Source organism: Delphinapterus leucas, chromosome 12 (assembly GCF_059928025.1).
Source record: "Delphinapterus leucas isolate spDelLeu-1000000601 "Yukka" chromosome 12, BTC_Dleu_Yukka2, whole genome shotgun sequence".
Lineage (NCBI taxonomy): Eukaryota > Metazoa > Chordata > Mammalia > Artiodactyla > Monodontidae > Delphinapterus > Delphinapterus leucas.
This window is the reverse complement of record NC_143140.1, coordinates 40,433,812-40,672,531: the sequence shown is the minus strand read 5'-3', so window position 1 is coordinate 40,672,531 and position 238,720 is coordinate 40,433,812. Positions and strand designations below refer to the sequence as shown.

General features: G+C 35.0%; 1 protein-coding gene across 1 annotated transcript; it reads right to left on the bottom strand.

Annotated features, from left to right (window-relative positions):
- Positions 1–21,658: 21,658 nt before the first annotated feature.
- LOC111164031 (glutamate receptor ionotropic, kainate 2) lies at positions 21,659–217,494 on the bottom strand. The gene is made up of 10 exons (XM_089921662.1): positions 217,482–217,494; positions 217,200–217,381; positions 210,121–210,174; positions 207,091–207,264; positions 131,193–131,399; positions 117,188–117,331; positions 113,892–113,999; positions 96,026–96,139; positions 60,791–60,997; positions 21,659–21,886 (listed from the first exon to the last, which is right to left on the bottom strand). The coding sequence occupies exons 1-10, from the start codon at positions 217,492–217,494 to the stop codon at positions 21,659–21,661; spliced, it is 1,431 nt and encodes a 476-aa protein (XP_089777788.1).
- Positions 217,495–238,720: the final 21,226 nt, after the last annotated feature.

The following is a 238,720-nucleotide window of genomic DNA, read 5'->3' as shown; positions in this document are numbered from 1 at the left end:
TTTGCAACCCCCTTATTACTATAATTTTAGCTTAGGCTTTTTTTTACCTCTAATCCAACAAGTCTTCCTGTCTTTTGATTCTCCCAACACTATCTCTCTTGTCTATCCTACATATGACTACCAAGCAAATCTTACTGGACTTTAATACTGTTAATTCTTTCATCAAAAATCTACAAGAAATCAATATTGCTTTCCAATCAACTCCAACTTTTTCTGCTCAATTTTCAAAGCTTTAGAAAGCTGAGTCATCTCACCATGTTTCCTGCTATACTCCAACAAAAATCTATTCAAATAAACCAATGAATATCTCATACATGGCATTCATATTAACATCTCCACATTTTTGTTAATGCTTTTTCTTACAGCTGAAATATTCCATTACAGTCCAGTAATTAGTATCCTACTTATATTTTAAAGCATAATTTACTTATTCGACAATAAGCCCTTTCACAGGAGAAGATACACCATATTTATTTTAATCTCCTCCACCTGAAATGCTGTCTCCATTTTCCTCTACTTAATATAGTTTCCCTCATCTTTTAAAGTCTAATTCACTTATCTGGATAATATGCTCTTTAAAAGAAGGGAGCATATCATTTTAATTTTATATCTCCTAAAGCATTAGAATGATACTGGAAATAGAATAAGTGTTCAATAATAGTATTGTTTTATTGAGTGTGTGTGTGTGTGTGTGTGCATTCATGTATATATGTAATCCTTTAGCACTTTGTTCAGTGTTACTTATGATGTGTGATTATCACCACTTTAAATGTCAGATTCTGAAGAATAAGGACTTCCATTGGGTTAGATTCAAGATGAAATAGAAGGTCAATGTAAAAAATTTAATTATCTAAAAATATTTAAAAATTAAAATGTTTAAACAAACAAATCTGTTGCAAATAATGATCACCTTTAAGTTTAAAGGATGTCTAGGTTAATCTTTAATTCAATATTTCCTAAAATAATACATTCTAAGTCAGCAGCAGATACACTAAAGCTACCCAGATCGCTTTTATTACATTTACAGGAAGAGATATTTTTTTTCCCAAATTCTTTAAAACTTTAAAGAAAATTTTATGTATATTTATAGGTCTTTCCCTCATTCAATACAGCAGGTGCTTCTCTACTTCACACTACATTAAACTAGTAACTGAAATATTTATAAGATACTGCAACAGGGTGCAAAACTTTATGTATATTAACTCCTCAGAGAATCAGAAGTCATTATTCAACATCATCTCTGCAACTCTAGAAGTATGCTATAGATTATTTAAACAAAGTTTAAGAAAATCTTAAATATTAACTTGTCACTTTGCATCTAATTTTATCATTTCAATTTTATTATTCACAAATATTTTGCCCATCAAATATGGACAAATCCATGAAGGCTTTAAATTTAAAATATATTTCATATACATAACAATATATGTGTACAGACACTGTTGAACAAATAGAGAGATTAAGAAATAATTCTCAAGAAATGTTTTCCATTAGCATTCTTATCTGTAACCATCTCTGTCTCTTATCTTTCATCCTCAATTTCTTAATCTGTAGAGTGAGGAGGCTGCCCCTGGTCATCACTATAGCTTCTTTCAATATTAATAATCCTGAATTTCATTATTCTTTCAAATATATGTCCATTACTTTACAAACTACCTATTTGCACCATATTTATATGAGTAATTATTCAAACAGGACAAAGAGGACACATTTTAAATATATAAGTAAATCCTTGTAAAACTTTATAAAATAATGCAATTAAAGCACATCTCTTTCAACATGCATATTTAAATTATGATTTTAAAACATAGCTGTATAAATTTGCCCTTGGTAAGAACTTTGAAAACTGTCATTCTCAGAGGATAATTTAATGCCGATTTGTCATTTACTACTTCCTATTGTATTTTAGAGGACTAGAAAACTAGTTTAGCTTGCAAAAATTTTTATTGTGACCAAAGTATAGTCATTTTCCTTTGTTTACTTAGTGCATATATGGATAGATACAGAAATATCTGCAGATATCAATAGATATGGAGATACATATTTATGAAATAAACAGAACTACAATAATGAAAGGTTTTTTAATCAAATAAACACAGATCGAGACTCTACTGATGAAATATAATAATTAATTAGGCCTAAACACTTGACCAATATGTAAAGAGACAAATGGTTTTGGGGCTGTGGAAGGAGCCCACATTGGTAGGAATGGGGAGGTTGTAGTTAAAGCACTTTGCTGTAGCTCCAGCCTCCTGATTGGCATTAATTATTCCTTCTACCTTCGTCTCTATCTTCCTTGTATGTTCAGTGCCCCCAGGCTGGCTCTGATTTTTCCAGATATAGTTTATCCTCTCCTTTCTAGCTCATGTCTTCCTTGCTTACTATATCCCTGTCAGAAGACAAAACAGCCTTCACATTGAAATGGTAGCGACAAGAAAGCAAAAACACAAATACAGTGATTGGCTGCTTCTCTGTAAGGGAACACTACACTTATACGTGAAGTAAATCCTCTAAAGGGCAAAACAATGATTAGCCACATAGTGTGTGTGTGTGTGTGTGTGTGTTGTATGTCTGTAGTATTTTACTATGACTCTCTTTAGTTATGGTCATCCAATCATTTTGCTAGAATATCTACAGCATTCTTTTTTTTTAAATAAATTTATTTATTTTTGGCTGCGTTGGGTCTTTGTTGCTGCGCATGGGCTTCCTCTAGTTGTGGTGAGCGGGGGCTACTCTTCATTGTGGTGCACAGGCTTCTCATTGCGGTGGCTTCTCTTGTTACAGAGCACGGGCTCTAGAGAGCAGGCTCAGTAGTTGTGCCACACTGGCTTAGTTGCTCTGCGGCATGTGGGATCTTCCCAGACCAGGGATTGAACCCCTGTCCCCTGCGGATTCTTAACCACTTAACCAGGCGGATTCTTAACCACTGCGCCACCAGAGAAGTCCCCTACAGCATTCTTTAGCCCACTACTCCATCTTATTTGTTTTAATTTCAAGATAAATGGTTAAATCTATTATTTAAAAGGAAAACCTGGGTAGTTACTGTAATTTTTACAAAATGAAAAAAAGGAATACATCAGAAAGTCATATGATTTCAATATACTACATACTCAAATATACAATAGGATTAGAGCTATGTGCCTTACTCATAAATACATGCTACATATTTATCACCAAAAAAAACCTCACAAAAGTACAAACTGCTTAACTCGATTTTAGTAGATGACATTCCATCTTTATCTATTTAGCTTCTATCTATCTCTTAACACTTTAAGGCAGGAAGAATAAATTTTGTTTGTTACGTTTTCATTTAAGGCCAAAACAAACATTAGATTAGCTTGGATTTTGCACCTGGTTAAATTATTTTATGCTCTAATGCATGAATCACTAATATGTTTAGAGCTTTTACTTTCACTGTAAAACAGGTTGCCTTTGATTCAATTAAAATTACTTTTCATAAATATGAATAAAAAATTCCTCATTTTAAAAAAAAGATAGTTAAGAATTTAGGACTAGGAGTACGTAGCAACACTGACTCACAGCCACTGTGAGATTACCCGAACGCTACAAAAAATAGGGATACACTTAATAATGGATTTGTATGTACATGGTGGCTTAGAAAACTAATGATATAACTTGTTATATAGTTTGAATATCAAGAAGTAAAACAGCATTTGGCATATTTACTTAATGCCAGAAAAGAATTATTGCCTTAGATTATTTTATAACATTGGAACAAGCTCTAAATATGATGATATTCTATTGTTTGGACACAGGTATTTTATAAATTTGACACATATTTAGAAGGTGGATCATCTTTCTAATTATTTTCACACACATAACATAATGTGAACCTCATCATTAATAAATAGCTTTGGGGCTTCCCTGGTGGCGCAGTGGTTGAGAGTCCACCTGCCGATGCAGGGGACACGGGTTCGTGCCCCGATCCGGGAAGATCCCACATGCCGTGGAGCGGCTGGGCCCGTGAGCCATGGCCGCTGAGCCTGCGCGTCCGGAGCCTGTGCTCCGCAACAGGAGAGGCCACAACAGTGAAAGGCCCGCGTACCTCAAAATAAATAAAGAAATAAATAGCTTTGTACCAGTGTTTAAACATTTACCGGTTGCCCACCCCATCACTCAACCTACCTACTCAACAAAGCTTGCTTTCTGTTTTGGAAATTATAGTAAGCTAAACTGATTTGGAAGATCACATATGGGTTTCTACGATGAATATTTTTGTAATCTATTCAAAGTATGACCATGCAATTATTTTAATGATTTCTTAGAATCTGCACCAGTTGTAAACAGGAAGGACAAATTCAGATTACAGACATGTTTTTTGTTTGGTCAAAACCATGCCTTAAACATTTTCTTAAATTTGAAACTAAGATTGTCCGGCCTTGTTCCCTAAAATCATTTTGTTTCAACTGTACCATCAGAAAAAAACTACCTATGTCTATTTTTATACTTAAATATTTATTTTAGTTCTACTATATTTTATTATCTTTGCATCTTTATCAATGCAATGTTTGTTGTTAGAAATGTTATAGAAAATACAACCCTATATAATTAGATGAATTTTATGTAAAGCCAATCTTTACTCTGTTACCACCTATCCTGCATGTGATATTTGACTTATTTTCTGGGCAAAGGAAGCAGCTTTAACTTCTCCAACAGTACGCTAGAATGAAAACCTGGGGTCAGGAAGACAAAATAGAGTACTAGTTACCTTTAACTAAGAAAGCACGTATTTAAAGAACATTTTATATTTTAAAAGGTCCATAAATGATCCCAGAATTTCTGTTTTAGTCAATCAACCAATTAAACTGAAAACCATGACAGATAAATTTATAGGGAAATTGTAAAGTAGCTTTTAAAAGTTATCTAACATTTATTCAGATTAACATAAAATACAGAAAAGTAGATGATTCAAAGACCTGCAGTTTTATGGCACAACAGTAGATTAGTAGACAGAAGTAGTAAACATTAATAGTAGATTAGTAACCATTTACTAAAATTTAAATCAAGTTAAGAATTCTCTATGACTTTAACCTATTAAATTATTTTCATTTATATTAGTTCCTTCTATGTTATATACAAAATTTCAGAATACAGTTAATAAGTTTAAGCAAAACTTACAATATTTTCTAAATGTACTGTTGTTTCCACCAAAGAAATTTCCTAATCACTTGGATTTTTAAAACGCCATTAAGAATTATACTGGTCAAGATTCCTGAAATTACCATTTATTCACAATATTTCAACTTATTTATAATGCTTTTGAGTGCAAAGAGTGACTTTAGACGAACATACACAAAATACTTATGTATTAGATTATAATCACATCTTTCTTTTGTTTTTGATATAGAAAAATATACCACTGATAACTGTTTCTTTATTCTTTGAAAAATATTAAATTTTAAATAATTTTGTTTAATGCTCAAATTCTACAACTGCATATAATAAATGAGTTTTGTAGGATACATGTTTTAAAACTTATTATATCAGAGCTTATATACTTTATAAACTTTATATTGGATTGATATGAGCTATGTGTTCTCAAAATTCTATTTCTATTTTAATCAGTATTTTTTCTGTCACTGCTTCTTATATTGTATTTATATAATTAAGAGTTGTTTTATCATGCAATTAAGAATTGTTTTTAACTTCTGGTCAGTGATAGTGTGTATATATATATATATATATATATATATATATATACACACACACGTGCATATATGTATGTATATGAGTAAAACATATTTTATATATTTCCAAAAGATGCATTTTTCTCCTGCATTTTTATTCATTTAAATATATTTATTTATCCTAAGCCAATAAAATAGGAAATATGCTCATTAAAGAAGGCCAAGTAGTCCATCTGTGTCTGTTCATTTATCTGAGCTATCAGTTCTTTAATTTCTCAAAATATTTTGTATCTCAAGCTCGACTATCTGTTTCGTCAAATAGACTGTTCCAACTTCTTCTAGCAGTAAATACCTTTTCTTTCTAAATCCCAAGTGAACTTGTTTAAAAAAAACCTATCTTCCTCCCTCAGCATCCAAAAATTCTCCATTCACTCTGAAATCATCTTTGTATATGGTTTTTCATTTAATCAAACTTGAAAAATAAAAGTTCTACCTTTTTATTTCTGAAATAGTTTAAGTATAGTCACTGGCAGGTAACCTCAAATAAATATATATTAGAAATTATGAATGGGAAATACATAAGGAAATATATTATTCATATTGTGATTTATATGGCTCATACTTATTGATAAATTGATAGATGTAGAAAGAGAGAGAGGTTTGATAGATCAAGGTGGAAATAACTTTCAGACAATGAAAAGATCACTGAACAACAAAAAATCACGGTGTATTATTATTTAGAACCTAATCTGAATTTATATAATTTCAATCTTGTTATAAACTATGACCATAGACTTAATATTAGGATACACACCATCTTATGATCATAAAGTAAATAAACGATATATTTTCATTGATTCTAAAAAACAAATGAACACTTGGTCTAAATCTGAGAAAGTGTAGCTGACATTTATGAAGCTTTTATCTAACAGCATATTTTATTTGAAATCGGCTAAGACCTAATATTTTCCATTAACTGTAAATGAGAGTATGTATGAGGAGCTAGAAGACTGCAAAAAAAAGAGTAAATGAGTAAATGTCTTGCAGGATGGACCATATAATCCTTTATAATTGCATTCATTTTAAGATGAGCCATTCAAAATTGCTACCTGTCCAACCTGCATAAGATGAGCAAACTAGAAGCATGTAGATAAATATTGCTCGTTGTGCCTAGGCAGGCCATTTTAATATCACTATAGCTGAGTTTTAGATACACTAGGCCCATATGTCAGCTGAATTCACTACTTATTTTCTAGCTTTTTGCACTTATGGTACTTGTATTCCATATAGAAATAGAACATTAATAATTATCATTTGATGTTGTCTAATATGTAAATGAGATTTAAAATACAGTGACCATTCAGCCCTGTTTATAGAGTGTGGGTCATAAGCTAGACAAATAAAATTCTGAAAAGATTATGCCCTCATAAAAAGATGTAGCTTCAAAATTATGTCGCAAATTAAAATCTACATAATTCATCTATCTAGAGAGAGCTGATCATTTATATACAAATAGATAATTAATTTCATCCTTGCAATAAATCCAAAATAAATTATCAACTATTTTGTAAAACACTTCCTCCTTTAACACACAGAGTAATACTAATAAAACTGGAATTTATTTAAGTCACATGTTTGCACTCAAATCATAATTTCCCAGAATATAAAACAGAGTTTGCTTGCTAAATTTATCATTATTCCAAAATAAGTTTTTTTTCCAATTATTTTTTAACTTTTAATGCATGTAGGGAAGTGTTTTCCAAAATATTCAATGAGTATCTTTCTGATAATTTAATAGCAAAACTTGATTTTCTAACCAAGTTAACAAATAAGTAATAATGAGTTGTCCCAACACCAGATTTTTAAATGGAAGGAATTTGTTTTTAATTACATAATAAAACTTAAAATTTTCACATTATTTTACTTTTAAAAAGCAGTATGTTAAAAATGGAAGGAATTATAAAAATAATTTTGAAAACTTTAAATATTAATACAAGTAATATTGTCATAAACTGCCATTTAATAGATGTGATGGAAACTTATCTTTTCATATCAGCAAAATGAGTGCTGACAGTAATTCCTTGAGGAATCAGGAGCATGAATGCTCAGTCTGGTATAGGTTATTTCATTAATCTACATAGAATGTGTATGATAAAAACAAAAAATTTAAATGAACTTACACACTAAAGCAATGCTTTGCACCTTTGATTCAGCAAATTAATTGACTGCTATTAATGGAGAACATGTAATAAGAGACAAGGTAAGATTAAAAGAATAAAAATGTCCATGGCCAAAAATGTTTGGAAATTGCTGAGTTAAGGTAACATGATCTGATTTTTTTTTATTGCAAGTCTTCTCAGAGCCTTTAATTTGTTAATAATGAATCTCTAAGAGGAGGATCTAGTACATAGTTGTCCTGACCTTATTTGATCATAGAACTCACTTGGGTTCATTTTTTTCCCTCTAGAAGCAGCTTAGCATCTAATATTTTGTATTATACCTTATAATACGGTATAATTCATTTATATAGTGTGTATGAAGCCTACACATTTTCATTAAGCTCCAACTTCTTCATTGCTTTAGAAAAGTTGGGGAAAGCATTGATGTGGTATAATATTCCATATCAAGAATAAACCAGTTATTTTCTACAGGATTGAAAATTTATATTTTTATAGCATCATTTAAGATATTAGGGTAACAATTCATGCTTCTTACACAAAGCTAATTTTGTAAATTCTTGTCTCAAGAATATAGGCCAGGACCAGAAAGAAAATACAGACCTCTAAAATGTGAAATATTTACACTTACTTTTCATACATTTTAAAACAAGCTTCGTTAACTTGTTTTAAAGAAAACGCCAGTTTAAAATAATAAAACAGGAAGGAAGTAGTCAGGCTGCTTAGAGGCAGACACCCTGATAACAGATGAGAAAGAGAAAGAAAACTTCAGAATTTGAAACTTGAAATAAGAAATCTGAGAGAATTTCATGTGTGACCAAATGATGCTTCACAATTTAATAATACCTGTGGCAGACACAGTCAATTACATAGCCAATAACATCTTTCTTACTTACAAAAGAACCGAGGTGGCAGTATACCCAGATAAAAGAAATTCACATATGCAGGTTCTTTTGCAGGCAGGAATATCCAGCTAAAATAATTCTAGCCAATAAAATGTAGACAGAGGAATCATTTCCTTTCTGAATTAAAAGGCAATGTCTTTTGTCTTTTGCCTTTTTTTTCCTACTGTCTTCCTGCCTGGGACACAAATATGATGCCTGATGTTGCCGTGACCATCTTGCAATCATGAGAATGAAAGCTTCAGTCTAAAAATAGCACAGAGATAGAAGGTACCAAGTTCCTTGATACCACCTTCAGCAGCTGTTTCAAACTTGCCCAGCTTAAGGCTCCATTAGAACAATAATCCCCCTATTTATTTTCATAACTGTTTCATCAGATTTCCTGTTAACCACAAGTGAAACTATTCCTATTAACACAGGTTTGAACCTATTACTAAACTTTCAGAGGACATTATTGACGTTTATAATATTGTTACTGAATAATCTTAGAAAATTTATCCTTTTAGAATTTTTGATTAAAAATTATAAGCAAGGAAGACCATTTCATGATTAAACATTTTCCATGTAAAGAGTTAAAGTTTCCTAATATGATGATAAAATCACAATAATTCAGAAAACATCAGCATTCACAATAACATTCCATGAGATTGTCATATAGCTAATGTTTTCCTCAGTGTATTTTCTCTTTTTAGTTATTTTAATATGCAGTTGACTTCAAGAAATTATGCAAATTGTTTAGATATCAAATTATTTTCATCAGTGAAAGGATCAATTGGTATTGACTTTAAGTTTAGAATTCCTGCAAAGGTTCTAATTGTATTAATAAAAACCCAACCCTTAACTTTTGCTTTTACAGCTTTATAACCTTGCTGTTATCGTCCATATATCTTTCTGATGCACCTTGCGTTTCTGTATAAGCACATTCCACCTGGACAACCTGCTATTCACTTTTATGACCTATACTTTTACGATCATTTGAACATGGTATATACTAGCAGTATGCTGGAGCCAACTCACAATGGCTTGTGAGAGCCAATTTTACACCTATTTCCCAACTCCATGCTCAGTGAGACTCCATTGGTAGCTTGATATTAGCCATAGTGGTAGTATTTAATACCATGAAAATTGGCAATTACCACAAATCAAAGCCTCTCTCATTGTCATAGTCAGTTATCAAACAATTACTATCACACCACTGAACAATACACATCATTCATGTTAAAATTGTATGCCTTACATTGTTCATTAATTAACTGTGGCACTGTTTATTTGGTAGCTTTAATACCAGAAAGTCACCAGATTTACATAGAGTGAAGCACAAGGATTATCTGTACATGAATGCTACAATAATATGCTATTGAACATATTATTTAGTAGATCTAAATGGATTGGGAGGGCTTAATGAGATGGTAACAATGATCAGTTCCAGTGATTTGTAATTTATTCATGACAAATTTAAATTGTGATCAATTTTTATTTAAAAATAGAATCTTAAGTAAAACTAAATATCACTATCAGCTACAAATGGTTAACTAGAAACAATGTCTTCAAAATGTAGGACTTCCTACTGATTCCCATTAAAATTTATATTTGATGTAGGAAATTAACTTCAACAATAGGCTGATTTCAAATTCTTGTGACCTACTCTTATCCTAAGAAATATTTTTTAATAAAATTAAGTCTTAATGGTATACTACAATTTATTTAAGTTTTAAACTAGCTCAGATTGTTTTTATTGAATGGAATAAAAAAAGTACTTATTATAATCTTCTTTGGGTTCTTTTAAGATTTCTGAAGGAAAGGCATTATTTTGGTTGCCGTAAAATCCAGACTTAATTTTACAAATGTAAAATAAAAAATACACATTGCTACACTTAAAGCTGGAATCTATTTTTTATATTATACAATGGCTTTTCTGCAGTCTCATTAAATAGTTGCTAATACCATTTTTTTAAAAAACTCTCAGTTGTCCAATCAAATTAAATTAAGAGTGGCTTTAAATTGAGAATAAAAAGGAAAATGTCCAACATATCAACATTGCATCAGAAAGTATAAGTCTGTCCTATCAATAATTTCTTACCAATATAGCTATTTGTTTGCAAGTGAAGTAACAAATATTAAAAAGTAGTTATTTTAAAATCAATATGAGCATAATTTACATTTGAAAGAATTCTCTCTTAGACTTACAGATCAGGAGCAAGTGTTTAGCTTGCAACACACTTGCTAAGGATTTTAAAAGCAGTAAGTCCAGTATTAAAAGGCTCAAGGAAGACTGTTCTCAGATCAGTCAGGTGGTCAGGTGGTTTCTAATATTGGAAAATGAAACAGACTATGCTTTTTAAAAAAATGGACACTCAGTAAATGAGGTTATCAACAAGAACTAACAAGAACTTGAAGCTAGCATTGAAAAGGTAGCATTTGATTTTCTAAGCATCATTTGGACATTTAAATTGATTTAGCTAATATGCAAATATCTGGATTATACAAAAATAGCAAATAAGCTACCATAAACATGCAAGGCTCATAAGGCTTTTTTTCCTCATTCAATTTTTAATTTTAATAAAGTTTCACAAGGATTAATGACTTGTGGGCTTTCTTTTCTTCAGGTAAATATCTTTTGAAATTATACTCTATTGTACCAACTATATCAATAAAATATTTTAAAATTAAGTGTATGCACCATATATGCAGTTTAGTATCTAAAACAACTGAAGTATGTTTGGAAAGCATTCACTATTTTTGTTTGCAGCTCAAATAACTGAATTAAGAAATATCAGCATAAATATTTTAAATTTTTGGCAGAAGGAAGACTTAAAACATTATAAAATAATGTTTATAAAATATAAAAGCATATTATAAATTATATTATAAAAATATCTTCCAGACTTAAAACATTATAAAATGTTTATAAAATATAAAAGCATATTATAAATTATAAAAATACCTTCCTAATTAAAAAATTTTGAAGCCCTAATTGAAAATTGAAGTAGTAATATGAAAATTTTGAAATCAACATACGTTTCCCTGCATGTAACTTGCTTTTGCATCTCCTTCCACAAGCAAAATTTTCACTATTTTCAATTTTTTTTGGTAAAATCACCTTAGTAATATCAGTTTCCAAAACATATCTTCAGTCAGTCTAGTGAATTGCTAAACTTATATTTAACACACCTCCCAGCACCCCCATTTTCAGTACCAATAATAGTAAGGGAAGCAGGGAAACACTTACCTAATTTTATTATGTTAAAATAATATTCAGGTGCATATTCTGAACCAACTTAGATGACAGTTGTAGCCCTATTCTGTTTATAAATTTTATCATGCCAGTAACATTCAAAACCTACAATTTCACCTTTGCTTCAAATATCAAGTCCATTAATTTAATGGGGAAATCTATTTTAAAGTCATTCACCTCATTTTGTCATCTCAGGAGTAGTCAGACAGGGCACGTGACCATGGGTAATGTTTTAAAATAATTAATTTAGGGTTAAACATCTCTTGTAAAGAATAGCAGGAAACTAAGCTATATCCAGGCCGGGGGTGGAAGGGGAGTGGTAATGATCTTTTATATTTGTTATAAAGTATTGAAACTAAAATTCTGTTTCAATTCAAGGTACATTAGATAAAATAGAAAGAATTACCATAGTTTTAAAATGCAGATGTGTATTAATAAGGTTTTATTTTTGGTCAAAAAAGTTGTCAGGTTAGTTTCCGGGCTTCCAAACAAAATTTCAAAACTAGGTATAAAATCAACTTATTTCTAACAGAGATAACATAACATTTTTACGGTGTCCCTTAGTATGCATGGTTAAGTAAAAATATTTAAAACTATAGGTGTTGAAAACCAACAGAATACTTTGTATTGTCATTTGTTTTACTAATCCTATTTATATATAAAATAGATGCTTTCAAGTTCTTTCTATCCAAATATCATATTGAAATTTCTATTGCTATTTAGAGAGCAATGATATTTTGTCTTTAAAAATATGTACATATATATACCCAACAGGATTGATATGAAAATAATTTAACTTGAATGATGTAATTATGTAATGGAATGTAAAAAATTATAGCAATTAAGGTGTTGTGACATGCTGTAATGAATGAAGTTACACTGGTTGATGACACTATATCTCCTACTCATTAATTATTTGGATAGAGTGCATTATGTTACATAGCATGAAGAAATAAAGTCATAAATTACCACTAAAAATTATATCCATACATTTTCATTTAATATTTATATTTCTCCCACATCCATAAGTTATTTTTAAAAATCAAAACAATATCAATAGCATCTTTAGTTTCCAGAAAATCTCACAATGTGGTTCAATTCTTTTACTATATACAGCTAGTAATTGTCAGGGGAAGAAAGTTAGCATTTCTAGAGAGTAAGTTTATAAGGTAAATCTGCACATGTATGGCTTGTGTCTCCTGCTTAGATGCCCAAGTGAATGGAAATATTTTTTAAGCTTTCTGATTTGCAGTTCTAAAGAGAAAGACACACTTCTTAAACGTAGCTAATTAGGGTGATACTTTTAAGCAATCACCTGTTATTATAAAGCAATATACCATCAACACGTAGTGCAAATATTAACTATACCATTCTTTTAAATATTTTTAAAAAGTAGCCAACGTCTTTTTTTTTTCTGAAATCTTAGAAGGAAAAGGTGGGAGATGAATTTAATGTGATAGTAAAAAAGAACCAAATGATAGAAGTTCCTTTTCTAAGTCTGTTTTCTGTTTTCTTATAAATCTGTTTTCTTTCCTTAAAAACAAAATTCCTCCCTAAAATAAATTAGAATTTTAAAAGTGTAACAATAATAGCATTAAACAAAGGGTAAACATCTCTAATCTCATTTGTGAGAGGTATGGGAGCAGGGGTGATGTATACCTATTCATTCCTTAAACCATAAAAATAGTTACTGAAAACAGCTAATAAATTAATCTCTTCCTGGCTATTGTTGACATGCAGTATATATTAGTTTTCTTCCTTTTCTCTCTCAGTCACTTCCTTCACGTGACCTACCGGCCCACTACAAGGCTACATAGGAAACATCAATCGGAAAGAACTCTTACACTAAAAAATTGACAGCAAAGGGACAGATTTATCCAAGTAAAAATGTTACTAATTTAGGCACCATGCTTATGATTAAAGGAAAAAAATGATCTATTTCCTTTATATTTCTTAAGACAACTACCTTTTTGAGCATAGTACTCTCAATCATTGTACAAACATATATAGAAAGAAAGAAACAGACTCCTAGAGAATATTTCTTTCTTTACTCATTATCTTTGTTTCACTGGCTTCCTGCACAGACTCCACTGTTTCAAGGTGTATGTAAAAGCTTTGGCCTCTCTTGACTAGACACTGTAGATTAAAAAATTTTATAAAGAACATTGTTAAATTATTTTTAAAAGACACTGACTTTCCTGGGATAGTTTCAGATTGTGAAGACCTTTCTTAAGTGGCTGAGAAAACCCCCAAAAGTCCAAGGGGACAATTGGAAAGAGAGAAGTGCAGTTTTGTTTTGATAATTAACACAGACAAAACAAGCTGGGAAGATAGTTTCTTACAAACAATTCACAGTCCTCTGCAGTTATGGGAGAAGTAGCTACCGAGAAATTGCAAAATATTGAAGAGTAAGTGCATCACTTGGTGAAATTCTGGGTTCTTTTCATCTTGTTGGTTCTTTTTAAAGAGTCACCTCAAAGAATTTCTTTCTAATCGTCAAAAAAAATAAAAGGAAAAGTAAGCAAAGAAAAAATAAAAAGAGAAACAAGCCATTCACAGTATTGTTCTTGTCCTATTAGCTTTTCAATCTTAATTAGCTAATGAGAAATGTACAAGAGACATGGTAGCAACTGACAAAGAGCCACTACACTCCTTTTCCAAATCTTTCAAAGAAAAAAATTTCTTACAATGTACTGCTTCTCATCAGGAAGTGTGCATGTATGAGTGTGTGTGTGTGTGTGTGTGTGTGTAAAATATAACTACACGTTCCATAAAGGATTCATTAAAAACAGAGGTGTGCCATTTTTTGGTAGCAAATATAATAATTTAGTAAAATTGAACTTCAAGTTTTTAGCATTCTCAAGTTTCTTAATGTGACTCTATATATTGTAATTTATTAAAATTAGTTTCTGTGATTTACTGAGCTAGGCATTGTGGAACTTCTAAGTTGAAACAAGTCATCATAGGGTGACCATAGTTCTCAGAAGCTCATTGGCCCAGATATTTATTGAATGGACATACTTGCAATGACTGGACAGAAGAAGCTCTCTTGCTTCTAGGAGTCTTTGAATTCAATTCAGTGATGGAAGCAAGTAAAGGCACAGAGGCAAAAAAATTATCCATAGGATACAGACAATAAAAATGGGCTATCAAACTTCTGTTGTTACATTTATACTTAATTTTGTCCTAATAATCAAAAACATTTTTATGTGGAAAAATAATTTGGAAAGAGATGCGGAAACTTTTAAAAGGTACTCAAGCATAATTATCTTTAAAATAAAATGTCAAGAAGCATTTGATTACAGATTACCAAAAAAATCACTTTAACTTTAAATTGTCTTTGTCTTACTCCGTTTTTATCAAATCTTTTATTCTTGTAAATGTCTAGCATAATTATAAAATTGAGAAGTGGAATATGTTTATTTTCTCTTATGATGACTGAGATTATCTTCTTTCTCCTACACAGATAATTTCAGTGAAAATTTCTACTGTCTCAATTGTCTAGATACCATATTCACCATAGTTGAAAATAACTCACTGACTCAACTTAGCTTCAATTGGTTTGGTTCTACCAATTACAAAAACTAAGAATTTTTTCTCGGTTAGTGACTCCATTTATACTTTCAACCATGAATATTATTGGAACCATTAAAAATAAAGAGGTAAATTATTTTATAATGGTTTTGCCAAATAGCAATTGTAAAAAAAAAATGTTAATATAGAAGTAGCCTCAACTCCTATGGAAACGTAATTTGAAAGTGCATTTAGTTTTATTCAATGTTGACTTTTAGGTCCATAATTGAGGAATTTCTTAGTATAAACAATTATAATAATCACTTTCGTAGGTGTGAAAGGCATACTAGCAGAACAGTACTATTTCAAACCAAATTTCCATTAAATTCTAGGAAAATTTCTAAATGGGAAGAGGAATAATAGATAGGCTTCCCTGTAATACACTAGAGTTAAAAAAAAAACATAAAAGTAAAATACATCTAAAATTATGTTATGTAAAACTGAAATGCTTCTCTAGTAAGAGGTGGGAAAGTTGGTGGCAAAGGCATGCAACAAAATTGGCATTTCATTTCAATGTGACAACAGTCTTTTTGACAGCAGATTAGTTTAACATTGAACATCCCACCAAAAGAGTAATCCATTTCCAAGTGCATAATAATTCATTGTTGCCCTTCACCATACATTAAATGTCACCTATTATTGTGACAGGAATATAAAAGCTATTGCACACTAGGCAGGAGCCGAGATCAAAGCTGTTAATGCAAGCACTTTCGACATGGTTTTCTAAACTCGGTTAAACCATCAAAAACACTATGTTTAGAAGATCTTTACCTCTGAGCTCCAAGAGAAATACAGACTATTTTTGCAACTATAAGGACTCTCAGTAAGGCAATAGTCTTGTTGTCATCTTGTGACCACAGACCATGTTAGAGCCAAAATGTATGTCAAGTCGGGCCTGGCAGTCACTGTAATAATAAACCTTTGAGCAGATTCTAGGGAGACTGTCCCTTGCTCCCCTGCAACCTAATCCAATAATATAATAGATGATATTCTAATATCTTAAAAACCAGGCAAAGTAATTCAATGCAAAATCATACAAGAAATTCCTATATTCTTTTTAACTTAGAAAAACTAATCTTATGTATATAACACATTGAGTATCCTTGATTTGCTATTCTTGCTAAGAAAGCCAGGTTGGTCAAAATTTGTCTTCTTTTACTCTTTTTCCTATATTTGGCATAATCATTTGTTCATTTAAGTAATCTAAGAAATTTCTGTAATAATTTATTACTACCAAATTTGGTATAGTATTATTTTTCTTCTCCAGAGTTTATTTGTATTTAATTTTAAAATGTCAATCTCAAAATAAAATATGCAAAGTTCTTATATGCTTAGTGAATAATTATTAAGGTTACATCAATCCTGTTGGAGGTAAATGTGTATACCAGTATTCCTTTCTTTTAAGTTCGACCTTCAGTTATTCATCTTTGTATATCAAACTAAGGACCTTAGACCAAAATTTACATGCTAAATTTCAGAACAGCTCTGGTTGTCTTGGTGACACCTATGGCTAAAAGAAAATTTTAAATTCTTTAATATTATAATAATTTAAATTGACTTATTTTATAAATAGGATCTATTATATCAATATTATCTATTTTTTTAACAAAGGAAATATTTGAAGCAAGGTGAAAAATATCTCTCATTAGTGTAAAGGGTGGGTTCCATAAATAGGCTTTTTATATGACTAATTGCCATCCCTATACTAATAAACCTAGATCAAAGGAAGAAAAGAATAGAAAGAGAGGGAAAAAGATCTAGGGGCATATATGATTAAGCACAAGCCCGTCATGGACAAGATTTCTTCCTAATCCTCTGTCAGCCAAGAGCTATTCTTAGAATACCTACGATAAGGCCATTCTATATCTAGAATGCAGTACCTCAGGTTCATCTTTACTCTTAAATAAGAGTTCTCAGCTAATTCAGATAAGCATGCTGATTATGTCATTATGCTATAAACAACAATGCAACTGTTTGCAAGAGATCATGGATTATAAAACCATACCAAGACAAATAAGACAATGTATTTTTTTCTTAACACTTGCTAAAATAAATTTAGAGCATTTTCAAGTATTTCTTAGATAATCTTTTTTCTTATAAAATGAAGGTTAGGGGAAATATTAAAATGGTAACAATCATTATTTACTTTTAAATTTAATTTTTAAAACATATAATCTATTAATAATTATCACAAATTTATCATAAATTTAATATTGTTAATACTATGATACAGCAGATATTCAATAAGCCTCAAATCTCGTATTCTAATGATAACTAACAATCTGCCTAATGTCTTATTTCCTTTATAGTTGTATATTTCTCTTCAGTGAAATATACGTTACAAGTCATTTTTAGATAAATATATTTAAAATACATGTAATTCATTAAAAAAAATTGGATAACTATAAAACATTTTCATGACTTTCATTCAAGGCCAATACATATTTATTGTCAGATAAACACATTGGTTATGAGTTTATTAATGAAAAAATGCATCAAGCCATGTTTGTTCTTGGATTTAAGCATCTGGTATAATTCTCAGAACATTATTCATAATCAGTAGATACTTGCTGAATAAATTAATGAATAGATGAGGGATATAAATTAATGTGTAATACTTCCTGGAATCCTAATTATCCAGTGTTCACTACACGTTCAAGAAATATTTGACTAATTGAGTGAATGATTGATGGAATAATTAAAGAGGAAACAGAAAACAAATTGAAGGTGTGGCTTGGTAGCTAAAAAGACATAGAAGATTAATTGTAACAATAATAAATGGGACAATATTAGCTGGTGATTGAAACAAAAGTAAAGTAATGCCAATTAAAAATTTTAATGATATTTAAATCATTTACTATATTTTAATTTTGAGATAAAATTTATTTTAATTCTAAGTAGATATTATATAACTTCTTAGAATTCAATATAGCATAATATCTGTTAATAAATATAAATTTTGTTGTTGAAGTGGTATTATTTTAGAACTTTGTTTTCTGAATTTCAGTGAAAATAAAACAGATATCTGAGAATTTTTTAATGTAATTTGTCTTTCTTTTCTTTGTAATCATTAGGACAAAGAATATACATAAAGGAAATGCCATACTTATTTTGACATCAGTAACGATGTTAATATGTTCATCTGTGATCTCTATATGGCATAAGACATAATCTTTTTTCACAGATAAAATAAAAATGCTACATTTTGAATTGATAACAAATGATCACGATGTCATTTTGGTTAGAAAGGTAATTAAGTTCTACAATTGAAATTTAGACATTTTCCTGTCATTCGCACATCATGAACTACTCTCACGGTAGCAAGAGTGCAATACCAGGTCAGAGTGCATTTTACTTATACAAAATCATCTGGATTTGGAGGTTCAGTTTAGAATTTAAATGGACTCTACTCAAGAAACTTTCTTTTAATCTGAGTTTTAGTGTGTTTTTTAATTTGACAATATTTATACAAGATTATAATAATGTAGAGAATTGAAGAAAATATTCTGAGATAATCTGTAAAGAATTGATTTTTATATTACATATTACTTTACCAAGAATATGTAATATTATTTATTACTTAATATAGGATATCCTATATTATTTATTATTTAATAGAATATTTGTTATTTGCCCATAAATGAAGATAATAAACTTCATTTCACATCGTTGAGTAAGATGCAGAAATAGAATCATTTTCAAATCCGTTCATTTAATCACTGACAAAATTCAACAGTAATATTCTAAAATTCAAAGACCCTAAAAAATGGCACACCAGTTAATGTTATGTTCTCAGATAGAAAGACATGGATGAATTTCTTTCGTGTAAAATTAATACAGGTTATCATAATTCTACAGATATTATATTATTTGATATAAAGTGAGAGTTTTAGAAAATTTAGAAGTTAGATTAGTGCATATCCATACCACATGTCTCTATTTGCTAATATTCTTTTAAGCTGTAAAAAAATTCAGATGTTTCACTATCTGCTTTTGAATCTAATTTTAGAAGATTTGGGCTCAGAAAATTAGAAATATCTAAAATTTCTAATTTGAAGTAACACAATAGTCTTTGCTTAGGATCCCCTGGAAACTGCTATTAGAACTTAATTCAGCTTGACTGATGGCCACACAATTGCATCACAACTGTCTCAGGACATGTTCCTCTAGGCTTTATTTATATCCTTCCTGAGAACTTTAGTTAATTTGATTAAGAGGGAACAGGTGTACCTGCAGACATCAAGAAATGTTTTTTCTATACTTCAGAATATTTTTTTTTCTTTTTGTTCTGTGGGAAGGCTGTAGAGTTCTCTAGTCATTGAATTATTTAAGCTGTAATCTGTGAACTCATTTCTCTGCACACATATAAAACAGGAAGCCTTGTGTTGGTCACTATAAAAAAGATGCAATTGGTCCAAAGATGCTCAAAAATGAGAAGGCTTTTTTATTTGTACAAGCTATGGAAAAAACTGGAGCTTAAAGTTTATGAACTTCATACTCCAAATTCTCATTTGGGGGGAAAAACTCTAAACTTCAAATAAAAATTTTAACTCAATCTACCATATTGCTACAAATGCTATATGCATATATGGTTCCAATACAAATTTTCAGTCAAATACAACTGATAATTTTCTGAAGGACTCGTGTTAATATTGAACCTATTAGGTAGAAAATTATAATCTGTATAACATTTATGTGTAAATGTATCAGAAATATCTATGTGCATAACTATAAAATGTAAACATATAAAAATATATCAAAAATATTATACTACTTCTAAAATTGATTTTATTTATTTTTTAATTGAATAAACTAAGCGTTTTTCACTGCTTGGAACAAAAATATGACTTCATTAAAAAAAAGTTCAAGGAAGGACAAATATCCTTAGTGATAATTGATCAGAAGAACCCACATAAATTAATTGAAAAAATAACCCACATATTTAATACTTAATTTTGAATTTAAGGCAAAAATATTTATATTTATACAAGTATTATTATCTAATTCATCTTGGATTTAGAGTTTTCTGATATCTGATAGAATATAAAAATTCAAAGACTATAATGAGTATGTGACTCCCAAAGTCATTCCAGTAACAGTAGAGCTCTGAGCCCAGGGATAGTTTTAATCTCCTTAATTAAGGCAAACATAAGCTAAAGCATATCAAAATAATCTATCTGTTGAAAATTTGGTAGTGAGGTAAGCATAAATGAAAAATGATTACAAATTTCCACTTCCAGAGTGACAGTAAAGTAGCAAAAGCAACATATATTGAGCTATATCATAGATTTTAAAAGCCATCATAAAAATATGTATTTTTTCACTTAGGCATTTGAGTTTCTGATGCTATGATTGAAATATACCCTACATGTCAGCAAAAATAAGGCAATTTATGGGCTTCCCTGGTGGTACAGTGGTTGAGAGTCCGCCTGCCAATGCAGGGGACATGGGTTCCTGCCCCGGTCCGGCGAGATCCCACATGCCGCGGAGCGGCTGGGCCCGTGAGCCATGGCCGCTAAGCCTGCACGTCCGGAGCCTGTGCTCCGCAACGGGAGAAGCCACAGCAGTGAGAGGCCCGCGTACCACAAAAAATAAATAAATAAATAAATAAAGGCTATTTTTTGTGGTGATATATTCTGTGAACAAAAAAAAATGACAAATTTTATGTAGAAAATCATGGTAGTCTTTTTATACTTAAAATGCTTATTTTTAATTAGCCTTTGTTTTTAAAAGCCTCCTTTTAAATGTTACCACTTTGATTTTTCTTATAACTGTTTTATTAATTCAAATAAATAAAACATAGTGTTTTGCTACCTGGTTCAAGATAAATTTTCAAAATGAGGAAATAATTTTTATATCACTGTGACTTGAACTGTTTCTAGCTTCTTATTCCGAAGAGTAAACTCTACCACACTTATAGCTTACTGACACAGCCAGCATGCTTTCTGCCAAAAAGGCATCAGAGTACATTATAATAAGTTATATGACTCTTAAAAGTTCATTATTCTCCAGCACCCCACGGGAAATAAAGGAAAAGAAAAGTAACATTGATTGTGACTTTTGACAATTATTAGTTAGAAAAAGGAGGTAACAATTGCCAAAAAAATCACAAAAGTGAGCATGTTACCTGGCTATGACAAAGAGCACACAACTGACACCCAAGTAAGCCAGCAGAATATACATCCAGATATCAGGGGAGAGAGGATTCAGGAAGGAGAAGACGCCTGGGTTTGTACCATTGGGCTTGCGGTACAAAATACTTATTCCAAGTGTCATAAAGGGCTTGGAAAAGTCGATGACCTTCTCTCGAACGTAGGTAATAGCCAGTGGAGCAACTGCAAGGTCAGCTTTCTGTAGAGAGAAACACAAAAAAGGAAAAAAGTGTTCTAAGTCACAACGAGTAGTAACCATATTAAATAAAACAAAGACTTTACACTCAAGAATTGTCTCAGCAACAGTCATGTTAACACTTAAAGCATTCATAACTTTGAAGTGAAGCATCTGATTTACTCTGCTACTCATTTCAATGAGTTTCTAGATTAACAAATCAGCAGTTATTGCAAGTAGATATAGAAAGAAAAAACTGTATAGGATGAAAAACACTGAAGAAACCATTGTACATTTAGTACCTGGATTATTATGCTACTAAACCTGCTCATAATACTTTTAATTTAAACTTTAAAAACAATATCAATTATGATTTTATAAATACTTTGGTCAAACTGTAAATAATAATAACTACCTCAAATTATTTAGCTGATAATCGAGAAACATTTATTTTTCTGGTTTTAAAACTACGGAGCACAGTTAAAATGTTTTATTCTTTAAGTAGTTAACATTGTGAAAATCCTCTTTTAAGTGATTTTGTTTACGGCCCCTGAATTTTGTTACTATCTCTCTAATTTGTTTTATATTATTTAAAGAAAATCCTTGCAGCCTTGCCTAAATCGCATTGGGAAATGATTTTTCAATTGTCACAAAGTTGCTAATTTTCCAGGTAGCTTAAATATGTTAAATTACTAATGCTTTTCACTCGCCATGTTTTAACCATCTGTCAGGGATGAACTTAAGCTCTAACATATTGAAATAAATAATTACAATGTTTTGAAGTAACAAATGCATCTATTCCAACCTATGATGAGAATCTGTATTTCTGTATTTCTTTTATTTTTATAACCATATGGAGCTTTCAGAGAATATATGGAAATGCTCATCTTAAAGAACTACAGAAAGATGTACAACAGAATGAAATTGGTCCTTGGGCTTCCCTGGTGGCACAGTGGTTAATCCGCCTGCCAGTGCAGTGGACACGGGTTCGAGCCCTGGTCCAGGAAAATGCCACATGCTGTGGAGCAACTAAGCCCATGTGCCACAACTACTGAGCCCACGTGCCACAACTACTGAAGCCCGCGTGTCTAGAGCCCGTGCTCCGCAACAAGAGAAGCCACCGCAATAAGAAGCCCGCGCACCACAACGAAGAGTAGCCCCCGCTCTCCGCAACTAGAGAAAGCCCGTGCACAGCAACGAAGACCCAACGCAGCCAAAAATAAATAAAATAAATAAATTTATTTTTTTTAAAAAAGAATGAAATTGGTCCTCTACTGTTTCCTTGTCTCAGGGATTATTGGAGGACTTAAGGAAGAACCTTCTCTGAAAGGCTAAGTTTGTTGACAATATTATTCTGAGTATGTGTTTGTGTGCACTTGTGCGTTGCAGGTGGGTGGTGGTGGGAGATGCTTGGATAGAATATCTTTGAGAGTAGCAATGGAGAGAGAAAGATATTTCCTAACAACCAGCAAGGAAAAACAAATCTTCAGGGTTCTGGCAAGAGTACAATCATATTTCACATTCATAAGTCAAGGAATGTCAATTTAACAATAATAATTGTTCATACTACTTGAGCATTTGCTATGCAACAGGCATTGTGCTAAGAAGGTTACTTGAATTGTTAAATTTAATTCTTATGCAATACTACTGTTATTCCCATTTTTCGATAAGGAAACTGAAACCACACAAGTTAAAAACGTGTTCATTGTCATAGAACTAATTGAGCATTGGAACCAAGGACATAAACCTAAGCTTTTGGAATCGATACCTAGAACTAACCATGTCATGCATCTCAGAAACCAGAAGTGGAATCATGGAGACATCATTCATTCATGTAGAATGAATGTAGAGGTGGAAAGGGAAATATATAGAAGCAAGGGCAGGAATTGATAGACTATAGTCTCAGAATTTAGATGGTCAGATGCAGAGTTCATGCAAATAGAACCTTTTCAACAAAGGGGAGATGGTTTGAAAAAGTAAACAAGTTTGTTAGGGAAGGAAAGTGATAATACAAGAAACAAGGATTCCAGGTTAAAAAAAAAAAAAAAAAAAGGAAAAAATAGAGTGGTGGTTTGCTCCTGATTTGGTGGTTGAATTCAGCATAGTTTATCATGTGCCATTTAACTTTGCAACCCACCCTCCTCCTAGGCACATGGAAAGCAAAATTTCACCACATATAAAACGTGTCAGTGGGGCTTCCCTGGTGGCGCAGTGGTTGAGAGTCTGCCTGCCAATGCAGGGGACACGGGTTCGTGCCCCGGTCCGGGAAGATCCCACATGCCGCGGAGCGGCTGGGCCCGTGAGCCATGGCCGCTGAGCCTGCGCGTCCAGAGCCTGTGCTCCACAACAGGAGAGGCCACAACAGTGAGAGGCGCACGTACCACACAAAAAAAAAAAAAACAGTGTCAGTGAGTATGCTTTAAACTGGTAAAGTACTTTTAAATTCATAGTATATATCAGCAAAAGTGAGGAAACAATTCAAGTAACATATATTAAAACAAAACTACTGTATTATTCCAAAAATGTTGTTCTACAGGTATATATTAATAGGATTGACTAGACATACATCAAAATTTACTTGGCATTGCCTAAAAAAAGTTATATTCTAAAAAAACAAACAAAATATATAGTATGCTTTCAATTATAAAATAAATTAGTCGCTTGAAACAAAATATATAAACCCACACTTTTAACCATTTAATTAAAAAAAAGTACAGACTGGTGCATGTGTATAAAGGAATAATATTCAGCAACATAAAGAACTGAGCTATCAAGCCATAAAAAGACATAGAAGAACCCAAAATGCAAATTGCTAAGTGAACAACGTGTATAAAAAGACTACATACTATATAATTTCATATATATGGCATTCTGGAAAAGGGAAAACTATAAAGACAGTAAAAAGATCAGTGGTTTCCCAGTGTTCAGGGGAGGGGGAAAGTGATGAATAGGTAGAGCACAGAATATTTTTAAGGCAGTGAAGCTATCTTGCATGACACTGTAATGATGAATACATGACACTATGCATTTATCAAAATCCATAAAACTGGAAAACACAAAGAATTAACCCTAATGAAAACTATGGACTTTAGCTAATAATAATGTATCAATAAATGTTCATCAATTGTAACAAATGTACTACACTAATGGAATCTGTTAATAATAAGAGAAATTGTAGGGAAAGGGGGTAGAATAGAAGAAGATATATGGAAACTCTATTTTCTGCACAATTTTATTATAAACCTAAAACTGCTCTTAAAAATCTATTAATTATTTTTAAATAAGAGCAGGTTGTTTTAACCACATCCTCGTTAGTAGAGTTCAATGTGTTATATGTTGATTGATTAATTAATTAGAACTAGGTTAACTATTGACAGTAAAACACACAAAATTTATCAAATATCAATTGTCAAAAATAAGCAGTATCTAACTGCACACCAAGTACATTTTTAAAATCCATTTACAAAATGAGATATCAGGACTATCTTGCAGCAATAAAGATGAGCACTTATTTATACATTATACCATTATCTGTGACTAAGATCTATCTTCATTACAAATCCATTAATAATGTAATTATTTTGGAATCTAATCAAGATGTTATTATATTAAAGAGGTTTATGGTGAGAGATGTGGTATTTTCCCATCAAACATCATGTTATTAAAGACAGAGCATTTGGAGAAAAGACCTTGATGGCAAAATGGAATAATCCCAGAACTTTTAAATCTATTCTTTGAAAATAGATTTAGTCACTGATTTTTTATTTTAAAGAATAAAGTATTCCTGCATTAGAAAGAGCCAGTAGTCAAAATTGATTTAAAAAAGAAATGATTTCATCAAAAGAAAAATAAGTAAATTGTTACGTGTCACATGAATAGTATTGATACAAAGAAAAGGGAGAGCTCACTTCTACCACCGGACTGGGTCAGAGAAGACCATGCCAAACAATTATACTTGCATTACATCTTGAAGAAAGAGTCTGAGATGACAGAAGTCTGAATTAGTAGGAGGAAAAAAAGAATATCTTAGCAGTAGCTAGCATCAAATGGGTCTACTGTGGGCCAAGATTGTGTTGTATTCTTTGCCTATAATACGTCCATTAATTCTCACAACAGCTCAAATTTGTACTGTGATTTCCTTTTTTACAGATGAAAAAACCAGAATCATGAGAGTTTAAGGAAAGTACGATCCCAAAAATGACTTAACCATATTCATTTCCCACCATTTTTCTGTACAATCATTCAAATGCATCATACTCCCCTGCCCCCAAATGATCTCCCCTTTTCTCCACTATAAGACACATCTGTAAGACACATCTTATAAATCTATAAGACACATCTCCGATTCTCTTTCTCCAATGTAGCCTTCCCTGAACATTCTGTACACATTAATTTCTCCTAAGTAAATTTTTTATGCACTTATAAACTTAACCATATAATTTAACATGTAACAATACTTTATGTTGTGTTTTTTCTGAGTTTTTCACATGTAAGTCACCTAATATGATGAGAGATTTGAATGCACACATTGTTGCAACTGTATTATGAGAGTATAAGCACTTTGAAGCCTGCAGGCATTCTCTTCGATCAAAGCACGTATCACTGAACTGAGAAAATGGTAAAGTATTCCTCCCTGGAAATTTCACAGAGATGCCTAGGCAGCAGCTATCTTATTAATTTAATAAGCATTAATTTACTATTCTATCATTCTACGTGAAACTCTTCCAAATTGTCTTATTTAGCCCTATGATCATAATCAATCTAACATCTCTAGGGTATTGGACAAAATTTGACACCAAGGAATTGCCTAGTAAATGTTTGCTGAATACAGTTTCAATTTAACTTACTAAAATGTTCAAAGAAAATTAAAAGGAAATCACTCAGAGAATTTTAAAATTAAACTTTTTTCTGATCTTGCTCTAGAAATGAGATTTATTTGTACATTAATATAATTTCTAGTGAACTAACCATCTAGGGAGAACAGAATAATTCTTTTTATGGAGTTATATAGCTAATAGCGGCCCTTTGATTAAAGTCCCATTAAAGATTAAAGAAGAATGGTAAAATTTATTGGTCTAAGTTCTAATTCCCTAATACAAAAACTAGATAACAAAGCATATCTTCATGAATGGCACAATGACCGCAAATTTGATCACGTTGAGGAAACCTTCGTAATGAAGTCCTAAGAATCAAAGAACATAACGCTGTTATGTTATAATATGTCATCTGGTCAGTGAAACATCTTATGCATACTTCTGAAAGGTCTTGCAATTTAACAATGGAAAACCAGTTCTAAACATTGTTTTCTTTTCCATAATGTTGTGAAATGCTTAATAAATGGGTAAAATAATTAAAGTAGTAAGTGCATATGAAAAAATTGGAGTATTTTAATTGATTTAGTTAAGAAAGTTAAGCTAGTTAATTATGTATATTAATTTTAATAACACTTATAAGTGACAGCACACTTTCCCAAATTCTTCACAATGTATGATGTGAACAAATGCTTTACCTCTGTGGGCACTTTCAGGGAAACACAGTTTACCTTCTGTACACATGGCATACCCGCTCCACCACTACCCTCCCAGTCATACTGTCTGGACTCTTGCAGTGACCTCTTAATTGATGCCCTGCTTTCATTCTTGCCCAGTTAGTGTCTGTTTTTCATCTAAAGACCAGAAAGGTCTTTTTAAGCACATACCAGATTATCACTTCTTGCTCAGAATCTTCTACTGACTTCCAGCACACATAGAACACACATAAAACATAAGCTTATATTTGAAAAATATGCCTTATAGTTACTTTTCACCAAACCAAGTAGTGAACACGTAGTACACAATAGAAAGTAACATAGTCAGTTGAGTTATTACTTAAATAAGGAGAGTTCTTTCACACTTGTAGGACCTGAATAGGGACAATTAAGAAAGCATTAAACACAAGCAGTAGTAGATTCAGCTGCTGCTTCAGCAGCTGTCATTTTATTAATGCTTAAGGAAGCCTGCTGATCATTTCAAATGATACTGACTAAATCTACCAACTTTGCCACAAATGACAGATAAAAAATAAACTTCTCAACTGATAATCCTTCAGAAGAGCCAGAGCTCCAAAACATTGGGGGTGTGTGTGTGGGGGGGGGGGGTGTTTGGTTTTATTTTGTTTTGTTTCATTCCCATCCGTATCTGATTTAATTGTAAGCTCTCAATGGATGGTTTATAAATAATAATATTCCTGTACTAAAACTGCTACAATATCTCTTCTCTCACTGCAATATTTCTATGAGATTTATTTATTTTTTAATGCATTAATTGAGTCAGTTTAGCTCCTTCAGAAAAAAAATAGGTTCATAGAGATTGAGGGGTTTTTTTCACATTGATAATTTCAGGAAAACTAAATTTCTATTAAAAACAATTGGAGGGCTTCCCCGGTGGCGCAGTGGTTGAGAGTCTGCCTGCTGATGCAGGGGACACGGGTTCGTGCTCCGGTACGAGAAGATCCCACATGCCGCGGAGCGGCTGGGCCCGTGAGCCATGGCCGCTGAGCCTGTGCGTCCGGAGCCTGTGCTCCGCAACGGGAGAGGCCACAACAGTGAGAGGCCAGCGTACCGCCAAAAAAAAAAAAAAATTGGAAATCATGAATATTAATACTTCAAAGTGGAATTTTGTATACCTGTTATTCATGAGCAAAGCATTGAATGATGGTGTTTCTGACATTTTCTGTCTGGATTTTTGGTATTACAGATTTCCTAATTTTAAAATAATTAATGTCTTTTAAAATTATAGATTAAGTGAAAATATTTTATTCTGCTAAAGGCAATCACCTAAATAGGAATGATATTCTATTACTTTCGACAGTTCCTATGGTTATATTTAAACATACATTAAAAACAACACAAGGAAAAAAATCCTACAGTATTACTCAAAATGTTATTATGTATTCATCAAGCAAGTACTTGAGAAGTGAGAGATGTTGAATCACTTCTTTGACACAAACTTATATGCAAGTTTCAAAATAGAAAACTAGAAACAATTCAACATGCTATTTAAAATATCAGGTTATTTCTTGAGCCTATAAGACATTCACACAATTCATTGTTACTGATTTAAGCTACTATTTCACCTATATATTGTCAGCTAAACCTGTTTTCATTTCCCAGTTTAAATGCTCTGGTAACACAACCAGTGGACCAAGAAACAACTACTAGCACTAGAATGGATGACTATGATCTACAAGGAACGCTCTTAATGGAACTGTGAACTTATAATTCTGCTCTAGTAAACCGTTCTCCAGTGGACAATGGATTAAGTACATTGGATTTCCAGGATCTATTTTAAAATAATAGGTCAATTATAACAGTTGTAAATAATCAATGCAATTAAATTATCCAATTATGATTAGTTTATGTTAAAATTGGACATTACTTAGTTTAGAATAAATTTAGAATTAATTTATTAAGAATATTTCTCACAGTAACAAACATTCCTTCACAAAGAATTATCAAAATTCAGCTATGAACAAGGCCTGGGCAAAGTTTAGGATACAAAGGTGTTTAGGACAGTCTCATTTCTCAGGTGACAGCAGCATAGGGAAGATTAACATGGAAACAAATAATTGAAAAGTTCTAATAAGTCCTTCAGTTAAAGTATGTACAAGGTACAGTTGTGCTACAATTTTACTGGCTTGCCCAATTGTTACTCTAATGGGTTAATATAAAAAGATATTCATTATTGGAATTTACATTAATCCTGCAAAACCTGGAGTTAAAATGGGACCAATACATAAATGCTCCATGGGTAGTAGTATTAAAGAAAGTGGGATGAACTCAAGAGGGAAACGTGTGCAGCATATAACCCATCTTAAAGCTCCTGATTATTTATTCTTCATCACTGGATTAACAATAACAACAACAACTATGCTGATGAGGTTAAAAATTAAAGTGACCTTTACAGTGATTCATTCTTCAATATGAGAGGGCATAAGAAGAGTTGAATAGTGGATAGCACTTGTAAACCACATAAAATAAACCAAAAGATGCCCCCAGCTCAACCTCTTCTATTTCTTTTTCCAGCTAAAATACAAATAAACATTAGATACTTTTCCTATAAAGCCTCATTATCTTCCTTAAATGCATTTGTTAGACTCAAATATTAGAGAGAATATATGATCTCTGTATAAGAGATCTGCATAAACAAGATCTTCTGTATATTTTCCAACAGAACAGGGATAACATTTTGCTACATAGAACATACCTCTCCCAGAACTTGCTTTGCAAATAGATTTACATCATATGCTGAATTACTAAGCAAACTTATCTGAGTGCATCAAATCTAAACTATAAATTTACTTAATTCCCTACATTCAAAAGTCTGTATTATATGCTTATACTTACAACAAATACAAAGTACATATTAGTATTTGTTAAACAGATAAACTGTTAAAATAACATACACAGTAAGAAAGAACTTTGGGCAATAAAAGTATTTACATATATCTAAACAGCTAGCCTGTGTTGCATCTGGATATCATTATAATTAATTCTCTAGTGAAAAATATTTTGTAACATATTTTCTCTGCTTTCCATGACTAATGAAATTCCTTGAATCTGTACTATTTAATTGTTTTATAAAGGTTTTAACTGTTTATTCAATATGTGTTAAAATGTTTGAGGTATGAGGAAACTTAGAACCATGATATCTATCTGAAACCACTCATTCACTCATTTATTCAACAATTTATTATCGAACAATTCACTAATTTATCCAACAAGTATTTATTCTTGATTGACTGCTTTGTAATAGGAGCTGTTCTAGATGCTCTTAGTACTGTGAAGACAGACAAAGTGAAGCAGACAGACACTGAGCATGAAACAGTTAGAGGCTATAATGTCAGGACGTGAAGAGTGCTATGAAGGAAGATAAAGCAAGGTAAGAGGTAAGAGTGTAACTAGGGAGAAAAGGAGGGCACTATTTTTACTAAGATGAACAGAGGAAACCTCTCCAAGGTCCTGACATTTGAGTCCACACTCAGTCAAGTCGCGGATAAAGCCCTGTGAGGTTCTGATCAGAGTTCCCCTGGCAGAGGGATTTGTAAGTTACAAAGGCTCTGGGATAGAAACAAGCTGGGTATGCTGGAGGAGCAGCAAACATGTCTCCAACCCTCCCAGCTCCTCCGAGTTTAATCATCTTGTTGATCCTCTCCAGAAAATAGAAACATTACATGACAAAACACTCCAACCCTAAACAAAAGATGCCAGACTTAGAAGAGAAAACTTGTGTCATTGCACCTCTCATTTCACTCTTCTGTTTTTTTCCACTAAAAGGAAATAATACCATTCAGGTTTATTATCTTACCTTTACCCTATAAATGTGATCTCTATAAATTCTTTCATTCAAATTCAACTGCAACAAAGCTATTTAATTGTGCCTTAGAATTTTTTAAAATACTATACTACCTATTAAATATTTAAGGAAAACATCATGTTTGTGGTAACTCAGCCCTACATAAATAATAGAAAAACAGAGTAATTACACTGTCCACAGTATTTCTGAACTTGTGACATGACTTTATTCCTATATCACCTCTGTGATCACATGCCTCTATAGAAATTCCCCATTGATTAGTAAAAACAGCTTTATGATTTTCTGAAAATATCACTGATGAACAGCAATTTCCTTCCAGTATAGTTGATTTTTCTAATAAGCCAAGTATAATAACTGAGTTGAGACCACTTCCCCATGTTTGTTAATAAAAATTGAGACCATTCCCACATTTATTAGAATTCAATATTATATCCCCATATATTTAAGGATGCTTGAATAACTCACAATTAAGTTTGAACATAAAGATTAAACAAGAAAATTCCTATAAAACAGCAAACAAAAACCTTTCTAATACTAACTGCTATAATTACAGTAGTGTTTGATAGTACAAAACTCGGTGCAATATTAAGAAAAAAGCCTGTAAAGAAAGGTTAGAATTTTCTGTCTATTATTTTATCCAAACTGCCCCCACTTTGGTCCTTCTTTCTACCTTCCTTCCTTCCTTCCTTCTCTCCTAACTCTTTCTCTTTTCTTTCTTCTTGCCTAAAACCAGAAAGAATGATTTTTGTGTGTGTGTTGTTAAAAACCCTATGCAAAAGAATCTAATGTCTAATTTCAGATATGGAAGGATTTAAGACAGAGAGCATAAGCAAAAACTTTTCTATTGAATGGAAGTGGACCACCTACTAAATCTATCCATTGTACTAGAATTTCACATCTCGAATTTTTAAGAAATAATTCTAAGTTCAGAAATAGGCTGATACACAAAGGTGTTTTCTCAAGATCACCTATAATCTGGGAATGCAAGTAGCTTCTATGCCTCAGAAGAGAATGGTTAATAAATTAGGGTACAGCAAGAAAGAATTACTATGCATTATTAAGCAGCATTTTGTGAAGTTCCCAGTGAAATGGCATGGACACTGCCAATGTCAGTGAGTATAGAAACACAATATTAAACATGAATTCAACTAAATAAAAACACGGTAAAGGTGAAACCTGCAGATTACATGCTTCTTGAGATATACCAACCAATAATAAATTAAAGAGCATTTTTAGATCTCAATTTATACAAGTAAACAAGTACTAAATAAGTAAATAAAATACTATAAGACAACCAGAAAAATGTAAATAAGTACTGATGGTTGGGTACTTGATGTCATTAAGGAATCATATTTTTTCTATGTGATAATGAGAGTGTGGCCATTTTAAAAATTTTAGTTCCTCACTTTTAGTGATAAATACTGAAATATATGTATTATAAATGACATGATATGAAGTCTAGGATTTGCTTCAAAATAATGCAGGTGGCAAGCAAGTCTGTGGGAGTAGCGATGAAACTGGCCATGAGTTTATAATCCATGAGGCTTGGTGATGGGTACATGAAATTTAACTTTACTTTTCTATTTGAACATGTTTTAAAAGTTCTATAACATAATGTTTAAAAAGTATAGAATCAAGAGTGGAAGTAGGGCTTCCCTGGTGGTGCAGTGGTTGAGAATCTGCCTGCTAATGCAGGGGACACGGGTTCGAGCCCTGGTCTGGGAGGATCCCACATGCCGCGGAGCAACTAGGCCCGTGAGCCACAACTACTGAGCCTGCGCGTCTGGAGATTGTGCTCCGCAGCAAGAGAGGCCGCGAAAGTGAGAGGCCCGCGCACCGCGATGAAGACTGGCCCCTGCTTGCCACAACTAGAGAAAGCTCTCGCACAGAAATAAAGACCCAACACAGCAAAAATAAATAAATTAATTAATAAACTCCTACCCCCAATATCTTCTTTAAAAAAAAAAAGAGTGGAAATAAATTGAGCAAAATGTTAATGTTTGTTCCTAGTTAGGAGAATTATGGTTATTATATTATTTCTCAATTTTATAATTTTTATTCACTGAAAATATATTTTTATTCCAGTAGGAAAGAACAACACATGTCATTTATATATACATGTATTCTACCTGGAGAACCTTCACTAATCAAATGAAACAAAACTATGTGCAATAAGCTAAATCCAGATAATTTTTGTGGTGAGTTTATTTAAGAATGTGAAAACTGAGATACATATAAAAAATTTTATTTGACCTAAACTTACAGATTAACTTCAGTAAAAATACAGCTCTTTCTTTTAATATAAATTTATTTATGTATGTATGTATGTATATGTATGTATGTATGTATGTATGTATGTATTTTTGGTTGTGTTGGGTCTTCATTGCTGCGCGTGGGCTTTCTCTAGTTGGGGCAAGCAAAGGTTACTCTTCCCTGTGGTGTGTGGGCTTCTCATTGCGGTGGCTTCTCTTGTTGCAGAGCACAGGCTCTAGGCGCGCGGGTTTCAGTAGTTGTGGCACATGGGCTCAGTAGTTGTGGCTCACGGGCTCTAGAGCGCAGGCTCTGTAGTTGTGGCACATGCGCTTAGTTGCTCTGTGGCATGTAGGATCTTCCCGGACCAGGGCTTGAACCGTATCCCCAGCATTGGCAGGTGGATTCTTAACCACTGCGCCACCAGGGAAGTCTCACAGATGTTTTTTGATAATAAGTTATTTTAAAAATATGAAATGAGTAAATAGTTAAAGGAGTGTTTAACTTTAATTTCTGAAAAGCAGTCAATATATTTTGTATTTTGAGGATAATGGAAAATAAGCTCCCCTTTCATAAGCATTTTAACCTAAACAATTCAGATGGAGACTCTGATATCATATATTAAATAACATGTTGAAGAAAGTGCTAGTGTATTTCAAAGCTATGGATTCTTATCTTTTTTATATGTCCATGTAGTTTTTCCAGAATTAAGAGGGAACAATAATCAATTTGATTATCTTTCTGTATCTGTATAAACAAAAACTTGGAATGAAGACTAAATTATAAAAATATTAAATGTACATGACTTCAGAAGGTAATTACTATTCCTTCACTGGTTTAAAAGTTCACATAAATATATCTCATAGTAGAGTAAAATAAGCTTCTACTTTCTCATGTGTGAAACAATATAACAGGATCTGTCAATCAGTATTTACCGGTAGACTAGGCAGAGTGGGGATGAAAGATATTTAAACAGGATCCCTCCCAGAGCTTATATAAGATTCCTTGAAGCAAGAAATATCCAGAGGAATGGTAAAAACCTAATGAATTGTATATGGAATGCTTTGAGACTTCAACTATGAGCGAGAAAGACCAATATAGCAGTTAATAAGCATAGATTCTAAATTCATTAGTGACCGAAACTTTCCAATAAGCAGCCGGAATTTGTTTCCATTGTTGGAAGCCACAAACAGGGGTGTATTTAATCTACCAGAATCTACCTTTCCAAAGAGCAGACTAAAACCTTGGGCATTGGCAATAGCTGGAGTCACGAATTAGAAGAATAGCCTTGACTTCTGCCCACTAATAAGAAAATCAAGTCCAGTTTGGGTTCTGTATGGCTAACACTGATACTGGATAGCCACAGGACCCCAGAGGAAAACACTATGTTTCAACTTCTCAGTGAACCAAGTCTAGGCATTTAGAAGAGCCTAGGGCCCTGGTTAGTCAGAAGCTATTTTAAGCTGTGAAGTAGAGGATAAAATTTCTCCCAAAAGTTACCTTGTTTCATGTAAAGCCAAGATGTCACTGCTGCCTAGCTGGCTGAGTTCTTGAATATATACTATTTCTACTTGATAAGTGAAACTTTTATGGTCTTCCCATTCATTAGTTATTAAAGTCTAAGTTGGCCTACCTCAAAATAGGACTATCAGGCCATGCAGTTACAAGATTTCTGTGGATCAGGCATTCAGTTTCAACAATGGTCTAACTGCAAACTAATAGCAGCTTTTTAAAATGGTGTAGATGGTGGCCGTGTCTAGAAGGTGGTGAGTCCAGAACTCTGAGGGAAAACTTCAGGTACAGGACATTAACAGGCAAAAGCATCAGCCACAGAGACTTATAGTTCAAAAGGGTCACTAGGATCATGGGATTGAAAGGTACTAGGACTTTTCTATATGTAAATTTTTATGGTTGGGAAGATTCCCTCTGGGCCTTAAGATATATTACAGATGAGTTCCTTTTATTACATACAGAGGTAGAAGCAACAAATACAGTATGTTGAATTAGCCCAGAGGACCCTTAACACAATGTTGTGTTGGATTCCTTTCTCCATTGTGGATCCTGACTGAAACTGATCAGCAGAATGTGGATGACCCATGATACCAATGAGACTGGGTAGGATGGTGCCTTGGTCACCTGTATCCAACAAAGCTATATAAGTTTTCTTACCTCACCAAAGTTCTCCAATATACATGGACAGGTATTTTTGGTCTTTAGTCCCTCTTGAAAACAGGAAGACTTTGACCCAATCTCTAATAATTCTTGTCCTTGAATCAGCTGGGATTGGAATAGAGATGGTGAGAAGGATCTGGGAGAGTGGAGGCAGAGGGCACCTCCACACCAGTAAGCAAGACTCACTGACTTTGAGTTTTGAGCAGTGTGGTGGTTGTTTGCTAGTCACTTAAAGTTTCCATGTCTAGTGCTGTATATTAGATGGCAAGATCCTCAGTCTGAAATTATCTATTTCACCAATGGAGACCCCTTAATTAAGCAGCCATAGCCATATTGCCTTTCTGCTGGAACTATCAGGATTTTGGCATTATTTTCAGGATAATATACCTTCTTTTACCTGATCAATTCACCATTTGGACAGTATACTTCAACACTACCTCCTGCTGCTTAGGCTCTAAACATTCATTAACAGCAATATAGAGTTCATTACTCTTTCCTCTTGCCCACCATTTGGTTAAGAGCATTAGCTCCTACATCCCAGGAATTGTTCCCATATCATCAAATCCAGCTCATGGAGCCCTTGGCCTTGATCTTCTAGAAACCCAAGTCTCTGTCCATATCCCATTCTCATTGCCTATTTGCAGAAGTTCTTAGAGTCTGAATACTTAAATTCCTTTGTCAGTTACAAGCATTGGAAATCAGTCTGTGGCTTGTCTTTTAATGTTTTTTTCTCTCTGTATTGTTCACAGTGCGGTAAATTTATTTATTTTTTAAACCTATCCTATCTCTTAACTCAGAGTACATTTTTGATTTAGTGGCAAATATTTTACCAAAATTCCAGCAAACCCTCAGCTATTATCTTTTCAAATACTGCTTCCTTGCAATTCTTTCCATTGTCTTCTTCTGGAACACCTACTAGATATATAATGGAGCTTCTCACCTTATCCTCCATGTCTCTTATCTCTTCTTTCACAAATTCTATTTTCTCATTTTTCTGTGCTATGTGCTAATTAAATTAATCATTATTTTTAACTCACTCTCTTTGTGTTCAGCGTACCTTGCCTACCGAGTTTTTTAAATGATACTTTTTAATACTAGATAAACTTTCATTATTTTTCATATTTTCATATATAATTTTTACTATACAATTTATTTTTTGTATTGTATGGAATTTTAAAAGATATTTTACCTTTAGTTTTTTCTGTTTTTTCTTTTTCGGTACGCGGGCCTCTCACTGTTGTGGTCTCTCCCGTTGCGGAGCACAGGCTCCGGACGCGCTGGCTCAGTGGCCATGGCTCACGGGCCTAGCCACTCCGCGGCATGTGGGATCTTCCCGGGCCCGGGACACGAACCCGTGTCCCCTGCACCGGCAGGCGGACTCTCAACCACTGCGCCAACAGGGAAGCCCCTTACCTTTAGTTTTTATTTTAAAAAATTTGACAGTTCTACAAAATGTATTTCAGAAGGATAAAATTCATGTTCAATTGCGTTTTTTCAATATGAACTTGCATTTTTTGTTATTTTTATCTATTTCATTCCCTCTCTCACTCTCTCATATATCCTTACAGATTCCTTTCTAGTGGTTCTATTATTTCTTTCACTCTGTGACCCCTCTCTCATCTTCCAATCTATAGCAATGTTTCATAAGGGTGATTTGAGGTTCACATCCCCTGGTGATATTGGTGGTATTTTGTATCTAGTTCCAAAATAATTAGGTAACTTGACAGAGTTCTTAGTTACCTGACTGAATCTTTGCCTTTCTGTTTACCTAGGACCACAACTTTCAAGTAAGCCAAAGCCTCAGGGCACCAGAATTTTCGTGGTCCTTTCACAAGTAAGGAAGCCACACCCAAAGCCCTGGTTTCAAGTAGTAAGCCTGCCTTCAGACTTAGATTTCACATAGAGCACTTTTAATCCACGGATAATTCTGACCAATAAGCCCTACTTATGGATCAGGGGCCCTGAGGCTGATAGCTTTAGTCGGGCTTACTCGGCTTATTTTGCATGGATTTTGGTTATGGGAATTAATCAAAGAGGACTCTGTCAAAGTTTGATGTTTTTACATCATCGTGACAAGAAATAAAGCAACAGGATTTTTTCCCCCTAAGTCTATTATAATATGCACTCTTTCCAGCAGCAGTTCAAAGATGTTTCAAAGAGGTAAAGACAGCAAAGAGTAACCTAAGAGAGGCAACAAGAAAACGAGCGAAATTTTATGGAAACCAGTGGAAAAGAATGCTTCCGAGTAGTAAGTTGAGCAAATAGCTTCTTACAGATCAAATAAGATAAAGCCTGACAAATATCTACTGGATTTGGCAACTTGGAGACATTAATAAGAGTAGTTTTTGATGACATGTTAGTTCAAAAACAATTATGGGTGAGATGTGAGATAGCTAGTGCAACCGATTAAAGAAGGAAATTTAAAGACGACAGGAAGTTCACCTCAGAGGGGAATCTGAAATATTGGGTGACAGCTGAAAGGGATTTTTTTTAAATGAGAAATGATGGTCTTTTAAAAAATACAAATATAAATACATCAGAAGAGAAAGGCCTAGATGTCTAAAGCAGAGAAAGAAAGAAACATGGTGGGTCTAAAAATTTCTGGAGAGACAAGCTAGAATGGAAAAGATGAAAAGCACATCCTTAAGTAGGACCAATTATTCCATCAAACTTGAAGAGAAGAGGAGAGAACAGGTGCTAATGAAGCCATGATTGTAAATTTGATGCTGAGGGTTGAGGTAGGACATTCTTATCTCATGGTATCTATTTCTCTTAGAAGCAGGACACTAGGTTTTCTGCTGTAAGTTGGAGAGGGACTGGTAGTCTTGAGAAGTAGGAAGAAACTTTAAAAGCAGTGTTGCAGAATGTAAGAGAGTGTGGTGACTAGAAAGAGTTTGTAGCAGTTGTGACAGTGTTGACAGCTCATTTGAGATTACTATCAGTTTTATAGTGGCTGCATTTTTCACAATGGGTTGATTTTCTCCAGCTAAGTTTATTGTTCTAAGTCAGACACAGTGAAGAAGATAATGACATAAATACAGGGTCAAGTTTTGTTATGAAACGACGGAGGAAAAATAAATTTGGTACTAGAAGAGAACGTCTCTAACAATAAGCCACAGAAACTAAGCTGGATATGGAGAAATGTGGGGAGAGGACAGAATTAATATATGGAAAACAAATAGATGATTAATTAACTCAGGTTTGAGAGGGTCAAAACCAAGTGTAGTGTGGTCGAATACATTTGTAAATAAGAAGGAAAGGAGTTGAATTGCTGAGTTATTGATCTAAGAGTTAGTGTACTTTGTGTCACAATAATGATTATGATGCAATTATAGACATATATAAGACTTATGTGGCTAAAAGCCTCCTGGGAATGAACAACTCAAGAAGCTTAGGGTCCATGGTGATGGATGGGTCTTTTGTAAGGACACTGAATTTATCTAGAATCATAAAATCAACCATCTTAAAGTGAAAGGCTATGATCCAGTTGTTGAAGTCAACAGTGGATGAGTAATTGTGATTAAGAAGTGAGTGAGCAGAAAAAAAAAAAAAGAAGTGAGTGGAAGGTAACTTAAAAAAGAGAAGGAATGGTATATCCAGATGAGTAACTGTGATTAAGAAGTGAGTGGAAGACAACTTAAAAAAGAGAAGGAATGATATATCCAGAGACAGGTGCCTCAAAGAAGCATGGCTTTTCTGGAGCTTAGAGAATTCATGAACTGGGAACAGCAATGGGGAGCACAGTATTGGGGCTATTCAATTATATATCAATTTGTCTTTTTCTGAGCATATAGTAGACTATACTCCTTCCCTCCCATGGAGTTGAACACAGCCATATGATTTATTTTGGTCAATGGAATATAAGCAGAAGCAGTATGCTTTCATTTCTAAGAAGAAGATTTTAAGAGACAGTGTCCAATTCACCATGTTCCCACTCTTTCCCTGATGTGATGATCAGTTACACAGCAGTGGCTCCATCAGTTTGGGTTCTAGTGAGAAAACATGGAGCAGAGCCCTCAGCCGGCCTTTAATCTATATTCAGAGGGAGTGAGAAACAATTTCTGTAGGTATAAACTACAACCACATTCGAGTTTAGCTTGTGCTGCTTAATCCAGTCAGTCTCTTGGATCTGACCCAGCCTCTCAAGATAAGTGGGCGAGACAGAGTAGCCGTCATTGACATGGCTACAGAGAGCAATTTCAGCAGCAGAGAGGCCAAACACGTTAGGAAATAATCAAGGAACAGAATGGAAATGAGGGAAGATTATTAATGATGGAGGGATAGCGATCCAGAGAGTATGGCTTGTAAGAAAGGGAAAAAGTGGTAACGTAGGTCAGAACAAAGTCAACATAGCCCAGCACGCTCTAGAAATAAAAATGCAGAAATAATCATAGACCAGATAGTCTTAGAATTTTTACAATGTCTGATAATAAACTTGTGAGGTACATTTTGTTTAAAGAATCTTTTCATGTTTAAAAAATACATTACTGGGCTTCCCTGGTGGCGCAGTGGTTGGGAGTCCGCCTGCCGGTGCAGGGGACGCGGGTTCATGCCCCGGTCCGGGAGGATCCCGCGTGCCGCGGAGCGGCTGGGCCCGTGAGCCATGGCCACTGAGCCTGCGCGTCCGGAGCCTGTGCTCCGCGGCGGGAGAGGCCACAGCAGTGAGAGGCCCGCGTACCACAAAAAAAAAAAAAAAAAAAAAAAAAAAAAATTACGGAGGATACAAATTGCAATCTTTCATGGCTTTCCACTAACTTCTGACACACACTGATTATTTTAGGATAGTGGGACCAGGTGTCAACCCTCTCTTCTTCCTTCTCTCTAGTCACATGTGTATTAGGCTAAGTAGGCAGAAACTTGACATTTGGATGGTCCTGTCCCCAGATTCTGGAAGGGATGCAGACTTTTCCTTATTTGTTTACTCTATTGATAATTTCAATGGGAAATAGGGTGAATGGAAGAGGCAGTGAGATGCCTAACTTTATGTTTTCATTCATTTCAGATAATTGCTATTATTTCTTCCAAAAAAAAAAAAACTACAAATGACAGCTAACGCTTATTGAAAGCTTATAATACACCTGGCATTATTCTAAGCACTTCATATGTTTCATGTCATTTAATCTTTAGCATAAAGTATATGCATTTGTCAGTACTCTTTTTTAGGTTAAAAAAAAAAAAGTGAGGCTCAGGGACTTAGGCAAGTTGCCCAAAATCACCCTTCTGATAATGAATGGAGGGGGATTTGGAAATCTGGCTGACTGCAAAGTTATTCTACTGGTTATAATTTTAAAGTTTTTTTAATACCAAAAATATATTTGATGGACTGATTATCTTTCAACATAGTATGAAAATGTATTAAGGAATAATGAATTGAAGAAGAGATTTCACTGAGGATAGCAAATGAAGCCATGATCAAATCTCCACTAAATTATCCAAGTTCATATTGATATTTAAACATGAGGAATTGTCCTTGACAACTCACTGAATCTAATTCATTCACACAATACCTATTTTTTACTCAGATATTGTTATTCCAACTGTTCTTAATATACACATACATACATGTATACTGCTTGTATACATTAATAGACATATATACCGTGTGCATATAAAAAAATATATAAACATGCATGTGTATGTGGGTGTGTACTTGTAATATTACACCAATTACTTTAAAAAAATTGTGAAGCTCAAGTTTACTTGTCTTAAAAAACACTTAACAATACATCATGATTTATGTAGAGAAAATATGAGAACATATCAGAACACTAGTATTATTTGTATGCATATTACATATTCTGTTTTCATTAGAAAATTCAACCTTGCCTATTATGACAAACTATAACATAAATAATTTATGTAAAGAGATGCATGGGAATGAATCTATCTATATTAGTACATACACAAAAACAACATCATTTACTTCAGGTCTTAGAATGACCTAAAAATACTGGCTGGCAACAAGATTCATTATAATTCAAAAAATTCTTTACACCATGAAAGATTGATTTGAAAACAGAAGGACATTGGTTGTTTTGTTACTATGGCTATTCCTGGCAGCTGTCCAGGGATTACAACTGCACAACGTTACAAACAGCATAGAAATTGACTGTTTTAACAAAGGGTCTCAGCAGGATCATGAGTGGTGCACATTAATTCTCACTGTGCATTGATGAGCTCTCTTTGAACTTTGCCAAGGTTTAACCAATGGCAACAGACCTCTGGCACTGTCAGAAGATGTGGGCCTTGAACAGCGCTTCAGGAATGAAGTTTTTTTGTTTGTTTGTATTTGTTTTTGTAGGAAACCACATTTTAATCATTTTAGAACAGTTATCAGTTCTCATTAGATCCGGAGTCTTCAGGAAGCTTGTGAAATATCAGAAAAGAATTTTTGCCACAAACATCTTCTAAAGAAAAGGATCTAGTGTTGCTCTTAGATTAATCTTTAAGGTTATATATTTAAATCTGAAGGTAAGAAAAGGCTCTGCCAACCTTTTAATGGTATGATGAGTAGAGAAAATGTATGGGTTGGATCATATGAAACTTGTGGTATTTCATTTTAAGCTATAAAAAAGACAATTTTATGTTTCAACCTAATATTACTATTTACATAATTAACTGATTTGTCTAAACATTTTTTTTTAAATTTTGACTTCTAAATACTGACTTCTGACTACAGTTTTATCTGTAATGTTGATCCCGAGGTGAGAGATCATTATACTCTATTTTAAAGCATTAATTCGCTTTTTTAAGCAAGGAAAATCAAACAAAATATTTATGTGTGTGTGTGCACACATGCATGTGCATATCCCTGCAATTGATTCATCATAATTGTTGACTGATGGATGGATTTTGTTGACCAGTGTATAATATTTTAAGAGAAAGTGATTAGAAATCGTTTATACAGATTTGTATACATTGCCTTCTTTTACGATCTTGACTGGTGTTTATACAAAAACAGATTGCCTGAACACATTTTTCTGATTCACAACCCTGATCACATTAGGTTCTACAAGGCCCATTCACAATGCCACCTCCCCACAACACGATTCACATGCTTCCAATCTTATATATTCTCTCCTTGCTCTGGATTTACTCTCCATCCCTCATGTATATATTATGATACTTGATTCTTTAATCAATCTCTTATGATAATTACATATTCATATCTAGTTTCTGTACTGCATTACATATTCTAGAGGGAGGAGTCCAAGTCTAAGTCATCTCTGTGTCACTGACAGTGACTAGCACAGAGCACTGAACAAAGCAGTCCTTCAATGAATAAATGAAATAAATGTACTGGCTTCTTGTTTAATATATTTATCCTCAGTGATATTAATCACATTGCTGTCTGTTTTATAATTCCCATGTTTTTGTTTAATAAATTAAATTTTTAATTTTGATGTTCTCCCATTTGGGGATTGGGGTCAGGAAAATGTCATTTCCCAAAAACATGAAATCGACAATACCAAAATCCAATATACAATGGAAGGGACTAGGTATTTGTAGGAATGTCCCACGAGACACATTTCCAGAGGATTAAATGACTGGAAGAATACTTTTAATTCAGAACAACTAAAATGAAGAAAATATGAAGCCAAAGATTTTGAGCTGACATTTGCCCGGAGGACATTTGGCAAATCCTCATAGGCTAGCGCTTAAGGTTTGATCAGTAAGAACTCAAAATAAGAGATAAGGCCTGAATCTCACGCAAAACGCAAAATGAAAGACCAGACTGGAGACTTTTGTATAAAACCAACATACTCTAGCACACTCATATTCGGTGGGTCAACTAGAATAAAGCTCATCCCACAGTTTAAGTTTTCTAAGGCCCTTGCGTTGTTTTGATATTGATAGCTTGTTAAGTATGTTTGCTAAAATAGCCACTAAAATAATAAATAAAAATAAAGCTTCTAAGTTTAAACTAATAGAGAAAAAAAGGAATGAGACCAAAGAAAATCCATTCAATCCAAAAGAAGTCAAGAAATAAGAAAAAGGGAACAAATTTAGATGATAAAAATGAAACTGTCTTAGAGATTATCACCGTCACTAATCTCTTAGCAATCTAATCAAGAAAAACAGTTGTTTCTTTAAAAAAAACGATAGCTCACTTAACTGTACTGTAACATCCTTGAGATAAAATGTTTGTGATAGTCTTCTTAGCAAAATGAGAGAAAAAATAGTAGATGTGGGTTTTTATCCCCAAGAATGCATGCTCTGGTTCTTAATGCCCTGTATGGGTACTTAGGAAGAAATATCGTCATAGTACAAGACAAGAGATCTGACTACCTAGGCTTTGTCCTTTGATTTCTAGGTTGGCTGGTTTCTAAACTGGTTTTTATTTGCACCTGTGGAATAGGAGTAAGAATACTAAAAAGCACTGATCGCTTTACACTCCCATAAAAATGAATATTCTGGTTTCAAAATCAATTCTGTGTGTTTAGTTAGCTCAATAACTCCTGAATAACTGTGTAATGAGCACTGGGGACTTGCATAACTAAGGACCAGACCCAGAATGAAGAGATCTCCACTATGCAATCACTGGTTTGTATGGGTGGCTCTGCTGAGCAGTCTTGCCAGTTTTAAACATGTTTAACTTAACCTTATCCTCAGTTCATGATACACAGCTCAGAATTCAGCTTGAGATAAAATGTTTGTGATAGTCTTCTTAGCAAAATGAGAGAAAAAAATAGTAGATGTGGGTTTTTATCCCCAAGAATGCATGCTCTGGTTCTTAATGCCCTGTATGGGTACTTAGGAAGAAATATCATCATAGTACAGGAAAAGAGATCTGATTATCTTTCAAAATACTGCTTTTCAAATTATTTAAATGCTGGTTGAAAATCGACATAAAATTTACCTAGTCTGTGTAATGGTTTATGTAGGAAAGCAGGTAAAATGTATGTCAGGAAGTTTGGAATAAATAAAAGATAACAGGAAATAAGCTGTAGAAGATAAGTTGAGATAGAATGTGAGGTAAGTACATTTGGAGTGGATGGGAAACGGGGACTGGGTGAATCAATCAAGTACCCATTTGAGCCTATGAAAAAGATAAGAGTCAAAATGTATGGTTACTGAGCAAATGTTTGCAGCATTTCAAGCACAAACCATAGGAAAAAAATTGGTAGCCATGAATTTCATATTCCTGGGTGATTGCAATGTAAAGTATAATATTATCATGAAAGCATTGACAGATATAAAGTTTTCAACTGGAGTTTGTATTATGTTCACTGAACTACAGTTTCAAAGAGTGAAATATATGTAATGCATTCTAGAAATGTTTCCATCCATAAAGATGATATTATATTATTTACAAGATAAACTCTCAGATGACCAGTATGACTTGTTTTCCTAACAAGCTGATGCTAAAATCGTTACTTTTATATTGATGACCCTTTGTTTACGGTGCACACAATATTTCTATTCTGCTCCTTCCCTGAGGACAAGCTATCTTTTGATAGTGTCTTAGCTAATCAGGTTTCATTTAATTTATACAAATACAACTGTGACAATTTTCACCTTTTGTGTACCTATTATTTTGCGGGGGGGTGTAAGTACACAGCTACCTACTCTAAGTGTCTTATCCTAAGTGTTTTCCCTAATTCATGCCCTCCTATTATTACATCATGTATTATCTGATATATCTGCCAATATTTGTTTGAGAAACATTTGAAGATGACTTTCCTATGTGCCTACATTTGGGATATTATTTCAGAATGCCTTTACCTATTATTCTGTAGCTATGACTAATTTCTCCATTTTAAAATTCTAACTTCTCTTAAGTTCAACAATCTTACCCAAATTTATTTTTTTCAGAAGGAATCTGTGATGATAGCACAGCTATGGCTTGGAGTAGAGTCACAGGTGTAGGTGAAGTTTACTGCACTCCCGTAGTGTGTAGAGGGGTAGAGGTGAGGTGGACAACTATTACCCATTCGTTTATTCTACAGATATTTATTAACCATCTCCACCCTGTGTGAGGTCCTGCGGTGACTGTTATGGAAGGTACCAAGATGAACGTGAAATGATTCCTGCTTCAGTGAAGGCACTGACACCTACAGGGACGAGAAAAAGCATGGAAGTCGACCGCCAGAGTGTGACGGTTGGGGAAATTCATTTGAGACGTACTCCTATTTGTAAGTAGCTTTGTAAGCGGCATTGGCCAAAGTGACAGCGATGGAAAATAGGGTGGATTTATTTAACAAACACTCATTAAGAATCTATTGTGTATTAGGCACTGTGCTAAGTCCTAGAGATATAGTTTCTCCCAGAGCTTATATTGTAAACTGAGAGAGAAGCCTGAAGATGTATCTATTGAAAAACAAAGTGACATCAGAGAGAATATTTGGAATCTAAATGTTGCTAAAACATTAATCTAAGGTGAAAGAAAAGAGCATCATAAGGTATCAAAGTTAATTATTTCCAAAGAGAAGAAAATACAAGGACATAAAATATAGTTTTATATTGTCTAATACTAAACTAAATATTGTCACATAAACAAGTAAATATATTTGTACTTGAATATATCCCATAGACAGTATCTCTGATCTTCCAATAATCCAAGTTGGATAATGTTTTTAAAAATTTGATCAGAAATATCATCATAATTAAATCTGTGAGAAATAAATTTTTCCCTTCAGCGGCTTTATCTTTAGCAAACTTAATGTCCTCGAGGAACCAGAAAACCTTAAATGTAATTAGAAGTGACTAGGAAATTCTATGGGTGCAGACACATGATTTTAGCATAAAACAACATTGGTTAAGGTTAATGTAATTACATGCTAACAAATAAATTCATTCTCAATAGATTGTTCTTAATTAATAAAAATAAACCTATCAGACAAAGAGATACAGAAATCTTCTTTCCTTTTGTTAATCCTGTCTTCAAAAATTTTCTGAATCAGATCAGAGTTTATCTTAAATTCAATTGTTTCTCAATACATTTAAATGAACCTGACCAAGTTGTAGTTCACTATTTTAGTCATGTGTGATGTTATATAAAATAATATCCTTCAGGTAGAACTACCCGCTAAAATTAATTTAACTGCAGCATTAAATATAGTGTATTGGAAAAAGCATCTGTCATTTTCTTACAATGTAAGCTTAAAGACTTCCTTGATCCTTTTCCTCCCAGACGGGATTAGATATATATCCCTCAGTTTTCCCAAAATATCTTGGGAATATCTCTATTATTGCATTACCTGAAGTATATAAAAATTATTTATGTGCCTATCTCACCTAGGATTCATATTTATCTATATATCTTTAGTGGCTAAAATTATGACAGACAGAAAAATGCTGAGTTACTAGTATTGACTTATACTTGCATTTAGGGATAGCATGAAGAATATCATTTTTTGGCAATTATATTATTTCCATTATTCAAATTTACTTTGAAAAGCAATTCCACATAACTCATGAGAAAGGAAAATCCAGGCACAGTTAACAAAGAAATGATATTTATTCTATTAAGAAAATTCATGCTATGATTGTACTTTTGAATTTTTTTAGCTTTTGTTTAGGACTTTGTTTTGTTACTGTTTAGATTTGTTTTATGTTCTAAAGAAAATGTCACCTTAAAAAAAAGCCACATTTATTTAAAATAGAGAACCAACAAGGACCTACTATATAGCACAGGGAACTCTGCTCAATACTCTATAATAACCTAAATGGGAAAAGAATTTGAAAAAGAATAGATACATGTATACTTATAACTGAATCACTTTGCTGTACACCTGAAACTAACAAAACATTGTTAATCAACTATACTCCAATATAAAATAAATTTTTTTAAAAGCCACATTTGTTTATATCTGATTTCAGTTACATTTATTCTGCTTTTCTGATAACGGTAGATGCGAATCAGTGTTTATTATTAAGTAATGCCATATACCACAGATAAACAGATTTTCCAGCCCCCTGCTTTAACAGTGTCACTGTAAATTCACTCTCTGACTCAAATACAAACTTCTTATTATTGAACTCAAATAATTCTAGATTTTTGATCTGCTCCTGTGGGCAGTTTTCTCCCAGAGTACCCTTGCCCTTAATTTATTTTTCTACTTTCATCTTTATATAGTACTTTATTTGCTTGAGTCATCATCAAATTCTCAACTTCAAGCCTTCTTCATTCTAATCTGTTTCCCTCTGTTCATTTAAGAAGCTTTTTAAAAGCTCTCTTTTTTTAAGAAGCCTTTCCTGACTATGTCAAAGAAAAGTTTCAGTGTCCTGCAGTGTGAGACTGATTAGTTGTATATTGTTTTGTCAGAGGCAAAATTATGTATAGGGTGTATAGGAGTGTTAGGAGTTTCTATACCTCTATAGGGGTCTCTATAATCCCAATTTAGCATTTTACTTCCTCTTAAGCTTCAAATTATGTCTTGTGCTATTTTTTCTGACAATATTTATGTCCAAAGCATTTACTTTACCAATATTTTAAGTCTTTTAAGTTCAAGAATCATGTTTGAAGAACTCAGTAGTATCCATGGAGGATATTTATTCAATAATTTATTATATAATTACAAAATAAAATAATCCTTAATGACAGTTTTTGCTATAATATTACAACTAAATAGCATAGCAAGAGATCATTATTAGGGAAATAATTTATTTTAAAAATCTTGATAATACATCAAAATTTCAAAGTTTTTTAAAAAAATTATGTTTAAAAAACACTTAAATATTTCTAAACATGACGTCAATGTTACTGTGAAAGTACATAGAAAAAATCAAATAAAACCATTATATTTAAAAGGTATTGTTAATGCTGTAGTTAACAGTGTCTCTCCCAGAAGAGACATTCAACAAGCAGTTGCTAAGTACCAACTATAGGATAATTTCTAGTGAATCATAATCTATTACACAGTATAAATCAGAATTATACTGGTCTTCGGTCTCCTGCTTCTGGAGTAACTTTCTCAATAGTTTTATCTCTGAACTATTTGACAGTACATTTCCACTTTCAACAACTTGCTGTTTAAATCATTGAGAAAAAAATTTCAATTATAGAGAACTACATTAGCCCTTTTTAACGTGTCATGTGCTCTTCCTAATACATAGCTCTAAGGTCTAAGTTAACAGTCACAAGATTTCTCACTGAAAGTAAAAATCAATTGCTTTCTAAGTTGCTTTTTTGTCAGAGAAAAGAAAATTATTAACAAATATGTCTGGCCTGGACTATTTAGTTGTCTATCTTCATGCTGAGAGTGGAAGGAATTCAGACTTTTACTTAAGTTGAAGTCCAACCTGTGTGGACTTAATGAACAAACTGCATGTGGTGAAAGAATTAAATTTGAAAAACAAAAACGTTAAGACTCTTAAATAATAGAATATCTTAATGAGTTCCAGTTAAGGAAGAATTTCCCCAACAAAGAAGTGAAAACATCACAACTATGAAGAAAAAAATAATTAACAAACTCAAACTTTAAAACTTCATACCAAAACTCACACAAACACAGACATGTGCATATACACATGCTTTAAACAAATTAAATGACACGATCCTAACCAGGAAAAATATTTGCATTATTAGTATTCAGAAAATATAACAAATTACTATGTATCAATGCGGAAAGGCAAAGGAAGTAAATGGGATTTTCAGGAAAGAGAAACTAAAAAGTTAATAAATATGGAGAGAGTGGGAAGAGGCTAGTAATCAGGGAATATAAATTAAAGCAATGGGATTCCATGTGTCTTTAAACTGACCAAATTCAAATACTGAGAATCTCATGTTAGCGATTTTGCAGAGAAGCAGAACTCTTACAAACTCCTGGCAAAAATGTAAATTGGTAAAGCAATTTGTAGAACAATATTTTCAATATCTAATGAAACTGAAAATATCTGTAAACTCTGACTAGCAATTCCTTTCCCAGTACATCTCTTAGAGAACCTCTTGACACAGGTGCTCCAGGAGACAAGACAACAAGACTAGACGAGGCTCTTTCTGACAGCATTTGTTTTCATAGCATAACACTGGAAATAATTTGAATCTCAGTAGAGACTGGTCAAATAAAAATACTACCAAATACTTTAAGAAATTTATACAAAATGGACCAGGAGAACATCAAACTTAAGAATGGTTACATGTGGGGAGGGATGAGGGAAATGTAATTTTACCTTTTACAACTGATTTGGAAATTACTAAATTGAGAAATTTTACGGTGAGTAAGGGACTTCAACATTATCTGTAATGTTTTATAACTTTTGTATTAAAAGAGAGAAACTTGAAGCAAAGTTAACAAACATGTTTACAGTTGCCACTTCTCGGTCATAGGAAATTATAAATAAATTTGTACTTCTATGTTTTAGTGATTTTTCCCAAAATTAAAAAAAAATAATAGTGATAATAATATTAACCCTATTCAATTTTTTTAACTGAAATACTAGAATGCTTCCACTAGAATGCAGAGTTGAGACAACATGATATCAAAATTCAGAGCTACAGCACAAGTCAATTCCTATTTAGTTAGAAACTGTTTTTTGATTTAGCCTTTTCATTTTTGTGATAATACCTGGAGACTGTTTCTTGAAAAACAAATGTTTGATTTCCTCCCTAGTATGTAATAAAAGACCAATTAGAAGGCAAGGCAAAGTAAGTGAGGTCCTCCAAGGCTTATTCATGAATCACAAAAGGCTTGATAATGTTAAACACTGATTGCATTGCTGAGGCAGCAAGCTGGGAAGCATTCAGGCAGCTGGAAAACCATAGCATCACTGGTCTTCTTAAAAAATTATGTAAAATAAGGGGGAATTAGGTCCTAACAGACTTCCCACTTTGCCATAGTTGTTTTATAAACTAAAACAGAAATTTTCTCATTCTTTTTTTAATCTGTCAAATGATCAAGTTTTTGTTTGTTTGCTTTTAAAATTTCAACAGCACTTGAAGTTATAAAAAAGAGCTTCATTAAAAAGAAAAAAAAAAGCTTTTATTGACCAATCTACTCTCTTACCAACCACAAACGGTTAATGATATTAAAAGAGAAGTCTTTCTAAGCCCAAAGAAGTTGTAAAGTTCTTTGGCATCTCTTAAAGAGCTAAGTAACAACAAACACTTCTCATAGTCTGATCTAAACAATTCTAATGATGTAAAAAGACTGAGAATATGGCTTTAAAAATCTCTTGTTTTTAGTGGTAATGATAAAAAAATGCCCTCTGATAATACCATAGCATACATATTGTCAATTACCTGTTTTAAATACAATCATGGTTTAACCATAATCAAATTAACTCCTGGTGTTTAATAGCCAAGATAAAGCAACATGAAAGAAAACATTTGGTATCCCTTTGGATATAATAGCAGTAATGATAATAATATTTCCTATTTGACAGGTAACACACCTGTGTAATACATTCATGTCCTCGGAGTCAGCTTCTCAAATATGATTTGAAGACTCATTAAACATTCCAGTCATAGAACTGAACTCAATTCCTATAGTTGCATACCAGATTAATTAGCAGTTTTTGACTAGAAGTTAGGTAACTTCTTTGTTTTAAAGTCTGTATCTGTGTACGTGAGAGTATACATCTGTGCCAGGAGCTTTCACACAGTGAGGCATGAGACCTATAGTGGGTTCAGCATCACTGTCCGACGACATTTAATTTGTTCTTTCTCTCTGTTGTCATCCTTCTCCCCTTCCCTGTGTCGCCCCCATCCATCCCCCATCTCTGCTGTGCCACTGATGTATGTGAATAAGTTAAAAATGGCTACACTGCTGCTCCACTCTCAGATATTAACATTCAATCCACACCATCATTCTATGAGTGAGTATCATTATTCCCCCGGTACATGTGATAAAACTGACCTTAAAACAGAATAAGTAGCTTTCCCAAGGCTACACAGCATAGGTAGATAGAAAGCACCCAAATTCCCAAATTTGCAGTTAAGAAGTAACTGTAGATCTGAGGAGTATAAGTACACAGTATTCCCTCACAGATTTTATCAGCATTAGGACACTAGATCAGAGAAGCCCCTGCAGATCACCGGCTTAAAGGCGTTCGGAAATTTGCCTCCAGCTGGGGCTTATTCTGTGTGAGAGATGAAAGGACAAAGGATTTCAAGTAGCAAGGAGTGTCTGTGATCAAGCACCAGAAGTAGGAGTTCTACAGGTGTTTATATAAGTGGGCTCTTTAGAAGTGTGAAATGACCAGGAAAAGCCTAGGTAAGCAGGGTCCCAACATGGAATCCTTGAGGTGTACTTAAAAACAGGTGACAAGGTGAAAGAGCTTAAGGACTGCATGAGCCACTAGGTGTCAGGGGACAGTGAGAAATAAATGAAAGGTCAACATGCGTACTTGAAAGTTTATAGTACAATCTATTGGCATCTCTGCAATACTTTGAGTGGGACAGCTTTGAGAAGTCAGTAGTTATCAAAGAAGAACATGACTATAATGTGTAGGCGGATTCCTAAAGAAGAGGCAGGAGGTACATAATAAATACATAATGAGGTGGCAAGTGTCTGAACTAGGTTGGTGGGTGTAAAACTGGAAGGTAGGGACAGATCTGAGGTCTATTTTTAGCCTGCACAAAAAGAGACTTGACATCCTGCTTTATTAACTTATGTATGGATGTTTACAAGCATAAATCTTCCTGGTTTTCCACTGCCAAGGCAAACATCACCAAAGGCTGGAAAGTAATGCAACAGCCCTTGTCTCCTTCAAGGAGTCCCATAATAATATGTGCTGCTAGCTTACTGCAGCTTAGGTGTTTCCCCTCATGCTTATGAATGACTTTAGTTGTATTTATGAACAACAAAAAACAGTTGTCTCATGAGCCCACAAATGAGTTATTAGCCATAAGGAATGCATAGCCCAAAGCTACAAGTAAATGTATGTCCAACTTAATACAATGGCTGCATTAGCAAGTTTCTGTGTACTCATCACTTCTATGTCAGGTTTAATAGCTAAGCTTGCTTTTAAGAGTGAAAGACTCGATCGAATATTTCATAAAATATTATACAAAAAGTTACGATGCTTTTAATTTTCTGAGGAAAATATGTCACTCCTTATTTCTTTCCTTGGAGCATGAATAGACACTATCATTGAGGCCCCTGGAAGACAACATAAGAAAAGCATTTGGAAAATATGTCACATATTCTCTAAGGAGCAAGATGCTTGAGTTTCACATTTGTTGTGGCACACTGTGGACCATTTGTGTCATTCTTTCAATAAATATTCTTGAATGCTGAACACTTTCTGCAATCCTGTTAATTTGTGTCTCCTAGTTATTTTCAGTATATTTGAAGCAAATGAACGCTCCCGTGTATATACCTTAATACAGAAGACTGTGGATGCAGTGAACTGATACAGTAAAATAGTGTCCTGATAAAGATTTTAATCAGTTTGATGGCTCACAAAAATTTTTTGTTACAGGGCGAGAGAGAGGCATGGACATATACACACTAACAAACGTAAGGTACAGGGATATCGGCTCGGGTGCTATGTCACCGCCTGGAGGGGTGGGATAGGGAGGGTGGAAGGGAGGGAGACGCAAGAGGGAAGAGATACGGGAACATATGTATATGTATAACTGATTCACTTTGTTATAAAGCAGAAACTAACACACCATTGTAAAGCAATTATACTCCAATAAAGATGTAAAAAAAAAACACAAAAAACTTAACACTGATTTTACTATAATTCAATATAAAATTAATATCAATAGCAACTATAATCCCTACATCTTTATCATTGTAATAATGTCTAAATATACTTTTTAGTCTTCAACAAGAATACTCATAAACACTATAGTAGAAATATAGGATAAGTAAGAAGACAAAAACTTTGAACTTATTAGTTCAAACTTATTATGTCTCCATTTGTTGATTATCTATTATTTGTCAGACACTGCATTAGGAAACATATGTGTATATATATATATAATTCCTAATTATTAATATGACATTATTTTATTTTTGAGAAAACTAAGGCTTAAAGAGTTTAAAGCAATGTGCCCAAGGCATAAAGCTACATAGTAAAAGAATTAAGACTTGAACCCACAACTGTCTCACCAAGTACTTACTAGTACACATGTTATGCAGCCCTGTTGTGGAAATGATGGGGGAGGAAGGTGTTTTTAGGGGAAAGGCTTGTCATTTTCCAAGGACTAGCAATGCCTCAGGGAGCCACTTTCTCCTAATAACTTTCTGAGGTGCTATCTTCATATCGTACCACCAATAACTGTCCCTGGTTAGATTAAAATGAATTTGAGAGATCTTCTTGAGGGTCCTCTCAAGAAGGAAGGAGAGAGAAGAAGGTGGTAAAAACAGTTATTACTAAAATAATTAGACTTGCAACTGTAAGGACAAATACAAATTAAACATGAGACTCAATTCCCTCTATTGAAAATAATCAGAGACCCCTCCCCTTTTCTTAGAACATTTACTTAAGAAAACTTATAATTTTAAGTCCTTTCTCTCTCTCTCTTTTTGAAATGTATATAAATCTTTAAAAGTTAGTTAAGCCTCTTGCCAGGTTTCCCACCAGAGGATGCCTTTCTCAAGGACCTGGGAAGTATGTCTTTGAAAAGGAATCACCAAGGAAGAGTGCACCCTAACTCCAAATTTCTGTGGGAGGGTAGGAGCTAACTTTGGTGGGCAAGTGCCTAAAATCTACCTGCTGTCATAAAGATATGAGAAGTTTATTTTTCTACTGTATAAAGCCAATTATCTAACACAGATGGTCACCTCAATTACCAAATAAGTTTAATATGAACTATGTGTGATAAATAGTACTTTCAAGATTTCTTGAGGACTAGTTATTGCTTATCTTGAGAACACGTATGTAATGCGTTGTGTCTGCTTGGCTACATAAAAGGGTGATGCTTCTGTCTTTGCAATCTCTTAGCAAATTGCCTATAGTGTACATCACATTCTAGTGTAACGCTTATTCAATAATAAAATTTTCTTTTTCTTCTAGCTTTGTGGAGAAGTTTTCTGGATTGGACGAAGATCTTATTTTTAATTATATTTCCCCATCACAACACCTGAATAAATTCAGCCTCTTGATGGTTATTCCCCTTCTACTTAACCAAGTAAAACCTAGAACATCTAGAAAATGGATTGGCATATAGCTGGTTTAAAATAAATATTGCTTGCCTCTGCCCCCAAGTTCACATAAAATTATAAGTACCATAATTCAGATGTGGCCGATTCTGTCCCACAGTTCCAGATGTCGACATATGATCCAAGTGTGGCCATTCCAATAACCACCTCCTCTACCCCAGCCTTATGGATTAGTTCCCAGATTGGCACATGGTCCAAAGCTGGCCCAGCGAACACTCCTCCCACCTCCCCCCAACACCCTGCAATAGATTTTGCTGACACTTTGGCAAAAGGAGACCACTATCTCTTTCAGAAGGAGGACTCTAAGAAACAGATAAACCTAGATTAGAGTTTCTCAACTTCAACACTATTGATATTTGAGGCAAGTAATTTTTTGTTGTGAGGGGCTATCTTGTGCATTATTTAGAGACTAGCATCTCTAGCCTCTACCCCTTGATGGCAGTAGCAACATCTCTCCCACCTCCTTCAGCTGTGACAACAAAAACGTCTCCCAACATTGCCAAATGTCTCCTGGAGAAAAAATTGCCCCTAGTTGAAAGCTGTTGGCCTAGTGCCAACTTGAGCCTCCTTTGTCACCATGTGGAAAGAAAGTGTTTAAGAATAAAATCTATAAAGAGAGCAAAGCCAAGAGATAACAAGGCAGTGAAAGAGAGGCCAATGCACACAATGGCCTACTTTAAGACCCTGGATCCAATGTACTTGAAGTGAAAATCACTGTTGGATGTTTTTTGTAATGTGGGGCTTCTAAAAAAATATGTTTGTGTAAGCTATATTTAGCCGTGTTTCTTACACGTGCAACTGAAATAGCCTTGCTTGATATTATAACTATTATACTACTTAGATGCAAGTAAATAGAGTAGATATTAAGCTGGTAATTAAAATAAAGTGTGATGGTGTTATGTAATAAGAACGATGTGGAAACTCAGAGCAGGTGGGCTTCCTGTGGTGGGAAGGGGAAGCCTCACTGGGGAAGTGTTTTTGAAACTAAGCAAAAGCAATTTAGACGAGGTGAGCTGGACTGGGGTTTAGAGTGCTGGGGACAGAAAACTAGACGGGAGGCAAAGGAGAACAAGACTGAATAAAGCCCACCTGGATGTGGCTGGAGAGAGCAGGATAAGCGAAAATATAAAAAGCTTCACCAGTCAGGGTCTCAACAGAAAACAGGTGCACACTCAAAGGAAGATACCTGAGCAGGGTTTACTCACAAAAGGACTTATTATTCTCAAACTTCAGGGAACATCAGAATCTCATCAGTAAGCCTTGTTAAAATAGAGATTGCCAGGTTTCACTGCAGAGTTTCAGACCTGGTAGGTCTAGAGTAGGACCTGAAAATTTGCATTTCTAACAAGTTTGAAAGTGATACTGATGCTGCAGGTCTATGGAATATACTTTGAGAACCATTGGTGAATGGAAATTTTAAGGGATGGTGCAGGAACCCAAGGCTATTAGCAGCTAAGCGTTAACCACCCCTAAGAACAGAATTAAACAAAGCTATGTAGGGTGTAAACTGGAACTGAGAGCAGGAGAGACATTTGTGTAGAGCAGGCACCATTATGAGAAACTGTGACATTCAGTGATGGGGCACAAGCCAGCTCAAGACGACATCTCAGGGAATGAGGAGGAAAATAAATATTCTAACCTTACTCTCCTCTCTTCCTTGGAACACTGACTGGGAAGCCCTGTTGCTTTACTCTATGTAAGGGAACCTCCCAACAGAGAAAGCAGGGTGGAGAAGGTCTGAGAGTCTATTTGAAGGGTCAGAAAGATTTCCATAGGAGAGAAACAATAACCAAATGTAGAAGGGCTTGTAAATATATTATACAGTTGGTCCTATATCCTTAGGACAATGAAAACTATTGAAAGACTTTATGCAAAAGAGGGGCATGATCAGATTTCTCTTCCTGAAACAGGACTTTAGTTGAATGATATCGTTAGATAACAGATTAAAAGGGGAAGATTCTCATATTGGGAACTTAATCCATGTGACTGTGGAGATGGAGAGAATTGGAAAGCTTTCAGAATTATTTAAGAAGATCACATCTTGGGTCACAAATCAAGCCTCAGTAAATTTAAGAAAACTGAAATCATATCAAGCATCTTTTCTGACCACAATGCTATGAGATTAGAAATGAATTACAGGGGAAAAAAATGTAAAAAACACAAACACATGGAGGCTAAACACTACCTTACTAAATAACCAAGAGATCACTGAAGAAATCAAAGAGGAAATCAAAAAATACCTAGAGACAAATGACAATGAAAACACCACGATCCAAAACCTATGGGATGCAGCAAAAGCAGTTCTAAGAGGGAAGTTTATAGCTATACAAGCCTGCCTCAACAAGCAAGAAAAATCTCAAATAAACAATCTAACCTTACACCTAAAAGAACTAGACAAAGAAGAACAAACAAAACCAAAGTTAGCAGAAGGAAAGAAATCATAAAGATCAGAGCAGAAATAACTGAAATAGAAACAAAGAAAACAATAGCAAAGATCAATAAAACTAAAAGCTGGTTCTTTGAGAAGATAAACAAAATTGATAAACCATTGGCCAGACTCATCAAGAAAAAGAGGGAGAGGACTCAAATCAGTAAAATTAGAAATGAAAAAGGAGAAGTTATAACAGACACCGCAGAAATACAAAGTATCGTAAGAGACTACCACAAGCAACTCTATGCCAATAAAATGGACAACCTGGAAGAAATGGACAAATTCTTAGAAAGGTATAACTTTCCAAGACTGAACCAGGAAGATATAGAAAATATGAACAGACCAATCACAAGTAATGAAATTGAAACTGTGATTAAAAATCTTCCCTGGTGGCACAGTGGTTGAGAGTCCGCCTGCTGATGCAGGGGACACGGGTTCATGCCCTGGTCTGGGAAGATCCCACATGCTGTGGAGCGGCTGGGCCCGTGAGCCATGGCCACTAAGCCTGCGCGTCCAGAGCCTGTGCTCTGCAACGGGAGAGGCCACAACAGTGAGAGGCCCGCATACTGCAAAAAAAAAAAAAAAAAAATCTTCCAACAAACCAAAATCCAGGACCAGATGGCTTCACAGGTGAATTGTATCAAACATTTAGAGAAGAGATAAAACTGATCCTTCTCAAACTCTTCCAAAAAATTATAGAGAAAGGAACACTCCCAAACTCATTCTATGAGACCACCATCACCCTGATACCAAAACCAGACAAAGATACTACAAAAAAAGAAAATTAAAGACCAATATCACTGATGAATATAGATGCAAAAATCCTCAACAAAATACTAGCAAACAGAATCCAACAATACATTAAAAGGATCATACACCATGATCAAGTGGGATTTATCCCAGGGATGCAAGGATTCTTCAATATACGTAAATCAATCAACGTGATACACCATATTAACAAACTGAAGAATAAACACCATATGATCATCTCAATAGATGCAGAAAAAGCTTTTGACAAAATTCAACACCCATTTATGATAAAAACTCTCCAGAAAGTGGGCATAGAGGGAACCTACCTCAACATAATAAAGGCCATATATGACAAACCCACAGCAAACATCATTCTCAATGGCGAAAAACTGAAAGCATTTCCTCTAAGATCAGGAACAAGACAAGGATGTCCACTCTCACCACTGTTATTCAACATAGTTTTGGAAGTCCTAGCCACGGCAATCAGAGAAGAAAAAGAAATAAAAGGAATACAAATTGGAAAAGAAGAAGTAAAACTGTCACTGTTTGCAGATGATATGATACTATACATAGAGAATCCTAAAGATGCCACCAGAAAACTACTAGAGCTAATCAATGAATTTGGTAAAGTTGCAGGATATAAAATTAATGCACAGAAATCTCTTGCATTCCTATACACTAATGAGGAAAAATCTGAAAGAGAAATTAAGGAAACATTCCCATTTACCACTGCAACAAAAAGAATAAAATACCTAGGAATAAAGCTACCTAGGGAGACAAAAGACCTGTATGCATAAAACTATAAGACACTGATGAGAGAAATTAAAGATGATACCAAAAGATGCAGAGATATACCATGTTCTTGGATTGGAAGAATCAATATTATGAAAATGACTATACTACCCAAAGCAATCTACAGATTCAATGCAATCCCTATCAAATTACCAATGGCATTTTTTACGGAACTAGAACAAAAAAATCTTAAAATTTGTATGGAGACACAAAAGACCCCGAATAGCCAAAGCAGTCTTGAGGGAAAAAAATGGAGCTGGAGGAATCAGACTCCCTGACTTCAGACTATACTACAAAGCTACAGTAATCAAGACAATACGGTACTGGCACAAAAACAGAAACATAGATCAATGGAACAAGATAGAAAGCGCAGAGGTTAACCCACACACTTATGACCAGCTAATCTATGACAAAGGAGGCAAGGATATACAATGGAGAAAAGACAGTCTCTTCAATAAGTGGTGCTGGGAAAACTGGACAGCTACATGTAAAAGAATGAAATTAGAACACTCCCTAACACCATACACAAAAATAAACTCAAAATGCATTCGAGACTTAAATGTAAGACCGGACAGTATAAAACTCTTAGAGGAGAACATAGGAAGAACACTCTTTGACATAAATCACAGCAAGATCTTTTTTGATCCACCTCCTAGAGTAATGGAACTAAAAACAAAAATAAACAAATGGGACCTAATGAAACTTCAAAGCTTTTGCACAGCAAAGGAAACCATAAACAAGACCAAAAGACAACCCTCAGAATGGGAGAAAATATTTGCAACGGACCAAGGATTAATCTCCAAAATATATAAACAGCTCATGCAGCTTGATATTTAAAAAACGAACAACCCAATCCAAAAATGGGCAGAAGACCTTAATAGACATTTCTCCAAAGAAGATATACAGATTGCCAACACACACATGAAAGGATGCTCAACAACACTAATCATTAGAGAAATGCAAATCAATACTGCATTGTGGTATCACCTCACACCGGTCAGAATGGCCATCATCAAAAAATCTACAAACAATAAATGCTGGAGAGGTTGTGGAGAAAAGGGAACCCTCTTGCACTGTTGTGGGGAATGGAAATTGATACAGCCACTATGGAGAACAGTATGGAGGTTCCTTAAAATACTAAAAATAGAGCTATAATATGACCCAGCAATCCCACCACTGGGCATATACCCTGAGAAAACCATAATTCAAAGAGTCATGTACCACAATATTCATTGCAGCACTATTTACAATAGCCAGGACATGGAAGCAACCTAAGTGTCCATCTACAGATGAATGGATAAAGAAGATGTGGCACATAAATCAAATGGAATATTAGTTATAAAAAGAAATGAAACAAAACTGAGTTACTTGTAGTAGGTGGATGGACCTAGAGTCTGTCATACAGAGTGAAGTAAGTCAGAAAGAGAAAAACAAATACTGCATGCTAACACATATATATGGAATCTACAAAAAAAAAAAAAAAATGGTTCTGACAAACCCAGGGGCAGGACAGGAATAAAGACGCTTATATAGAGAATGGACTTGAGGACACGGGGAGGGGGAAGGGTAAGCTGGTACAAAGTGAGAGAGTAGCACTGACATATATACACTACCAAATGTAAAATAGATAGCTAGTAGGAAGCAGCAGCAGTGGTGCTTTGTGACCACTTAGAGGGGTGGGATAGGAGGGTGGGAGAGAGATGCAAGAGGGATGGGATATGGGGATATATGTATACGTATAGCTGATTCACTTTGCTGTACAGCAGAAACTAATACAACATTGTAAAGCAATTAAATTATACTGCAATAAAGATGTTAAATAAAAAAAAAACACATTCCATTTTATAAATTAGGACCAAATACTTCAAGATATTAAATCACTAACTACTAGTTAATTTAAGACAGACATCTGTTTCTAATAGAACTATATACATCCCTTACATCCTGTATATTTGTCAAAAATAATATATACTTTTAATAACATTATTGAAAAAAATAACCACTTAAAATACATTACTGTTCTCTGACATTATTAACCCCTGACCATCAAAAAAAAAAAAAAAAAAAAGTAAATCTATTAGAAATCTTCCAAAGTTAATAAATAATGAGAAAAGGGACTTACATGATCAATTAGTTCACGGACCATTCCATTCCATTGTCCATTGGCATCATCCTGGGCTCCATATTTCCCATCCTCCACAAGTCTAATTTCATATGTAAAGCCAAGGATTGTAGATAGCTCTCTGAGGAGGTCAATGCAATAGCCCTCAAATCGATCATTTCCATAAAGAGGTTTGTCAGACTTCTTAAACAGGACATAGGGTTCTTCCTGGAAACAGCGAACATGAAGGTAGGAAGTGTCAGTTAATCATGAAACTTACTATCACAATTATAAGTTTCTTACAAGATAGAAAATTTCACTTTAATTTAGAACAGTCAATTTTATTTTCTTCCAATTTTAATTAATATAGTTTGAAACACTAAGAAGGCAGATTACTTTGGGAATACCTGGGTCTCACAAGAGAATATTTAAATATAACTTCGCCACAACTATATAATAAAAATGATATATATCTTATACCACATCTTATATCACATATAATAAATAATATATAATAAGATATATACTATACAATGTATAACACTAAGACATAATTTCACTATGATCACAATACCCCAATTTGAATTATACCATATAATTAATTTCTGGTGTGCTGTTTCAGTGAGGTTTATTGATAAAAGAATGAAAAAAAGTCATTACCTAATTGCCTATCATGTGCTTAGAACTGAATTAGGGACTTTTATATACATGATCACATTTTGTTCTAAGAACCATGAAAATTACAACTACTATAATTATAAGAGAAAAAGTAGTAGCTTACTTTAGAATATAGAAGAAACTAATGTTTATCAAGTGCTTATGCATTCATCCAACAAGATTTTATGGAGCCTACTATGAGCCAGCCCTCCTCTATATAAATGAGAAATCCCTGAGAAATGAAGTTCATGATATAGGGGAAGAGAACAATAATAAATGCCTAAACGACCAGAACACATTACTTCTGATGCTGATAAATTGTATAAAAACATAAACTAGGGCAGTAAGATATTGAATGACATCAAGGTACTTGGCAAGATAAGAGAAGATAAGACAGAATTGAGTAATATGTCTGGAAACCTTTTCTGAGGAGATGAAACATGCACTAGAACCTAAAAGATGAGAAGGAGTCTAGCCATTTGAAAATCTGAAAGAAGAGCATGTCAGGACAAGGCCACAGCAATAAAAAGCCTGAGATCAATATGATACTAGAGGCCACAGCAATAAAAAGCCTGAGATCAATATGATACTAGAGCGCCTAGGGACGAGGACAACAGCCATCAATATGATTGAAGTCACATACAGTATGTGAGGGAGCTAGTTGAACAAGGTAAGGATGAAGAGCCAAGTGAGGAACCTTGCTTGTAAGGCTCTGCAAGGCCCTATTAAAGATTATATGTTTAACTAAGGGCTAAGAGAATCCATGTATTAGCATATTTTATTGGGAGTGGGTGAAGCATGGTGTGACAGATTGTCCTGTAACTAAACCAGGGTGCAACTGGCTCTACTACTTACTATTTGACAATGGGCAAAACCTCTGGAAGCTTCTCTCTTAGAGAAAGACAATGCAAAGTGAAAAAGCTTAGGAGGCTGCCATGCCAGTCCATCTAGCAATGCAATCACCCTCTTCCCAGCCCCGGGAGAACAACAGTCATCTCATGAGGGCCATAATACCTAAAGGAGTTTTGGACAAACAGCAATGTGTCAGCTCGCCCATACTCATCTCAGAAACAAGGCTAATTCCATCTTTCTTCCCATATCCTTTGACCTGGCCTGACCCTACTATTTCATGCACACTCTAGCTTGATCAGTTTCCTGCTCTTCTGATGTTCCACTGTGGGAAAGAAGTCCTGCTCAAAGGTCAGCACCTTGTTCCACATCTTCATGCAATTTTTGGAATGTCCCTTTCATTCCTGCCTTACTGAACTATATCCTGTCCCAGAGACTCTCTTCAGTGTCACCCCCACACCCCTCAGGGACAGAAGCACATTTGGTGCCTTCCCTTGCCCCTCATTGTGGCCCCAGACCATTTCTTCCCCTGCCTCCTGAGATAATCTTTGCTTCTCTGAGGTTCATGCCACCCTCCTACACCAGGCTCTCTCTTTACAATTGCTGTTATCCAATGAAATTTGAATCAGAAGATTTACGAAGATCTGTGGGATAAGTATGAAGAGAAGCCTTTATTTTTCAAATTTTTAGCAACTGGATGACAATTTTTCTCTCTTCCAAATCTTATCAACCTTCTCTATTGTATTCAAAATCCATTTGGATCAGCATGGTCACACTCAATCCTTTTACCTCCTCATTGCCAAATCCTTCTCTCATTTAGCCTCCCTCTCCCCCATGATCAAAACTGCACTCTGTATGTCTCAGAAAATGATATACCTCTGAATCAGGATTTCTAACAGCCCATTAATCCAACTCATAGTGCAATCACACCCATGCCTACAATTCTTCAGTTCCATAAAGACCTCTAACACAGTAACCTCCACATTTTCCCATTATCTATCATATCAACCCCTTCCTCACTTCACTGTCAGCCCGACATCCCTTGGTCCACTAGTATAATTTCTATACTACAGGCATTCTCATGCCCTTTGCCCGTCTTGTGCTTGGGTATTCGGCTTTACAAAACCATGCCTTACGGAAACAACTTTTTGTCTTTCCCATGCCTACTCCTGAAGAGTGGAACACTGCTAATTGTTTACACCTAAAATTAATATCCTTAAACATTTTATGGTAGTATCCATTTCCAACTCTATGAGATGAACATTTTATCCATTTTTCTTTATACTTACAGCTTCCCACTCTAATACTCAGTTAATTACCTCAGCAAGAAATTAAAAGCAATCACATGGGATACCTTTACCTTCAGACCACAAAACCCACCAGAGCCATTTATCTGTGCTCATTTTCTCTTTCCTTTGTCTACTGCTATGGAGGAATTGGCCCTGTGCTTATTGGACCAATCTCTACACTTACGTCCTGATCCTTTTATCAGTCAGGGTCCCAACACAGGATGCCACTTTGAGCAGAATAGTGATATTCAGTTGAGAAATATAAGCAGTATAAGGCAACTACAGGAGGGACCCATGAGGACAGAAACCGTGACCTTGCTGTCTTCCCTCCCTTTGATCTCCTTCTGGGGCTTCCCATTAGTCAAAACCAATCAAAAGTCAGAGGGTACAGCAGTCTATTAATGTGATTCGCACAGGTCACCCTCCTGAGAGAGTGAAGAAGAGTAAAGAATGAATCTGGAGGGACAAAAAGAAAGATACAAAGCACATCCCCATCACCTTTCACTTGCTCCAAGACCTAATTAACTGAGCCATTTTCTCTCCCCTTAATAAGCAATCTGTCTCCTTATATAGAATTAATTTCAAAGTATATGTACTTGTTCCAATAACCTGCTTCTCAGGACACTTTGTTGTTGTTTCTTTTCTACCTTATTCTAAATGTCGATGACTCTTAAGACTTGGTTATGGCCCCTCTCCCCTTCTTTTCTTAAAATACATCCCTAAATGATCTTACCCATACACATCAAATTCAATAACATCTTTATGCTGATGACTCCAAAATTTATATATCTGACCCAGACCTCTCCAAGTAAGTCTTGGGCACACATCTCCAGCAGCACTTGTCAGCACCACTTAGTCATTCATAGATATCTCATATCCCTTAATTCCCAAATTGAATTCTTCTTTGTACTTGTACACCTTTTCAGTTCTCTCTGCTTTTGGAAAATGGAAAGTTTCCAGTTACTCAAGCCAGTCACTGAGGCATTATCCTTGCTTCCCCTTCTTTTTGCTCATTCACTACAGAGCAACAAAAATGATCTTCTTAGAGTATACATTGAATTATATCACCACCACCACTTCAAACCATCCCTAGACTGCCAATGCATTTAGAATAACATTCAAATTCCTTCTCGTGACCCCTGAAACCTGTTGTTCCACCATGTGTTTTCATCTTGATAAATGGTTCCAGCACTCACAAAAGTGATCAACTCAAAAGCTAGGGAGTCACTCTCACTCTCTGTTCTAACCTTTGGAAATCGTACAAGTTCTTCTGTCAAAACGTATTGTTTTTTAATAAATTTATTTTATTATTTTATTTTATTTTTTGGCTGCATTGGGTCTTCATTGCTGTGCGTGGGCTTTTCTCTGGTTGTGGTGAGCGGGGGCTACTCTCCATTGCAGTGCACGGGCTTTTCATTGCAGTGGCTTCTCTTGTTGCAGAGCATGGGCTCTAGTGCACACGGGCTTCAGTAGTTGTGGCACACGGGCTCAGTAGTTGTGGCTCGTGGGCTCTAGAGCACAGGCTTCAGTAGTTGGGGCGCATGGGCTTAGCTGCTCCATGGCATGTGGGATCTTCCCAGACCAGGGCTCGAACCCATGTCCCCTGCGTTGGCAGGTGGATTCTTAACCACTGTGCCACCAGGGAAGCCCCAAAACGTATTTTGAACTCATCAATTTCTTCCCACCATCCCTGCTGCCACTGTGGTTCATGCAATTTTTATTTATCATCTGGATTCCTATAGTAGCCTCTTACCTCTCTTTTCCATTTATATGTCCCCACAGTCCACTCTCCATAGAAAGTCACAGAGATCTTGTGAAAAGTAAATGATTTTATCATGTACCTGCTTACAGCCTATCAGTGCCTTTTCACTGACACTAGAATAAAAGCAAAACTGCTTACGCTGGCCTTCAAGGCCCTGCCCGCTTTCCTCTCTAACCTTAGCTTCTCATTCCCCTCTCTCATCATGTCCAGGAACACTGGTCTTGTCCTCAAACTTGCCAAGCTCATTCCTCACCCGAGGTCTTTGCATCGCCTTCTTTTCTCCTTTTCTGACTGGGAGGATCTTTCCTAAGATCTTCACATGGCTGTTTCATTCTCAACATTCAGGTCTCTGCTCAAATATCACCTCTTCTTAAAAAACACACTATATATAAACTACCTCTCCCTTCTAAGTTACTCTCTATTATTTTACCTTGTTTTATTTTCCTCATAGCCCAATCTGAAGTATGTATGCATGTATGTATGCACGTGTGTATGTACGTATGTATATGTGTATTTATTTATTGGGGTGTGTGTGTTTCTTTCTTCCCCTACTGGAATATAAACTCTTGAGTGTGGAGACATTAGAGATTATGTTCATTAATATATTTCAGTGCCTAACTAAATGACTAGCAACTAGTTGATGTTGTGTAGTAAATAGATAAAATATTCATCATAAAGGTTTATACTCTACCTTTCCCTCCCTGACCTCATCTTCTCTTTAAATTCTAAATATCCTGTTTTCTTGCAGCTCTTCAAATATCTTGCTATTTTCTGCCTCAGAGCCTTTTAACATATTGTTCTATCTGTCTATAATGCCCTTAAACATTGGTGAGCTTCCTTGCTTCCTTTAAGGCTCAAATGAAATGTGAAAACTTTCCTGGGTTCCTTATGTAAAGAGAATCCTGTTATTCTCTACCTCAACACTTTATTTTCTCATAATAATTAATTTATCTTCAATTTTTTATTTGTTGGCTTACATCCTTTTTGATTGTCCCACTTCCCTGGAATATAACAGCCACATTGATTCATTACAGTATCTCCAATGCCTAACACAATGCTTGGCACATAGTAGGGGCAAAGAAAATATTAAATAAGTGATAAATTGGTTAATTTTCTGACTCAATTATCTCATCTCTAAGTTGATTTACCAATGCTTTTAAAGTTGTTTGGAGAATTAAACAAAAGGTACCTGGCAGATAACTTTTTAATTATCATTTCATTATTTTAGATACAATAATTTTCAATGGATTTTTAATACTTTATTTCTATAGCAGTTTTAGGTTTACAGCAAAATTGAGTGCAAAGTTCAGAGTGTTCCCATATACCACCTGCCGCCACACATGCCTAGCCTCCCCGTTTTCAACTTCCCCCACCAGAGTGATACATTTGTTATTTTTGATGCATCTACAATGACACATCACTATCATTCAAAGTCCATAGTTTACCTTAGGGTGGTACTTTCTATGGGATTTGTCAAATATATAATGACATGTAGCTCACCACTGTTAAGTATCATACAGAAGAGTTTCACTGCCCTAAAAATCCTCTGTGCTTTACCTATTCATCCCTCCCTCCCCTCTAATCCTTGGCAACCACTAATCTTTTTTATTGTGTCTAGAGTTTTTTCTTTTCCAGAATGTCACATAGTTGGATTTGTATAGCACGTAGCCTTTTCAGATTGGCTTCTTTCACCTGGTAATATACATTTATGTTTCCTCCATGCCTTTTTATGGCTCGATAGCTAATTTCTTTTTAGTGCTGAATAATATCCCATTGTCTGAATATAGCACAGTTTCCTTATCCATTCACCTACTGAAAGACAATTTGGTTGTTTCCAAGTTTTGTCAATTATGAATAAAGCTTCTATAAACATCCACATGCAGGTTTTTGTATGGATATGTTTCAACTCATTTGGATAAATACCAATGCATTCAATTGTTAGATCATATAAGAGTCCATTTAGTGTTGTAAGAGACTGCCAAAGTGGCTGTACCACTGGCATTCCCACCAGCAATGAGAGTTCCTGTTGTTCCACATCCTCATCAGCATTTGGTGTTGTCAGTTTTCTGGTTTTTGTTCATTCTGATAGGTATGTAGTGATTTTTCATAGTTTCCTTAATTCACAATTCTCTAAGGAAAGATGATGTTGAGCATCTTTTCATATGATTCAATTGAGTTTTATTAGGAATATTTTACAGTTGTCATTTTTCAAAGAGGTTAAATAATTTTTGCAGGTCACACAGCTAAGAAGAGATAATAAAGAACCCCTAAGAAGAGGCCAAGAAGAGATGTGAACTCAGGTTTTCTAAATTCCAAGATACATACTTTTCCCACAATCTTCTATCATTTTCTATACCATAAGGTAATTTGTGGAAAATCCATATATGCTGCACTTTTAAATGAAATTAGGTAAAACACATAGGAATCAGAAATTAATCTGTAACTAAATTCAAAGCTAGATATTTGGGCTTACCATAAGGTAAAAAGACAGTTAAAAATCCTGTCTAATTTTTATGTAATATATGATCACATATAAAATGTATTCCCCAGGGATACACAGAGTGCTACAAATGTGACAGATGTAGTCCTCTTCCACCCTTGGGGATATTATACTCATTTTCCTCTCTTCCTGGACTCTTCCTGGACTCTTCCTGGACTTCTAATCTTTCAAGTTAGATAACACATTTCCATGGATCATAATGCCCTTGTTACCTTGGAAGAGGAGGAAACCTGCAGCTAAACAGCTTTCTTGTGCTGGGTATTCACAATTCAGGCATATTCAGGTGTCTCTTCTTCTGACTGTCCCACAAAAACTTTTGAATACTTTTACCATAATATTTACCATATTGAGTAGAGAGTGCTGGTTTACATGTGTATCTTCTGAACTAGACTTGAGCCATTTATATGGCAAGATAGGTCCTTAAATTTGCATCAAAAACACCCAACATCACCAGGTACATAGGAGGCTTGCAAATAAAATGACTGCTGTAGTGAACTGAATGGAAATAGACTGCTATGGTCAACTGGGGAAGCCAAGGGAACTTGGAGGAAAAATTTATGACAGCTAAGTTCCCCTATGGGGTTTGGGGATGGTGGTAACAAATCCTCAGGTTCCTCACTCACAGGCAGGGGGTTAGGGACTTGAAAAGAATATATCATGCTCCCCTGAAGAGGAGGGTACAGCTAGAGAATTTCTGGCTGGTGGAATGGGGATCAAAAGAAGCATTTTGTTACCATAATTAATTCTATCAACTTCATACTTTGGTTTCAGCCAGTTTCTGATTTATAAGTAAATGGATGTGTATTTTATTTTTACTTAGAAGTCACAAAGGTTGACCATTTTTCAAGTTCCATACACTAAGTAATAGCACTATCTAACATTTTCCAAGCATCTACTTACTGCCCAACCCTGCTCTGAGTGCTTTCCTTGGATTAACTTATTTATTCCTCATTACAAGCACGTGAGTTCAATGATATTATTATTTCTATTTTACAGATGAAGAAACTGAGGGCAGGGGTGCTAAGTATTTTGCTTAAGGTCAACAGCCAGCATACAACCTAGGTGGTTAGACTATTGGATCACTTACTTTTATACTATACTTCCCACATTAAATGGTTCCTAGTAATAGTTTCCAAACTCCATACAAATGCATAATTACACAGAGCTCATTAGATAACTTAACATGCATTGTATGGCTTTATTATTTTTTCAATCAACTGGGATTAGCCAGTAATACACTGCACGCAAAATGGTAATACATTTACTAATTGAACAGCGCAATCAAAACAGCACTGTAGAATAGAAGTAAATACATAATCCAAAATATTCATTTTCTACATGATAAATTATCTCTTTTCCAAGTAAGAGCACAGGTTTTTAACATAAAAATACTTCAAGAATTGGTAAAAAAAAAAAAAAAAAATTCCCTGGTGGTCCAATGGTTAGGACTCTGTGCTTCCACTGCAGGGGGCACAGTTTTGATACCTGGTCAGGGAACTAAGATCTTGGATGCCCCACAGTGTGACCAAATAAATAAATAAATAGGGAAAAAAAAAAAGCATTTGTAAAAATAGCATATTTTAAGCCCAACAGATTTAGGTAACAACATATGACTGTCTAAAAAATGTTTCTTCCCTATTTGCACTAAGTCATCATTGTCTCTCTCTACTTAAAATTTTTGTTCTGAAATATTTATGATACACCTTTCATACAAAGTCACTGGAACACTGGAGAAAAATATGATGAATGTCAGTGATTACCTAAAAGTGTATAAGGAATGTGAAGGATATATGTGCACAAGATACAAAAGCAGAGCAAAAATTCCAAAAATTATTACACTATTTAAATCTCACTAATCCAGCTTTTTGTAGGAACCATCGTACCTATTAATTTGATTTCCTTCACCTATCAGCTAATAAGGAAACTTCTGTCATAGGCAAATAAATTTGTTGGTCCTCGTGAGATTAAAAAGCCTATTTAGATGTATATTTTAAACAGGGTTTCGTATCACTAGGAAAAAGATATGTTACTGAGTGCATCTTTTTAGTATTTACGGATCTCTACAATGTTTAATATCATTCTTCCCATATTTAATTCTGAGAAGTAAGACACACTTTTCCAGCTGTGATCCCTATCTCCAGCTACACTGTGTCACAAGGTAGTTTACATCGAGTTATGACTCTCCTTTAGACTCTCTTTCTCTGTTTCACACAGCACAAGGATAAATAATAACCTTGTGTAAGATAAGAAAAATGGTACCAGAAGCAATTATTGTGCCACATACTGAGTTCAATGAATAATGTGATAAAACTCTCCTGGGCAACTTTACTGATTTCTCACATTGTCTTAAATCTCCACATCAGCATTTGCTAGAGGTAAAGGCACTTCAGTCCACTGGCATCTGTAATAAGGATTTGTCAGCATGTCTACTGCCAACCCCAGTTTTAAGGAACGCAATAACTCATATATTTTCATCTGTATTAGACTGGGATTAGGCACAGAATAAACCCAAAATGAAGTTCTGAAAAAGTAAAATATGTTTTAAGGTTAAGGGGATCAAAATATTTTAAATATAATAAATTATTTAAATATAAAACTTCATACTTTTAAGTGTATAATTTATATGTCCCTCAGCCTTTATCTAAAGCCCTTATCTAAATTGTCTTTTTCATGTGATAACCCTTGAGCTATCATTGTTTTCTTGTGATTTCAGAAGATTAGGGATATTAAGATGCAAATTAATTTTCTATGATATGTATAAAATATCCCCTACTATTACAATAGGACTAATAACTAATTTATTTATTTATTCAAACATATATCAAAATCTTATTATGTACGAGCACTTTTTCAGGCTCCAGGTATACAACAATGAAGAACAAAACAAAACAATACCTAAAAATTCCAGCCCTTATGGAGCTTCCAATCTAGTGATGAATTTAAGGTTTTTATCTATTTTATATAATCCTGTATTATTTACATGGCTACTTTGCTTCATTAATTACCAGAGGGAAAATATCACTAGAGAGTACATTTTTGAGAAACATGACTCTGTCTTGTTTTAGAACATTCTGGTGAATATCAGGACCTATGAAACAGTGGCCCTCAAATCATTTATGTGGGAAAACAGAAATGGATATTCAGTTAGACCCAGTCTGGTTTGGAATTTATCCTTTAACCAGAAATCTTTTAAAATTTGTTTGTGGCAACCAGCGGAAACTCCAGTTGTTTATGGGTAACAATATCCTTAACTATAAAGTATTTATATTTTATGAATTTATAGTTATATTGTTAATGACTCTTAAATTTTCCTTAATGAAGATAGGGTTGACAAAAATTACCTTTTTTAATAGCATTCATATGGGCCAAATGAAAAAGACACATGGTTCCAATAATGACATCATATTAAAGTTATGGAGATTAAAATAAAACTGAGCAGTTTGTATTTTCCCACGGAATCATTTATTTCTTTCTACTTTCTGAGCCTTATGTACCTACTCTTCACTGTGTACCTTCGCAGTGAAAGCATTAAATAATAATAACAGAGCAACTAGTTTACAGAGTGTAGAGATCAGGTAGGTGCTACAAAGTTGATTAGAAGTAGAAGGCTAATGAATGGGCAGCATGAAGGGCAGGGGCAAGGATGCTGCTGAAGTTCCTTTGAGGGAGATGAGCCAGCTCCTTAAAACTATAGAGTTATACCTTAATATGAGGAAAAAAAAAAAAAAGATCTCAACATCTTGCCCTGGGAAGCTCAAGAGACGGCAAAGTGAAGAATCATGGTTTCAAAAGGGAGATTAAGGATAAAAGGACATTATCATACACAGCAATACCAAGAAGATGGATATTTCTTTAACAAATAAGTAATCAACTCACTGTAACTATCTGATTGTGACTTACCCCACTGCTCAAACAAGAAATACAACCTGGATAGATTAAGAACACAATGAATGATGTGACCTTGAAAAAAAGTAAAAATAAAAACAGCTTATGATAACAATAAGAATGTTTTCTCAGTACTAATATGTTTTCATGTTTTCAATTGGCATGTTTTGATTTTAATTGGCTACCACCATTCTTGTATGGAATAGTGACCTATAAGTAAAAGCAGCAACTCCAATGATGATCAATAAATTACCATGCTTTTCTAAGAGAGTACACTGCAAGTTGTTATATGATGTTTAACAAGATGCATGCAGATATCTACATTTAATAACCTCATGTTAAAATATAAATGTAAAATATTTTTATTGTTCTCCATCCATTCATCCACCAATGTATCCATTCATGCATTCACTAATCAAATATCTTTATGCAAACTTTGTATACAGATTTCCAGAACAGAGGTCAGCAAAATGACTCTTAAAAACCAAATAGTAAATATTTTTGGCTTTGTGGGCAATACATTTGCAACCACTCAACTCTACCATGGTAGAGAAAAAGCAGCTGTAGGAGCAATGAATAAGCTGGCAAAAACTGTCAAGAGTTTTCAGAAATCAATTTTTTAGTAACTCTGGAATCTAATAAAAAACTCCCAACAACCAAGGGAATGCTTTATGACAAGAAAAACTACAGAATTTTGGTAAAAGAGGTCTGTGGCATATCAATTTACCCTGTTACTACTACCCTCCACTCCCCAACTCTGCAGTAGCCTTGAAGATGGCAGCCTGCATTCCTGATGCAGGTTGTGCATACCATAGAGCTCATTATGGGCCTATTCTCAAAGAACATAGTTCTGTGTTTTCACCTGTGTGATGATTCCGTGAAGGATCAGCTCAAGGATTTGCCTTTGTTTTGCCTACATAGGAGCTTCCCCAGGGCTGAAGTTCCTTCATGGGTGTTTTTTTCATAAGCATTTGAAGGCAAATATGTTAGCCACTATTTCCTGAGCAAGAGAAAACAGCAGGGGCAAGAGATAAACAAGCTAAAATGCCTGGGATAGAAGGGATAGAAGAGGCTCGGAAAAGAGATATTTGGGACAATTAGGGTTATGAAAATCCTCAGCACATATTCAAGGAAATCTAGAAAGCCACATAAGTGTCTATGGCTGGATGTATGCTCAGAAAAGACCTGAGAAGACTCTAAGCATTTACCTCTGGCTGGACTTCAGTCTTTATGCAAGCAGAAAGGGAAGAAGGGAAGAATTGTAAACTGCCTGGCTAAACAGTGAGGGAGTGTCTCAATATACAAACAAACTATAAAGATGGAGAGAGGTTTTGTTTTCTGTTATTTTGTTCCAGGAGCTTAAGGAAATCTTTTTTTTTTTTTTTTTTTTTTTTGCGGTACGCGGGCCTCTCACTGTTGTGGCCTCTCCCGTTGTGGAGCACAGGCTCCGGATGCGCAGGCTCAGTGGCCATGGCTCACGGGCCCAGCCGCTCCGTGGCATGTGGGATCTTCCAGGACCAGGGCATGAACCCGTGTCCCCTGCATCAGCAGGCGGACTCTCAACCACTGCACCACCAGGGAAGCCCCATAAGGAAATCTTAATAAAATCAATAAAAGACCACTAATCCAAAAACCTCACACTTCAGTGGCTCCACATAACAAAGAATACAGACTTTACAAAATTATTTCAGCAAGGTCACTAAGCAAACAACCACAATAGACAATAACAACAAATCCTGGGTTGGGGGTAGAATCTGACTTATAGGGTGGCTACATTATAATATTCAAAATGTCCATTTTTCAATAAAAAATTATGAGGTATGGAAAGAAACAAGAATGTACAGCCCATTTACAGGAACTGCCCCTGACAGAAACCAGACATCAGACCTACTAGTAAAAACTTAAATCAACTGTTCTAAATATGATCAAAGTGATAAAACTATATACAGAGAACCAAAAGACACCATCAGAAAAAATCTCACCAAATAGAGAATATCAATAAAGAAATAAAAATTATTAAAAAGAAACCAAATAAAAGTTATATAGCAAAAATTACAGTAACAGAAATGAAAAATTCACCAGTAGGTTTTAATAATAGATTTGACCAGGTGGAAGAAACAATCAGTCAATTATTTTTGACTGAAGATCAGTCAATTGAAATTATTCAGTCTGAAGAGCAGACAAAAAATAAATGAGGAAAAATGAACAGAGCCTAAAGGATGATGAAACACCATCACGTGGACTAAAAAAATGCACTATGGTCCTCCCAGGAGGACAGGAAAGAGAAAAAGGAGCAGAAAGTATATTTGAAGAAATAATGGCCAAGTTCTCAAATTTAATAAAAAATATCACATAAGAAACTCAGTGAGTTCCAAGAAGAATAAACTAAAAGTGGTCCAGAGGAAGACACATTATAATCAAACTGTTGAAAGATAAAGAGAAAATCTTTAAAGCAGCAAGAGAGAAGTCATATACAGAAATATTCAATAAAATGCCAATTCTCATCAGAAATCATGAAAACCAGAATGCAGTGGGTATTTAAAGTGTTAAAAGAAAACATTATCCACCAAGAATTCTACATCTGGCAAAACCTTCCTTCAAAAATGAAGGTGAAATTAAGACATTTTCAGGTAAACAAAAGCTAAGGGAGTTTGTTGCCGGTAGACCTGCCATAAAAGAAATGTGAAAGGGCATCATTTAGGTTGCAATGAAAGGCAGTAAATTGAAGTCATAGGGAAAAATTAAGAACACAGGTAAATATAAAAACCCACACTGTTTTCATTTCTGATTTGTAATTCCTCTTTTTTCATATATTACTTAAAAGACAAATGCATGAAACAATGATGATAAGTGTATGTTAATAGGTATGCATATATCAAGATGCAGTTGTGACAATAACAATGTAAAGGGGCAGAGCTATATAGAAGTAAAGATTTTGCATACAACTGAAATTAATTTGGTGTTAATTCAAACTATACGGCCATAAATTAGGATGTTAAGCATAAGTCCTATAATAACCACTAAGAAATTAAGCAAAAGGTATACAGTTAAAGAAAACAGAAGGGTATCAAAATAGTACACTACAAAAATCAATTTAAAATGCAAAATAAGGTACCAATGGAGGAACAGAGGAATAAATAACATATAACACATACAGAAAACAAATAGCAAAATGGCAGAAGTAAGTCCTTCCTTATCATTAATTACATTAAATATAGATGGATCAAATTCTCTAATTAAAAGGCAATGGATTTAAAGCAAAATACAGGGGGTTTCCCTGGTGGCACAGTGGTTGAGAGTCTGCCTGCCGACGCAGGGGACACAGGTTCGTGCGCCGGTCCGGGATGATCCCATGTGCCACAGAGCGGCTGGGCCCATGAGCCATGGTCTCTGAGCCTGCGCATCCGGAGACTGTGCTCCGCGATGGGAGAGGCCGCAACAGTGAGAAGCCTACGTACCGCAAAAAAACAAAAAATCAAAACAAAATACAGGATCCAACTATATGCTCTCCACAAAAGACTCAGTATAGATCCAAAGACACAAATAGGTTGAAAGTGAAAGGATGAGAAATATATTCCATGCAAACAGTCACCAAAAGAGTGACCATACTAATATAAAACAAAATGGAGTATAAGTAAAAAATTGTTACATGAAAGAACATAGAATATTCATAAAAGTGTCAATCCATAAAGATAATATATCAATTAAAATCATATAAGCATCTAAAAACAGGACCCCAAAATATATGAAGTAAAAACTGACAAAACTGAAGGAAGAAATAGATGATTCTGTATTAATGGTCGGAAACTTCTACATCCCAATTTCAACAATACTTAGAAAAACTAAACAGAAAATCAATGAGGAAATGGGGATTTGAATGAACCAGAAAGAATAGAAAAAATGAACAGACTGATTGATTACCAGTGATAAAACTGAATCAGTAAAAGACAGACAAACAAAGTCCAGGACCAGACAATCTCAGAGATAAATTCTACAAAACATTTAAAGAAGAGCTAACACCCATCCTTTTCAAACTATTCCCAAAAACTGAAGAGGAAGGAATGCTTCTTAACTCATTCTATGAGGTCAGCATCACCCTTATACCAAAACCAGATAAAGACACCACAAAACTGAAAATTACAGGCCAATATCACTGGTATACATAGATGCAAAATATTAGCAAACCAAATTCAATAATACATTAAAAGGATCATACACCATGATCAAGTGAGATTATCACAGGGATGCAAGGATGGTTCAATATCCACAGATCAATCAATGTGATACACCACATTAAAAAATCAAGAATAATAATTATACAATCATCTCAACAGATGTAGAAAAAGCTTTTGACAAAATCCAACATCCTTCCAAACTGAAAAGAAATAAGTAAAATTCTCACTTTTTGCAGATGACATGACACTCTACATAGAAAATCCTAGAGACACCACCAAAAAAACTGTTAGAACACATAAACAAATTCAGAAAATATGCAGGATACAAAATCAATATGCAAAAATCGGTTGCATTTCTACAAATAAGAATAAACTATTATAAAGAGAAATTAAGAAAACAATCCCATTTACAATTACATAAAAAGGAATAAAATACCTAGGGATAAATCTAACCAAGGAGGTAAAAGACTTGTACTCAAAAAACTATAAGAAATTGATTGAAGAATTGAAGCTAGCACAAAACAAATGGGAAGGTATACTATGCTCATGGATTGGAAGAATTAATATTGTTAAAATGACTGTACTCCCCAAGGCAATCTATAGATTCAATGCAATCCTTATCATAATACCAAAGGCATTTTTCACTGAACTAGAACAAATAAGTCTAATATTGTATGGAAACACAAAAGATCCCAAATAGGCAAACCAATCTTGAGAAAGAAGAAACAAACTGGATGTGTCATGGTCCCTGATTTCAAATCATACTACCAAGTTACAGCAGTCAGATGGACAGTATGATCTGGCACAAAAACAGATGCATAGATCAACAGAACAGAATAGATAGCTCAGAAATGAGCCCACACTCATATGATCAATTAATCTATGACAAAGGAGGCAAGAATATACAATGAGGAAAAGACAGCCTCTTTAGTAAACAATGTTGGGAAAACTGGGCGGCTACATGCAGAAGAATCAAATTAGACTACTTTCTTACATTATATACAAAAATAAACTAAAAATGAATTAAATATGTAAGTGTAAGACCTGAGACTGTAAAATTCCTAGAGGAAAACATAGGCAGTACATTCTTTGACATCTGTCTTAGCAATACTTTTTTGGATATGTCTCCTCAGACAAGGAAAACAAAAGCAAAAATAAACAAACAGGACTATATCCAACGAAAAAGCTTTTGCACAGCAAAGGAAATCATCAACAAAATGAAAAAGCAGCCTACTTAATGGGAGAAGATATCTGCAAATGATATATCTGATAAGGGATTAATATCCAACATATGCAAAGTACTCATATAACTCAACCTCAAAAAACACCAAACAACACAATTAAAAAATGGGCAGAGGACCTGAATAAACATTTTTCCAAAGAAGACATACAGACGGCCAACAGAAACGTGCAAAGATGTTCAACATCACTAATCATCAGGGAAATGCAAGTCAAAACCACAATGAGATACCACTTCACACTTGTCAGAATGGCTATCATCTAAAAGACAACAAATAACAAGTTATGGCAAGGATGTGTGGAAAAGAGACCCCTCATGCACTTTTGGTGGGATTGTAAATTGGTGCCCCCCCATGGAAATCAGTATAGAGGTTCCTCAAAAAACTAAAAATTGAACTGCCATATGATCCAGCAACTCCACTCTGGGTATTTATCCACAGAGGAAAAAAAACACTAATTTAAAAAGATATATGTACACCAATGTTTATTGTAGCATTACTTATAATAGCCTAGATATGGAAGCAATATAAATGTCCATCAACAGATGACTGGATAAATATTTGGTGTATATATATATATATATGAATATTACTCAGCCATAAACAAAAAAACCCTGGAAATCTTGCCATTTGCTACATGGATGGATCTAAAGTGTACTTTGCTAAGTGAAGTAAGTCAGAGAGAGAAAGAAAAATACCATATGATCTCACTTATATGTGAACAAAACTAATAAACAAACAAAACAAAATGAAAACAGACTCACTGATACAGAGAATAAATGGTGGTTGCCAGAGGACAGGAGGCTGGAGGGTACAATATAGGTGAAGGGAATTTAGAAGTACAAACCTTCAGTTATAATATAAATAAGCAATGGTGATGTAATATACTGCATAGGGAATATGATCAACAATATGGTAACAACTTTGAATGGGGATAGATGGTTACTAGAGTTATCCTAGTAGTTATCCTGGTGATCATAATGTATGCAAATTAGGTAGTACACCTGAAACTAACATAATATTGTACATCAACTATATTTCAATAAAAGAATTTTTATAACTTAGTAAAAAGATAAACAACGCAGTTAAAAAATGGCAAATGTTTAGATGGAATTTCTCAAATCCCTTTTTTTACTTTATCCCATTCTCTTCGAAGAGCATGCTTTCTCTTTTCATTTTTAAATTATCATCCAGTAAGTCTGCTTTTATTTTCTTTTCTCCTTGATTATTATCTATAAAATGAATAAACAGGTCATATTAATATCTATCTATTCATTCATTTATTCATCCATTCAACAACCACTTAATAGATGTCCATAATGTTCCAGGCATTGTTCTGTGTCATGAAGATAAGAAGACTAATAAAACATGGTACCTACTCTTAAGGAACATTACAGTCTAGTGACAGAGACACAGAGACAGACAAATAAACAGGTAAGTACAATGCAAAGTCACAGGGAAATAGCATTTGAATTCAGTTCTCAGCCCTGGTTGCACATTAAAGTTAAATTAAATATTTTACAATTAAAAGTATAATGCTGATGCCTGTGCTCCACTCCCAGAGATTCTGATGCAGTTTATCTAGGATGCTACCCTGGCATTATTACTTTTAAAAAACTTTCTAGGTGATTGTATTGTAGAGTTGGGTCAGTTTTACGGATGTGACCTGTGTAGTTGCACAGGACCCAACACTCTGTAGACTTGTGTTAGGTTTAACACTCTGCTGGTGACCTTTTGAAGTTCTAAATAATTTTTTTACAGGACATCCTCATTTTTCCTTTGCACTGGAGATGGAAGGGTAGTATCATGAGGACTCAAGTTAGGAAGCAGACTTTATTCCTATAAAGTTCTGAAATACTATCTAAATATATAATCACTGTTGATCATAAGTGCTTGAGTTGATATCCTGCTTAGAATGGCATTCTTTTTCCTAAGATTATTTTTAAGCATCTACCTAAAACCAATTTTGATTCAGGAAATGAAGTTGAGGATTTGTCTTTCTATTGGCTTGGCCAAAAATTTCGTTCTGGTTTTTCCATAAGATGGCACAGAAAAATGTGAATGAACTTTCTGGCCAACCCAATACAATAGTCTCCCTTTAGGTAATTTTTTACTATTTAGACACCGGATGAATTTGAATGCATGTTTGGGAGAGAGAAAGGCAAACCAAAAGGAGGAAGATATGATTTGTCAAATGATTGCAACGTGGAGTTTTCAATCATTAGGATTCTGTTTCTTATAATTTAGTAAAACAATTAGAGTTTGGAGACTCTGGTCTTAGAAAGGAGGACTCAACATTAGCCATCCACTAACTCTACTTATGTTTCTCCAAAAATAGCTGAAATACACTGATAGAAAACTGGATTAGAATAAAGAACTGATACTAACTGGCTTTCTACCCCCATCACAACCAAAAGTTGATCAAATACTGGCAGGCTCTTCAGTGTGCCTGAATATGCATGTAAAACACGTGCCATGAGAATTATCCATCAAGGATCAGTAGTTAGCGGCACGTATCTACTGAAAGTTCTTTTTTATACAATGAATAGTGAGTATAGCTTTCAGCGGCTGCCTTTTGTAATCAATAAAATCAACAAATGTTTATTGAGTATCCATCATTTAAAAGAAAATACCCTGCTTTAGGACTAAGGTGCTTCTCCTAAGCATCTTTTAATCTACTTGAAATACAGCACTTGCACGGGAAAATGTAAACTAATAATACAAGTTTTCACGTAAGTGCCTAAGAAATAAATTGAATAGAAAAAAGACCATTAGGTGCCAGTTAAAGGAAAGTAAAGATGTCCCAAAATAGTCAGATAAATCATCCTAGAGAAAAGGGCATCAGAAAAATGGATTGTAGAATGAGTATAAATTAGATAAATGGGAAGAAGTAAGAGTTGTTCAATGCAAGAGAAATGAACGGCACATGGCCTGAAGAAGAGGAATGATGGTTTCTAAGAGGAAGATGTTCATAAACATGTTAGAAAGCCTTAGGGGAAAATATTAAACATGAGCACCATTCATTACTTATTAATTTTTAAATTACTTTATACCCATTAAAATGATCACTTATTGATAATTTTGTGCCAGGAACTATGGTTATATTTTCTAAATTTTTATCTCTAATACAAAGTTTTAAGTTGCACATTATTATTATCCTCATTATAAGGTAAGGTAACTTGCCCAAGGTAAATCATCTACCAAGTGGCAGACTCAAGATTTGAACCTAGATTTACTCATTTCCATTTGTCCCTTCAACCTGCAGAAAAGCCCTTTCTCAGGTATTAAATTCAGTTACCAAGTGTCAACTAACTGTAGAATCTGTCTGCTCCTCTGCTGAGGGTTAGTGGGGTGGGCAGTTTAAGGATTTGCATATGTAAGTAAATTCCGTCATAAATATCAATGAGGACCTAAAAGTTGTTATGATTTAACCTAAATATAGTGTATTTGTACATAGTGTATTCTTCTGGAAAATTATCCCACAAGTGTCATTTTGAAGAAAACATTCTGCAATTTAAAATATTTGGAAATTCCACATAATTGCATCCCTTTGAGGTATCCATAATACATATGAACTTATGAAAGACTTGGTGATAAAGAAACCTAGTGGATTTGGCTTAACTCAGTATTTCCTTTTAATTTTATTCTTGGCTGCGTTGGGTCTTAGTTGTGGCACGTGGGATCTTCGTTGTGGCACACGGCCTTCTCCCTAGTTGTGGCTCCGGGCTTTTCTCTCTCTAGTTGCGGTGCACAGGGTCCAGAGTACACGGGCTCTGTAGTTTGTGGCACACAGGCTCTCTAGTTGAGGCGCGTGGGCTTAGTTGTCCTGCGGCATGTGGGATCTTAGTTCCCTGACCAGGGATTGAAACTGCGTCCCGTGCATTGGAAGGCAGATTCAGTATTTCCTAAAACCTATTAACCAGAGTCATTGTAGGGTGTGCCTGCATTACACACCTATCAGAATTGTGGAGCACACTCGGACATTCTGATGTAATCAAATAATAAACACAATATGCTATTGCTACAGAGCATAGAAATTGCAGGCCGTATTATAAAAGTACTGTCTTGTTCTAAGGTCAGAGAGTATCACATTTGCCAAACAACTGCAAATTTAAAAGTTCAAATGAAGAAATATAAATTTAGATTTTCTTTTTAAGAGCACAAGGCTATGACAAACATGAAAAAAAATTATGGCTTTGGCTCTAATTACATTTGAATGCAGTATAAAAAATTCTCCATATAATATGAAATGCTTTCCAAACAGCTATGTGACAAAGGCATTTCTCTTCTATTAGTTCTTAAAGGAAGTGGTTAACAAAACAAAACAAAACAACATTCTGTTGGTTTGTTTGACCAATGTGAGTTTATTCAAACAAGGTGGTAAAAACAAATTCATGTTAGTTCTTTTAATTAATTACTAAATAGAACTAAAGCTAAGAGAGCTCAGAACATAAAATTTATAGGATTCAAGTTAATAGTACTCATTACTGTTTAGGTGTCTAATTAATGGCATAAATGCCTTTTGAGTAGTGGACCTAATAAAATACATTGACTGATAAATGGGTAAGAACCAGGGGAATCATCTGTTATTCTGGATTTCTAGGCAAAAAACGGTCACTTTAGTGATGACAGGAAAGTAAAACCTGCACGTGCTTTCTGCCATGGAAAGAGGTCTGTACTTTTCTTTCTTGAGTCGCTGTGGTAGGGTTAATTGGAGTCAGGATATAATCTGTCATTATGAGTACCATTTAAATCGCAAATAAAGAGAAGCAATTAGGAATCCATGTCAAGTAATCAAGTGTGGTTTAAAACACAGAGATCAGGACCTGAGAATCAGATATTGATCTGAAAGAGAAGTTAGGCTGTAAGTACCTGCCATAATTCAGGACTTACTGGTCTTGCAGGTCTCATGATTGTCATCTGACACCCACAACTTTCCAGACTCAAAGAATAGTACATTTTTTCCCAGACTCTTTATATTCCTGGGAAGCCCTGAATTTATAATTACTTGTCAAGCCAAACAGAATACAGCAGGTTTTAGGACAGAATCAACAGGAGCATCAGGGAAGGAAAGAAATGTTCAGCAGTATACATTCACTGAAAACACACATGTGCTCTCTAAGTGAACAATATCACCAATATTCATGATGCCAACCACCATCTATTTTGATACCTTCTAATATGATCTCCATTCCAGACCATTATCTTCAGGTATGGAACTACATGTCTAACTGCCAACCAGATCAATATACCATAGAAAAACTAAATGTAATATGTTCAAAATTAAATTCAATTTGTATTAACCCAATTTGCTCTTTCATATCAATTCTATTTCCAGCCACATTTACCAGAATATAAAAGTGTCCTAATCTCTGACCTCTTCTTAAACTCCAATTTGTAAACTGTTACTATATATCCCCCTTTCTCCACCCTATATATCTTGGAAGTTGTATTTCCTTCCCCCAACCCTTTGGATGATGCCACAGTTTGGAACTTATCAGCTCTTACTCTTGCAATACTCTTGGCTGGTCTCACCCAATCCTAACTCGTGAACTACATGCAATTCTATCTGCGATACTAAGAAGGATTTTTTAAAATCTCAATTTGATTATATGGTTCACGTACTTAAAATCCTTCAAAATTGCCCCATTACGAATAGCAGACAGCCAAATTCCTTCAGGAGGACTACAAAGGCTTTCTTCTCTGTTGTTGCCTGCCTGATCACCCTCAACCACTACTTCTCTCCCACATTGTCTGTGCTCCATCTGTAGTGGACTACTTAGAGGTAGTTATTCATATACTCTAAGCACTTTCACGTGTCTGTGCCTTTTCCCACAGTCTGAAATATCTGGTATTCCTTCTTCACCTAACAGATTCCTACTCCTAAAGCAAATAGAGCTCAAGATTTTGTGAAAAGCGGGCACTGGCATCCCCTCTCCTAATTCCTTACCAAAGAAGTTCTGAAGCGCTGGGCAAATATAAAAATTCCCAACAGTAAAAAGTAAGAGTAACAAAGTCTTGCTGAAACTTGTGGGCATGGAATTCAGATATGTACAGAAAATCGTGTGTGGAAGATAATTGGTAGGTTGTAGGCAATGTGTAAAAACACTGGGGCCAGAGCATGAACACGTCATCAAAAAGGGCTTCATTCTACTTGAGAGATAAAACATGTTATGGACAGCTCTTAAGAAATAAGTTGTATAAGCAGACTGAAAAGAGAGGACTGGCTGTTGGTGATGATTTCTGTTTAAAAAAGAAGAATGGGCTCTTAGAATGGAAAACTGCAGATCCAAAATTCAGTCTATTTTCTTGTATAGATGTAGGTGGCACCGCTGTCCCACCACTGCAATAGTATGTTGCTGTTGGCAGGGTAGGGTGGTCAAGTTGACCTACTCATCTGGCTGGGATTCATGACCTTTTCTTTTTTTTTTTTTAATTCCTGAAAATATACAGTTATAAGGCAATTGATGAGGAAACTTCACTATCTTTTTGAAAGAATTGACACTAAATGTAAGGCCACAGGAAACCAAAAAGCCTTGGTCTCCTAAAGCTAGCTGAAAAAATGTTTTGTTCATTTCCCCATCAGAATTTCTTGCTCAGAGGTCCATACTCTGTACCAACCAGAAAACTAGGTAGATTCTCCAACACATTTCTGGTAAACTACCCACCTCCCTTGCCCTGACCCTGGCAGAAAAGTTAAGGAGAAACTGAATCGACGTGACCCTGGATTCACCATGCGAAAATCTAGAGAACTAAATTACAGTTTGTATCAGTCAAAATTAAGTTCTCCAGCCTGTTTTTCCTTCTTCATTGAGAATGCTAGCAGCCAGGATGATGTCACCTGAACTATGGGCTGTAGGATTCCTTTCAGAAATTATGCAACACAGAGAACAGATACATAGATACAAGTATTTATTAGACCATCTAGATGGAAAGCCACAGCCCTCCCAAAACAGTCCACTGTTATCTGAATTTCAAAGCTTGATGTCATTTGAGAGATAAAGGTTCTGCATAACTCCAAAGCACTCTGCTAATAACCATTAAGCTGTACTACGTATTTTTTATTTTAAAAGTATCTTCAAAGCACTTTTCAGAGAAAAACTCAGCCTTATATAAATTTATCATTAAATTATTTAAAACAAAATAAATAGAGCACTTAAGTAAAAAGAAGCTGGAAGACAGATAACCCAAAACACAAGGAAAGCAGGAGATAAATAATAAGGAAATAGAAGAAAAAGAGGTGAAGTAGAAAATAGGAAAGAAGAAAATACCTTGTTATGCATCAATGCACCATTTAAAATTGACTCAAAAAGAAGTAATAAAATGAATAGGCCAGTAACCATAAAAGAAATTGTATCAGTTATTAAATAAATCTTTCCAGAAAAAATTCTAAATACTGTGGAGTTTTTATTTTTGCCCTAATATAAAACAAATAACCTAATGATACATAGACTGCTTTAGAGCATAGCAAATGCTGTAGAACCAGTTCCCTTCTTTTTAAATGAAGTTAGCATAACACTGACATAAAAAGCTAACAAAATGGTGAAATACTGAAATTAAGGAGCAGTCATTATCAAATATACCTAAAAACAATATAGCAAACAAACAAAGCATAGCAGTCCATTGAAATATTTTTCAACCATAATCAATAATAGTTTATCTCTGGAATGCAACTATTTTTAATATTTAGAAATTGATTAACACATTCATCAGAAAAATAATTACAACTGGAAAAATTAATAATAATCCATAGATGACCAATGTATTCAATAATAATTAGTGCCCAATCTTGAAAAATAATTAATTGGAAAACTAGGAATAAAAAGTCTTCTTGAGAACACATCTATTATTGTAGCTAATAAAGAAAATACTATCAAAACAAGGAAAACAGGCTCAGAGAGTGAAGTTCTCACCAAATACAAATAAAAATAAAACAGATAAAAGCAATTAAAATTAATAAAGGCAGAGATGCAATTATAGCTCTGCATAACAAGCATGATTAAATATCTAAACTACCAAAGAGAATTACTTGTAAATCTCTTAAATGTAGGAATATTTCTATAAAGCGACTCAAGGGAAACATTCACAAATAAATTATTTTCTTATATTTATATTATAAAAAACATAAAATCACTTTGTCTGAACTCATAAGTAGGGCCCACTAATGTTGTTTTAAAAGATAATCAGATACTCCAGTAAAGATGTTAAAAAAAAAAAAAGATAATCAGCAATCTGTCGTCAGAAGCTCTATTTGACGGATATTCTACTGAAATTATGGTATATGGTCTCCTTTGAACTTTAGCTTATACTATCACTGTTTTCATTGTTTTTGCATTGTTTTTTTCCTGAATCTTCATTGAGAATTTTATTGGAAAGTTAAGAAGGAGCATATCTTTTACAGTATTAATGAGAATAACTCCTATTATGGACATCTAGTGAATACTTTGATTACAGATTTGCAGACAATTCTAATTGTTAGCACTGTACAGCCAATACCAGAATAAATTAAAATGAGTACCAGTACTGAAAGGGCAGATTTAAGATGAAAAATAGAGTGCAAGTTTAAACAGAAAATGAGGCTCTTAATGAAGGGGACTTATATGTTTTGTTCCTTCAGCTTCTGTTTTTCTTTAGATCTGACTTGGGAACATCATAAGTAGCTTTTCTAAAGTAACAGTTCAGCTCCCGTCGCCTGCTTCACAGCTGTTATATGGACTCCAGACCATCTGCCAACTGAGGAGTCAAGCCTTGGTCAAACATCTCCAAGCAGAATGAACCAATATTCTCATGTCCTAACTTTTAAACAGCTTGCATTTTTTTCCTCTGAAAATGGTTGGTTGTTCTTATGTTTATCCTAAATTGCTTCAAAAATATATAGTATTGTTTATTATTTAAGAAAATTTCATGGAAACATTTATTATGTTGGTAAGAAATAATAGAGAGTTTTAGAGCTTAAGTCTTTTTTTTTTTTTTTTTTTTTTTTTGCGGTACGCGGGCCTCTCACTGTTGTGGTCTCTCCCGTTGTGGAGCACAGGCTCCGGACGCGCAGGCTCAGCGGCCATGGCTCACGGGCCCAGCCGCTCCGCGGCACACGGGAGCCTCCCGGACCGGGGCACGAACCCGTGTCCCCTGCATTGGCAGGCGGACTCTCAACCACTGCGCCACCTTAAGGAAGCCCCTTAATTCTTAATTCGCCAACTTTTGGTTAATAAGTATGAAAGAAATTGTGAATCTCATAATTGGAAGATGATTAAAAAAGAAAAGCATTTTATATCTATCAGTTTTATACAAAATATGTATTTAAGTGCTAATTTAGTTGATTATGTTTTATAAACTCTTTCAAAATAAATTCAGAAGATTGCTACATTATACATAAATGATTCATTTTAAGGTGCGTGTATTAATTTAAAATGCTATTTTTAAACCTGATGAGATCTAATGAGAATCCAGTATCATTAGTATTTGTAAAGTTTATTGACTATTTGGTTTTATAGCTTCTTATATTACCCAAGGCCTGTAGACAGTTTCACTTTTAATAATATCACCACTGGTCTAAACTACATCTTAGTCATTCTAAAATAATCTTGTTATTTTTTTCTTAGCTCAATTAAGGAAATGTCATGAATGTATGTAGTAAACCTTGATCTTAAAAATGGAAAGGGATCATATATTTAAGGGAATTAGTTAACAATAAACTTAACTACTACTATTTCATTACATTTTAATGATTCAGATTACCCTAAATGTAGTTGGAAAAATACATAGAAACCTAACTGCACAGGCCAAAAACAATGTTGCATTCATTTGGAACATGAATTTGTCAGGAAATGACCAATAAGAACAATAAGCAATAGATAAGCATAAATAATAATAACATAGTCAAATGTCATTACTCTATAGACAGGACAGTATTATTCATTTCTTTTTTCAGCCTCTGCCATTCCAACTGTTATGCTTTTACTGCTCTGCTGTAGAGCTGAGAAATCTTTCCATTGTCTGAGCCCTGTTCTTTAAATTTCCTTCTAATCACCATGGCTCTTGGAGTCTGAACTCTGCCATCCCTAATTAACATTCAAGTCAGAAGCCTATGGTGCGCTACAGATTATCACAATTGGAAGTGAGAATACCAGGAGGGCAAAGTGAAAAACCTAGCAGCTACCATCAGAACAACTTAATGTTTTCAACAAGAGGCAATACTAAAGATGACTGGCTTGTTAGGATCAAAAAGTACTGACAGTGAGCTCATATATTGTTCTCTTGCCTAGAAAACAAACCTCATTTTGACATCTCAAGACATTAAAAAGGCACTTTCACATGAACAGTCTGGATAGAAAATGAATAACTATAATAATCTGTGGCTTATGTTTTAAAGAAACAACAAAATAGTGTAGCAGGTGTACAGAGCATGCCTATTAAGGTAGAATATTTTACCTAAATAATTTGTAATAAATTATGTTTATTACTTATTGATACTTTTAGCTTTTTTCAAAATTCAAGGGCATTCTGAGAATATCTACAAAAATTACTTTCTTTCGTTTTGCAAGTCTACTAAGCAAAGGCATCCTTTTTAATGCCTCATTCTCACATATCACACACACATGTACATCCCTTTAATACACTACTTAGCTGCTGCAAACTGTGTTTACCTCCTTTCAGAGAATAACTTCAGAGAATGTACATAATGTACAAAAAAATCTAAGTCCTTATTGGCCCTAATTATCACTCTAAGAAGAGTTTTTGTTTTCACTCTATACCTATAGAAAATCTGCTGGGATTTGGGAAACTGAGAAGAATGTCTTTCTCCCTAAAATGGAGTATTTAATTACCTGAAATTGTAGTGAATCCTATAGAAATAATGACTGCATAATAGGTTGAAATTAGCTTTCAAGAAAAAAGGGGTAGAATTCTGCTAGTTGTGCTCGTTCACCAACATTTCAGGAAAGATACTTACTGATGTCAGAGCAATAAGGGTTTAAAGGACAGTTTGGCTTAACGATTATCATTCATATTTTAGTAAAAACTGGTATGCTATTTAATTCCTCCACTTGACTGAATTATCAGTTTAGATTGGAGACATTGGTTGTTACTGTCTTTCTTCTGGTATTTGTATTTTGGCCATTAAATATTTCATTAGCTTAATTCCCAAGTGAAAGAAGAGGGAAAAAAATAAAAGCTGAACCTCCAATCAATCAAATGTGCCATTTCACTGCTTTTCCAGTAAAAGGTTTGATGGGAAGAGAGACTGTACCTATTAGCTAATCTCCAAACTGCATTTCATTTCTGAATCTAATTTATTATCCCCTTACATGGATAATCAAGATTTGACTAAACAAAATTATTGCCAACATCTCCATTCAGATACGACTAAATAGAACTCATTATCCCCCCTCCCAACATCTTTATCATGCTCTGTGGCAACGCTAATGCCCTGCCTCTTAGGCTTTTAACCTTGAAATCCTCGTCCACCTTTCTCAGTTGTTTTTGCCCCACATGTAATTCATTCCCAAGAAATCTCATACACGATTGTTCAATGTTGCCATGTCTTTCCTCTTGCCTCTGGGTAAATGTCTCTTAAATCAGACTCTGTAAAGCCTCCATTCAGTAGTACCCAAGAACAAACCATACCTCCCTGTTCAAAATGTTACTTGACTCACTTCTTTGTTAAACTCTCTAAGAACAATCCATTCTTTCTTTCTTTTTGGTATCTGAATTATGAAATTTAAAGAGACTGGGGTATCCACTCTGGCTTGAGTGAATAGAAAAGCACTGGAGTTGTAAAGCAGAGACTAGCACACCATTGTGAAGCAATTATACTCCAATAAAGATGTTAAAAAAAAGAAAAGCACTGTAACCATAAACAAAGCTTAGAAATATAGGAGAAACAGATATTTTAAGGTCGGAATTGTAGAAGGAGGTTTGAATCATGTTGAGTTTGATCCTCGACATGCAGGTAGATATATGTCCTATGAGCAGCTGCAAATTTACATCTGAGTCTCAGATCAAGGGCATAGTTAAAATTTAGATTACACAATTTTACACGGTACTATTGTGATTACATCTTTGAAAATGAGAAAGCTAAAGCAAAATTATCTCATTTCCATGTAGTTTGCTGTGGTTAAGCTGAACCAAAAATTCATATTTCTCCAGTCATTCTTCTAGAACTTAAAATATATTGCTAATAATAAAATAATCTTCAAAAAATTATGGTGTTGACAATAGTGTTGGCAATGAAAAAGAATATAACAACAAAATGAAAATACTTAAGGGTCTTTATTATGGTAGCATTTTAAAATTAGATTTAATAAAGAAGGAGGAAGGAAGCAGGTGTGTGTGTGTGTATGTGTGTGTGTGATTATGTGGTAAAAAATGAGGTTCTGGTCACTTACAGAGCCTCTAAATATTGGGACCCTAAGGTTTAAAAAATTATGCCTAATTTCACATTAAAACCAACAGCTTTCTTTCTCTATGATACCACCGCCAATAGTTTTATGTTGATCTAGCTAATCTGGAGGTCTAGGAGAATATGAGAATTTATTTGAATTAAAACACATCAAGCTATTAGAGCCAGAATGAAAAGAAGAAATGCAGGGCAAGCGTGATCCCTGAAACAGGAGGAAAAAATATGGTGAGAAAAGGTTTGGTTGCCTTTGAATAAGCTGGTTGCAGGGATGGGGTACGAGCAGCCTGAGTTTGAATGAGGCACCCATTTCACATTAACATGTATTAAGTACTACTTATACACGTATACCTACTGTATCTTCCTTAAATTATTTTGATATTACTAGCTCCACAACACATGTTTAAAATTGCTTAGAAATTGTATAGTGATCGATAAGAATGAAAACCCTTTTTTCTTTGTGAAGCTGCATTATTTGGGTTTCCAAGCCCGAATGCTAGTTAAGAACTATGTGCTTGACTGTCGCTCTGTGACAATGGAAAAAGAAGAATCAGAGGGAAAACTCTATTGCAGGGACAGATTTGAAGGCCTAGAAATCTTTTTTTTCAACATCTTTATTGGAGTATAATTGCTTTACAATGGTGTGTTAGTTTCTGCTTTATAACAAAGTGAATCAGCTATATGTATACATATGTTCCCATATCTCTTCCCTCTTGTGTCTCCCTCCCTCCCACCCTCCCTATCCCACCCCTCCAGGTGGTCACAAAGCACAGAGCTGATCTCCCTGTGCTATGCGGCTGCTTCCCACTAGCTATCTATTTTACGTTTGGTAGTGTATATATGTCCATGCCTCTCTCCCGCTTTGTCCCAGCTTACCCTTCTCCCTCCCCATATCCTCTGCTTTTGTTGATATTATGCAAGAAGTTGCAGAACCATTTAGGGGACGATTTGGTCACTTCTCTCTTTTGTACTGTAATTCCTTCCACTGTCCTTGGGAGTTTGCTCCCAGATAAGCCTCCTGTATCTGTGGGCTGCAACAATAAAGCTTAACAAGCCTAAGCAAGTAAACTAAGTACTGAGATACACAACCTTCCAGGAAGTGCTAAGAAAATAAAAACTAAGACTAAGTTGCAGATGCAAGCACATTTGTTCAATTCATTGAGCAACCGGGAGGAAAGAACCTCCTTAAGAGTAAGTGACTTTTCTGAAACAGTCACCAAATTTATAGTCATTTGCATGCTAAAGTGCTACTAGTTGTTAAGGGAAAGAACATGTACAGTAGCATTTAGTGCTAGTAATCTTTTGATGGACAAAAATCAATTATTATACAGGAGCTGCACAGTGGGGAACACTCAACGTATTTAGACAGGCCTGAAAAAATCTATTGAAAACCAAGAACACAGAGGGAAAATAGGCATTCCTTCTATGAACTTAAATAAATATTCAGCCACCTGATACTGCCCCTAGCTAGTGTACCCATAGTAGTAAGGACAAGGGGATGAGGCTAATAAACTGAAAATAGAGCACACATTGTTCTCAAAAGCTCTCTACGTCTCATTCAGAAAGAGTATTCTTGTTATTATTTTTGGTGATTAGAAATTTATATTTTAACAATTGTTATGCAATAAACGAAATCATCATATATGAAAACACGGTTCTAAGGTTGATATCTGTAACTCCAATAATAATGATAAACACAAGAAGCAAGGGAATTTTAACCACTGAATCTGAAATGCAAAAGCCAGAGTGGTAATATGAGGAATATGAAAGAGAGGGCATGAGTAGGCTGCAGTTTTAGGTCTAGACCTGCAGGTGAGGCTACATAATTTCCAAATTGTATGACATCATTTAAGTCAAAACTAACAAAATAAATATTTAAAAAATTGTTTAGAGCTTTCTAAAATGAACTCATTCCATGATATGACTACTGATATGTACTACGCCCATACAATGTATTGGACGTAGGTTATATTGTTGAAGAGGAGCAAAAAACATTAGTAAACAAGATGCTTAATCTCAATTCTAAAGAGAAAAAGTGAGATAGGCCCCGTTACTCTTTTGATTGCCCAGAAATATCTGCGATTATGGTTTAAAGAAGCTGAAAGAAAACTGAGCGCTAAATTAGGAGAGGGGAGAAACAAGAGGCCCGAGGCATCCAAGCAAGAGTAGCCTAAATCTTGGCCCCTGAGGAAATGTCTAGATGTCTGGGGACACACCTGTGACGGCATCACAGTGCTCTAGCATATGTGGGATTTCTGGATGAGAAGCACTGCTTTAGGTGAACAATTTTCAATCAAGATGCTATTCTGGTCATAAACTATAGCTGTTAGACTTTTCCATCCTGGGCCACTAGAGACTTCATTTTACAGTATTGGTTGCTCAAGTTGGACACACAGATTGGTTGAAAGCCCACTTCTCTACTTTCTAGCTCTGTGACCATGAGCAGGTTACTTAGGCAATCTGCATACCAGCTTTCCCACCTGTAAAAGAGTATGGGTAATGGTATCTACCTCAAAAGGTTATTATGACAATTAAGTGAGTAAATCTATGAGTAATGCTTTGAACAATGTCTAGCACATAGAGACATACCAAAAATGTGTATTATTGTTTTTAATGAACCATATTCATATATCCTTATTTAGTGAAGCTGAGAAGCAGATAAAAGCACCAGCCTCAGTTATCATGGTCTTCTTTCAATTTTGCAAATTTTTCAAGATCTTTCCTGCTTTAGGGCCCTTGCATATGCTGTTCTCTCTGCTGAGAGTATTCCTTCCCCCTCTCTTAACCTTGATAATTTCTTCTCAAACTTCAACTCTCTATCCTTCGGCAGTGAGACCTAACCTGGCCCATCCTTCCACTCCTGATCCCTGGTGTAACTCTGGATCATTCTGTAAAAGGCATCACACACTTTATCTTTCTCTTATATCTTAATCACAAGGTGTGGTGTGTGGTACGTGTGTCTGTGTGTGTGTGTGTGTGTGTGCGCGCGTGTGTGCGTGTGTGTAGTTTTCCTTATGAATCCTACCATTTTCTAAGCTCCATAAAGGCAGAGACCGTGTCTATTTTCTCCATCAAATATAGTGGTTTCGGGCTTCCCTGGTGGCACAGTGGTTGAGAGTCCGCCTGCCAATGCGGGGGACACGGGTTCGTGCCCCAGTCCAGGAAGATCCCACATGCCACGGAGCGGCTGGGCCCGTGAGCCATGGCCGCTGAGCCTGCGCGTCCGGAGCCTGTGCTCCGCAACGGGAGAGGCCACAGCAGTGAGAGGCCCGCGTACCGCAAACAAAACAAAACAAAAAATATATATATAGTGGTTATCACAAAGCCTGATATATCATCATCACTAAGTACCTATTCGTTAAATACAAAAAGAATGAATTAAAAAAATAAATAAAATTCAAGAGAAATGGAGCTGATTATGATAAGCACACTGATGATGCCAAATTCTAGAAAACCTCACTGGCTCTTTTTAAGACACATAATAAAAATGTCAAACAAGAAGCATTAAGTGAACTTCTCTCTGTGGAGATATCATTATTCACAACATGGGCAGAATCTCCTCTGAGATTTTCCAAGAGAGAAAAGGACAAAATAATCATAACATAAATCAAATGATCATACTTCCTTATAAAATATAAATTAAGTATCTATAAATTATATCAAGCTGGCTTATATAAATAATGTAAATAATCTCTTCAAATCTTTTCCTGATTGTGGATACGCTGTGATCAGAATATTCAGAAAAAGAAGTTTTTCAACTAAGTGATATAAAAACAAATAACGTACCTTTCTTTTTAACAAAAATCACAACCTCTTTGAAACTAATACAGTGACATAGTCTAAAATATAAGTAACCTATTCATTAAAATGTAAGCTTAGAGTATGTTCCAGAGTTGATCTTACATCTTGGTTATATGGAGCAATGATCTGAGGAATAGTTCTCAATCATCATTACAGGTCAGAATTACCTGTGGAACTTAAAAAAATGAATATGTCCTACAGTTAAAGGTAGCAATAATTTTTTAAAAGCTTTATGCCTGGCTCTGATATGAAGCTAAGATTAAATACCACTTGTTTATGAATAGATATAAAATTGTTTATTATTGAGAAAAATATTTGGATACTTTTTATAAAATAACTCTGAGTAATTAAGCAATACTGAGAAATCGTATGGGTAGTCTTAATCACCTGCTTTGTCTGGACAAGAAGTTTGCAATAACCTGCACACTTGAAAAATATTTAAATACAGCCATTTAAAAGTTGCTTACCCCCCTAATTTTCTGCTTAATTAAATATTGTTTATTTTATTTAATTTGACAAATATTTATTGAGTGCCTCCTATGCCCAAGTCACTCTTCTCTGACACTAAGAGATCTAAAAAGTGTAAAATTTGATTATTGGCCTTGTACAGATCCATGCCAAATAGAGACCCAGATATATACAAAATTTCTAAAATAAAAAAATGCATGGTAAGTGCTATGATAGAGTATTATGATACATTAAATGTATACTCCTCTGCCCACCCCAAACATACGCAATTAAATGAAAAGATCAAAGAGTTTCACAGAGAGCATGTCATCTGAGATGGGTCTGGAAGGATAAAAATTTTTCACAGGGGACCATAAAGAAGTGAGCAAAGATTTGGAGCCATAAAATAAGTGATGCATTTAAGAGTTTGGCTGGATCAGGAAGAAAATAGAAAGGAGAATGGGGGCTGGTTGCTGAAGGCGACAGATGTCCCTTGCCCAGCACTCTTTACTCTGTGAGCATTGTAGAGGCACATGTGGTGTAAAAACAGGGGGCTTAGTCAGATCCTAATTCTCCAAGGATTGGTCGGTGATGTTTGGAGGAATATTGCACACATGAAATAACATAGTATTCATTCTAAATAATATAAACTACTGACAAGTTCTATATTTCAGAAATGGAGAGAACCATATTGCAAACAAAGGGAACGGGGCTAACACAATCACAGTAATAGGCTAACTGATTACCCCAGTTCAGTTAAAATGCAGGATTCCTGAAGGGAATAATGGGAAATGACAACAGAAAGGTGGGAGAAGACAAGACTGTAGAAAGTTCTGAATGTCAGGGTCAAAACTTGGGGGCCTTTTTAATGGTCAATATGGATTCACTAAAGACTTGTAAGCAGAGAAGCAGGAAACGACAGAGTTAGATCTTCACAGTGGAGAGTGAAGTGCATTGCAATGGGAGAAGGTTGTCAGCAGGAAGGATAGGTACATAGTTACTGTAATTGTCCCAGCAGCAGGTTATGAGATCCAGGATATACTGGCAGATAAAGGATATATTAGTGCCCTGTGAGGACATTCCATCTGAGGACCAGGGCTGGTGGATTGGTGGGTTTGGGAGTTATCTTTGAAAAGAGAAGGAGATATAAAATTAAGTTAAAGGGACCAGCAAAGTTTGGATATGATGAAGCAAGTATTTACTGAGGTTCTTAGCAAGGGAGTAATTAAAAATCCTCATGAACTTCCATCACTGTCATTTCATGATTACAAGGTTTGCTTCATTATCAAGAGTCTTTAACACAAGGCGTTTTGTTTTGACATGCCTAGAAATCTGACATCCTTTGTTGTTACTATAAGGACAAGATTATGAATTCTTCCTGGCTTGATTTGCCACCATAAATCAAATTTAGAAATTATATAAATGCTAAAATTGTGTGGAGGTTTGTTCTGGACAATAATCTTACATTCCTATTGATTACCTGGGGAATCTTAAGAACTAGTATTGATAAATTTATTCTGTAGGTAAAAGTACTCGCTAATTCATCAGTCCCTTGCTTGTCCTAAATTTAAGATTCCCATTTGCAAATGGCATGGTAGGCATACGTAAACATTACTGTGTGATCTAATTAAAATATATAATTATAAGAGAGGTAAAAATATCCAGCTTATCAGTATTAATTTAATTCTATTGGTGATGAAAATATTTCTGGCTTAAAACAGCACTTGTCATTTGATTTCATTATGGAGATTAGTAAAGTAAAAGTGAATTTGCCATGATGAAAACAATTAAATTGAAATCAAGGTTAAAATATAATTATAATAGAAAAAGTCCTGAAAAATAAATGGTATGCCCTCTGAAATATACCTGCAGGAGATGAAAGCAGAAGCAAAGTTCACATGCAGCTCCTCACATAAGTATATTTATACAGCTGCATGTCAGTGTACTTTTCAAATCTTAACATTGACAATTTTTCAATAGCAACTAATTTTGTAGAAACATAAAGATTTCCAGTAATATATGAAGCTGTATTATTAATCAACATAAGCAGCCCAAACTTTAATATAATTTATATCATTAAAAGCTAACAAAATAAAACTGTGACTAAATTAACATTGACTCATCTGTTATACAGTAATTGCTAAATAACTGTAAAATATATTACATTCTGTTCATTACTACTCCAATTATAATGTCCTTTTCTATCCATTTCCATGTTTACCTACATTTATCTAAAAAGAATGGAAAAACACTTACCAAAATGGTGGTAACGATCAAAGAACGATTGGATAAGGAATCTGTGATGTTGGCTGGCTTTCCCTTTTGACTTTCTGTCATATTCAGGCCACTGGCTGGATCCCAAGTTCCAATCTATAAAATAGCATATGTACTTTGTAAATCGTCCATCAGGCACCTGGGAGAGAGCACTGAAGAGAAAGTTAAGACTGCTAACACATATTATTCACATCTGCTGCATTACCTGCTGTTGTTGAAGTAAAGGCTGCTTGTTTTAAGCATGATTCACTGCTTTGTGAAGTGTGTCCAGTGAAGTGTGACATTAAAGAACAAAATGATCCATTGCACTTCTACAGTCAGTGTGAGGAGCTTAATTTTCCATTCACACTTTCATTCACCAAGATAAACTACTGCTGATGATACCTTGATAGCTGGCTGGAAGCTCATTAATAGCACATATTTTTGACAGTAATGGATCTGTCTTATCCTCTCATTACAATGATAACATGCCATATTATATGGACAAAGCTAAAAGACAGAGCAAAACCTGGAGATCCAGGGTAAATTAATAGGTAAAAGCAGGCTTAAAAGAGGCATTAATTCGTATTCACAAAACCCCCAGTAGGGCAAAATCATACCCCAAATTACCTGCAGAGCATTTAAAAATACACATTTGCAGCTTTAAGATACTCCAAGGAAAGGAGATTACAGCATAATTTCATCTGGATAACCCATTCTAATACTTCCACTTGTATTCTATTCAATATGTATTTTAATTTAACTAATATCCTCTGATAGATTAGGCCATATACTCTCTGTGTTCAGACATTTTATACTCACTGAACACAGTCTATAGGATGACATAGAGCTACCTCTGGAGAGATACATATAAGCATAAGATGCCACTAAATACATAGATTGGGTGGTTTACATACATGCACCTGCACCATTGCATGTCATGTAACAACGGTGACCAGTAAAGGAAAACAGAAACAAAAGGAGACGCAGAGTCAGTATTTCTTAGTCAGCATTACTTTTCCTCACCCTCTCAAACCTGGGAGTCATCAGTAGTGAAATATGTCTTACGTATGCCCCTAGCCAATTACCCAACTTGTTTTCCTCAAATGAAGCTATAAATTATCAATTTCTTTTTAAAGTAAAGGTTTGTACATACAGATCTTCCTCAACTTATGGATGAACCCATCATAAGTTGAAAACATTGTTAAATCAGAAATGCATTTAGTACACCAACCTACCAAACATCATAGATTAGCCCAGCCTACTTTAAACGTGCTCAAAACACTTACATTAGTCTACAGTTGTAGTCAAAATCATCTAACACAAAGCCTATTTTATAATAAAATGTTGACTATCTCATGTAACTTATAGAATACTATACTGAACTATAATGAAAAACATGCTGGTTATATGTACAAACAGGATGGTTGTAAGTGTATTAGTTGTTTACCCTGGTGATGGAGTGGCTGACTGGGAGTTGGGGCTCACTGCACTGCCAGCATCACAAGAAATTATCGTAGTACATATCACTTGCTCAGAAAAAAAAGATCAGAATTCAAAATACAGTCTCTACTGAATATGTATCATTTTTGCACCATCACCATTGTAAAGTTGAAAAAGCATAAGTTGGGAACTGTTTGTAAATTAAATTATCTTTAACGTGACATTGATTTAGCAGGTAACATTTACTCTGGTCTACCTAAATATGCTAACAAGGGTCTCATCAGCATAAATCCAAATTAAATGTTATGATCTTTTTATTTTCTTTATATTTTATCATACATACTCTTTTTGATCTTTTCATTTGCATAGCTTTCTTAGTAACTTTAAGATATCTATCTCCGTTTAATTGGAGAAGCACAAAAGTAGAAATGTTAATAACTTCTGTTCTTCATAAGAATAGATATGTCATTCTAATAGTTGTACATAAAAGTAAATCTCAGTGTTCTTTTTCAAGAACTTATTTGACTATACTAGGAATTCAATATAAATGTTTCTAGTGATGTTTAAAAAAGAACCTCTTGACATATTTTCTCATATTTACTTAATTTTCCTCTTACCGTGAAAAACTATATATTCCTAATGTTTGTGTCAGTAAAGAAAAAAAGTCAAATAATACAGTAAGGGAAAAAAAAGAAAAAAAAATCTTGATTCAGCATTCTTTCCAAATTAAATTACCTACTGATCTTTTAAATTACTTTAGACTGAGACTACCATGATGTCATAAAGACAGAGACTAATTATAATTTAGGGTCAATAATGGAAAGTTTTCAAGGGCCGGACAGGTAGCATCAATGTGTGACGTGAAAGGGCATAAGCCAGTAGTAAGAATTTCCAGGCTAGGGAGTGAAGTTTTTAAATCTCACAAAAATCTCAAGGCAGAAGAGCAAGAGGGGCCACAATCCCAACCCGCTCTGCTGTGTGCCTTGGGCTGCATGTTCCCAGAGCAGGTACTTTTTTCAAGTTCCCAGCAAGGCATCACCAGAGTTAGAAGAGGCCCTGCTGGGGACCTGGGTGGAGGACAGAAGGGATGTCAAACCTAGAATGCCTACCTGACCTGCTTAAATTGTTTCAATTTCAAAATCATTAAAAAAAAAAAAATCTACTCTGTTGGCTAAACAAGACATCTGCAGATTTTATTTTGCAGTCACTGCCATTTTTCTGCCCCTGATCTATAATTAATACCTATTACGCATTTGTCCTTTAGATTTTATTTCCCTTTTTTTCACTATTGGTTAAATAGTTAGATTTCTTTCAGACATGTAATTCTACCAGCCAAAGCACTGGCAAACATCATTTGCCCACGGTCATCCGCCAAATGACACCCTCAAGCTTGACCAGTAAGTTTTTCAACTTTCTAATCAAATCACTAATACAAAATATTGCCCATTTCACTTACATCATCCTCCATGATTACTTTTATAAAAAATAATTTAGCTCAATGTTCATTCTTCTAAACATACTTATCTAGTTTCATCCTCTGTCAGTTGCTTTTCTAGTACTATTGGGATGAAAGGGTTATGGCTCATGAATCCATAATTACCTATAATCACAAATATTAGGTATCCCTTTTTATAAATCTCAGGTTTCTGAGCAGAATATTATGAAGTTTCAGAAATTTCAATGGCATAACATTTTAAATCAAATAAAATTTTGTATGATTCCCAGATTTTAAATCTATTAGGACTGTATAATTCAAAATTTTGTACTGATTGAAGAACTTTTCATCAGTGGGGTTTATTGTTTTGTTTTGTTTTAATCACGAGAGCCATTGATTAAGACAATCTTTTTTCTTTTAATCTATGTTTGGAACCATGATTTTTTTCATTATATGATTTAATCAAGTCATTTATTTTTTCTCAGTTCCAAAATTTAATAAAGCACTCTTGATCTCACAGAGGTATTTTAGATAGAGTGAGTCTATATCTTGGCTGACTTGGATACTTCAAGTTTATGGTTATCTTCTTGGTGTAAATATTAATAGCAACCCTCTTGTACAATTAAAAATGTCATGGTTTGGATACTAAATCATAAGGTCACTTTAATTATAAGCATCAAGTTAGAGAAGTAATTTGAAAGTACTTCAAAAACCACAAAGAACTATAGAAAATTATGGTATTATTCATTTTTCTTATTTTATATTCTGGTTCTGAATATAAATTTGCTCTTCTTCATAAAAGGAATGCATATTTATTGTTGTCAAATTATAAAACACAAAAAAATATAAACGAGAACATCAATTTAAACTTTGAACCTACATACATACCCATGTCAATCATAGCTAATAAAACTTAGCGTATTTCCTTCAAGTCTTTCATCTTTACATGTATGTTCCTTGCAAAATTTCCATCATAGCCTTGTAGTTAATGGCCCAGACTCTGAAGGGGGTGTCAGACTACCTGAATCCCATTACATCTCCACCACTTTCCACCAGGGGACTGGGGCACATTACTTCTCTGTGCCTCAATTTCCTCATCTATAAATGGGGGAATAACATTATCTACCTAACAGAGCTGTTGTGGGGATTAAATGAAAAAGAAGTCAATGCAAGGTGTTTATAAGTGTGCTACAAGTATTATATAAATTATTAAATACATCCTGTTTCTATACTATTTTGAGCATTTTCTTCTGGCATTAAAATTAATCAAATTCATAATTTGAATGATTGTATAATATGAACATCATATAAACATATCACAATTTAACTATCATTGTTAAAAACAAGGCTTTAGTAAACAGAGTTATTTACAAATATTTGCCCATGTCTTTTATTATTTTAAAAACAAATTCCTAGAATTGGAATTACTGAGCCCAAATAATATGAATTATTAGGATTATTAGTACATGTTGTCATATAACTTTCCAAAACTATTGTTGTGCTTGTTATCATCCCCCTGACAGTTCATGGTATAATACAACTTCCTAACAATTCATCTTCTACTTTTAATAGTTTGACTTACATAATTGAATGATACTATAATGGTTTATGACCGTTGCCTTTATTTCTAGATAGTATGTTTTATCACATAAAAATAACTTTTTATTCTAAGTAATTCTTTTCACCTAAATTTCCAGGACCTAGTATTAATCATGCTTACCTTATTTGTATATTTGCATTTGCTGATAAATAATTATCTCTAATTATACTTTCAACATACTTCTCATTCTATGGGTTTCTTTATAAGCAGCTCATCATGAATGTTTTTAATGTCCTATCTTTTTTCTCCCTGGATCTTATTTTTAACCTTGTTCCTTTGATATTTTCTGGTTTTCACTATTTCTTTTCTACCTCTGGATATGTTGGTAGACACTTTTCCCTGTGGTAATTTGTGAGATAACAAAGTTTTCAGTCTACTAAAGGGGTGTGGTCAACTTTTGTTTAAACTTTTACAATCACATCATAAAATCAATATTGAATCATAAAAATTAAAATGGCATCTATTCTATGAAAATTCACTACTTTGGTTCATTCTGCTACTACACATACGGATCCATAGTTTTAGTTAATTTAATCTGGGGTTGTGGACACTGCCTCTCATTTTCTTTTGCTTGACATATCATAGATCATCTCTTTTCCAAGGAAAACAAATGTAATTTTTAATATAATCTTTAAAACTATTATTCAAAAACTTCTCTCTGTATGCTTTAACTACTTTTACTGTTTACTAGGATTTCTAGCCAGTTTCCTCTTTTTGAGTATTTGCTTTCATTTATCATTGTTCTTATAGAAGACAATTTACTTGTAAAGGATAACTATGTGACATGCTTCTATCTGTAGATTTGAAAATATTTTTGTCATGTTCCTGTACAAAGAAAACTTGACTAAATAAAGACATATTGTGTCATAGCCTTCTTCCTTCAAGAGCTCTGTTTTAGTCATGTTTCCTATTATTTAATGTTACTAAAGAGACTGAGGGCAGTCCAATATTTGTTTCTTTTTTGGTAAATATTTTTTTATTGAAAGCTTCTAGTAATCTCTATTTGGAAGTTTTAAATCTCAATCAGGAGGGAGAGAGAGAGAGAGAGAGAGACATAGAGATAGAGACTGTAATTCATTTTTCATTATGTTTGCCAGAAATATAAGGCAGAGACTGTAATTCATTTTTCATTATGTTTGCCAGAAATATAAGGCATCTCTCCATTTTCTGAAGGTGAATTTTATTGCATTTACAATTTTCCTAAACTATTCATGTGGTCATGTTTTCTATAAATGTTATACTCATTTATTTATTTATTTTTTTGCGGTACGCAGGCCTCTCACTGTTGTGGTCTCTCCCGTTGCGGAGCACAGGCTCCGGACGTGCAGGCTCAGCGGCCATGGCTCACGGGCCCAGCCGCTCCGCGGCATGTGGGATCTTCCCGGACCGGGTCACGAACCCGGGTCCCCTGCATCGGCAGTCGTACTAACCACTGCGCCACCAGGGAAGCCCAATAAATGTTATACTCTTTAAATGGATGTTTTCCCTCTCACTACCTTACATATGTATCTTCATCACTGATAGAAACATTGGGAAAAGCAGTTCCCTCTTCTGTGTAGCAATGGACAGAACAACTTATGTATGCCCCCAACACAGGAGTATCACATTACATTTTAATTGTAATTCTTTTTTTAATCACTCTCTAGTTAAAACTTAAATCCCCTGAGGCTAGAGACTGGTTTACTCATCCTTTTATCCTAAGGCCTTTGAATACAGGACATACTAGGGATTTTCTGTGTGAGGGTTCTGAATATACTGGTCCTCTTTGTCTCAGAAATTCCATTTATGTTTTACTTTGAATTAAAATTATATTTCATTTTTATGTATCATATCTTCTTGTGTTAAACTTTAAGTGCCTTCAAGGAGGATGTCACAACTTTGAAATTTAGATATTAAATACCCAATGAATATTTATTGAATAAATGACTAAACGGAATAAATGAGCAAATTACTACATAATGAAGACTTTCAGGATTTCTTAGGTTGTTAACTTTCCACACCTATTCATTCATTCATTCACTCAGCAAATATTGAATGTATACTGTGTCTATTCTTTCATATTTACATATTTTGTTTTTCATGTTTTGTTCTTCATGTTCTGTTCAAGTTCTACCTTAATATCATCTTTAACTTTGAGAGTAATAGGTCACATATCTTTGCTACTTATTTGAATTTTTCCTAAGTTACATTTTATGTGTTAATATAAATATTTGTAAGAATTTTATGTATTTTATGCTTTACATTTTATACTTCTCAGGATTTTTTAAAAAATTCTTCATATAATTTCATTTGGTAAAATATATTTTCTCTTTGGTTGCTTTGTTTTATTTTTTAATGTAGAAAAAACATTTGTTTTCTAAATGATTTTAAAATTATTTATCTGAGCATCTCGTTAGTTAGTTGATGCTTTATTTATTTATCTTTGTTTTTGACAGTTTTCTCAGTATAAATTTCCTTTGTTTTGTATCTCATATTACTCCTTTATGTCCAAAGAATGTTTTTCTTTCCTCTCCTGAGCTACATAATTGCTTGTCTCATCTGTAATTAGCATTTTATAATTTCTTCTAAACATGTAAGTTAGCACTGCTTCTTGTAAGCAGAATCAGTGAGACATTTTTTATGCTCTGTGGAATGTGCAATAATAATTTGTTTGACAAGTATATCAAAAACTTTCTCAGGTAGGAACAAAATAAACATTCCCAGCTAAGTGTTAAATATTAGTTATATATAAAGTCAATCTCATTTAAAGTTAAGAAATAATTTCCCCACTAAAAACCAACTGGCACAATAGGATCTATCAAAATTCTATTTACACTGTCTTATTGTTTACTAACAATATAACCATGGATGTTGGAGAATGAAAAAAAAAGCAATACAGTTTTTCACTATAGAGTAATGTAAAAAGGAAAATGAATTCTCTGATTATACACTGTTTTGACTTAATTTTAGACATATTCATCTGTCTTGAACAAAGAACGTAAGTGGTACTTTTCCAAAGAAGGCCTGTGTGGTGATCATGAGAAACCACACTGTACATTGTAAAACAGTGTTAGCATAATGTAGAGTCTCCATCTAACACCCTATACAAAAATAAACTCAAAATGGATTAAAGACCTAAATGTAAGACCAGAAACCATAAAACTCCTAGAGGAAAACATAGGCAGAACACTCTTTGACATAAATCATAGCAATATTTTTTGGATCCCTCTCCTAAAACAAAGGAGAAAAATAAACAAATGGGACTTAAACTTAAAATCATTTGCACAGCAAAGGAAACAAAACAATCAACAAAACAAAAAGACAACCTACTAAATGGGAGAAAATATCTTCAAATGATATGACCGATAAAGGGTTAATATATATTCAACATATATAAATAGTTCATATAACTCAACAGCAAAAAAACTAAACAACTCCATGAAAAAATGGGCAGAAGAACTGAATATACATTTTTGTAAAGAGGAAATGCAGATGGCCAATAGGCACATGAAAAGATGTTCAACATCACCAATCATCAGGGAAGTGTAGATCAAAACCACAATGAGATATCACTTCACACCTGTCAGAATTGCTATCATCAGAAAGAACACAAAGAGCAAATGATGGTGAGAATGTGGAGAAAAGGGAGCCCTTGTATACCAAGGGAACTATTGTAAATTGGTATAGCCACTTTGGAAAACAGTATTGAAGGTTCTCAAAAAGCTAAAAATAGAGCTACCATATGACCCAGCAATTCAACTCCTGGGTACATATTCAAAAACAAAAAAAACAAAAATACTACTTTGAAAAGATACATGCACCCTGATGTTCATAGAAGCAGTATTTAAAATTGCCAAGATATGAAAGCAACCTAAGTGTCCACCAACAGATGAATGGATAAAGAAGATATGGTGCATATATAAAGGAATACTACTCAGCCATAAAAAAGAGTGAAATTTTGACATTTGCAGCAACATGTACAGATTTGGAGGATATTATGCTAAGTGAAATAAGTCAGACAGAGAAAGACAAATAATGTATGACATCACATGTGGAATCTAAAAAAATATTACAAACCACTGAATATAACAAAAAAGAAATAGACTAATAGAGAACAAATTAGTGGTTGCCAGTGGGGAGAGGGAAGGAGAGAGGGGCAATATAGGGGTAGGAGGTTAAGAGGTACAAAACATTATGTATAAAATAATCTACAAAGATATATTGTACAACACAGGGAATATAGCCAATATTTTATAATAACTAAAAATGGAGTATAACCTTTAAAAATTGTGAATCACTATACTGTACACCTGTAACTTATATAATATTGTACATCAACTATACCTCAATAAAAAAAAATCTTCCCAATAATTAGCTGCCTACAACCACATGACCCATACAGTTTGCCTTGCATTGTATTTACTCTTTCTTTGAGAAGAAAAGGCATTCCTGATAGTACTGTTTGAGGGTACTGAGAATTAAAAAGCATAAGGAAGGTGCTGGTATTAAATGCTAATTTACATTTGGAAGGTATTCTCTCCAACTGACTGAATATACTTTGGTGAACTGCATGTTTCTCGGTTAACTAGTGTAACCATTCTTTCTGGATAATTCGCAAACTCAGGTTTCTCAAGTCTATATGGAACATGAGTAGTGAGGACAGAGTTTTTACAACATAGTAGTTTTCTTACTAAGTGTTGCAGGTAAATTAGAGACTTTTTGACCTCATTTACTTCACCCCTTCCTGTGTTATATTTTTAAATGGAAAGTACAGATTGTTAGTTACATTACTGTCTAATAACAATGAATAGTATTGTACTTCCATTGGGTTAAGTATTAACAGGAGATCACTTCAGAAAGAATTGTCATCTGATCTCTCAACAATAAACATGAAACATTTCCTAGAAATGCCTATGTGCTCCCTGACAGGGAGAAATCAGAGTAAAGAATAATTACCTGGGAACTGAGTCTTTTTCATACAGAAGTGATTTGGCCTATGAGTACAGCACAAAGAAACCTTCAGTTAACAACTTTTCTAAAACTGTCTATTAACTAGCTAACATGGGTTCTGGAATTTCACCATTTGAGAACTACAGCATTGATGTGAAAGCAATAAATGAATAAGTATATAATATAATGATCTTACAGAAAGGGATGACTAATCTAAACATAGATTTTTCACCCCTAAGATTTTTATTTTTGTTTAGGGCAAAGTCAACCTTAAACATAAAGAGTTAAGAGACAGGTGGTAGTTCTGATTTTTAAAATAAAATTTGAATCAGTGAGTTAACTGTTCTCAAATATAATGACATGACAATATTAAATTAAGGGCCATTTTTTGCAAGGATAAAAATGTAGTTCATTGATTTATTTGAAATAAAACCAATGTATTACAATTACATTTAGTATACATGTTTAATTCAAATTCAGTAATTGAAAGAAAAAAATCAATATTTGATATTCTCTGATGGACCAAAGTAAGAAAGTGTGTGCCCTCGAGTAAGGCAATCCTATTGATTTTTAAACATAAACATCATACAGAGTTTTCTTAAATATTTTACCAACCTGAAGGTTAAAAGTTATCAAGCAAAATAATAACTATAAATATAGTGACACAAACCAAAAAATGTCAGTACAGTTGTGAAATAGGGCATGTAATGATTCTTTATAAGAGTTGGACAAATTAAATGGTTAACATCTCTAAAAAAAGACACTAAGTTTGGGTCCTGCCTGGGATCCAGTTTTGCTTTTTAAGAAGCAAACAACACATTTCCCACTGGCTTAAAGATTACTGATCAACATCACCATTAGCATTGCTTTCCTACAGAGAGGCAAAAGAAATCTCAGTTCCTAGGAAAGTTGGGGGTCATTGTTGCCATGGGGACCAAGATATATGTACCAAATGCCATCAAAGAGAGAAAGATAAAAGCTGCTATGCATTAGGTTTCTACAGATTAAAAAAAAAAAATCTCACTTATCTAGTGTGGATTTTCAGATTTAGATAAATTTGGAAGACTGTAAATTCCATTCAGACACCTTTTTCACAGGGAGCTAATGACTATAGGATTTTACTGGCAAGAGAAAGCGCAATAGTAAAATTTTCTACAGAAATTACCACTTTTAAAAATATATATATATTCTACCAAGAAAAAAAATCTTCAAAAAGCACTTTGAAACATGTTCTGTTCCTGGAACATATATGCCTGTAAACTCAGGCAGGCATGGTTTCACTACTAATTCTCACTCTCTCCATATATTATCAAAATATTTGTGTTTTCAGCGGGAAGCCTATGGATTGCTGATAGCAGTTTCTCTACTGGTGGGTAAAAATGCAAGCAGTGAATATTCAGAAAACACAGATTTTAAAAGTTGAAATGAAGCTTCACTTGAAAGTAAAATATAACAAATTTAAACTTTTTAAAGGTTTGCAAATATGGGTTATTTTGATTTATATTATTTATATAAATACTTAATTTTGTAGAAATTGGCAAACATATATTACATAAGATGGCTTTTTATAGCCAGTTTTCTTTTCCAAGATTTTCCCTAAAGATGCACAAGTTAGAAGCTGATTTTATTATAAAAGCGCGCTGAGGCAAACACGTGGCATGACTGTTCACAGGCCTATACAATTCCAGGACCCTTAGCACCATTTCTGGCCAGATAAATGTATTAGTTTGATCTTTATGTTTTTTTCTAAATTAATATATTACCATAAAAGCCAGTTTCATAAAAGCCAGTTTCAATAAGGATTTATTAGGCCTTTCCACTGAGGAGGCAGAACATTCTATTCTCCAAGTTCTATTTTAATATAAATATCACATTTTAAGAGGCTCTCAGCAAAATAACCAGAACAGATAACAAATTCTGATGCTACAGGAAGGGCAAGAGAGGTACACAGGTATGATTTTAGTTTAACATTTCTATTTAGAAGAAAATATTCTCTAGTATAATAAAAATCCATTTGAACAATCAATAAAGTATAATAGCAAGAGACTGATTTTTTTTTCTTGGAAAGCGCATGATGTACATAGTTGTCACAATGGACATTCAATAATAAAATTCAATAATATGGTAGGATTAGGCAATTTTATTATTGCATTATAGTTTCTTAGAAGGAATTCTTTTCGAAGTCTAAGTTTGTTTTTTTTTTTAATGGCCTTTAGATAGCTCAGCTAGCAATGGAAATGCACCATTTTCGTGTAGTGTCATCAACTCAGTTCAAACCTATTTTGTGTGAAACCCTTCCAACTGTTTTTGCTCTCAGCAGAATCTTTTTGAAGTAATATTCTAAGAACCTTCTGAATATTTCTTAATATCTTTTGCCATTAGTCATGCTTTTGTTCCATCTGAAGCTGGTCTTTCCTAAAACGTAGCTAAGCCTCAGAAGACTAGGTAAGTAAGTTAAGCCATTTCCAATGGTAAATCATATCCCAGTTAAATATTATATTTAAAAAACCCTAAAAATATTAATTTTATTGTCAGTTATGAAGACATTTTTTATTTCCTCATGTCAATTATGTCCATTTTTCTCAGCCGTTTTTCTTTTTGCTATTTCTCCTTCTTCTTCCAAGTTCCACTGACAGACTGAATACACAAATAGATAACAGTCAGACCATGTACGACAATAGAACTTTAACCAGATCCTCTGAGCAAGCATCATGGGAAGCCAAACCACAACCTCTGCAGCAATCTGCCCAGAATGGTCAAGATTTGTTCAATAACTTGCAGCTTCCTTTTTTTTCCCCCTCTCTTCCAACTCAGGAGCAACCAGAGAAACTCACACCAAACCAATCACCCAAGATACCTTGCTTCTTGTTAGCCCACCTCCAGTTTTCTCATGCCAACAATCTCCAATCAGAGCACACCTGAGGCTTTCCCAAATAAAACTTTTCCACTCCCTTGCCTGCCCTTGAATCTCTGCCAAATATAAGTTGCTCCCTTGCTATAGCAAGCTCTGAATAACAACTTCTGTTTGTTCTCATCCAAGTGGTCTTTGTTTACTTCCACACATAAACTTACAATAAAAAAAAGGAAAATTTATAAATAGAATATTTATTTTTACTCATCGATGTAATGAAGTGTCAGAAAGTATTCAACTGCACTACGTAGAAGACCAGAGATGCCATTGGTGCATCCTTATAAGCTCAGACTTCAGTGCTGCTTTCTCCTGTGCTATAAGATCCTTTACCCCTTGAATTCTTGACCCACTACCCCAGCCCACTGATTGTCTGACTATTGGATTTCTCTTCCCACTTTGTAAGTATGGAGCAAAGCTGGAAAAAGTGGGGGGAAAAAAGCTCTGCTATTGGAAAATAACTGCACCAGACACCTGAGTAAGTATTCTATGTGAAGTATCTCTTATGATTCTCATAGAGATCCTTCATTTGTTCAACAGTCAATAAACATTTCATGAGGATGTACTTCGTGCCAGACACTTTGCTAGGCCTTGAATATGTAAACAGTGAGAAAGGAGACACATTTTTCTGCACCTAATAGGATGTGTATTCTGGCTAGGGACGCAGCCTTAAAAAAAAAAAAAGAAGTATGTAAATACACAATTATAGGCAGTGTCAGGAAGAAAAAGTAGAGGACACTATGAGAAACTTAAATTTGATTAGGCTTAGGGAATACCTATCTAAGGAAGTAAATGTAAGCTGCAACCCCCAGGATGAGTAAGAAGTTAGCCAGGCAAAGGTGATAGGAATGGGTATTCCAGACCGGGAAAACTCTACTGCCAAAGTAATAGAAAGTCTTGACCTTGTGAGGAAATGAGAAACAGCCAGTATAGCTGGAGCATAGAAAACACCTGAGAAGATGGTGAGAGTTGAGTGGGAGAGGTAGGGAATTCATTGTAAATCATGTTTGGATCTTAATCAAAATACAATGGAAATAAAGGGATGAGTTAAATTAGAGAAATGACATGGATCATTTTGCTTTTAAAGACATCCATTGGCTGCTATGATTTGGCGAATGGATTACAAGGAGGAGTAGAACAGAGGCTTGTTGGGGCTCCAGTGTATGTGTCCAGGGTAGGTTCCCCTGGCCATGACTGTAGCAATGGATTTAGGGAGAAAAGGATGGATTCTAAACATATTTTGAAAGTGGAATATACAATACGGTCTTTGAACTGACCAGAAAAATTCAAGCTGCGAAAATCACTTATTCTGGTTTCCTTTTCCTATTGTTAGTAGTTTCAATACCAGGATCTTAAAGAAAGAAATTGTCCTATTATTGCCTGAGGTAGACAAAGTTGCCTACTGTTTTATCCCCTTATTCTCCTTCTTTTGCTTTAGAGAAGGCACTGCCATGGCCCAAGAGCTTGTCTGGACAGGTGTGGTTGGTTGTGTATGCGGTATTGGTGACCCTCCTTAGACCTGCCACCTGTGAATAACTGCAGGAAGGAAGAAATTAACACATCCCCTCTGGAGGCTGACCGGAACCAGGAAATGTTTGACTTTACTCCCTCCCCTTTTAGTATAAAAGAAGCCTGAATTCTAACTCAGGCAAGATGGTTCTTTGGGACACAAGTCCACCGTCTTCTCAGACTGCCGTTTTTTTTTGATAAATTTGTTATTCCTCGCTCCAATTAAACAAACAAACAAACAAACCAGATGTGGTTGGTTGTGTGTGCGGTACTGGTGACCCTTCTTAGACCATGGCTAACTGGGCTGGGTTCTAACCAAGTTCTCCGTCAAGATAAAGGAGAAAGAATTCACTTTGATCTATGAACCCTATCTAAGTGGAAAACTGTGTCCAGAGTAGCATTTTAACTCCAAGCTCAGTTCCCTGAATATGTCCTACTTCTCTGTTTGTCAGAAATATACCTGCTCCTTCCTGGTTTATCTGCTCCACAGTTACAAACATCAGAAGTATGGATTTTCCTCCTATTAACTGTTTCAATCCTAAGATTCACATTTCAGAAAACGATTCAAAATATATCATTTTAATGACATACAAGCAAGAGATCTTTCTTTTTAGCACATTTCACTGCCCAATCCTATATTACTGGGTTGGCCAAAAAGTGTCTTTGGTTTTTTAAGTAAAAATAAAAGACACATTTTTCATTTTCACCAAGAACTTTATTCAACAATATATTCACCCTTTTGTTCCACTACCTTCTGCCATTTTTCAGGCAACTTCATAATTCCATCTTCCCAAAACTTTTTATCTTTTTGAGCAAAGAACTGTTCCAGGAGCCTTTTACAGTCTTCCAGGGAATTGAAATTTTTTTCCATTAAGAGAATTTTGTAAAGTCCTAAATAAATGGAACTCCGAAGGTGCAATGTCTGCATTGAATATGGCGGATGAATCAGAACTTCCCAGCCAAGCTGTAACAGTTTTTGCCTGGTCATGCAGTCGTACGTTGTCCTGATGGAAGATTATGAGTTTTCTGTTGACTAATTCTGGACACTCTTCATTGAGTGCTGCTTTCAGTTGGTCTAACTGGGAGCAGTACTTGTTGGAATTAGTTGTTTGGTTTTGTGGAAGGAGCTCATAATAAAGGACTCCCTTCCAATCCCACCATATACACAACATCACCTTCTTTGGATGAAGACCGGCCTTTGGTATGGTTGATGGTGGTTCATTTCACTTGCCCCACAATCTCTTCCATTCCACATTATTGTACAGTATCCACTTGCCACTGCCCATCACAATTTGTTTTAAAAATGGAACATTTTCATTATGTTTAAGTAGAGAATCGCATGCAGAAATACGGTCAAGAAGGTTTTTTCTGCTTAACTTACGTGGACCCAAACATCAAAGCGCATCACATAACCAAACTAGTGTAAATGCTTTTCAATCCTTGATTTGGATATTTTGAGTATGTCCGCTATCTCCCGTGTGGTATAACATTGATTGTTCTCAGTTAATGTCTTGATTTGATTGCTATCAACTTCACTGGTCCACCAGACCATGGAGTATCATCCAGCGAGAAATCTCTAGCACGAAACTCTGCAAACCACTTTTGACACGTTCAATCAGTCACAGCACCTTCTCCATACACTGCACAATCTTTTTTTTGCATTTCAGTTGGGTTTTTACCTTTCTTGAAATAATAAAGCATAATATGCTGAAAATGTTGCTGTTTTTCTTCCATCTTCAATATTAAAATGGCTACACAAAAATTCACCAATTTTGATGTCTTTTTTTAAATGCACGCTGATATGACAGCTGTCACATACAATCTAAAAAAATTATTTCGAATGAAGTTAAAGACAACTAAATGCTACTAGAGCCATCTTATGGAAAAAACTGAATGAACCTTTTGGCCAACCCAATATAATTTTATGAATCAATTTATAATTGGCAGGTTTTCTTCACTAGAGCAAAACCTTCATAGGGGCACAAGATAGAAGTTCACTGCATATTTGTTAGAGAATTAAATGAATAAATAAAGTGTGCTGGTCAAAGATGACTAAGAAAAAACTAGGAAAAGGCAGTAGCATGAAAAGATAGAATTGAGGATAGTTAAAATTCCTAGCCTCAACCCCTATTAACGTATTTCCAGGTTCTTTTAGACACCATATTTTCACTTCAGCCTGTCCAAGAGGGAAGCCCTTCGCACTCTACTTTCTTTGAGATGGGGAATTTGGCCCAGAGAAGTTGGATGGAAGGATGACGTTCACACACTTGTTGTGATACAACTAGAAGAGTAACTTAAGCCTCCTGAATCACCATCCATTGACTCTTCCAAAGTGTGAATTCTATCAAGGTAGGAACTCTGTTTTTTCATCTATGGATTGGTAACTATACTTTTTAGGAAAAAATAAAAGTAAAATCAACAAAACTTAGGAGCCTTAATGAGGCAGATATTGTTACCACCCCAGGATGCAGTTGAAGATGCAGTGTTTTAGAAGGATTAAGAAACTTGTCTATAAATAGTAAATGGCAGAACAAGGATTTGAGCCTAATTCTGTCTGAACACAAAATATTGATGAATGTCACGTCAACATTTATAACTCACGTTGTGATACCTTGCTTATCGATATGGTAGATCCTCACATATACTTGGTAACCATTATATTCAGGATCTTTTAGTAATTCACACTAGAACCTAGGAAAACCTTCTCTAATATTTTCTTTGAGTCCAAGGGACTGGGTCTATGGTAACATGAAGAGCATCACCATTTTTATGTTGATGTGTTGAAATACAAGCAGTGGTCGAAGCTCATCCTAGTGACTTAGGTATTTCCAAAAATAAGATAATAACATCCACAGTAAACACTGACATAAGCCCATATGAGCTGACTAAACTCCACCATTATCAATTCCAGTTTTGGGTACAGACTAATGTTGTTATCTTGGAAGTAAGGTAATTAGGAAGTGACAGCCTCATGAATATTTTAGTTCCAGTTTATTATAAAAGATTCCTAATTTTGCATGATCTTGAAAAAGGGTACAACCTGAAACTCTCAATGAGAAGAGGTAATACCCCTGTTAACTTCAGTCATCAGTTGGCCATGATATACTTCTTGTCCTGGTGATATCAAAAATGCGTGTTTTCTCACTCCTGCATCATTTGAATCAACATTCATATATACTATTTTCTCTCAGGCTAAAATACCCCTTATTTTGATTCAATTTCCTTCTTCAGTTTCCATCTATGAATGATGCTCCATGTTCAATTGTTAGCTGAAACATAACTCACTATCTTTAAAGCGATGTTATCTCAAAAAGAATTTTTTCTCAAGTTCTTATCAAAATATCTTTTTTAATCTGTAACTTTCAATGAATCCATCAGAAAACAGCTAAATGCATATATTACAAACTTACACTAAAATGTTCTTAAAGTAAGCACACACACCCAAATTCTATGAGCCTTTCTTGTACTTTACCTCAATACCTATAAATTGAATCAAGAAAGACAGACCCAATGTAATGTGTAGCATTTGTGTTCATACCTAATTTACTCATGTATATTAATTCAGGCATTTCTCTTGAATATGATCCAGCAGCAGAAACATGTTTCAGTATTTAATCTTTCTGTATGGTCTGCTCTAAGTGGGAAAGTCTATGAAGGCCTGTGATTATAAGCTGCATATACAAAGATTCATATTACATCAAACATTTTCTAATTATTATATCAAATCTTACAGCTAATTAAGATTATATTAATATATTATATTTATTATTTTAAATTAATATTATATACATTGTATGCAGAGAATCAGAAAAACCTGATGAGAAAATAAAAACATTTAAATTGCCTTAAGATATCCTTTATCCTTGAGTCCTAATAGTCAATTATTATATTCAATAAATATATAATGAATTGAAGATGTATATTTTTAGAGTTAATAAAGTTAAATGTCAATGAAATGTATCTACAACAGGAAATATTGCTTTATCTCTTCACTAGGATATGTTTATTTAATAATTAAAGTAAGTAAACTGAATGTCTCAAGTACCTTTTCCAGACCTTCTTCCTTGAGGCTGATCACATCCAAATCAAAATCTGTTCGTAAGCCATTGGTTTTGTTGAAAGTTATTCTGCCTGTGAGGCCTTCCCAATGTGCCTATGGGGAAAACAAACAAACAAACAAAACTCATAAATTAGTAAAGGATGAGAAGATAAAACAATTTTGTACAAAATGTTTTACCTTTTGTTACTTCTCATAAATTTACATTGCTATACATTTTTATTCTCTTCTGAACTATGATGGAGGTTTTTTCTAAATATGATATCCTAGTCTCAGTAAAAATTTATTGTAAATTTTTCATTTTAAATAATGCATTTACCAGGTATAATTTTCCTTTATGAGAAATTTGTGGCGTATGTTTTAAATAGCAAACCTCTTTTAGCAAAGTGAGAAGAGTTTGGTCACTTATAATATTTATGAGATAGTGACTATCTTGCTGGAGATTACAAATAGAACTACTATTATAAAATACCACTCCTAACACCAAACTAATACAAAGTAAACATTTTATTACAATGAAAGAAACTGAATCTAGGAAAAATTATGCGCTACTGCTTCAATTATACATTTTCCACTTAGAATAATTAACTTATTACTTTATTTTTCTTTGTGTGAGGCTGGGAGAAATGTATCAAAATTACTTCACATCAAACTATACTTCCAGTAGAAGGCTCTCTCCAGGTAGAAGGGGGTGAGAATACAATAATCTAGCTACACAATGGGTTCATCTCTCAAAGGTGAGCAAATAATGAGGTTTTCTTTTTTTAATATAAAATGATTTCCTATTCTGCTGGTTATATAGCCCCAATTACATGTTTGTTTGTTTGTTTGTTTTTTGCGGTACGCGGGCCTCTCACTGTTGTGGCCTCTCCCATTACGGAGCACAGGTTCCGGACGCGCAGGCTCAGCGGCCATGGCTCACGGGCCCAGCCACTCCGCGGCATGTGGGATCTTCCCGGACCGGGGCACAAACCTGTGTCCCCTGCATCGGCAGGCGGACTCTCAACCACTGCGCCACCAGGGAAGCCCCTACATGTTTTATATTATTTGTCATTTGCAAGTAGCTTGGGAAAATAGTTACATATGAAAATTTAAAATAATGTAACATATACTCACAACTATGTTTGAAAGAATATATACTGAGACTCAAAAGCAGTAAAGCCCAGTAGATAAAGGGTAACATTTCAATAAGGATTACAGATGGATATCATTATTACTACATTTCTTAGGCTCCATGTGCTTCTTGGATACTTATGTGTAGGGATTCTAAAATAGATTTAGGCTAATAAATTACAAATAAAATAGAAAAAAACCCTATAATATATATCTCTATGCATATTGCAACAGGTCATCACTGAGTTTACTGTGTTAACAGGTCTCCAGTAAGGAAGAAAAAAATTTTATTAACTCAACTTCGTCCAAAGAAAATAATTGCAGGCGGTTAACAAAAATCCATATTTAGTATAAAAATAAGCAATGGGATCAAGAAGTACAGAAGCAGAAGTGCAGAACAGTAAAACAAATCTGGGTTAAAGACAGCACAGGGAAATGTATACCAGGTGAAACTGTACAACTAATAAATCCAATCACAAATTCAATTCTGGACTTTCCAGCAACCAAAGCAAAGAAGAAAATATGATGAACTGTAACATACAGGATCCATAATTTAAGACACACCAATTGCCCAGGAGAAACTCAGCTTTTCCTGGTGCTGAGACCTGACAGAAATGTCTCTTTTCGGTCCTCATAAGAGTGACCCTGTGTGATTTAATGCAGCGGTCTCCAACCTTTTTAGCACCAGGGACTGGTTTCATGGAATACAATTTTTCCATGGATGGTGGCAGGGAATGGTTCAGGCGTTAACGCGAGCGATGGGGAACAGCAGATGAAGCTTTGCTCGCTCATCCACTGCTCACCTCCTGCCATGTGGCCTGCTTCCTAACAGGCCGTGGACCGGTATCGGTCCATAGCCCGGGGGTTGTGGACCCCAGATTTAGTGGACAAGATCCTCAATAACACGCTACAATAAATACAATAGCGAGTTTCATACAACAGCCTCTTACAGGGTTGTTTGACACTTCTCAGTTGTCAAGTGCTGCATTCACAAAAAGCTCTTCTTCAACTAGCCAAACCAGGATGCTATGTTTGCAGCCCTGTGATGCTTAGTTTTCTACACCAGAAGTAAATATAGAATGTGGAGTAACAAAAGAACTGCATACTGTTCTAGGAGTATCATTTCATCTATCTGAGAGTTCAATAACAATTAGACAAGGAAAATTCACGGATATTCTTTGCCAAGGACCTGATGATTCTTAATTATGATTCTATTTGCACTTTTATTTTCATGATGAGTAGTTTATTATATGATGAGCTGATGATTTCTTTTAAGCCATTAAAGAAAAATTTTATATGGTAATAACAGCTGTGACTTTTCATAGCAAAGATTAAATTTTCATAGTTAAACTTTCATATAAAAACTCCTAACTCAACTATACTTTAATAAAATTTTTTTTAATTAAAAAAAACTCCTGTTGTAATCAAATAAAAAGTATCCTTAGCTGACAAAGGAATTTCCTTCATGAGAGGAAGAATGGGAAGAATATGTGTGCATGAAGTGAGTGTGTATGTTTGTGTGTGATCTTTAAGAGTTTTTTTTTTTTTTTCTCACTATGGGCATGCTTGGTCTAAAACTATAACAGACATAATTAGAAATGATACATGGCCATAAAAATGGTTGTATTATGCAACATGAAGTAAACTTTGCACTTTCATGAATCCATATATTTTGTTTTATGTTAACTCTAATAGAATTAAAATAACTAGACGTTATACTTAGGAACCAGAGCTCTAAAAAACAATTCTTGAAAACTTACAAATTGGGTGTAATTTAGTGTAGTGCAAAGGGCATTCCTGTTAAAAATTCACTGCATATCATGTGGCCTATGATATAACCATTCTTCAAACATCTGCTTCCACATAAATGAAAAGTAACATACATAAAGATTCAGAAAGGTGAAAACTAACAATGTCATAAATCATAGGTCACTGATTTTCATCTGTTCACACAATCACAGATATTTTGTAGTAAATCCATTTATTTATCATGTAATTTTTCCCTTCCATATTATTTAGTAAAAATGTTAATTTTGCTTGTATGGGGAAAGGTAGAAAGTTTAATTTAAGAGATAAAAGTAAAAGGTCACCTGTTAGGAAAAATGCAATAATCTCAATTCATTCAGCTTGAGGACAAGCAAGACAGGACAGATGTGCTTCTCCTGACTCACCTCTTTAATTAGGCTCATGAAGCGGGTCCCAAAGCGCCAGGGTTTGTGTCGATTGCACTGTAAGGAGCTGACTGTCATCTGGGGAAACTGCTGGACGCCCACAGACACCACGTGCACAGCATCATACATGAGAGCAGCATCCGTCTGAAAGCCGAGAGAAAAGGAAATGTGGCATCAATACAACATGGGAGACCCATGATAGGTGGTTTAGAAGTGGAGAGAAAGAAAGGGTGAGAGAAATAAATACCCAGTTTTTCTTCATGTAAGGGAGAAAACAGTATCTCCACATGCTGTGGTTCTCTTAAATAAGATATTGTGATCAAATTACTTCATGGGCTCCATTAGAACATCCGACCTGCCCTCCCTTTCCTGAAGTGATAACCCAACTTCATATCATCCTAGTATCTCTGCTGAAGTAGGAAATGTGAGAAGACATGCATTATTTCATTTTTTGTCACACCCTTTGTCTCTTACTCTGTTCTATTGCATGCGTGCGTGCGCGTGCGTGTGTGCACACGCACGCACACACACACACAAGGAATGCCAATGTGAACATTTTGAATGGTTACATAAATTACATACTGTATATAAAAGTAAATAAGTAAATAATTTCCTTGCATAGGAAGAAAAAAGAAATTTTAAGAGATTCACCTAAAAAGTTTAAAGATATAAACCCTAATTTTTTCTGCAATTCAGCTTTTCAAAGGGTTCAATCTGAGAAATGATGCTAGAGTGTTGAATCTCAATACATGTGTTAATCCCTTTTCAAGAAACTAAGCTTAATCCCCTGTACTGTCTTCTTTTCCCCAAATTTCCATATGAATACAAATTCATTTTGGCTTCTCAAGTAAGACGAATATGAATTCTACTGTGTTTGCACCTGCTCAAATGACTGACCACTTTAGAGGTGGATGATAAAAAATAAAACGTTTATAAGTCATAACAAACCAGAGGCTCAGTGACTGTCAAGTGCTGTGTTAAATGGACCCTCACAATGTGTTTGACAGACCAATGCCAGGCTCACTACCTACAGAAGAGAGCCACTGACAATGCGGGCAGCAAGGAACTTTGGGCCATCTGCTTGGCATGGTTTGGAATAAAAGCATATATTTCCTCTTCTCATTCACACAATTAGTGAGCTGTGAAATGAATTCCAAAATGAATAGGAACCCTGTAGATTAATAGCGTTTGCCACAATACAATACAAAATGAGTACACACAGTAGCTTTCATGCAAATGTATCTTCAGGAACTTAACCACATAAAATGGAAGGCAGCTAAACAGCACAATGCAGTGACAGAACATAATAAAAATACCATTTTATAGTTCATAAATCTTTGGGGAATAGAGCTCAGATTCATAACCTTCATTTGGTAAATACCAGCTGACTACTTTCACACACTCTGATGGCTGCACAGTGAAAACTCGAGTAGTGGAGTTGATACAGGCACATAGCATGAGCCTGAGGATCAGACTGCTATTTGTCTTTGGCCTGAGTTAACACTCAGAGGACATATTTCATATACCACATGGATGGTTATAAAAAGAAGTTACCAAGATATGAGAGACACACTTGATTTTAAAATAAAATGAAGTTTTAAAAAATCACTGTCAACAAATGTATAGAAATGTGAACACTTTCAGATACTACTAAAGGGAAGATAAGGGGCAATTTTGCAGATCGCACCACAAGGGAGTTTTTAAAATATCCATGTTCTTTTTCACCTAGTAATTTCTCTTTCTGGAATTTGCCCTGAGAAAAATCAAAGATAAGAACAAAAGCTACATACATTATTTCTTTAAAAAAATAAAATAGAGTGGAAATCTACTGAATGTTCAAAATAAGGAAACACAATAAAATCACAATGTATTTCACATAAACATTAAAAATCATGTTTTGAAAAATAATCATTCAGATGAGAAATTGCAAGTGGTAAAATGCTAACTGCAAAAATAGCTTATACAGAACTGTATTTCTAGCATAAACCATTATATACATCTTCATGAGTACTTAATATGTACTATTCAACTTATTTAATTCTCACAGTAATGGTTTAATAAAAACACTGATATCGTTCCCACTTTACAAATGACGAAACCAAGGTTGAGAGAAGTTAAGTAACTAAACAAAGTCACACAGGTAAGAAGTGGAGAGGTCCTGATTCAAACAGCCTCACTGCTCACAGCAAGTATTCTGAAACATCATACTGCATGTTATATGGACAACAACCAAAAAAAACTGAAGGGAAGAAAATACACTAAAATGATACTAATAATTACTCTTGGGAGATAGTGGTGAGTAGAATTTATATTTTTTCCTTTTTCTTTACTTTTTGCATTTTTTTAAGATGGAAGTTTACTAAATACCATTGCAATTATTCCCAAGATGAAAATTTTGATCTACTGTCACAAAATAACTAAAAGAACACAAACTATGATATTACTACTATCCTGCCATGACTTACTTATATGAAAATCCTAGAATAGTAACCTTATCTAAAATGACAATGCTTGGAAAGAATTTTGCTTAATTAAAAATTTGAAAATCATTTTTGGTACATAGTTTTAGCTTCTGGATCAGAGGATATACTAGATGATAAAAAAACTATTTAAGATCTGTGATTTTAAATATTATTATAAAAGGGAGACAATATTTATTAAACGATAAGTTAAATACTAGAGAAAAAAATTATAATTAAAAAGTTGTTGATCAAATTTCTTCTTGAATTTCCAGTTTAAAAATATGTTAATTTATTATAAAGCAATAAATAGAACTTCTGAAACTACTCTCTGATATTTTCATCTGCACAGGCTCCGGACGCGCAGGCTCAGCGGCCATGGCTCACGGGCCCAGTCGCTCCGCGGCATGTGGGATCTTCCCGGACCGGGACACGAACCCATGTCCCCTGCATCGGCAGGCGGACTCTCAACCACTGAGCCACCAGGGAAGCCCTTAGGGTGCTTTTTTTGTCCTATTTTTAGACTAGTTGTTTTATGTGATAATATGGAGTTGTCGTCCATTTAAACTTGATATCCTGTCAGGCTTTCCTTTCCTGTATTTTTTCCAAAACTGGACATATGTAAATTCTTTCAACTTTGGAAAGTTTTGAGAAAACTCCAGCTTATCAAAAGTGGTTTTCTTATTTTCATGAGAACGCATAAGCTTGAAATTTTTCCTTAATTTAGTAATATTACTAGTTAACATTTGTTCAGTATTTATTATGTGTAAGGCACTTTCCTTAAATCATTTCCTTTAATTCTCATAACCATCATGCAGTTGGAAATTCACTGGGTCTGTGTATAAAATAGGAAACTGAAGCAGAGAACATTAAGTAACTGGTCTAAAAATCAGAGCATATAGAGGTGGAGCTGGATTTGACTCTAGAAAATCTATCCAGAATTTACATACTTCTCTCTAGTTTCTTGCTCAGTGCTCTGTATTTAATAAAGCAAAATAGTTTAAATTGTTTTAAAGTTATAAAATAAGAAATATCAATAAGTACTTGAATACATTAATCTATATAATTTCTTAATAAGCAGTAAATATTTACATAATGAAAATGTACTACGAAGTAAGGGAAAGTATAGATTGTAGAGAACTGGTAAATATAAATTCACAAAAAAAGAAATACATTGATGTATGAGATTAAGTCTATAATAGGTTAGTCAGAATAGAAACATTAACCAGGAACAAGGTCATGCAAGAAGTAGATTTATTCTATACAGTTGCTGCTCACTAGGTTTACAAAAGGCAAAGGTACTAGAGTATCTTTCAAGATCAGGCTTACGGGGCATCTTTACTCCCAACTCTAAATTGTAGAGTTCGATTGAGCTGCTCTTGCTAAGTCCTCTACCCGCTCATTTTGACTCTATAATCCTTTGCCTTGACTCCTCTCAGTGGAAAAATACAAGGAAAGAAGGGAGGAGTAGAACAGAAGAGGAGAAAAGTAGAGGAGACACACAGGTTAATTACTTTGTCATCGTTTTTATATTATCATTACTGTCAAGTTACATTGCATGCTTACTCTGTGCCACACTATGTCCATTTCTCTATATGCATTTCACAAAGACCCTATGTTTCACGTGATACTACTCTTATCATTTAGAGAGGAGAAAACTGAGGCTTAGCAAGGTTGAAGTAATCTTCTCAAGGTCTCATCACCTTGAGACAAGACTTAGAAAACAAGACTCAGGCAAAGCTTAGCTCTTAGAACTACCATCCAAACTATCATAATAAGACTCTGGCAGAAATAAGACTCAGAAAAAAGCCTTAAAAACACCATTCAGACAAGGTCTAATTCTTAGAACCACCATCCTACCTACCATAGCCACCTATCTCCCCTAAACCATATTCCCACTGAAACTATGACAGGCCATGGAGGGGAAACTGATGGCAGCAGATCTCATATTTTTGGAGGTTCTGCTGAATACCAGACAATTATGTCCCATAGACAGTATATCTCTGAGCTGAGATTCAAATAAAAGTTCATTTGTCTTACAAGTCAAATTTTCTTCCTTGTACATAATAGCTACCTCTAAAAAAACTTCAGAGGTAAGCAAAACTGTATTTTAACCAACTAAATTAAAATGGAGTATGTATACAATTTGATTATTAAAATACATAGGAGGGGGTTAGATAAAGTTGTAGTCATTCAGATCCTAATCTACAAAGACAAAATCTAGGCAGAGAGAAAAAATAAATCAGCAAGGAAGACAAAACAATCCATCCTATTTTCTCTCTTTCAAGTATAATTACTCACATATATAGATAGATCACACTTATTGGAAAGCTATAATATGTGTTCACCCTGGGAATACAGACCAGAAGGAATCGCAGTCTAGGTAGGTACAGACAGAGTCAAGTGCAGCCCTCCGTGTTTCACTACTAGGTCAAGCATCTATCAATAGCAATACGAGCCCCCTTGAGAGCCCATCTCAGGCTAGGCTGGAGTTGTACTTTATTTTTCTTTCCAAAATAAGTTACTTAACCTACAAAGAATGTCTGTCAGCCAAAAACTTGTTTTGCAAACCTTTAAAACTGTGCAATACAGTCCTACACATTTCAGTAAAACAACAATGATCTTTTTAAATGGATGGTTTGAAAAGATCACAAGAAGTGCCTTCTCATACATTTTAAATATACATTAGCCATCTCCCTAACTTATTGCTGGGTTTATCTCATATCTAGTTTAATTACTTTTAGTCATGCAGTGTGCAACGTGGATGCAGGTGGAAGAGTGATGACTGCTAATTTCTATGGTTGAGCTATTGCCACAGAAATTGGTTTAGTCACCCAGTGCTATTTCATCTATCTCAAGTAACCTCAAGTCTGATGAGACTTTAAAGTATTGAAAGAACACTGAAATGTAAGTATGCTTACATTTCTTTCATGCTCTGAAAAAATCCACAGCATATTTTTAAATAATTGAAGAATCAGGGAGATTAGATGCTCTCAAAAGTTTCAGATGATATAATTTACCATTGCTAAATATTTCTGATTTGGGATGTATGATTGAAACATTTCCAAATATATAAAAACAGGAATAATAATGGATACTGTGACTAGTTAAAATATTTCTATGTACTTAGATTTCATTTACAGAAGATTCTGGTACTAAGCAGTAAATTACCAAGCATGTCCATATGGACTGCACATGTTGTTTCAGTTTCTGATCACCATAATCATCATCATTAAACATCTTTTTTGTAAAGTTCTGGGATAGATGTTCTAGGAGTCATAAAAAATTAAAACGTAGCCTTTATTCACATGAAGGACGAAACAGTTAGAAATGAACAATTTTTAACTACATATGATCATAGAAGGGAACATTGCTACATAAAATCTCTCTGATACTCTAAAGACTTCTCTTTGCAAAAAGCTATCAAAGGTAGGACTTCCCTGGTGGCGCAGTGGTTAAGAATCCGCCTGCCAATGCAGGGGACAAGGGTTAGATCCCCAGTCCAGGAAGATGCTACGTGCTGCGGAGCACCTAAGCCCGTGTGCCACAACTACTGAGCCTGCGCTCCAGAGCCCGCAAGCCACAACTACTGAGCCTGCGAGCCACAGCTACCGAAGCCTGCGCGCCTAGAGTCCACGCTCCGCAACGAGAGAAGTCACTGCAATGATGAGCCTGCGCACCATAACGAAGAGTAGCCTCCGCTCACTGCAACTAGAGAAAGCCTGCATGCAGCAACAAAGACCCAATGCAGCCAAAAAAAAAAAAAAAAAAAAAAGAATTTTAAGAAAATAGAGAATTTTTAAAAAAAGCTATCAAAGGTATTTATCTTTCTTCCCAATGGGGAGGCAGTCTTCTGGAATATTCCATTCCCCTGGTAACATGACTTTTGGGTACCCCATTGAGTTTTGCCTGGGAGAACTTGGAACACAGCCTTTTCCCATTTATCTTCTCTATTATGCCAGCAGAGTTACATCTATGACAATGTCATTCTGCTGAAGCACTTTTTACATATTTGGGCTCTTGACCTAGGCTCCAACACACCCAATACTGTATTTAATAATTTACATTTAAATGTAACTAATCTTAAGAGTGATATGATATATGATCGTATCTTGATTATAGTGATGGTTATATGGGTGTATACTTAGGTCAAAACCTATCAAATTGTACAATTTAAATATGGGAAGTATAATACATCAATTTTATTCCAACACAGCTATTAAAAAAAAACTGATCATGCATTTTTCTGGGAAGATGGTTCATAAATTTCTTTTTATTCTATACATATCTAGAGTCCTCAGAAACTAAGCGTCACTGATCTGTATCTTCTTTCCTCCTTGAACATTCTACTTTTAATAAAAACTATTTATGCTTTCTCATTTTTTATCTTCCTTTCTTGATACAAGCATCTTTTGGATAATAACCATACCTATCTTTGTAATACCATGCACAGTATCCCATATATTGACTTGCCCATAGTAAGTGTATAAAAGCATTTTTTCAACAAATTGATGAATTCAACCAAAAAGTTCATTTAAACTGTAAAAGAAATAGGTATTAGGAAGCTCTGAATAACAATCACACTTTGCCATCTAGCTAGAATGTATTCCCTCCCAGAGGTACAGTGAACTAAATCTGCCAGGAGCTCAGACCTGGGAGGAATGCGAGTGCAGCCTCTGTCCTGTTTCTAAATGAATTTATAGTAACAGTTCCGTGAACACATTTATCTTTCCATTAAATAAGTGCAGGCAGGTCTCCTTTGAGATCTGAATGCTAGCTGGCAGGTGGCAGATCCATTCTGGAACTCCTACGTCACAGATTTTGCTCATTTCTGTATTCCCATCTGAAGTATAGTGCATAGCACAAAGAGCAGCATGGTCTCATACACGGAGTTTAAGTTTACGAATCCTGGCTCTTTCATTGATCTTTTTTTAAATTAACTTTTATTGGAGTATGGTTGCTTTACAATGTTGTGTTAGTCTCTACTGCACAACAAAATTGACTACATCTTTTGACTAGTCCATTGACTAGATCTTTTATCTAAAACAAATAATAAAAAAATATTTAAATCCCCATTTGCCTTGTTTCTTCATTTTATAATTGAAAATGAAAAATGATGATCTGACATATCTCTTCCTTTTTGGAAAAACCACTTTTATAAACCAGATAGTTCCAAGAGAAAAACAATTAATATTGATTCTTCAATTGGAAGACATGAATATTAAGGTTGGTGGGGAAAGGGCTGGATTCTGACCTCTGGAGCTCCCTCACACAATCAGCACAAGCCTAAATGGGACAGAGGATCATCTACCACTCTGAGCAAGGGTGAGGGTCACACATGGAAGGCAGGCTGGGGTTCGCTCATTCAGCTGGCACACTGCAGCCAGCACTCTGCCCGGCACGGAGCAGGTGCACAGTGGCTGCTAACGAAACTGAGGGATTGAAGAAGAAATGCCCTCAGACCCAGTCGGGAGCCAATTGTCAGAGACAATTCTCCCAGTTACACTGCAGCTGCCATTATGCTTACTGTGTTGCCGGCTCTTTGTACTACTCTGAAACGGAGTTCTTTACCAGCAGCTGCGTGGACTACACGGACTGCATGAGATAATACATTAAAGCAGTTTGCACAATCCCTGGCTCGTGGTGCATAGGCAGGTGTTAGATGATGATGATGATGATCACCAGAAGAGCTGTAATCTTGTCAAGATGGATCCTATCCAAGACAAGGGACCAGTTTAGAAAGTATAATGTTTCAACCCTTCTGCACCCACTGTTAGCCTAAATAAGGGAACAGGCTTCGCGCTGTGCAAGAAAGCAGATCAAATACTGGAAGGAGAAGGGGCAGGAAGGAAATTATCGTACAACAACAACTTGATCCCTGTAAAATGTGGTGTGTACACAATGCCACAATTCAGTGCTCAAAAAAAAAAAGTTACTGAATACACACACATTATCTGACAAGTTTAGAATTTAAATATAAGTGGTAAAATATTACAGTATCTTGCATTTTGTTACTAGACAAAGGACTGCTGTCGGACAGATAATAACCTACCAGCAATGTGAACCTGGACAAATCTGCCTTGTAGTTTTTTCTAGTCTTTAGTTTCTTCATCTGTAAAAGGAGGGGCTAGAACCAGGTGGACATTTGCATTCCTAGAACACTCACCTTTCATTCTGATTTTATATTGGCCTTTGTAATACAATCAAAATCCTAATTTATCCATCTCCTCCCCATAATGCTTTGTGCACTTTTGCAATAAACTTTGTACCAACATTTCATACAAATTTATAAATAAGTGACATCAAAGTTTACTTTTCATCAGCCATTGTCTGCATTCACAATCTACCCAATTCCTACCTGGTCCAATAAAATCTGCCAATACCTGTATTATATTTTCTTTGTTGTTTCAACTTCACTTTAGGTAAACTCCTCACACACACTAAAACCCACCCTGGCTTCCTGATACTCTGTAGAGAAAAACTAAAACCCTTTCTCTCTTATCCAAAGTCATTTACTAATATCTCAGGATTTTATCATCCTTTGTCCCTCTTACAGAGTTAGGATATGAATATGCCTGTATTTCATGGTTTTTAACTAATCAGAGTGATTCCTGTATTGCAGATTAGTTGAATAAAAGGAGATTCCAGAAACTGCATGGCGAAAGACCTTTAAAATCCTTTAAAGGAATTCCTTTGAAAGGAATATGGAATTTTGTGTCTACCTGTATGGTATTTAGTACCCATGAGAGCTAAAAGGAAGAAGAGCTTAAAGGAAAGATCAAGAAAGGAGAAGGGAAAAGAATAGAATGGGTTCAGCCTCACAGTCAAATTGATGAGTTAGGAAGAAAATTCAAGTTAAGCAATGCTTTGAAGATGAAGCGAAGGAAACAGTATCAGACGACGGTGTTGCTGGGATTAAGAAAAGAAATGGCCAGGGCCAGGATTAATGCAATGAGTAATTAATGGATCTATTTGTTTGGTGTTCCTGTAAACTTGTGAATTTGAATAAGTGTCTATGTCTCTTCAAACTAATACTCTCTGTCTTAAGCTAAAAGCTACCCCAAAAATTGTGGCAGCAGTTTCACTTACTTTGAACAGGCATCTAAATGTTCATTTTGAGAGTAAGAGTTTCCATTGGCTCTTTAAGCTTATCTTATACAATTTCGGGCTTTCAATCTTGCAAGAACTCTTGCTGGATGCCATTTTCTTTAACAACAGTCAACAAGATAATTTTACAAAACAGCATTATTTCTCAGCAAGCTTTTAGACCTTTATAAGATACGAAATTTAGTCCATGGAGTGCTAATGTTAGAATTGTGAAAGCTTTAGGAGATGAATATTTTGCATTCTTTTCAAGAATTATATATATTCATCATGAATATTTTTTATATAATTTTCTTTCTTTCCTATATATATCTTTAAAATGCACCATTTCCCAAGCAGAAAATCCTATATCCTATTTGTTTTTACTGCCACCATCTAAACTACTTTAAACATTTATACACAAATTCCAAGATGTTTAGATGTTTCTCAAACACCATGTAGAGAAACTCTTCACTTTATAAATGATTAAGGAACAGCTGTGAAGCAGGTAAGACAATGCCAACAGGTTTTCAATTAAAAGTTTCATTTAACTAATGTAATTATTCTTACCTAATTAAATTTTTCCACTAAAATCAGTCCATTGAGTTATCTCATTCTCTTTTAAAATGTTCCATGAAGCTCTTACTAGCATCCATGAACCACACTGTATTGATGGCATTGTTAATGAACTCTCTAGCAACAATGCACTGGCCTTAATAATTTAGGTCCTGTTAAATTGTGTCTGCTTTTTACTACATTTGGAACTGCTATTGATCTAGAGAAGAGTCAATATCAAGGGGAAGTATTCTCTGCACTTCCAGCTGGTGTCCAATACATCCAATTATCCTGATATTTGGAGCTCAAATTAGCTTCTTGCATTAAAAATGTATGTTCATCAATATTGTTTATATTTACTTTTTTCAGTGTAATGAATTAAAATTGATTTATGTTGTTAACAGACTGATTCTAATTTGAAATCTAGGAATATGCAAACCAAAAATACACCAGAAACTTGGGTTCATGTAAATACGAATTCCAAATGCCTATAAAAATTGAAAACCCGATACTTCATATATTATTTACCCAAACCAAAAATTAAATTATATTAAAGATCTATTTTAAGCATGATTTGAAGAATAATGTAGGAATTGATATAGATATTTCTGGACAAATAAAACAATAGATATGCAAACAAATCATATTAATATGTGTCCTTAACAACTTTTTATGCACTTATTGTGTGTTTAGCTTTTTATATTGTGCTCTATATACAAAATTGTAATAGTAACTTCTCATAGAAATGTGAAAAAGTAAGTTTCACAGAAATCTAATGGGACTTAGAGCTTTAGCTTTGTAATTTATTAGTCACTACTGTAAGTCATGTTATCTTTCTTAGCTTCATTTTTCTCATCTTTAAAATAAGTATAATAATAATGCACCTCACGTTGTAAGGATCAAATTAGATAAATTTAGAAAAATGAGGGCTATAAAGCTCTTTAAATATGTCATAATTATAGAGTGGAGTAACTGAGGATCTCAAGTATGTTAGCACCAGTGATATCAATTTAGATGAGGAAGTGGTCTTTGAGGAAAAAAATAAGAATTGATTTGCATATTCACATTTGTACCTTAGATCTCAACTTGAAGATTCCCTGTCCCTTCACTACTTTAATTAACCTGGTTATTTCCTACTTTGAAAATACATTGATTTAACTAACTATTGTTTTATTGCCATGAGGAAATGCCTTTGCTTGCCGACTCTTGGGTCTCTTGAATATCCCTTTTCCCATATGAACATATGCTTTCACAATTATCTTTTTTTTCATTTGTCTCTAAGTGCTTTACAGTTTGATTCACTCATTCAACGTTTATAAATATTACTGTGTTATTGACATCAAACACAATTATGAGTTTGGGCAATAAGACTGGGAAGTCAAAAATGATTTAGACAAACAAGTAGATCAACATTCTTAATATAATGCCACATGCTGGGTAATGGGGAGGTATCTAATCTTGTCTGGAGTAGTGCCTATCTATTCATATGTTAGAAATTAGGTATTGTTTGAAAGATTTTCCTATTAGCACCTATATCTTCAAAAGGCAAAAGGAGTGGAAAAAAGATAAGAAAACAAAAATTGGAAAGAATAGTGGGGTCGAGGGAAAAGGTCAAACCAGAATTCTCACTGCTTTTTTTTTTTTTTTTTTTTAAAGATTATACTTTGGGACTTCCCTGGTGGCGCAGTGGTTAAGAATCCGCCTGCCAATGAAGGGCACAAGGGTTCGAGCCCTGGTCCGGGAAGATTCCACATGCCGCTTAGCAGCTAGGCCCGTGTGCCACAGCTGCTGAGCCTGCGCTCTGGAGCCCGCAAGCCACACTGCTGAGCACGCATGCCACAACTACTGAAGCCCGCGTGCCTGGAGCCCATAGCCCATGCTCTGCAACTGGAGAGGCCACCGCAATGAGAGGCCCGCGCACCGCAACGAGGAGCGGCCTCCGCTCGCCGCAACTAGAGAAAGCCCGCCCACAGCAACGAAAACCCAACACAGCCAAAATAAATAAATAATAAAAGATATTTTAATAAAAAAAAAAGATTAGACTTTGTATCCTGAGATTCCTAACATCTCCTTTAAAGACAGTTAGAATAGGTTTGTTCTTTAATGAAATAGATACTAAAGGATTCTCCTAAAGTTGAGTCTTTATATGTCATTTCATCTTATAATGGATCTAAATGGGACACGAAAAGAGTAGAACATGGAATTCAGAAGACCAAGAATATGATCTGATTAAATCGTGTAACATCTTTGATGGGACACTATTGTTTTGTCTCCTCAGCCATCTCTTCCTGTTAGAGCAGAGCCCTTTTCCCTCCCATCTATTCCCTGACCCAATCTCCTAGCTCCAGGTGTTATAGGCCTGATAACAACCACTGCTTTAGGCATGGCCAAGTGACACAAGCTTGGCTTATCGTTAAATCCAGGCCTTTTGAGGGAGCCATTGGGAAAGAAGCACATTCCTTCTCAGGAAGTTCTGTATCATGATGGCACCTCTGTACCTCTGTCTGAGAAAGGAGCCAATACAAATGAAACAGGAGGTGAGGGATGGAGAGGAACCTGTTTGAGACTTTATGACCTGGATCCAGTTGGATCCAAATGTATCTGAAGACAGATCATGTACTTTACAAGCCGGAGAACCATTGTGCTTTCTTTTTGCTATTAACTAATTTTAAGGGGATCTTAGACAACTGGAATTCAAAAAAATCTTGAATAATGCAGGTTTAGGCTTTGGGTTCCTCAAGCCAAACTGAGATTACTACTTCTATCTACTCACAGAATTAGAATATATCAATACATTCAGAAAAACAGGAAGATATGTGTAAAAGCAGACCATATGTAATTATATGCATGGAAATACTAGAAAGTATAATAATCACATTAAATACATTCACCAAATGTATAATTATTGTCTTCTAATCATTCATTCTTTATTCTTTGTAGAAAAATATTCAATATAGTAGGGAATTTGGGGGTAACGACTAAGGTATCTCTATAGTATTGTGAATTGGTTACACTTATAAAAGTACAAAATGGGGCAACTGTAAGATGTATACACTCTGCCTGCCAAAATACACAGATCAAAAATTTGTCTGAATCAACACTCCCCTTCCTGCTGTGAATTATACAGGTTCAGGGACAATCAGAACGTGAACTGAAGCAAAAAACTTTAATGGTACACTGCTGAGAACATTAAGAAAGAAATCATAGAGGACTTCAAAAACAAATGCAAACTAACCCTCTGCAATGGCCTTTTAATCAGTAGGTTAATAGACTGACATCAAAATTGGAAATGACCAATTAAGCTGTATCAGTTAACTCTTAACATTTCCACTTTTGAGTTTTATACTTGATGAAACAAATTATAAATCACAAACCAAGACATAAGACTTTCATTACAATATCTGAGTGTGTGTGTGTGTGTGTGTGTGTGTGTGTGCTGAATCTTATGTCATTCAGGAAATTAATTCAAAGTAGACAAAGAGCCGCAGGAGGTGAGGGTGATACCACTTTACTCAGAAGAGAAAACAGTTTGATAATCTTCACCTGATGGATTTTACAAGGCCGGAGGGTGATATATGGCAGGGACACAGAGGAAAACCAGAAGGAACAACATTTCCACAGAGAAATTAGCAGCAAGAGGATGGTAGAAATGTCTAAAAAGCATTAAAAAAATGATCACCAGAAGAAACAAAAAGAAATTTAAGAAGTGATGAGGCAGTAAATATAAATTAAATATTCTAAAGATAGAATAGCTTAAAATATTCTTCCCTGTTAGTTGAAACAGAAATTTGATAAATTTAAGGAAAAAATTCAAATTACAAGACATTCAGAATTTAACTTTATCCTTGAGCTTAGCTCATAGCTCATTTATAGGAGTCCTATAAGGCACGCATTGACTCAGAACTCACTGATGGCATCTGAGTATGTCCAAGGAGCCTCAGCGCATGGCTGTTAACTACTGAGTAGATTCCTGTGTTTCCAGAGTTCATGGCATCAGATAATATTGCTTCTGCTCCTTTGCATTCCTGATCCTGAGCCCCTTCATTCATCTCTTCCACAACTGTATATCCTTCAGTGCCTTCTCTTTCCTTTCTCACCTCATAAATATAAGCTACCTAATGAATACCCACATGTACTTACATTTTGAAGGAAAAATTACTGCAAACATAAATAGCATTCTACGTTAAATGCGGAACAGAATTTGACAGGGTTTTTTTTTTTATACTTAGGTATTTGCACCTACTTTTATTCTCAAGGAAACCAGTACAAAGGTGTTACACATATCTATCATGCAAAACAGAATAAAGTTTACTTTTATTTCATTATCCTTTGAAATTAGTTGAATCACAAGGACTATCCTTGACCAAAATTTAAAACAGTGAAGTTTCCTACAGATTTGAAAAAACAGAGTAATATGCATATCTGCTATAACATTAGCATATATGTCAGTTTTTAACTATATCCCATGAATAATATTTTGCCTTTTCTTTTAATTAAAAAGAAAGTAAATACTTCACAAAGAAGTTATTTGGTCAAAGATTACTTTCTATAACTCCTACCATATGGCACTGTGGTAGGCACTTTACAGATATTATTTAACATAATTTTCTTTAACAATCTAATGATATACGTAGAAGATTCTGAGGAGCTGAGGCTTAAATCACCCAGTAAGGGGCACACCTGAGAGATTCTGCTTTTTCTGAAGCCATGATACTTTATGATATATCAATTGTGGCTATTTATAGCAGTGCCTACACAATAATAATCATCTATTTTAGAAACTAGCTCCACTCCTCTTAAGCTAATGCAGTGTGCCCTATGAAACAAAGGTCACTGAAAAGACAGCTTTCATCCAAAGCTTTTCATCATTGAAAAGACAGTGTTCATTTCTTGATGACATGAAGTTATTTTTTCCAATCCAGAGGTGAGAGAGAATCAGTAAAATTTCTAAGTATGAGAAATCACAATTTCCTCATGAGACATATGTGCTTAATGACGTACTAGCACCTACGGTTAGGTGCTAGAAAAAATTGGTAATACTATTCCGGAAAACAATCTGGAAATTGATGTCAAGCACAAACTAGGACACTATCATTTCACTTTGGGAATGTACTCCATAGAAACAAAAAGACAAGAGCACATAGATTTATATACAAATACATGCATTACAACATGGTTTATATTTTTAAAAATATAGCAGCCTAAATGTTCCTCATAAGGTTAAGAAATTTGTAATATTTATAAAACTGAATGTTAAAATTATTGTCTAGCATTATATGTATTGACATGTAAATATGAATGTTAAAATTTATACATCCATACTACAAAATAATATATTCCTCTTATAACACATTATAGCAGTACAGCCTTACATTCAGTAAAATATTTGAGAGTCCTCCATCTGTGCTCCAGCCTTTCTGATGTAATTATTCTCAAGAGCATCGATCTATAAATACACATACACACAGATATTGTATTTATTTTTATTGTTTTAATCAAAAATGGAATATATTAAATTTGCTTTAAAAACCCCAAGAATATACCCTTCCAAGTTAGTATTAATAGGTCTAACTACTGAATAAATTTCTTTTTTTTTTTTTTTTAAACATCTTTATTGGGGTATAATTGCTTTACAATGGTGGTTTAGTTTCTGCTTTATAACAAAGTGAATCAGTTATACATATCCATATGTTCCCATATGTCTTCCCTCTTGCGTCTCCCTCCCTCCCACTCTCCCTATCCCACCCCTCCAGGCTGTCACAAAGCACCGAGCTAATATCCCTGTGCCTTGCGGCTGCTTCCCACTAGCTATCTACCTTACTACGTTTGTTAGTGTGTATATGTCCGTCCATGACTCTCTCTCGCCCTGTCAAAGCTCACCCTTCCCCCTCCCCATATCCTCAAGTCCGTTCTCCAGTAGGTCTGCGTCTTTATTCCTGTCTTACCCCTAGGTTCTTCATGACATTTTTTTTCCCCTTAAATTCCATATATATGTGTTAGCATACGGTATTTGTCTTTTTCTTTCTGACTTACTTCACTCTGTATGACAGACTCTAGGTCTATCCATCTCATTACAAATAGCTCAATTTCATTTCTTTTTAAGGCTGAGTAATATTCCATTGTATATATGTGCCACATCTTCTTTATCCATTCATCCGATGATGGGCGCTTAGGTTGTTTCCATCTCCGGGCTATTGTAAATAGAGCTGCAATGAACAGTTTGGTACATGACTCTTTTTGAATTTTGGTTTTCTCAGGGTATATGCCCAGTAGTGGGATTGCTGGGTCATATGGTAATTCTATTTGAATAAATGTCAATTATGAATATTCTTAAGATGTACATTGTTTAGGTATAACCAAAATACAGCTTATGACCCTCATGTTAATTTAAATATATCTATATCTATCTTCATAAATACATAGAGAAATTGTAAAAATCCAAAATGTTTCCAATCATAATTGGATTATAGAAAAGTTTATCTTTCTTCTTTACATTTTTATATTTTATAAGAACATTCCTCTCAAAGGTAGAAAAAGTGCTAAAGTTATAACTGCCTGGCATAAAATAAAAATAAATAAGGCACAATTTTACTCATGCTTGATATTTAAGAATTATGTGTTGTGCCTATAAACAGAATTTCAGGTATACTTTGCTTTATTGCACCTTGCAGATACTGTGCTTTTTATACATTGAAGGTTTGTGGCAACCCTGTATCCAGCAAGTCTATTGGCGCCATTTTCCAATGGCATTTGTTCACTTTGTGTCACATTTTGGTAATTCTCCCAATATTTAAAAGTTTTCATTATTATTATTATTTGTTATGGTGATATGCAAAAAGATTATGACTCAACTTGCTAAAGGCTCAGATGATGGTTACTATTTTTTAGCAATAAAGTACATTTTAATTAAGGTTGTACATTTTTTAGACACTTAATAGACTATAGTATAAACATAACTTTTATATGCACTGGGAAACCAAAAAATTCCTGTGACTTGCTTCATTACAGTAGTCTGGAACTGAACCTGCAAGATCTCCGAGGTATGATTTAATGGACCAAAATCAAATTACTATGTTTTTATTAAAAGTAGCATGTTTTAATGAACTTATTTACAAAACAGAAATAGTGTCACAGATGTAGAAAACAAAACTTATGTTTACCAGGTGGGAAAAGGAGGGGAGGGATAAATTGGGAGATAAATTGGGAGATCCCAATCTCCCAATTTTTTTTAGTTTTATAGATAACTAATAAAGACATACTGTATAGCACAGGGAACTCTACTCAGTACTCTGTAATGACCTATATGGGAAAATAATTTTAAAAAGAGTGCATATATGTATATGTATAACTGATTCACTTTGCTGTATGGCAAAAACGAACACAACATTTTACATCAACTATACCCCAATAAAATTTTTTTTTTAAAAAAAGCATGTTTTCTTCTGAATTCTAGATAATAACTCACTGTTTACATGAGACACTTCTAATTTCCCTGAAGTTCAACTACAGATTTTTCAGCTTTGTATATGTAAACTCAACCAGAAGTAAGAGGCAGGCCCCAAGACTGTCAGGTGAGATTAAAAGAGCTGCCTGGATGCCATGTCAATCTAAAGGCAGCCCATTTTGGACAACTACTATACAAACAACCATCCAGGCCATTGTCTGCATCAGAGGACATAAAGAATTATTTTCTAAATATGGACATCAAAAGGAAAAAATGATTAATCAAGTAGTATCTTAAAGCTTTTCTACAAGCATTGTTCTGTTAATTAACATGGCGTCTGCTTCGCGCAAATGAAGCCCCAAGCTATTAAATAAAATTACTGCAGCGCTCCTTAAGAATGAGGCTCATTTGGAAAAAGCACTAATATGCTTTTTTTCTGTCTTGAGCTGAGCGATTAGCAGGCAGCTCAGCTCTATAAGATGACACTCCCAGAAGTCATTTGGTCATAGAGACATGCTGTATTTACCTAAAATGCAGTTTGACAATTAACTGGCATGACTAGATGTTTCCAAACAAGAATAGTTGTTTTATGTATTTATTTATAGCCGACTTTGTTTAAAAAATCTGAGGTAAACATAGCCAATCTTTTTCTCCCAATTGAATTCTACAGAAATCCAAAATGTGCTCATTTATGTCAAACATGACCTTGAGGAAGGTTTTAAATATTTCAGGAACTGTTTAAGATATCATTTTGATATCCTCAATGATATCAAATATTTAACCATAAGATTTAGAAAAAATATTCAAGAGTAATTATTAAAAATATATAATTAATAATATAGCTATTTTGCTCTTAAAAATGTCTATTAAGTATTAAGATTGATTTTCTCAGTTTTCCTCTAAAAGCAAGTCCCAAATCAGTGAGCAGTCATTATAAGCATAAGTGGAATAAATACATAAAGTTTACCAGGAAAATGTTGTTTCAATGATGCCAGTCTTTATCATTTTCTTAAAATAAACAAGTGATCTCTTCATATTAAAAATGCTTTAAATTAATAATTGGCTCCTTATTCCAATCAATGCATCTTGCAAAACAAAGGTAGCTTAAAACGTTGTTTTAATCATTTAATTTAAATTTTAATAGAATTAAACTCATATACATTTTGAAATTTAGCCTTCATTTTTGATGCAAAAAAAAGGATTCCATATAAATGACTCACAGAATTTTTTTTGAGAAATCAGGTTTCAATAGATGTATAGGAAAATCCGAATTTGGTATGTTCCTAATTTCCAAATAAAAGGTCATTTTAATCATTATGCACCCAGATTAACCTCATTTAAAAGTAGTGCCTGCCATTTCTAGAGTCTCTGAAGAACGGGTTACAAGATTAATTTCTGCTTCATGGAGAGGAAGAGAGAGGGACTGATTTCATAAGAAAACACTTCCTGAAGGAAAAAATATCTTGATTCTGTTTTCCTGTGACTTCTCTAGGCAGGTCTCTACCTCTGGGTTAGGCAGATTATCTTCAAGACTAACCCAGGTAGCTTTTGCAAAAGAGGATGTAAATGAACTCTCTAAAACAGAAACACAGTCTGAAATAATTGAATCATTCATTCCACTATTCTTCCTAGAAAATATGCCAACTATTAAAGACCCAAATGATGTGCCCAATTGCTATCAGCATTTGTATTTATATAATAGTACATTAACACAGGCATAATATCATTTAGATTCAGAAGGAAATCAGAGAGAGACACAAAGGAATAGCACACGTGCATTCCATAATCAGCTACCCTGTGCTAGGCAGAGAGAAAAATAAATGAATTCAGGAAATAGAAGCAGACTCTATCACTGACTGATTATTAGGAAGATGAAGGGAGTGATGACAAACAGAAAAGAGGTTACAGTAACTCTCAGGTTTCTTATTATTTTCACTAATGGAAAGATGGTCATGATATCCACTGAGATAAAAATAGTGTAGATAAATGCTATCAAAAATGTGCCCTCACAATCCCTTTATTCTCCTACCTTGCCATATGTTTCTTCAGAGTACTTATCACTATTTGACTGCACAGAGTGTGATTCTCTTCCCCTCCGTTAGAACATAATCTCCATGGGTACAGGGACGTTACTGACTGCTGTGTCTCCATGAGTAGACAAGAGGTCTCAGGCTGGAAGATGATAATTTTGAGTTGTCTCTGAAACTTGCAAGTAGGAGTATCTAGTAATTGGGTTGGATATATGATTTTATGTTTCAAGTGACAGGTATGGGCCAGGGATTTAAATTGGGAAATCATCAGTTTGTGGAGAAGGATTAAAGCACAGGAGCAAATGACATCCGGAAGAAAAGGTAGAATTAGAGAAGAGAGCCCTGATGTTCACAGACATATAAGGACTGATAGAGGAAGAAGAGCATGAGAGGAAGACTGCAAGTAGAGAGAGCCAGGAGGTAGTGATGTCAGGGAAGCAAAGGCACAGGAATTAAAACTTTCTATAATTTTCTGAATTTGGGTTGACCTTCCTTAAAGGCAAATGTCTATTTCTTCCCCTGTCAAATCAGACAAAATTCATAAGTTGTTTTTTGCTCTTAATTGTGCAAATGACAATGTCCATAGAAGCACTAGCAGCAATCAGAACTAGTTATATAATTTGCAGGGCCCAGTGAGAAATAAAAATGCATGGCCCCTATTCAAATATTAAGAATTGCAAGATGGCGACAGTACAGCACAGCAAGCATGGGTCCCTTCTAAGCACGGGGTCCTGTGTGACTGTAGCAGTCACATGTCCATGAAATCAGCCCTGTAAACAGCCTTTATTTTTTAGTTTCAATCAAGCTTAAACGAATTAAACAATAATATGATATTGTCCATAAAAGACAAGCCGTTTCATCTGGCAAATTTCTTAAACCTTGAGTGAACAAAAGAATCGGGTGGTACTTCAGAGTTAATAGTAGCAGAGGAATATGGCTCCTCAATCAATCAGAAGGGGATTGATTTGAGTAGAAAATACAGATGATTTAGACTGGTTGAATAAACTGAACATGATTATAAGATGGTAAATTCCTTGTATTAAGAAAATAATGGAAATGAAATGTTTATCTTCTGGGATATATAAACATTAACAATGTATCCAAATAGCCAGTTAATTTGAGTTGTTTAGTCAGATAACTGACAGTGACCGAATAACATACAGTGACTAAATAAGGCCAATATTCCATTTCTAGAAACCTCTGATTCAGACACTTTTTCAGGATTGAGTGAATTAGGACAATTACACCAGCGCAGAGCTTTGGTGCTGAGGGAATCACTCAGTTGTTAAAAACAAATCCTGAGACTCCAGTGTTCTTACCACATTGTCAAGGAATCAAAGCAGTAGGCACAGCCCTTTGATTTTTCTGCCAAGACCCTCGATCTTTACATTGTTCTTTTGTCATTATTTGTTCCTCTGGAGGATGGCCTTGATGTTCTTTGAAACATTGCTTCATTTGTACATGAGTGTCTCCAAGGAACACCCAGCGTGATTTGTCCTGGCACTGCAGCCTCTTGTGGACAGCCCTGGGATACTTTTCAATACAAAAGTATTGAAAAATTACACTTTGATAGTGACTTTAGTTTGCTTCTAGATTAACCTCATGGGTGTCTGAAACTCACCCATACGACATATCTACTTTTTAGCTGAATATTAACTAGACAAGAAAGCTGTAATTAGCATCTTGAATCTGGACAAACCTCAAACCCTGTCAAGGCATGTACCTAATGACACCATTTTAGACTAAGTTATTTATCAAACTAGATCAGAGAAATGCTGGTCTTGTCACTCTGAATACCCAGATTCAGAGGCATATATAAACCTAAATCATCCCCTCTCCTTCTGAGGAAGATTAGGAGGTACCAAATTAAGAAAAGAAATGGGAACATTATGGTAAGATGTGATTAGGTAAAACCTTTGCATTTGGTTTTGTTAAAAATATAACCCTGAAATATCCTGGCCAGAAAAGTTTTTACTATGAGTTTGAGGAAAGGCAAAGGCTCTTAAAGGCCATATTCTAATGAATAATAAGATATAAGTTTGCTGATTTTAGAATCAGGAAAGGAATATTGCAGAATAATAAGTAAACTATAAGCATAGCCAAGGGGGATAGAGCACGTGTACTATCAGGAACTCTCTGAAGACATGAAGGGGCCACAATTACACAATTTTGTGTTTTCATCCATTGCCTAAGTTCCTTGAGTGAACTTGTTTACACCTAAATAGGTGCTTGAGCAACAACAAAAAGAAGGGCAGCTGAAATCACGAGTCACACAGACATAAATGCTCCTGCTTCCCTTTACAAGTGATTAGTACAAGCCAAAACCAAAAAGGTCACCCAACAGTTGACACTATTTCTCTTTGTAGCCAGGGAATACAGTGATGCTGGCCTTCCAGGTGATTTTCATGTGCAGGTGTACTTGAAAAGAAGGAGGACACTCTATACGAATTCTTGGGGGCATTTAACTGTCTTTGGAGAGTTTATTCGGATTCACTACTAGAGCATCACTGGGACTATGCCATCCATCAACTAACAGCTGACATTTGATTCTCATTATTTTTTAACATGTAGTAAGTATCTCATGTGAGACAGATACTGTATAGATAATGTAAAACACATGGTTGTCAAAGTCAAGAGATAAAAAGTTAACTTCTGACAGTGTTAGCTTTCTCAAAAATTGTATTCACTAAGCGAATATCTCCAAATAAAATGATATACAGCACAAGAGGCTTTGTTTGTGTTAACCTTGTTACATGGATTTTTAATTCTAAAATCTCACACATTTAATTTAGTATCACTAAATTTGCATTTCGGTAGCCTATAAAAACTTTCACAGGAATATCTTCACTCAAGGATGTTAATTTAAAATATTTTTTAAAAATATTTGTTTTTGTTTAAAAATTAGGTGCTACAGTTATCTAGCTAGTGATCACTAAAAAAGAAACCTTATTCTAATGAAATGAATATGATAAAATTGCTCACAGATTTTGAATAATTACTAGGAAAATTGTAACACAAATAAAATTACTTAAATCCTCAAAAACTAATGATATTAAGTGCTGCTGTTTAATATACAGCAAAGGGCCTTAATGGTGTTTTTATAACTTCAACTCAAATGACCAGGAGCGAATCTGTTCTGCATTTAACAGCCATGTGTCCCATGGTAAATCGTAACCTCTCCAAACCCCACTTTTCTCAGCTATAAACTGGGAGCAATAATACTTGTCCTACTTACTGCACCAGGGTGTAAAGGGGCTTAAATGATACAATGTGTGTAAAAACACAATTAAATCTCTACAGTCATTAGCTGCTGTTTTTGTTATGCAAATCTAGAGACTTCCAGCTTTGGGGAAGGCTCCTTTTAATTATAAATTTGTTTTCAACGCAACAACAAAAACTAGCAATTTTAGGTCTTACATTTAAGGAAATCATACATTTGTAACTTATACTCTTTAATAGCATGTTTAGACTTTAATACTTCTTTAAATAATATGAAAGTTGGGAAAACCAAAATATGTATTGTCCATTTATGGCAAAGTTTCAATAGAGTTGATCATTATAGATGCAGAGAATATGCCTACGAATTTTTTAATATGCTACTTGATATGCAAAAATGAAGCTATATGAAACTGCGGTGTTGTCAAGCATCATTCAGTTTTGGAGCACTGTAAATGGATTTTTAAAAAAGAAACTTGGTCAATTCTACTTGAATATAAAATAACTTACAGTTTAAAATATTTCCGCCACAACCTCAGTACAATTTCAGTAGGATAGTTTTACTCTTTTGAAATTAAACAAATGAAGTTTAACAAAAGCTTTTATTTGTTCCCAACTTATTTATTTTGCTTGCAAAAAGCTTTCCTATGTAAGCCAATTATTTCCAAAGAATGAATTAAGAAGAAATAGCTTGAAAAAAAGAATCATTCCCCCACTTTATCAGGTAATAAAATCCATTACCCCTGAAATCATTTGACTTAATTCTCATTTGCTCTCGTATCCCATACTCCATTTTGCTGAGTGAAATTTAATAAATCTCAGTCCAGGATTAAATTTTATTGTTTCATGAACTGTTAAATTGCATTGTATGCTTATTAAAGCTGGTGTTCTCTCACTCCTAGACACATTCCCATCTCTACCCTAGGGCACAATTAAACCAACAGCAGAGATTTTTTCACCATTGGAGTGTCTTCCAACAGGGAGCAATAATACATGGACATCAGCAAGTCATTTAACTATAAACAACGTGCACTTGATAATCCACAATGCCTGGAACGACATAAACTATATTTTAAAGAGGATAATACACCAAATGAATAATAATCCCTGTATCACGAGCTCTGACTTAGTTAAAACAAGATAGCTACTGAAATACACTGTAATATATTAAAATACTGTACATTATTTATATAGTATACTTTTTAGGAAACCTACTGGGGTTTAATTACTTTTTCATATGCACACAATGGGTTTGCCTCTTAATGCCAGGAATGAAGCTGGCATGTATAATTGAGATGCCAATTATAAACATACTACTATAGAGTGGCGTGAATAAAGGATAAAACTTTTAAAAGCGATGCAATTGAAAAAGAAAATGCTTGAAAGAGTTCTTTCCTATCTACAGACCACAAGAGTAGCCTTACCAAACTGTACCTCGGGGAATCTCAATTCTATTAATGCAAGGTCTCCAGAACTCATGCCTGGACTTTTTTGAGAGTCCTTAGGACCTCAGATTGTGAGACAGGAGGGGAGATGGACTTGATTGCTTGAATCTTAGGCTACATGACTTTAGGCAAGTTTTTTATCCCTTCTGACCCTCAGTGTACTAACCAATAATTAGGAAAGTCAATTGTGTTTACCTCAACTAGATGTTGGGAAAGTAAATTAAATTTAATCCCAATTAAAAAATTTAAATGAAATAAGGCTTCACTGGAGTAAACACTCAAGAAAACGTAGCTATTGGGACTTCCCTGGTGGTGCAGTGGTTAAGAATCCACCTGCCAATTCAGGGGACATGGGTTCGAGCCCTGGTCCAGGAAGATCCCACATGCCGTGGAGCAACTAAGCCCGTGAGCCACAACTACTGAGCCCGTGAGCCACAACTACTGAGCCCGTGAGCCACAACTACTGAGCCTGCGCTCGAGAGCCCGCGCGCCTAGAGCCCATGCTCCGCAACAAGAGAAGCCACCGCGATGAGAAGCCCATGCACCGCAACGAAGAGTAGCCCCAGCTCGCCGCAACTAAAGAAAGCCCGTGCGCAGCAACGAAGATCCAACACAGCCAAAAATAAATAAATAAATAATTTTAAAAAAAGAAAACTTAGCTATTATTATTATCACTGTATGTAACAGAAGAGTCATCTGAGTTTTACTTAATGTTTACATTTTAATAATTTAACATGTTCATGATTTTCCATACTTACTATATTTTATGTTCCAGGAAGAACTGAAAGTTTTTGAATTTTTTATTTCCCCAACACAGTTACATACTATATAAATATCTATTGACTGTGATTGACAGTCTGTCCCATCAGCTTTTTAAACCAGTATTTTTTGGAACTTGAACCTCAGCTGTTAGAGTTCTTAGCAAGTAATTATTTACAAGATTTCAGGAGGTTACTCTTCAAAATTAAATGCATAGATACAAAAAATGTCTCTGCCTTTAAAGAACATTCAATTGATTTAAGAATTATGAGAATTAAATTCTTTGTAAGTGCATTAGCAAAAAATTCATGTTACTTTGTTGACCAAACTTCATGAAATCAAGAAATTCATGAATAGTGAGTGGCAGATAAGTAAACTCTGTATTTTAAACTAATACGCTGATTGAGCCTACTTGTCTAACAAGTTCTAATACTTTTGGTATTTTCAGTTAACTCAGGACAGGAAAAAAAAAAGGTAACTTTTTAAATTCAAATGCCGGCCATCTGAAGAAACTGTTTTCAAAGAGAGCTGAATATTTATTTTCATACCTGTAAGGTCGGATCTTAACAAACGGCACCGCGAAACAGAGGAAAGCTTCAAGTGAGCTTTATTAGGGAGCGCTCCCGGGCGAGGATCACTGGACCGAGAAAAAAGGGGCCAGAGAAGTCGCAACCAGGCGAGGGTTGGGCAAGATTTTATAGGGGAAGAAGGGAAAGGGGTGTGGTGAATCTGGGAGGGCGCAGGGTATTCCTTATTTGGGGGTCTTTTCGGGTATCCTGGGGGACCGTTGGTCCCGCCCCTCGAAAGGCGGGAAGGCTGGGCTGGGTTCAAAGTCCCCAGGTCAGTTCCCGGAACTGGGTGGTCCGCCGGAAAGTCTCCAGGGCAGTTTCTGGAACTGGGTGGTCCGGAGAATTTCGGTCTGATGCAACCTGTGGATCTGATTGTGTTCCCCTGCCTGGGGCCAGTTGGCCTTACAATACCAAGCCCTCATAAACCTGTCCTTTGTTAAGAGTCTGGAGCAACCTTCCAAATGACATTTAGAGTGACCTCTGAGATTCGCAGCTGGAACGAGGTATTCATTTAGGAAAGAATGTACCTTTTAAAAAGTATTGGAATAAAATGCTTAATATCTAGTCATTTCTAAATATACATTATTGTGGGAAGAGGAAACTAATTTTCCTAAGAAAAATTATCTCCATGTTTCTTTTAGGAAAGCAGCAGGAAGGCCACACAGAAAACTTGGTTCTCCCCTGGTTCTTACTGCTCATTTTTGTTCTTGCCTGTGTTTGGTCTTGACTCTAATTTGTTTTCTAAATATCCCAGTGCATGCCTCCGTTTAATTAATTCTCTAACTACTCCCTCAGGGAAACTTATCTCTTCCGCTAGTCTTGTCTGAATTGTGCAGCAGCCGTACTAACTAGAAATGGCACCACATTGGCCTCAGATGTTATTAAGGAACACAAAACCTGGAGGGAGGGAGCTGTACATCCCCTATAAACGGTCCTCTAGTAGAAAACCTTCCCAGTGAAGTGCACACGCCTTCTCTTAACAGAAAGCATTCCTTATAAACATTTTCTCCCAGGTGTTCAAGTCTTTGTGTTCAACAACTAATTGAAACAATACAATTCGCTTATAATCATGTTTCTTTTTTAAAAAAATAGATCTTTAGTGGAGTATAATTGTTTCACAATACTGTGTTAGTTTCTGTTGCACACCAAAGTGAATCAGCCATACGCATACATATATCCCCATATCCCCTCCCTCTTGCGTCTCCCTCCCACCCTCCCTATCCCACCCCTTTAGGTGTTCACAAAGCACTGAGCTGATCTCCCTGTGCCATGCCGCTGCTTCCCACTAGCTATTTTACATTCAGTAGTGTATATATGTCGATGCTACTCTCACAATGCCCCAGCTTCCCCCTCCAGCCCCATGTCCTCAAGTCCATTCTCTATGTCTATGTCTTTATTCCTGCCCTGCAACTAGGTTCATCAGTACCTTTTTTTTGTTTTTTTAGATTCCATATATATGTGTTAGCGTACGGTATTTGTTTTTCTCTTTCTGACTTACTTCACTGCACTGTATGTGTCAGTTTTTCCAATCAGTTAGGTATACATACAGGTATACTTATAAGAGAATAGAATATTGCACAATATTTAATTACTATTTTGGCATATTTTATTAATGTTATGATAGTGCTGCCTCTGATATTGCTCTGCTCCAAATGACTGAAAATGTACCTTACCCACTTGGTAGATAACGCTCTCAAATCAGGTTTTTATTAGCATGTAGTGTGAGCTCTAATCTATATGACAAGCTAGGGTAGATGACACATGAGTTTATCTGGAAGATAGAACTAGTTTCCTCTCATTATATCCCCATGGGAAAAATCTTCTTGACAGCTCTCTAGCATCTAGACTAGGTAGGAGAAATTTTGGATTCACCTAGTGCTAGGAGTGATTTTAGTGATGATTTATGCCAACCCTGTCATGAGGGACAGTGAGTTTAAATAACAGGTTTTCCTGTCTCTTCCATTGCTTCTGGTATCAATTTGTTGAAATCCATTCTCCAGACTTAAGTCTGAGTGAATTTTAAAACTTTTCAGAAGAGACTCTTTACTGTCTGGATCAAATCCATATCTTCTATGTGGCTTATGAGGCCCTTCATGCTCTAGCCTCTTCTCATCTAGGTCCTTTTCATGCCCCACTATTCCTATCCCCGTGATTTCCATGATCTAGCCATACTGAATGATGCTTCACTTCCTCACAGGACCCACATTTCTTCCTTCTGAGCCTTTGCACTTTGCAGTTTCCACTACATGGATCATCCGTCCTTGTTCCCCATTGTCCAATTCCTAGTTAGCAGAGGCCTCACCTCCTTGACTGCTCAGGATTTGGACCAGAAGCCTTTGCTTTGTGCTCACCTGGCAGCCTGTCCTCGCTTTTCACAGTGCTTGCCACACTATATGGAGACTAATCGCGCATTTGTTTGTTTCCTTCAGGAGACCTTAAATGTCTCGAGGAGAAAGATTATGACTCCTGTAGTTACTTTTATATCGTGCGTGGGTATCGTGGGTCTGGTGTATGGTAAGTGCTCACTAAATTAAATGTTCGGTAGCTAATTGAAAGGCCCCAGGTCAGAGAGCAAAGTGAGCCAGAGAATCTGAAGTAGAACCCAGACTCTGTCTCCTAATGCACTGTACTGGCCCCTACATCCCAGTATCTTTGTTTCCTTAAGCAAATTTGAGATGCGACAACCAATTATACACAAAACATAATTTAGACAGCTATTCGCTTTTCAAAAGAAATTTACTTTGACGCAAATTAAACTACGTTTTTCGGGTGGGGTTATGGCTCAAACTTTGTATAGGCTAATTAGGTTATATAAATACTTTTACATAATCTCAAATTCTGACAGTAATTCTAAAACTGCACAATGAAAGAAAATAAATTAGTCACTTTACCAACAAAAATTTTATATCATCAGGATCACATACGCTTATACAACGAATAATATTTATAGAGACGAAATGTGATTTTTTTCTCCTGCAACTGTTAATTGGATATTTCTTCTATTTTTACTTAGGAAAAATAATTTATCATTATCTTTCATTCCATAATTCAATTCACATAATTTCTAATAATATTTGATAGCTTCGATTAATGGAAGCAAACATATGAATTAAAAGTTTGAAAGGTAATATACAGAACATCCTTAAAAATTAATTAAATTTTAATTAACAAAATTATGGCATCTGGTAACATAAGGCTATTTTTAAATTGATTTTATTTATACTATTATTTTAAAGTATTCTACAATACCAATATTCTATATGACTTTACACAGTAGAAAATCCCAGCAACACCCTGTTAATAAGTCAGGAAACTATCAGCTATCATGAAGTAGAAATAGAAGCCATAAATTTTTCAGTAGAGTTCTGGTCCTTCTGTTTCTTTCTCTTTATCATATTAATACAAAACCTAATTGATTAGTAATTATTAATGGTAAATCTTTTAAAAGTAAAGACATAAAGCAGCAAAGGAAACCATCAACAAAACGAAAAGAATGGAATGGGAGAAGGTATTTGCAAATGATATGACCCAAATGATATGCCCAAAGGGGCTAATATACAACATATATAAACAGCTCATACAACTCAACACCAAAAAACACAAACAACCTGACTGAAAAATGGGCAGAAGAACTAAATAGACATTTTTACAAAGAGGAAATATAGATGGCCAACAAGCACATGAAAAGATGTTCAACATTGCTAATCATCAGGGAAATGGGAAGCAAAACCACAGTGAGATATCACCTAACACTGGTCAGAATGGCTATCATCAAAAAGAACGCAGATAACAGATGATGGTGAGGATGTGGAGAAACAGGAACCCTAGTGCACTGTTGGTGGGAATGTAAATTGGTGCAACCACTGTGGAAAACAGTATGAAGATTTCTCAAAAAATTAAAAATAGAACTACCATATGACCTAGCAATTCCACTCCTGTGTACACACCCCCCAAAAAAACCCCACTAATTTGAAAAGATACCTGCACCACAATGTTCATAGTAGTATTATTTACAGTTGCCAAGATATGGAAGCAACTATATATATATATATATATATATATACACACACACACACACACACAAACACACAATGGAATACACTCAGCCATAAAAAAGAATGAAATTTTGCCATTTACAACATCATGGATGGACTTGGAGGGAACTATACTAAGTGAAATAAGTCAGACAGAGAAAGACAAATACCATATAATATTTATATGTGGAATTTAAAACATACAACAAACTAGTGAATAAAACAAAAAAGAAGCACACTCACAGATACAGAGATGAAACTAGTGGTTACCAGTGGGAAGATGGAAGGGGTAGGGACAGTATAGGACTAGGGGGAGAAAAAAGGTTTTTATGGGATTATATGAAGCCTTCTACTGTGAAAATTGTAAAGCTCTATAGAATTGAAAGAATCTTTCTTTGATAATTTTTTTTTTAATTTTTAAAAGTGAAGTCTTAGAAAATGAGTGTTCTAAAGCAGGAGTCCCCAACCTCCGGGCCACAGACTGGTACCGGTCCGTGGCCTGTTAGGAAACAGGCCGCACAGCAGGAGGTGAGTGGCAGGCAAGCCAGCAAAGCTTCATCTGCCGCTTCCCATCGCTCACTTTACTGCCTGAGCCATTCTCCCCTCGCCCTGCCCCTGGTCCGTTGAAAAACTGTCTTCCACGAAACCAGTCTCTGGTGCCAAAAAGGTTGGGGACCACTGTTCTAAAGTATTATATCTGGAAATAAGTATTTATCTTTCATGGATTGTATTCATAATTATATACCAAGTACATTTTCCCCACAAAGACTTTATACCATCGGTAACTCTATATAAGGAACACATCAGGTTGTATTAAGAATTTAAATTCTAGATCTTAGGAAAGAAGAAAGTGCTTTCTTCCCTTACAGGGTCTTCTCTCTTTGGAAATCTTATCATTCTCATAGGAATATCACAACAAAGGGTTTTGGAAGTGGGGTGATGATGTTAGTTTTGCTATTTTCTATGTTGACTTGCAATGTTCAATTTTACAATTTTTCAGATTTATAATGAAAAGTATACCTGCTAATGTAAGTTCTGTGTCGGTCTGTATCTTATATCTAAAAATTTTTCCCCTTTGGAGACTTATGGAAATACTTCCAAAGTATGCTCATGATTATACAGAAAAACAATTTAACTTTGTAAAGAACTTTAAATTTATGGAGTACTTTTACATGTACAATATTATTTCCCATATTTATTACCATTTCATGTGTTAGTGTTGTTGTTGGTTTTTGAGATTAATCTTTGTGTATGTAGGATAAATGCATGATTTGCTATGGGATAGTCTTTTTTATTGGTTTATAACATTATATAAGTTTCATGTTTACATTATTATACTTCATTTTGTGTTTACACTACAGCTTGCTTACCACCAAAAGTTTAGTTTCTATTCATCACCATAAAGTTGACCCCCTTTACCTATTTTGTCCTCCTCCCACCCCCCCTTTCCCCTCTAGTAATTACTACTCTGCTCTCTGTATCTATGTATGTTTCTGTTTAGTTTGGTTTATTTGTTTATGGGGGGTTGTTTTTTATATATATTACACAAATGAGTTAAGTCACACAGTATCTGTCTTTCTCCTTCTGACTTATTTCACTTAGAATAATACCTTCATGGTCCATCCATGTTATGGCAACTGGCAAAATTTCACCTTTTTTTTTTTATTATGGCTGAGTAGCTGTGAAATTATAATTCTATCATTTCTAGTATCATTGAGAAACTAGATTCTTAGAGAATCTAGAATGTCAGGGAAAGGAGATAAAGATATAAAATACAAGAAAATAAATAAAAATAAGTAAATAAAAAACCTGCAGTTCTAAATTTGAAACATCAAAGAAACATGTGTGTTTTATCTTATAATTTTAAATAAAGTAAATATTTCCCAGCTCTGTCTACTGAAAAGACCTAGAACCAATAGTAACTCAATAGCAATGAGTACTGTCAGTGTCCATATTATAGTCTTGATACACCATTTCCCACAAAAAAGGAACCAGACTCCTTGGATAAACTGCTGATTTTAGGGCTGGGACAAAATAATATAAGATAAACCTAGAAAAGCTTGTTAATGCTCAATAAAGGATGCTATAGATGAAAAATAGGTCTGAATCAAAATTATTTAGAGGCTCTCTTGAAGTATTCACAACTGCCAAAACAGAATAACTTGAAAATCAAAAAATAACTTAAATGGATTGAAACAGTAAATATAGTTAATTATAGTTTGTAATAATATAAAAAATAAGCTAATTGACCAGTGTTTATTGATGATAATGAGGCAATTTATTATTTTGGAAACTGATAAATAAAGGGAAATAATTAAGCATTTATTTTTCCTTTCCTACATAAAATTGTATGACTGGGAAACCAAATAATAAATAAAGAAGTTTTTTCTTTCAGATGTATTCCAAGCTAATAAATGTGGACGAAATGAGAGAAATGGAATCTCTTGATCTTGTCCCTCTGAATTAATGGATCTGGGCATTGATCATCCTAACATCATAAGAGGCAACCAAATATCAAGTGCCTTCTTACGGAAAATACAATATGAAGTAGTTTTGTCCCCAAACAATCCGACCTAAATATAATTAAGTCTTTAGATCCACTACCAATTTACAGAAAATACAGAGGACAGATGAACATGTCACAAATTACCATGGGGATGGAATCAGCAAAATCCAAACAGTGAAATAATGTCAGCCTATTATCATGAATGGATCTTATTTGGATCCCAATTCTAAAAACCAAACTGTAAAGAAAAAAGTATATAAAATTTATGAGACAATTGGAAATTAAAACATTGTGTATTAGATGATGTTAAAGAATTATTTACTGAACTTCCCTGGTGGTCCAATGGTTAAGACTCCGTGATCCCCAATGAAGGGGCCCAAGGTTCGATCCCTGGTCAAGGAACTAAATCCCACATGCCACAACTAAGAGCTCACATGCCGCAACTAAAAATCCACATGCTGCAACTAAGACCTGGAGCAGCCAAATAAATAAATACTTTTTTTAAAGAATTATTTATTAATTTTAGGTACTATACTGTTATCTAGACTATATTTTTAAGAGTCCTTAACTTTTAGTAATATGTAATATAATATTTATGAATAAAATGATGTGGTATCTGGGAATGAGAAGTAGAAGGGGATAAAGATGAAATAAAATGGTATAGTGAGCTGATAATTTTTGAAGCTAGGTAGAGTACATAAAGGTTTGCTATTACTATTCTGTCTACTTTTGTACATATTTACCATTTAAAAAAGTAAAAATGAAAAAGAACGAAAGATGTTTATAAAATAGAAGTGACTTTACATATTTACAGATAGTACACGGTAGAAGAGAATCCCAATATTTTGCTTCCAAATCCAGTTATTTTTTCACTGTATCACAATATTTTACAGTGCTGAGAGAACTTGAAATTAACTTGAAATTAATGACAGTATCCTTTGGAGAAATAGTCTTGAACCATTTGTCCTGTTAAGTCTAGAAAAGGCATGAAAATTAAATGAAAAAGCAGTGAAGGAAATACGCAGTGGGCTTGTGTGAAAGAGAGCATGGGAAGTGTACCATTCTTCTACCAATCATATGTCCACAAGTCTTGACCAAACTATATGCAGTTACAAAACTTCTCCCCCTTGGACCATTCAGTTGCTAATATTCCAAAAATAAGAAGCTTGGATGTATAGAGAAATAATTGCATCATTCTTCCTGAATGCTTTTTCTTGCCATAGCATTGAGACATTGATGAATCTTGTTACTATAGCTGATGCTATAGATATGTGCAATAGCCATGCAACTTTGTGTGCTATTAATCAGTGTCCATGGAAGAAATACCAGTTATGCCATTGGGAAGAGAAAGGATTCTGCTAAAAGGTTTGACACTTTTATTTTCTATCCAATTCCCAATGAATATATGATTGAATGGTCTTCAAACCCACTTATCTAAGCTTCTTTGAGTGGGCTAAAAAAAGAAAGCATCATGGACACATCACAAAATCTGGCTCTTATGAACAGGAAAGCATTATTTATTGTGATTATGGAATATGGGCTTTGGGTTCTAAGAAACTTATGTTCAAATCCCAGCCCTATCTCTTACCTACTGTGTGACTCTAGCCAACTTAGCCTAAACATATTCAACTGCAAAATGGTAAATGTAATACCTCAACCAGAAAACTATGGGTTAAATGAAGCAATTTTAGTAAAACAGTTATCATAGAAGCTGGAACATACAAGTGTCCAATAAACAATAATCTGTGTTGCCATTGCTGTGGCTATAAAAAAAAAAACAAGCCACACGTGAGGCTTCAGTTTCAGACTGGCTTTTAGGCCTGGCTCTGCATCTAACTTCTCAGTCTCAGCTTTGAAATCTGTTTAACAGAAATACACTCAGCCTCCTTAAAATAAACAAAAGTAGAAAAGCAAAAAAGCCAGATTTAAATTAGGCCATTGGTTATTTTTAAGCACTTGTTGCAAATTTAACAATTATTTTTAGACTAAAATTTTGGAGCCATTTTTGGAGCCAATTTTGGAGCCAAATTTTCTAAGCTATTGCCCTCTTCCTAGACAAAAAAAAAAAAAAAAAAATCTTTTGAAATTTTCAATATATGTGTATATGTTTTATGACATATATAACATTGTAATGAATTGGAACACAATCGTAATTAAAAAAATATTTTTAAAAATGTTGGAGACGGGCTTCCCTGGTGGCGCAGTGGTTGAGAGTACGCCTGCCGATGCAGGGGACACGGGTTTGTGCCCCGGTGTCCGTGAGCCATGGCTGCTGAGCCTGCGCGACCGGAACCTGTGCTCCGCAATGGGAGAGGCCACAACAGTGAGAGGCCCGCTACCGGTTAAAAAAAAAAAAAAAAATGTTGGAGACAATTATCCTGGAGAATAGTCTCAGGTTCTTATCCAACTAATACCTTCAATTCAACATTTTTTTAGTATCTACTGGGTATCAGGTACTGTGATAAATCCTGGAGATCCATATATCAATAATCCTGCTCTAGCGGAACTCATAGTGAGTGAAAGGAACTCAAAGTAAGTGAAATTTCTCCCTCTCTCTGGTGAAAGGGAGAAATTTACATGAATATTTATGATGTAAATAATGTATTAAAACTATTTAGCTTGAATCATATTAAATTATAGATACCAACCATTTTTGACTTATAAAAATGGCAATTTCATATGGTTTAATTAATGTACTTAATGTCCTTCTTAAATCTTTAGCTGTACCAGAATTTCCTAATATTAATTTGTCCACTAATTGAACAAGGATCATTAACTCCCAGAATACAAATTTTATCACTCCTAAATAATTTTTATTTAATTATCTGCTTTGTGCTAAATTGATCAAAGGAATGGCAGAACCTAATTATGACTGTATTCTATGACTTCCCTAATAGGTAATATATCTCAGTCTATTTTATTTCTAACAACTTTTAGAACAAGAAATAGCTAACTCTAAAGTATTTACTTAGTTTGCTAGTATGAATATTTACACTTTCCACCTTCACATCATCCTATAACTTATGTTAACCCAACGAGGATTTGTCCCTAGTTTTACACGGTAGGTGCTGTGGTAACATCATCTTGTTTATTTTTCCTAAAATATGGACATTTTTTAGGAGAAATTCTAGCAATTGCAATGCCAGGTCCCTTTGACTGGTATCTCTTTCTGACTTGGCAGAATCTGAAATCCTCCTGCAGAGACTCTGGCTGCTGGCCTCTACAGCACACGGCTTGCCACCCACAGAACAAAGTTAAGATATAATTGTTGTTTAATATTATTCAAAGATAAATTCTATATTAGAGTTTTCTCTCTTTAGTGCCCTGTGGCCCCAAAAATCCATAGAGGTAGTCTTTCTATTTTCATCTGAATTTAATTAGTATTCAGATATAATTTAAACAACCCCCAAAATAGTGAATGATGTGTCTATCAACATTAATGTCTATATGTTATTAAAAAATGGTGTTATTAATCTTCAGATTATTTTTTGAAATACATTATTATTAACTCAATAAATTTAAGATAGCCATATGTATATGAATCTACAGATATGAAGCACAGAAATTCCAAAAGATCCAAGAAACAAGATATTAATGACTTAGGAGAAAGTAAAGGTCTATTTTTCAAGAAAGAATGAGGACCATGGGTAAAGCCTGTCATTCACCAAGGAGGAAGAATAAATTTTATGTAGACCAGACATGGCCAAATAGAAAGTGCATTCTTTCTGGAACATGTGAACTGACATAATGGAAAAACTGCCAAGACTTACCACACCTGCTGACAACTACCCAGGCCTGCTGGTTTTGTGGGTATGAATGATGTCATCATGATAAATATGCAAACAATTTCTAGAAGCTATGATATCCTAGGCAAGAAACTAAAAGGTCCCTGGGACTGACATGTTGTTTTAAACTCTTCCTCCAATTTCATGTGTGATTTAGAAAAGGAAAAAATGCTGAGATGCTGGTTAAATAGATGATGGCAAAATCAAGATTTAAGAGGCCAAAATTGGTGGACCTTGGCCAAGTATGGAATGTATTTTCATAGGCCAAAATTGGTGGGCCTTGGCCAAGTATGGAATGTATTTTCATAGGAAAGAATATTATTTCTCTGGTGAGCTGCTATCTAATTCAGAGTATTTTAAAGTAAACTGTATGGGGAGAGGAAAAGTATCAAAATATTAACAAGGATTATAAAAATTATATTAAATATGGCACAGAAGGAAAAATATTAGGGAGTTTCCCAAGGTGTTCATAGGAGAACATAACTGGATTATAGAAAATATCTGTGTCCTCAGATAGCTATGTACCAATGGTCAGAGTATTAAAATAAAATGGATACGTGTGCATATGTCCATTTACTTGTGCACATGTGTATTTGCCAAGGGAAACTGAGGGATTCAATTTTAGAATGCGGCAGTGCAAGTGTATACTTTAATTGAAGAAACTATTCTATTAGAAGGAAGGATGGAAAAACAAAATTTATCTTATCTGCCTGGATAGAAATTTGAAGGCAGCAAGACATTACAATAAGACTGGATTGTAAGTAGCACCATTTATGAGGATGATACAGACTATTTGGTTAGATGATTGAAATGGATGATTATTTCACATTTATATCCAAAAATACTAGAGCGATTAGTTATACAAATGATCAGAAAGAGTGAGGAGAAAGAGTGCCCAACTCTCCTTGGAGTGTTATTCAGCTGAAGAAGTTATTTCTTTGCTTGTCTGGCTGGATGGCAATGTAATGCCTCAGATGCCAGAGGAAGCAGTACAGTCACTTTGGATCAATAAGAAGAAACTGGTGGGAAAGCTTGAATGATGGGATTCTGCGAATACCACTTGCCATCCTAAAGCTCAGGATAATCTTCAGGAAAGGTGGCTAGGAGGTGACAGTTATGGGATACAATTAAAATTTAGTCCATGGTTTAACAAACCAGATTTCACAACTTTCAGAAAACAAAAAGACCTAAGATTCTTATATGGTGAACTAGCTCAATCAGAAAGGACTGAAAAGAAATTTTTTGAAAATTGAAATGAAAATGATATAATGGTAAATGATTCTAATGAGGAGGGAAACTGGTAAACATCTAAAAATGTGGCTGCATGGGAAGCACCATGAAGAGCTAAGTTTTAGAAAGATACAAGAGACAGAAAGGAGAGAACATGACTAAGAAATTTTTCTTTCCTTATTTTCAGTTTTGTAAGTGGTATCATCAAACTTGAGACTAGTTTAAAAAAAAACTAAATTTCACAATATAATTTCCTACTGCCCATCTATTCTTAATGAAACATTCCTCTATCCACCTGGGTAAGAATACCAATCAGCCTTTTTAACGTATGTAACTTTGCCAGGTGCTTTTTAAGCACTGACCCTCTTGGTAATCAGAGGTAGAATAGCAGGCCCATCGGTATTCAGCTGTTTGCCATGGTGCTGCTAGACGTAGGGAGGGATTCTATGTGATATGGCAGCTAGTCACTCTGTTATACTCCCTAAATTCTACACATCTAAAATTTAGATCTCCAAAATCTAGTCCTTGTTTATAACACTCTTCACTACCAGTAGATATTCTTTTATTGGATAACATGTTATTATTGTATATCCTCAGCTTTTATCAAAAGTTGAAAAAAACTAAACTCTATAAAGAATGTTGTATGCAGTCTTTTAAAATCATGTTGTTTGATGTTCCTTATCTAAGCATTAATTTAATGCATTTCTCTTAGAGCATGAAAGAAGTTATCTTTTCAAATGAATTAATAAAATAGTTTTCCTTTAGTGACAGAAATTGCATAAATCATCTTGCTTGCTTTTTGCCTTGCCTACAAGGAGGCTCAGAATTAAATTATTGCTTAGATAAAGCAACTATAATGTCTACCCTAATATTTGACGTAAGTAGCTCTACTTTTTATTTATTTTTTAAGTAAGGAAAAAAATATGAAAATTATAGAACCTACCACATACGACACTTGGTGTCATATATTAAAGGAAAGGCTGATGTTGATGGGATTCAGGACATGCTACCCCAAAATATGGTGCCCAACCTTTACTTCTGGCCATTCATCAAGTTACACATCACTTATTCATACTATTTTTTCCTATTAAACTGTCTATTTTCAGTTACTTTGCAGATCCCAATCTTTTGAACCTAAAGACAGTAAAGGAAAAGTTTTCCTTCCAATAGATAAAATCTATAGACAAGGTATATTTGGATTTCAACAGGGAGTTATAAGAAAAGTCTAGTAATACCCTTGTAAAGAGAAGGAGAAATCTGGGCAAGATGGTCTATTTTATTAATGGACTCCTTACTATTTGAATATACAGTGTTTTTTGACCCTGCTTCACATTATGATCACTTGGTGAAGTTTTAAAAATTCCAACACCGAGGTCACTTCTCAGTCCAATTTATATAGTCCAGGTTGAGAACCACTCTCCTAGAGGAAATCTCTAGTTGGATACTTGTGTGCTTGTGCCTTTCCCTGACCTTGCCCTCCCCAAAGTTCTAGTTTGTTTATTTATTTCTTTTTTTCATCTGGGATGAGAACAACAGAAGCCAATTAAATTTTCAGATGACAGGCTAAGACATGGGGTCAAATCCAACAACATAAAAGAAAAACAAGATCTAAGGTTAAGTTCTCAACATAGCCTAAAAAATAGAATTAAAATAACCACTTCATGAGTGTAAAACACAGTAAAGAACATTTATATTTACTGTGTGCCAGGCACTGTCCTAAGTGCTTTTAGGTGTCACCCCACTTAATCCTCTCAACAACTCAGGAGCAGCAAATACAATGCTACTTGCCAGCCAAAGAACTGCTCAGAGACATGAAGTGACTTGAGAAGGATAAACCAGCCTGGAGAGGAGGGGTTTAACATGAAATCCTGCTAGTTTGAGCCACTGTCTCATACCACACAGCCACAGCAGATTTGGACTGGACTGGATCTGCTAAAAAGCTGCTGGGAATGCAGACTCCAACTTGGAATATAGAGACACTAAAACATACCTTCTCAATGAGGTGGGGAAGGGAGGACTTTGCCACATCACCCCCAGAGGGCAAAACTGGTTGTTGAGCTAGAACAGATGTGTTGCATTAACATTTCATGGGGTGAGCAATTAGCAAAACAAGGTCTACAAAGGCTCCTTGGGGGTTGAGGACTGGTAATGAAAAAGAGAATCACTGCTCTAGAACATAAACTTTAAAGAGTCTCATTGTAGTTTTCTGGGTAGGACACAACTTACAGAAAATTATGGTAAGTTTTCAGTGGAACAAGATAAATACGGCAAACTGTAGGTAAATTTACCAGGGCAGTGCAGGAGCCTGAAAAAGTTAAAGATGTTGCTCAGAAGAAACACTGAGCAATAGCAATAGTGACAAGTGTTCTCCCTTGGTTTCAGTAGTATCTGAGAAATACAAATTGTCCTTAATACATTTACCTGATTTTTAAAAAGATATATATGAAACTGAGTCCCCCTAAAACTGGGTTTCCCTGCTGAGTTTATGATTAACCTCTCTACCCAAAACTTTATTTCTTTTCTTGTCCCACTCCTGTTCCCTTCAGGATTGAGAAGTATCAAAGAAAAGGGGGGATTGAAACTAAGCAGGACACTGTGGGGCCCTCCTGGTACAAAAGCCCCTCCTTGTCCCCTGTTTCTTGTTTGTAGAAAAAGGTTTTAGTCTCCTAGGCCTTCCTTGAGTTCCAAAGAGTAGACACAAGCAGTTGCTAGTTAGGGACGTGAGGGAATGCAGAAACAATGAAAATGCAGTCAAGAAACAATAATTCAGTGATAAAACAGTATCTGAGTTCCTCCTCAAGGGATATAGATAACAATCTGACACATATCTTTGAGTTGTTCTGCAGGATCTAAGACCCTCACTCGGGCAGAGGATGGTGACTACATGCTGAGCACAAGCATGTTAGACCCCAGATTGGTTGGAACCAGAAGGTTGATGATTAAGATTGCTGAAACATCACCATCCTGTTACCTCACCACAAACCAATCAGAAGAAAGTCATGCACCCTGCAACCCTCACCCCAAATGTTGCCTTTAAAAACCCTTCCCTGAAAGCGATTGGGGACTTCAGGTCTTTTGAGCATGAGCCACCCATTCTCCTTGCTTGGCACCCTGCAATAATCACTATACTTTCCTTCACCACAACCTGATGTCAGCAGATTGGCTTTGCCATGTGGCATGTAAGCAGACCCAAGTTCAGTTTGGTTTTATATATATGTGTGTATATATATATATATATATATATATATATATATATATATACACACATACATATAAAATATTTAAGGATATATATTAAATATATATATATTTATTCATAACATTTAAAACATGCTCTTATACCTACTATATCAGTTCTTCATAGAAAACTATGAAGGCAATTTTTACAATATGTATAATAGTCCCTTTTAAGGGAGGACACCCATAGGTAAATTGATTTGACCAAGGTCCCCCAGCCAGTCAGTAACAGAGCCTGAACTGGGATTTGCATGTGATACTCACAGTCTAGTGCTCTTTCATTTATCACAGTGTCAAAGTCTCTCCCATTCAGGATACCGACAATTCCAAAACCCATTAAAATGGCTGACCAGCTTTAAGATAGATTAAATCATATAATAAACAAAAATTAACAGAATGGATTTAAATAAATATACCTTCCAACCACACACTGATGGTCCCTGTGACTTATTGATCTTCCTGTTTCCCAGTGGCAGAAACAAGACAGCAAAATCAACCACATGCGATAGTGCATTTGAAGTTATAAATGCTCTATTCAGTTGAGGAATTTGATATATTCAAAAAAACATCTTACTGTGACTGTGGCATTTTATTAATAGACAAGAACCAGAAATAATTTAATCATATAAATAATATATCAGGCACTTGCCTTAATTGACAATTTCATAGACAGGCTCTCAGTGAATGATAAGCATCTGTGAAAAGAAAAACGGGCCTTCGTGTGTCTGTGCTCCATTTAGACTACTGTCCTTGATGAGAAACCTTTAGGGCTCTTGCCCCTGCTACCTCTCTTACCACAATGCCAGTTACTTTTACTTCACAGCACAGATCACCACTGATATTACATTATGTTTTCCATTGTCTATGTCTTCCGTCTAGAACAGTGGTTCTCTACAAGGGTGGTTTTGCCGCCCGGGGGACATTTGGCACTGTCCAGACATTTTTAGAAGGTGCTAGTGGCATCTATTGGGTAGAGTCCAAGTATGCTGCTAAACATCTTACATTGCACAGGACAGCCGCCAACAACAAAGAATTATCTAGCCTAAATTGTCAACAGTGTCAACATTGAGAAACCCTGCTCTAGAATGTAACCCTGTGAGAACAGAGACTATCCCTTTTGCTTAATAAAATATTTGCCACATGAATGAATGGACAGATGAATGAGTGAATGGTGCCAGCGTCTCAGAGGATAAATAAGGTAGGGGGTCAACAGGCCATGAAGATAGGGCAGGTAGGAAACTCAGAGCAATTCTCAGGGGAAAAATACAAAACTGAAATTTGTACTACATCACCAAAGCACAAATCCTAAAGACAGTAGGAAATTGCTCTGTTAACTTCTTAAGAATCTACTTCACATAACTTTATTGTATTTTGTCTGTAACATTGTAGTAAGTTTCTAATTCCTCCACACAACTGTTTAACTCTGAGTTACAAAGGAGAAGACTTGTCTGTTTCTTTTGACTAGAAGAAAAAAAAAGTTCTACATCTCAATCTCTATCTTCTTAGACCTGATATTTCTGAGTAATCAATAATTCACTTGCCTCTAAAGCTCATTGACTTATTCTCATCTTAAATATCTTATTGAAATTGGAAACTTTTCCTGATTTTAATAAATTCTGAAGTAGATTGATTTTTCCTCAACCTCTTCCACGGTTACACCACCCACTTCACATCTATAGCCAAAGTAGACCTACAGCCTACAAAGGCATTTTGCTGACAGATGAAAAAATTAACATAAAAGCAATAAAAGTTGAAACTCTTATTAAAACATAACCCAAACCTAGAGATCAAATGGAGTCATGGTTTCTGCACATTTTTCACCAGGATACTATTTTCTTCTAGACCCTGATATTTCTGAGATATTGTGTAAATGTTGATATATTGAACACAATAGGAACAAAGGACAACTGAGGGTGCATCCCTCCTCTATCCATTAAATGCTGGTGCCTTTTCATGAAACCGAGCAGGGCCCTGTCGGGCTCCTGGGCACAAAAATATTTATTGAGCACCTACTATGTGACTTGCATTGTGTTAGGTGCTGAAGACAAGATGAGAGAAACCGATAATGTATCCATGTTCATGGAGTTTATAGTCCAATGGAGAATGTAAACAATTATCAAATAATCTAACATGGATATAATTAGATGCTACAATCAGGGCTAAGAGGAAAAGTCAAGTCACAACTCAAGGAAAAGGCAAGTGTATAAGGAAAATTGATCTAGACTGAGATGTCAGAGATGATGTGACTTCAGGAATGACTTTTGAAAGTTAAATTGACAGAAAAGTAGTTGGCTAAGCTAAGAATGTGAGCCAACATTAGGTAAGAGAAGAGACTCTTAACAGCTGGAAGACAAACAGGACAAAAGCAAAGATGGAGGTGGAGAATAGGAGAAGGAGGGTCTGCGGAGGCCAGATGGAGTAGAGCCTGGTAGATCTCAGTATGGGAGGTAACTGAAGAGTTTCCAGGAGGGACATGAAAGTCCAGATTTGCTTGACATTTTTAAAAGAATTAATTTAAGAGATATGTTTGCATTTAGACATGCTTCTTTCCAAAATAGAAAAATAAGCAAATGTTATATTCTAATCAGAATCCCATTATAAAGATAATGAAAACACAAAGGCAGAGTATGAATATTTTCAGTTCTCCATAATATTTAATTTTTTGGACTTGGAAGAAATTCCATAGAGCATTATTTGAATTGAAGTTAAAAGAAACTGAACCAGAGAATAAACACATATGTGTAGATGTTGTATGGATACAAAACCAGACACTTTATAGTATCTTTAAAATTTTACTGAAAAACAATCAAGTATCTATTGAAAAGTGAAAAAACAAGATGATAATCATCTAATGCAATCTCAGTAAAATGATAGTTCCTAAAAGTAGAGCCTAATAAATTAAATAATTATACCATTTCCTCTACTTCAAAACAGACTCTCTAATTCTACTATTAATCAAACCTGTACACATTTCTTTTTAAGATCCAAACAGGAGGTTAGTTTGTTTCATCCATAAAAGAAAGAAAATATATCATCCCAGAGGACTAGATCAATTGATTGAACTATGTGAAATGTTAAGTTCTATGTAAAAGGAATAACCAAAATATAAAGCAATGATCACACTAGGAAAACAAATCTGTGTGTGTCTCCGTGTGTGTACAAACACCAAGAACTGAAAAATGTGTTATATAATAATTTGTGTAGTCAAGGTTTCTATCTTTTGTAATGTTCATGATATGCTGCTCACTACTCATTTGAAGATGATGCAATGAGTATTATTATGGTTCTCTAAGTTCTTGATGATGACCTTGGTAGGTCAAGATTATAATAAGTCTATGGAAAATAGTTTCAAACTCTGCATGTTATAGGTACCTAACAAATGTACAAATTCTGTGTTGTCTGGTAGAGGATTCATTTGACTTCCCCCCAACTTCCTTGTAGAAAACCAGTTTTGCCTCTGTTTGCATATTCCTGGCCTATAACTGTGTCTGTTCTTTGGATTCTCTTTTTCACTGGTTTTAATATATGCCTGGTTCCCTTGCAAGTTAAATAAAATATTTAACAGGTGTTCATTTTTCCATTTGTGTGGGAATCATGATTTTTACCTTTTTATTTGAATACTATTATCTATTCTGTGGTTTATATAAAAGGTGAGTTTAAGTTCTTTTCTACCAAACTCCCTAAAAGAAACCCTAAGTGAGGATGTTTTTGTCATGTGTCGTCTATCCAGTTTTTCATTCTAAACTTACACTGTATTTAAAATTTGCATTTACAATAGACTTTGAAATTGCTCATGAGTCGTATCATTGTGTCTACCTTGTTTTCTTGAGTATAGTTAACTTGGGCAGAGACTTTGTATACATTTTATTCTCACTCCTTCCTTAAATTCAAAGAGATTTTCCTGGTAGTCCCCTCTCTAGCAGTCACCAGAAAAGCTAGTCAGTAATGGAGGACAGGGATGAGAAACAAGTAAAGGAAGCAAAACAGTTATTTCGGCAACCAGGTTAGGGTGGGAATTGTCTATTTATAAAAGAATCACAATTCACTTTTAGTTTAAATCCATTCCTTCCTTAAGATGTGTCATGCTCTCTTCACTGCTGGGATAATTTCTAAGACTTGTTAGCTACACAGGCTAAAACTGCAGAGAAATACTTGAAGATTTGGCTTGTAGAAAATGCTGAAGAACTATGAATAGTAATCAATCATCTGCTTTGCATTTCAAAGAAGTGATAAGACATGATAACACTTTGAAGAGGAACATTCAAATAAATTGCAGTATGTGAGGAGCATAGTTTACTAACACTTCAGACTCAAACAGCTCTTTTTCCCCCCTCTTTCCCTCACTCTTTTTAATATTAACTTCCCATCCTATTCTCTCGAGTCCTGATTGATCCTCTCATTTTTGCTTCTTCTTCCATGATTCTTTCCCCTCTGTGGACTGTTTTTCTCTCCCTTTTTCTTGCTGTTCCTCCTATTTTTTTCTTTCTCTCCCTGTTTTTCTCCTCTCACCTCTCATTTTCAGTTGTTTCTTTTCTTGCTTCAGACTCATATTAAGAATGGAGGGAAAAAAGAATGGGGCAAAAGGCAACTGGAACACAATTGCACATACTAATTGCACATTAATAACAATTATTTTATAATAACTTTTTTTTCTTGGGTGGTTAAAAAGTATACCTTTCAGTACTTTTTTTTTTTTTTTTAATGTTAGTAGTCCTTGTGGGAAAAGAAAGAATGCAACATAAACACCTGGTGAGGAGGTAAATAAACTACCATCAAGACCAAATGACCTTAAACTCATGAGGCCACCTCTGGCTGCCTTAGAAGATAGGGTTGGAGCAGGTTTTATATTATGTGTTATTATTTTTTATATATATGTCTCAATCTCATTCTTACATACTTGTTAAATATGTTTTAACATGTTGAATTTTACTTCCATGTGACTGTTGATTTCTTCTGCTCTTTAGAGATCAGGAGTTCTCAATGGAGACTTCTTCACTGCCTCACATTTACACGTGATATAGTGTATCAGCATATTGAGACTCTGCAGAAGCAAATAAGTTGTTCTTTTTAATGAAATGAAAAAGAAACTAATAAAAGACTGACTAGTTTATCCTTAGCTATTATTAGGATAGTCTCTAACTGACATTTCACTTATTGAAATGTATGGATCGAAAAAAACCCTAAGGCTATTTACAAATAACTTGCAAATAATTATGCAGATATTTATTCAATAATAAATACACAGTTCATATAGCTCATCACTTATTATATTTATATGATATAGATAATGCTGGTCCTCTTCAAAGGTTTTTTCAATACTGTAAGTATTATATTAAAAGTAAAATGACTATATTTCAAAATTCTATTTCTAAACAAATGTCATTTGATAAAACTATTTTTACAATATGAAAAACAGAACATACAATCACATCAAAACTATGCTTCAATGACTGATCTTTTATGTATGAGAAAGATCAGAATTGCTTTCTTTCTTCTCTTTTCACAATCCTATTTCAGTGATTGGTAAAATCAGTAGCTCAGGATCTGACAAATAGTGTATCTCCATTTTTCAGTTCTTTGAAATGATAATCAACAAATAACATTATAGTTGGTGAATAAAGACATTTATTAAGGTGAAATATAACACATCTAGAAAAGTCTGTAAAACAGGAAATCGATTCCTATATGTGTACTATCCAATCTACTTGGATAAAATAATAACGTAAGTTCTATAATTTTATAATTAGTACGCTCTATGCATACTCCATGGAACAATTAGCCCTTTTAACTTTTTCAAAACAATAAAATTAATATCTAAGAAAGGATTTGTATAATTCTGTGGGAGTTTGTGTGCATGTGTGTATGTATGTATGTGTAGATAGATAGAAAAATTAGAAAACTGGGGAAGAACATACTTCTTTAATTAAATGTATAATAATGGATGCTGATCTATGTTCCTGATGCTAAATGGTTTCCACTTTAATGAGCCATTTTAAATGAAATGGTTCCTGCAATTAGACATCTGCAATCCAAGGAAAGCAAGCCAACTCTGTATTCTGGCTGCCAGAATTACAGTGCATTCCTCAGAAGGACAATGAAGAGAAAGAATAATTGTAATTATAACATATACATCTTTAATGTTCTGTGGTTGAAAGGGTGTGCAAAACAAGGTTTCTTAATATATTTAATTGCTAACTGTTAATAAAGGGCTGTCACAAAAGAGTTGCTTTTAATGTATCCATATTCCATTAGCAGTATTACTACCCAGTAGTTACGAGGTAACTATTTTAACAGCGGAACCTGCCAAGAAAGGGTAACGGACTCTTGCATTTTATGAGCCTCAGCTATTTGTTTAGGTTCACAAGTAAGGGATCAGATAAGTTATGATGTTACTGATTGAAGACAAAGAAAACATCCCTTAAAATATTTGGATAAATATCAACAGAGTTGTATTTGTCATAGATAACTGAGTCAGTTAAGGCAACACATCCATCTTAATAGCATTAACAATATTGAGTGATTACTGGATGTGTTGTTAGCCCCATGTTATAAATGAGGGAACCTAGACATAAGTGGATTGAGTAATTTACCCAAGTCCACACAGCTACTACACATCAGTGGTAGTCAGAATTTAAACCCAGGTCTGACTTTCTTTAAAGCGCATGCTCTCAACCACTCTATTAACTTAGTTAACTTAATTTCATTTTCTTTTTTAAAAGAATGCCTCGTGCCAGAGATGTGGATGAAGATCTTTGCTGTGCCATTTCATTGCATGATTTGGGTAAGTAGTTTCCATATCTAAGCCTCAGTTTCCTCACGTATCAAATAAAAATACAAATATTTATAATGTAGAGTTGTTTACACAGCTTGATGAAATAAGGTTCATTTATGTCTAGCACATAGTATGTCTGATCTATTATTATTACTGATCTATTATTATAGATGGTCTGATCTATTATTATTACTTAATCGATGACAGTTTTCTGACTCACATCATTTAATTCTTATACCTGCCATGACTGTGATAAATTACTCAAAATAATTTCAAATATCTTTGTTTGGCTTTCAGTTAGATACTGTTTTTATGATCTTGATGAAATAATTTATTGAAATTATTTTTAAACCTAATTTGGCTGCATTTGGGCAAGCACCATTTGGCAATTTCTTCACAACTGTCTACACATGGGTCATTTTATCATTTTTGCTTTAGATATTAGTTTGTATAGAGCTCTCACCTCTAAAACACACACACACACATACACACACGCACATGCACATACACACACGATTCACGTGCACATAGATAACTCTCAATTATTTACAGGCCATAACTTTGCTTTGTATTTCTAAGCCCTCAGTTCTAGGGGTGGAGCCACAGGGCTCATTTCTCTATTACTATCTCACTTCGCACTCTTTTTTTTTTTTTTTTTTTTTTTGTGGTACGCGGGCCTCTCACTGTTGTGGCTTCTCCCATTGCAGAGCACAGGCTCCGGACGCGCAGGCTCAGCGGCCATGGCTCAGGGGCCCAGCCGCTCCGCGGCATGTGGGATCTTCCCAGACTGGGGCACGAACCCGTGTCCCCTGCATCGGCAGGCGGACTCTCAACCACTGCGCCACCAGGGAAGCCCTTCACTTCACACTCTTACCTCCTCTCTAGTGGTGTGTATTTTGTATTCTCTGCACAGCTCAATGAGAAATGGACTGGGCCCTCATTATAGTACAGTATACAGTATAGTACAGTACAAGGAATAGCTCTGAAACCGAGCTTTCAAATAGCTTCACTTTCCCCCAGAAAAGTAGAAATCAGCCAGACAAATCATTAAAAGATAAACAGAATTGAACGAGAGTGTGCAACAAGTGATGTGTCTGTTGTGTACTGGTCTAGTGAGCAAAGACACCTGAGAGGTAGGAAGCTGGACCAGCAGCAAAGGAGGGCCAGGCCAAGCCACCCACATGGAATCTTCACAGACTCACTTTCTTGATTAGGTTTTTACGTACTCCAAGAATATCAGACATGCCAGTACTGGGCTTTATTCTTTAAAGTATCAAATATACTGTACTATTTTCTACCACCTGTGCATTATTCGGGATAGTATTACTTGAAATATGAAATAATATCTATTTTTCTATGGTTTTTTCCCTTAAAGGGTTGCCTGTTTCTGTGTATCAATTTAAAGAGCATGTAAATCAGAATTAGTTGTCCCATAGTGTTAAATAAGGCATATTTGGGAGAATTCATGTATTCACTTGTCATATAGCTTATTGTCATATTTAAATAATTGTATACATCTGAATGAATTCATTAAAATGTTTATATTTTACCCTATAAAAGATAATATTTAACCTGAGAAATATAAAATGTCAGATACTAAAATCAAAAAGAAAAACACAGTTTAAAGTAAGTATTGTTAAACATTAATATCTGTGATTCTTTCAAGCAGATACTAAGTTTCTGGCTAGGTAAGTTGGCAAGCAGGCCAGTAAACATAACAAATTCAAAATACAAAATTAATTTGTCTCCTTTTCTGACTTGGTTCCTATGTTGTGGAAATATTATAAAAAATAAAATTATTAACAAGTACAGGTTTTCATTTCAAAAAAACAAACTCATTGTTTAGTATCATCGATATTCTTTTAGTTTTTAAAATATGTAATAGACATACAATTTGACCAAGGAGAAGACAGTTTTGCACATAAAATGCTAAAAATAAATAGCACTCAAATAATTTTATAGGCTCTATATGTATGTTGCACGCAATCATTACTTGAAATTTTTGACTGTATGTTACTTTTGATATATGTTCTAATTTCCACCAATATACATTCTTATCTCCATTTGTAGGTACTCCAGTCATCAACGTAACTGTTGTAGGTTTGGTTCCTGTCAAAGCAAATGAATGTTTATGCTCCTTGCTGTCACACTTGATTCCTGTTTGTATGCATATCTGAATAACAAGTTTATGATCAAGACATAGCTATAACCAATTCACGAGGTTATTATGCATTCAAGTTTTCTTTAAGCATTTAAAAAATGTAGCAGTTAGATTATCGATTCATTTTAGTACCTTTCATTAGCTTCTAGAAAATCACTACTATAATCTTCTGAATCAACAGACACTATCTTTGCACTAGCAAGCCTTGATTTTCTATTAAATGTAGAGGCTAACCAAGCATAACCACTTTTAATGAGGATTAGATCTTTTCTCTGGACACTGTTTGCATAAGAGGTTATCCAACACACAAGGATTATCCTTCAAATCCTCCTATGAAGAGAAAATTACAATAATTATCTAAGGCATATCTTAGTGTTGTCTTAAAAATCCTGAAAAACTAATGGCTGCATTTAAAATTGACAGGTTGACTTTAAGATTTAGCTCTATTAATCAAATTCACATAAAAGCATTGCTACAAATAAACCTCAGTGAGAACTGGTTATGTAAGCACCGTGTAATTGACATGAAAACCAAAAGCAAATATCATTTACTTTAAGAATGTATGGAATAAATTTTGCTTTTTGGGCTGGATAATCAGGTGAGCACAATATATCATGTTGAAAAATATAAAAATCAAAACAGTCTTTAGACTGTCAGTGACCAGTGCAAAGTGATGTTCTCTTGAATTATGATCAGAGACCTGGGGGCCTTACAAATATTGAAGATGAAAATTGTACATTTAAGAAATAATGACATAGCTAAGGTAAACATGCATTAAAGCCAAAATTAATCATTGAGTCATTCTTATGATTATACTACCTGTACAGCAACATAAAAAGATATCTTTTCTCAGATGATTTACTCATGAATATTAAAAAAAAAGTCTTCTGAACAGAAATAAGTAAAAATAATCAGTGTGTCTACTGTCCATAGATGTACATGGCAAATTCAGATAAAGTATCACTTCTTAGTTCAATTTTCTGAGAAATATCTTCTATTATAAGTCAATGTCAGTTCAGATTCAGTAGAGGTGATTTAGATAAAATATTTCAGAAATTGCAATACTGACTTAACATTTCATGGAATCCCACAGAACTAAAACTAGACAACCTTCAAAATATGGGCCAATCAACGACTCAAATGTTCTTCCTAATGGTGTCTTTTTTGGGAAATCTCACTCTGGGAAAAGGTCAGACAAAAGGAAATAAATCAATAACTGCTGAAGTTCACTTTGAAGGACCACATATTTGGGGCATAAGAGCAGCAATTTAATATATGAATGATTATTATCTGTGAAAAGCCATAAGCCTGGGTCACTGTCTCAAAGTAGACATCAGATACATTGAATTTACAAAGTAAATGTGAAAAAACTTTTATGGAGTTTAATGCTGGTAGAGATGGGAGCATAGCAGATACACTAATATACAGAGAATAAGGAAATGAAGATAAGACAGAAAAGGCATGCCCAAATCACAGGAGTTCCTCAATGAGATTATCTGTAGGATAAGGAAACGTCAGAGTGGGAGGGAGGGAGACGCAAGAGGGAAGAGATATGGGAACATATGTATATGTATAACTGATTCACTTTGTTATCAAGCAGAAACTAACACACCATTGTAAAGCAATTATACTCCAATAAAGATGTAAAAAAAAAAGAAAACGTCAGAGTAGAGAGAAAGGGGTGACTGCTTATCATCTCAGCCCACAAATCTCCCACTCTCTGAGCTCTTATATTAATCGGCCACGTCACTTAATCTGTCACTTCATTAGGTATTGTCTTAACTATTTGAAGTATTTCTTCTCTCACCAACTAGGTATCAATTTCCAAATATAGGAATTATGTCTTGAACATCCGTCATTAATGCCTTCTCACCTAGCCAAATGCACCCATGCATTTTATGTACCCAATAAATCCATTCTGCCTGGTGAATGAAGACTAAACCTACGACAAGGGCGACCACATAATTTATCATCCAAACTGAGGCATTTTTGAGAATGGTAGGGAGCGTTATTAACTATTGTACTATAACAACCAGGAATGTCCAGGACACAACAGAATGTATGACTACTCAACCTAAGGTAAATGTGGCCACACTACAACTTCATTGAGGGTTACTATAAAGACAATGTAAACGGGACAATAGCTACTGACCTATCTAAAGGGTACATATGCTTTCAAATTTTTTTTTTTCTTTATAAGGGGCCATGCCATCCTCAACTTCAGTAGGAATGTAATCTTCCAGTGGTAGGACATTTTTCTCTACTGAATGACATCTTTAAACTGATTAAACATGGCATCGATTCTTCCACCCCTAGAACATACTAAGCACTAAATGATTCTAGAATTGCTTTTAAGCTGTTCCAATTTTCTCCGAGTTGACATTGGCTCAGACCTGGCATTTCTCAAGAGGATCAAAATATTTTAAATGAGTTTTTGCAACAGATACGGTAATGATCTTTATGATTGCTGTAGGTTTCTTCCAAGTATTTAAGCCTGAAACAATTATTGGAATTAAAAATGCTAATTTAACAGAAAGTAAGAGCATACTCATTTCTATTTTAAAAAAAGCAAAGACTAAACTGTGAGCTGTTTTAAGTCAATAATTACCATGTCCTCAGAAAATTACAAATAAATGATACAGGTATTTGAAATGTAATTCAGAAAGTCTTTTATTTTTTATATTTGTGAGCATTTATATCTATTATATGTAGTTTTTGCCAATTACACCCACTGGCTCTGATCACACAAATATGCACCTGTAATGCTGTATATATATATATATATATATATATATATATATTTCAATAGATCTTTATTGGAGTATAATTGCTTCACAATACTGTGTGAGTTTCTGTTGTACAACAAAGTGAATCAGCCATATGCATACATATGTCCCCATATCTCCTCCCTCTTCAGCCTCCCTCCCACCCTCCCTATCCCACCCCTCTAGGTCATCGCAAAGCACTGAGCTGAAGGTAATTTATAGGATTAATTTTAAAGTAAACATTCACTATTTATTCACTTCTGTCCTGTTTTAACCAATTTGGCTTTCTCCATTTTACTTTTGAAAATTTTATTTAACTATAGATGATTTACAATATCGTGTTAGTTTCAGGTATACAGCTTCAGATTCTTTCCCACCACAGTTTATTACAAGATATTGAATATAGTTCCTTGTGCTATATAATAAATCCTTGTTGTTATCTAATTTTATATACAGTGGTGTGCATCTGTTAATCTTATACTCCTAATTTTTCCCTCCCCCTCCCCTTGGCTTTCTCCTTTTAATTTCACTATAACCATCTCCTCTCAAATCAAACCAGTTTTCTAACATTCAGAGTTTTGTCTTTAGTGTTTTAAGTCAAAGATTTACTTAAAATATGACACATTAACCCATTTCCCACACATATACAGCCAACTGGGCAAAGTAGTAAAAGCAGAAAAGGAATGATGTTGAGAAAGGAGAGATAATACAATCAGTGCTATCAGAAAGTATTTTAAATATATCAGTGGTTATACAGACATATTTAGTAACTCTGTACGATATGAAATAAGAAAAAGACAGCAAGAAGAGTTAAAGGAGAAAGACTTTATAATATATAGTAAAATTCTCTGTGGATATTTTCTTCATAAGATATTAAATTCAGTTAGGAAGGAAGAAATTTAACTTCTCCACTTAGCTCTCTTATATTGCTCAACAGCAATGTCATATTTTAAATTTATATCTATTTATTATTTGTTATAAAAGTGCTGTTGAGTTTCTCATGTTTCACTGGATTTTACTTACTAATTATTCACTTAACTAACGTACTGTTTAGCTTCCTCAGCTGTAAAAAGAAGGTGGTCACACCAATTGATCAATAAGGTTTTGTTTAGCTCTAGGATTATGATCCTGTAACTACAGATATTACAGTGTAGTACAAGTACCTACAGCCATGGAGGCAGGCAGTTGCTAGATATCCCTGACATAAATACATTTTCAAGTTTCTGGTAACTGGCTTGCTCAGAAAATGTTGCTGGGCATTTTGCAATCTATTCTTATTTTTGAGATTTCTAAAATAATTTTCTATCTTAGATGCTACAGTGGAAAATTTTGTCATTTTGCCCATATGACTCATAGTTGAGTTCTATTATGTCTAGAACAGAATGATAAACACTGTCTCTTATTTGTGTGTATATGAAAATTTTACTTTTGCAGTTTACATAGATTTAGTTTCTGTGAAACAATAGACTTGGAAAGAAAAAGATAAATGTTGAACATGTGTCATTTCTTTATCAGTCTTGGCTGTCTTATTATCCTTTGTATTTGAAGATGACACTACTGACCCCACTCAAAATAGTGCATTTATTTGAGGTATTTTTTCTAAACGTGACTATGAATTTAAACTACCCACCCACACTTTCTGTCTCACCTATAGCCAGGCATGACCAAGTGCATCTTTCTATAAGGTATTTGGTAACAGGATACAGTTTCTGGATATGATGTTTTTAAAATGGTCAAGGTGTATATACCCCTGAGTACGAAGGCCTGGCCCCTTAAAAGAAGAGCTGGCGGCAAAAATGACTGCCTCCTCAAATTATTCTGTACTGATCGCATTTTACATCGCTAGCTCTCACATCTTATCTATTCTCTACTGTTGGCTTTGGCCCCATACTTTCTTGGTATCCGACTCTGATGCCACCATCCTACTTATTTCCTTGAATAAGGAATTAGGAACCTCCCTCCTCCCCACCATCTTGTCTCAAAGCATTTCATTCCTTTGGTCCTCAATTTGCCTAACAATAAACAATTCCAAAAGTGGCTTTTACAGTTGGCATCAATTCCACCATGCACATAGTCCAGGTGAGCTATTTGGCTAAGGAGGAGGTGAAGTACTATAAAATGGAACTAAAAACAAACTTTGAATCACTGGCCTTGTACTCATTAATACCATATGTAAATTCAACAGGTTTGAATTGTTATCTTGTCTATTCACTTTATTCATACAAACAACATTATCAGTAATAAAAATGGTGAAAGGCATATAAACACAACCAGGTGAAACAGAGTCAAATGCATAGCTTGTACTTAGATCTGAAAGTAAAAAGAAGATGGAAAAATATAGTCAGAATGAGCACATTTCAAATATAACACTCTAAAGTTGAAATAAAAGTTATTTTTAAAATGGATGAGATAATAGAAAGATCTATTAGATGTAGTCCTAGTCTACTTCTACTATAGATAAACAGTAAAATCTTTAGATAGTTACTAATCTCCTCATACCATAGATGTCTTCTATTTAAAAGAGGAACGCTACTAATTACTATATTTTTCAGAAATATCCAACATGTAGATGTAAATAATAATAACACCAACAACTATAACATCAACATATTTATTCCTTACTACTAGTACTTTTAATAAAGTAAAAAACATTACTGACCCCTCCTGTTAATGAGTATACTGAGGCGGAGATGGATTCAAATAATATTTTTCGAGATTACCTAGATTTAACTTTTGTGAAAAAATAAATCTGAAGAAAATAGTGAGTGAAAGTATTGAGTTCCTTGAAAAGCATACAACGTAATATTGGATTTTCTTTAAGGCTAGTAAAATAGATGAAAAATGAATGTTTTGTATTAGCCAATATATACGTTGCATATAAAAATGTCAATTCCATAGCGGGTTACAAAAAAGTTAAAGGCATAAAATGCAAATAATGGAAAGGCCAGTGCAAAGAGGTATAATTTATAAGAAGAGGATAAGGACAACTGAAATGTAGAATAAATTATTGGGTAAAGGAGAAGAGAACATGCAACAAAAATAATAGTTTATTTCTGTGAAGTTGTTGCTGTAAAACCTACCTTTTAAAATTTAAAAAAAAAAAAAAGGAGACATTCACATGTTTGGACAGCAAAAAGTGAAGCAACAACCAGCAAACTAAATTGTCCTGAGTACCTACAGATTGAAAGTAACTTCCTGGTTTAAGAAATGGCAACATTATTAAAAATTTCTCATCCTGAGAAATAAATGGACATATTAGATACAACTGCCTTACCCAAATGGTTAATTCCAACCTTTCAATTTTGCTAGTAAACTGGGAAATTACAAGACTGCTTACTGATCAACTTCCTAAGTCTTGGCATGAGTAGTATTTTTAAAGTGAAGGAACCAATCCATCTCTGACATAAGAAATACAAATGCTAAGATTCAGCCTTTAAAGATTTTGTAATATAATCTGAAAATAATTCTTAATATGATGCTATTTTATCTAGCAGCAAAGCAAGGATAAAAGTTTTGCATTTTAATTATTTTTTACTTGTGTGCAAACAGAGTTCAACACACGTTTTTTCTCCTTCTTTTAAAGTTGTTTTACTAGGCCATTTGAAGATTGATTTTTCCATATCTAAGCAAAGCTTAGATGACCAAATTATTACTTATTATTTTCAAAAGTACATAAAAACAGATATGCTATGAGGAAAATGATAGTAGTAAATAAATACAAAGAGTCTAGCATGTTTTGGCAGGAGAAATATCAATACAATGGCCCAAGGTACTTTCAAGACCTAGGGCAGAAACACCAGGAATTATTAATAGATGATGCTACAATTGTACATTTTAATTTAAATCTAAATTAAGCAAAATTCTGTTAGCTGAATAGAATATTTGTTTAATAAGATACAAATTAACTGCTATGCTTAAACAAATGATGAAATAAGATACTCAGGTATATTCAACCTATATACTATGTGAATATAGAACATATAGAAGATAACAGAAAAATAATTAATGGGAAAATGTTTTCAATGGGAAAATGACAATGAAATGACAATGAAATGAAATTTTCAATGAAAATTTGTATATTTCATATACAAATGGCAGTTTGAGCTGACAAACATCAACTCTCTAAGGGTGTCAGGCTAGGCCTGTCTCATAATGACATTGGGAACACATTCAGTATACAGTGCCCCTTCCTGCTACAGTTCCACAGAGGATGAATGACCCAGATGGCAGCGGGGAGGGATAGCCAATCATCTTAAGCTACAATAATTATTCAATAGAAACAAAAACAAAACAAAAATAACTTTCTTAAAACAAATCATTGAATTAATTGCAGTTATCTTTAATGCAAGACAGTCTTTCATTCTTTCTTTTCTTTCTTTCTGGACACGTATGAGCTCAAAAATATCATAACAACTTGTGCTTCTTTGTGAAATGAAAATAAAGAGCAGCGCCATAACCACAGTGGCTCTAGAAGGAGAGTCAATGGACTAGTAAACGGGAAAATCATCTGTTTTTCAGATTTTACTTTACCACCATTACATTCCTCCAGTGAGCTGTTATCTGGTAGAGGGGGTCTTAATCACCTCCTATGCTGGCGGAAAACCTCCATGCATTTAGTACAGCTATTCATATTATAATGTGCGATCACCTCCATGCAAAAATTTCAACTAAAACAAACACTTTCCCAGCACAGCACTGCCATTAGTGCATCTAACTTCCCACTGAACTCCAAAGGCTTAATGTTATTCTATTCCAGCCTATTGAAGGCTCATTATTTAATCTGGGCTACTTGATGGTTCACAGTTACTTAGTTAATTTCTTTCTCCTGTTGGGTGTTAGTCCCTTGGTGTAAGGCATACACAGGCATAAGTAAATGATATAAAATCAAATATTACCACTAGGTCATGTATATGTTTGGCTAGCAGTGAAAATATATTTTGTTAACAACTCCTCTGCTCTGGCTGCTATATAGTTAATGGTGAGAGGCTCTGAAAGGAAAACAACAACCAATGGGCCTAGAGAGAATGTGTTTAATACTTTCCCAAAACAGCTGCTATTTGATTCAGGAAATCTGCCATGCAACAAATTAAAAATGCTTAGGACAATTATGTAGTCATGAAAAGAAAGCCCTTGCAGTATGTTGCACATTTCAGAACATACATTTACATGGCTTCTTTAGAATATATTCAAATGAAAATATTATATATATATATATATATACATATATATATATAGATATAGTTCTTGGGAAGTACAGTGAGAAAATCATGGAGCTGAGGGAGAGAAGATGTAAATATTGAGATAAATATGTTTTATATATTATCAAGTTTATATTTTGCATGCTTAATCATTACAGAAAGTCTCATCATTTTGTATTTTCTTTAGAGGTATTGTCTTATTGGACAAATTATATAATAAAGTGACGACTTTAATCAGAGCTTGAAGACAGCATGTCAGGGTTGAGGATCATGTATCAGACTTGGTATCAAATCTCCGCTTCTAAGAAGCACTACAAGAAGACAAACTCAAATTACCTCTCTGGGCCTCAGTATCTTCATCTAAAACCTAACATGGTGAATTGGATAATCTCAAAGGCCTCTTCCGTTATACAACAGTAGAATCCTCTACTGGCAGTGTGACCTAGGAAGGATTTTTCTCAATACACTGGGAGAGGCACAGCCCAGATAAGGGAAGGATGGCTGCATTTGGGTTATGAAATTCATAATCTTTCCTCCTTCTTCATAAAAATCTTGCACCTTGGAGATAAATTGTAATACTTCTATATTTTCAATTGTTCTTGGTATGTCAGTATTCAGTAATAGTAAAAAGACTACTTTACGTCTAAATTAAGACTTGTATGTCTGACCTTTTCGCTGATGTGTGATAGTTGTCACTATTATCCACAGAAATGCTTACAAAATAGTTCTTCTAATTTCTATGGTAATCATGCATCTGACAATTGTTTTCTAGCTGTTTTATAGTGTAAATATTCTCCCTCCCGATATATGTCCTAATGTCTTAGAAAATTGCAAACAAGATTACTTCTTATTTTTCTTAAAGGGCACCTAGAATAAGATAAGTGAATTTGTCAATAGCAGACTTGAGCCCTGCTGAAGTACTCAATTAGTATCAGTTTGTTGTTATTTATATTTTATCTTAATTAATGAAACATAAAAACAAACACCGCAAATCCAACAATAATTGAGTGGTCCAGACAAGATAACAATAAAATATTGCTTTGCTGGTAAAGCAATATGGGCAGGAAGGTAAATAAGCCATTAATAAGCCATTATTAAGAAGAATGACTAATATAATTTAATACAACATTATATCATTTATAGGAACCAGCTATTTATGAACCTGTGTAGCACAGTTTAACAAAGACTAAAGCTTTTCCCCAAATACATACAGCATTTTGCTAAACCCATAAATCAATTTTCAAGAATTATTATGGATTTAATATATTATTGTGAATATCAGTTGCCTTATTTTCAATGATAAGTTTGAATTGGTAGTATTTATTCATATATTTACACATTCAGTACATATGTACTGAATTCCTCTTTAGTATCAAATACTGAAGATAGCAACATTCAGGCAAATGCGTCTGTACCATCATGGAAGGAAGTACATAAACACACACAAGCACACACACATTCCTTGCTCCTAATCCCACTAACCATATATAAGAACAGAGTTTTATTAATTCTGTTAAAAACAAAACAACAGGCCCAAAATGGAGTCACTTTTGCTAAGCCCCACCTCACCAAATTGAGACTTAATCACAGTTTTGGAATCTTAAACCAGTGAATCAGGAATTGCCTGATCAGCACTAGTTAGGTAATCTGCCTGATAGATTCTTGCCATCCCCTAAGGCAGCGGTTCCCAACCTTCTTGACACCAAGGACCGGCTTCGTGGAAGACAAGTTTTCCACGGATGGGGCGGGGGAGGGGGACGGTTCAGGCGGTAACGCGAGTGATGGGGGATGGTTCAGGCGGTAATACAAGCGTTGGGGAGCCGCAGATGAAGCTTTGCTCGCTGCCCGCCGCTCACCTCCTGCTGTGCAGCCCGTTCCCAACAGGCTGCAGACCGGTGACCGTCCTCTGCCTGGGGGTTGGGGGGCCCCTGCTCTAAGGGAAAGTAACCTTGCAATAAGCTACCTGATATTTGGCCTAGTATAACTTCCTTATTCCTGCTCCCTTCTGCCTAGAAAAGTCTTTCATTTTGTACAGCTCCTCAGAGCTCCTTTCTATCTGCTAAACTGGATGCTGCCCAATTCGAATTGATTTTTGCTCCAATAAACTGCTGAAAAATTTAACATGCCTCAATTTCTCTCCTAACAATTCTCGTTGCAATAAGTGACTTTTTTTCCTAAAGAAAGTCCTTGTAATACATTTAAGGAATCGTTTTTTTCCTAATTAAAAGCACATCCTGTAAGTTCTGAATCCTTACAATTTGTCATTTAAGCTTGAAAATATCCATTTCCAATGAATGATCTGTCAGTGTTAACACTCAGAAGTATGAGAGGAAACAGAACTTTCTTATTATTAAAGTTTTATTTTACTTAAAAAATATGTTACCATTAGGGAAAGAATGAAAGCTGAAAGGCAGTTTACTTTCCCATGAAGGTTTGTCAGCTATCCAACCTCCTTGTCTCTTTTTGCTGATTTCATTGTCTGCTCCCACTAACAACTCCTTTTTCTATACCTCATTCACAAGGCTGGCTAAACCAGAAACACGCCTAGAACAAATCCAAACACTTTCCATTCTTCTTTCAAAAATCTATTTCCTCCACAAAGCTACTTAATTAGATGGAAGTAAAGTGCTAATTTGCTAAGGGGGAAAGGTCATTTGCATATCAATTCACACTCTTTTCTCCAAGTATTTATAATTAGAGAGCAATCAACTAGCTTTTGAAGGCTGATAGAAGGGGGAAGATGATTCCTGCAGAGATTAAGGAGCCCGTAAAGTATAGAGAGGAAAGGGCACTGTAGAAGAAACCAGATGTCCTTATGTTGAGCAATTAATTTAACCTTTTGGAATCTCAATTTTTTAGATATAAAATGGGAATAATTGTGCCTACTTTAAATGTTTCATAGGATATGAGGATTAAGTTTAATATGCATAAGGAGCCAGTACAAAAACATTGTCTCTCCATAGGGTATCAGTGGAGTCAGTAAGAAACCATTTTTTAACCCCTTTTACTCACATTACTTTCTCTGCTAATAGGAGTTAATGCATTTACCCTAGAGGAGGTTAGATATTTTCAAAAGATTAAAATATCTGGAGAATAATAAGGAATTAATAAATAAGTACTTATATGGTTACTATTTTAGTTCCATATTTCATTGTGTTTTAATGACTTTTCAAATCAATCAGAGTATCAGAATTTCTAGAACCTTCCCCAGCTATTGCCCTTTCCATATAGTCTATCTTTCCTCCTCATTAGGTCCTGCCTCTGCTGAAGGGAAACATCTAATTGAACCCAGGTATATTTTTTGCTACCGACCCCAAATGATCTCTTTACTTTGTTCCTTCCCCCCCACTCACACTATTAATTAATTATTAAACACCATTCAGGTATGAAAAATATTGTCTAAAAGAACATTAGAAATGATCTGGGCAGGTTACTTTCGAACTGTATTCATAAAGTCTTAGCTCTATCCATAGATGCTCAGGAGTTGACACAGGAAAGAAAAAGTAGAAAGTTAGCAAATGGGGACGGAGAAGAGGAGCAGGTGGAGGGGCCGGGGTGGGGGAACTGTGAGCTAGAAGAATTCATTTCAAGAGTTCTTTCAGGATTTCCAACAAAGACAATCAATTTTTAACTTGAATAACACAATTTTGTTAAAAAATATACTCACATAAACTACAACTTATTTAGGCCAAAGATTATTATATATTTAAGAAACATAGGGACAAGATTAAGAACACAAAGTAGGTTTATGAACAGAACTGGAATTACAACCAAAGTGTCAGCATTCCCTTTCCATGGTTCTTCCACATTCATTACTGAATTTCGACAGTTGATTTTCAGCCTTTTCCCACCTTCCTTCCCCCACCTGCAAGTGTGCTACTTGGGCAGCTACATTAGAAATAATTCTCCTTCATAACAGGATTAATGACAATCACTAACGAACTCTCACATATCTTAAGCATTGACGGGCAGTTTTTAGATTACATTTTATTCTTGGTAGAATTAAAGATGTTGATTTAATCTTGAATTCCTCCATGTAAACCAGAGTCAACTACTGGCAGTTTCCTAAATATTCTGTACTGTTATGTATTGATATCTCCATGACTTCCGGTAAGCCACTGTCTCTGACTAAAACACTCCCCAACAATCTTGCCTTTCCTCTTGTCTGCCAGTGAATTCATCCTCCAAGTCTCAGCTCAGCCTCACATGCTCTGTGAGGGCTTCCTTCAGACAAGACTGCACTCTCTGGATGGCCCCTCCGTATCATGAGCTCTATTTCCATGAGCACTTAGCACCCTGAATGACAGTTATTTGTTTACAGGACCATTTACACACTGGTCCATGGCACCTGGATATACGCGATCTTACTTCATCTTCATTTGGTCTGTGCTTACGCAAGAGTCTAGCAAATGTCACATTTTCAGTGATGTTTCTTAAGTTGAACAGAAGATAAAGAGGAAACTTAAAATCTTTATAAAAATTCCTAAACTTCACCTATAACATTTCAAGCAAAGCCCACATTTGTGGTATTTTTGTCTGAATTTATTTTATATTATTCATTTCCTGACCCTCTAAGTGAATTTAAATTTTTTTAATACAATAATATTAGAGTTAAGAGTGAAGCCATTCAAAGTATGCTCTTAATATTGAGTCACATGGTTTATACATTTTTACCTTAATGTATTTCTTTACAGGATAATTGTTATTTAAACTTGGAAAACACTTCAAATTACTATAATGCTTTGTTTTAATATCATAATGCTTCGTTTGCTTTAGATCATAGGTTATTTTAAAATCAATTCATCTGGGTTGGAATTCAAAATGACAATAATCATTTTTAGGAATTTTAAGCAGAGAGGTGAACCACACTAAAGATAAAAAGAAAAAAAATGGCAACAAAACACAGGATTTGTAACAAAGTGAAAGGAATTGAGAAGTGTTAAAAGTGAAATTAGACATTGTATAGGGTAAAAATTAAACTTGAGAACAGATGTTGTATCAAAAATCATCCCTAAAGTGAGTATCCAAAGAGAAAATCCCAATGGATAAGAGAAAATGTTTTAAAAGTCAATGTCAAATGTTATTGAAGGAATTTCTCTAAATTACAATATTAGAGTACGCGGGCCTCTCACTGTTGTGGCCTCTCCCGTTGTGGAGCACAGGCTCTGGACGCACAGGCTCAGCGGCCATGGCTCACGGGCCCAGCCGCTCCGCGGCATGTGGGATCCTCCCGGACAGGGGCACGAACCCGTGTCCCCTGCATCGGCAGGCGGACTCTCAACCACTGCGCCACCAGGGAAGCCCTAGAGCCAATTTTTAAAAATCAAAAGTGTTAAACACTCTTCTGAGAGAGAAATGTGGAGTAAGGTACAACAATTTATTAAAAGCATGGGAGTCTAGGCATCAAAAATGATGTTCATTCCTGGTTACTAATGACTCAACAAATAAAGGTCACAGAAGTCTTGTGGAAAGTATTTCCAGTAGTTATTCTAAAAATTTATTTTTTAATTTGTTATTTTTGGAGGTATGATTGACATTTTAATTTTGGAGGTATGATCTTTTTGATTTTCCTCATATTAAAAAATAACTTTCCAACAGTTAAGAGAAACATCTTCTGTAAATGCTCAAAGCTGAAGCGCTTTATCAGCTCAGAAGCAGTGCCTTGGCAACCTACCACTATTCCATAGGACCTCTGTAAATAACAAACGTGTATGCTACTCTAAAATGCATTAGACATTTCTTTGTGTTTCAATGTAAGAAAAGAAGGGGGGATTTATTTCACTAAGAAGGAAGCTTATTTTGAAAGCAATAAACTTCATATGACAGTTTAAATAAAAAGCGATTTCTAATTTTAACTTAATCTAATATAAAGGAAAGAAAGCAATCCTTAAGTCAAGGGTTCTTAGGGTACTATATAATCCACCCTATCCCATTTTCACTTTTTAGAGAAGAGAGAATAAGGTGACAAAGGACAGCTAGGTTGTTCTCTTTGCTTCAAGATAGATATTTTTAAAAGACAAGGATTAGAGAGCTTAACTGTCTCTGTCACAAGTGTGGACATAAGTTTGCTTATTTCTAATCGCAGTCACTGAAAAAAAAAAAGAATAACAGGTTCTGATTACCAAAGAGATAGTTTAAACACCAGTACAGACGCTAGCAAGAAATACATAGCTGCTCATCATGCAGACTTAGACTGAGAAGTAGCTGGCATAGAAATGTCAAAGTAGCTTCAATGAAAAGAAACTGATTTATCATCACCTTTCACCAAATATCTATACAGCTTAATAGGCCTCATTCTAGAAGATAATAAAGCCCACTTTGAGTTTTTCCTTTGATAAACATATTTATTGAATAATATCTATTCATTTTTAGTAAAAAGAACTTACATTATGACACTGTATATTTGTACACAAAATATCCCATTGACTTGGGTCTCCACTAACACAATTACCTGAAGGAAGTTAGTATTCTGAGTTATCAAGAAAGCAACAGCTCCACTAATAAGTCCTTATGGAAACAGCATTCACATGAGTTATAATACGTAAAAAAGGTCAGGAGGTTTTTTCATGCATACAAATCAGCAATGATGACAGACATCATTACTCTAAGTAGAAGAGTGGTGTAATTTTTATTTTTAAAATGAACAGTCTCACAACCTAAAAGATAGTGGGCCTTTAGTCACAGCCATATTTTTTCTGACAGTCTTCCCTCCTACACTTAGAAAGAGGACTGTATCCATACTTCCCCCTTTCTTTATTCTTTGTAGCAAGTTTCCATTGTAAAATGGAAAATTGGAGGGTCTTTGTTTTCTAATCTTTACCAAACATTTTAGAATTATGTTTTTCTTATATACTCAACCCAATATTAGCATAGAGATCGGCCTAGCCTTTTGAAGAACTCTACTTTTTATGAGGAAGCATATAAAATATCAGAGGAAAAAAGAGCTCTGATCATAAGATTAATTGAATTACTGTGTCCTTTATGTGAATTTTAAAACAGACAACAGCCTTGCACCTAAAATCAATTGGAAACTATAGGTAAGATGTGAACAATGTGCTGTTGAACAGTATGGTTTGAGTAGGAATCTAGTCAGTGACACGGGATGCACGTGAGAATACTGTGTCCCTCGATGGTGATAAAAATAAAAACTTAGCTCTGATACCTTATTGTCCAAAAACACTTTATCACCTGAACAAAGCATTTAGATAGTTTTAAATCTTTACTAGTCACACAATATCAACACCTAGGTAGCAGAAAATGAAATATATATCACCTAGCTCACTCTTGGGAATCTGGCTTTCTCACCCTCATATAGACATAGAAAGCCTACTGCATATTTGATATTTCATAACAAAATTAAAATTTTTATTGCAGTCTACCTGGCAAGTAGCTCATGTCCGTTACTTATAAGAAAAAAAAATGAGAAAGTATATACTGATATTCTGAACCAGTGCTTCTCCAAGCTTAATGGGCATACAAATCACTGCAGATCTTGTTAGAAGGCAGATTCTGATTCAGTACCTCTGGGGTGGGGCCTGAGATTCTATCTTTCTGCATTGATACTGATACTCCTGGTTGGTGGACCACATGTAGAATAAAAAGGTTTGAAATGATAGCAATGAACTATAATCCTATGGCCTAAACAAAAGAACTTCACTGTGTTGAGGAGTTAAATATAATTTTTTCTACGATTGACTCCACTCAATTTCAACTATGTTTCTAATCATGATTGAAAATTCTAACTTCAGCTTGCCTGAAAATTTACTCAGTCATTTGGAGTGATTAATTTGACCTATCTAGAGGATAATTTATAGTTCATATTCTACTATTTAGAAAGCAAAATAAATACAATCTTAATATCAAATTGCTGTAGAAATATTGATAGAAGCAACGACTACAAGTTGCTTTACTAAATGTCAAGTGTAATGCCACAGTCTAGTATTTTTGAGAAAGAAATCCTACTTGCTAGCTTTCATCATGTAATATTTTGGCAAATTGCTGCTGCCAAAAATACATGGAAATGCCACCATACATTTTTAGTTATGATACTTAGAGTTCAGACCTTAAGTGGAAATTTTCTACTGATTCTGGTTTAGCTAACATAACACACTTCCTCTTTTGATCTTACTTGTAAGTCAATAGTATACTTTGACATTCATATTCTCATCACAGCATTAAAGAAATTTTATCTGGATGCCTTGCTTCGGAAGGTTTGGATGTAAGCCACTGGCTTCCCAGGAAGTAACGTATAAGTAAGGAAAAAAGCTATATAAATTCAATTGTCTTGTTTAATGCAAATCACTGCATTTTGTAGTTTATTAAAAGTTAATATTACTATCACATATTTAGAGAGATCATGTATAAGCATATGGCCATGAATATTACTCTCCAGATTTTATATTAAAATTATGAATTTTTTGTATCTCAAATTATGGAACCAAATTTAGGACACAGATGGACAAAATGTAAGCTCAGGATGATTTTAAAATATCCTTTTGTGGAATTTTTTTATATATTTGGCATCGTATTTACTATATAGTCAGTGAATTCCATCATCACACTGAATTTATCTTGAAGAATGTTTTAAATCTTTCTAATGTTAGTCATAAACACTCATAGTTTATCTTCTAAAATTCAGCACCCAATTAAGCTGCCAATGCAAAAAAAAAAAGAATAGCAAATGCTAACTGGGATAAATAGGTGCAATCATAAAGCCAACTTAGAAAAGGTGTGTGTTTCCCTTGTGTATTCCTATCATTTCCCCAGTGATTCCTACTGTTCCAGAGAATTCTTACAAATGGGACACTCATAAGGAGCGGGTGGCCATCTGAGGGTGTCCACACAGCCACACCAGCAAGGTTCCATGCATTGACTAGAAACATCAAGATTACTAGAACCCCAACCAAGTGCCAAAGACGAGCAAGATAAAAACAGCGTAAGTAAAACAACATGGTTCTTCAGAACAATTATTCTAATTGGATATAAATCTAAATACATTCATTTAAATCACACTTACCTTTTTTTAATCTCAATTTCTCTCACTTCTCCCACAGAAAATAAAGTAATGTTTTCACCCTGATGCTCCTACGTTTCTCTTCCGGGTATATGTTTTTAAAATATCTAAGTCTACATTTCCCTCAACAATCAGTATTTGTTGACTGCTTACTAGGCACTGTGGTAAATGCTTTGCACGGGTTGACATTCATGGTTTCATACACTTATTTTAAGAACCTTATGAAGTAGATCTTATCTCTATTTTTCAGATGATGAAACTGAAGTTCATTCATTTATTTATTGATTCCTTCAATAAATAGTTTGTTCTAGAGGCAGGGGCTACAGTGGTAACCAAGACAGGCAAGGTCCTTGCTTTTGTAGATCTTGTATTGAGACGAGAGCCATCAAACAGTAAACACATAAACAAATAAAAGCTGTGAGGATAATAAAGCAGGTGACATTACAGTGATTAGAAGGGAGTGTTTCTGCAATGAAGATGGTCAGGGAATGTCAGAGGAAGTGTGATACTCAAGATGAGCCCTCGATGACAGAAGGGATCCACCAAATATAGATGTGGAGGTAAAGGAACAGGAATAATCCAATATTCCACCGCAGTAAATAATCTCCTAAGAGAAGTATTCTCCTGAAATATTTTGAGCTAAATGCCAGAGGTGGATAACTTGCTTATATAACAAAAAGGGAGAAAAATATAAAGGTTTCTTTATAATAAACATGTGGATAGCCCAGTATGAAAGCAGTAGGTCTCCTAAAATATATAAATTAATGGTTTACCAATGTTTCAACCCAGTTTCTAGGTAGGGAAATAGATATTGGAAGTCTCTATGATGTTCATTAAAAGAGTTACACTATTCAGAGTTTTGGTAATTGTCAAGAGTATTAAGTGGCATATAATCAGGAACTTTTAAATTATCTTCCCCATTCACAACTAACCAGAGCTCTCATTCTCATAAGGCTGAGCCTTCACTTTGAAGTCTACATCTGTGATGCCACTGAGGCATTTCATTTCTCCCTGGTTTAACATTAGAAATAGAAGGTAAAGTGTCACAAAATTGTTTTGAAGTGTCATCTCAACTGTCAAAATGCCTACCAATTTTCAAGCAGTATATAGAGAGCCCTGGTTAATGAGAGGTAAATTAAGGCAGATTTATACTTTAAACAGTTTTTCCAACTATCAAATCTGCAAGGATAGTTTTTCAAGAATATTGGTTATCAGTTTGTTTCCTGTGGAACATATAGACCTCAGGTTTAGAATGAACCCACATGGAAAGTAAGGAACCCTAGGATGGCAGGATGAGTGAGCCATAGGAGGGGCTATGAGCAATCCTCAATGATAATACTCTTCTGCCTAAAGTCAGCTCCAATCAAACAAAATTTTAGTTATTATAGAGTTTTATTTTGTTCTTTCATCTATAGATTAAGTATGACACAAAGATATATAAAAGAGAGAAGAAACAATTAAAGGTCACGAAGTTTAATCACTCTTTAGTTTAGTCAAAGTACAAACTAAAATGCTACATATGTTTAGCTGTAGGTTTTCCCAAAACATTTACATAAACGTGGTCTCATTTGACCCTCACAGTCAGCTTTTGTGGTGAACTTTATAAGCCCATCTGACTGATGAGAAAACAGAGGTTCAAGTCACCTTTCCAGTGACACATCGCATGAAAGCAGCAAAGCAAGGACTAGAATCCAGGTCTCTGACTGCAAATCCCCTACTCTTCCATTTCACCATTACTGTCTCACACTCTGCAACTGTCTCATCATCCCAAGAGATGACATTTTAAATACTTTCTGTTTGAAAAGACTTCAAAATGAGGACTCCACAAGGGGCTCTTCTTATGCTTAAAACATAATAAATGTCATCCTGATCAAATCAGCCTATGACCAACTATCTCTGACAGTGGCATTGATGAATGTTTTGTAGAAATTTTTGCCTCTCATGATGCAATCCCCAGAGGCTAAGGGTAAACCCAGAACCCAAAACCCTTGAATTGACACTGTCAGGAAGCTCTTTCCCTTCCAGAACCAAGTCTGCATATTTCAGCTGCATAGACAAACTCTTATGAGAGCAAAGCTGAACATTAATGGCAAGAATTCTCTGCTTTCTATCCCAAAGAAATAGCAGATGACTCTTTGCCATCCTAGGTCTTTGCCAAAACCTGAAGCTAAGAGATAAGAGGCTAGCCAGAAATCACAAACATAAGGTTTTCACCCTGCAATCCAGTCTCTATTAGAGCCATCAGCTTAAGGCTCTAGCCATACCTAGACCTTGCAAGGCCCAGTTATTCAGCTGAGAGGATGATACACAAGCCTATTTATTTAATGAAAATTTCCCTTCCTTCAAATTTATAGCATTTTTTTCTATACTAATTGGAAAACAGCTGCTTAAATCCTTTTACAAAACAAAGTAAAGGATTAAAGGTAGGTTCATTGGTAGACAGCTAGATAAATAAAAGTGTAAATATAAGTACATATAAATAATATAATAATTCTCTGCCTTCTAGATAATGAGCTTTATGTAGATTCAAAAGTTATTAGGTATCTTTTTAATTTTACTTTTTTAACTGACGAAAGGAATAAAATAGTAAGAATGCTCAGTCTGGAGAGAGTATGGGTAAGAATGCACTCTCAAATGCACTAGGGCTGCCTTAACAAATTACAACAAACTGAGATGGCTTAAAACAATAGAAGTTTCTTCATGTGATGTTCTCCTCTGTGTGTATGTGTGTTTATGTTCAAATTTCCCTCTTCTTACAAGGACCTCAGTCATATCGAAGGATAGCTGCCCACCCTCAATGACCTGATCTTAACCTGATTGCATCTGCAAAGACTCTATTTCCAAATAAGGTCACATTCACAGGTTCTAGGAGTCAGGACTTCAATATATCTTTTAGGAGACATAATTCAATCCATAACAGAGGAAAACTGGAAAACTATTATATGAGGTTTGAAGAGTTATCTGGAAATACACATCGAAATTTAAAACATGCACATATTTTATCAAGTGTACCATTGTTAAGAATTTATCCTAAGGAAGTAATAAAAATGTTTATGGAGATTTATATTTTCCATAGGAATGTTTATTAAATAACTGGAAACAACCTAAATATTATCAGTAAATTATATACCTATACATTTAGGCTCTAGTAATTAAGAAAGATAACGGAAGTGAAAGAAAAAAAAAGGACAATGAATTCATAAATATTAAATGAAAAAGCAAAGTTACTGAACACCATGTATAGTGAAATTAATGTTAAAAATATATTTGTGGGTGTGTTTACAACTATAAATTATTGAAGAATATATATCAACCTGTTAATGGAACTATCTCTGAAGATTTGTACTACCCAATTTATATATTAATTTCTTAAAACAATAATCTTTATCAGAAAAAAATTAAGATATATTTTAAAGATACAATTGCAAAGTAAGAAATGTTGGATTATGCTTATTTCAGTTTATTTTTCAATAATAGAATTCTTCAAATAAATTCCATTGTCTTTTACTTTTTTATTGAGATATAAATTGACTTTTAAACATTCTATATCTCAAGTTGGGTTCTGTGTTGTAGGATCTACAATAAACTCTATTAAAGAATTTAGTAGTGTTAAATACAGAATAAAAGATTCTATCTACAAAGGGATATTACACAATTGTTAGTTCTATTTGGGGACATGTTTATTTATTCATTAATTTATTTTGTCTGTTTTGTCTACTTACTGCAGTATCTCCAGTGTGTAGAAGAACAATAGGAAAACATATATTTTATTTGTCCAGTGGGTGGATGAATGAAACTTCAATTAACCAACAAGGGAAGGGATAACATCTGATTTGCTTTCCTTGTGTATCGGCAGTTCCCAGGACAGGACAATGCCTGACACATAATCAATACTCACTATAACTTATTATTGAATTTTAAGAAACATAACTGCATAATGATAACTAAGTTAAAAATAACTATAATAAATTATAATCTAGGCATACTGCAATCTTTGTGATTTTTTTGTGAATCAAAGACTTTGTTGATCAAAGACTAAATTATGATCTATTAATTAAGATAAAGTAAGTTGAGCACCTTTCAGGGCTTGCTGAGTGGGAGAGCCTATTCATCTTTCTTTGTGCTGTGGGGTTTTCATTTCAGAGGGATGATACTATCACAATTCTTTAAATTTATTTAATGCATTTGTAAGTCATATGGCTATTCTCAATTAACTCATTATTAAATCTATGTGCCTTCTAATCTGATTGTACTATTCTCCATGCTTACTTACAAGTTTCCCTCCCTATTTTGTTGAACACTGCTGGGCATTCCTCAATAAAATATAATAATCTTCTTACAATTTTGAAGTAGTTTGTTAACAGTATTGTGTCAAATGAAAACATGTTTATTTATTTGCAAACATATATAAGCCTACACTGTCCTATAATCAGGGCATATGTTTTAGATTTATTTGTTTATTTAACTGTTGTTGTTTTTAATCTAAGACCATGATGGAGCTACACAGTCCATCCTTGGTCTCTCACCTGATAACACTTACAGCTCATGGTTGGTTAGGATGGGCATTATAAACTAAGGAAAACAAGAAAGAAAATCTATATATCCCTTTGACAATAACTCCACTAAAAGGCTCAATATCTGTATGTGTAATGGCCGTGGAGATCCCCTGCTCAAATCTTCCTTCAAGACGAACTGCTACAGGGAACAGAGCTGATTAACAGCCTTCAGCTTCTGCGCCTTTGTATGCACCACTGTGTTCACTAAAACATTTCTGCTGGGCTGCTCACAGCCAAAGGCTGAGCTTGGCATGCTTCATAGAACCATGCCTTTCCTGCATGATGCAAAGTTAATCCAGAGGGAAGCTCTGGCTAAAGAAATCCCCTTCAGCACAGCTAAGAGTCTGTGCGTTGCAGTCTGAAGTTCTTCCTATCCAATCCTAACTTCCCTGTCTCCTTTCAAGTTTCAGACCTGCATCTCGGTCTGAAGACTCTCCAAATATTCTAACTTCCTCCCTCTTTATCCTTTACTGGCATATCTACCAATAAATCTCTTGTACATCTAATCATATCTTGGCATTTGCTTCATAGAGGACCAAAACAGATACAATATTTGATATATTTTAATTATAAAATTAAAAACTAATGTTCTGTGTAGTATAGGTACATGTTAGCAAATATACAACAATATGAGAAAATAAAATTTTTGAACGATAAATATGCTGACAGACAAGTGTTGGGGTGGTATTATGTTTTTAGAGGGTGGGGACACCTACTTTAAAGTTATCATGTTCTGGTTAATAGTCTCTAATATATTCAAAAATGATTTATTATTTTTTTAACTATCATATGCATAGAAGATATCTGGTAGAACAAAAACAAGAAAATTCAGCTTTTACTAAAGAAGATCTGAAACAACACATGACAACTCTCTCTGTGTGGTGTCTTCATGGTGTTCATCTTTGAACTAAAAACAAAAATCAAGGCCTGAAGCGCATTCACTGATTGTAGCTGAGTCATTTATGGGGCACTACAGAGTTACTAAAGATCACAGAAAGATATTCTGTCCAGCTGTGTTCCTGTGGGTACGTTTTGATGAAGGCAAAATATTGAATACAACACCAGCAAGAAGATTAGAATTCTGCACGTCTCCTTATATATTTCCTAACCCTGTTGATTTCCTATTTATTATTGTACTTCTTAAAGAATTTAGTTTAAATAGCTCATTAAAGAAACAGAAACAATGCAGTTTAAAGAACTGTATATTCAATATTTAATATTTAAAGAGAATCAAAGTAGATGGTAAAACTAATTGATATGCAAAATATTTTTTTTACTACATTTAACTTTGTCATTTGTTGGCAATCATAAATGACTGCTGTCTTACATTGGCAGCATATGAAAACAGCAAATTCTTACATTAACTGTTACTAGTTGTGTTTTATAAAGATCTTTCTATAAAATCTGTTTCTAAAGATTTTTCTACTCCCTCTAAGGTAACACTGTTCTATTATAAAAAGAGATGGACATTAAAAGAAAGTTTCCCCGTAACTAGTGACCAGTTAAGTCCATTACCCATTTGCAAAGACGAGTACATATGTATTTCATCTAATGACCAACTCTCTAACCTTGCCATACTTGAACGGTGTTAGTAGCATGATTTGACACAACTGACCATTGTCATTCTCAAAATGTTTCCTTCTCTAGGCTTCCACAAAATCAGGTTCTTCTCTGTTTTCCTTCTACCTTACTGCACACCTCTCTTCAATCACCTTTGCTGGCTCCTTACTTTTCAGGTCAGGCCTTGGCACTCTTCTCCTCTCTGTCCACATTATGTTCCTAGATGATCTTATCCAGTCCCTTGGCTTTATATATTATTTATGTCCTGCTGACTCACAAATCGGTACTCCAATCCTGACCTTTCACCTAAGTTTTAGCTTCATAAAACATCTGCCATTCCAAAATCATGTATTCCCCCAAATAATTCTTTCCTTCATTTAACAAATATTTATTGAGTGCGTATTATGTGTCTGACACTGTTAAGGTACAACCAATACAATATTGAACAAAGAACTATCACTTGAATATCTAATAAATAATTCATACAGTCCATCAAAGGGTATTCTGATTTTTCACCCCCAAATCAGCTTTTTAACTCTTCTCCATTTTCAGTATATGGCCCCATTTCCATCAACTTCCTCAGACTTTCAAAACCTAGAAGTCCTCTGTCTCAGTCTGGGTTCCCACAGACACAGACTCTGAGACAAGGATTCAGCAGAAAATGCTTACTTGGGAGTTGTAGAGACCACCAGTAAGGAAGGGAAGAAGTGATGTAGGGAAGGGAAAGCAACTAATAAGTGGTAGGTAAGCCAGCTACCGTATGTGTAAATGGAGCTCGATCTCACAGGTACATTTTGAGAAATTATATAAAGGATACATCTCAGAATTATCTCGCTCCAAGACTGAGAGAGCTGGGCTATTTATACATTCATTCTCACTGGTTAAGGGCTTCTTTGGGCTGTAGGGGAGGGGAGTAACCACCCAGTACTCCTAGCCTGCTAGACATATGAGCAGAGCTTCTTTCTGGAAAAAGTCCTTAGACACAGAGAAGCAGGTACTGGCAGCTACAAGTCTTCTGGGTACCCTGAACCATAAAGTCGGAGGGATATCGGTAAGACACTGACAACAGGTGCTGCTTCCTCCTTACCTTACTCACTTCCTTTAGTTTACCGATTAATGAGTCCTGTTCACATCACTCCGTATTATATCTCAAATTCCATCACTTTTAGCTCCATGGCTAAAACCTGAGTCCAAGTCATCAGCATTTTTCATCAGCATTACTAAAACAGCTGTCTAACTCATCCCCCTTGAATGACACACAGAAGCCACAGGCATCTTCTCAGTGCCTGAATCATATTATAGCCTTCCCCTCACTGAAGTCCTCCAGGGCTTCCACTGCAATTAGATCAAAATCCAAATTCCCATGTCCTTCAATGACCTAAATGCTATGTGTCATGACCACTTCTCCAATCTTCTATCATTGCCCCTCTTTCTCTAAATCATCCAGCACACTGAGAGGTCACCTTTCTTTCCCTCAGATACAACTTGCTGTTTCCATCTCGAGGAGTTTGCACTTGTTTTTCCTTCTGCCTAGGATGCACTTCTCAGAAATCTTTGCATGGCTCCCTGTTTCTCATTATTTAGGCCTATCCCACACATCATCTCCTTCCAACACCCTAGCTAAAGAGCCCTCCCCATCCCTCATCATTCTCTGTCCCCTTCCCCTAACTTGTTTCATTTATTCTCCTCTTTGCCAAATAGAAGGTAAACTTCATCTTTATCTAGTTTATCACTCTATCCCTATGCCAATAACAGTGCCTCACACACAGCAGATTTTAAATAAATATTAGTTCAACTTTAAGAAAACATCATGCAAACATATACCGTATGATCTTATTTCTAATAAAATATGTGCAAGTGTGTAGAAAAATTAAGAAGTAAGTACAGGGCTGACCTGTTTTCCAAAGCAAACAAAGCTAATATTTAGCCAGTTAATTAAGATGCTTGATTAAATATATACTTAAATATATACTTTAAAATTCATTTTAATGTAAAACATCTAACTGTAAATTTATCCCTAACATACAGATGTAGAGCTGACACCCTTTTCATCAGTCTCTTGATTGGAATCCCTCTTCTGTTTTGCATAAACCCCAAATATGATGGATTATCCATGATTTCCAGTTTTGGTTTCTTTTAATTGAAAGTGCCCTTGTATTTTATTGTTTGAGGTAATATTTAATTGAATTATGTCATTAATAAGTAGAACAAGCATAAACTGGTTTTGGAAGAAACACTAATGACCTTTTTTAAGAATACCCAACTGTGGGAGCAAAATACAGAAGCATGATACGGAGGCCTACTAGTGGTGAGTTTCCAGGCTGCTATGGACATCAGTTTATTTTAGCCAATAGATAGAGAGCTTTGGTTACTCTCATGAATCAGTTAAGGGAAGGTAAGTTAAGAGAGCTTCCCATCCCTAAAATGTTGGTTGCCATTCTCTTTGCTTGGTGTGTTAATGAACACGATATTTTACTTTTCATTCATATATATTTTTTAAGTTTACAAATTTTTTACAGTATGCATAATCTATTCAATAAAATTTAAATAATATTAAATATTCAAAATATTCATGATGCTTTTAAAAGTGAACAAATGAGTAACATCTGTATTTACCTTACTGTGATTTTGATTGTTTCAAATTTACTTAAAATTCACTTAAATTTTAGTGTAGCAGGCTCTCAAATCTGGAAAACTGGGCATGATTTTTGTCAGTTAAATTCATGTGCACCTGCCTTAGGGGCTAGAGGAGTTCCTATTTTAGAGGTATTTCACAGTCTTTAATTTATCACTTATTCATTTCCCTTTTCCTTTTGATAAAGTAAAGGACTTGGAGAGAGGAATAAATATTTAAAAGCTGAGAATAGAGTCTGAAAAGTTGATTTTTAAAGGCAACATTTAACAGGGGTAATATTTTCCTTGAAAGCCAGGACCAGAATTCAAATTAACATCTCTTCTCCCAAGGCACATTCCTAAGAGCCGAGACACATTGGCTGTAGAGCCTTAGGCTGTTCTGGCTGGACTACTGAGAAACAAAGGCACTAAAAGATGTAGTAATTCTTTACTGATATTCAATATGACTTAAATTTTCTTACTTCCAGGGTTGCTTAGTCGAGGTGGCCAAACAAGTTGGCTAGATCCCTTTCTTTGGGTTGCAACATATACCCATAGAACTAGGATGTCTCCCCCTATTTCTGAAAAAGAAACTGAGGCATTACTGCAATGAGAAACAGTATTGCAGCTTACAACTTTTTGCCAGGTCCTTCTTTCATCATCTTAAATTCTATGTGTCTGTAAGCAATGCCATCCCCTTTCCAAGCCAGCACCACCTCCTCCAGACAGCCCCATTTTTCTTTTTTTTTTCTTGCGGTACGCGGGCCTCTCACTGTTGTGGCCTCTCCCGTTGCGGAGCACAGGCTCCGGACGCGCAGGCTCAGCGGCCATGGCTCACGGGCCCAGCCACTCCGCGGCATGTGGGATCTTCCCGGATCGGGGCACGAACCCGCGTCCCCTGCATCGGCAGGCGGACTCTCAACCACTGCGCCACCAGGGAAGCCCGACAGGCCCATTTTTATTAAAAGCACTACTGTCCTCCCAGTCATCTAAGCTGGAAAGCTGAAAAGCTGAAAAGCGTCTCTTGTCTCCTTATTCTTCTTTCCGACCTCGAAAAGGCTTTCCCATTCAATCGTTCCTTTGAGACCTCTCTGCTCTACTTTTCAGTCATTCTTACTGCCGACTTGAATGACAACTTCCCACCCAGCACTGCAGTTAAGTCTAATGCACCTGCACAGAGCCACCAGATGAGCCTTTGGGGGAACAAGGTAGGGCAGGAAGAGCACGAGCTATCAAGTTAGATAGCCTCCATCTGAGCTGAATGTCAGCCTCCATCTGAGCTGAATGTCCTTGGACAACATACTAAACATATTTGAGCCTCAGTTCCATCATCTGTAAAGTGAGAAATAATGATCATCTTGCATCATTTTGGTAAGAATTAGAGACAGTGTGAGGCAAGCACATCTTTATACAATTACCACAAACCACATAATGTTTAGCAAAGAGTGGACACACGGTAAATGGTCAATAGTACTTTTATTGCACAGTCCTATTCTAAAACATTTAGTGGCTTCCCATTCTCTTCTTCCAACATGACTTTCCTGCTCTCATCTAGTCTTATCAAAATGCTATTTGTGGGGCTTCCCTGGTGGCGCAGTGATTGAGAGTCCACCTGCCGATGCAGGGGACACGGGTTCGTGCCTCGGTCCAGGAAGATCCCACATGCCGCGGAGCGGCTGGGCCCGTGAGCCTTGGCCTCTGAGCCTGCGCGTCTGGAGCCTGTGCTCCGCAACGGGAGAAGCCACAACAGTGAGAGGCCCGCGTACCGCAAAAAAAAAAAAAAAAAAAGCTATTTGTGTTCAAATTCACATTCAAGAACCAGTTCAAGCACTACCTCCCCCCAAACCCCCTTCCCAATCCCACCAAACTTCCCAAACACACCACTGTTACAAATTCTTACAACAAAGTAGCAGGTGCGTCCAGTACTTGGTCATGATGGAAAAATAATACTAATTAAAATAATAATAATTATTATGTTTATCATTAATTTAGCTCCAAGTTGAAAGATAGAAACATCAAATTCTCTTGGTGTAGGTTTTCTGGTTCTGAGTAGATCCATTGTGTGACCTTTTTAAAAAATGTATTTAAGTAGATGAAAGCCCACTCTGCACCTCTCTGTGGTAGCCATAGCAACTGTGCATTTGGTTTTACAGAGACCACTCTTTTCTCCATTCCTTAATATTACCAGGGGCTTGAAAGTTGCTGGGAAGGAAGGAAGTACATTTGCAAAGGAGTCAAGGAAACTCCTAAGAGAAAAACAATCAAGACCCCAAACCAGAACCCCTCTGAGGGACCGGAGGTTGTCCAAGTGCCGTCAAATGTGAGGAAACACTCCTAGCTGAGAGAGGCCCCAGTCTAGACAAGGCCTGGGAGCACTGGGGAGGGCTGGGTCTGCAAACAGCCTGTGACTACTGACAGGGGCTGTCAACTCAGTCATTCTGGCAATACGGGCAGGCTCCCAGGTGCACGCTTATTGTGTAAACTAAAGAGTTAAATAACTGCAAAGCTGAAAGCTGAAATAGTGGGAATCTAGGCCAAGTTGAACTTGAGCCCTTGTTCCAGTTGTGAGTGATTAGACAGGATGTGGAGAGACAATTGGCAAAAATGGCCCCTAACACCAGAGGCAATAGAGGCATGAGTGGATGGAGATGACCATTTGCCAGCCATGTTTTCAGAAGAAATACCAGGACCCTAAGTATGGCAGCAGCTCCAGAACTGTGGTACTACTTTCTGGCGTGCTTCAAACTGGGTAGCAGCCATGGAATTCTCCAGCTTCAACAGGGCACATCTGAGTGGAGCATCTTACAGTGGAGCCTACGGCTCCATCAGTTGGCCTGATCAACCTGATCAAATGTCTTTGAGTTTCTTGCATTTATCACAGGATGGTGGATTTTTTACAATGTCCAGTGAAGGAACTACAAAGAAAGGGAACTGTTTTTCCTGTTAACTTGGGCACGTAACCATTCTCAATTTTATGTGAAGTTGTAATTACATCCTTAACAAAAGGTGGATAAACTCCCATCCAAACACACTATTTTCTAAATATATTCCTTATTATAGGTCAGCATTTTTTTTTTTATTATTTAAGGCTATGTTTTACTTTCCTTACTTAACTGATAATTCTTCAGGTGCAGGCATCATGTAATATATAATATGTATATATTATTTTCATCATCCACATGATATATTAACACAAATTGCATATAGTAGGTGTGCAAGAACTATGTGGAGAATGTATTAATGAGTAACAATATACAGGAATTTTTCATGAAGGATTGATTTCCTTCATTGAAATAACATTTCAACATCTGTTCTGTTTAACAACTTACTTTTCCCTTCTGGTTCAATTTGGTCACAGGGTATTCTGAAGATTAATGAATAAAATATTTATGAATTATTTTAGAAAGGCAAATGAAAGATCAACATAATATTTCCTCTCTGCATAATAAAGCAAGAGAATTCCTAATATCCCTTAGGCAAATTCACCCTAAAACTCGTCATTTCATTTTGTCTGGAATATTCTTTTGATTTATTAATGTTGATTTAAAGAGTATTGGCCAAGCATATCTTGAAAATTAGTGCATCAGAGTAGATCCCAGACTGTTTCTTAGGCTTTTATATCACAAAACTGTATAGGCTACACTTTTTTTAAAAAATTGTCTTTCTAATGTAAACACAATTACTTAGGTATCAGTGTGATGAGATGAACATCAACAATTTGGTAGTAAAACTAGTGATGATTCATGTCATTCATTCACTTAATCTCATCCAGAGCATCAAAGCAAGCAGCTACCTACGCTGACATTTTTTTAAAAAGTAGTATTTACATAGTTGCATCCTAATTCAATTGTTACACTTGTACAAACAGGAAATCAAATGACTCTTTGAGAATGATGAACTTTTACCCTGAACAGAAATAGCACTTACATTAAAGCGCAGAAATGGTATTTGCCTTGAAGTAAACAAATACCATTTTTGGAGGATTTACTATGTGCCAGACACTGTCTTTGAGCAGTATAAAAGTTATGCATTTAATCTTCATAGTGACTCTATGATGTAGGCATTACTATTTCCTTTAAATAGATGATGTAATTGAGGCTCAAAGATGCTAAATAATTAGAAGTTTATAAAAGAAGTACTAAGCAGATCTTGGTTTCAACAGACAGATGATTCTGATTCCAAATTTCTTGTTCTAAGATGAAAATAGAATAGATTTTATAGTCTTCTGTAAGTGGCATAAAAAAAAAAAACTCAAGTAAAAATCCATCCTATAATTCTGTGTGCAACAAGCCATCTTCTTAACCTAAAGAAGAAGTTACCTAACATTGAGGAAAAAATAAATGGCACATACAATTTCACAAACTTCTAACTAGATGGAGAGGGAAGGGTAAGCTGGGATGAAGTGAGAGAGTGGCATGGACATATATGCACTACCAAACGTAAAATAGATAGCTAGTGGGAAGCAGCCGCATAACACAGGGAGATCAGCTCGGTGCTTTGTGACCACCTAGAGGGATGGATAGGGAGAGTTGGAGGGAGACGCAAGAGGGCGGAGATATGGGAATGTATGTATATGTATAGCTGATTCACTTTGTTATACAGCAGAAACTAACACACCATTGTAAAGCAATTATACTCCAATAAAGATGTTAAAAAAAAAAAAGAGAAAAAATCTGTTAAATAGGGATACATCATTCTAATAGAACATTTCAAATTATTGAGACTGGGCTCACTTTTAAAGAAGACTATTAGATTCTAGTACTAAGCAGATTCTGTGTGAATGCTTTTCAAGGTTTCTATATCAATTAACCATCCAACACAGACACACAAACACACACACATACTACATATCTATTACAGTGTTACTGCATATAAGAAATGACAAAAGCTGCTGAAATAATATGTTTGGATTAATTAAGCTATAAGCCCTGTATCAAAATTTGTTTTACATTTATAAGGCACTGAGATTTTAAGAGGAGGCAATAATATAGCTTATAATCATAAAAAGCCAGGTAGGTTTACAATATTCTTATATGTTAAGTCATTATCCCTTTCGATCTGTAGGACAACACACTAAAATTTATTATTTCTATTTGACAAGTGAGGCTCAAAGAGGTTAATTAAATAACCTGCTTAAAGAAACAGCATTAGAAAGGATTGGAAATGGGATTCAGATGCTAGCTTGTATTCCCTATTTATTGGTTTAATCTGGGAAGGAAATAAAAGGGTTTGGTAGACCAACTACTCACCACCTCACCCAAAATTGGTGTAAAACTCTATATATTAAAGTTGAAGAAGAAGAAATACATGTAATATTTTTTGCTGGTTTTGAATTAATCATGCTTAACTTTTACCTTTGGATGCTTAAGGATTCTTTCATATGCTTCTGACTATAGTCCAGGGATCTTCCTTTATATATAATCTGCCTATTCTATGTGTCTGCATCTATAAAATGAGGATTACAACTGCCCCCATGATATTGTTACAAGGCAATAATAGCTCTAAGATACAGTAAGCATTAAATACATTTCACAATTAGGTTATTTTGTAATAGAGATTGTCAATACAAATGGTAACATGCAATAGGAACTAGATTCAGAGTTTATATATAGAGTCATTGCTTGGATCAAACTTCCTAGGATTCCTATATATCCTAGGGTCCTTAATATACACACTTAATATATGTGTATGCTCCTATTTCTAAGAACAGAATCAGGCAATTCTTTGGATCAAATAAGTGAGAGAATTTCTGCATTGGTAAGATACAGAGGTAGGTAATTTAAAAACAAAAAGAGTGAACATCTACTGTGGTATATATTTACATGGAAAAAATCAGTTATAATTGTTTATTATATATAATATAAATTTTATTATATATCAAGTTCTTGATTTATTTATTTACTTGAAATATTTTCCAGCTTTCTCAATTTTTAAATAAAATTCTTCTGAAATTTAGCATGACAAAAGAAAGCTGCAATTTGTTTGTTATAAATCACAGTATGGAAGAGGGAAAATTTGTTAAAATTTGGCAGAAGTATTGAGTCCAAAATTAATAAAATCTATAGTTAAATGTGTGTGTTTATAAATAAATATTTTATAGTTATGTTTAATAATAAAAATCTGTCAAACTCTTATACATATTTAGTAGTTGAGGTCATATATTATAAATGCTAATTATACTATTAGTATTGTAGCCAGTACCACTGTCTTTCTAGTAAATAGCTTATTACTCACAACAGCAGCTAAAGTAATAGGAATTTATATAGATCATAAATATGTTTTATATTATTTCTTTTTATATAAAATACATAAATGAAAATTTACAATATTATTTATTATTTTTTAAATTTATTTTATTTAAGGACTTAGTAAGGCCAAGATATCTTTTATCTGGTATTATATTTCAACATTTGTTGGAAATAAATTCCAAAATTATAGAAATAAAAAATAAAATGCCTAAAATAAGTTCCTAAACTTATGAATAAAAATGGAATAATACAGGAAAACATACAGTTTTGATAGTAATTATGACTAGTCTACTTCCTCTCATTCTGCATCCTATCCCCAATTACAGAATGCAGCTTAGCTCTGAGTATTTTACTCTGAAAGCAAAATAGCCAGAAAACATGTTTTGTACATTTTGTAAATAGATCCACTCTTTCTTTCTATTTTAGAAATAGATCCAATGAAGGGAAAGTACTATTGTTTATAGCAAATGTTAACCTTCCTTCACCAGAACTTTTCTGTTTATTAGGAATATATATCTGAGTAATAATTTTTTTTTCTTGTTATTTATAGGCCACAATGTCATCTCTTACTTTCTGTTTTTAAATAATTCCAACAATTTCATGCTGACTTTATTCTGAGTTCTTATATGGTAAATATTGCACACTTATAATAATCTATTAATTGATATGTAAAAATTTTATCCCAGCTTTATCTCCCACTGTTTTCCAATCCATTCCTCTAATCCAGGACATTGAACATTATGTCAAAGTTGCTGTTAGCCCCATTCTAACCTGAGTGCCAGCTCCAGTAAAAGAATCCATTGCTTATTTTCTTAATCACCTTGTATTCCCTTTGTATTGGGCACTGTATTTGCTTTCCCAAGTTTGATGACACTTTACCTCTACTGCCTGCTTGACATTTTGCTTTTTCAAGGTTACGTTCATCGCTTACTCTTACCAATTCTATCTTGATGCTCAGTACAGATGTGGAGTCCTAAATCTCAGAACGTTGCTAATTCCTAGACTCTACAATGTTGAACTTTGCTTTCTTGTCAGAGCATTGGCATCATCTTCTCTAGGTGTCCTTGTCATTGACTATCACTTGAGGGACCCTCCTTCCTAAATAACACAAATTTTCATCTACCTAGACTTCCTCATACCATCTTGGATTGGTTACATACATATGTAACTATGTAGCTATTAAATATATAAGAAGCTGAGGAAAATTGTGAGCAGAAATGTATTAATTCTTTACAAGTTTTTATTACATGATCTGAGATCAATGCTTTAAAGATAAATTTTGATTTTCAGGGTAGAAGGGGTAAAAAATATCTTTTGATTCAACCTTACTTTTTCCAAATGAAAAGTTTTAAAATTGACCTAAAAAAATAACACGATTATGAAGGAAATATTTCAATGCAATTGTCATCTTTCATGCAAGAAACAGTTACTTAAAATGGAAATTCCATCTTTTTATCAGCTTTAGATAAATGCTGATTGCTTAATCTGCCAATGAGCAAAGGCATTTAGATGGAATGCTCCAAGTTAATGAAACGATGGAGGTTGTTAGGTCATCTCAATTATTTATATTCAGATCCAACTTGCAGCTTAGTATATCAAGGAAGATTAATAGGTAGGTAAAGTGAAGAAATACAGTGCCATTCTGTTATTCATGCCACATACTCCATGTCTTTTTACTATTCATTAAATCAATCATATACAAATGTAATGAATGTTATGCTTATGACTTCATTATATACCCTGAAACATCTTATGCAAATATTTCTGCCATATTTGATTATAATACAGACCCCAAAATATTTCTTCTGTGGTAAAGATAAGAATAAAAGTAGCAATTATGTGAATAAATTTTGTGAAATGTTATACATTTTCAGCAGAATACCAGGAAGTTACGTAAAGCCCCTGGTAAATATATATTTGTCCTTGCTGTCACAAAACAGCATGGAAAACAAGGAATTTTAACAAGAATTTGAAGGAAGACTTAGGAACTAGATCAAAGAAACACCAAATTAAAATGAAATTAAAGTTTGAATACGACTTTTGTACTGACAAAGGCGTGAGATGTGATCAGTAAGACATTCACTGTCTTCTTGATTTTGTCAATTCCCTAACTTCTGTGAGGAAACAGAGGTACTGACTTCATTACCAAATCCTGAGTGCCTGGTATAAAATTCAGAGTAATGTGTACAACATACTCATGAGTAAAACTGATCAAAGAAAGGATAATTCGTTATTTTGTTACTTTTTATACTTTTGATGTTTTAGTGGCACATGAAATAAAACCACCTTCTTCAAAATGCCTTTATTGATTAAAAAATGGCAAGTTAGTTTGACCCATTGTTTGGCAAAGTCTTATTTTTATTCTCATTTCAACTGAATCAAATAAAATGGCTCCAGCTAATTAAGACAGGCAGACAGCAGCTAAGGCAAACTTGTAGTTCTAGCAGCAAATGACAGCCTTGCCTGGTCCTACTTTATTTCTCTATGGTTCTATTTTCATTGACTTTTCTAAAGGTAAATCTTTGTACAGTAGCAGAGTGATCACTGTGCCCCTTTAGTACATGAGCTAACTCCCTGCTGGGAATGTATATACTACATGTTATCTTTTAATTTAAGTTAATCAAATGAGGAAAGATGTTATAAAGTTTATGGGCCATGGTCTGTTGTTATAAATAAATAATTGTTAGGAGGACACTGGAACTTAAACACTTAAAGACTCACCTCCCTTATAAACATTATCCCTTCTTTCGCAAAAGAGAATGGGAACTACTCCTCTAACTCACTAAACTTTCACTATTTAATCAAAAGCATTTCTAAGTTTTTGTCTTTTAAGGTATTTTTCTAACAAAGAATTGAGACTAGCCTAATTGTATTTGCTAAGTGATTAGATATCTTGATAATAAAATACAAGCAGCATGATTAAAATAAATTAACACACACATTTATTCAATCAGGCAGACACTCCATCATGATGAGCCCCTACTTTGTTTGCATCAGGCACTGAACTAGGTCCAGGGCCTTCAAGAATGACAAAACCTGGTTCTTGCCTCAAAAGAGCTTACAATCTATTGAGGAAGGGGTGTGAAGACAAACAAAAGTCCCAGAGTTAAATTTTAACATGGAGTTATATATAAAGTGCATAAATAAAAGGTGCACACATGTAAAATGTCTGGAGGACTCAGCAAATTCATGGGAAAGGTACACAAGTCCTGAAAATCATAGCACGAGTGGGAATATGCCAGACATTCAAACAGGGGTAAGTGGTTCAGACAATGGGAACATCCCATGCTGAAATGAGGAGGTGCCATCAGTATTGCTGACTCAGCCAGGGTGAGATGGTGAGATGGGTGGCTTAAAAGAGCAGGGAGCAGGCAAATACGAGGCTGGAGAAGTAGCAGGAGCCAGATCATGGAAGGCCTTGCAGGCTTGACAAATGGGCTAAAATTTCAATGACAAGGAGTCATCAGTATGTTTTGGTAAGCTCATGGTAGGAAAAAGGTAAGTGTAGGAGAGATGTTAGGAGTGGGAATTCAGTGAGGAGACTATTGCAACAGCCAGGGGAGAGACCATGGGGTCCTTAACCAAGGCATAGCTCTGGGGGTGGAAAGAAGAATGTAGTTAAGCAAGATATTGATACAGTAGATTTGACAGTGTTTGATGATCATTGGATGGATATGAAGAGAGGAGAAAGGAAATGGAGACAGCAGTAAGTCTCGAAGAGTTTAAATTTCCAAAAACGGTAATCTCCCTAAAATAATTTGAATGAAAGAGTCATTATTGATTTGTGTTGCAAATTTACATTGTCAAGGGATATATGTGATATTATATAACAACATAAGAAAAAATGGTATTTGTAAAATACCAAATGGATTACAGGTCCATTAGCATTAAGATGCATGACATAATGGGAGCACTGGGAAGGAGTCCCAGGATATAGCTTAAAATTTACCTTGAGGTGTTTCTACTTGATTTCATTCTCTTGAATTGAGATTGTTGCAAACTCAATAAGTCAATAATAAATGTAACCATTGTCAAACGCTGATGGATTCAAAAAAGTGAATTCCCACCCTATAGTTAACGGTGCCTGGGGAAAGTAGATGTCTGGTCAGAGGATGGGGAGAAATGCCTTCTGATCACGCGGTAAAGGACAGTAATGATGTTCACTGAAGGGGGCCTCCCCACTCCCAGGGGCATAAAAATATGTGAATAATTAATAAAGAATGCACAGTAGGGAAAGGGTTTTATAATAAGGGCTCATGTCTAGGGAGGCATTTAGAGTACTACCTGGATGGCAGTGTGTGGGCATGGGGGAAAGTGGGAGAAAGGTGATATGAGTTAAAAACCCTTATGTGTGAAGGAAGAGGGTCAGACTTCCTTTCTTCCTTCCTTCTTAGTGAGATCAGGTTTGGATGTATTGTGTGACTTGGTTCCCTGGTTGGGTTTATACCAAATGAAGATAAGAATTTTACTGAGCTACTAGCATTAATATCTTTAATATGATGTTCCCAGACCATAGAAGAAGGAACTACAACTATGGCAGAAATGGTCTTGTATTCAGTAGTCATTTAACAGATAAACACTTAGCCTAGGTGCTAACTCAACCAGGAAAATTCTTATGAATCCAATTCACTGTTTCTTTTTATAGCTTAAACATAAAGAAATAATGTGAAAATCTAAGCACTGTGATCTTACATAGTGACAAATGACTATGATACTGATAATAGGTCTCGCTCCAAGTACTAGGGACTTTGCTGATAATCCCATTTCTTAATGGGATCATAAGGAGAAAAAAGAACAAGGGATATAGAAACACTGAGATCTCATGAATTGACTAAAGGGAATGTTGCCAACTCTACAATGCCAGGCTATAATTCTTTTCTTTTCTAACTAGAATCCTCTTAACTTCCTTACTCCATTCATGGTGGAAATATATATATATTTTTTTTCTAAATTTTCTAATATTTTCTAAAATTTCTTTAAATAATTATTTCTTTTCCTAAACATTTAATAACTGGGAAAATGCTTACAATCTAATCTTAAGTGGAAAAGAAAAAGAATACTCATACAAGGCATAAATATACCAATATTTTTAAACAGATCTCATACTGGTTTTATTTTATAATAATCATGCACTATTTTATAATTAATAATTAATTTATATAATAAAATATTTTATATATAATCTTTTATATCATTGTATAATGTTATCTAATGAAATATTTTAAAAGATATTATCAGTTTTCCTTTTGGAAAATTGTAAAAAAGTCATTAATCTGCATCCATTTTAAAAGAAATCTTTATTTGAATGGCAAACTTTATGTCTACTTCTAAAATATTTTGTGTTCCATGCTCTATTTATAAATATAATAAAATAAATAGCTGGCACACATTTTTAGATAAGAACTATTCAAAAAGTGCTCATACAAGGAAATTTATCTTCATTTTAAAAATGAAGTCATTCATTTTAAAAATGTTCTCATGTAAGTCTTCTGGTGGTTTTTATATTTTGCAGTAACTCAAATAAAGATATATAAATAAACAGGTAATTATCCCTTATACTCTTTTCTTTTTCTTATTTAAGATCTATTTGAAAAGTATTTCATGACTATAACAAAGAGAAGAGTGTTGGCATTAAAAATTTTTCTGAAGATTTCAAAATCTATGGTCTATACACAATGCCCAGAATTTTCAATAAATAGGCTAATCATTTTCTCATCAGTGCATTTTTGTTCTATCACTTATCCACTCCCACTAAATCACTTGTCAGTTCAGAAGAAGGGCAGGATTGAGGACTGGACTCATGGCTAGAAAGAAAAAACCTAAACCTGCATTCATCCTAACACCCCATCTTTTTTTTTTCTTTCTTTTTAGCGTGCATATACCTTTTATTGAGAAGAATATGTTTAGGAAAGCCAAGAAAAGAGTCCAAACACTTGGTTGACTTTGAGGTCCTCATCTTGTCTAGTGGCCTGTGTGCTCCATAATTGTAAATACTGGGACTTGGAGAAATTATGTGGCTAATGGGGGAAGGTAAAAATAACGACTAAGAGTTCAAATTTGGATAACAGAAAGACTCAGGTTCAATTTAAAATTCTGACATTTACTGTGTGACATTAGAATATTAGTTAACCGCTTGAGGTCTTATATTTCTATCTGTAAAATGGGAATAATAATGGTACCAACTCAGTGAGTTGTTTTGAGGATTAAATGGAATGATGCATGCAAAGCATTTAGCATTAGTGTAGACACATAGCTGGATTTTTTGTTGTTGTTATTTTAGAAAATGAATCTTATTTATTTATACAAATTATAAATTTTAATAAATTGCAGATTATTCTTTCCTAGTATACAGAAATATAACTGATTTTTCTCTTTTTTGATCCATTTTATGAAGGTTAATTCTTTCCAAGAGCCCCTACCTTCCTAGATATGAAATTAATATATCTTCCTTCGTATTTATCTCTTTCAATAGTCTACTTAACTTACTCGAAGTTTCAAGGGATGACATGTAGAGTCATATAGGAATCATACTGAAATACACACAGTACCCAAGTAAGGCTGGATAATTTTTGTGATTCTGATATATAAAAGGGCACACTAATCCTTGGACGTACCAGTAGAAGACTTAGAGTATGAAAATATTAAGATTGCCTTTTGATTTACTTTTCCTAAAATCATTCAGTAATGGTTCTGAATAACGAATAACAATATCCATCTTGAAATTAAGGAAAGGTAAAAAGAGTTAGAAAACATATATGGAAAAAATATATACATGATTAAAATAACAATTTAAAAGGAAGTATATGTTTTAATTTTTAAAAATAACATTGTCTATTAGGTTCCAAAAGTTTGATTCACCATCTTCAAACTGGGAATGAAATATATTTGTAATTTATTCTTGGTTGTATTTTATTTTTAATCTGGATGTACTTCAGAAAAAAAAAATCTTCATTTTTAAGTTACTTATGTATTTTCCTCCCAATAAAGTTTCTCAAATATATCTTAAGTTAAAACTAAAATACTAGAACTAGTCAACCATCTCTTTTTATGCACAGGAGTAAAATTCCCCTCATACTATTTCCTTAAAACAATAATGTGGATATAAGATATTTTCAAATTCTAGTAGGTTATTTTTCTCACTAAAAGAAAATAAATGTCTTTTTTTTTTTTCCTTTCCATTAGAAGGTTGGTGCCTAGAGGGTAACTATGATTTCTTCACAGTCTCTGTGAAGACACTCAATTTGTATTACTAAATCTTTTAAGGGAAGAAAAACACAAACATTTCCTTTATTTTGCTACAACATTAAAAACATACTTTGAAGCCCCATTGAAGCAATTAATGGAAACATTACAATCATAATAGAAAAAGCTTTTCCACACATCAGGATAGAGGATGTTTCTGCTTATAAAGTTTCCATTTAGAATGACACTTTTCTTTTCTTTCTTTCTTTTTTTTTTTTTTTTTGCGGTATGAGGGCCTCTCCCGTTGCAGAGCACAGGCTCCGGACGCGCAGGCTCAGCGGCCATGGCTCACGGGCCCAGCCGCTCTGCAGTGGGATCCTCCCAGACTGGGGCACGAACCCGTGTCCCCTGCATCGGCAGGTGGGCTCTCAACCACTGCGCCACCAGGGAAGCCCTAGAATGACACTTTTTAATGACCTAGGAAATGTAAATATTGCCAAAGTGCTGGGCTATTTACTAAATTGTAGCAGTAACTTTGTCTATAGAAAATAGATTGAATGAGAATATATCAGACATTTATAATTTGTTCAATAGTACAGTATAAACTTACCTGGTCCTATAAGGTGGCCAGTAGCTACATTTGGCTACTGAGAACTTGAAATGTGACTAGTTTGAATTAATATGTGAAGTGTCAAATGCACACCAACTTTCAAAGACTTAACAGAAAAAAAGAATGTAATGTATTTCAGTCATAATTTTTATAGTGATTGTTTAAATAATGGCATTTTTGATACAATGGGTTAAATAAAATAAATTAATAATATTGAAATTTACCTTTTGGTGTATGTTTTTTAACATAGCTATTAGAAAATTTTAAATTATGTATGTACATTGCATTAGATTTTCATTGGCAGAACTGCTATAAACAACTAAAGTTACATAAAATGTACCCTTCTTTTACAGTTTAAACATTAGTCTAGTTTCTAGATTTAAAACCAAGACTTGAAAATAAGTGTGATTACTGGTGAATTCTGAACCTTAAAGAGTAAGCTCAAGGGAAATTTTAGTGTGATGTAAGTCATTTATATGACATCAGATATCAGAAACCAACATGATGAAGAGTAATCATATACTGGTAGTTAAGAAGGATAACTTTCAGGTTAATGTCTTCTTTTCAGTCTTTAATTTATCCTATATATAGCAGTAATTAATTTTAGAGAAATCCCCTACGTTGCAGTTTTCTGACAATAGTTGTAATGCTTTTTGAGATACTTGGATAAAAGTTAAATTTGCCACATAAAATTGATTTAGAAAATTGTTAAGAGAATTATTGGCAATAGTACTTTTTTTTTTTGGCAATAGTACTTCTGATATCATGCCTTTAACATTAATAACTAAACTGAAGTTTGGATCCAGAGGACTCAATAATTTATGCAATATTACTTAGAAACACACAAACTGATCTTTAAGTGGGTATTCATACCGTCATAAATCCATCCAGCAAACCTGAATCGGGTTTCGGAGGTGCCTGCAACCGTTCCATAGACCACTTTTCAATGATGGAGGAGACTTGTGTATTTTCTGTATTTAATATTCTGAACCCTGTCATGTTAACGCCACTATATCGGTAGGGTTCTACATCAAGAGCGAAGAGGTCCTAAAAGACAAATTTCTTTGTGTTAGTATCAAGAGAGAATATTCATAGGCAAGTATAATTGAAATAATCATGTATTCCTGCTTGCCTTAGGTTACTTAACACCACTGTGTCTCAAGTGATGTTCAAACATCACAAATCACCAAGATTCAAATACACTATCCTCATGTTTTGCCAATGCAAATATATATACACTCTACATAAACAAGTACATATATATATTATTCCAGTTCCACCAGTGGAACAACAGGCTTTTCTACAACCTACCTTTAAGGTTTGCATAAGCTTTCTTCTCTATGTTAGGGATAGCTTGCCCTTAAATTTTATGCATTACTCTTTTATATTTAACTGATTATAGGTGTTTTCCCATGTCTTGCTTCCTTGACTGGTTATTGCCATTTTTGTTTTACTTTGTTTGTCTTTTTTCTTTTTTTTTTAAGAAACAGATCATGAAATATAGCTTCTAACTAATGAAAATTATATCAAAGCTGAGGAAAAAAGTTAACAAAACTGGCCTTATTGGTTACAAGAACTCTTGTAGTTCTTTTGTCTTATACCCTATCTAGCAACTCCCCCATAAGGAACACTTCAGATTTTGGTTACCCTTTCTACTCTATATACAGTGAGTGCTCTGGATTTGCCCAGGAGATAGGAGGCCAAAGCTGTCGGGGCAGTCGGATGTCACTATGAGAACATGCAGCACGTGCGACTTTTGCCCCCATTGAGTTGGCATTAGCTATTCCTTAGATCTTACAGACAACATTGAGAACTACTGAGAGCCAGGGCAAGATCAATGCCATTGGTCCTGGGCACAGCTTGCTCGTACAGCTGTACAGACTAGATTATAGAAGCAAAATTCAGTGAAGAGAAGCTGACGTTGGCCTGAGCTCTATTCTGTGCTGTGAAAAATATAAGGAACTTTTAGGTTTTTAGTTTTCAACATTTGCAATCTAGCCAAGGAGATTATCTCTCTCTCTCTGGCTATATATATATATATATATATATATATATATATATATATATATAATGTAGTGCAATATATGTTAAGCGGCAAAAGAGTACAAGTGATAAGTGCAAAGAGTCAGAAGCAAGACAAATGATTTTCAATTTTTATGGTAAAGAACAACTTCACAGAGCAGATGGGATCTGAGCTGCCATTAAAGAATGGCCATGCTCTTGAAAGGCAAAAGACAAAAGGAGACCAAAATGTCAGTAGAGATACAAAAATTAGAAAATATAAAGTCTACTCAGGAGACTGACCTAAATCAGTTTGGCTATAAGAGAATTCATGAGGGAGAACAGCGGCACAAGAAAATAGGCAAGTTAGGTTAGAATCAAACTGAAAAGGACCTTCAATTATAGGCTAGATGAGTCCTACATATACTAAACTAGTTTTTTTTTCCATTTTTTTCCTTATTAAGAGATGCTTTCGATTTCCCTAAAATCTTATGATTATGGTAGAACTGAGTTTCAACAGCATTGAAATATAATTTGCTGACGAGTGAAGGCTTCTACTCACTCTCCACCAGCCCATCACTAAGTTTCTCACAGGTTGCAAAAAAGTTGCCTGGTGGGAAGTGATACAGATGTACAGCAGAGTTAGCCTTAGTATTTACCAATAAAATACAACCTACTGTGTGAAGCATCTTCATTGAAGAAGAGTTGTTTTTACAAGAAGCTATTGTGATCAATTTAGATTTAAAATTCAGTCATTTAGACCAATTACTAAATTTTATTAATTTAATCTGGTAACTTCAAGACTCCTAAAAGCAAGGAGATCAACTGGAAAACTTTTGAGTTAACAAAGAGAGAGTATTGGTTAGACTGGTCATTGTGGGAAAGGAGAAGATGCATACTACAGACACTATGGAGAAAAAATCAGTGGCATTTTGTTGGGGATACAGGAGTTAGAGACAGTGGAAGTTTTGAAGCAAGAGTCAGAAGATGAGTCACTTCAGAGGACAATACATTAAGGTTTAAATAACTTGAAATTATCTTAACGCCACAACGATTAGAAACGTTCTGCAACGCAGCGATATACAACAATTCAGGAATATTACAGATAGACATTTAGATCTCATTTGAACAAAGGTCATAATTGAAGCTCTAAGTACATACCAGTTCTGAAGAAAATAATTGAAGAGGAAAAAAGAAAATAAGATACATGCCCAAACTTGGAGATACTCTCATATTGGGGGGATGGGCAGGAAATAGTGACAGAGACAGATAGCTGTTTCACAGTGGAAGGAAAACTAGGATAATGTATTGGTAAAGAAATAGAGCTAAGGATAAGTAGGTTTGATAAAAAAAAAGAATGTCAGATTTTCATGCATATTGAGAAAAAACTGTAGTGGTTACGTAAAGACAAAAGATAAGGGTAACATTCAATTTGCTAGTTGCAAATTAAATCATATTTACTTAAAAAAATCCAACTTAACATATGCAAAAACAGAATAGGAAATTTAATCTACTAAAGGAGCAGCTTCAATAAACCTGATTTCAGTTTAGTCAATAGAGCTAACAACTTAAGAATTTGTGCTTTTCTAAAACATTGATTTCTCAGCAAACTAATTTTAAAATCCATTATGTTCTGAAAGTCCTCTAAGCAATATAAAAATAAGACATTATTTTGAATTAATATCTGAAACGATATTATTTCAAAATCATCAGCTTCCCACCAAGAATCATTAGTTCTCTATGATGATAATTCCTCTTGGGTTTTATCAAAATAAAATAAATCGTAACTTTAAAAGTGCCAGTATTATATTACTTCTTCCCACTCAAAAACCCATTTTTCATCCTGAAATTCATTATAAGAAAATTTAGAGCATTATCTTTATGTTTTAATAAATTACTTACCAGTGTGGTAAAGATGTAATGATAATATTCTGTCATCATTCCCATAGCTAATGCCTAAGAAGTAAAAAATAAAAATATTAAAATATTAATATTGAAGGTACACATTAGATGAAATACATTATGTCAATAAGGCAAGTGAGATGAAAATAGCAGAATGTAATGAAGAATCAGCCTATAGTATTCAGGTTACATTAAAATTGGGTCAAACTAAATCTTTTTTCCATAGTTAAAGAAGATTAGTGGTTACAAAGGAATTTCTGAACCAATTCTCTTGATAGAAAAGCTATTAATTGAATGTTTGCAATTGTAAAGCTTATGTTTTACATATTAAAAGAGGCATAAATTTGAAACAAAACCTCAAAGGAGCAAATCTTAGTTCATTATATTTGTAATATCTTCACTACAAATTCCATAATAAGGAACACCATTTTATTTTGTTGAAAAGTATTACTCAATTAGGAAAACAGTGCTCCAAGGTACAATACCAACAGGAATTTTTTTTAGCATTTTAGAGATGTTTTCTTAGTATTAATGAAGCAAATGTAAATCACCACTGTACAGATAAAGGCAAGTTTATTTTTTATTAATGAACAATTGAAATTTACTATGTTTTATTTCACACTTCTACAGTCCTCATCAATTTTAGACTATCAGTCTTAAAACAAGGACTTTTGGGTTAGAACTCCCAGTCATAAGAAGTGTCAATTTCCTCTCTGAAAATACAGAATCCTTTAGAAATAGCTATTTATCAGTCAACAGTAGCTGGTGATGATAATTGAAAAATGATGCATTTTTGAGCTGAATGAAGAGCTCTTAGTAGGAAACAAGTATTCTCAGGTGCATCTAATATTCTTCCACAAACTGCTAACTACTCAAATTGGTTTCCTAAGTAGCTGCCCCAGCTACATCCTTTGTATTCCATGCCCATAGGTAGGTATTAACCAATTAGCTACAATAAAATTTGTATTTCCACAGCATTAGCTGTTCAGTAAGAAAAGACAGATGTTTGTGAAAAATTTTGGGATATATAAAATGTATTTTTTTAAAGGGAGAAACATTTGTTAATGATAGGTAGCATCAAAGAATTGAGCAGAGGAAAGGAACTTAGGAATTGTGATATTGTAATTTATAATAAGAAATATGTATTTGGTCTTCATCCCATTTCTGGCACAAAACTCCAGATACTCTTAGAATTTCCCAAACAATAAAAGCAATGGGAACATCTTTGTTATAATATTTGGTTTCTTTTCTTCACTTCCTGAAATTGCTTCAGAGCCATAAAGGTGAAATGGGTGTCTTGTTATTCTTAGCAAGCCCCTTTCAAGCACAACTGAGTTTATGTCAAATGAGGTGACTTTGGAAAATCCCCTAAGATGGGAGGGTGGGTGCTGGTTGCCAGGGGAAAGCAATCTCATGATTGGAAGGTTGAAACTTTCAGTTCTACCCCGGTGAACTCCTGGGAAGGAAGAGGGGCTGGAGACTGAGTTCAATCGCCATGGCCAATGATTTAATCAATCATGCCTATGAACTGAAGCCACCAGAAAAACCCAAAAGGAGAGGATCTGGAGAGCTTCCAGGTTGGTGAACATGTGGAGGTGCGAGGAGAGTGGCATACTCAGAAGGGTCGAGGAAGCTCCTTGCCCTTTCCCTGTATCTTGCCCTATGCATCTCTTCCATCTGGCTGTTACTGAGTTACATCCTTTCATAATAAACCGGGAATCTAGTACGTAAAATGTTTCTCTGAGTTCTGTGAGTTGCTCTAGCAAATTAATCGAACCTAAGGAGGGGGTTGTAGGAACCTCCAATCTATAGCCGGTGGGTCAGAAGCACAAGTGATTACCTGGACTTGTGGTTCATGTCCGAAGTGGGGGAGGTGGGGAAACAGTCTTGTAGGACTAAGCCCTTAACCTGCAGAATCGGATGCTACCTCTGGATAGATGCTGTGAGAACTGAATTGGGTTGTAGGACCCAATGTGCTGGCGTCAGAGCACTGCTTATGGTATGGGGAACACCCCCCACACACAACTTAATTGGATGTACAACTTTTAGGAAACAAATAATATTTCCTGAATGGATAAAAATTACATGAGCCAATAACTCTCTGATAAATTTACATTTAAGCAAAATAAGAGAAAAATTTTCTTATTAAATAAAAATTTACAAGATTATCTTTGTAGAAGGTATTCATTGTTCCTGATGGATATGTGTTAAAGGTCTCGCAACTTCAGAACTACTCAATGAGAGTTCAGCATTACCCTTGTCGATATTTTTTACTTTACCAACTCAATAGGCATAGAAATATCGATTGGGATAAATGAAAGAAACAGCGATTCAGATGTATAACTATAAATAACACTTACATAATGCCTAAAAAGTGCTGGGTACTATTCTAAGCACACTGCACATCTTAATCAATTTAGGCCTCATTAAAAAATCCTATGACGTAGGTCCTGTTATTATACTTATTTTACAGGTGAAGAAACTAAGACATAATAAGAATGAATAAATTAGCCAACAAATTGATACAGTGAGTGAAAATAAACTCCAGGTCTCTCTAACTCTTGGAGCTTGGATATAGAGCATAATCTATGCCTTTTATAAAGTGGCATATTTTATATTCCCAAAGATATAGATCCATTTAGGATCTATACATTCTAAAATTTTGGCTGTTTCCTCCTTGATAATTCGAAAACCTGGGAATCTCAGCCCAATCCTGGAAATTGTGTTTTGGAGGCGAGGGTGGGAGGTGGTTAAGAAAATGGTGTTCTGCACCAGCCCCAGGTTTCTTCTTCATTACGTTGAAAAGAAACCTTTAAGGGATAACTGAGGACTGTGTGAGCATTTCACTGACCTCCCTTCAGTCTTTGATTCTGAAAACAAGAGTCAGTATGGACTATGAACTTAGATCTAAGTAGAAAAGTTTAGTTATTTTTGATGGAGTACCTATACTCTAACATGAACAAAAGTGAACAACGGGGATACTCTCTTGAAAGGTGAGTTAATAATTTCCAATGGGAAATAAAAAAGAACTTGTTCTGGACCTTCTTTTAATTATAGCATTTATGTCTTGCTACTACTGCTTCTGAATGAACTGTGTGCACACTTCAAACCACATTAAAAAGAACAAAATTATTATCTCCTTGTGTATAAATAAGAGTGGCCCCAAAAGAAAATTGCTTGTGCCACATCACCCCTCCTGGAAAGAAATACCACAGAATGATTTTTTCCAAAATCAAAATATTGTTAGAATTTCCCAACATTCAACTGATGTAGTGTTAACAATGCCATATGACAAATTAACACATGCAGTTATCCAGGCATATAATTTGCAACCAGTTTATCCTTCAGGTTATATCTGGACGTTACATTGCTTAAGGTTAACAATTGGAGGGGTTAGACTTTATACGTATTTCTTAAAATTTTATTATATTTTACTTCTTGCTGCTGTAGCAGTTTCTTTGTATCTGCTTTTACATTTTTCCAGGCTAAAAATTTTGATTTCACACTCTCTGATATGGACTTTAAAGTTCTTGGTTGCTATTTTTTTCTGTGATAGAATGTCTTCGTGAGACTTTACTCCACAGCATCCTGGCCCTGCCATAGAGGATTCTCTTTGACAAATCTGAGTAGAGGTGGAATCTTTTGCTATTAAGACATGTATGCCAATGAGTGCCCTTAATTTGCCTCAGAGGAAATCTAGCCAAGCCCAGGCTTCACTCACTTTTAAAGCTCTCAGGCAGGAAAACTTCAAATTCATGGTTGCTCACTATTTAGTAAGAGCTCAGTCAGTTTAAATAAAACAAACAAACATCTCCTTTTCTTGATATTCCTAATATTTGTTCTTGGATTAAGCCAGACAAGCTGAAAGCCCATTTGTGCCTTATCTTCAACTCTTGTACCATTTCTTTGGAGTGTCATCATTAGCCAACATTGAGGAGTCTCAGAAAAATTTCATAAATCACAAAATGGAGTCCTACTAAATGTACTGCTGCAGTTACAAAAAAAGAAGCTATTTACTTTCATTTTGAATTGGTTTCTAGAGTAGCTAAGATCCAAATATGAGATAAATGCTCTCTGGGACAAGGTAAGTTTTAAAAAAAATCCCACCACATGCGGTCTGCCAGTGTTACAGGATCAAAAAGTATGCATTCTGTGCAATAGTGTTACTCTGACTTCAACTTAACTTTCATATTCTCATTTCCCCTCCGTTCTGATTTTTCACCTACCAATCTTGTTAAAATTATATAATTTTACTGTTGTATATATTTTAGATACTACTTTAATTCTGTTTTCGTTTTGCAAATAGCAGGTTACACATCAGAAAACAAGTATGAAATAAGGGATATATCAACTAGAAGCCAGAATGGAAATTCTATTATTAAAGGTGATGGATACTCTCACCTTTCAAACAGCAAAATAAGTCAGCGTTAGTTACTCTAGAGACAAGACAACTGATCACCTATATACTTGTTGGAGGCCTAGAGAAAGCCTACCAAAAGCCTATTATTTGTCACTGACAGATAGTACAGTGATACTCACTCCAGGCATAAAGGAAAGGTATCCTTTCCAAGTCTGTGTATTCTAAATGTGACCAAGAATTGTTTGGTATTAAATGAAAAACAAATCCCTATTCTAGATTCCAGTGCTTACTTTATCGCATCATTTTGTTCCCAAAAAAACCCAACCAAACAACAACAACCACCCTTACATTCTTTATTACTCAAATATAACACTAGAGCAATTTTCCAAATCCAATTAAATATTTTACTGTAGTGAAACCAACATCCATATTGGAAGATTGGATTAACATCTGCTTAATAAACTAACCATGTTATAACAGACATTTACTGTTGGTAGTTATATTTTATGAGATATAATTTGACATCTGAATCTGCATTAACTCTCTAGTAGAGATATTTTATCCTACATTTGAGAGTTTTCAAGACAGGTGGCTAATCTCCAGTCAGCCAGTGTGTATAGAAGAGCTTAAAAAACAAAGTCCAAAGACTTGTGTTCAAATTCAGGCTCTACTACATAGTATAGCCTTGTACTAGCTATTTAACCCCTTACATCAATCCCCTCATATATAAGATATGAGCTAATAATAATTGTTTTCCAGTGTGCTGTTAGGCCTGAATACTGCTGAAGTAATAGTAAGAGGTTGTACTGCTATGAATTGTTTCATTTGATTGATTTAGAATTATCTTTTTAGGTAGGCAATGCTCATTCTGAAATGAATACTTCCTAACATCACTAAGAGAAATATAAATCCCTCTGCTATTTCCTTCATCAATGATGGACATTGATCAAGCTACTTAATCTTTCTGAGACTCAGTTTCTTTGTCTGTAAAGTGGAGCTAGTCCCTACTTCATTTGGTTACGGTGATAATTAAATAAGATCAAATGTGTAAGGCATCTCAGTGTACATGACAGGTAAAGAACAATTTTTTTTTCTCTTTTTCTTACTAGTTGATTTTAATGGTTGAGCTGCTTAATTGTTGATTTGAAGTTTATTCCCTCATTTCAGCACAAAACAGAAATATCTACTTCATTGATCAATATTCACATTAACAAACGGCATTTTAGCCATTTGAAAGTAACCTCGGAACTTCAATGTGCTTTAAAGATCATCAATATTTATATTACTTTTCTTTTAAGACAATTAATTAAAGTACTTAGACTTTTTATCAGAAAATCACATCAAGGTGACTTCTCTGGCTTTTTTTTTTTAAACCAACTGTGTAACAATAACACTTTGATTTAAAAAACAAAAAAACAGGGGACTTCTCTGGCAGTCCAGTGGTTAATACTCCACGCTTCCACTGCAGGGGGCATGGGTTTGATCCCTGGTTGGTGGGGAACTAAGATTCCCACATGCCACACAGTGTAGCCAAAAAATAAATAAATAAATAAACAAGACAAAAAGACAACTCTCAGAATGGGAGAAAATATTTGCAAATGAAGTAACTGACAAAGGATTAATCTCCAAAATATACAAGCAGCTCATGCAGCGTAATATCAAAAAAAACAAACAACCCAATCCAAAAATGGGTGGAAGACCTAAATAGACATTTCTCCAAAGAAGATATACAGATTGCCAACAAACACATGAAAGGATGCTCAACATCACTAATCATTAGAGAAATGCAAATCAGAACCACAATGTGGTATCACCTCACACCGGTCAGAAGAGCCATCATAAAAGATCTACAAACAATAAATGCTGGAGAGGGTGGATAAAAGGGAACCCTCTTGCACTGTTGTGGGAATGAAAACTGATACAGCCACTATGGAGATCAGTATGGAGGTTCCTTAAAAAAACTAAAAATAGAATTACCATATGACCCAGCAATCCCACCACTGGGCATGTACCCTGAGAAAACCATCATTCAAAAAGATACATGCACCACAATGTTCACTGCAGCACCATTTACAATAGCCAGGACATGGAAGCAACCTAAGTGTCCATCAACAGGTGAATGGATAAAGAAGATGTGGCACATATATACAATGGAATATCACTCAGCCATAAAAAGAAACAAAATTGAGTTATTTATAGTGAGGTGGATGAACCTAGAGTCTGTCACAAGAGTGAAGTAAGTCAGAAAGAGAAAAACAAATACCTATGCTAACACATATATATGGAATCTAAAAAAAAAAAAGGTTCTGAAGAACCTAGGGGCAAGACAGGAATAAAGACGCAGACGTAGAGAATGGACTTGAAGACACGGCTTGGGGGGGACTGGGAAGGGGAAGTTGGGACCAAGTGAGAGAGTAGCATTGACATGTACACACTACCAAATGTAAAATAGATAGCTAGTGGGAAGCAGCTGCATAGCACAGGGAGATCAGCTCAGTGCTTTGTGACCACCTAGAGGGGTGGGATAGGGAGGGTGGGAGGGAGACGCAAGAGGGAGGAGATATGGGGATCTTTGTATATGTATAGCTGATTTACTTTGTTATACAGCAGAAACTAACACACCATTGTAAAGCACTTATACTCCAATAAAGATGTAAAAAAAAAATTTCAAACCCAAATTCAATAAAGAAATTAAGAACTTAAATAATTTAAAGATTACCTGTTTCAAAATGCCTGCTGCCATTTCATGGCTACAGTCAAAGATGACATGGAACTCCTTGCCTCTTTTCATTTCTTTTAGTAAGGGTTTTGCATCCTTTGTATCAGCAGGTAGTTGACGGATCTTAAGTCGAAGATTGTATCTTGATGGAGCTTTGATGAGCTCCTGCAAGCGAATGAGACCTTTAATGGAAAAGAAAAAAAATAGAATGTTACAGAAAAAACAGAGTAGTTCATAGAATCACAAAACATACCACAGTGTCTGATTTCCTTGACCATGTACATGTGTACGTCATGACGTGACCATTGAAATTCCTACTTCAGAACTCCCAATCCCCAGTTATTTTTGTTAAAATCACTTCTCAAATTCTTAGGGTATTTCTCAAAGTATGAAAGACATACATGACTGTAAGTTAATGTAAATAATTTAAATAGATAAAATAATTTAAAATAAAATAGTTTCCCTCTCTATCCTAATTCTACTCCCAGTGGGTTGTCACTGTTGATGGCTTGAAATATTATCCTCCATATACTTCCTATGTATTTGCACATATATACATAGAGGGTTTTTTTTTTGTATTTTACATCAATAATTGTTTTGTGACAATGTCTTATAGGTCATTGTAAGTTAGTGGTTACTGTTCTAGTTTGTCCAATTAAGTTTTAGTGGACATAATTTATGTAATTAATCTCTATTATTACAAACTTTGGTTATTGTTTCTTGTTTTTGTTCACAAGTAATGGTATAGTAAGTTGGTGTATATGCAAGAGTGATATACTTTTCTTAATAAAAAGACTAAATAGCCAGAAGTGTAATTAAATTACTTTAAGAAATAAAACTTTCCTTTGTATTGTTTTTATTTGTATCATTCTGTATTTCTTCAGAAATAAATATAACCACAGAAATTACTAATAAAGCAAACATTTTCCTAGAAAAGTAGCTCCTGATTATATGTTTCAAAAATATATCAAATTAATCGGTCCATTTTCAATAGGTCATTAAACTATTATGCATTTTTAAATAACAGAGACAAATCAATGAATTTATTCCTTTATAGAAACTTTCTAATTAATGAAACCCCTTAAAAACTGATATAAAAGATCCAATATATAAGAGTATGATAAGAAAAGAAGGATCATACAATTCTATTAGCTTGGACAAAATTAAGCAATTTTCTTTCCCCTTCTCCCCTCTTCCTTCTTATTTACCCCTTTTTCCATCTCATCTTTATATTTCTAAAACTCTATTTCTATCTTTCCTGAAAAACTACCTTCATAAATATTACTATGACAAACAATAATAAAGGAAAATATTTGTAAATTACTATCTGGAACTCTCTCTCTCTCTCTCTATATATATATATACACACACACACATACTCTCTTTATTATATATATATAGCTCTATTTGGAAACAGGAATTAAAAGAATCTTACTATGACTAAAAATCTACTGTGTATTAAAATAACATATGAGATATAAAGAAATCTAATTCTAGGAATTCTTTTTTCATTCAGTTTTTAAATAAATAATAGATCCTCTTAGACATGTAATGCTATATACACTTTAATATGTTGCAACATAGTTAATAAAATTAACATGACTAATTTTCAGTATTTTTATCCTTGAGACATGCAAGATAAAACATATGTAAATTCATAAATATATAGTATCTTTTGCTTTTAAAATACCGTCCCACCAGACTTCCCTGGTGGCACAGTGGTTAAGAATCCACCTGCCAATGCAGGGGACACAGGTTTGATCCCTGGTCTGGAAAGATATCACATGCCTTGGAGCAATTAAGCCCATGCACCACAGCTACTGAGCCTGCGCTCTAGAGCCTGCGAGCTACCACTACAGAGCCCATGTGCCACAACTACTGAAGCCCATGTGCCTAGAGCCCGTGCTCCACACAAGAGAAGCCATGGCAAGCAGAAACTCGTGCACCACAACGAAGAGTAGCCCCCTCTCGCCACAACTAGAGAAAGCCCATGCGCAGCAACGAAGACCCACTGCAGCCAAAAAAATAATAATAAATAAAATTATAAAAAATTAATTTATTAAATAAAACATTGTCCCATAAAGTTTACTTCATTGTAAGTTGTTTTAAAATTTTGATATATAAAATCCTACAAATAATATTTGCATAAATTACACAGTATAATACTATTAGTAAAATATTACATATTAATTTATATCGAATATACCCATTAAACATGATACAATTCAGTCTAGGGAATTATGTATATAATGAGTACAGATGTTAACACTGAACTGTACAAAGAGTAAAAAAAAATTTGAATTTATAACACCTGCTTAATTGTAGCAGCATTTAACATTGGGCTTATAAAATCCTCTAAAACATCTATAAAAGGCTATACACTTCTTTACATATGGGAGTACTCTGTAACTAAATTAGAATAAATTCTTAAAGGGTAGTAACATTGTTTAACTACTTTTTATAAATAAACCTGAATATAACTGCTGTAAGGCAGTGGCTCCCAAACTTTGGAAGGTATGATAGTAACCTGTGAAGCTTGGGTACAATCTAAACAACCAAATAAGAATCTTCAGGCGATAGGACTCCTGCATGTACATTTTTAACAATCTTTCCAGGTGAGAGATTCAAAGAGTGTGGCCAATTTCCAAAGATAGGTCTGGTTTCAGATAAGTGTCTTATGAGAGATACCCTTTGATAGCTATATTGTAGGATAATAACTATTTTATATTAACTAGTAGTTAATACTACTAGTATTAACTAGTAGCATAAAACAATAAAACAATTAATTTAAAGAATGATTTCCAACTGTATTAGGAAGAGTGAGTTAAAAAACTGTAAATACAACTGACTGTAGGAATAAGAGAGAGAAAAAAAGACATTCATTTACTTATGCATCAAATGTTTATTAAATTTTTACTGTAGGTCAAGCACTGTTCTAGACATTGAGGAGACAATGAAATATATAAATAGACAAATTTCCTGCCCATACCATGCTAAAAATACACAGGGGGACAAATGCTACTAAGCAAGCAATTATAAATGAAAGATGGCAATACTGTTTTGATAGGGAAAGTGCAGATGGTTGAGGAAGCATATAGCAGGATCACCTAACTCAGAGTGGGAGTGTTCAGGGAAATTATCTCAAAGGAGGTGACGTCTAAGTTCATACCTAAATAAAAAGAGAAAGAATGGCAGGAATGGATGGAAGAAAAGACAGCTTTTATACTGGCGTGGAGGTGAGAGAGCATGGGCAAAGAATCTTAAGAAGCAAGGAAGAAGTGCTGACGAGTGTAATTTGAGAAGAGGGCAGGGATGCTTAGGATGCCCTTGTATTTTACAATAGAGTCAAGGCCTTAACTTAAGGGTGGTAGAAAATGCTCACTTGGAATCTGCATTTCAAAAGAATCACTCAGATTTTCACTATAGAGGACAGAAGAGAAGAACTAAAACGGGAGGAAGAGTTGGAAGACAGTTGTAATAATGCAAGTTGGGAAAGGGTAAGGTGTGTGTTCAGGTCAAGACGGTAGGGAGAGAAAGAAGTGGAGGGACTAGAGTTTTTTTTTTTTTTTTAATGGTGTGTTAGTTTCTGCCTTATAACAAAGTGAATCAGTTATACATATACATATGTTCCCATATCTCTTCCCTCTTGCGTCTCCCTCCCGCCCTCCCTATCCCACCCCTCTAGGTGGTCACAAAGCACCGAGCTGATTTCCCTGTGCTATGCGGCTGCTTCCCACTAGCTATCTATTTTATGTTTGGTAGTGTATATATATATATATATATATATATATATATGTCCATGCCACTCTCTCACTTTGCCTAGAGTCTGTCATACAGAGTGAAGTAGGTCAGAAAGAGAAAAACAAATACCGTATGCTAACACATATATATGGAATCTAAGAAAAAAAAAAAAGGGACTAGAGATTTTTGAGAAAAGATGATAAGTGGTTGGTGAGGGAGAAGGGCTGAGTCAGGGAGGTTTCTCAGATGTTTGGCTTGGGCATCTGTGAGGAGAGAGTGCTTCCACAGTGTGAGGTCATGGGAGGAGTCTTATCTAGAAAAGCAGTTCTCAAAGTGTGGTCCACAGCCCCCTCAGGAGGGTCCCTGAGGTCCAGTTATTTTAATAATAATAATAAGAGGTTATCTGGCTTTTTTACTTTCATTCAATCACACATGTGCAGTGGAGTGTTCTAGGGGTTACAAGACATGGATGATGTCATGGCAGATTGAACGAGGAAGTAGATATGAAAATCCAACTACCTCCTATTAAACCAAATAGTAAAGAGACTTATGAGAATGCAAAACAAAGCCACTCTTCTTATTACATTTTTGTTTTAGAAAATATAGGTATTTTTCATTAAAATATGATATGTGAATAGATTTGTTATTGCAATTATTAAATGAATTAATATTTTTAAATGTTATAATTTTATTACTAATATGGTAAATGTTTATAAGCATATTATAAATGCTTTTAGAGATCCTCAGTAATTATTAAGAGTGTAAAGTGCTACCAAAACCAAAATGCCTAAGAATTACTAAATTGGATTATCTCTAAATTTTTCCTAGTTCTAAGTTTCTCTTATTCTCATTAAGTTATTTATATAAATGCAGACTGATCTAATACCAACCTTGGATGAGTAAAGAAAAGAAAGCTACCCTTGGCTTACTTACCTCACAAGATTTTGAGCGACTCAAATATAAATTTGGGGGATTTAGTCTATCAGAGTAGCAATAGCCTGAGTGTTGAATGTGAATCTCAGTTCAAAAATCTATGATATGTGGATCTTTATGCAAGACATTGTATCTCTCTTAGATCTGTTTTATTTTCCTCTTCTCTATAATAGGGTAAAACCATCTATGAATTAATATATAAAACACCAGAAAAGGAACTGGCATATATTAGATTCTCAAAAAGTAGCAATTTTCATTGTTGTTATTTGGGTTAAGAAGGAAAGAATACAGTTATTTTTTTAAATGTGCTCGTTACTAAATCTGTTCTTGGAAGTTACTTTGACACTCATATAGACTGAACACCTAACAACAACAAAATTTTAATCAAAATGTTGAGATTAACTCATTACCGAAGAAAAAGTAGCTATATAGTTATGGATTAGCCCAACAGTTCTTAATTGAAAAAGCTCAACAGACTCGAAAATATAAATTTTCAGAAGTATAAAATCCACAAACAGCATTTGTAGAGTTCACCCTAAGTATAAATATTGCCAAGCATTTTCAAGTGTCTTAAGAATTCATGTGGATAATCCACTGAGGTATCAGGTACAATAAATGTTTACTTATTCTCTTCACACATATACATCCCTGCTGGCATTAATGTAACAGATTTCAGTTTGCCAGCTTCCCTGAGGAATAATATTGAAGGGCTAAAAATTTTTTAAAAATAGCTGTTGCTAGTAGGAACTGCCATCTCTTACTTGAGAATTCGAGAGAAATGTTGTCTTTATTTATTCATTCATTCATTCAACATATATTTACTGCATATCTACTATGCACAAGACATCATTTCATGTATAAATATAATGATTGGAATAATAGTATTTATTCAGTCTTTAACGGCATGACATACAGTTTGACTTTTACATTTTTTAATACCAAAGTTGTTTCTCTAATGCTTTTCACATTCAGTTTTTGGAATCAAAATCGTTCAGCATTTCAATCAGAGAGAAGAAATCCAGAGAGGTGTTTGAATACTGAAAGTAGAATCATGATTTTTAAATTCTGGCTTTCTACCATCTCCTGCACAGGTGCTTAGAGTCCTCTCTCGGCTTCTAAGTCTTCATTGCTCTGTCCAGTGCTATTGTTTCTCTTTTATCCATATTTCCATTGTAGATCCTTTCCCCTCCCCACTGTCTGACACTTACGTACAAATCCCTGTCTGAATTCTGTTATTCAGAACACCTTGAAAGAATAAGAGTAGGGTTGACAAAATGGGAGATGCATTCAAGACATCCAAAGAGTGGACGTTTACTCACCTACTTGAGTTATCTGATGACATCCCTGTAATTTAACATATGTGGGTGAGATTTTTATCCACAGGAAAAAGGGTTTAAACAGTACGAACGTCCTTTAATTACAATACTGGCTAAGTATTTTCCGCTGTGGATCACTATCAATCTTCCTACCTACCCCAGCATTCCTCTGCAATGTATCACAGTCGAAAAATGCCAATTTCAGAAAGGATTACCCTAATCCCTCCATCATATACAAGTAAATATGCATGTTCTGTAAAATGAAACAGTTTGTCCCCTTTTTAGGAAAAAAGTAAGCCTTTCAAAATAATTGGGATAGTATATATGTGGTCCTATCCTATGGTTCTTTGGTCAAAATGGAGAAATAAAAGGACCCATCTATTAGATAAAATAAAAGGGCAAAATCTATTTTGTTGAAAATATGGTTAACACAAATAATTTCCAAACAATTTTCAGAAATATAGTTTAACAAATTTGGCACCTGGTTAAGTTATTTAATGAAAGAGTAGAATTATAACGCCTTAAAACAGTCTTTTAATTAAAATATCCCCTTTTCCCTAATGTAATTAGTTGATGTAATGATAATAAAAAAGAAACAATCCAGGCAGATGGGTTCCTGAAAATCTTCTAATAAAGAAGAGCACCACATTGCAATTATCCCTTTACTTTGGTAGATGAGTAACATTCTATTCCCTCTAATTCTATCACCGAGAGTACATTTCTTAAAGCTTTTTCTGCTGTCAGTTATTTTACAGTACCTAAAATCAAGGTGTATCTTAAGCTTCCAGGTGACAGAGGTCCAAGATGCTCTTTTCAGAAGTTGCCATCAATTTAGCTTTTAAGGAGAATCCAGAAGGAACATTTATGCACACTCCAGTTGGCACTTGCTTCTAAAAGGATCAATCACACCACCTCTCCACAGGCCCAGTCTCCCCCAGCCCCAGGAAGGGAGTCCCAAGTTTGCTCCCATACCCAGGTATCTATTTCAGCAGCCACACAAACTAGAGCTTTGCCACCTGGCTTACTAATCAGGCCTGTTTATCATTTCAGATAATGTGGTCTTTGTGCAGGCCAGACTCCCCTTACCCAAAATGCATTGCCTAAAAATGACTCATCTACATTCAATCATCGTCAGTTTTTTTTTTTTTTTTTCAGTTGAGAAAAGACAATTCATTGAAAGGCCAAGTATAACATTTCAAGGAGTTATTTTTATTGAATGTTTTATTTGTGCTACAGAGTGTTCTAAATAGAATATGTATACCAGTTATGGACCTTGTAATGTACAGTAATGCTGTAAATATAGAGAAGGGAGCTAATCATAATAAGAAAATCATAAATGGCTTTGACAGGAGAGGTGACATTGAAAAAAATTCTGTCTCCAAATTTTTGTCAGCCCTCCTCTCCTTGGGGGCAAGGTGAATTTGTTCAACAGTACAGGGAAGATAGAAAATAAAGAAAAGTGGGGTCCAGAAGAAAAAAAGGGGAGAAGAAGAAAAGAGGAGAGGAAACTTCCAATGTGGTTTTTGTCTTCTTGGAAAAGGAAGAGAAAGCTATGTAAAGTAAAATTAGAGGGGTGGTTTTCTGGAAAAATCCTAAAATCCTACACTAACTTTACAGGGAGCAATTTCCTTCTCTCTTTTTGAAATTTGTTGTATATTTCAAGAATGACTGAGCCTAATACATTCAAAACTGAAAATATGTAAAAACACTTCAGCTTGACACATTAGAGTTTCAATTCACATGCCAGGGTCAACTGATTATTGGTGGCTTCCTGGAGCACTGTGTTAAGAATATTCTTGAGACCAGTTCTGTGATCAGGGGCATGAGTCAATAAGGGATGGAACCTGGGTGGTGGGGTAGGCAGGCATGGTAACACCATGTATTGGTCGTCCCTCTATTAAAATCTTCTCCTTATGTATTAGTGTCATCAAATCCTATCCACGATATTGTTTCATTGACGGCACAGCCTTTCTATGCTTCCGAATGGAAAATAACATAGTGTAGACAACACATGTTAGGCACCATGCTCTATGCTGAAGCCAGGATCCATATGGTTCAACCCTGAATCACGATGCATTCAAATAAGTAGAATCCAAACAGTAATTCTGACACTTACAGTCCCATGAAAACATTTAAAACTTGCATAAATTTATTGTCTGAAGTAACTTATTAAAATTCTATATTCTTTCTCTTCTAAAACACCTCCAAATCCTGAAAACTCAGTTTGACACATAATACATGTATAAGTGTATTTGTGTGTGTGTACACTCAGGTACACATGCATACACACACTATTCCTCTACTTCTATTTCCCTGGGAAATCTAATTTATCTCTGCCCTGACTTCTCCTCCGAGGAGAATCTGGCCATGATGCTTTTGTTTTTTCTGCTTGGCTCCCATTTGTAAAGCCCATACCGCAAAGCCTCACGACACTGATCTAACAAAGCAGAAGCTTCCCAGGAAAGACTAAGTGGGAAATCACTAACTGGCAATCCCTGAATAACCTTTAGCAGATTAGTCATGGACAAAGGTTGAAACCCTTTCAAACATATATGAAACCCTTTCTTAGGTTAGTCTTGTATGTTGCATCATGACGCCAAATTTCTGAACCATATTGTGGCATGGCAGTCTGCATCAGGTAGACATGAATCCCACATCGTTAACATTCTACTAAATGACTATAGACAAAGATATTTAAATATCTTACACTTGATTTTCTCATCTGTAAAAATGTGGTAATAGTAATTATAAACCATATAGGAAAAATCAAATGAGCTAATGCACAGAAATCATTTAGTACTGTGCTTGGAACATTTTAACACTTCTTATCAGTTTCTGGTAACCACTATCTTGGAACTCAGAGATTGCTGTGACATGTGTGCCTCAACAGGCCCTATTTGCTCCCTGAACCCTGCCTGTAACCTTGTGAGTGGTCTCTATCAAAATCTCTTCATTTCAAGTATCTAAGGGAAGTCTGCTTCCTGCTAGGAACCTAATTAACACTCCATCTTTACGCTGATGACTTCCACATTTATATCTCTTGCCGACCCCTTTCCTGAACTCTAGACGCTTAAATTAACTTTCCTATTTGACAGTTGCATAGTAAAGAATAAACCTTACCCACAAAGAGGTCTGGCCTGTGTGCTTAGCTCCTGGGAGGTAATCTCTAAGCCCCAATAAGAGAACTTTGTTTATCTGGAGGCCTTGGACCACACAGAATATCTAACAACGTAATTTATGGTAGGGGCTTTGGGTCATGAGATATCAGCTAAACCTCTGGAGGGGACAGTGACCTACAGGTCAGCCAAGCAAGTGGTCAACTGTGTCTACGTGACCAAGCCCCAATTACAACTCTGGACACCAAGGCTCCAGTGAGTTTTCTTGGTTGGTAATACTCCATGCCTACTGTCACTCATTGTTGCCTGGAAAAGTTGGTACTGCCTACAAATCCAGTTGTTGGGAGAAGACGACTGGAACCTGAGTGTGGACCTGTGTGCCTCTTCTTTTGGCTGAACTTATTCTGTATCCTTGTCATAAATTGTTGTCATAAATTGTAACAGTGAGTATAACAGCTTTTGGTCATTCTGTGAGTTGTCCTAGTGAATTATCAAGCCTGAGGGTGATCTTGGGGTCTCCTGAATAAAGTAACATCTCTACCTTGATGTACAGTAAATACTAAAAAGCATTCCAAAATTGGCTCTTCATCTCCTCAGTCTCCAAAAGTGTTCCTCCTTCAATTGTCCCCACCTATGATAAGGGCAACTCTTTATCATTCCAGATAGACCAAAAACCTTGATGTCATCTTTAATCCTTTCTTTCTAGCACACCTTACATCCAATTTATTAGAAAATCTTATCAAATCTACCTTCAAATGTACATAAAAAGCTGTCAACTCTTACTACTTTTAATACACTGGATTGAGCTATTATGATCTCTCAAATGGACTGTAAAAGCTTCCTAAGTAGCACTGCCCTTACCTATTTTTATATCTAGGTGTAGCCAGTAGCAATTCATAGCCTATGGTGTTTATTTCATAAGTCTGGTGAGTCAGTACTCTGGATCTTTTAAGATGGAAAGGTGGGAATGAAGAAGCCAGGAACGTACAGAACAGTTTTAGTTAGTATAGGCCTGGATACTATGAGGGCAGTTAAGAGGAAATATGCTCAGTAGCCATTGAAATCCGAAGTCCTTAGGCTTGACTCAATACATAAAGAATTCTAAAGCATGAGACACATTATCAGTGGCTTGTGATTCTCTAGGCCAAGTTGAGGGAAACACTGTACTTCCAGACAACCAGTCCATCTAGATGTGCAGTCTTACTAGGTAGGGTCTCAGAGCTATAACCAGAAGTCTCAAGTTCAAAACAAGGGATGCACTACAATCCCCCAACCTCCATTCTTGTGACAAGCAGCCTTTAGAGTCATGTTCCTGGTGCAACTTGCTGGAGCCAGGATGGGAGATAAGGACTTTGTCTTCCAAATACTGGGTTGTGTATTCTGAGTGCTAATTGCCTGATTGCCTGGTGTAATGAGATAGGGCAGGTAAAAAGCTGGACAGTTTAATGAGAAGGCAGTTGTATTTCTTAGAACTCTTTTGGTAACATGTGCAGATCTAATTCATACTACACTGAGCAGAAATGGAGTTCACTGCTTCCCATAACTGAAAATAAACTCTGGGCCTGGTTGGAGGCAGGAATTCTTTGTTTGTTGCTCAGTTTTTTCTTCCTCTATGTTGCCTTCATTACCTCTTGACATTTCCTCACTTGATGGCACAGATGACCAACAGAACCTCACACTCATAAAGAAATCTGCCTCAAAAGTTCTGTCAAAGTCCTACGAGGGACTCTGTCCGGCCCAGGTTGGGGTTATTTGGTAGAAGTAGGAGGGATGAAGTTAGATGAGTTTTGGGGTTAGGGGGGAAGAAAGCCAGGCTTGCATGAGCCAAAGACTAAGAAGATTTCCTCAAAGGGATTCTGGGTAAACACACAAACAAAGGCAACCCAAAAACACATCACAGCAATGCTTTAGAAACTCTCTAAAAAGGATGACTGTACTTTGGTTTGTGACCACAGTTTGGTGATATTTTGATTCAGCGGTTGCTTATAATTAGTCACTGTATGATCTTTTTTTTATCAAACTGGGGCCCTTTTAAGAGCACAGGGAAATCTGCTCAATATTCTGTAATAATCTAAATGGGAAAAGAATTTGAAAAAGAATAGATGCATGTATATGTATAACTGAATCACTTTGCTGTATACCTGAAACTAACACAACATTGTTAATCAACTATACTCCAATATAAAATTAAAAAAAAAAAAAAGAGTCTAAGCGGGTAGAGGTAAGTCCATAGTATTTAGTCCAGGAAAACAAGCATTACCCAGGAATGTCCTAGGCAAACCAGGAGTTCTGTGCAGTTCTCCTCTTACGTCACAGCATTCTTCATCCTTCATCATAGATACTTCATTGCCTGCTGTCCTGACAATGTTACTGACCGACCCCCAGAGGAATTGGCACACCTCATTGTTCATTTCTGATGGTCACATTGCAGGTTCCTTTGTCTCAAGATGATCCTGCTATAATGTGCACCCATCCTTCTGTCACTCTACCTGCCCTCTCAGCTTGTGATAACCCAACTTCAGCTCTCCAGACCTAATCAGATGGCTGATTAGGTAGCCTGCTGTTTTTTAATTCCCACTTGTGTCCAGGTCAGTGCACTTATGAAGCAGCAAATGATCCTTCACAGCTCTTATTCTGGCTCTGTCCCAGGATGCTGCTATTACTGGTTTTATCCATATACATCAAATATGATTTAAAGTTGACACTGATGAAACAGCCTAAGAAATGTTCTGTGGTGGGCCAGTGACTAACAATAATTACCAAAACTACTGTGTATTGGTGAGAATGCCAAGTAGAATGTGACTCTTCAGGAGCTCGGGTTTTACTTTACCTTTTTGCTCCAGAAAAGAATACCATTAACCACCAATGCCTTTAGCAATTGTGTTCACGGAACATACATTTTATCTCATGAAAAGTTGAAAGATGTGAATAAATCAGGAACACATGACAGCACATATTATGTGAACTGAACTGGGAATGCAGAAGTGAAATACCAAACCATAAACAGTAGATGTTTGCCATCTATGAGATTATAGGATAGTGGGGCGATAGACATGCAAATCATTTTTCTACAATGAATTATGTATAATAATGTGAGAGTCTCTAAAGTACAATGGAAGTGGTCGGGATAGAATATCTAAGGAGGGGTAACCGTTTGGCAGGTGGAAAAGGATGGATGTACTTGTAGGAAGAGGAAACTGCAGGTAGAAAACCTGATGATATGAGAGTATGGGAAGTTCAAAAATCATGTGAGTTATTTGGTGGGTACTGCTGGAAAATTGAGTATAAGCTGTAACAAAGTGGGAGGTGAAGCTGGACTAGTAATAGGCAAGAACCAGTTATGAAGGGCACCATATTAGAATGCACTTTCTAAGTGAAGAAACTTCATAGTTTCAAGTATTAAAAAAAAAACATTCAGGCTGGCTTAAGCAGAAACGAAGAATTATTAGAAAAATTCAGGTAGTTTCACGAAACCCCAATGTGGGAATTCAGTCATTCCTTAGAAACAGAAACAAGTAGGAGCAAGGTTATTAAGATATCGTCATCTCTCACTTCCGTTCTTTTTTGTGTGTCTGCTTCATTTTGATCTTTCTAATGAGACCAGTTTTCTATTCTTCACAGTTCACACAGGAGACATGGCCATGCTTCAAATTCACTCCTGAGTTTATTTGTTATACATTCAGCAGCTGGCAGGGACCAACTAATCTCTCTTGGTCCCAACTCAAAATTCCTGGAGAGAGGATCTAATTGGCCCAGCTGTGTTAACCGTTGATCTAATCAACTGTAGCCAGGGGCACTGACTTAACCCTAAGGTATGAACATTAGCCTTGGCTCCACCGCTAAGGGTAAGGAAGCTGGGGGACTTGGGAAGTTAGGTGTGCCTCCCCTGCCCACTATGGAATCACTGAATAAATTAAGGCAAATGACATGAACAAATTTCGCTGTTAAAAGATCACTTTGGTTATGTACCCAAGGATGAATTTGTGGGTGATATACTAGGGGACATTGAAATAGTCAAGGGTATTAGTGGAAAGGAAGTTGTCTTGTGTTTTAGCCTCTATCAGCATAAATGAGAGAACAGCAGGAGACATTCTCTCTACACTCTCCCCTTTTCCTTGATTTTGCTAATGTTCTACCATGTATCTGTACACATTCTCTATTATCTATTTCTCTGGAGACAGAATTTTTTATAAAGAAGAATTGTCATTGAATTTAATTACATCCTTAACTGAGGCAACATGTGTTGAATTTTTAAATTTTGACTTTAGCTCAAAAGACCTTTAGGTTGCTCTGAAACACATGCCACATTGCTAACATAATGGACTCACATTAATCAAGATCGTGAGAGTGACACAACACTAGGAATCGAATCTATTAATTTATGAGAAATGTATCTGTCACATGCATGGTAAAACTTGAATTGCATGGCCCCAGCATTCTCAAATTACATGAGAAACCGTATAGCAATCTGAAGTTTACTTAATATTAGTTTGGGATCAGAACAAAGGGGATTGGCTCAATGAATGTAATAATCATAGATAGCACGTATTTGTGTCTTATTTGTAAGAACTCTGCAAAGAGGTAATATTGTCAGCCCCAGTTTGCAGATGAGATGAAGACACTGATATGGGGGTTATTATGTTCAAAGTCTCATGTCTAGTAAGTCTCAAAGCCAGATTCAAATCCTGGAATTCTTTCTCCAAAGCAAGTATTCAAACTTGGCATCCAGTAAGGCTGATCTTGTTGGTAGTAAATCAACTAAGAATCTATTTTCCATTAACATTTTTTAGATGCGTCACGTGTGTTTTCCTATTTTTGCCTAAAGAACTCAAATATCTCATTAATCCTCTTTCTGATGGATATATCCTTTCTTCGGATATGTCAGGTATCTTCAGACAGGATATAATCAAATCTTGCTTACCAGGGAGGCATTCTGACTTCTAAGGTAGCTTCGCAACTTTTCATTCTCATTCATTATGTTTTGATTTCATAGTTTTAATTCCCAAAGGGTGACAATTTCCAGGTGTTTCCAAAGTACTTTACTCCTACTTTTAACAGTGACAATGGTACATATAGAGGTGTTCTGCATGTTGAATTTTATTTGTCCATAATGAGTTTGGGAAGCAAAACTCTTCTATTTGCCATCTGTTTGTTATACCAACATAAAATCTGCCATTGTATTTAAGCATAAATCTATTTTTAAATTTCTATTCCAAAATATTTTTAGAGTTTAAACTTTATATTTTCTTTCATTTTTATTATCTTACATATTTTTTTGGCCTCTGATTATCACTTGCTATTTCTATTCAAATCCTTCCCACTTTCCCATAAGTCATCTAAGAATTGTTCAGTCTTGTTAAGATGAAGAAGTCCTTCTCTACTAAATCTTTCTCAAATAATAAGCTCATGCATTGCATAGCCTCTCTCATAATTGCTAATAAGCAGTAGTCCTAGATTGTCAGTCCACGTGGAACTCCTGAACACAGGATCTAGTCAGTACCCCACATACACCAAACACACTTGGATTGTTTTTTGCCCCTGTTCCCTATCAGTATGATGCTATCTTGACATCTCCATTGGTTGCTCCCTTACTTGTGTCTCTATGGCCCATTGAGACTCATCCTAAACATAAAAAACAAAGTAAAAAATAAACTGTTCATTACCTGTTTTCATTATTTTGCAACTCAGGATTTTTGATAATGATATTTGATAATATTTATAATCACTTTTTATGTACAAAATTAGTGTTTTTACTAATTTTTCACAAAAATTCTGAGAGGTATTTTTTTCCTCTTTTTACAGGAAAAGAAGGCACAGGGATTTGAGCCAGCTGAAAATGGCTTAAATCTAATAAGTGACAGAGCTGGAATTTGTACTCAGCACAGCTATATTTTTCTTATGAGCAACTGTTCTTAAGAATAGATGGTAAAATGAGCTCAATTAGGTTGGGCTGTTCTGTTTCTTTTTGCCAAACCTGTCAAAATATATAACGATTCGCCTTAAGAAGAATAAGAAGAATATTAAGAAGAATACTTAGCCATTTACATGATAGGTGGAATAAGTTTCTACAAAAAATTCCTACTCTACAAGAAATTCATGTATCAGACTTCCTGGGCAGAACACAGACTCTGCAGTTCATGTACTCAAATCTAAAACACTCTTAGCAGTTTTACTGTATGTATGTGTTTGGACCTTGTGGGACTATTGAAGGAAACCTATGAACTTGCGACTTAAGAAAAGAAAGGGGCATTAAATAAGTGCCTTGAAGTCAGAGGCACCCTGAAAACCGTTACCTTTTTATTAGAATTAGAATGAGAATCACTAATTTGTCATTAAAAGTTCCTTAGCCACAGTTTTCATAGTATTCAAAGGTCAAAGTTAGTAACACCAGGACATTCAATCCCCATACATGTGTCATGTGCAGTTCCAATTTCTTAATAAAATTTAAAACTGCAACAAAATACATGATGTTAACACAAAGAAGACCTGAGAGTAATGCATGCAAGGTGAAGAGAGGAAACTGGGAAAGACTGCAGAGAAGAGGTAAATAGAGAAGTGGGTTGGGTGTGTGGAGGTTCAGAAGATGGAAATCAGGGCAGAGCCAATGTCAGACACATGGCACAGAGGCCTGTGTGGATCTGCAACCAGGCCTCATCCATGAGCTGTAGGGACACCGTGGGTGTGTGGAAGAGGAGCAGAGTGGAAGCTGGAAATAGCATGGCTGAGGCAATGCGGTAAAAGCATAGCTCCTTCTCTCAACTTGAAGCTTAAATCTAAATCATGAAGTTTGTTTTAATGTGGGCTGGTGTTGGTTCTGAATATGTCACAGGGTTCAGCAAGGAACCGGAGTGCGAAGAGTGGAGCAACAGCTGATGCTGTGCAATCTTGGTCTACCAGCCATTCAGGCTCTAGAGGTCTCAGGCCAGCTACCTAACATGTGGAATGACTCTTTTAGTGGGAGGGGATTAGAGAGTAGCAGAAAGAATTAAGCTGGAGGTTAGGCCCCAGTCAAATTAGTTGTAACTCAGAAGCAATCAGTCTTTAACTCTGATAGAGGACTGGGGGGAAAAGAAAAACATAATAAAACAAACAAACATCAAGATCCCAGCTGTAACTTGGTATGGTTGTGGGTACTAGAGAGTCTCTATAAGACGCAATGACCTTGGTTTTAGAGCAGCAGATGAACTTTATACCCAACTTGTATGAGGTCAGGGCTTATGTTAAGCTACTTGGCTTGGTATTCACAAATTTCAATATATTTATTTGATTTACGATAAGTATTTATTAAGCAGCTACCATGTAACAGACCCTATCCTAGGTGCATAGAACACCATGGAAGCCAGGATGATAGAGACCTCTCAACTTGATGGGGGAGATGGACAATAAACCATCAGTTGCAATGCACTGTGGTAAGTACTACAATGAGGGAAATGCAGAGGCAGGGACAGTCTTCCAATAGAAGGATGTTTTAGATGAAATTTTAAAGTTATGAGTTAAATAGGCAAAGAGGGGGTGTCACTCTTGGAGAAGATGAAAAATATTTCAGACAGAAGAAACAATGTACAAAGCCACTGGTAACAGCATGGTGAGTTTGGGGAACTTCAAATAGCTCGGTTTGTCTTCAGTGAACAAGGAAGAAATATGGTGGTGGGAGATGAGGGGAAAAGGTAAGCAGAGGCTTCGCCCCTAGCTAGGCTAAGATGACAGAGCAGAAAAGTCAGAACCAGGTATGTAAGTTAGGAGTCTGGGGTATATGTTGTCAGGCCAGACTTAGAAGAATGAGGCAGGTATAATGTCCTGAGTGGGTAATTTGGTATAAAATAAGTGAGAGCTGGGGCAAGCAATGATGATAGAGGTCTGGCGGGAGGAATCAGCTATGTAATCTGGATGTGGTGTCTTTCCACAGGTAGGCTCTGCTTTCAATCTTTAAATCTGTTTACAATCTTGACGCAACTTTCAGCACATTTTTATAGTTTCCAAAAGAAAACCTACACATGCAGATTCCACTGAAAAGTTAGTAGGAAAGACAGGGGAGAGGTTTATATCACAGGCACGCCACACTCCAAAAATCCCCTCGTCTCTCTTCTTGGTCACGTGATACACAGTCTCTTCCAAAGCATTTCTGGCTCTTCCCTTCATGCTTTGTCCATTTCTCTCCCTCTTTCCCAGAGCAGACATAAACTCTATCTTTAGGTGTTCAATCATCAGAACCAGCTGACAGAGAAGGCCTGGAGGTCCAGCTGCCAAGTGGGCTTATCAAAGCAATCACGAATCAGGTCTCTCCTTTGGGGAGACTGCTATGCTCCCTGCTAGGAAAAATCACACTTCCTTCATATCGTTACAATTGGCCATAATTCTCCTCTCAATCCTGCATCATCACAGCTTTCATCTCTGCTAGCTTATTCTCCTCAGAATACAAGCAGGCTGTTATTTAACTTTAAATAAATATTCTCTTGACACTAATTTCTCCACCAGCTATCGCCTCATCCCTCTGCTTTCTTTTGTAAGAAAGCTCCTAGAAAAAGCTATCTATATTCACAGCCTCTGATTCCTCACCTTCCACTCTCATGTAAACTCCCTCTACTCAGGCTTTTGTTTCCACCACTCCACTGAATCTATCCCTGTCAAGGTTACCAAGGATCTCCAGGTTGCTGAATTCCATGGTCAAGTCTCAGCCTTCATTTCACTTAATATCAGCAATATCACTCCCTGCTTCCTTGATATCTTCACTGACTTCCAGGATACCCCAATGCCCTTGGATTTCCTCTTGTCTTACAGACCATCGTTTTTCATCTCTCAGTCTCTCTTTAGTGATCTCACCCAGTTTTATGGCTTTAACACTACTCTCAAATGAATATTCCAGTCCAGACCCTACTGGGTCTCCAGACTCCTTTATCCAACTGTCTACTCCATCACATCTCTGGCTGTTAACAAACACCTGGAACTTGACTTATCCACAGCGGTACATGCTGTCCCATTCACAGTCTTCTCGGAGTTAGCTGACGGCAATGCCATTCTTCCAGTTCCACCTTAGAATATGTCTTTTGCCTGTAATGCTCCTCTCCTATTTATTTGCATGGCTTACTCTCTCATCTACTTTGACCACCCTATTTTAAAACTGTAGTCTTCTTTTCTACTTTCAGATTCCTCTTACACTGTTTTTTCCCCCCTGTGTTGCACTTATCACCTTTTATCTTGCTCTATAATTTACATATTTATGACACTAATTACTTATTCTCTGTCTTCTTCCACTAGAATATAAACTCCATAGAGGCAGGGATTTTTGTCTGATTATTTCTTGGATGTATCTCAGGTGATTAGAGCATGTCTAGCACTTGGTGGATGTTCAAAAACATTTGTGGAATGAATGAATGAATGACGTGATCTTTATTCTTGAGGAGTTTGCAGTCCATTTGGGGAAATAAATTATATGTTGGAAAAAAGAATGTCTGCCAGTACCAGGCAGAACATGCCAAGTGATAAGTGAGTAGAATAGGCCCAAAGTGCTAAGATATTGTCTTTTCTAAGGATTCAGAAGACTGGGCTCAATTTCAATAATTCACTCTGGAAGAAAACTGATCATAATCTCGGAAAGTGAAGATGGGAGTAAAACATTTTAGAAGAGAGCAATTTAGGGCCTCAATGCCACTGCACTTCTGAATTTAAAAGGAAGCTATTTGTTGCCAAAAAGAAATACAAAAAGAGTTCATTCCAACTGAAAGTCTCTTTCTTCTTTGTCTACAAAAGTACAAAACTATGTCCCACTAATGGGTCTTTTGGTTAATGCATATGCAGTGGCTGTTACTAGGTGCTAGGGGTGGGTGTACAGAAGAAGGAAACAAGAAATCAGTCTGGAAGCCCCACTTCAAATCAGATTTTTCAAGTCAGTTCACTGCAAAATAAAGAGGGGAGGGAATTAAACAGTTACTAAGAAACAGAAGAAAAAAATATAAGTGGGCCAAGGGAAAAGCTTTTAGTAAATGTGAAAAAATCATGCTGACACTGATGATGGGCCACTTAGGAGTGATTATTTCTAATGGAGCAAAGAGGGGCAGCGGGTGCTGTGAGATGCAGGCTGGGGTCTCTTCAAAGAAACCCCCGGCTTCCCAACTGTCACTTTGTCTTTGGGCTGGAGCTGACATTCTGTTAATGCATCCCACCCCTGCATCAGCTGTCCCTAAGTGCAGCCACTTAGGAGATGAAGCAATTTTTGGTACAGCTTCTCTTTGTCCATTGAATATTTTTTTCAGGGGCAGTTGAAGGCTAAACTGAAAGAGAAGCGGATAAAATTTATCTGTGCCCCAAGACTCCTCCTGTCCTTTCCCTCTCACTGTTGACCCCTCCAGTGCCTCAGAACCAAATGGACTGCAGGCTTTTTCTTCTCCTTCTAGCTAAACAGAGGAAGACATGTTTCTGGTCATTTAGACTGACATCCTTACTACCTGGTTTCTAATACATTTCTCCTCTTGGGATTATTAGTATTTTAAACCTTTGCTCTTCAGTTGTGATCTGAAAAATTCTGTCTTCCCTGGAAGGTTAAGGAGAATTTAAGTATCTAAGTTCATCTAAAACTGGGGCCCAACCTGCTTTCAGGTTGCTTTGGTCAAAGGAAACGGTTTGGATCTCTCAGGAAGCCCTGAGGGATGGCAAAAGGATTCTTCTGGACTTTCATCTGCAGCCCTAAGGCATGGTCTCTGCTCAGACTTGGTACTGAGGACCCCCTTGGCTGGCTATCTCCAGCCTTCTATACCGTCTTCCTTCTCACATACATAACCTCCTTTTCTTCCCTTTCTCAGCCAATCGGTGTCAGCCGTCGGTGATACAGGGCTTGTACTCTGGGCTTTATCCCTTGACTCTTGGCTGACACCTGGTCTGATTACCTTGACCCTACCCTGAAGCAGGGTGACCCCTGCCTTGAACATTTTACAAAATCATTCGCTTGTTTGCTATAAATCTTAAACTCCCCAAGTTCATTATGGGGAGGATGTCCAGAGTGGTTTAGGAAGGAGACTCAGTTCTAATCGTTTATGAGAATACAGGTAGAAGCTTGAATGTAGCTTGTACTTGTATGTGGACTGGGGTCATCTATGAAAGTCAGGTCTGATCATCATCTAGTAAACATCTCCAAGTTGCACCAGCTGTTGGTTACTGCCTATGAGGAAATTGGTTGCTAAACATTTTTAATATTACCTCAATCTACTGTGGCCCAGAAGCCAAGTGGTAGAATGGCAAAAGCATGAACTTTAGATTCATCCAGACATGGATATTAATTGATGTGTGACCTTGGGCAAGTTACAAAACTTATTTACGTCTTTTTTGATCCCTGTGATTTCCCTATGTTTTCTGCAAGGGTTAAATTAGATGACAGAAACAAAATATGTATCACAGTTTCTGGTACTATTATTTTACTTATTTATTTGTTTATATTCCTGGACCTGAACTACTTTCTTGGAAAGAAGTGAAAGTAGTTAGAAAGAAGTAGTTAGAAAGGAACTTCTGGAAAGAGAATGGTTCCAGCAGTTACTCAGAATGTTTAGTCCCTTCTACCATTCTCTAAAAATAAAAATAATTTTTAAAATATAATGATTATTATCTCAAACCGTAAATACATAGAATCACAGGTTGATAAACAATCTTTATAGCATTGAACCCAAGCCTTAGTTTATCATGTAAGTCTCTGTGTTAAGGACATTGAATAGCATGGTATATAGTATCTTGGCTCATAACTTTAAAAGAAAAAACACTAAAAAATAGTTTTAAAGGCAATTCTCATATCCACTTCCCAGGGAAAATATGATAACTCAGTGAAAATATCTCTACATAGATATGACGTAATAAGGCCCACAATTTGTGATTTCTGATCCTCTAAGAGAATACAAGAGTAGACCTTGGAAACTCTGGATGAATGAATAGTTTATGTAATCCTTGGTCTAATTCAAATCTCAAATATGTACTTTATTTTTATACCTCCAGAACCTGAAACAATGACAGGCATTTAGTTGGTGATTAACAAATTTTTATGTGACCAATGAACAGAGATACCATTAGCCCAATTCTAATTATCCTGAGCTATGTATATTAGCTTCTAAGCTATAGACTTCTAAGCCATAACATACCTGAAGTTGCCGCCTATCTTTATTGCAAGTCTGCAATGTATTTAACAAAAAACAATGCAGGGGAATAGATTAGGAGAAACCAGTGGGTCTTCATCAGGGGTGATGTTGCCTCCAGGGCACATTTGGCAATGTCTAGAGACATTTTTGATTATCATAACCAGGGGCTGGGGCTGCTAATGACATCTAGTGGGTAGAGGCCAGGGATGCTTCTAAACATCCTACCACGTACAGGACCACTCCCTACAACAAAGAATTACCTGGTCCCGATGTCAAAAGTATTTGAGATATTTGAGACTGGC

Bases quoted from the DNA above. Each gene is read 5' to 3' on its own strand.
- LOC111164031 (XM_089921662.1), bottom strand. The intron at 131,400-207,090 runs GTATGAATACCC...GGTATTCATTAG, and splicing joins TGCTGGATGGATTTATGACG to GTAGCTTATATTTATGAGGT. The intron at 21,887-60,790 runs GTAAGTCCCTTT...TTCTCTCTACAG, and splicing joins TCCGTGAACTAATTGATCAT to AAAGCTGACCTTGCAGTTGC.